The sequence below is a fragment of the Heloderma suspectum genome, chromosome 3, assembly GCF_057233095.1.
Source record: "Heloderma suspectum isolate Gila_16-S chromosome 3, 16-S_ref, whole genome shotgun sequence".
NCBI lineage: Eukaryota > Metazoa > Chordata > Lepidosauria > Squamata > Helodermatidae > Heloderma > Heloderma suspectum.
In genome coordinates, this window is record NC_139460.1 from 248,798,092 (window position 1) to 249,086,449 (window position 288,358).

At 43.4% G+C, this 288,358-nt stretch overlaps 4 protein-coding genes across 16 annotated transcripts; 1 reads left to right on the plus strand and 3 right to left on the minus strand.

The window, feature by feature from the left end:
- Positions 1 to 1,295: 1,295 nt before the first annotated feature.
- VWA2 (von Willebrand factor A domain containing 2) lies at positions 1,296 to 66,517 on the minus strand. Of its 2 annotated transcripts, XM_084846148.1 has the most exons (15): positions 66,272 to 66,517; positions 49,368 to 49,429; positions 46,590 to 46,664; positions 38,499 to 38,632; positions 33,934 to 34,043; positions 26,918 to 27,112; positions 25,630 to 25,763; positions 22,160 to 22,292; positions 15,932 to 15,987; positions 14,288 to 14,395; positions 11,956 to 12,534; positions 10,516 to 11,067; positions 6,766 to 6,888; positions 1,593 to 5,020; positions 1,296 to 1,484 (listed from the first exon to the last, which is right to left on the minus strand). In XM_084846148.1, exons 1-14 carry the CDS (start codon positions 66,304 to 66,306, stop codon positions 4,887 to 4,889), a joined length of 2,430 nt encoding a protein of 809 aa, XP_084702274.1. In that variant the 5' UTR covers positions 66,307 to 66,517; the 3' UTR covers positions 1,296 to 1,484; positions 1,593 to 4,886. The 2 variants fall into 2 exon arrangements, with proteins under 2 accessions (XP_084702274.1, XP_084702275.1); XM_084846149.1 differs by having other exon boundaries at positions 1,296 to 5,020; positions 66,026 to 66,318.
- A 9,206-nt stretch (positions 66,518 to 75,723) lies between these two features.
- Positions 75,724 to 132,315, minus strand: TDRD1 (tudor domain containing 1). 10 transcript variants are annotated; one of them, XM_084846153.1, is made up of 26 exons: positions 132,151 to 132,315; positions 130,479 to 130,662; positions 129,402 to 129,721; positions 128,023 to 128,087; positions 127,649 to 127,766; positions 126,898 to 127,003; positions 125,639 to 125,690; positions 118,661 to 118,786; positions 118,054 to 118,230; positions 113,528 to 113,671; positions 112,731 to 112,899; positions 105,157 to 105,243; positions 104,344 to 104,520; positions 103,825 to 103,932; positions 101,216 to 101,386; positions 99,457 to 99,711; positions 98,969 to 99,091; positions 97,785 to 97,895; positions 97,059 to 97,229; positions 90,215 to 90,469; positions 83,221 to 83,340; positions 80,468 to 80,581; positions 79,385 to 79,552; positions 78,617 to 78,826; positions 78,375 to 78,421; positions 75,724 to 77,310 (listed from the first exon to the last, which is right to left on the minus strand). In XM_084846153.1, exons 3-26 carry the CDS (start codon positions 129,676 to 129,678, stop codon positions 77,218 to 77,220), a joined length of 3,444 nt encoding a protein of 1,147 aa, XP_084702279.1. In that variant the 5' UTR covers positions 129,679 to 129,721; positions 130,479 to 130,662; positions 132,151 to 132,315; the 3' UTR covers positions 75,724 to 77,217. The 10 variants fall into 10 exon arrangements, with proteins under 10 accessions (XP_084702279.1, XP_084702282.1, XP_084702283.1 ...); XM_084846156.1 differs by lacking the exon at positions 130,479 to 130,662 and adding an exon at positions 131,084 to 131,323; XM_084846157.1 differs by lacking the exon at positions 132,151 to 132,315 and adding an exon at positions 131,084 to 131,323.
- A 4,887-nt stretch (positions 132,316 to 137,202) lies between these two features.
- CCDC186 (coiled-coil domain containing 186) lies at positions 137,203 to 191,460 on the plus strand. Of its 3 annotated transcripts, XR_014789485.1 has the most exons (17): positions 137,203 to 137,382; positions 147,748 to 148,415; positions 155,555 to 155,681; positions 157,942 to 158,070; positions 161,783 to 161,995; positions 164,228 to 164,347; positions 165,440 to 165,544; positions 166,836 to 166,934; positions 167,111 to 167,197; positions 170,715 to 170,857; positions 173,548 to 173,803; positions 175,731 to 175,920; positions 176,015 to 176,095; positions 177,201 to 177,411; positions 180,412 to 180,631; positions 184,693 to 184,835; positions 187,527 to 187,604. XR_014789485.1 is itself a non-coding variant. In XM_084846161.1 (16 exons), exons 2-16 carry the CDS (start codon positions 147,763 to 147,765, stop codon positions 184,774 to 184,776), a joined length of 2,718 nt encoding a protein of 905 aa, XP_084702287.1. In that variant the 5' UTR covers positions 137,203 to 137,382; positions 147,748 to 147,762; the 3' UTR covers positions 184,777 to 191,460. The 3 variants fall into 3 exon arrangements, 2 of the variants coding, with proteins under 2 accessions (XP_084702287.1, XP_084702288.1); XM_084846161.1 differs by having other exon boundaries at positions 184,693 to 191,460; XM_084846162.1 differs by lacking the exons at positions 180,412 to 180,631; positions 184,693 to 184,835; positions 187,527 to 187,604 and having other exon boundaries at positions 176,947 to 177,737.
- Positions 191,461 to 283,435: 91,975 nt separating this feature from the next.
- ADRB1 (adrenoceptor beta 1) lies at positions 283,436 to 287,468 on the minus strand. The gene has a single exon (XM_084846164.1). It carries the CDS (start codon positions 286,418 to 286,420, stop codon positions 285,107 to 285,109), a length of 1,314 nt encoding a protein of 437 aa, XP_084702290.1. The 5' UTR covers positions 286,421 to 287,468; the 3' UTR covers positions 283,436 to 285,106.
- Positions 287,469 to 288,358: the final 890 nt, after the last annotated feature.

Below are 288,358 nucleotides of genomic sequence, written 5' to 3' on the forward strand. Positions count from 1 at the left end.
TGGCTGACTATCCCCACAGCCATTTCTCCATCCTTCAGTGACAAATTGTACCTTTGCCTTTTTGCTGTACAATTAACACGGCCCATTCTTTCCCTGAACAAAAGGCCACACACCATTTTACAGCAAGAGCGGGTGGGACGAGTACAGAGCAGTGATACCGGCAACCACATACATAGCCACAACTGGAATAAATGACAGACTTGTCCTCTTCATTTTAAAAGGAACACTCTCTATTTTGCAAGAACTTCTGACCTGATGCTCTTACACACACATACGCACACATGCACGCACGCACCAGTTAATTATGCACATCTGTTGTGGGAATAGCACATTTTCCCAGCATCCAAAACACAATAAATATTTTGTACCTAAGATAATAAGAGACTTTGTAACTCAAGGACACACACAGCGTCCTCTACAACCAGATCTAGGGAGTGAGTTAGAAATAAGGGAAAGCAGGTGAATTTAAATTACCTTTTAATTTTATGTCTTTGCTCAGTAGTTGCAAAATAAAAAGCTTTTTTCTCAATTATCTTTTTTGGCTTTTGATATAATCAAGAAAAATACAAGCTGTGTGGGATTTGGTCTCTGTAACCTAAATGCACTTGTTGAGGCAACACTGCAAGCATGAGGCCCGAGGAAGAAACACTTTACTTGGTGTTTCTTTATCACTGTTGTTAGCCCAGCAGGATTCCCAGCAGTTGAACTTTGTGCCTAGCAAAACTGGGGAAGAAACATGGAAGGACTGGCATGGAGGCACTGAGCGTCTTCTAAGGGAGAGTTTTAATGAGCAGAGGTTAGGGCCAGCAGTACAATGAAGTAGAGTGAGGCAGTTGCCTCAGGTGGCAGATGCTGGGTAGTGTGGGAACGGCAGAGGTGGCAGCCCCTTGGCTGTTTCCCTCTGTAACTGTGTGTGCCTCGTGGCCTGCCCTAAACCCCGGAACTTAGCCTGTTGCCCTCAGGTATGGTGGAGAATGCTGTCCCATCACCAGTGTGAAAGTAAGATTCAGCTCCTAGTCTGGTTGGGTTCTGTTGGTAGGATGGAGGGTCCATCTTCTTCATCTCAGGCAGCAGAATGTCTTGGACTGCCAGAAGTGTTTAGTGGAAGATCCCCACAGTCATTCTGGAGCAGAAGTTGCCAGGGAATAGGACAGTGGGAAAGGTAAGTATCTCCTCCTTAAGACAGAGTAACTTAAATTCAACTTGGAATTTACCTCATCAGGGAAGATTAAATGTGCACAACCCATTTTCTACAACATGCATACTGTAAATGAATGCTTCTTGAAACCACATGTCCCCTTTCAGCTTTATTAATTTAGTCAAAGCTAATTGCACTAACCTGTAAGCAAGCAGTGTCATGGGTTTTAATGACACAACATCCTGAACAGCCTAGTACACACTACAGAATGAAACCATCTTCATGCCCAAGTTATCGTTCAAGCTTTATGTGGTCATATCCATAGCATGGATTAGCCTTCCCCAACCTGATGCCCTCTGGATGGGTTGGACTACAGCTCCCATCATCTCTTTCTGGCTGGGGATAATGGGAGCTGTATTCCAACTCATCTGGAGGGCACCAGGTTGGGGAAAGCTGATGTAGATCAATCTGGCAGAACCCCACTCAGCTGAGAGGAGAGCATGGCTTCAGTGAGACAAGACAGAATTGCTATGAAAATGGTGATGTTACGAGAAACACTATTTAGTTAACTCAACCGTTTAACTCATGAGATCAAAACACCTTTATCTCAGCCTTCTCATAACCACTCCTAGTGTTATCATTACTCATCAGCCTATTCTAAACAAGACATCTTTTCACATTACCTTGCTGTGCAGTGGAACGGCATAACAAAATGGAGCTGCTGGTACACAAAGTCAAACATTTATGAAATACCGCAGCACATGAGCTGCCGACGCAGTGCTTCAGAACAGCAAAAATGTAAATCAGACATGACTTGGCAATTGTATATAACACAACTCCCTTTTCTTCCCCCACACAGAAGATGTAAGAAGGGGGGCACAGGCCCGGCAGAGCACAACACAGAAAATAACTGAGAATGCCACGGTGTCACATTTTTGTACAGTGAAAAGGTTCATCAGGTTGCTTTTCGAACCACAGGTAGCATTCCAGTAAGGTAGCAATTTCTAAAGTGAGGTGGTGGCGCTAATTTGCCTTCTGCTTCTTCGCACATTGCATAATTAACTAATTGAATGCAATTGCCACAGGATCTTGTAGCCTCCCAAACCATAGGGGGCTTTAAAATAGGCTATTAAGCAAATTAATGAAAGGTAGGCTCATCCATCTCCATATAAGCCAATATGGAACAACTTCCACGTTCGGAGAAACTGCTGACTTAGAGGCACTGGATGGCCACCTCTGGCCAAAAATCACCCCTGAGAATCAGCCTAAACCTCCCTGCCCCCAACACCATCCCAGTCATCCTTCACTCATATTTGTATCTCTCATTCTAATGACTTCAGCTGCTGAGTTATTTAGGTAATGTCATTAAATGCAGTACATAAAAGAATTAGATCAACACAGCATCCACAACTCACAGTTCTACGAACCAGCCTGGGCTCACGTAAGGAGATCTGTTGCATGGCACACCAAACATGATGAGAGTCTGCTTCATTTCATGCACAAGGCATATTTTAGAAAAACATCCGCCCTCAATTTTTATGTGATGGTGATAGAGCACAATTGCTCTGTTGCTTCAGGAACCCAAAGTAAGCAAAAACTAGGGGAAGATTACACACACCCAGCTTGACCCACAGATTCAGAGCTGAGCGAGTTCACACACTTGGCCGCTAGATCTCCGTGGGAGCTTCAACATGCACACGGAGGGGTTACACGGGCAGGCTTTGTTTCATTTGTTTCAATCAGGAGGGGGAGAGGAAAGTGATGCATACACAGAGCTGCCTCTTCCTTTGCAGTGTAAGGGGAAGCACGTGTCTGGACCTGGAGCGCAATGTGTAGTGGAACCCAGTGGAGACTGGTGGCTCCGATTTTGGTGGGGAAGTGAATCCATTCCAGGTTTCAGCCAGAAGTCTGAAAGAGCTATCCAAGGTGCTGGGCTTAATTTGGGAGCGTGGGGTTCAGCACCTTGGATAGCGCCTTTAGAGGTCTGGCGGGTTCTGACTGAAACACAGAATAGATTCACAGCCCACCAAACTCAGAGCCACCAGCCCCACTAATGGAACATACCTAAGGATCATTTGGGGCTTTTCTACATGAGGGTTTTAAGTCACCACTTTACCAAAGCTGCTTCTTCCTGTTTCTTTGTGGGATTAAGATCGGCTCCTTTAGACATGTTTTTTTCTGGGGGAGGGGGGACTTTCTCTGCCTTTTTATACATTCCATTAAACAACCACTAGGTGGCTCCATGGTATAGCGGAATTGCACAAATACACTAGGGTTTCAAGCAGCCATTCATGGAAATACCAGACTTTCCTTATTAGAAAAAGAAAACACTAAAATGGTTGCAAAGCATGGCAGAGGCCCTGGAAGATGACAATGTCACGTAAAGCACCCGCAAGCTACCACAAGTGAGGAATCACGAGTGCACAATAAATGCCTCAAATAGAAAGGGTCTCAGTCAGGTTGATGAGGATGATGTTAACATGTGTGTAGACATATGACTGACTTTCACAATAGTAAACCATAACATGTTGTTGTAAGATTGGGGGTTTGGACAGGAGATGGTTAATGGGGCCAGAAGTACTGCTGAAGACTCCCTTAATAGTCAGTGGCAAAGCTGCCACTGCCAGGCACAACCTTTGTTAGGAAAACTACAGGAAATGGCCCAAGAAAGCTAGGGATGATAATGAGAGAAGATGGGTCAACTTTAGCACCCACCCCCTTCCGGCCAAAAGGAGAAAGCAAACTAGCAGTGAGTGGAAAAGAACAGAAACTCCCATTTGAATCAGGAAATCAGTTTGAGTCAGGACAGAGTGGAAGAGACACTGAGAGCCATAGGGATACAGCAAATGCCTTTTGAAGAGCTGCTTCTCTCTAGAGATCTCATATGGGGAAATGAATTTAGACGTTTATTGGAATGTTTAAGTTGTACCTCTACCTATGGTCATCCTGCATATTTGTAAATAAACATAAATATGATAAAACACTATAAGCCTCCAGTGACCAAAAAAGTGTAAGCACTGCACCCCAGCAAAGCCTCACTGCTCAGGGAAATTGGGGCGAGCCTAACAATATAAAACCATCTTTAGTCAGCCATTTTACTGGTTTGATCTGAATTTAAAAATATACTACCCTTTTCTAAAATGCCCAATCCACACAATAACAACATCTTCAGAGCTATGAAACTCAGGGTCAAACTACACATCACATTAAATGCATAGCATGCAGCTGACTAGCTCTTCGTTGTTTACTCACAAGAAAATGTGAGGATCTGGACTGGCACCACCACATGCAGGTAGGGAGGTTTAAAACTTGTCTCCCCCAATTGCTGGTATTCTGAAATCCCTCCCCACCGCAATGTGGAAGCTAAACGAAAAAACAAAAAAACACCTCCATTGGCACCACTGTGGAAACTAAGCAGATGGGAAGTGAAGAGCTGGATTGGGCCCCACGCATTTAATTGTGAGTAAAAATCAGAGAGGGGTAGTTGCATGCTACGTATTTAACATAAGGTGTAGTTTGATCCTCATTGTATAGAAGACATGCTGATCTTACAGTGAAAGTGTCAGTATATCAATAATAAATATTTAATATAAAAATACGCTAGATATTGGCAACCTCCTTTGGTTTACTAGGACGTGATATTGTACAAAACTGTTGTGCTTTGAAACAGCATTATTACTTGCAAGCATAGCCTGCGTTTCAGTGAGAACGTTTTCAGTAGCTGTAGGCTGGAGTACAGCTGACCTCCTCACTGAGACTGTTGCACGTGCCTTTTGGAACGCTGGTGATTTCCATACAGCTGCTGCCAACCACGTCGGTTTCGTTGAGCACGGACCATTGCCAGATGCATCTGTGATTGTGAAGTGTCACCCCTCTGCATTCCTACGTTAAAAGTTAAAACAATAAGATGATTATTGTTTCTTAAGGCAAAGCGCTTAGTCTTTCATGTACAAAAAGAAAACGTATTTTCCACGACTAATTATTTTTTCCAACAAGTTGCATGAGATATCATTACACTAAGTGGTACATGGGCCTAGAATGAATTTGTTTCATTTTATTTATTGATTATTAATTTATTTAATACATTTCATGTTACTTTTCAAGACCAAAGGTCTTCCCAAAGCAGTTAATCATCATAGTTATTACGACAGTACATTAAAACAACACAGTATCCAATTACTTCTGCTACTTACATGTTAACTTCTTAGGGTGCAATCCTAGGCATGTTTAAACAGAAAATAAGTCCTACAACTCCCAGCATGCCTTAGCCAGGGTTGGAATGTTGGAACATGCTGGGAATTGTAGGACTTTTTCCGCCTTAACATACATAGGACTGAGCACTTAGTCTACTGACAACATAGCAAGGATCAATAAAGTAAATTGTAGGCATACCAGACAACTGTTTGAATGTTCATAGCATGGCTAGTCTAATACCCCATTATTTCACAAGTTTACATTTGATCAGGATGGTGTCATTTGAACAACTAAGAAGTATTTATTGAGGTTTCCCCAATAATTCAATTCCAGTTATAACGCTACTGGAAAATTATTAACCTTAAGAAAAAATACTGCAAGAGTTAAGAGACAACATCTAAAAAGAATCCCAGCAAGCGATGGCTTTAGAGATTAATGGACTTATGGGAACATGAGCATTTTGTGTACCATTCTCCTTTGGGATCAGGTCAGAAGGATACTAAGAGATGTTGTAACCAGCACTTTAAAATATGCACAAGATCACCTTGCTAGATTGGTGCTGCATGCATGGTACCAATCATACAGGGACGGCCCTATCATCAGGCAGACTGAGGCAGTTTCCTCAGGTGGCAGATGATGGAAGGAAGTAGCAAGGTGTTTGAGGAGAGAGCTGTATGCCACACAGCCTACCCTGCACCCCCTAACCTAGCCCACTGCCTTCAGGTGTGGTAGAGGCTGCTGTTCCATCACCAGTGTGGACGAAAATTTTAACTGCCAGACTAGTCAGCTTTGTAAATAGAATGGGAGGGGGCGCCATCTTGTTGTTCAACTCAGGCAGCAAAATCTATTGGGTCAGCCCCACAAACACATGGCCAGGGTCATCTGCTCCCAAAGTGCCAACCACCAGAAGGCTGAATGCAGGCCTTCTGTGCTTCCAAGTCCCTCCAAACAGGTGGTCGATACTGTCAAGAGTAATCAATCTGGCAGATGCACATAAAGAGATCTTTCTGTTCAGCAACACAAATGCAGCCCAATGTATGCTAGGAGGTATGGTCTTTTTGCTGAAACAAGCTAACACGCCTACTCTTCTGGAATGAGATCAACAAGAACATAGTGAAGAGCAAGCTAACTGAAATGAGCAACATAGGCTTTAAAGAAGATTGCAGTGAGTCAATTAAGATTAGCACTTGTAAAGAGAACCAACCAGAAAGCACATTTGACCATAAAAGATGATACTATGAAACCTGTTAACTCCTCCCCAACACCGTAACTTACTTTTAAGAATGGAAGTAAATTGGCTTTATTATTTTGTATAGGTTGGAAAGAGACTGATTCTGGGTCATTGGGTTGAGATGGGGGACAAGACATCTAAATGAGGAAGGCTTGAAGCATCTAACAGAAATGCCTTTTGGTTACTCTCCAATGAGACTTACTGTTTTCACAGTGAGGTCCTTTCCAGCCTTGGCACAGACACCAGTAGCTGCCATTCCCAGGAACACAAACTCCCTCATTCATGCAGGGGTTGGGCATACAGAGATTCACTGGCCTCTGGGCCTCTGGAATAGGCAGAGAAGATAGCAGACCATGCTGACTGTTAGGACACAAGAAGAAAGTCACTCAGTGCTGCAGGACTTGGCATTTTTGTTTGTTTTTTGGGGAGAAGAGATCAATGAAGACCTCTCCTTGGATCACAGAAACTCCTTGTACAGGGGTGCAGAACTTCAGGCCTGGTCTCAATCTGGCCCGTCGGGGTTTCCCAGAAGGACATGCCCCCTGTCCCTGCCCCACTCTCTTTCCCTCAACCACCTATTCTTTGGTGGTTTCTTGGCTTTTGTGCAGTTTTTGTCCCCATTCTAAAAGTCTGAAATGCCTCTTCTGGGATAAAATATGTTGGTATTTAAGCCAGAATATCCAAGTCTTTTGGGCCCTGGAAATGGAATTCAGCCCTTGGGCTGAAAGAGGTTCAACATCCCTGCCTGAGAGGAAGGAAGGCCTTGCTCCTATGACAAATCTGGAACACAGGGAGCTGAGTCAGACCCTTGGGCCATCTAGCCCAGTATGGTTGACATTGCCTGGGAGCAGCTCTCCAGGGTTTCAGGCAGGTGTTCTTCCAGTCCTACCTGGGAATCCCAGGGATTGAACCTGGGACCTTCTGCCCCCAAAGCACATGCTCTACTACTGAGCTACAGCCTCCGTAGATCTTACTCTACAGACTGAGCCCATTAAACAATTTAATACATTCCATTAAACAATTTAATACTTCTGCCCCCAAAGCACATGCTCTACTACTGAGCTACAGCCTCCGTAGATCTTACTCTACAGACTGAGCCCATTAAACAATTTAACAATTTAATTTTATTAACAATTTAATTTAATACAATTTATTTAAATTTAAATAAATTTAAATTTATTAAATTTAATAAATTTAATGACAAAATCACACCTGAACGGAACTTTTTCATTGTTGAACTGAGGACTTCAGCATGCTTCTCCAGGCCTTATTTATAGCACACTCCTTGGCTCACAGTTATTGGTCCTATTTTAATGTTTGCCACTTGCATCATCACATTCCCTTCCTTCCCACACAGGAACTGACAACGTATTACCTCCCCAACTATTACATAAATGGATCAACTACAGCCCCAAGGTCATTCCCATCACGGGTTCTGCTGTGTAAACAAAGCACACTGACCCATGGAAGAGCAACTCATCATCTGGCCCATTATCACAAACAATCCCTGTTTGATGTGTGAGGAATGCACTGCTAATCTTGGATGAACAAGATATTACATGATGAAGTACAGATCATCTGTGATTCCTTTGATCTCAGACACATTAAAAAGATTTGACTCACTATTTGAAGGTGGTTCATGCTGGAGATCAACAGGGGAGGGGCAAAAGTTTAATTTGGACTTCTCAACCTCAAAAAAAGAAGAAGTTACATATCCACTGTTTTAAGTTAAGCCTACGTTTATCTTGCATGAAGAAAGCTTTTGCTCTGGACACATGATATTGGCTATGCCAATAAACAAATGGCAATGTTTAAAAGAACAACATTCAATGATTTATTTACAGAAGCATGGAAAACAGGGCCAACTCTAGGTTTGGGGGGGCAGGCAGAGTGCTCTCTGGAGGGGCCCCTCCACTGTCGGTAGGCCCTGGTGGGCTTACCTCACAGCATCAGCAGTGCTGAGTGGCTAAGCCTATGTATCCACCATTTAAATTTCCCACAGTGCCTCTGACATACTGCTGCTATGCCATTGTGGGATGTTTAAAAAGTGGCTAGACCCAAATGGCCAGCACTGCTCAGAGAACCCAGTAGATTTTATTTATTTTTAAGCTGAGTCCAGAGAAGGCATCAGCAGTGGGTCCTAACAGTCATTTGTCTAATCACGCCTAGTTACCTATACATAGAATCATAGAATAGTAGGGTTGGAAGGGGCCTACAAGGCCATCGAGTCCAGCCCCCTGCTCAATGCAGGAATCCAAGTCAGAGCTTCCCTGACAGATGGCTGTCTAGCCTCATCTTGTGCACAAGACCAGCCCACCACCTCCCTAGGTAACTGGTTCCATTGTCGTATTGCTCTAACAGTCAGGAAGCTTCTCCTGATGCTCAGCTGGAATCTGGCTTCCTGTAACTTGAGCCCGTTATTGTGTGTCCTGCACTCTGGGATGATGGAGAAGAGATCCTGGCCTTCCTCTCTGTGACAATCTTTCAAGGACTTGAAGAGTGCTATCATATCTCCCCTCAGTCTTCTCTTCTCAAGGCTAAACATGCCCAGTTCTTTCAGTCTCCCTTCATAGGGCTTTGTTTCCAGTCCCCTGATCATCTTTGTTGTCCTCCTCTGAACCCTCTCCAGTTTGTTTGCATCCTTCTTAAAATGTGATGCCTAGAACTGGACACAGTACTCCAGATGAGGCCTAACCAGTGGTGAGTAGAGGGGAACTAGTACTTCCCGGGATTTGGAAGCTATGCTTCTATTAATGCAGCCCAAAAGAGCACTGGCCTTTTTTGCAGCCACATGACATTGTTGGCGCATATTCAGCCAACAAGCATATTCAGCTTGTGATCTACAACAATTCCAAGATCCTTCTCGCTTGTAGTGTTGCTGAGCCATGTATCCCCCATCTTGTAACTGTCTATTATGCCTACAGCATTCCCACAGTCCACAAGAGAGGTTACTTGATCAAAAAATGAGATCAGATTTGTCTGGCAGGATGTTCTTGACAAATCCATGTTGGCTTCAAGTAATCACTGATTATCCGTTTTGAAGATAGGGACAACATTAGCCCTCCTCCAGTCATCTGGCACTTCACCCGTCCTCCATGATTTCTCAAAGATAGTTTTACTTACTTTCGAGTAAGCAGACATTGTCGAGTAAGCATATCACTCGGGGGGGGGGGTGTTAAACTGCCCCTGATTTTTCTCCCAAATTTTACCTCCCCCGTGAAGGGAAGGGGGGTAGTTTAAAAAAAAGAAAGAAAAAAAGGACTCAGATGTATCCATGAGTGCATGGTTATGTACATGGAAAGTTCAAACAGCATAAAGCAGGGATTGGCAACTTGCGGCCCTCCAGATGTTTTAGACCACAACTCCCATCAACCCTAGCCAGCATATCCAATGGTGAGGGATTATCAGAGTTGTAGGTCAAAACATCTGGAGGACCACAACTTGTCCACTCCTGGCAGAAAGAGTAATACATTACCCTAAATGGGTTTACAAACTGCAGTTTGACTACTCGCAGTACCACACAGTTTGGCTTTTTAACAAACTAAAAATAAACCTAAGAACAGGACATGGGATTAGGTGTAACTGCACGCTAGCCACTTATAGCATTTGCTTGCTTCTCCCACTGAATGACGTGAGGCAGGTGATGACCTGGGCGAGAGGCACCCCATCTTTCAAATGCTTTCCCCAGGGAGGCCCGCCGGATGTCTGAGCTGCTGTCTTCTTACTTTCTCATGCTTTTTGAACAGCAAAGAAGTTTTAGCTCTGAATTTGATACTGTTTCTGGTGGCAATTTTGTATTTTATGATGTTCTTTTAACTTGAAATAGGTAAGCTTACCTGATACATTTGACTGAAAGGCAGGATGTACAGTTATTAATAAATAAACTTTTTTAAAAATGTACTGTAACCACTGGGTACAAAATATAACCAGAAACTCAAAATAACCATCTTACCGTCACAAAGTCTTTCAGTGATCAGGCCTTCCTGATGTTTGAGATCTTCATAAGAAGACATTCTCAGCAGGTTATTTTGAGAACCTGCCATCCTCAATAATGAGCCCGTTGGGTCATGTCCCATCCCAATGACAAGCAGTGATATGCCGTGATTACGTAGCTGCTGAGCAGGGACGATGGCATCCTCCACTCCGGTCCCCCCTGTGATCACCACCACCACCTTCTTCACACCTGGCCTTGCTCCTCTTTGGACAGTCATAATGTCATCATAAATGTGCAGCAAGGAGCTGCCAACCGAGGCAGAGCCACCCACAACGGGAGCCTGGTTGATGGCTTCATGGAGAGCTGAACTACTAACATATGTGTCCAGCCCAAAAACAGTTTGGGGCCTTTTGCCGAAGACAACAAGGCCTATCTGTGTCACGTCCCGATTGATGTCAAACTGGAATGAGAGGCTGCTGACAAAGGTTTTCAGCTGCACAAAGTTGTTCCTTCCAACCGAAGCAGAGGAATCCAAAGCAAACACCAAATCTAAGGGCTGAGATGGGCAGCCTAAGGAGAAAGGAGCAGATGTTAGGCTTTCAAGAACATGAGTCATTTATTTGAATAGCTGGAGGGCATCTAAAAATGTGCAAAGGGAAAAGAATTATATTTACCTAGGATTATTATTGACATTATGTTGGGTCAGAGATAGTACATTTGTCTCAGAATAGCAAATATTTCAATTAAAGAGATTGCACTGTACACAGACACTAAACAAGCAATAAAGAAAAGCGAACCTAGTGTAGTGTAATAGCTGAAAAGTTGGATTAGTGAGTCCTGAGTTCAAGTCCTCATTCAATTAACAAAGCTCACTGGGTGATCTTGGGCCAGACACCACCTCTCAGCCTACCCTACCTCAAAGGGTTGTTGTTAGAATAAAATAGTGGGCGGAGGGGTGGAGAGAGAAAATGTATACCATCCGGAACTCCTTGGAAGAAGGGTGGCATAAAAATGTAACAAATGAAATGAAATAAATGAAAACATTATTTCATTCATTTCTAAATAGTTGACTCAATAGAAAGCAACCTTCAAGTGGAAATATCAAAGCTATTCATTTAGAAAGCACAAACATTTTATTGTGTAAGAAAGTAGAGATTAAGATCTAAATCAATTCCCTCTGACTCTTGACCAGCAATCACCTTCTGAGGTGTTTTTGAAGAGCAGGTTAGAGGAACACATGAGATTGATTAGCAAATAGCAAGTCCTTTTTCATTTCAGGCAACTTGGACTTAATGAACTTTGCTGAGAGGTGATGCCTTTGTTCCCATGTTCTATCACACATCTTCAAGTAAGCATCAGAACATGCATTCCGCAACAGCATGTTTAAGGTGTACTTCCAACCAATAGGAGACACCAATAGATACCAATTGGTACTGTATCTTTACCTAGAACCCTTACCTTGGCTCTCTAAACTGCAGATTTTTCTCTGCAGTTCAGGGATCTTGTTGAATAGATCTTGTGGGGTTGAGTAGACAATGGTCCGCTTTGGATTCCCTGTAATTTTATCCAGCTCTGCTCTCAGAAATTCACTGCCAATTCCAATGAGGAAGACGTCTTGCCCCCTGCTGTACTTAGCTGCTTCCACCACTGAATCCTGAGCATTTGAATCTGTGAGCAAGACGACCACACGGAGCAGGTCGTCGGGGACATCAGCGAAGACTGGTGCACTCTTAAAGCCATGTTGCGTAACATACCGTAAAGCTTTGCCAGTCAAGGTGCTCCCTCCACTGAATTGCATGGTATCAATGGCCTTCACCAAACTAAGCACGTCTTTGAGGTCCCCCACTCTCACCGTCACCTTGACATCGTTGCTATATTGGGCCACACCCACATCCCCTGGAGTCTCTCTACTCCACACTGTTTGCAGAAATCTTTTCAGGAAAGCTTTATAGCGCAAGAATCCTTCCAGGGTGGTGCTAGATGAACTGTCCATCAGAAAAAGAAGGTCCACGCTGCATTCTAGACTCAGCTTGGGTGCTGGAAAATGATTAAAAAGTAGCCCAAAACAATAAGAAACCCAAATGAAAGCAGAACAAGAAGCTTCTAACGTAAAGTACAGAGTAGTCACTTAGATCTGCCAGCATTTAATTACAAATATTTTCTTCTCCAAGATGGGGACAGGGGTGGAACCAGGGTAGGCTTAGAGTTATGATCACTAATAAGTGAAACATGTAGTGATCATTACGCTAGTTCAAGCAACATATGGGATTTCCCTGGTTCAGTTGTTCACTTCCACCTACAGTGAGGGAGGCAGGGCAGGAAGTGCAGAAGCCTGAGCCCTCCTCTGAATCTCACCATGAGTAGCCTCCTCAGGAACATATAACAGGTGACAAGGCAGGCACTAAGATATACGACCAGAAATGAATTACTTGATCCATGGCTTCATAGAAATTCCTAGCAGAAACAATCCTTGGGGCTTTTTCAGATGGAGCTTTTATCCTGCTATGGAGATGACTCTCTCACAGAAGTTTGCGGGCTCTTTACATGACACCACGAACCTCCAGGGCATCTCCAGCCATTTTCCCCAGCCTATCTCATGTTTTCCCCAAACACAAAAAAGTGGTATTTTTTCCATCCCACGGAACAGGAGCGCCATGACCTCCCTGTGAAATTCTCCAATAGTGGAAGAAACCGCTGTGTCTGCTTGGCTGTGGGCTGTGCTCTCTCCATGCCTGCCATGTAAATGCTTGAGCACATTTCTCGATTGGAGGGAGAAGAGGGTAAAATGCCTCCCTACAACGAAGGGAGAGAGATCTGATCCCCCACCCCACTAAGCTCAGAATCAATGTCCTCTGTTGATTCAGAGCACCCCATTAAGTTCAATGGGGCTTACTTTCAAGTAAGTGTGCTGAGGGTTGCAGACTTATCGCGCGATCTTATTTCTACTCAGAAGTAAGTCCCATTAAGCTCAATGGGACTTACTTCCAAGTAAGTGTGCCGAGGGTTGCAGACTTACAGCACAATCTTATGTCTACTCAGAAGCAAGTCATAGCTTTCCTACTACAGCACAAGTTAAGAGAAGAAAACAAAAAGTGCCAGGTGTGAGGAGAGCCTTGTTCTGTGTAGCAATCCCCTTATACATAGGACCTATGTGCAGAGGTTACTGAGGAGAGACTTGTGATTTTGGATCTTGTCATTTAGGTACTTCCTATTAACAGCCTCCAAAATTACTTTGTGGTTGCTGCCTCTCTGAGACAGCAACCTTTTGGGTATGAAGAAGAAAGCACACAGATGAGAAAGTTCAGTGATCTTGTTGAATACAGAACACAAAGCTAACAGCTCAATCCTTTACATATCTGCTTAGAAGTCCCACTGAGCTCAGTTGGGCTTACTCCCAGGTAAGTAGGTATATGATTGCAGTCTAAACGTCCTGAAATCATAGCACCTTCAGGAACCTTGAGATCCTGATATAAATATATTGACTTTGAAGTAGGTCCCATTGACTTCAGAGGGGCCTTCTTCCCAGTCAATGTGATTAGGATCACAACCTTAGCCTGAGTATCTATTACCAAAAACAAGAAGGAAAAACAAATAGCCCTAGCCCTCATCCAAAACATGTAATGTGATGTTTTGTTTGTTTTTAATTAATCTTCCCAACCATTACCCTTTCCTGCTCTTCCCCATTATAGAACAAACATAATAATGATAACCAGAACTACTGCAGGAAACTGATTGATGTTCCTGACATATTAAAAACCAAAGCGCAAGTGCCTAAGATCAAAAGACATACCACAGTTAGTATCTCCTCGAAATCCAGCTGGGCAGACACAGTGGTATCCTTCTAATCCCTGTTGTATGCACGTGCCTCCATTCTGGCAAGGGTGGGAACTACAAGGATCTAAAAACCAGGAAAGAGAGAGAAAGTGGTGGCGGCAGGTGCTATTTAATTTTTTATCAGTGGTTATTCAGTCAATGTTTTAGCTACAAGCAAAATGAAAAGCTGGCCAAGCTTCACAGTACAATTTAATCTAATTACCCCAATATCCCTGCTTTGTGTTCAGCAAGAGTGTAACTTGTCATATAGATACACAAAATAAACCCTGGAAGGCAGGACTGTTGGGAAGATAAATGGGAGGAATTATGTACACTACCCTGAGCTCTTTGGAGAAAAGGAGGAATGCAAATGTAATAATAAATGAATATTTTTCTTGAATCATACTAATCATGCTGCCTATCATGATAGGCAGCATAACACACTAGATAGGTGTGTTCAGACTTCTAGACCAGAGGGTGGTGAGTAAAGCAGAGTAGGATGAACTGTTATATCATGGCAAAGAGCAATGCTGACTAGCTTCTTGAATATTAAGGCTTTATTGTATGACTGGGTAAGCTTAAAGGGGAATCTCCCACCTGGAACCCTTCCCCCTTGTCACAGGAGAACCTATGTAATAAAACACTCATAGTAAAAAAAAACCAAAAAACCCAATGTAGTAAAACCCTAAGAATAAAACCTAGAAAAATGTAAGTTCAAATGTCACAGGTCAGTTAAAAAGAAATACTAGGCCCATTACAGAAACAGTTGAATTGGAAACGGTTAATGGGTTTTATGATCAAAGGATTTTTTATTTTTTGTAATATTTTGTAATATTTGTAATATTTCAAATATTTTGACAACTTAACAATATTTTGTTTTTTGTTCTTTGGTAATAGGACTTTGGTAATAGTTACAGAATCATGTAACTCTGTGTGTGTGTGTGTGTGTGTGTGTACACATACACGTACGCGTACACACAGACAGACATATATTTAAAATCTAAGAATAGAAGTAAAAGATGTATGCTGATGATCTGGTGCTTTTGTCTTTAATGCAGATTGATATGAAAAAGTTGCTAAATTGATCTTTATGGTTAAAATTAACTTTGTAGAATAAACTTTCCTAAAACTAAAATGGAGAGCTTCTTCCTGTATTAAAATAATGCGGAACAGAGACAAGATAATCCAGGGGTTTCTTTCTGAGGTTTATGAAACTAGGCTTTCTTAGTCCTCTTTGCTAACAAACAGAATGGGTTGGATGGAGAATATGTCTGTCCGACTTCCTGAAGGCAGAATGGTTCATTCCAATCCAGTGGAGGAATCCCACTGGTAGAATGGGGGAGAAGATCTTTTTTGTGATTCCCCTCCCCTGCTGCTCCCTATGCCCCCCAAAATCTACTGGGGGCAGGGTGGAGAACAATGGAGGTGATGGTACAGGGGGCTGGAAATTGGTAAAAATCACACACACACCTGCCTTCCACTGGTGGGAGTGTTTCGAGCAGAACTCTCCTCAGGGGATGCTACTGCCAATGGAAGTACACCTCAAATCTATTAATTGATATGTTGCCTTAATTTAGCCCATTATTTTTATTTTGAAGAAACTATAATCAAGAGTTCTTACCTGGGCATGTGGTTCTGTAACATCTTGATGGATACTTGATGAAAATGTTCCTCCAGCTGAATTAGAAAAGTCAGTATACAAAACATGAGATCTGGATAAGCAGACATTTAAAAGCTATGAAGGAGAAGCAAAGACTTGCAATTCAGTTAAAATATTTACAGTGCAATCCTATACATGTCTACTCAGAATTAAGCCCCACTGAGTTTAATGGGGCTTACTGCATAGGACTGCAGCTTAAAGGTTGCATTCCTATACACCTTTACCTGGGAGTAAGCTCCACTGAAAACCATGAGACTTACTTCTGAGTAGACATGTATAGGATTGCGCTCTTAGGTATGCATTTGGTTGGGAGTTACCTCCTAGCTAAACATTACATGCAAATGTGTGTAATCAACTGCTTTTGCAAGAGGGCAAAGAGATTTGGGGTGAGGGGATGATTTGGAACTGAGAAGCACAGGGGAGGAGTGCTTAACCCTTTCCATGCTGCTTCTCCCACCCACACCCACCCTATCAGAGTTCCAAATGACGGAGTGCAAAGGCATAAATAAGGAATGTGAAATAATTAGATTTTTTCTAAATTAAAATATCCAGCAATGAGTTGGTATGTAAAAATCTATTTTGTTTTAGTATATGCATAGATGGATACTATAATGTAGCTATCAAGAAGTATCTAATAGCATTTTCCAAATTTTAGGAAATTTGAATACTCGCTGAAAAAAGCTTGGAATATTGGAAGGAGCAACATGGCAGAGGTGATTGTTACCTTGCAGAACTTTCCAATTTGTTTCATCACTGATGTCTCTAAACTCCACCTAACAACCCCTATTACCACAATTCATCACACTTCTTCTTGCCCTCCAGCAATCGTTTATGTGAGTGTATGTGTATCTGTGTGTGCATACGCACATACATACAATGTGTACGCACACACATTCCCCAGGAAGTAAATTTTCTGAATTAGATGCACACTAGTTATTTATGCATTAAGGTAAGGGATGTACATATTTTGTAAAATCTGTTCTGTCTGTGTTTTGCACAGGTGCCTTTTGTTCCATTGTCCACTCATTAACGGGATCAGATTTTTTCCAGTTTTCTGCATTTGCACAAATTCATACTTGTGAAAATGAGCACACACACGTACATTTTAATACTTTAGCCTATGGGGAAAATGCACATTTTTGGCTGGTTTTTTTTTATGTTATGTATATTTCTATGTCTAAATTTGCATAAAATTCCAGAAAGTTAAAAGAAAAACAAAAACTGGTCTACAAGTCCATGGAATCTGTGCGACTCCGGAAAAGCTGGTCTGCTGTGGAATCCATGGGTTAGATTCATAGAAATCCAAACTCATTTGAGTCCATTACAGATTTCTGTGACAACCCTAATTAAGGCTACAATCCCATTGCTATTTACCTAGGAGTAGGACTCCATAAACTCAACAGGATTTACTTCTGAGCAGGCATGTATAGGATTGCATTGTCAATCTTTGTATTACATAGTTTATTCTAACTCCAGAATTCTATTTGCCTGGACATTCTATTCTCTCTCTCTCTTCTAGGCCATCCTAAATCTTCCTATGTTTTGTCTATGCCAAAGGGGTGGGTGGGATGTGTATGCCTGTTTGTTCCCAGTAGACACAAGGTAGACTTGAATTTCTATGAGAGGAAATGAGCAGAAAAACTGAAAGGAAATACACCTTGTCAAGCCTTATTTAGATGAAAAAACAAAACAAAACGTTAGACATTACTTATCTTGCATATTATGAGGAAATATCCTCATCTCAGCACAAGGGGAATTTTGTTGCTCAGCCTACTGCCACTGAGCTGACAATATAGCTTCTGTGTTTGCAGTCTTCAGGCCTAACATTGGCTGCAATATGAGCAGGGACTATTTCCTGCCAGTGATTGAACCCTTACTCTATATCAGTGACAATCTTATACTGCTGTCAAAGGAGCAAGACAAGGAAGACATTTTCTCCCAACGAAGGGTTAAGGAAAACATCCAGAGAGACCTCGATTACTAGGCCTAGCTGTGAGTCCTGGGTCTGGCTATTTTTCTGCTGCTTGGAAACTAATCCATTGTGATGTTTTATTTAATGCATGAATACAAAGAACAGTCCTGCATCTGAATCAGCCTGGAAGAAACTCTGTTTCCTGACTTCGCTATTGTCCTGAGTTGGGGTCTTGGGTGAATCTCTTTACCTCTGTGTGTGTCTCTACTTTTCTTCCTTGTCTCACTTCTTTTGTTATTCCTGTATTTCACTTGAGAGCCTTTCTGGAGAGCCTTTCCTGGGCTTGAGCAAGCTACAAAATGTACTCTCAGTTTCTACACGCACAGCATGTAATATAGTTTCTCGCTACTCTTCAAACACACAAAGCATCAATGCATATCCATTCTGCAGGGTCTGCTCTCAGGACCACTGTGTCATGCGATAGCCATGGGGAAATCTAGCATGTTCTGGCCCGTAGAACATAATCATATCTGCTCTCTGCCTTTAGATGCAGGATTCTCCTTTTACCATTCTACCACAAATATCTGAAAACTGACCCTGGCAATGGTTTGAGAAAGTTGAACCCTGAGCGCAAATAGTGCATGCATACCATTGGCTTATCATAGACTGAAAGCCAACACAAGCAGGCTATTCAAGCTCTTTTCCTGGGGTTCTCCATGTGTCCAATGGCTTGTGTGTGAATACAGAGGAAGAGAAAGGACATATACGAAGCATCTGTACATATTTCTTACACTCACAGGCCCTTTTCTGCTATGACTCCAGTTTGTGGACACTTCCTCATCACTTCAGTTCCTGTTCCTCCCAGTTCTTATCCTTTCCTTTCTGGGTGATCTGCAATAGCTTGGGGAAGGCAGTGGGGTAAGAAGGTGCTGAAACATTCGGGCCAATTGACTTGGAGCATCTCTACACCAGCCTAAAATATCACATTTAAAACAGGGCTTTCTGCTTCTGTTTTAAATGCAGGATCATGAAGGTCTCCGTTACACATGCTTCCTTCCCCACCCCCTTCCCCCTCCTTTTCCCCCTTATCTGGGTCTTCCATATGTTTCATAATACAGCGGCTAGATGGCGCTGTGGTCTAGCTCCTCTTATTGTGGGTTTTCCTCTTTTCATGAAGGAACTCAAGCGGAACTCAGATACTAAAATTTGGTAGCTCATTATCTCCGATCTTTTAAAAAATAGAATAAAAGTCATTTAGTGCGGGAGATGCCCTGGAAGTTGACCACATTATATATGGCTCTGGTCCAGGTTATCTGAAAGACTGTATCCTCCCTTATGGAACTGCCCGTGTTCTGAGATCTTCTGGGGAGGCCCTTCTCTCAGTCCCACCACTGTCACTGGCATGTTTGGTGGGAACCCGGGAGAAGGCCTTCTCGGTGGCTGCCCCAGAGCTGTGGAACACCCTTCCGAGAGAGGCTAGGAAAGCTCCCTCCTTAATGTGTTTCCGGAGGCAGACTAAAACATTCTTGTTCTAGCAGGCCTATGGGACATAGTTGGCACCTGGGGGTAAGCTGCTAAAATGTTGTTTTAAAGTGCTGTTTTAATGTTTTAATATAATTCTAATTATATTGTTGTTTAATTTTATCTTTTAACTTTTGTATCTTTTCATATGTTTTAATTGTATATGTTTTAATTTTTGTAAGCCGCCTTGTGTCCCAGTACTGGGGAAAAGGCGGGGTATAAATATTATTATTAATAATAACAACAACAACAACAATAATAATGGATCCACAAACTTCCTTGAGTAGCCAGTCTCAACAGCAGGATAAAAGCTCCATGTGAAGAAGCCTTTGATCCTCTGGGATACTTGTCCTGATTGATTCTTTGCTGGTGCAGACTTCCTTGTTCACTGCTCCCCATAATTGCCTTTGCTATTCTAAGAATTGGTTTGACCATTTTAGGGCACAATCCTATGCAGGTTTAGACAGAAGAAAGTCCTACAACTCCCAGAATTCCCCAGCCAGCTTTGCTATTATCTTTGAGAAATCAAGGAGGACGGGTGAGGGGCCAGATGACTGGAGGAGGGCTATTGTCTCTACCTTCAAAAAAGGGCAAAAAGGAGGAACCTGGGAACTATAGACCAGTCAGTCTGACATCAATCCCTGGGAAAATTCTGGAGCAGATGATAAAGCAATCCATCTGTAAGCAACTTGAAAACAATGCAGTGATTGCTCGAAGCCAACATGGATTTGTCAAGAACAAATCCTGCCAGACTAACCTGATCTCATTTTTTGATCAGGTAACCTCCCTTGTGGACTGTGGGAATGCTGTGGACATAATAGACCTCGACTTCAGCAAAGCTTTCAACAAAGTGCCCCATGATATCCTAATTAGCAAACTAGAATCTCACTCAAAGAGTGCTTATCAATGAGATCTTCTCAAACTGGGGAGAGGTAACGAGTGGGGTACCGCAGGGCTAGTCCTGGGCCTAGTGCTCTTCAACATTTTTATTAATGACTTCGATGAGAAGGTGCAGGGAATGCTTATCAAATTTGCAGATGACACAAAATTGGGCGGGATAGCTAATACCCTGGAAGACAGAAACAAAATTCAAAGTGATCTTGATAGGCTGGAGCGCTGGGCAGAAAACAACAGAATAAAATTTAATAGGGATAAATCCAAGTTCTGCATCTAAGAAAAAGAAACCAAATGCAGTTACAAGATGGGGGATACTTGGCTCAACAATACTACAAGCGAGAATGATCTTGGAATTGTTGTAGATTATACCCTGAATATGAGCCAATAATGTGATGTGGCTGCAAAAAAGGCCAATGCTCTTTTGGGCTGCATTAATAGAAGTATAGCTTCCAAATCCTGGGAAGTACTAGTTCCCCTCTACTCAGCACTGGTTAGGCCTCATCTGGAGTACTGTGTCCAGTTCTGGGCACCACACTTGAAGAAGGATGCAGACAAACTGGAGAGGGTTCAGAGGAGGGCAATGAAGATGATCAGGGGACTGGAAACAAAGTCCTATGAAGAGAGACTGAAAGAACTGGGCATGTTTAGCCCCGAGAAGAGAAGACTGAGGGGAGATATGATAGTGCTCTTCAAGTATTTGAAAGGTTGTCACAGAGAGGAAGGCTAGGATCTCTTCTCAATAGGGATGTACAAAACGACTTACCTGTTTCATTTCATGACATCCACGGTGGGGGGGGAGGTGCTCCGTCCCTCCCCCCGAAATCCTCGCCAGCCGGCTCTGCTCCATGGCAACTCCGCGGAGCTGCCAGCCAGGGCCACCCGCAGTGACATCCGGCCACTGCTGGGCTGCGCAGGGACGCAAATGGCAGCTGCTGTAGCTGCCGCCATTTGCGTCCCTTTTTTTCGCCGTGATAGGCGACGTAAATATTTACGTCGCCTATCACGGCCTCCGCAGGGGCGCAAATGGCGTCCCTGTGTTAGCCGTGATAGGCTACGTAAGTATTTACATAGCCTATCACGGGAAAAATTGTGAAGTGAATGGCGGCCGCAGACGCCATTCGCAAAGCAGCGTGAACGGCACCAGGTAGGTGCTCCGTTTTGCACGCCTTTCGTGGGATGGGGGGGCTTCGTTCCGCCACGGATTTTGGGGGGCCGAATGCACTGGCATTCAGCCTCACTGAGATCTGTAGCAGAATTCTCCGCCATCCCTACTTCTCGATCATCCCTGACTACAGGACACGGAATAATGGGCTCAAGTTACAGGAAGCCAGATTCCGGCTGAGCATCAGGAAAAACTTCCTGACTGTCAGAGCAATACAACAATGGAACCAATTATCTAGGGAGGTGGTGGGGTCTCCCACACTGGAGGCATTCAAGATGAGGCTGGACAGCCATCTTGGATTCCTGCATTGAGCAGGGGTTGGACTCGATGGTCTTATAGGCCCCTTCCAACCCTACTATTCTATGATTCTGTGACTTTTTCTGTTGAAACCTGCATAAGATTTTGCCCCTATGCATGTTTCTTACACCATCCTGGGATAGAGATCTTTATTTGTAAGGAGGAATGGGCAATGCGTTTTGACAGCCATGAAAATCCACCTTTTGATTTGTCAGCCTGTTCTTTTTATATGTGTGTTTGTACTTCTTTTCTTTTTAAAAGGAGGCATCAGATTCATGAATGGAGAATATACTCTCTAATTCAATCCCCATCGATCCCCACTAAAGCTTTAAGGGATAAAGCTTGACTTTATTTTTTAATTTTTTTAAAAAGGGTGAATGAAGCACAGTTGCTGACTCACTTGTAAAAAGGGCAGAGTGATGTGCGTACAACATGATTGCTCTTTGATCCCTTCCAACAGAAATAGTTTCCAACCAGCTCTTTTACTCTCTCAAGTGTTTTGCGTTCACAAGGGTGAGATTCCACCTTGCAACCTGGGGCAAGAAAAAAATAATTTCAGAACTGGCATCGATTGCCCAAGATCAGCTTAACCACACCAAAAAGGGACCACAGCAACGTGGGAGAGCACATGGTTTGCATGCAGAAGGCTAGAGGTTTAATCCTTGGCATCTCCAGTTCAAAGGATCAGGTCGGAGGTGATGGGAAAGTCCTTTGTGTAAGGCCTGGGGAAGCCACTGCCAGTCCGAGTAGAAAAGACAGAGTGAGCTAGATGACAGGCTGCTTTCTGTGTTCAACTTCTGTGATTCTACGTCCTTAACCCTTATAACATGATTTCCCTGCTTTGCCATCTTTTAAACCCATCAAAGGAAGCCACAGAGGAAAAAGAACGAACAGGCTACTTATTGATAAGCCACATAGGAGGGGGGTGAGTGGGATCACATTCATGAGAACAGCCTTCCCTGACCTGGCGACCTCCAGATGTGTTGGACTACAACTCCTGTTATCCCCAACCAGCAGCTATGCTGGCTGGGGATGGTGGAGGTTGTAGTCCAGCACATTTGGAGGGTACCAGGTTGTATTGCCATGCTGACTGGGATGACTGGAGTTGTACTCCAACACCTTTGGAGGACACCAGGGTGGGGGAAGCTGCCCTAGAATCTCCTTAGCAAATCCCATTCTCAAACAGCTATGATGATATGAGACACACATGGCCAGAAACTCTGAGAACTCCTTAGCCAATATCTGTGGTGTTCCTGTCCCTTTCTGCAAGAGCATCTTTTGCTACTGGCTGTGAACAGGTGTCAAGGGTAGGCATGGTTGGGTGCTTGCTGAGGGCCCACAGCCCAGCAGTGCCCCACTGACAAGAGCCCCCTGGACTTGTTCCTCCTCTTCTCCGTTGCAACCTGCTTATTCACCTGCCTCTCATCTAGCCCAGACAACGGTGGTGGTGAGGAGGAGGAGCAGGAGATGCCCCTGCCTACTTGCTCACTGGCTCTCTGCCGGTCAAGCAAGCAAGTGGAAGCAATGATGAGAAAGAGGATGAGGCACAGTAGCAGCTGCTGACAATGAGAATGCAGACCCAGTGAGGGACAGAGCCCATTGAGGATGTCCTGCCCAAGGACCCACAAACACCTGGAGCCAGCACTGGCTATGACGCCTGATTTAAGGCTGGCTCCTATGTTACCTTTTTAGAGTTGTGTTTTTGAAAACCCGTGTACTGAAGCAGCCAACTAACAGATGGAAAAAGATATTCATCTTTATAATGATAGATGGCCCCGATGTGAATACAAGATAATAACTGATTAACAGCAGCAACAAGAAAGAAATCACATTTATAATGGATTAAACCACTCTGAACTGCTCTATATTCATGACCTCAGTAACTGACATCTGACCTTTCCAACAGTATAAAGCTCCATGTCTTCAGCCATTTTCTGCCCGCATCTCTACTGAGGTGTCCAAACTTAAGTAGTGAAAAATAACTGTGGGAGTAGCTAGATATCCCAGTCGTTCTCCTGGAAGCCCCACATACCCATCTCTTGAGGAGCTCAGAGCCAGGCAGGGAATGGATGCCACAGTGGTGCCTCCCAGGTGGCTGCTCCAATGGCCCCTTTGCCCAGGGCTGACAGCAGCATTTGGCATCTTCAGGTAAGGCCCGCTAGTGACCACCCCACTGCCTGCTGCAGGCTTATCTGGCAACGGTGGCAGGAAAGCCACCTCCCATTTTGATTTCCCACAGTGCTTGATATAGGTAAGCCTAGAGCTTTTTATCTTTTTACTATTTTACCATTTATTGTTCATCATTCTGGAATCTGTTTAGATGTGGAGCGGTATATAAATGTTGTAAATAAAGACAATAAATAAAATAAAGACAATAAAGCTGGGGATGCAAGCAGAGCTGGTCTGACATTTTGCTGCCTGAGGTGAAGAACAAGATGGTGCCCCATCCCATTCCACGTACAAAAGCCAACTGGACTTGCAGTTGAATCTTTCTTCAACACCACATGGTCTACAGCTCCAGCACCTTGCTGCCGCCTCCCAGCAACTGCTGCTTGAGGTGACTGTCTCATTCTCCTTCATGGTAGAGCTGGCCATGAATGGAAACAGGCGGCTGTGGGGGGTGCACTGACAAGAGAATAGAGGCCACCCCAGGGCCCTTTGCTCACTGTGAAAGTTTGAGGCCTACAAAGGCAAAGGGGAAAAGGGTCAGGCTTAGAGGCCTGGAGCTTTTGTTGGGAGGGAGGTATCCCTGCGAGAAGTAGTTTCATTTCCCCAGTTAAGTTTCATTTCTTCAGGTTTGAAACAGTACTTTCAGTTGGGGGGGGGGTATAAAAAGAGAGAGTCAGAAAGACCAGAACAGTGAAAGCAGAGTTGGGGAGAAGGAGCAAGAAGAAGCAGCCTGGAGAAGTCTAAGTACAGCTAGGGTAAAGGAACTTGTGTTTTGCAACTTTTATTTTCTCTTAATACCTTTTGTATCACTTAGCTCTATTGTGTGAATATCTTTAGTTGTGATTTGTTTGCTTTAATTTACCAGTAAACTGTTGTGATTAAACCCTGTGTCTAGAGTGTCAGTCACCCCACACCTACAGCCAAAACCCCATGTTATTGGAAAGGGGAAGGTAAAAGAAGGAAGGTGGGACTCTTAAGAAGGCAAGAGATCCATAAGGAGTTGCTCAAGGGGTCCAGGTTATAAGGGAACCCTGACACCCACCCTTCTGTATCGCTTGTTGTGGTAATCTTCTTGGGGAAATAAGATGGGAAGCTGGGCCACTCCACCAGCCCTGCTGAGAGCCTCATTTATTTTTTTTCCTCGTCCCTTCCCATCCCTTCTTCCTTGTTTGTTGTGTCTTTTTAGATTGTAAGCCTGTGGGCAGGGGCTTCCTTGTTTACTGATTATATGTAAGTTCCTCTGAGAGCATTTTTGGCTGAGGGGCAGGATAAAAAAAATAAAGAAACAACTATAATCAGAACTTTGCTAAGCGGGTGAAGGGACTGCTGAAGGAGTAGTGTGTGAGACACAACTGACACACTTCCTTACTGCTTATGAGCACTTAGAGACAGGCAGTCATGGAAACAAACAACCCTAGAAACAAACCTTACACAAAAGCCTCATAAAATATGGCTCTATGAAATATGGCTCTTAATCCCCAGAACTTTAAAGCTTTTCTCTCAGCAACTTCTATTCCTTCATTGTGAGAAAGAGAGAGAGATGAAATATGCCAGATTAGAAATGCAGGCTTCAAAGAGAAAGGAGGAATGGGGCATTGGATCTGTATGCAAAAAAATGCCAAGGTGACAGCTGGTGCTCAAAACAAAACCGAAGGGAAGGGTTGCTTAATCAGCAGCAGGCATAAACAAAACCTTTGTCACCTGGAAATGCAGCTCTGCAAACTGCAGAGCCAGTAAGGGTGGTATAGAGGCCGTTGGAGGCATCGTGGGTGTCATCTGCAAAAAGCATGTGCCATTCCGTTGGCTCACTGGCCAGGGTGTGCAATTCTTCCCATCTGCAAAAAAATACATTCAGTAAAACAAATAAAGCACTGTAGCATAGCAGGAATTTAACGGTAACAGATTTCATAGTCCACAGCGAAGAGTTGGGAGCTATTTAAAAGAGCATGAAGCACCTATATGTACACGTAGGAAGCTGCCTTATACAGAGTCAGACCATCGGTCCATCTAGTTCAGTACTGTCTACACCAGGGGTATTGAGCCTCTTTCAGCCCAGGGGCTGAATCCAGTTTCAAAGAAACTCTGAGAAACTGCATTCTAGTGCTGGGTGGGCCCAAAGGGAGAAAGGGTGGGGCCAAAAATTCCAGTATATTTTAGTTTATAGCTCTTACTGTCAGTAATGAAGCCGTAGGAGAGGCATCTCGACCTTTTAGAAGGGGGAAAACGTGGAAAAGCTGGGAATCCACTCGACGATTGGTGGTTAAGAGAAAGGGGTGGGACCACGGAGAGGGGCATGGCCATCTGGGGAACCCAAATGGGTTGGATTAGGGCCCCAAGCTTGAGGTTCTGCACCCTGGGAGTGCACTGACTGAGAGCAGCACTCTGCAGTTTCAGGAATGGGTCTTTTCCTGCCTTACATGGGGATGCCAGGGATTGTACTTGGGAACTTTTGCATGCAAAGCAGGTGCTCCACCACTGAGGTACGGGAAGAGACAAAAAGTAGCCCAATGATCGCCATTGCTTTTCAGTTCTTAACAGATTTTTTAAAACATGAAGGGTGCAATCTTATGCACATTTAGTCAGAAAAAAGTCCTACAACTCCCAGAATGCCCCAGCCAGCATGGGTTGATTGGAGTTATAGGACTTTTCTCTGTCTAAATGTGCATAGGGTTGCCCCTTAGAACATTTTCTGTTCTTACAACATTTGCTTTAACAAATCATCTTCCAGCACTCAACTCTACCACTACACCACAACTACCAATACCAGACAGACACACACACACACTTCTAGTTTTATTTACAAGTGTGTAGAACTCTTCCCAGCAATGAGCTCCAACCTTGTGAACCATCTCCCCCACACCCAGCTCTGTCTCCATCCTGACCAATCCAACCATATATCTCACTGGAAGTCTTTTCTTCAGTCATTGAAGGTTAAATGCCAAACAATGGAACATCCCAGGTCTCCTGGCACTTCTAGAAGGCAGCTTACCTTGGGAAGCTGACTCCCACCGCAAACACTGCAATCCCCCTTTCTTTTAGCTGCCTGGCTGGTATTGCCACATTGTCCTGAGATCTCCCATCTGTTAGGATGATAAGGATATGGGGTACCGACGAATTCCTTCCCCCACGGAATCCTTTCCGAAGAATGTATTTCAGAGCAAGTCCTGTTTCTGTTCTTCCACCTCTGAGCAGAAAAAAAAAATTGGGGAAAATAAAGGCATTAACATTGTTCTGCTTTGTTTCCACCAGAATGGCCATCCTTCTCACAGGTACAACGCTATAATATCATTTGTCTGGAAAGTAAAGAGATGATGAAGACCATTATTGGGGTAAGGAATTATTTTATTTTGAATACTTTACCAAATAATTAAAATAATATCCTTGGTAATATAAGTGTGACCTCACACACCCACACACAAATATATATACTAGAGCTAAATATGTATCAGATGTATTATACTTCATGCTACAATTTTAGCAGCAAAAGAAGGGGATATTCTACTTTTTCAGTTTGTAGGAAAGCAAAAGAGGAGCCAAAACTTTTGGGGTGGTACATATTTATCTTTAATGTTATTTCCGTTTCATTTCTCTCCCCTTTGTCCACTGATTGAGAGCAAAAGATGTATATGGTTGGGTTTTTTAAAAAGTCATATAAAAGCAGACCAGAAGCCTTATACACTCAGCCATTATCACCATTTAGGCCTAACTACATATTACACACAGACATATATAAGGTGGCCAGTTACGGATCACCAAAAAAGAGGACACTGATTTGCATAACAGTGGCAAATTTATTTGTACAGATGCAAATTTAGAAATTATTATAATAGTTTAAATAGAAATACAGTACATCTCACCATAGTGTGGAAGACTGTGACCAGGTGACCTGTGTGCCTCCCTGTTCAGTCTCCTAGGTGCTAACTGTTGATGGGCAACTTCAAGGCTCCTGCTGTCCCTTCTTATGGTTCTTGGACCAGAGAGCCCTTCAAACAGAGGACTGTCCTCTATAAAGGAGCCCATATGGCCACCCTAAATATGTATAACTAAATCCAACAGTCTTCCCACACTCACCTAAGGAAAATCCACAAATTTTGGGACCAGGGCATTAACTCTCTCTGTTCATCACTTCTGTGCTCCAAAGTGCCCCACCCATTCAACTTTTCTTTCCAGACACCATCTGGTGCTTTGTCCTTTGGTACCTTTAAGTCCACCTCTGCCTGAATACAGGAAGAAGCAGTAGCTTCTTCTGCCCAGTTTCCTCCAGTCCTTTTGTCTGCCTCCTTTGCTTCCCCGCCTACTGGAATGAACTGAAGATCCAAGAGTTCTACAAAGCAAAGGGCATAGATAATGGATCAAAGGATCAAGGGAAGACAGACAGCAGGAACTGCATCCATCTTGACTTGCAAAACAGTGGCCACTTGAAAGGTACAAGGGAAATCTCCAGTTTTTCATTCATTTGATTTAACAGAAAAAAGCTACTTCCCATAGATCTGATCTGACTCTCAAGGTCAGATGACACATGCTCATCCTTTGGTGATCATAAGATCAAATGTTGACTTGTGTGTAGGGAGGAGCCATCATAGATGAAATACCAAAAGGCTTCCTTATCACTACAAACCCAATACTTGCCAGTGGAGGCACTTCACACATACAGCTGAGAGTCACTGGGTTCTAAGCTGTATATGTGCCATGATTCATTCTGCCCTCTTTGGGCTTTTCCACATGAGGTGTTTATTGTGCTCTCGTCATTCCTCACTAACAGTTCTTTACAGGTGCGTTAGATGACAACATGACCCTCCAGTTTTGTTTCTGTTTTTTAAGAGCATTTTCTCATGTTTTTTTTTAAGATTGGGAAAAAATCAGGTTTTTTTCATCCCGAAACAAGTCCCCGCTACTGTAAATGCATTATTCTGCTATACCACAGTGCCACCTAGAGGTTATATAGCAGAAGTTACAGAAAGGCAGGAAAGGAAAAGCTCTTTTTGCAGAGATCCAATCTCAATTCGGCAGAGAAACTGGAAGTAGATACAGCAGATTAACAGCCTCATCTAGAAAAGCTCTTTGTGGCAGTTGCTGTGTTGCAAAGATTTTTAAACATCTAGCATCCATTGCAGGTGCAGGTTCATCTCTGCCCCCACACTTCCACTCCAACATCTGCTACAAGTTAGGCTATGTGAGTCCCAGACATTAAGTGCAGTTCTGAGCAAGCCACTTGGATTTTTATGAACTGACCATCGGGTGTATTAGCAAAATGTTTTGGCCATCACAGAGGTTTTGTTTTGTTTTGTTTGCTGTGGGGAAACATGTGTTTAACATACAAGGAATTTAGACTGCGAGAAAGATGGAGAAAGTCTGAAAATGCTACAGTGTGGTAAAGCAAGTGTGCCCCCCCCCCACCTGCCAGCAATGGGACCAAAATGAGAATACTTCACTGTTACCACAATTGCTCTATGCCTTCATTCACATGTGCATGCAAATTCACATCTATACTCGCATCTATACATGTGTACACAAAATAAGATGAACTATTAGGATCTTTGGTGGAGGTGCAGTACAACACATGGCAGATTATGTGCAGTGCTAGAACCAAGTGAGGACATTCGCTCAAGAATACCAATAAAGATTAAAGTTCTTTGGAAAAATGGGCCTCAAAACGTCAAATGCAGTTCAATGTAAGTAAGTATGAAGTGATGCATGCACGTTGGGGCAAAAAAAAAACCCAAGTTATATGCTTTTCACATATATTAATCACATATATGCTGAAGGGAACTAAGCTAGCAGTGACTGACCAAAAAAGAGATCTTGGGGTTGTGGTGGACATCTCAATGAAAATGTCAATCCAGTATGAAAAGGGCAAATTCAATGTTAGGCATAATTAGGAAAAGAATTGAAAATAAAACTGCCAATATCATACTGCCCCTATACAAATCTATGGTGTGACCACACTTGGGATACTGCATACAGTTCTGGTCACCACACCTCAAAAATGATATTGTAGAGTTGGAAAAAGTGCAGAAAAGGACAATCAAAATGATCAAGGGGCTGGAGCAACTCCTCTATGAGAGAAGGTTACAACATTTGGGAATGTTTAACTTGCAAAAAAGGCAAGTGAGGGAAAACATGATAGAAATGTACAAAATTATGCAAGCTGTGAAGAAAGTGGATAGAGAGACATTTTTTCTCCCTCTATCATAATACTAGAACCCAGCTTCATCCCATGAAGCTAACTGGTGGGAGATTCAGGGCAGATGAAAGGAAGTACTTCTTCACACAGCACATAGTTCAGCTATGGAATTCACTATCACAAGATGTAGTGTTGGCCACCAATTTGGATGGCTTCAAAAGGGAATTAAACAAAATCATGGAGGATGAGGCTATCAATAGCTACTGGTCATGATGGCTATATATTACCTCTAGTATCATAGGAAGTATGCCTTTGTATACCAGTTACTGAGGAACACACGTTGGAGGGTGCTGTTGCACTCACACCCTACGTGTGGGTTTCCCACACTCAGCTTGTTGGCCATTGTGTGAACAGAACGCTGGACTAGATGGACCCTTGGTCTGATCCAGCATGGTTTTTCTTATGTTCCTATGTACTGCTTAGGGAAGTCTCCTCCTAATGGCTGAAGACATTACTGTAGGATTCAACCACATGGAAACATTTAATTAATTACAATTAAGTAATGCATTTAAAAAACAAAATAACCCTAAGATGCACACATCCAGGCTCCTCTTAGTATTTGTGCCATGTTTTAGGTTTCACGGTCTTGGCACTATGGCATTGATGGACAGAGACAGACAGACACACATCCTTTTTTATTATGATAGATGTGCAATTGAAATTTCCTTGGTGAAGGGAAAGCAGGCACAATTCTACATCAAATTGTATTCTAATTCATGCTGAATGTGAGAGGATGCCCCAAATGATCTGTATCTCCAGCCTTTTTGCTTAGATCTTTGGTTATAAAGTTGGCTCCACATCATACCCAGCTGCCCCAGACACTTGCAGACTATATACAGTACTAGTTCTAGAACAGTCATCCTTTTGTATTATATTTGATTGCGGAGCAAAGGAAATAGCCTATTTCCAGTCACAATTCCAACCAATTTTGTAATAAAACCTCTGTTATCTCCATCTGTTTTCTAAGCCTGTTCTGGGAGTTCTAAAGAGGGGCCATTTCCAGTTATCGTCTCTTAGCACGGCTTTTATTTCAAGTTAAAATAAATAGGGCAAAACCAGAATCGCAAAGTAAAATCCTCTTCGGAGCACAGTGTTCTTCCTCACTGTCACAGGCATACACTCTTGGTTCTGGGCCATGTTTATTCTTTAAAAAAAATAAAATAAACTGTATTGTCATTTCTTCATTTCCTAGTGTATTCGGTATTTGATCAGACTCACGCTTTGTGGTGCCTACTACTTTAACCTACACACTTCTCTTTGTACCAGCCTGTAATTCCAGTGCTCTAAACTCCTGCCAGAGCTGGCTTTGATCTTCTTAAAGTTTCTCCCTTCCTCCCTCCCTCCAGCGTTCTCTCTCTCTCAGGCCACATGTCAGGAATGCATCAACAGTTTTGCAGTAGCAGTCATATCTTCCCTGGCCAGCTGCATTTTGTCACTGGGCCTTGTTTCCACTTCCAAATGACTCAAACCGCTTAATAAGTTCATTTTTAAGTACTGCATTTTCTGATATTATCTTACTAGTGAACAGACCTGGCTTTGCATGGATTGGCATAGCCCTTAGTTTGATACAGTGAAGTCTTCAAGGAAGTTACACAACTGTCAGAGTTGGACACATTGTGCCCACCCCGTCTGAGTGAAGCCATGCCTTCTGAGGAGGGGTCTGTCCCTTCCTTTACCCTGAAGGGGGCTGCCCCTCAAGCAGCGAAGAGGGCAAAGGCATATCGTTTTGTCTCTTGGCCTACTAATCTCCCTGTCTTCAAACTGTATGGGCGGCAAAACTACATGCTCGTTAGGGAAGTGTGACCCTAGTGGATGAAGATGTTTTTGCAGGCTTCAACTATATGGTCACATTAAAATTGTTTCATGTATTTTAAAAACAAAATAACCCCAAGGTGCACAGCCATATGATCCCCTTGATGACTTGAGTGCCATTTCTTTGGTAGAAAAGCGGAGCATGAATCTAATAAATAAATACAACAGCGGTGGTGTGAAGAAGGAGTAGGAGATGACACTGTCTGCATGCTCATTGGCTTTCTGCCCGGCAAGCAAGGGGCGGCAATGATGAGGAAGAGGAGGTGCAGCGGGCGACAATGCTGGTGAGAAGGCAGAGTCACTGAAGGAGAGGGCCCATTGAAGGTGCCTCACCCAAGGGCCCTCAAAAACCTGGAGCTGGTCATGTGCATAAAATAGAATCATAGAATCATAGAATAGTAGGGTTGGAAGGGGCCTACAAGACCATCGAGTCCAACCCCCTGCTCAATGCAGGAATCCAAGTCAGAGCATCCCAGACAGATGGCTGTCCAGCCTCATCTTGAATGCCTCCAGTGTGGGAGAGCCCACTACCTCCCTAGGGAATTGGTTCCATTGTCGTATTGCTCTAACAGTCAGGAAGTTTCTCCTGATGTTCAGCTGGAATCTGGATTCCTGTAACTTGAGCCCATTCTTCTGTGTCCTGCACTCTGGGATGATCAAGAAGAGATCCTGGCCTTCCTCTCTGTGACAACCTTTCAAGTTTTTGAAGAGTGCTATCATATCTCCCCTCAGTCTTCTGTTCTCGAGGCTAAACATGCCCAGTTCTTTCAGTCTCTCTTCGTAGGGTTTTGTTTTCAGTCCCCTGATCATCCTTATTGCCCTCCTCTGAACCCTCTCCAGTTTGTCTGCATCCTTCTTAAAATGTGGTGCCCAGAACTGGACACCACAATACCTTCTGTTCATGGCAAGAATCCAGCAACCTTTTGCCTACGAGCAAAGAGTTGCTACAGATAAGGAGGGAAAAGGTAAAGATAGCTACCATGGGTAAAGGAGAGAAAGAAAAAAAAAAGAACAGGGTGGTCAAGAACAGGCACAAGCCTTAGTTTCTCCTGTTCTACACTCTGGCTTTTATTGAAGCCGTCACTGGCATCCTAGGTATTTTGGCCATTGAAACATCTAAGCTATAGAAACGGCAAACCATTGAGTGTGAAATACTAATTAGTTAAAATCATTTTCTTTCTCACACTCTGATCCTAAGCACATCCACTGGAAACAAGCCCTCCAACCCACTTGCACGTCAGTGTTTTTAAGACTGGGGTGTTAGAAACTGGCACTGCAGTCCACAGATGTTTAAAGTTAAACTATTTGCATTAAGAGCCATTGAATATCACTGAAGATATCAAGAAAATTAGCTGAAATGGAAGTATACTGGTTTGGGTTCAAATTACAAGGAAGAACATTTGGAATAAACCTTAGGAAGAACTTCCAGATGGTACAAGCTGTTCAAAAGCAGAACAGATAGCCTCCGAAGGGGGTGGACTCGCCTTTGCTAGAGGTTTTTAAGCAGAGGCCAGATGGCAACCTACCATGGAGGTTACAGTTGTGGATTTCCTGCATTGGCAGTGGGTTGGACTAGATAACCTTTGCTGCGCCTTCCAAATCTATGGGCAGTATCCAACAGTCACATTCCGCAAACTCAAATATTGCTAGCGGAGCTCTGATGAATCTTTCCGCTGTGAAAGTGGTTACCCATTAGTCTTGCACAACCCGTTGTGCAAATCATTGTGCAACCCAAGCAGAATCTACAAGCGGTTCCACAATGGCTAGCCCAACAGTTTACACAAGCATAATGCAAACCTGCTTGCACAAATGTAACATTAGCGGGATGCTTCTCTTGTGCATAATTCAGAGCCCAGTTTCCACTAGTGCGACGTCATTGACACAGTTGCCCTATGATTCTATGAAAGTGTCAGAATGCAAATATTCCTTGAGAACTATTTCTTATCACTGAGAGGATAAGATGAGAGGAAAAGAACACCATGGGGGTGGGAGGAATGTATCAATCTTACCTGAACACAATCTTCTTGAGCTTGTCTTTTATCTCCCACTTGGTGAAATGTGTGTCAAGGGAGAATTCCAAGTGAGGAGTGTTGCTGAACTGTATTGCTCCCACTCTGACCTGAAAGGATAGGATAAGGTCCATAAAGTAATTCAAGTCTATGCCCAACCACTGAGGCCGAAGAAGCTGAGGTTGATCAGTTCTATGAAGACCTACAACACCTTCTAGAACTAACACCAAAAAAAGACGTCCTCTTCATCATAGGGGATTGGAATGCTAAAGTAGGAAGTCAAGAAATCACCGGGATAACAGGCAGGCATGGCCTTGGTGTACAAAATGAAGCAGGACAAAAGCTAATAGAGTTTTGCCAAGAGAACATGCTGATCATAGCAAACACTCTTTTCCAACAGCACAAGAGGCGACTCTACACATGGACATCACCAGATGGTCAATATCGAAATCAGATTGATTATGTCCTTTGCAGCCAAAGATGGAGAAGCTCCATACAGTCAGTAAAAACAAGACCTGGAGCTGACTGTGGCTCAGATCATGAGCTGCTTCTTGCAAAATTTCGGCTTAAATTGAAGAACGTCGGGAAAACCACTAAACCATTCAGGTATGACCTAAATCATATCCCTGATGAATATACAGTGGAGGTGAGGAATAGATTTCAGGGATTAGACCTGATAGACAGAGTGCCTGAGGAACTATGGACGGAGGTCCGTAATCAGGAGGCAGCAACTCAATCCATCCCAAAGAAAAAGAAATGCAAGAAAGCCAAGTGGCTGTCTGATGAGGCTTTACAAGTAGCTGAGGAAAGAAGGGAAGCGAAAAGCAAGGGAGAAAGGGGAAGATATACCCAACTGAATGCAGAGTTCCAGAGAATAGCAAGGAGAGACAAGAAGGCCTTCTTAAGTGAACAATGCAAAGAAATCGAGGAAAACAACAGAATGGGAAAGACTAGAGATCTCTTCAAGAAAATCGGAGATCTCAAGGGAACGTTTTGTGCAAAGATGGGCATGATAAAGGACAAAGAAGGCAGGGACCTAACAGAAGCAGATGAGATTAAGAAGAGGTGGCAAGAATACACAGAAGAACTATACAGGAAAGATCTGAATGTCCCTGATAGCCATGATAGTGCGGTCACTGAACTTGAGCCGGACATCCTAGAGAGTGAAGTCAAGTGGGCCTTAGGAAGCATTAGTAACAATAAAGCTAGCGGAGATGACAGTATTCCAGCCGAGCTATTTAAAATCCTAAAAGATGATGCTGTTAAAGTGCTGCATTCAATATGCCAACAAATCTGGAACACTCAACAGTGGCCACAAGACTGGAAAAGGTCAGTTTACATTCCAATTCCAAAGAAGGGCAACGCCAAAGAGTGTTCAAACTACCGCACCATTGCGCTCATTTCACATGCCAGCAAGGTGATGCTCAAAATCCTACAAGCTAGGCTTCAGCAGTATGCGAACCGAGAACTACCGGAAGTACAAGCTGGGTTTCGAAGAGGCAGAGGAACTAGAGATCAAATCGCCAACATTCGCTGCATCATGGAGAAAGCAAGAGAATTCCAGAAAAACGTCTATTTCTGCTTCATTGACTACGCTAAAGCCTTTGATTGTGTGGATCACAACAAACTGTGGCAAATCCTTAAAGTGATGGGAGTACCAGACCACCTTACCTGTCTCCTGAGAAACCTGTACGAGGGTCAAGAAGCAACAGTCAGAACCAGACATGGAACAACCGATTGGTTCAAAATTGGGAAAGGAGTACGACAAGGCTGCATATTGTCACCCTGCTTATTTAACTTATATGCAGAGTACATCATGAGAAATGCTGGGTTGGATGAATCAGAGGTCGGAATTAAGATTGCTGGGAGAATTATCAACAACCTCCGATATGCAGACGATACCACCCTAATGGCAGAAAGCGAAGAGGATCTCAAGAGCCTCTTGTTGAGGGTGAAAGAGGAGAGTGCAAAAGCTGGTTTGAAACTCAACATTAAAAAAACGAAGATCATGGCATCTGGCCCCATCACTTCCTGGCATATGGAAGGGGAAGAAATGGAAGCAGTGACAGATTTTACTTTCTTGGGCTCCAAGATCACCGCAGATGGTGATTGTAGCCATGAAATTAAAAGACGCTTGCTCCTTGGGAGGAAAGCTATGGCAAACCTAGACAGCATAGTAAGAAGCAGAGACATCACCTTGCCGACAAAGGTCCGTCTAATCAAAGCTATGGTTTTCCCAGTAGTAATGTAGGGATGTGAGAGCTGGACTATAAGGAAGGCTGAGCGCCGAAGAATGGATGCTTTCGAACTGTGGTGCTGGAGAAGACTCCTACGAGTCCCCTGGACTGCAAGGAGGTCAAATCAGTCCATCCTAAAGGAAATCAACCCTGAGTGCTCATTGGAAGGACAGATAATGAAGGTGAAGCTCCAATATTTTGGCCACCTAATGCGAAGAGAAAACTCCCTGGAGAAGACCCTGATGCTGGGAAAGACTGAAGGCAAAAGGAGAAGGGGACGGCAGAGGATGAGATGGCTAGATAGCATCACGGATGCAATGAATATGAACTTGAGCACGCTCCGGGAGAGAGCGCAGGACAGGAAGGCCTGGCGTGCTATGGTCCATGGGGTCACGAAGAGTCGGACACGACTGAACGACTGAACAACAACAATTTTATGATGTTATTATGAGGTCTAGGAAGTAGGAACCCTTAGTATGTTTAATCAAGACCAATGGGAAATGAGCCAGTTAAATCCCTTGCACCAGCCAGAACTTCCCAAGTCTCCAATATTTTCATACATCCATAGAACAGGCCAACACTACACAAATTTCCCAGATTTTACATGGCACATAAAACGGGCTGGAAAAAAAAAAAAAGACCTTTATTAGGTTCCTGATGTGCTGGACATGTTCTCCCCAGTTTAAGCAGGCCTGCCACAGAATTCTTTGGTGGAAAGCAATTTTAAATGTCTCTAATAGAGCCCCCCATACACAATCAAGGGCACTGTGCAGGTCAACACCAGAAATTATGTTTTCTCCGATTATACAGATTTATTGTGTAGTGTATGTGTATCACAGGCATTGCATGCAAGCCGCATCTCAGTACAGCTGTCTAAACTGGTTGCCAAGCCATAGTCTGCTGAGCAGTGGTGGGCAGAGAGATCCTATGAAGTAGCGCTTACAACTACTGGGCCTTCTATAGCTTTATTTTAATATCATACTCTAGTTTACAATTATTGTTGCATTGAATCAAGGCATTGTTACTAGATGGCATAGGAGACCAAAAGAAATGAAGAGATTATGGAAGTGCTTCTGAGTCTGCAAAAAACTGGAAATCACTTATTAGGGCCATCAGCCAATTAAAGAAAAGCTGCATTCCTACACACACTTGCCTGAAAGTATGTCCTACTGAACTCAGTTGGACTTATGTCTGAGTGGACATGCATAACATTGCACTGTTAGGCTGCAATCCTATACCTGTTTTCCTGGGAGCAAGCACTTACTTGACAAATGGAACTTACTTCTGAGCAGACATGAATAGGATTGCACTGTTAGTCAATTAAGGCTGCAATCCTATATACACTTACCTGGGAGTAAGCCACATCGATTTCAATGGGCCTTAGTTTTGAGTAGCATGTATAGGATTGTGCTGTAAACTTGCATAAATGTGCACAATTATTTTGAAGAAAAAACATGATTTTTTGTTTATAGATTATTCTTGTGTCATGTATTTATTATTTTAAATATTTATATAGTGCCTTTAAGGACCATACAGCCTTTTCAAGGCAGTTAATACATCATAATTATAATAAAATCATATAATTATAAAATGCACAATCATTATAAAAACCATAAAACATGCCATCCAAAACAAGCAGAAAAATTATCATTTTTGTTTAAACATGCATAGGCTTGCAGCCTTAATTTATAAATTATAAAGATTCATATTCCTCCTTTCCACTGAAATAGAGATGCTCAAGATGCCTAACAATAGAAGAACAGAACAAGAAAATAACAAAATAGAAAATACAATAAAACAGTAAAAACAGAGAGAAGGGTAAACTCCCTTTCTAAAGCACTTACTATTTTGAAGGGGGGGAAAGAGTGTTTCCTGATTAAACACCGTTGTTGCTGATCTTTAAAAGATTTAGTTGATCAGTTGGTTAGATTAATTGATTTAAAAAGTTACTAAATAGTACAGCCCTACTACACATTAATAAATAACCACAGTGTCTCTGAGGTTAAGTGAGCAGAATTTTCTTATCAGGCAGGCTCAAGCTGTGATACATTTATTTGTTTGTTTGCATTTCTATACTGCCCCATAGCCGAAGCTCTCTGGGCGGTTTACAGAAGTTAAAACATTAAATACAATATAAAAAGTTTAAAAGCCATTTACAAAAATTATTTGTAATGCCTAATTTTCTTCCCAGTGCCAGATACGGCCATGTCATAATTTTCAAAGATGCATATTTGCTGCAACTTCTTCGATACTTTTAAGTTTCTACAATGTGGATTTCTTCAGGTCCAGGCAAGGGACCCATTGTACGTAACATAACAGTATACTTACCTTTTCTGGACTGACATCCAAGGCATCACAAAGCTTCATTGCTAAATATTTTGACCTTTCAAAGTTGCCTTTTCCAATGCTGTAAGATCCATCTAACAGAAACAAGACATCGACGGGGGCGGAGCAATTCATCCCTGGAAGAAGACAGGGGCATTCTATCACAACACATGGCAGTAATATTAAGAAGCCACATTGTTCCAGGAGAGGGGAGGATTGGCAGAGTGCAGGAGGAAGCATGCATGCTGAAAACAAAGACTAATATTGGTAATCCCTTTTGGTAAATTAGCAAGTGAAGGTCCAGGAGGGCATAAGACTTCAAGGTGGTAACTCCACTTATTAAACAAAACAAAAACTCTTTTCATTAAACATTCTCTCTTTTCTGTTCTCAATTGCTAACATTTACAACATCCAGTTAACATCCACAGTGGGTAGACTCAGATGACCAGTGGCCATGCAGAACATTAGCTACTTTAAGGATCGCTGCCTGGTGTCTGCAAGCACATGAAGGAAGCTGTCATGTGTAGCCTTTATCCATGTGTGTTTCTGACCAGCAGCAGTCCTATCACCCCAGCCATTCAGAAATCCAGGGAATTCGGGGGGCAGTAATCCTATGGGCTCCTTCACACGGAGCTTTTATTCTGCTATTGAGATTGCTTACTGAAGTTTGCAGGTCCTTTTCATGACATCGTGAACCTCCAGGGCACATCCAGAGGTATTTCCTGGTTTTTGTTGTTGTTGTTCAGTCGTTCAGTCGTGTCCGACTCTTCGTGACCCCATGGACCATAGCACGCCAGGCCTTCCTGTCCTGCTCTCTCTCCCGGAGTGTGCTCAAGTTCATATTCATTGCATTGGTGATGCTATCTAGCCATCTCATCCTCTGTCGTCCCCTTCTCCTTTTGCCTTCAGTCTTTCCCAGCATCAGGGACTTTTCCAGAGAGTTTTCTCTTCACATTAGGTGGCCAAAATATTTGAGCTTCAGCTTCAGTATCTGTCCTTCCAATGAGCAGTCAGGGTTGATTTCCTTTAGGATTGACTGATTTGACTTCCTTGCAGTCCAGGGGACTCGTAAGAGTCTTCTCCATTTCCTGGTTATTCCATCTCAAAAAGATCCAGAACTAATGAACTATCTTTTTAAAGTCAGAATGTTACACAACTAAAGCAGCCACTAGCTGGTGCTGTATCACTGAGTCCTACAGAACCTTGAAAATTAAAAGCTTCCCCACTCACATGGCCGCTATCTGGGAGCCTGCAGTAAACGCGGAAAGGCTCCACAATGGGAGGACGAGTTTTTTCTTCAATGTAAAAGCAGCCTATGTGGTTAGATCCTGAAAACAATTGTCTTCCCATGCAGTTATTTATTTATTTAAAACATTTGTATCCCACCCTATATCATTAAGATCTCAGGGTGGTGTACAGATAAAATCAATTTAAACAGTGTAAATAAATAATTTAAATAGCTAAAAATTTATTAAATCATTAAGCTAGCTAATACCAATTTAAAATCTAAAACAATAAAAGAGTGTGCAAACTCAGGGAATCCAATTAGCCCTCAAAGGCTTTGCTAAAAAGCCATGTTTTAACTTGGCGCCAAAGGGAAACCAGTGTCTGCGCCAATCAGGCCTCCAGGGGGAGAGCATTCCACAACCGGGGTGCTACAGCAGAGAAGGCCCTCTCCCACATCCCACCATAGTGTATGTCTCGCAGTGGTGGGACACAGAGGAGGGCTCCTCCAGCAGATCTCAATCCTCAGGCAGGCAGATATAGGGGGGAGGTGCTTCCTCAAGGATCGAGGTCCCAAACCATCTTCAATTGTCAGCCCAAGTAAGCCTTTGAGCAGCTACTGCATTTGGCTCTACTGTAGTCAGCATCTTTCAGGATCAAGCCCTAAGGCAGAGGTGCAGAACCTTAGGCCTTGGGGCCAAATGCAGCCCTAGCAGGTGACCCAGATGGCCACGCCCCCTTCCCCATGCCACATCCCCTTTCCCCCAACCACTGATGGTTTGGTGGTTTCCCAGCTTTTGTGCTCTTTTTCCCTCATTCGAAAAGGTTGCAATGCCTCTCCTGAGGCTTAGTGACTGGCAGTGAACTAAAACCTGCTGGCATTTTTGCCCTGTCCCTTTTGCCGTTGGCCCTGCCCACCACTGGAATGCTGCCCCCAAGAGGTTCCATGAAATGGAATTCGGTCCTCAGGCTGAAAGCGTGAGGCTCTGCACGGTACCCCAACCTTAAGGGAGATCTATATACGTATACTCCTATCAGTTCAACTAACCTTTCCACCATGTGCATTTTAATGGCAAGAAAAATTCCAAGTACCATAGGGGCCTAATTTTATTTTTATTTTATTAGATTTATTAGCTGCCCATCTGGCCGGCTACCCAGCCACAATACGAATAACAGCACAAAATACAACAAATTTACATAATCTACTGAAGAAAACAACATTGCTCTAAAAACCCTAATCCACGCCAAATGCCCACCTGCGCATTTGACAACCAGGTTTTCAAAGCCTGGTGGAAGCTTATCAAAGAGGGGGCATGGTGGAGGTCACTAGGGAGGGAATTCCACAGAGTGGGGGCCACCGCAGAAAAGGCCCTCTGCCTAGTCCCCACCAACCTAGCTGTCCTGGCTGATGGGACAGACAGAAGGCCTTACGAGGCTGACCTCGTTGAGCAACATCCCCGGTGTTGCTGGAGGCACTCCTTAAGATAGACTGGGCCGGAACTCTATAGGGTTTTAAAGGTCAATACGAACACCTTGAATTGGGCCCGGAAAACAACTGGTAACCAGTGCAACTCCTTCAGCACTGGAGTGATGTTGTCTCGCCGATGGCTGCCTTCAGTCAGGCAGGCCACTGCATTCTGCACCAGCTGCAACTTCCAAACCATCTTCAAGGGTATGCGCACACAGAGCGCATTACAGTAGTCTAGATGAGAGGAGACCAGGGCATATTACCGATGGGAGCAGGTGGTCGGGAAGGAAGGGGCGTAACCGCTGTATCAGATGGAGGTGGTACAGCGCTGCCCAGCTCACGGCTGACACTAAAGGCAGCCATAGTAATCCTTATGCTCTGAGAGAAGTAGAAGTTAATCTTCAACAGAAGTCATAAATTGTTGATTAATCATTCTTCTCTATGCACCAAAAGGAGTCCCCTATTTTGCATCAGGCACCTAATGCATTTTAAAGACACAAACGCAGGATTTTGCAAAGCCTCTTTTGGCTTTAGGGCATTCTCAGGGATATTTTTGGTACGTTGTGCCCTGCCTGAGGGACCTGGAGCCAATGACCCTTCAGGTGCCTTGCAGCAATAAGATTCTCATCAGATCAGTTACAGGTGGTTTGACTGAAGAAGTTGCACAAAGTCAGTTCCATACTAGCGTCACGTTGCCCCGAGACCATGTCTTGGTGTCACCTGAGCACGCACAAACTTGCCTGCAAAGTAATTAATAGCTGCTGTGAGTGTGCATGTGCCAAAGCAGAAGAAGATGCATGTTTTCAGAGTTAAAGCTGTCCTTTCTCTTTACAGGGTGTGGCCTGTGAAAACGGGCAAAGCACAAACATGCCCTTGGGAATTTGGAAAAATTAGTTTCAGTCACTGGAAAAAAGTCCGTGTTCTTGAAGTGTAAAAACAACAACACAGCTACACAAATGAAGATGGAACAGGAAGGCTGTAGAAGGCTACGGCTGAGCCACAGCAACCAAAAAGGAGCACAGGAATGCTGTTGATTGGACAGATTCTGAATTATTGCAAGCACAAACTCAGCTGCTTCTAAGACCATACAGCAAAGTCAATGGGCAAAATCAGAAATGGAATCTAACAGTCCTCATCCCTAAGGCCTGCCTTCCCCAACCTAGTGTCCTCCAGATGTGTTGGAATACAACTCCCATCACCCCCAGCCAGCCGTCTACAGGTGAGTTCGCAGGACACGACAATCCACCCTGTCACATAAGCCATGCAGCGGAACAACCTGCGGTGAGCCTGACAGACGACTGGGCTTACTGTGGGTTGTTCTCCCTCTCAGGCCTCCAGCCAGCTCTGACACGTATCCCAGGGGACTTCGTGACAGAACCCATCTTTTCTGCCACCGTCCCCCTTCCTGCTCCAATTGTGGCCCTGGTTGCGTTTCCCAGCTTTTTGAAGGATGTGTGTGTGACACTTGTGCAAATGGGGCCATAAAAAAAAACATTTATTTTTTTCTGGTCCACCCCCATTTTCTTGGCTCCCACTCACAGTAACAGGGGAGCTGCAAAAATGGGGTGGACCTAGATCACCCATAAAATGACTTGCTGGAAACTTGGGAAGGTGTGCAATGCAAGGTGGGACCCCCAAGGGTCAGTTCCACACTTCAAAATGTGAGGATAACTTTGCTAAGGGGCTGATCTGGTCTCCTTCTCTGCCCCCTGCCTGTCAACTGTCAATGGCTGTCAAACTAGCCTATATGCAGTCCTGTCTTGTCAGTTACCTCGTTTGTTTCCTAGTACACTTTGTTCCCTTTGACAGCTCAAACACAGAAGGCAATAGACAAGACAAGGCTATATATAGTTTGACAGTCATTGACAGTGCACACTTTCACAACTGTGAAAAACCAAGGGAACATAATAATAATAAAAAATAACAAAGACATTTGTGCAAATTCCAGATGCTGAATTTATGTATATATACTGTATATCACCGCCCCCTTTGCACAAATGTCAGGGCCCAGTTTTGTTTTTAAAGGTTTAAAGGAGTTGCCGAACAAGTGATTCCCCCTCCAAAGTGCCATTTGGGTATCATTGCAGGTGGAGTCAATGACAATGGAGGCTTGAGGTGCAACAGGCAGGCACAATCACCAAGAGTGGCAGGGGGGTTTGCCACTCTTGCTGAAAAGCTCGGTCAGCACTTCCTGCAACCAATAATGGGTTGGCTGTCCCAGGTTCAGATGACGCTCCAACCCATCATGGGTAGAATAGCACCTAGAACAAGCATTCATGGTTTGTCATGGTGTTGCCTACAAACAAGCCACCCTGCAGGAAGCGGTCTGGGTTCGAATGACACAACAACCCACCATGGTTTGTTACCCAGTCTATATTTCTTTTGGGAGTTTTTCGGGTGTGTGTGTTAATTGCTGATGGTTGTTTCATTGTTTGTTTGTTTGTTTGTTTTTACGTGTTTTGCCACCTTAAGAGCAACTCTAGTTAGTGAAAGGCAGGCTATAAGTTATTCTAATAAAATAATAATAAATTACCATCTTCAGAGAGATGTAGAAAATGGCACATGATGAAAAGGGTTAAACACCCCCTTTCATAGTGCCATGGTTTGTTTGTTTGTTTATTAAATTTATATACCACTTAACAAAGGAATTTTCTGAAGTGTTGTACTATTCAAATAAAAGAATAAATACAATACATTGTAAAACAGTAAAATATCCATCCCCCCCCCCACACACACACACACATAAACACGGGCTCAATGAAGTGCTTCTGAGTACATGTTCATGAAAATCATCCGCCCTGGCAATCACCCTTTCTTAGCTGAGCAGCTTCAAATCAACAGGCATTCACTGTTTGTCAGCTGCGCTCCTTCATAACTGCACAGTTTCAAAACAGCAGGGCAGGCTCCCCCCCTCCCTGCCTCAACTCCCAAGCTCAGTGACTATTTAAAGTGAGAGGCAGCGACTCAGCCAGCATTTCTCAGCTGTGTTCCTTTGTAGTTGCACAGTTTCAGAACAGCAGGGCTGGCTTCCCCCCTTTCCCCCACCCACTCCTAAGCCCAATGACTATTTAAAGGGCATCTCTACACCAGCCTAAAATCCTGGATTTAAAACGGGGCTTTCTGCTTCTGTTTTAAATGCAGGATCACCACTGAGTCCCTTTACACGTGCTTCCTCCCCGCCCCTTCTCCCCAAATCTGAGTCTTCCATTATCTTTCATTGATTTCGCTCTCTTCTTGCCGCTTTTCCTCTTTTCACAGAGGGAACTCAAGCGGAACACAAGCGGGGTAGTTTGATAGCTCATGATCTGCGATCTATTTAAAAACGGAACAAAGGGCATTTAGTTCAGGAGGGTCACAGCAGGGTCACGGCATCATGTAAAGAGCCCTCAAACTTCTGTGAAGGAGCAATCTCAATCGCAGGATAAAAGCTCAGTGTGAAGTAGCCTGCAGGCTGGAGGAAATGGCGGGAGACACCCTGGAGGATAACAGTGTCATCTGAAGAGCCCGCAAACTTCTGAGAGAGAGCCATCTCAATAGCAGGATAAAAGCTCCGTGTGATGAACCCCAAAGTGAGAGGAAGCAACTGAGCCAGGGTTTCTCAGCTCTGCTCCTTTATAGCTGCACAGCTTCAAAACAGCAGGGCTGGCAAGTGGAACCGAAGACAATGAATTACTTCCGGGTAGACATGCTTATTCCTCTGTTCTCCCCCTGCCCCCGCCCCATGCTACCTTCCCTTCCGCCAGTCAGCATCACTTCCACCAGCCCGTGCCAAAGCCAGCTGAGGTCACACGGACTCCAGAACAGCACTGAAGCTGCTGTGACAAGAAAATCCGACATAAAATGAGTTTGGAAAAAAATTGACTTAGGGCAAGAAACGCTGGGCTAGCTAAGGAGAGCAGCATGCATCATCGATTTGGGGATGGAGCAGAACCAGAGTAAAAGCCCCATGTAGATGGGGCCCAGATGCCTTGGACTACAACTCCCATCAGCCCTAGCCAACATGACCAAGGGATTATGGGATTTGTAGTCAAAACATCTGGAGGGCACAGGTTGGGGAAGGCTGATCTAGGCATTTAAAATGGTTCATTTTAACTTCTATATAACACACATGCTATTGTGCATTCTGTTTTGTTGTGTCCCCCCTTTCTTAAACAGTTGTTACCTATCTCGATTCCTTTGGAGGGTCTAGGATAGAAATTGAAGTAAGTGCAAAGATCTAAATGCTCAAAAACCTTTAAGCAGCTTGTACAGAAGGGAACAAGAAAGGTGTGTTTTAAAACAATGCAGTTATAAAAAGGATTTCTATATCTTGATTCTCTCTCCCTCCTTCACCTTCTCCTCCAGGACAGCACATCATTATCCCTTTTGGTGTGGATTTCTATCTAGTTCGTGGGACTTAAAAACAGATTCCCCACCCTCCAACAGATTAAAAGGGATTGAAACTATGAAAGCATTCCACCGAAGCCACTGAGTTGAGTTATATGTACAGTAACTTTGTTCATTCCTGTCCACTGATAGTCCATTACATTCCCCTTTCAACGGTGGCTGAACACTGAGATGTTTCAGCAACAGTGGATATTACTACAGGGGTAATTAATAAAATCTATTAGAGGCAGAACCTATGAGATGCCAAAGGAGTCAAGCAGGACATTTCATACGTTACTATTAACAGAGCAACGTGGGCAGAATTACGGTTGAGGGGGCTGACACAAGCATCCCATCTTCACACACATACCAACAGATCATCTCGCTTACTTGGCCAGTCGCCTTTAAAATTTATCCAAGGCATGAATCTCTCTGTGTTGAACTACGTTCATTATTCTAGAATCAGAAACAGAGTAGTCTGCCTTCCCAGGAAGCAAAGAAGAGGATGTGGCAGTCCCATAGGACCAACAGCAGGAAGCAACGGAGGGTGGACATTCTATAGAGCTCCATTTTTTCCTTTTACAGGAGATTCAAGATTCCATCTTTACCCTCTATTCTCCTTACAGCCACTTTGCACATGATGGTGTTCACTCAAAGTCACTCTTGAGAGCCAAATTACAACTTGATGATGTGCACATGTCTCCTCAGGAACAAGACAAGTCTACATACTGCATAAAATGTGGAGCCTACTTGGTGTACTAATGTCTCACTCATGAGGAGACACACGTGAATCCTTCTCATACAGTTCTATTACATAGAGGTGACCCTGAGTTTTGGAAGACACCTAAGGTCATCAGGTTTTACATAAAATCCATATGAGTATAGAATCAACAGCGGGAGATTTCAGAAGAGGTTGAAAAGGAAAAGGGGTAATTGAGAATAAAGGGAAAGAAGCAGATATGTACAAATCGGCAGTGTGGGGTGGGGGGTGTTAGACTTTCAAATCATTTTTAATGCAAGAAACAAAGAAGACTTACGTTGGCTAGCAGCTGAAATTTTCTCAATGGTTTCTTTGCTGACGTGTAGTTCTTGTATGCTCCATGACACTAATGCTGCAGGATCAAATTGATGTCAACACTGCGTCAGTTGTTACCAAATTATTCAATTCTTTTAAAGAACTTATTCAAAGCATGACTTTCAGATGACTACCAGAAAACACCAGATCAAACCAAGGGGTGCCCCTATTTGGGATATGATTGTTTGTTTTGGTGGTGGTGGTGTTTTTAAAAGGTATCCATTAAATATCATATGGCCATATTAACAGCACCATAATCCATCTTTTCCAACTGCAGAGAAGCTAGAGCTGAGGTGCAGTTCCTCAGGGCCAGGGGCCAAATCTGGCCTACCAGTGGTCCAAATTCAGCTCTCTGGCGTTCCCAAATGGTCTTGCCCCTTTCCTCCAATCAGTAATTGTTGGATGGTCTCCTGACTTTTGTGCAGTTTCTTCCCCATTCTAAAAGGTTAAAATGCTTTTCCTGAGGCTCAGTTACTGGCAGTAAGAGGTTTAAGCTAAATTGTGCTGGTATTTATTTATTTTTGTATTTCTGGCCCCACCCATTTTGCCTTTGGTGCCTTCCTCCTTTTGCCCACCACTGCAATGTGGCCCCCAAGAGCTTCTCTGAAAAAGGATCTGCACCCCTGGACTAGAGGCTCAAATTTAATCCTGCAAAGGTATACAAGAGGCAAAAGCATGCAGGCTATTGCATAGCTCCAACGTTCAAAGTATCTTGTGTTAGTAATGTGAGTGGATGAAATCGAAATGAAAGAGTTGACTTAGTCTGGATGGCATCGTTGTATTAGTCCTCACATGGGTCCTTTCCTAACCGTTACAGCATACTTTGTAAGCATTTAAAAGCTTGTAGTGTAGTCTCTTTATAGATGCTCCTTCAGTACTACAGCTCCCATAAGTCTCCAGAAGAAATATAGGAAGTAAAGGGAGCCAGGAAATAGAGAGCTAGAAAGGGGGTTAAGAAATAACTAGAGATTAAAAGAACTGTTACGGGAATAAAGACGTTAATACAACTCACAGTTGAAAGAGATTTCTTGTTAGACAATCTTCAAAAGGATTAGTAGAATGCTAAAATGTTTGTTTAGTGGTGCTCACTGTAGGGTTCTGAGGTAGATTTTTTTTTGGCCAACCAAAATATTTGTCTTGTATTCCCACTGCTGTGACACAACACAGAAAAAAAGGAAGCAGAAAGAAGAATTGTGTGGTATATTGTAACTCAAAACAGGAAGAGAGTGATGGGATTCCATTCTGGACACCATACAGGTGCTGGTATTGTGTGTGTGTGTGTGTGTGTGTGTAATCATTTGCTTTCCTAATCCCATGTCTTGGCTGAGCATCAACAAGCATCTGATTCATCATGACCAGCATAACACAGTGTATGGCTTGGGCCGTGTTTCCATGACAATGGAAGGAGAAGCTAATGGAGGAGTACTGGATTTTTTAAAGTAATAGGCTTTGCTGTGCGCAGGGTTCCACAAGCAGATTCTCCGGAGCAGTAAAAATCGCTTCACAGAACATACTTCCTGGTGGGGGTGGGGTTTGGAGTGAACGTCATTTGTCTGGCAGGGGCTGCGCAACCAATAAGAGAGGCTTCGCCCCATACCCCTGTTCTCCTTTCCCCTGAAAGTCTAGATGCACCTGCATTTCAGAAGCAAGCCTCATTGAGCACAATGGAGGTTACTTCAGAGTAGACACACATATGCTTGTGCTGAGAAAGCGGGGGGGGGGGGAGAACACAAAGAGGGAAACCAGCCCCATTTTAACCTATAGGACTTCATTGACCACAACAGGAGTTGCTTCTGACCAGACAGTAATGGGTTTGTTGTGGGAAAGAGACCAGTAAACACAAAGACAGAAACCAGCCCCCATTATAACCCACAGGATATCTATAATGAAGCTGTGAAGTAGTTACTTCCTAAGGCGATGCATTGGAGCCTCAAGATCGCACTTGATTGCTTAATCGCACTTAAGGAACTGGGCATTAAATTGTGCCATTTCAATTGAGGGGGAATCTCTGTAAGTTCTGCTGTGGGCATTCAAAAGCAAGCCTCATTGCCTGCAATGGGAGTTACTTTTGACGAGACACTAATGGGTTTGTTGTGGGAAAGAGACTGAAACCAGCCCCCATTTTAACGCACAGGATCTCTATAAAGGAGCTGTGATATAATTGTTTCCTAAGGCAATGCATCGGAGCCTCGAGATCACGCTTAATCACAGTTAAGGAGTTAGACTTTGATATGTGCCATGTCAGTTGAGGTGCTTCTCTGTTATTTCTGTGGTCATTCGGAGGGCAAGCCTCATTCAGCACAATGGGAGGAAACACCCCTTGACTGCGGTCATGGTGAAGGCACACCCCTGGGCTGGGCTAGGATACCCAAGCTAAATGTGGGCGTTGGGGCATACAACTATACTGGGGACAACCCGACTTAAGGAAAAGAATAGGACTTTAAGCAGGAAATCCAGTTTTTCCCTGATAAGCTCTGGGGTGGCTGCTGGATGGCCATGACGTCATGTATCCCTAATGACCTCAAGATGCAGCCAGCTCAGAGTAAATCGCTGGTGGAAACATCCCCCTGGTCTCACATCTGTGAGAAACTCATGCATCCAGATTTGTGCCCATGTAGATTGCAGCCTTATTCCTTGTCCTACAAACTTCATCAAGTGCAGCATGGTAACAGATTATTAGTGTCCATTCTGTAGCACACAAAAATTCCACTGCTATTTAAACATTTAAATAAAACTTTACCTTGGGAAAACAGGAAAATGCAAATTGAATCAAACAACAGCACGAAGCCCATGATGACAGAACTGGAAGAAAAAAGGGAAATGTTATTTCTAGAAAAAGTACCAAACACGTTCCTTTTGACAAGGACATTTATCATTTTTATTTACCATAGTCTAATACCATCAGTTCAATGAACAATGGAGACTTTGAGTTCAAAGTGAGAATTTAGTACTATTTCATCAAGGCTGCTATAGAAACAGGAGCTGAAGAAAAAAGTAGGTGGGGAGAATGGTTAAAGTAAATTTAAAAATCAGCAGAAAATGTGGGTTGTTTTCAGTGCCTAGTTTGGTATGGGGAGAGAATGGTATTTATGCCAAATATGAAGAGTGACTACGGGAGAATGTTATGACCATTTCACCAGTTACAGTGGTGATGAAAGTCAACAAAACAGTAGTGCCAGTTATGGAAGTGGTTAAACTTCTGACACCACAGAAAATGCTGATGTTGCAAGAAAGCAACATAGAAAAAGAAGGTACCCAGCAAGAGATCCCAGAGCAGAAAGAGAAAAGTTGGTGGTTTCACCAGAGTTGGCAATTCTACACTTGGCAACTACTTGTTAAGATTAGGGTCTCGGAAAATGGAGACTATAACCCAATCTAACATACAGGATAAAACTCACAGGCTTCTCTCTCAGGAGGTGATGAACGCCATTTCCCACCTTTCAAAAAATTAGTGAAGAAGCACCGACACTTTCAATAGTTGAAGAAAATGTTCAAAAATTAAAGAAAAGTTTCATTAAGATTAATCAGGTTGATTGTAAAGATGTAATTTCACACATGACTCACTGTTTATAGTTCATCCTCATAAATCTGAGAGGAAAGCTTGTGTTTTTAGCTTGTGATACCTATTCATTGTTAAACATTGTTGGCAATGTGATTCTGTTTCATATTGTCTATGTTATGATTGTTGTAGTGACTATACCAAATTGCCCTTTTGCTCCCCTATCTGAATTGTATTTCTCTGACCTATACATGCAATTGATTCCAAAACTATCATACACCTCTCCCCCTTCAACCCAACTTCTGTCCAGTGCATTCAAATCCCCCACCCCTTGGAAAATTCAAATGAACTTGCAAGGAATATTATCACTACAGAATTTGAGCTGACACCCTGGTCCAGCAAAGCAGATCAAGGTATTTTGAAGAATGTCTTGTAGCAAGCATTTCCATTACAATCCTCCAGCCTGAGAAAAGAATATATGCAACAACAGTATATATGCTACAGTACATATACAGTGGCTTTTAAGATCTTGATTGCCAAAGGAGAGTAGTAATAGTCTGTATGCTACATTGTACACTTGCAAATCCATTTTCTTCTTGTAGGTCACACATCACTACCTTTTAAATTAATGAGCTACTTATAAACCTCCTTATGCTGCCCTAAATAGCAGTGACATTTTTGAATAAACAAAGATCTGGCCTCTATGTAGCTGGCTGGTGCCCAAGTTTACTCTAGCAAAAACTTTCCATTTAGATTGTGCATGGAAACCTACACATAAGGCTGCCCTGACTCCTCAGTTAATCTTGATCTATCATTTGGGAGACATGCACTACACTATATAAATATATATTACTTCATCACCAATGTAGAAAGTTTCATTTGAGCAGACCAGGTCTCACGTGAAGCACCTTGCAGCAAGCCTTAGCCTAGAATCCTGAGAAGGGGCATAGCATTTTCTATGGATACATATCTCTTGCTGAAGTCAGACCAGTTTTGCTACATGATGTATGTCTATCCATGGAGGAAAGCTGATCTGGCTCTGGCCAGTACCTAGACAGAAGACCAACTGAAAACACAATGAATACTGTTTTGAGCTCCTTGGAGAAAGGCTTGGATACAGATGTAAAAAATAAATATTGTCCCAGGTAGGATATTTGGCCAGGATAATTTCAGAGGTATACAAGTGGAACAAGTAGCTACAGTGCTATATTCAAGCCAGGGATTGTTGGTATTTGGCCTTCAAATCTATTCCAGAAATCATTGGGATGTCCTAGAACCTCATTCTCCCATATCATGAATGAGCTAAAGTACTTGTTCTTTGCATCTACAGCTTGATTGTTTGAGAAGAGTGCCTTTGAGAAGGCACGTGATCTATTTTCCTTACCAAATACAATCTATCTTTCCACTTCACCCCACCCACCCCGGTAACACAGTTTCCAGGCCATAGGCATGGCTTCTAGGAAGGCTCAAGTTCTATCACCTCTTATTTTAAAAGTTGAACACCGGACATTCACCCGACAATTGTATGCCTAGTTTCTTATATTTTAGTAACACAGCTCAACGTGTTAGGAACACAGGAAGCTGCCTTATACTGTGTCAGACCATTGGTCCATCTAGCCTGGCATTGTCATCACTGACTGGCAGTGGCTCTTCAGGGTTTCTGGCAGGATTCTTTCCTAGCCCTACCCAGAAAAGCTGTGGATTGACCCTGGGACCTTCTGCATGCCAAGCATGTGCTCTGCCAGTGAGATGTAGTGTCAATCCCCACCCTAAAGCCATTTCAACCAGGTCACTCAGTGTCCAGAGAAACCAAGAAGTTCTGAAAGGGCTTTGACTTCCTCGTTGTCCATTCCATATCCAGCTACATGCCAGGAAGATAGCTGTATTTTTCTCATTCTCCAAGGGCATGCATTCAGTTAATTCCAGAACTACTTATATCAACAGCGTACTGCCCTTATACAAAACAATGGTGCAGCCACATTTGGAATACTGTGTACAGTTCTGGTCACCACACCTAAAAAAAGAATATTGTAGAGATGGAAAATGTGCAGAAAAGGACAATCAAAATGATCAAGGGGCTGGTGCAACCCACTTATGAGGAAAGGTAACAATATCTGGGACTGTTTAGTTCAGAAAAAAGGTGAGTATAAACACATGATAGAGGTGTACAAAATTATGCCTGGTGTGGAGAAGTGGATAGGGAGACATCTCTCTCCTAATACTAGAACCCAGGTTCATCCCATTAAACTGAATAGTGGGAGATTAAAGACAGACCAAAGGAAGTACATCTTCATGTAGTTCATAGCGATGATATAACACAAGATGATATAGCGATGGTCACGAACTTGAATGGATTTAAAAAGGGCATTAGACAAATCAATGGAGGATAAAGTTATCAGTGGCTGCTAGTCATGATAGCTATATGCTCCCTCCAGTATCAGGGGCAGTATGCCTCTGTACATCAGTTGCTGGGCAATATGAGTGGGAGGGTGCTGTTGCACTCATATCCTATTTGTGGGTTCCTACAGGCATCTTTGCTGGCTACTGTAGGAACAGAATGCTCGACTAAGCAGGCCTTTGAACTGCTTTCGCAGGGCTCTTCTTATGTTTACTTGACTGCAAATTTCCAGAAACATCTGAACAGGCCCCCACTTGCTATCGGATTTTACAGATGAGCAAGGGAATTTGCTATGATGATACAGTGCATCGTTTTGGGAGATAAAGATGTTTTCATCACACTCTTATCTCAACTGTAGATCTCAGATTTCTCTAGGGAAATTATTTCACCCAACTGTCCTGCATTAGTCTTTCAGGGGGAAAAGTGAAAACAGAAAACAGCGTATGGACTCATCAGCAAACTATCCGTCGGTGCCTGTTAGTATCGGTTCATAGATCAGTATCATAAAAGCATTTAAATACTTGAAGTTGTGAATTGGCCTTCAATTGTATGAAGGTTTGAAAGGGATCAGAAGTGCATTTTCACACCCAAGGCCAAACCAGACATGCGGGGCAATTGTCTTGGAAGAGGAAAGCAAGCATCAGAGCGGCAGCAACTTCTCTGGCTAATGGATGGGACCAACAAAATGCACCCACACATATGATTGCTTCATTCCATTCCCAGACTCAGCCTAAGTAGCCAGATTTCAAAGTCCTTTCAATGGGATTTTAGAATCTATAAATGGCTCCCTTAGGGCACAATCCTATGGAGCATGCTGGGAGTTGTAGGCCTTTTCTCTGTCTAAACACTCATAGCATTGTGCCCTTAGTTAATATTCTCTGTGGTTTTCACTGCGTGTGCAGGCGCATGTTTGTTTTAACTTACATTTTTTTTAAATGTAAAAACGTCAGCGCTTTTTTAAAATCCCCAAACACCTATGATTCTCTGCAACAAGCCTATATCCCACATTTGTCTGAGTTCAACCTACATTTGCCAAGAATGTAGAAATGTAAATTATGTATAATCCTGTAGAGCATGGATGCAGAACTTGTGGCCCTCCAGGCTTTGTTGGACTACAACTCCCATCATCCTAGGCAATTGTCCATGCTGGCTAGGACTGTAAAGTATGATGTAGATAGGGAGTTTGCCCTTACCAGCACACATCGTCATCCAAATAGTTAATGACTAGAACAAGATGCCCTTGAACAAATGCTGCTAAAAAGGGGGAGGAAATAAGTCATTTGAAAGTGTCAAGCAGTAGGTACAGCTTTAATTAATTGCTGCCTCCTTTTGATTGAGAGCCAACTTACAGGAAAAACCAGGACCACTAGGCTTGAGCTGCAAAGCTTTCTAATTCTATTTCCAGTAAGAGACTAGAGCATGTGTATAATAACTGCAATCTTAGTAAAAAACAAAAAATCCCCACCAGACTTAATTTTTTTTACAGGAATGTAATGTCAGCTATTATAAAGAGCTGGTGCAACAAGAAGTACAGGCTTTCACCATCATTTGCAAATGCAGATTTAATTTTAAAAAGGCAGACCAAATGCTGATTCCTATGTATTAGGCCTATTTTGGCTGAAGCAAGGGACCTACTTATTTTAAGCCTTGCAAATACATCTGTTCTTACAAATCATAAGACCTGAGAGGGAGGGGCAAGTCAGAGAGGCTTATGTTTGCTTTGGCTTACAAGTTCTTAACCTCTAGAGGAAAGAGAAGTTCATTTGGTTCAGACAGAACTACTAAAGAGACAGCCTTTATGGCTGGGTGGGGTCCTTTTTTGTCAAATGCCAATGCAACCCAAATTTGCATTGGGATGTAAACATGTGGTCAGGAATCCCATGTTAGCCGCCTAAGGCATGGGGGGGGGGGGCAGACATAAGGCTTGCCAGTTCTACTTTGTTTTTCACTAGAACCCCAAGATCCCCCAGCCAGCGCCAGCCGCAAAGGACGTACACTTAGGGGATCTGTACACCTCAAGTTTATTGCGTATTCATGGTTTCTCACTCACTGAATTGTGCGGGTTCATTACATGACATCATTGTTGTCCAGTCATTATTCCACTATTTCCTCCCACCTATCCTGTGTTTTCCTGAAACTGAAAAAATTGGATATTTTTCCAGATTTATTTATTTATTTATTATTAAATTTATTAATCGCCCATCTGGCTGGTCACCCAGCCACTCTGGGCTATGTACAGCATACAACAAAACAGTTTAAAACAATAAAATTCTACAATAAAAACATTTTCTAAAATACCCTAACCCACCCCAAATGCCTGCCTGAACAACCACATTTTTAATGCACGACAGAAGCTCATTAAAGAGGGGGCATGGCGGAGTTCCCTAGGGAGGGAGTTCCACAGAGTGGGGGCCACCACAGAAAAGGCCCTCTCCCTCATCCCCACCAGTCTAGCTGTCCTGGCTGATGGGACAGAGAGAAGGCCATCCAAGGCTGATCTTGTTAAGCGTCCTGTCTGGTGCTGCTGGAGGCACTCCTTAAGATAGGCTGGGCCGGAACCAGATAGGGTTTTAAAGGTCAAAACCAACACCATGAATTTGGCCCGGAAAACAACTGGTAAGCAGTGCAACTCCTTCAGCACTGGAGTGATGTGATCTCGCCGGCGGCTGCCTTTAATCAGGTGAGCCGCCGCGTTCTGTACCAGCTGCAGCTTCCGAACCGTCTTCAAGGGTAACCCCACATAGAGTGCATTACAGTAGTCTAAACGAGAGGAGACCAGGGCATGTACTACCGATGGGAGCAGATGGTCGGGAAGGAAGGGGCACAGCCACCGTATCAGATGGAGTTGATACAGCGCTGTCCGGCTCACAGCTGACACCTGAGCCTCCATGGACAGCTGGGAGTCCAAAATGACCCCCAGGATGCGGACCTGGTCTTTCAAGGGTAGCCATACCCCATTCAACACCAGGTCAACATCCCCCAGCCTCCTCTTGTCTCCCACCAAAAGTACCTCGGTCTTGTCAGGGTTCAGCTTCAGCTTATTCCTCCCCATCCAGCCACTCACCGTCTCCAGACATTTGGACAGGGATTCTACGGCCAACCTTGGTGAAGATTTGAACAAGAGGTAGAGCTGCGTGTCATCCGCATATTGATGACACCGCACCCCAAACCTCCTGATGATAGCCCCCAGCGGCTTCACATAGATGTTAAATAGCATCGGGGAGAGGATGGAACCCTGTGGCACCCCACAAGTGAGTGGCCACGGGTCCGAAACCTCCTCTCCCAGTGCTACCCTCTGGTACCTGCCGGAGAGGAAGGACCGGAACCACCGCAATACAGCGTCTCCAATGCCCAACCCCTCCAGGCGGTCCAGGAGGATACCGTGGTCAACAGTATCAAAAGCCGCTGAGAGGTCGAGGAGAACAAGGAAGGAGCATTCACCCCTATCCACAGCCCTCCTCATATCATCTACCAAGGCCGTTTCTGTCCCATGCCCAAGCCTGAAGCCCAACTGAAATAGGGCTAGATAATCAGTTTCTTCCAAGTGTGCCTTCAACTGCATCACCACCACCCGCTCAATACCTTGCCCAAAAATGGGAGATTTGAGACTGGGCGAAAGCTGTTCAGAACTTGAGGATCCAAAGAGGGCTTCTTTAAGAGCAGTCTTATCACTGCCTCCTTGAGGGCTGATGGCATCACTCCCTCCCCAAGGGAGGCATTCACCACCGCCCTGATCCCCTCACCCAGTCTCTCTCTGCAGCCCATAATGAGCCAAGATGGACAAGGATCAAGTAAGCAGGTGGTCGGCCTTACAGATGAAAGCACCTTGTCCACTTCATCAGGAGGAAGAAGCTGGAACCGATCCCACAAAACCGGTGTGCCACAGGCCGCCTCTTGCTCACTAACTGTATCCACAGCGTGCAGAGTAACACACCTAATCTGATCAATTTTATCTTGCCAAGGCCTCACAGGAGGCCTTAGAATGCTCCAGTGGTTCAGGAGCCACAGGACCGACCAGGCTCCGGACCACTTGGAATAGCTTCCTGGGACAGCACTCTGCAGACGCGATAGAGGCAGCATAATATTCCTTTTTTGCTGCCTTCACCGCCACATGATAGGCTGAAGATACAGCTCTAGCTGTATCATCTTTGGAGCGAGACTTCCGCCACCGTCTCACCTCCTGTTTCAGAGCGCGTAACCACGGATTGAACCATGGTGCAGTCCGAGCCCTGTTCAGGGGGAGAGGGCATTTCGGAGCCACCTGATCTAATGCCCCAGTGATTGCGGCATTCCAGCCACCCACCAGGGTCTCGACCGAGTGGCCGTTGGCATGCCCCAGAGAATCCCCAAGCGCGTTCAGGAATCCATTTGGATCCATAAGACTCCTGGGGCAGACCATTTTAATAGGTCCTCCACCCCTGCGGAGGGGTTGTGGAACCAAGAAGTCCAATGTCATCAGATAGTGACCTGACCATGACAAGAGGGTGGTGGATATACCCCCGACTTCCAGATCACTCCCCACTTCTCCAGAAACAAACACAAGGTCTAGTGCATGACCGGCTACATGGGTGGGCCCAGTTAGAATATGGTGCAGCTCCAGGAGGCCATGGTCTCCATGAAGTCCCGAGGTGCTCCTGTGAGGATGGCCTCCAAATGTACGTTGAAGTCCCCCAACACCAATAAGTTAGGGGACTGTACACACACATCAGAGACCACCTCAAGCACCTCGGCCAGGGAGTCAGTCGTGCAGCGGGGTGGACAGTACACAAGCAGAATCCCCAGACTGCCCTTCGGGCCCAGCCTCCAGTACATGCACTCAGCAACCTTGGTCTCCCGGAGCGGGGGTCTGGTGAAGACCAAGGACTCTTGGTAGATAACAGCCACTCCCCCTCCCCGATCCCCAGCCCTTGGCTGCTGTGCATACGAAAATCCAGCTGGACACATGGCTGCAAGGGTTGGAGCAGCAGCCTCGGCCAGCCAGGTCTCCGTAATACATGCCAGGTCTGCACCCTCATCCAGGATCATGTCATGGATGAGGGAGGCTTTCTGGGTAACAGACCTGGCATTGCAGAGCAGCAAACGAAGGCCAGAAGATGGGGTCACGCCTTCCCCAGCCATCCTTTGGCTCTGGACAGGCCCGGAGCAGGGGACAGATACTACACATCTCTCCCTTGTTCCCCTTATCTGGCATGGCCTGCCCCTAGCGCTCCACCAGTGCCTGCCGCCCAGCCTCGGTATGTTCTGGCCCCCAACACTCCCCCCACTACCTCCATCAGGTGGACACATGCCCCCTCGCATCAGGTAGGCTACGCACCCCTAAAAACACAACAAAATCCCCCAGAAAACAACAACAACAAAACAATTAAAAAAAAACAATTAAAAATCCCCTTAAAAATAATGCCAGGCAGGAGCCCACAGGGAAGGCCTGGTGGTGGTGGTGGTGGTGGTGGTGGTGGTGGTGGCGGCGGCAGTGGCGGCAGGCCCGGCAGCAGGCCCAGCAGCAGGCACACCTCTTCCCCAGTGGTGGTGGCTTCTCCTGCAGGCCCTGGCTCTCCCAGGCCACCTCAGCCAGCCAGCTTATGTAGCCCCTCCAGGGAGGGGCAGGTGGAAGCAGCACAGCTGGCTCGATACCTTGGGGCCTGGTCCTGCTGGGACTGGCGGTCTGCCAGGCAGAAGTCTGCAGGGAAGGCCTGGTGGTGGTGGTGGTGGTGGCAGCAGCAGCAGCAGGCCCAGTAGCAGCAGGCCCGCCTCTTCCCCAGTGGTGGTGGCTTCTCCTGCAGGCCCTGGCTCTCCGCAAACGGAGCACCATGTCTTCCCCGTGTATTTCTCGCCTAGCGTGAATGAAGCGCTGAGTGTGGTTGTTGGGGGCATGGTCATGATGTCAAAGGTGGTGACAAAGGTCTGATAGGCATTCAGCCTTCCTGCTCTTGAGCCATTTTGGCTCCTCGCCATTTTCAGCCTGCCTGTTCAAAACAGAGCAGCAGAGCAGCAGCAAGGGGGGCGGGGAGAGGCAGAGCGGAGGAGCAGTAGAGGGGCTGAGCAGCAGGGACTGGCCAAAAGCATGGAAGAGGGAGGCAGGGCCCAGGGAGATCTGTGGGGGGCTGTCCGCGTGTCAGTCCCCATCCACCAGTAATGTGCAAGGGGCAGGAACCCAGGAGCATGTATCACTGAACCTGGAGCGTGTGTAATCCTCTTCACGGAAACATAACGCTATGGGAATGGCCATCTATAGAGAAGGAAGCGCGTGTAAAGGGAATCAGTGGTGATCCTGCATTTTAAAACGGAGGCGGAAAGCCCCGTTACAGATGCAGGATTTTAGGCTGGTATAGAAATCCCCACTGAATACAAAAACTGGGTGCCTTGAGCATTTGCTGTCTGTAGGAATTCATTTTTAGTAGCAGAACTGAACTGAGCTCACAGTCCTTTTGCACAAAACGTCCACTCCTGGTTACCGCAACATTTCTTTATTTCAATGGCCGAATTTGGGTGGGGAAAGTCATCTTCTTGTTGCTATTGTTAAAACAGTTGGGAGACAGAAACTTTCACCAATCTACGGCAAATCACTCCAAAAGTTCCTGATCTACCTCCTGCCCACCCCTGTTGGTCTAGTTTTGCCCATATATACTTTATCCCACTGCTACATCTCCAATCTGGGGTTTTATTACTGCGCTCCCTATTAATCACAATTTGAATGCAGCCCAAAGTTTTGATCCTAATCCAATATTGGGAATTTTTTTTTCTAGAGGTGAACACATTCCAAGTCATGAAGTAATCAAATCATGAGGACTGTACCGCCACTTTGCGCTGCTTTGTCTAACAACATTCTGCTCTTGTATGGCAGCTTTACACAGTGTTTTTTAACACATACACACTAAGTATTTTACTGCATGCTAAAAATCTAATGCAATCTTAGGCTGCATTAACAGAAGCATAGTGTCCTGGTCACGGGAAATAGTAGCTCCATTCTGTGTTAGGCCACATTTGAAGCACTGGGTCCAGTCCTGGGCGCCACATTTTAAGGAGATTGACAAACTGAAGATCATGAATCAGGATGGTGATAGGTCAGGAAATCAACCACTATGAGGAACAGTTGAAAGAGCTGGATATGTTTAGTCTAGAGAAGAGAAGATTAAGGGGAGTCTTCACATCTCTGAAAGGCTGTCATGCAGAAGATGGATCAGACATATTCTCTGTTGCTCCAGAGGGCAGTACAAGAGCTAATCGGTGAAAATTGCAGGGAAGCAGATTTTGGCTAAACTTTATTTATTCATTACATTTATATCCTGCCTTTTTTCCTCCTTAGGGAACCCAAGGTGGCGTACATAATCCTTTTCCTTTCCATTTTATCCTCACAACAGCAACCCTGTGAGGTAGGTTGGGCTGAGAGTCTATGACTGGCCCAAAGTCATAGTGAGCTTCCATGGCCAAGTGGGAACTAGAACCCGGACCTCCCAGTCCAACACTCTACCCACTACACCACGCTGCCTTCTCCTTGTTAGGAGAAACTTGCTAATAGTGAGAGCTGTTTGGCAGCTGAACAGACTGACTCAGGAGCATCTGTCCTCCTGAGCATCTGGCAGGGATGCTGTTGCTGCATCCTGCCTTGTAGAGCCTGCATTGAGCAGGGGGCTAGACTAGACTAGCCTTTCCCAATGTGGTTCCCTCTAGGTGTTTTGAACGAATAACTCCAAGCATTCCTGGAGATTGGCCCTGCTGGCTAGGGCTGACTGGAACTGAAGTCCAAAACATTTGAGGGGCACCAGGCTGTGGAAGGTTGAACTAGATGATCTCTAAGGTCTTTTCCAATTCTATGGTTTTATCATACAGTGATTTCTGCAACTTCCTACTGCATGTACAAGTCACAGTAAACTCATGTTTACTGTGGTGGGATGCGAAAGAAGTGGTCCAAACATTAGTGATTTTCAGAAATAGTCAAAGAAGCAGTCAAAATGGAGTATGGAAGATGATTGATATCAAGCACACAAATAGGAAACTTATAGCAAAATTATAGGCTGCAATGCTATAGCCACTTACTTGGGAGTAAGGCACATAGAACACAGTAAAAGTGAGTAACCATGCATATGGTTGTGCTGTTAATCTCTCTCCTCATACAAGGAGTGACCTAATTTAATAGGTGATACATGAAAAATTCCTACAGAGATAATATGGAATTCATGCCTGTAGACTACTGGAATATTTGGAAGCGCTAGTATTTATTATACTTTTTTGTTTTTAACTCAAACAAAGGGATGGCAAAATGGATCCATAACAACATTGATTAGCTAGGATGGATAACACATGTACAGTGTATTGCTACAGGTATTTACACACTTTAAGAAATTTAAGGTGTCTAGGGCTAGTGGAAAAGCAATAAAAGAGTAAGATGGTGCATCACTCATTATACTGGTTGATTCATATCAGCCTCCATCAGCTCACAGCAATCTGTTCTGTATTTGCTAACTTTTGAATACATCAGAATATGAGTCCTGGAAGCCCTTAAGTTTGCACAGTTCTGGACTGATTTTGTGTCTGGAAAAATACATGAGATCATACCCAGCAGACTAGTTCAAGGCACATCCTCACTGATGCATCTGGTCTTCCACTCATCTGCCATGATACTGAAGTGGACCATTGTTAAAATCTCTATGTTGTGCACACAGATGGTCAATTATTTGTGGCACAACTTCAAATTGCTTCAATGGGCAACTAACTCCCCACACATTCTGCAGTATATTCACTCCAGCAAAACTATGAATTATTATTCTTGAATCATCTGTGAATGTTTAAACTGATAGATAAAATAGTACTGAAAGGTAAATGGAGAAAATAAATAAAAGAAGAACTTGTTATAAATATAAAGCGTTATACATCTATTTAATTGATAAAAATGAGAGAGAATAGGATACAGTTATGTAACTGGGTGAGGAATAAATTGTTTTGCCTTTGCATATTTTACATTTTGTGGGACTGGCCCATAGGTTGTATTTATTTATTAAAAGCATTGATATCCCACTCTAGGCTCCCAGAGTGGCTTGCAATAATTGACAGTTATTACATTTATATCCTGCCTTTTTTCCTCTTGCAAGGAACCCAAGGCAGGTTAAATGGTCCTTCTCCTTCTCTTCTCCATTTTATCCTCACAACAACCCTGTGAGGTAGATTAGGCTGAGAGTCAGTAATTGGCCTGAAGCCACCCAGTGAGTTTCTTGACTGAGTGATGACTAGAATCCAGGTCTTCTGAGTTCCAGAGCTTCACCACACAAGGATAAAATCTTCCTTCTGCTTCTGGATTCTTTTGCGGGATTAAGATTGGCTCCTTTACATGAGCGGACATGTGCTTTGAATCAGGAAATTCCTTTCTCAGCAAGTTCTTTATGTTTTACAGCCACTACATGGCACTGTGGTTAAAGTGGAACTGCGCAATGACCCACAGTTGATATATTGGATTAACATTTTTTACCTGGTTATCATTTTAAAAGTGGGATAAAGGTTAGGGTGGGAGACGCCCTGGAGGTTGTGTAAAGGACCCGCAAACATCCATGAATGACCAATCAGTAAAAGCTTCTTGTAGAAATGCTCTCCAGTCCAACACTAAACCATTATACCACATTGGCTTTTTCCTATAGCTCCTCACCCCAGTCCAATTGGTCAGGCTTGACGGCTTTCCCAGCCCTGCTACCCACTATCCATTAAATGGAGATACTGGCATTGTGGGACCTTGTGCATTCAGTGCATGTATTTTTCCACTACAGCCATCTCCTGTTTGCAGGGACTACATTTCTGCCTCATCTCACAGGACTATCTCATTGGTCTGACTCATGGAGGGAGCAATCCTACCAGGATAGGCAGCTGCCTCCGAACTTGGAGGCAACTGCCTATCCAATGCAGGGAAGGAGAAGCGCGGAGGGGATTGTCCCCTCCACACTTCAGCCACCCTATATTTGCAGCTAGACAGCCGATTTTGGCTGTCTAGCCACGGGAAGGCAGAGCGGGGAAGCGGCTGCCGGACTACACGTTGGATGTGTTGTACCAGCATTTCCACCTTCCCTGCCCTGGAACACCCCCAGGAATGCCCCGTTTTCTCCGCTCCACACTCCTCTTCCAAGCATGGAGCACGGAGCCGTTCTGCGCTGCCTATAAGGCAGTGCGGGAGGAGGGGAAGGTTGGTTCCCAGAAACTGATGTATCCTATGGCCATCTAGCCCCTGACTAGCGGCCATAGGATTGTGCCCTTAGAAAAGTAGCTATTTTCTTCTCAGCTGCTCCAGGAAACCTAGCTGTGTGAGTCTCTCAGCAAAGCAGATGAACTTGTGTCTGTGATAAGATCAGCCAGTGGCTACATTTACAGAAAAGTATCCATTTTATTTAAGATCTAATGGCAACCCACTCCAGTATTCTTGCCAAGAAAACCCCATGGAACGTATCACAAGGCTAAAAGAGATGACGCCGGAAGATGAGCCCCTCAGGTCGGAAGGTGTCCAATATGCTACTGGGGAAGAGCAGAGGGTATTTCCAAGTAGCGCCAGAAAGAGTGAAGCGGCTGGGCCAAACCCGAAAGGACACTCAGCTGTGGATGTGTCTGGTGGTGAAAAGAAAATCCGATGCTGTAAAGAACAATATTGTTTAGGAACCTGGAAAGTCAGATCAATGAATCAAGGTAAGCTGCAGGTGGTCAAACATGAGATGGCAAGATTGAACATCGACATCTTGGGAATCAGCGAACTAAAATGGACAGGCATGGGCGAATTTAATTCAGGTGACCATCATATCTACTATTGTGGGCAAGAATCCCTTAGAAGAAATGGAGTAGCACTCATAGTCAACAAAAGGGTGGGAAAAGCAGTATTGGGGTACAATCTTAAAAATGATAGAATGATCTCAGTACGAATCCAAGGCAAACCATTCAACATCACAGTAATTCAAGTCTATGCCCCAACCACTGAGGCCGAAGAAGCTGAGGTTGATCGGTTCTATGAAGACCTACAACACCTTCTAGAACTAACACCAAAAAAAGATGTCCTCTTCATCATAGGGGATTGGAATGCTAAAGTAGGAAGTCAAGAAATCACCGGGATAACAGGCAGGCATGGCCTTGGTGTACAAAATGAAGCAGGACAAAAGCTAATAGAGTTTTGCCAAGAGAACATGCTGATCATAGCAAACACTCTTTTCCAACAGCACAAGAGGCGACTCTACACATGGACGTCACCAGATGGTCAATATCGAAATCAGATTGATTATGTCCTTTGCAGCTAAAGATGGAGAAGCTCCATACAGTCAGTAAAAACAAGACCTGGAGCTGACTGTGGCTCAGATCATGAGCTGCTTCTTGCAAAATTTCGGCTTAAATTGAAGAACGTCGGGAAAACCACTAAACCTTTCAGGTATGACCTAAATCATATCCCTGATGAATATACAGTGGAGGTGAGGAATAGATTTCAGGGATTAGACCTGATAGACAGAGTGCCTGAGGAACTATGGACGGAGGTACGTAACATTGTTCAGGAGGCAGCAACGAAATCCATCCCAAAGAAAAAAGAAATGCAAGAAAGCCAAGTGGCTGTCTGATGAGGCTTTACACGAGGCTCACGAAAGAAGGGAAGCGAAAAGCAAGGGAGAAAGGGGAAGATATACCCAACTGAATGCAGAGTTCCAGAGAATAGCAAGGAGAGACAAGAAGGCCTTCTTAAATGAACAATGCAAAGAAATCGAGGAAAACAACAGAATGGGAAAGACTAGAGATCTCTTCAAGAAAATCGGAGATCTCAAGGGAACGTTTTGTGCAAAGATGGGCATGATAAAGGACAAAGAAGGCAGGGACCTAACAGAAGCAGATGAGATTAAGAAGAGGTGGCAAGAATACACACAAGAACTATACAGGAAAGATCTGAATGTCCCTGACAGCCATGATAGTGCGGTCACTGAACTTGAGCCGGACATCCTAGAGAGTGAAGTCAAGTGGGCCTTAGGAAGCATTAGTAACAACAAAGCTAGCGGAGATGACAGTATTCCAGCCGAGCTATTTAAAATCCAGTTTACGCTTGACAAAATTATTGTCAAGCGTAAACAGTTCCATGGAAAAGTTCCATGTCTGTCCACTAGGGAAAAAAATTCCAAAAATCACAGAGGACCAACTAAATCTCGCAAAATAGCAAGCAAGTTTTCAGCTCCTCCAGAACTCTTCTTTGGGCTGGGTGTTAAGCAAAAGGGGAGTGGGCATGATGATGGCAGAACCTGAAAGATCGCAGATGTTTGGATTCCAACATCATACCCAGATTTTTCTCCCACCCATCCCCTCTTCCTGCCTTGCTTAATGTCTGGCTTGAAGAAGAGTTCTGAGGAACTAGAAAACTTGCTCACTGTTTTCTGACATTTTACTTAGTTCCATGGAAAACTACAGTCGCTATATGCTTTGGGTGGGAGAAGGTGTACAAGATTCAGCATTTGATAGAATTAGAGGGCTGGAATGGACCAGTCCATCATCAGTTGAACTTCTGACCCAAAGAGATAAAACAGACAGAAGGGGGGGGGGATGACAACCTGCATCCTCAACATTCTTCCCAAAAGTTACCAAACCTGAAACTGCTGGCACTCAGCTCATTATGCCTGCTCAGAGGCAGATGCGCTAGACACACCATCATTCCAGAAAAGCATGCCTTCTCGGACTACAGCTCCCATCATTCCCAGCCAGAATGCTGGCTGGGGATGCTGAGAGCTACAATGCAACACATCCGGAAGGCTCCAGGTTGGGGAAGGCTGATCTAAAGCGTCACAGCCGAAAATATATTACCGCAAAAAGTAAAGGATGCTGAAACCAGCGGAGCCTGGTGGCTCCGACTTCTGTGGGGCTGTCGATCCATTCCGGGTTTGTCAGAACCAGCCAGACCTCTAAATGAGCTACCGAAGGTGCTAAGCCCTATCCGCAAAATACGTTCACTACCTTCGATAGTTCTTTTAGAGCGCTGGCTGGTTCCGGCTGAAACCCAGAGTGGATTCACAGCCCCACCAAAATCGGGGCCGCCAGCCTCCACTGGCCGAAACTCGAGCGTGCCCGCACAAGGCACGTCCTCTGCGGTCCGGAGGCGATTTCCCGAAGCCCAGAAGTGCGCAGAGGGCTGTGAGCGGTGCTACTCGGTGCCAAAGAAGGCACCCTCCGCCGCACAGCTTCTGGGACAAACGACACCTCGCCTGCCGTATTTCTGGCAAGCGCACGCGCACGCACACGCGCGTTCGGCTGAAGTCTGCACCAGACGGGCAGGCTGCGGCGCGATCCAAGCTGCGCCGGGGGGCGGGGGTGCCGATACACGCAGGGCTGAAACATGGCTGTGATCCTGCGCTCAGCTTTTCCCTTTTGCTAGCGCCGGGGTTTCTGGGTCCTCCGGAGCTGGCTTGCGCGCGGGCGCACACTCGTCCCCGGCCCTGCTCTTCGAGCCCAACTCCGCGGTGCTGGGCTGCCTTTGCTGGAAAGAGAGCAAATCGCGAACGAAGCGCTTGTGACTTACCGACGAGTCCGTTTCCCTTGCAGATCCCCTCAGATTCTTGCTAGGCTAAAAGGACGGAGAGCAACTGAAGTGCGCAGCACTCTTTCCAGGAGGAGGGAGGGAGACGGGGAGGCGATGGCAAGTTTTCTCCTGGGTGCTCCGTGGACGATCCCCTTTCCTTTCCTTGCAGCACAGAGGGCGCTGCAGCACAGGCAGATCGGGCATTGGCGGGTTGCCCCAGGACAGTGGCCGCGCGCGGGCAATTACCTGCTCCGGCGAGGCCTGCAGAGAGCCGTTGCCATCCTCTCCGCCCTTTTTTAGCGCTCCTGCTCACCGGGTGTCCACCAATCCTGGACGAGGAGGGCGCAGCAAGAAGCCCGCGAAGAAACCCCTTCCCAGCCGAACGAACCTCCGGCTCTCGCGCAATGCGGACTCTTGACAAGGTGGCCCTGGAGCTGGGGCCCGGAGTGCGGAGGGGTGGACGACGCGCTTTGCTTCTCTCGCTCTGAGCCCTGCGAACCCCCTTGGCCACGGTGGACGAGCCCCCTCGAGCTGCAAGTCGGAACTCGGGGCGCTGCCTCCCTCTTCGGAAACGCGAAAAGTTCCCCTAGGACGCAGGAGGCGCTCCGAGCAGGAGAGGGGGCTTTCCGATCCAGAAGTACCTACCTTCAAGGTGAGGAATGCGGAGCAGGAATGTCAACAAGCAATTACACACTAGGGTCAGAGAGAAGGGCAGAGGAGGCTGTTTGAGGGACAAACCCAGCCTTGCTTTTCCTCCATTCAGCCACGATGGACTGGTCGGGTATTTCCACCTTTGCAGAATGTACGCACACGCCTCATGGATCGATCGCCTGTGTTTAAAACGTCTCCTTGATTGCACGTGGCTCTCTTTCGGTTCCTGGACGCTTCTGGGATAATGGATGTATCCTCTTCCAAACATCAAATGAAGGGCAATTCGACACATCAATCATATTTGCTGCAGGTATACCAGTGTCATCTGACCACCACAGACACATCTTTAAACGCGTGTGTGCCAATCCATGGCACAATCCTGTGTGTCAGCATGAATGGATCTAAAGGACGCTTCTAAGTCATTCACACATTTGCTGCTGGAAACACCAGAGTACTGCTAACAAGCATGATGGCTATGCAAAATGTAGAGCTGTTCCTATTTGCATCCAGCAAAACTGGATGTTTCTCCAGGCTTTTGGACCTTGAAAATATTACATGCTAAGGGAAAGTATTGTAGGACCTAAATAATAATCCTTCTGAACTATCTGAATAATCCATCAATTGGTGGAGGCCTTCTATGCCCAGTGCGTCTTCCTCATCACCACTGGAGAAAGCTGGCAGTCATGTCTGCTATTGGACCTCAACCTACTTAAAGCAGGGTGGAACCAACAGGGAGGCTGAGCACTCCTAGGCTGCCTTTAGTATTTATTCTAGAACAGTTTAGGACTCCTGTGATTTGTTTATAGTAGGGGCTGAATGAAATGTATTGCTCATGTTGTTTTTCCTTCCGGATAGCAGAAAGCTTGACTTTGTCTTCACATCAACCAAGACATTCTTTAGCAATTGAAATTTTCCTACCTGAATGGGGAAGTGGCCAGATTGGATTTGGACATGTCTACATTCCAGTCTTTAAGTAGCACTAGTTGTTTTTTATTTGTCCATAGCACAAAGGCCCTTACAAGTTACAATACAGCTATATATAACATAAGCTCAAAGTGACAATTCAAGGTGCTGGTTTTAACCTATAAAGCCCTATACGGCTTGGGACCACAATACCTGATGGCACGCCTCTCCTGAAACGAACCTACCCGTACACTACATTCAGCATCAAAGGCCCTCCTCCGAGTGCTTCCTCCAAGGGAAGCTCAGAAGGCAGCAACAAGGCAGAGGGTCTTCTCAGTGGTTGCCCCCCATCTGTGGAACAAGCTCCCTGATGAGGTCTGCCTGGTGCCAACATAGTTATCTTTGAGGCACCAGGTTAAGACCTATGTCTTTTCCCAGGCATTTAGCAGCACATAATGAGTTTTAATCGGTCCTGGATGTGTCTTTAGTTATGACTGATAGTTCAGTGTTCTTAGTTATATGTTGTGCATATTGTCTGTGTGCTTTTATGTGCTTTGTTGTAAATGGCTTTTAAACTTTTTATATTTTATTTAATGTTTTAACTTCTGTAAACCACCCAGAGAGCTTCAGCTATGGGGAGGTATTAAAACATCAAATAATGAACACCTAAAAGCATAATCCGGGGGGCTATGGAAAAAATAGAAAATAAAGTAAAAATGCCACAATAGAATAACCATACAAGTGTTAAAACAAACCAGTTCATTAAAAACTGGCACTGAGAATAAAGAATAGTTTGTATAACAAAAATATACCAAACGAACAAACTGGAAAAGCTCATGCAGCTTTATGTTATAATAAATGATCTCCTGGGCAATTTATAGCAGATGTCATTAAAAGGTTATGATGGATTTTTTAGCTGCTACTGCAGAGGATGCAACCCTCATTGTAATACACTTGTTATAGTCTGCCAGTAGATTACAGATGATTTCCACAGGAGACCTGCCAGCTCTACTTTTTAGGAGGTCCTCCAAAAGACAGATCCTGGGTTTCTCATACAAGGGGCAATGAAGACAATGTACTATATCCTCGACTTCTCCAGAGCTACAAATGCAGGTCCGCTGAGCCAGAGGGATCCCATTGTACCTCCCATCCAAATAAGCAGTGGTAAAGGTTTGAAAACAAAGGGCTGTAAACCTTTCAGCCTTTCTGAAAACTACAAAAGTTAAATCCCGGAAACACTGCTGTAAATATTGCTTTCCTTTGAAAAAACTGAACCATGGTGAGAAGGCCTGGCATTGGCTAGCCAAAATAGTTTCATGGCAATTTGCTTAAAAAATTCTGTCTCTAATGCTCCGCTTATCCAAGTTAGTTAAGGAATTGCGGGGATCCTCAAAATAGGCCTGAGACAGCACTAGCCAACACTGGGCCCAGCCACCCTTACCAATTTGCTCAAGAAACTTTGTTTTGCCAAATTTCCATCAGTGGAGCTCAGTAATCTTTTGCTATAGAGGATGAGGGCTTTGTCTATTCTTGCTTCGATAGACATAATTCCAGCTTCCAATAATAGCAAGGAAGAAGAGACCACTGGTGGGCATGCCAGCAGCTCTCTCAAAAATTTATTTTGAATGGTCTCAACTGCTGAGGAATCAGGCTTCCTGCAATGAGCAGGGGGTTGGACTCGATGGTCTTGTAGGCCCCTTCCAATCCAATGAATAATTAGCTGCTGGGGCATGACCCTGACCCCATATCTCCGCACCATACAGAAGTTGAGGAAACACTTTAGCTAGACGTATTTCCAAGGTTGGGCCCACCAAAGAACCACTGTTGCACCACCTGAAAGATAAGACTGTTTTAGCAGTCCTCCAGGCAGCAAGCTTTACTGCCTCTATGCGGGGTTTCCAACTGCCATTTGAGGAAAATTGTACCCCCAATTATTTGAAGCTGAAACATTGCTCAATTGTATGCTCATCAAGGTGCCATTTATGTAGTCATTTCCTTTTAGAAAAAAAACATAACCTTGGCTTTGGAATAATTTATAACCAACTTCTGTCTGCAGACCAAACTAAGTTTATTTAGAAGTCTCCGTAGACCTGCTAGAGAGGTTGAGAGAAGGGCCATCTCACCTGCATAAAGAACATTTGTACCTTTCGGGGTCCCAAAGATGGGGGGAAGTGAACCAAGGAACTTAAATCTGCCACTAAACTCTTCACATAAAAATTGAGCAAAAGGGGGGCTAGTATGCAGCCCTGTCTGACACCTCTTCTAGTGTTGAATTTTCCCAGAAAGCACTCCTGACAAACCAGTATGAACTTTCAGATCTGTATGAGAGTGGCTTTTCTGCACCAAAAACAGCAGCTGCTTATCAGTGTTTGTATGTGACCATTTTCCCCATAAACATTTTCTGTCTATTAGATCAAATGCAGAAGTAACGTCCACAAAGGCAACATACAGTCTTCCTCCAGGTCTATTCAGACTTATACAAATCAAATGGGAGAACACAAAACGTTGGTCAATTGTGCTCCTTCCCTGCCGAAAACCCGCTTGTTCATCAGAAAGAATGTTATTTAATTCTGCCCATGCTTCCAACTTATTCAACAGGAATCTTCCGTACACTTTAGAAACTATGTCCAAAAGGCTAATTGGCCTATAATTTTTAGGGTCTGATCTTTTGCCCTTTTTGTGTAGTGGAACTATAATGCCCACCTGGCAGGGATGATTCCATTTAGATGAATATATGAAAACAGTTTCGCCAGCACTGGGGCCCACCAGGCAAGATTGCATTTAAATAATTCTGGGGGGAGCATATCTAACCCAGGTGCTTTGCCGGATACCAGGTGGCAGAGTAAATGCTTGATCTCCAGGACTGAGACCAGTGGCCAGTCAGGGAGATCCATACAAGTGGGATTAACCTCTACAGAGGCGGGTACCTGGAAAATGTTTTCAAAATGTTGTAGCCGTAATGAACCAGGGATTTGAGTATAGAAAAGTGTAGCTCTGAATTGACATTACCTTTTTGTCTCGCCACCAATCCCAGCTCCATCCATCTTTGTTGAATAGATTCAGCCTTCTTTTTCATTAGAGACTTATAAGATGAACAGGTTATAATCAAAGTCTTATAACACCCCTCTGATCTAGAGCACTTAAAGCTACGGGTAATCTTTGCTAATTCCTTCTTCATATTCCTGGATTCCCTATCATACCAGCTGGTTCTACCTGGGCAGGGAGCAGGCACGGGGCCAGATTGCACCAGAGAAGGTTTTCGGTACTTGGCAATTTGCTGATAAGCTTACAAGACCTCCGAATGACCCAGAATAATTTTATTTCTCAGTCCCAGTAAAGTTGGGCTATATAACAAGCCAGTTATCACTGAACTCATGGACTCAGATCATTTGAGCCGTCTGTGGCCAGTAGTGACCATTTCAAAGGATACGTACTTTTATTCTGAGTTGGCTTAACTGCCAATTCAATGACAAGCTTAATAGGAAGATGGCCGCTCTCTGGCCGATCTTCAGCTGAGAAACATTTTAGATTCGAGATTAGATTTAGAGAAATCCAAAAATAATCTACTATATTGGCTCCTGTAAAAGAAAGGAATATATAATGTCCAGCAGATATATCCTTTGAACTGCCACTCAGAATTAATAGGAAACAATTGTAACCCAGCATGATTAAGACTAGGACCGTTCCTGTTAAACCTCCCATCTTGAGAATGCCTGCCCACACAGAATAGCTCGTCCACACACAGACCAAAATGATTAAACAGCTCCGAATTAGTTTGTCCTATCCGAGCATTTAGGTCACCTCCCAAAATAATGTGGGAATTGTCACACTGGCACTTGTAATTTCCCAAAGCAGATGCCAAAGATAGCCACACGACTTGGGGTGACAGTGATGAGTTCTCTGATGGAACAGAAGCATTAATACAGAAAAAGAGAGGCACCATTAGTGATAACCTGTACCATCAGGACGTTATTATGCAATTGGGGTTCTATCATTTGGCAGCTACCATCTAGTTCTACTGAAACAAACACTGCCAACCCACCACAGCAGCGGCCCCTTTTGTGACATCTGCAACGGCTTTAGAGAAGGCCCTGTAACCCAGCAATTGTAGACAGGAAGAATCCTCCACCCAAGTTTCTTGTAAGAAAATTATCTGAAACTGTTGTAGATATGTAATGACCTCTTTATCCACTATCTGGCCATGCCATCCAGAAATATTCCAAGACAGAATCTTTAAATCTAGGAATATTTTTTTCAACCCATCTACCACTTAGTCAACAGTTTAAAGAGACTGGGATGATTGAGAGGTAGAGCAAATGTCCAGAGGAGTAACCCCTGAGTGGGAGTGTACCAGTGGTGAAGTAAGAACGCCCCTCGAATCTCTCATGAGAGTGAACAGAGAATCTTGCAGGAAGAGTAGACCCCTAATGGTTAATTCCTGTGCCATGGGTGGCAAAAGCTTAAAGCATGCTAACAAAGCAGTTTCATCAGAGAGCAATAGTTTTTCCAAGGAAGCTAATCCTACATGCAAATGCAACTTGAACGGAGGTAGAGCGTTCACTTCACTCTGCTACCTATCCCTTCTATTCTGATAACAATTCAGTAATTCCTGAAGAGAGCACAAATTAAACAGTAACTCCTCTTGTTCAGGGGTAGTCAAACCCTGGAAATGCTTCATCAGGTCTGATTCTTCCTCAGAGAAGTAAACCTTAATTTCACCTGCACCTATACCTGAGGGGTGGTGCCTAAGGTGCGAGCAATGTAATGCAGCCTGTTCCACAGGGTTGCTAGCCAACTGAGGAATTATATTTCTCACTAATTTACATAACACTACTTGCTGCCTATTTGAGTTCCTAGTTACCCACCCCAGTTTGGGTGCATTGTTTGTGGTAATCTCCAGAAAGTAATGTATTTTGTTCTCCCTTGGAGGTTGTTTGGGGGCTTCCCCCTGGAGCCTAACCAGGACGGGTTTAGTGATATTCCTGAAGTATCTGGTGACGAATATCCCCTTCCTCTCCAGCATTGGTCTGCTCTTTAGGATGTAATTAACAGCATGTATGTCTGCAAATGAGGCCAAAATTCTGGAGCTTGAGAGGTATTCTACTTCTATTATATCTGGGGAAATAAGGTCCTTAAGACCAGAATGTCTCAGTGCCTGTAAAGGTCTTCTATCTTATTTCTATGAGTTGAGTAAACCTTGGGCAGAATCAAATTTGAGAAGACTAGATCACTTCTCATTAAAATCAGACAAGACTGGTCTCTATCATATAGTGGAGGTTTTTGGCATGTGATTGATTGCTCCTGTTCCAAAATTAGGCCAATGGGGTCTGTCTGCATACTGGATTCCTAAGTAATTTTGGACTGTGGGCTGGAGTTCATTTGTATTTTCTCCCTTTTGAGATGTTTGAGCTGCCTCACTGGCTTGTCCTTCATTTCAGCATCCTGACTGTTATCTGATACTGTTAATAGCGATTTAAAAATTAACCCTTTTGCCTTCTTGCAAACATTTACTCTATATGCTGATCATTTGCCAGCCCCTACTCCTAATATTTTATTAAACCTACATTTAGTTTTCCTCCTCTTGGGAAACCTATTACCAGGATTTTGACTACTCCTTAGAGCCCTGACTGAATTGTTTTTTGAGTCAGTAACACCTCTCTTAGCTGCCTTAGGATCCAACCAGCCCATCTCAACAAGGGCACTCAGATGGGGCAGCAGGAGGGCAATTTCCTGCGAAAAGGATTGTCCAAAGAGCACCCTGAAATGGAGCTTTCCTCCTCTGTGACTGTAGTAGGCAGTTCCTTGTTCGCCACAGGAAAATCCTGACCAAGCAATTCGACAAACACCTCTAAGTGAGACTTAAAGCCTGTCACCATCAGTGTCCCGGATTTCCTGGAAAAGCTTAGTAATCATTTTGGAGTTCAGGAGACAGTGTTTAGAAAGGATCTCCAAATCACTGTTGTGCAGGGGACTTGGCAAACTAAAGGAAAGTGCTCTTTTATCCTGCTCCAAATGAGGGACTGAGGCATCCAAATCTGCTTTAATGGGGCAGTCCGCCAAGAGTAGGCTCTCATCAAGTGGTTCACCCAAAGCTTGTGCCATAAGCTCGCTGACGACTTCTGAGATTTTATCAAATATTGGCATGGGTTCTTTAAAAAAAGGTGGGTCCTGCCACACAAGTCTGTGTGCAGCTGGTGGGATAGAGTGGGTTGTAACATCAACACAAAGTTGTTTAAAGTTTAGGGGAAGGTCCAGGCACAAAATTGTCCACCCTTAAACTACACTGCTTCCAAGTTAAAACTATCATTAAAATAAACACAACCTAAACAGAAGGGGAAAAAAGGGATTTGTGCGTCTCGAAGGGCACATTTAGCACCACACTTTGCGTGACGCTGAGGTGCTGCCTCTGGCAGCCATACCTTACATACTTGCCAAGGGGAGGGGCAGCAGATGGAGGTAAGGCTGAAGGACAGCTCAGGAAGCCAGCAGGAGCCCAAGTTGAAACTCACTGTCTCTTGGCCCTCCTAGAACTAGTTTGATAACCTTGGCCTGTGCTGGTCCATAAATCCTCTAGGAAGGTTATAAAGCTTGCTAGGTGAACATGGACTTGAAGGATAGAGGGTAACTCCATTCCCCACACAGAGCTGCCTTGAAGGACCCAACATGGGCAATGGCAATGGTAGAATTTGGTACTCAGAGCTTTGGAAAAAGCTTTGCTTCTCCTTTATTGTGCTTGATGGTGTTCTGGACCCTTGGGTTCATCATTCAATTTTAACAGCTTAAAGGCTTTTGATGTAAAGGATTTTTTTCCAACCCTTACCAGGAACACACTGAAGCTGGGAACCAAAGATTGGGGCTCTAGATGAAACAGCTCCCCCATTCTGGTCTGATGGGAGCAGATGCTTCTCAATAGTTGGGGGAATCTGTATTTTCTTAATTTGGACTGTCAAGAGAGGCATGAGTGAGTATCCTTACTCTTTCTATGCAGTCTATTGGGAGCCAGACTTAGTGAGATGTCAGGACGCATACATCTAGGTAGAGGAAAGAGCCCTTTCAGGATTGAGAACACACCTTTTTTCTCTGGGGCATGGCATGATCTTTTGAGACTGTAAGAAGTTATTGTCTCTGCTGCTTGGGGCATCTCACACTCTTAACATACAACACATAACCACTAATCTTCCAGCTTCAGAATCACCCCCCTTTTACGTACTGGGTAGGCTGAATGCCTTGGCCTTAATGGAGAATTACTATCTGGGGCACTTTTTGCCCTTGTGTTTCTTCCAAAGGTCTTTGCTGAGGTTTTCTGACACCAACTCTCCTGCTCATGACAAAATTTCATGGGAAAGGGTTGGCAAAGAGAATAGCCAGTGAAGTGCTCCCTCTTCTGTGCTTACTTCAGCTCCATTATCTTCTCTTTTCCAAGCATTGCTAATGCAGTAAAGACCTAAAGAAGGCTGCGCCATATGGCAGCATTTGTTATGCTGTCAGAGGTTTCCCATGTCAGCTTCACTGGACAGCTTCTCCAGAATGTGAGATCCCTAGGGGACAGTCCTCAGAGTAATTTAGGCCTCCTTTTCTAGAAGCAGGTAGATGCCTTCTCCCCCCGCCCCCACCCCACATAGGCACAATTGAGGGACATTCAGCTGTCTTGGTGCTCTTGGTAGTTGTGGATGGATAGAACTTTAAGCTGACTTTCTTCTTTCCTACTCCAGGGAAGAAAAAGACCAATATTGTGCTCAAAAGCACTCCATCTGGCTGAGGTCCCCTCCCACAGGAACAGACTACGTTAAGAAACTAATTAGCATAGACCTGCCTACCAGAGCAAGAGGGAGGAGTAACCCACCGAAGGAGAAAATAACTGTGCAGCAGGTGCTTTCTTTCTTGCTTGCTTTCAGAGATGAAAAGCAGAATAGGTGCTTCAACATGGCAGGGCCTCAGTAGAGGCTGCCCACACCTTCTCCTGCTCTCTTGAGGGAATAGGGGCAGGGAGACTCTTCACTACAGAATCCAACAGGAGTCTTCTGTCTTGTAAAATTGCAGAAATAGTCTGAACTGAATGTACTGATATATTCTAATCAGGACTGTGGATTTCTCTCTCAGTGTTAGTGGGAAATTAGCAGAGCAAGACAGAGAATAACTCCAATGAATGGTATTGTGAATGGGTCAGTTTTTATTTTGTATACATCTGTGCTTTGCAAAAACAAAACAAAAACCTGTCACAGATATATATACCCCTTGAATTTCATGGGCTTCTGGCCGCACTTGTGTCCTTGTAGATAACATTCCCCTCATCTGACAAGCTTATGCCACAATAAATCTGTTAGTCTTTAAGGTGCCCCAAAACTATTTGTTGGCCTCCCTAAGCAGACATGCATAGACTTGTGCTTTGGAGACACTTTTAAGGTTATTGACAGTAGAAATCCACAGGGCCAGCTTACAATACTACCTCTTTAAGTATACCTCCATCACTGGCATTTACATTCTAGCATTTCTTAACAACCTATTGACAACATGCAGTGAATAACACAAATTCAGTTACAATTCTGAGAGCCTAATTCTGTTTGGGACTGAAGAATATGCAGACTCAGGAGTAAAACTTCCTTGAGGTAAGTAAGATATATAACACAATCCTATGGGCCTCACTGTGTTCTACTTCTACTTTTAGGATTGTAGCCCTAAAAGAATAAATGCAAAGTGAGACAAATGAATTTCCAAAAATGGCAAAAATTCAGAAAATGAAAAATAATTTTATTAGCTATTGTAGCTAAACCCATTTCAATCTTTTCTTATGAAAGAAAATTATTTTCTTACGAATTATTTTTGAAAAGGCAGCCCTTTCAAACTCCAAATTAGACTAAACACATTAAAAACTTAAATACAGAATTTAAACCTAATTATTAAAGTGTTCATAGGCTATTTATTTTTAATGAAATAAGAAAATTTTAGATTAATTGCTTATTTGGCTTGGGTTATTTGATACAATATGAAGCACAGTCCCCTCTATTCAGTGGGCATGATACCTCATATGAAAACCGAGAAAGCTAATGTCTGTAACATAAACACTAGTAAAAGGTAACTGGTTATATTGATAAGAGATGGTGAAGAACCAAATACTGCCCACACCCTCCTCCAAAGGCTGGCATTGTGCTCCAAAATGCAATATAATAGGGAAAATACCTTAGGTTTATCACAGGCTGCCTGAAGTAGTTACATCCTGACATCTTCTTAACAAACCACAGTTTAACAGCTTTTGGGTGCAATCTATATTCTACTTAAGGTAATGCTAAAATTCCTACTGACTTTGATGCCTGTGGCTTATACATTATTAATATTGTTATTATTATTTTTGCACTCTGATCCTAAATACATCGGTCTTATTGATTGCCACAGACCAAGGATGGGGAACATGTGGTCTTCCAACTGCAACTCCCACAAGCCCTAGCTAGCATAGCCAATGAAAGATGCAGTCTAACAACATCTGGAGAGCCACACATTCCCCCATCCCTGCCATAGACCTTATTTCCAAGGAGGAATGTTTATGACTGTAGGCTTAAGACAGTGTTCTTAAAAGTACTATGAACAGTATGTATTTTAACAATATTCTAGAAGCATGTAATGCCATACATTGCAGCATAGCTTTATTCTTCTAAGGACTTTATAATTTCAGGAAGTTTTTCTTCACCAAAGTGGTCTTTTAGGAGAAAGTAAATAATCTGTTCAAGCTTTTCAACCTGTAGGAGGACAGGAAAATCACAGAAAGTATTATGGAGTAGGCGTGCACAACATTGCTGCATCCAGTGACTGCTGGGGGGGACAGGGGCTGCACATGTTTGCATGCACACAGACATACACTGCCACTAGCAGGGTGGGGAACCCTTTTCTACTCATAAGCAAGCATGACTGAATCACTTAGCAGCACTTTCAAACAGAATCCCAAACGGTAAGCCCTTGCAGATCTACTCAGAAATAAGCAGACAAGCTGCAGAGGTAAACAGGATTGAATCACTGGGCAGCTTTTCCCCCAGGCCCCGTCCTGTCTCTCCAGCAGGGATAAGTTATTAGGTGAGAACCAAAGAAAGGAGGACCAAAGAAAGGGAGTGGCGCCTGGGGAAGAAACTGGGGGACAGATCACCTAGACTGCTGCACGGGGATGCCACTGGCTTGGCAAGCCACACCAGTACCTCTGTCATAAGCGTCTACTCAAAGCAGCAGTTTTTCATTCAATCTACTACAGAAAGTAACACTAAGGGGCCTAGTTCACATTACATCCTAGTTCACACTCCACTTTTTATGCTAATTATATGCCTCACTGATGAGGCATTTAACTTTCCCAATATTACCTTGAATGGAAGTCTCATGTTTGTTTGTTTTTTATTTAACACAGAATCTCAGTGCTAACTATAATCCCCAAACACGGCTGCTCCATGATCTTGGGTTAGATCCAACAACACTTGCTGTTGGAGGAACAAAACCTTTCGATCTAGCTTCATAAAATCAGTTGATGCAATACACTAAACTTCTGAAGACAATTTTGTTCCCAACTAAAATTTCAGCTAGAAGCAATATTTAGGTGACCTAGGCATAACCTCTAAATATTTCACATTTTGTGCTAGTGTCTTATTTTACAAAAAGTAAAATTCAATTGTATATTCAAATGTATATCTATGCAAAATAGTCTGGGTGCTTTTTGTTTATAGATGGATATACCATTACACATAAAAGCAGTATTGTATTAGCTCTGCAAGCAATTAGTATTTGGAGACAAACAGAACTTAAGTTCTGCATTGAAGCTTACTTGCTTTCTCAGCTCTGTACAGCAGCACTTAGATTTCTTTGCACATTCTAAAAGAAAAAAAAAAGTATTTAGCTTCTTGTTCCACCAGTGAGCAGTACCGAGGCATTTTCAGTTTTGTAAATTCAAATATTGACTGCACATATCTGTGTGCATGTGGTAACAGGTAACATTTTGAATCCTAACAAGGAGCATGTAATTTTTTTAGCAGATACACAAGGAAACAGCTGTGTAGAAGTACTTACGATTCCCACCGTTGCTATATTTTGCCAAGTTTTCAATTACTAACTGGTCAGCTATATCCAGAATACCATATTCACATCTTTTTTGGGCAGTTACTGCATGAATATTCCTATTAACTCCTTTCACTGTAATCATCACACACTCATTTAGTAAGAGACATTTCAGCTTCTCTGTTGCTGATGTGGACCACTTTCCATCTGGTTCCATAATTCCTGGAATACAGATAAACCTTAAATTCAAATCTAGATATGACAGCATAATCCTATACATAATGACTCAGATGTTCAATGGAACTTACAGGTATGTGTGTATAGGATTCCATTCTGAAATGGAAAAACTGTTTATGTTACTCAATTTTAAATTATCATTAAAAATAATGGAAGGCACCTCTATCAGATCTGAGTACTTTGTACCCCCATCCCTCAAGTGGACTCTTCCCTACCTTCAGAGCACATTTTGCACAGTTTGAGAACACACTTGAGATGAAGAAAAAACTTATTCAAGTAAGAGAGTGAGCTCTTCATGAGTCCTTTTACATTATTAAACTCTTCTTTCCAGGATATTCAAAAGCAGTGTACAGAAAAAATAATAATACAATTACGACTGAAAAGCCAACATGACAATATTATATTTCAAAAATAACACTAATAGCACAGTGAGAGTTAAGGCTATGTAAACATATGTAAGTATACAGAAATATTAAATGGACAGTCTAAAATTCAAATCAGACATTTACTATTTGACAAGTTGCAGCACTGCTGGTTCGCTACCTGCTAGGGAACACTTAAGTATCTGCAAAGGTAGTTCTAAGTAGGGAGCAGTTATAGGTACAAGTCTAGAAAAAGGCAACACTTCCACATTTCCATAGTCTGCATATGCCACTTTCACTTCTGACGAATGAATTCCCAGAACAATAGCACGGTACCAGTTGTCATCACCTAAAAAAAAAATTAAAACTGAGTTTGAGAAGTTAATCATTACATACACAAAGCATCCAACTGCATATTTGAGTTTTGAAGTTTCTCTTAAACTCAAAACCAGTAAGCAACAAAACTCAACTAATGCTTTCCTGACCAGTTAGATTTTCAAAACTTGAGAAGTATGATTTGGAGGCCATGACTCACTAGGCTTCCTTTAGATTATATAAAACTTCCTATTTTATTCTCATCTTTTGGCAACTACCCAAATCAGCTCACTTGTGACTAATTTACATCACAGAAACACACCACTTGGACTGAAGAGAAGTGAGAAGACTGGTGATTAGCAGCATGCTCACCTAATTCCAACCAGGAGCATGCAAATCTCTCCTGAACACAGAAATGCTATTGCAGTACTTCTGTACATGTCTACTGCTCTATTGGAAGAAACTTAAATGAAGATAAAAGCAGCAATAGGGAGGAGTCAGTCATATAATAAAGATCACAGAGACTACAGGAACGAAAGGCCACTCCTCCTTGTAGGCTGGTACCTGTGTGTGAAAATAGCGAAAAGAGGATCAAGTGATCTCTATCTGTGGCTCAAAAAATGGACCAGCTGCTTGAGATCACTGAGAGTCAATTTGCATAATCACTTCAGTTGGTCATTCAGCTACTGAAGCAGTAATGTTTGCCACTTGATAAGCTGGCTGTCACCTTGGTAAGCTACCAAGGATACGGTTTTCTTTTATGCAATTATCACTTCACCCAACGGGGCTATCATGCAATAATTTGGGGTTACTACATTTTAAACACTATTTTGAAATGGCACAATTTTCACCAAGCCAATTATCCCCCTTTCACAGGCTGCAAGCTCTAAAGGATACTATTAAAAAAAAGCCCTCCCCCCACCCCGGTTTTCTAGGTTCATTCTCTTACCTGAAAACCTGGCACAACAGGGTTCACCAACTCTTGGTCTGAAGATGTGATCATTCTGAGAGTTGCAGTAATCTGCAAGTTCAGTCATTAGCTTATGGAGCTTTTGTGCATCCACTAAAACGGAACAGAAATATGTTCTATATACTACCACATATACCCCATCAGAACCTCCCATGACAAAATACGTATTTATAGCATTCAGAAGCAGCTAAACCAACCTTGGTTTCTTGAGTAACATAATATGGATAATGAAGTAGCCGATTTGCAAGTCTAAAGGATTTCCTCTTGAAGTTTGACTTTACAAAATATGCTTATTAGCATTTTCTTTCTTTATCTGTAATAACTCAAGTCCCTGAATTAGAAAGCTTTCAATTCCAGAAATGTATAAACATTTTGCAGTCCTTTGTGCAGACTGCTCTTTGTGCATTTTCAGTACAGATGCAGAGTTACTGTTATCTTCAAATTGAAGTCTAACTAACAATGGCCTGGCTCAAATGCAACAGGAACCCATGGTTTCAGAACAAACTAGGATAAGAAAGCACAGTTTGATTCTTGCTTGTTCTTACTAGCCATAGTTTAAACCTCTTCCACCATTTATTTTGACAGTATCAATCTGCTATTGGGGTCCAAGGGACACCTTTAACTTTTTACCTGGAAAGATATTATTTGATTTCAGAATGACTGCAGTTTAACAAAATTCTTCTATAGTCTAAGAGAAGCACTGAACCCCATGTCATCAGCCTAAACATTACAACAAAAAGACTACTGGAGTTCACTGGATCCCACATTCTCAAAACATGAAACATAAATAACATTTTCAAACAATTTAATTTGAACAGTAAAGGATTAAACTTTGCAATAGTACACCCTTCTACAAGCAGACTCCTAGTGCTGAATACTTGGACTACAACTAACTACTGCATGTTTCTGGCAAACAGTATGTTTAGCTCAATATTCAAGGCAAGAACATTCACCTCCTTCCATCTCTCTGTCACTCTCCCGCCAGGTCACTCCCAGCCCCAATCACACTACTTCCTCCTCCCATGCCACTGGGGGAGGGGAGGGTTTGGGTGATCCAGTTACCCTGCTGCCATCCCCAAGCCTCCACTATTACCAGATAGTGGCATCAGGGTCTACCCTTTGCTTTTTTTCCAGGCAGTTGGGTGCACTTTTAAATGAAGTGCCAGCCTCCTGCCATCTTTTCTCCTAAACACCGTCTCTGGATTTTAGAAAGATGGCAAGTGGCTGGACCATGAAGTGCTTCCAGCCACAGAGAAAAACTATTTAAGGTAGCAATCCTATGGCAGCTAGACAGCCATAGGATATGCTGTTTTCCAGGAACCGGCCTTGGAGCCTGCACTCCGAGATTGGTTCCCGGAGAACTGACCTCCTCCCACTTCCACGCTGCCTTGGAGGCAGCACGGAGAAGCCCCATCCTCTGCACTCGCAAAAGGAGCGCAGAACAGCCAGAAAGGGGCAGGGCTGGGGGCGTTCCGGGACAGGGAGAGCATAGCTGCCTGTACGACATATCCTATGTGTCGTACAGCAGCCTCCTTCCCTGCTCCATGCTCCCGCAGCTCGACAGCTGCAATTGGCTGTCTAGCCAAAAAAGCAGGGCAGGAGAAGCACAGAGGGGACGATCCCCTCCATGCTTCTCTTGCCCTGCTTTGGATAAGCGGTCGCCTCCAAGTTCGGAGGCAGCTGCCTATCTCGATAGGATTGTGCCCTAAGATTTAAAATAAAATAAATTATAGGTATCAGCACTTTGCAGGTGCAGGGAGAGGTGTCTGCAGTTGCAGTGGTGCCACGGGACACCACACTGCTTACCCCTGAATTAGGCTATCAAGTTTACCCTGGAAAAAATAGAAGAGAAAGCAAAACAGAAACCTAAAATGCATAGGTGAAATACTGGGCTCGTAGTAAAAAATGGAACGTGTCCAATATACCCAAGTAACAGAATAAGTTTGTTTTAGAATAGTCTTACAAGGAATACATCACTGTTGCAATTTTGCACTATAAGAATGTGTCAAGATAAAATCAACTTGGAACAGAATTAACCCCCTACGGCAAAATTTACTCCTGGGGTGGAATGGACCTGAGTGCTTTTGTTATATATTTGTACACACAGGAATGTACCATCTGGGAGATGTGGTTTTTTTCCTTTTCAGAAACAGAAAAAACCTAATCCTTTGCTCTTGGAGTGGTATAACCACATAAAAATTGAAGCTATTCTGCAGGAAAAATGTTAAGATTTTCCCTACCCTGTTTTGAGGAGTTGCCGGGGACAGAATGGATCCCAGTTAGCGTAGGGGTTTGGTAGATTCACATTCCCTTTTCTTTCAATAGGGGTAAATCAGACATCTGATAGCTTAGTAAGTTTAATGTAATTTTTTTTTAATTGCAAGGGGAAATTAAAAGGAAAGATAGAACAGGTGAGGAAAGATAGAACACCTCAGGACAACTCACCCAATATCTGAGTACATAGAATATGATGTCACTGAGGTTTGCTAAACAAAAAAGTTTAACAAACATTCCAAAGAGCTGCTGGGGTCCACATCAACCCCGAGTATTAAAAACAGAAGCTTCAAGTTTCCTCCTCACAGGTGCTAAAAAGAGGAGGAGGAAGGGAGGAGCATGAAACCCAAGGCACACTGTAGCTCATTTACACAGCAGGAAAATGTGGTTTCCTGTTATGTCTGGACCAGACCAATATGAAGAACACTTCTGTTGGCACTATGTACTTTTATCCTTACCTCTGACTTCTGTAGGTACAACATAGAAAAAGCCAGGGTGTATCACATCTAATACACGAACAGACACAGTTTCATCAACTGGAAGTTCTGCTGTTGTCCACTTTATGTGTGTAGACATTTCTGTAATATTACACACAAGTGAAAATTCATTCTAAAGCAGAGTACGTAATAGACCTCACGTGGACATCATCTACCATTAGCTTCATAATTCAGTTAGTGTACAATAAAATGGGACCTGATCCCATCAAAGCATGGACACAGTACCCATGGAGGGCCCTGTGTCTGTCACTCATCACTCCTGCATGTATGACGACAGCACAAGGAGTCACTGTAGGAAGGAAACTGTGTTCTGTTGAGCCCTGTAGGAGTCTTCCACGCAAAGGCACTATTGGCCCTAGCGATACAACCACTTCTAAATCCCCCTCTCATTTCCATTTCTTTTTCCAATTAGGTATCTAATGGTCTTATTCTGAATTAAATGCATTTGAGTACCTCTTTAAGTAGGCAAGATAAATTTATAGTAAATGTAAAATCTGGTGCAAGTTGATATTTATCAGCTAACTTTGGACATAGGTACAAAATCCTAAGAACTATCAAAACGTGTGATCTTCGCATCTAGCAGCTACTTTCAGTTCAATAAGTAATGGTGCTTATAAGTTAAATGACAACATGACTTAAAATGCTAGAATACTGGGTCAAGTCATCCTTACTTAAAGACTAGTATTGATGCAAATTGTCAAATAAAGGACACAATATCTGCCACTCGGTCAAGGATTATATTAGATTCAGGCTCTACACCACTTTTTCAGGGGGAGTGTGATCTGATCAATAGAAGGTAGCTTCAGGCCCCACCCCACCCATTATTACTAACTGCAGCAACTTGTGATGTATCTGATGCCACTCAGAGACTGGGTTTGCACAACATGCTAACCCACACTCACTGGCTGAGTGTGGGTTGTCACTGTACCATGAGTTAGCATGTTGTCCGAACCCAGGACATTTTCTGCAGGGTAGCTTGTTAAACATGCAGTGCAACTTATTTTTCCTCCAACAAGCACCTCGAGAGTCCATGGTATGTTGTTGGGTTGTTCAGGGTGATTAACAAACCACACTGCAGAAGATGTCTTTGGTTCAGACAACATGCTAACCCACAGTTCAACAACCCAGGGTTCAATAACAACCGACACTCAACCACTGGGGCTGTTCACATGTCACACTAGCCCATGGTGGGTGACTAGCCAAGCAGGGTGGGTTGTTTGGTGAACATGCGGTTCGCACACCCACCATGGATGCGCTGTCTGCCCGATCGTCCCCCTCCCTCCCCTCATCCACCCTACATTCCATCTTGTCTGCTGCCAAGTCCCCCTTTTCAGCTCCTATCATGCAGGGTCGGGCCCCTTTTTATATTATTTTCCCATTCCTGTTTTTGCGCAAAGATTGGACTGGGACACTTTTCCCCATACTTCCCTGTAACCAGGAAACATGAGCAAATGTGTGTTTTTTAAAATTCCTTTGGTTCCACACTGTTGCCCACGTACACATCAGCACAAAACCGAGGGATACTGGCTTGCCACCCCATGTGTTGTCCTTGCCAAACATACCAGGGTGCAGGCAGGGATAGCCTGTATTTAGTCCCCATTGCAATCGCTGTCTCTGCTTTGCTTCTGTCGGCTGTCAAAAGCAAGGCTGCTTCAGCAATCCCTGAGGTGGTGAGAAACGTCCCTGTTTCTTCTGAAGAGGTGGGGTGCCTGGCCCAGGGAGAGGGTGCCTGGCCCAGGGAGAGGGTGCCTGGCCCAGGGAGAGGGTGCCTGGCCCAGGGTCCCTGTGCTGGGCACCCCTGCTTCTTCAGAATAAATGGGTGCATTTTTAAAATTTCTTCATTCTGATCTTGCACAAGATTGGAATGTAGAAATAAAAAAATATGGAAAGGAGGGATGTGTCCAAGTAGAGGAGCCCTTAGGGTGCTGGGCCACCCTGGCACAAATGGGAAACATGCAGGTAAGTGGGTAATTGAAACCCTTCTCCTTTCCTCCACTTACCTGCACGTTTCCTATACAAGCTGAGGTGGCCCAGCACCCGAAGGGGCTCCTCTACTTGGGCACCCAATCCTCACACTCCCCCTATCCTTCCCATAAACAAAAAAATTCCCCCCAGTTTGGGCAAAAGAACTTTCGCCCAGCTTGACAGTCAAGCTGGGAGAAAGACCTTTCGCCCTAACTAGGGAAAACCTTTCTTTTATGGGAAGTAGGGGGAATATGAGGCCATGAGGGAAGCTCCTTGAGGGGTTCCCCCACACAGCCCCACATTCTCTCCCCCCCTGCTTCCCATTAAAAAAAGATCCCCCCCCCCCAGTTTGGGTGAAAGGTCTTTCTCCTGGCTTGACTGTGTTTCCCCTACAGTCCTTGAGTGGGGCCTTTGATTTGGCCCTCTCATCCCCAAATTTCAGCTAATAAAAAATTGGGGGTGGGGGCCAAATCCGCCCCCACAAGGGCTGTGTTGCCTCAACAGTCCTTGGAGGGCAGCTTGGATTTGGTGCCCCCCCCACACACCGATTTTTGGGAGGGACACTTTTAAAATCCTATGGCAGCCTATGGGGAGATCATTCCTCATAGGCTTCCAATGGATTTTAAAAGTGCTCCTCCTGAAAATCAGATAGGTGGGGGAACCCAACCCCCCACCACGGGTCCTGTTGCCCCAAGGACCCGCGGCAGCAAATGGGATCCCCCGCATCTGATTTTCGGGAGGGAGATTTTGTGGTTGTATTGTTATATTGTGGTTTTAATGTTCTGTATATTTTAAATTGTTTTATTGTGTGTTGCTTGGATTTTATTTTTGTGAACCACCCAGAGAGCTTCGGCTATTGGGCGGTATAGAAATGAAATAAATAAATAAATATAAATAAATAAAATCCAATTGCCCCGTGAAGAAAATTGGGGGGGGGAATCCAGCCCCCCCAACAACTGTTGGGGCAACACCATCCATGGGTCAGTTCTTGGATTTGGCCCCCTGCCCCCCGATTTTTGGCTTTTTAAATTTTCCCAGCCCTGACTGCAATGAAGAGTGTGATCCAAGGCAGGAAGGGGGGGGAACAGTGGGGGTGCCCATAACAGCCCTCCATAGTGCTGTTTAGGCATCACTGGAAGGGCTGTCACAGGCAAGGGGAAGCATGGGCAGCAGCTTGGGCAAGAGTGGCAGGGGTTTCTGTCACTCTTCCTGAGCGGCTCTCTTCCCATTGTCCTTTACCCATGATGAGTTGGCAGATGATATGCCAACCCATCGTGGGTAAAACAACCCCTTCTGCAGACTGTGGGTTCTCACGGTGGGTTGTTTGGGAAAAACAACCCACCCTGAGAAGCACAGTCTGGGTTCAGACAACACACTAACAAACAATGGTTTGGGAAAACAAACTATTGTTGGTTGGCGTATCATGCGAGTATGAGTTAGCATATTGTGTGAACAGCACCTAAAGGTCACTAGAGTGTAAGAGCACCTTTTCAGAGGGCATAAAGACTGTCATAAAGAGTGGAACTTCAAAATCACAAGTCCATGTTTCATTTTTTAAAGTATTTTCTCAAGTTACAGTAAGATGTGTTATTTATTTTATATCCTACCCCCCCCCCCCAAGCCACTCAAGGCATTTAAATGCCACAACAATAAAAGGAATGAACAGCACCCTTCAACAACAGGCTAGTTTATATGCCAAAAGCCTGCCTGTATAAAAACATATTTGCCTGCCAGTGGTAAGAAAACAGAGAGTGGGGCCAACCTAGCCTCCCTCAGAAGGGAGTTCCAGAGCCTAGGAGTGGCCACTGAGAAGGCCCTCTTGCCTTTCATGGCAGTGAAACATGCCTTTAATGACATGTCCCTAATGGCAGTGAAGCTGAGAGAAGGGCCGCCACCAAAGATCTTAAAACCTGCACAGACTTGTATGAGAGAATGTGGTCTTTCTGGGAGCCTGGTCTCAAGTCTTATAGGGCTTTATAAGTCATAATCAGAACTTTGAATTGTGCCTGGAAAAAGACTAGTACCCAGTGAAGCTGAGAGAAGGGCCGCCACCAAAGATCTTAAAACCTGCACAGACTTGTATGAGAGAATGTGGTCTTTCTGGGAGCCTGGTCTCAAGTCTTATAGGGCTTTATAAGTCATAATCAGAACTTTGAATTGTGCCTGGAAAAAGACTAGTACCCAGTGAAGCTGTTGTAACAAGGGAGTCATGTGCTCCCTGTAACTGGCTCTTGTCAACACTCCGGTCACAGCATTCTGGACTGGGTGAAAAGGGTTTACTTTCATAATCGTTATATTACAAGTATTAAGAATTCAACATTGATAAGCATGAAAATGTATAAAAACATTTATGTCTAATTTGAAATGCTGGAACAGGTTAGTGCATTTTTTTTAAGTTCTTGTTTTAACTGGAACTAATCTGGATAGGAAATATTACTCAACCCAAACTCATTCCAATTTTTCACTGGTTGGACTCCCTGATCCTAATGTCCCATAAAATAAATCTTGCAAGGAATCATCGATGTGCACATTTTAAAATGAATTCCGGGAAAATGAAAAGCTATTATATTCAGATCCACTATCTCAACACATGTGAAAGGTACATGGGCAAGAAAAAAGGTGTGCTAATTGTCAGAGGACTTTCTTCAACTGGAAGGCAAGTTACAAAATCTAAATTTCTATGTTAATTATAAGTTCTATTTCCCTCCATTCCAATTTTGGCAAGAGGCAAGAACTTGCTCCTGGCCACTTTAAAACAAAAGGCTAAGACTCAGGCACAACATTGCTATAGAACTAAAAATAAGTGTGTGTATGTAGACATATAATCTGCAAGTATCAGAGCAGATACAGAATAAATATGAAGGCACTAATAGGTGTACTAGATAATGTGCTTACCTCATCATCAAGCAATTGTGTACTTTCGACTGCTGCAAGTGCTACAATTTGGACTATGAATTACTGGTTACAACTTGAATTTATGGATGAAAGTTATGCTCCAGAAGGTTTTTCGAATAGTACCACTAAAGGCATGTTCAAGGATGTATAAGTGAAGTACCTTCTTGTGTGTTACTCTGGTTTTCAACAGCAATTTAGCTTATAGAAGCCAAATAAAGGTGTCATATTGTGATGAATAACTGAAGTGGACACCTAGAATGATTTTGCATTTATCAGTACCTCTAGATTTGGTCCTTGTTACATACAGAAATAACAAAAAAAGCCACAATAATAGCCACAGGAAATTTAGTGCCTTACATTACCAGATGATACATTTAACCTTTGAAGAGACACAATACAGACTGTTTTGTGGTGTTGTTTTGAAGTTATACATTATACATGTGGTATAAACAGTGATAAACTAAAACTGTAAGAAAAGATTTTCATCAGATTATTATAGTCTATCTCCATAATAAAAGAGAATATGTGTCTGTCAGTACCATAATGCCATGACCATGAAACCTAGACAACTGAAACTTGGCATGTATACTATGTGTACCTTGGCATGCATACTGTGCACCTTGGGATTATTTTGTTTGTAAAACGCCTTAGTTTATTTTAATGTGTCTGTTTGAAGCCTGCATTACCATCTTCAGTCACTAGGCAGCAGGTTTCTCCAAGCAGCCCATAGCTGTAGATACAGTTTGAAGCCAGGGAGTAGTTTGAGAGTTATACAGCTTTCTCCTCCCTTCTGGTAGGGCAACCCCTTCAGGGAAACAGAGTGGACATATTCCACCCTTAGGGAGCTATAGGGGGCACCATGGCAGTGTGCATGGCTTCACTTAGATGGGGAGGGCAAAATGTGACCAACTCTGACAGCTGCATAAATCTGTTTGAACATTTTGCTTATCAAATTAAGGGCTATTCAATCCATGTAAAGCTGGATTCATGCTAGTTAGTTTATAAAAGATCACTTACTCACCTTTCCAATATTGAAATGTTTTATAAAAGCTGCCTGTTTGCCATTACTTTGGCCAAAATTCTGTATGCTTATTCTATGTAATTCCAAAACAAGCAAGAGGAAACAACTTGATTCTCTGAACTTTAAAATATAAGTTTAAGACTCACATATAACTTTTCTTGGGTGCTAAACTACTGTGAGGGATCAGGGCATGTAATATTCTAAAAGTAGATTACACACAGATTACAGAAATATTTTTAATGTTTTTAATTAAAACATCAATTTTGTTACTTTCTTGTTGTTTGGCCGATATACAAATAAATGAAACAGACTTCTTACATGGTTTCCTGTGACGGGGACAATTATTCAAGGATACTGGAATTTGTGATGTTTACTTTCTATTTCGAGATCTGTATTGTTATTGAAGTACATTATTACTCTGGTTCCTTCAGCTTTAACTACCAAGAACCACCAAGTTTCATTCTTATTTCCATCAACATAACATTTAGGGTGCAATCCTATGGGGATAGGCAGCTGCATCTGAAGTTGGAGGCCGCCTATCCAATGCAGGGCAGGAGAAGCACCGAGGGGATTGTCCCCTCTGTACTTCTCCTGCCCTGCATTTGAGGCTAGACAGCTGATTTCAGCTGTCTAGCTATGGGAAGGTGGAGCGGGGGAGGAGGCTGCCGGGACAACACATAGGATGTGTTGTCCCAGCATTTCTGCCTTCCCTGCCCCAGAACACCCCACTTTGGTTGCTCTGCGCTCCTCTTCGGAGCACAGAGCTGTTCCACACTGCCCGCGAGGCAGGGCAAAAGGTCGGTTCTCTGGGAACTGACCTCAGAGCACGGGCCCAGAGGTTGGGACCCAGAAAACCAGATACCCTATGGCCGTCTAGCCGCTGACTAGTGGCCACAGGATCGCTCCCTTACCAATGCATGCCAATAAAATGCCCAAACATGCCTAGCGACCCAATAATATGACATTTGCTGGATAACACATTCAGTACCACAGCAATTGTATCCAAACCTTAAAAGAATAGACAATCCTTATGTGCATTCTCATACCATTCAAAAAATTTGCAATATTAATTACCTTGGAAGTAACTGGTTGTCAATTCACCAGGTGGCATAACATGATCTGAGTGCATTTCCTTTTTTAAAGCCAAATGTTCATTAATTAAAATTTCACTGATCATTTTGGGACTGCTAGTGGAATTATCAATAAGCTCTACTTCAGCGCCATTTGCAGTTAAAGAAACAACTTTGGCCTGAAGCTTCTTTCCAGTTGTGTACATCTGAAGTGTTGCTGTAGCTTCTGGAGTCCATTCCTTATTTATGGGCCTTACACCTGAGGGGCAAAAGCATTTAAGCAGCCTTCAGTTACACTTCAGACAATGTGCTTGAGGTCACTAAGGGTACGATTATCCACACACTTACTACGGAGTAAGTCCCACTGAGTTTAGTGGGACTTACTTCTAATAAATATCAGTAGGACTGCACTTCTCAAAGCATTACAAAATTCGTAAGAATCTGGTATCACAACTGAAGCAGTTACCTAAATTTCCAGGCCATGATTGGCTTTGCAGGACTTACGAGCTGGCCTCAGAACTGTATACAGCTCTTGTATACATATGTGTACCCAAAGCTTTATCTCCTGAACACAGTGATAAAGATGCTTTAGGAGCCACAACACATCTCATCCCACAGCAACAAATGTACCATTCAAACCCTCTCAAGGCCACTGATAGGTGAGACTCTAGCAACATTCCCCAACCTGGTGCCCTCCAGATGTAATGAACTGGCATGGCCAATGGTCAGCAATTGTGGGAATTGTAGCCCAAATCATTTGGAGGGCACCAGGTTGGGGAAAGCTGGATTACAGGATCACCTGCTTAGTTCAAGCAAAGCTGTGCCCTGAAAATGGTGAAGATTTATGGAGGGGGCACAGGTGATCAAGAATGGAGGAGGGAGAGTGAGTTGTTGAAAGACTGGAACTGCCATAGAAGGTAAAAGGTGGAAACAAAACCGTCAGGAACAAGCATCTTTTCATTCTTGACTCTACTGGGCAAAACTTAAGTATTTCACTCTCTGCTCTGGCATTTGCTATGTTACTTTGCACTACATAATTTAGACTCAAAGAAAACCTATGAGATACAATAGTATGATTGGAACATGGCAGGTCACTTGGTAGAATTCATAACCAAGTAAAGTTTTGAACCCAGTTTTACATCCGAGTCCAACTCTCCAATCACTTCACCACATTGGATCTCACTGATGACAGGATATCAGATTCTGCTTGGCTAAAACTTAAAAGTTCTTTATATATTAAAGCTTCCATATGTCAATTTTTTCCGGTACATGGAGAGAATAATGTAATTTTGTATCAGGCCAGAAGGCCAACACACTGTATTTTTATCATTAAACCTATAATCATACCACAGTCTTTTGTGTTGCAACTGTACTGGATTGACAAAATGCAAAAGGACACAACTGGGCAGAAATCTGGAAATCACTGAGCCAAACCAGGGAAACTTTTCAGGCCAGGGAGACCAAAAAGGAAGGCTAGATTAAAAGGTGCAGAAGTCATACGAAGAGCATGCTCTGATTTGAAGGGAGCAGGGAATGTTTTTGTACAGACCTTTACCACAGGAACCACAATTTACCTTGGTTGGTCTTTTTCAGATATGATTTAAGACAATTTAAGACATTTAAGACAATTCACAGACAAGAATAAAGAGAGCTTCAGTATTTATCCCAGGCTATGAATGATCACTGCCTTGATGAGGTGAAGGGGCTTGCATAACTCAGTGAAGCCATAAGCTATGCCGTGCAGGGCCACCCAAGACGGACAGGTCATGGCGGAGAGTTCTGACAAAACGTGGTCCACTGGAGAAGGAAATGGCAACCCACTCCAGTATTCTTGCCAAGAAAACCCCATGGAATGTACCACAAGGCTAAAAGATATGACGCCGGAAGATGAGCCTCTCAGGTCGGAAGGTGTCCAATGTACTACTGGGGAAGAGCATAGGGAATTTCCAAGTAGCGCCAGAAAGAGTGAAGCGGCTGAGCCAAAGCCGAAAGGACATTCAGCTGTGGATGTGTCTGGTGGTGAAAATAAAGTCTGATGCTGTAAAGAACAATATTGTTTAGGAATCTGGAAGGTAAGATCAGTGAATCAAGGTAAGCTGGGGGTGGTCAAACATGAGATGGCAAGATTGAACATCGACATCTTGGGAATCAGCGAACTAAAATGGACAGGCATGGGCGAATTTAATTCAGGTGACCATTATAGCTACTACTATGGGCAAGAATCCCTTAGAAGAAATGGAGCAGCACTCATAGTCAACAAAAGGGTGGGAAAAGAAGTACTGGGGTACAATCTCAAAAATGACAGAATGATCTCCAAGGCAAACCATTCAACATCACAGTAATTCAAGTCTATGCCCCAACCACTGAGGCCGAAGAAGCTGAGGTTGATCGGTTCTATGAAGACCTACAACACCTTCTAGAACTAACACCAAAAAAAGATGTCCTCTTCATCATAGGAGATTGGAATGCTAAAGTAGGAACTCAAGAAATCACCGGGATAACAGGCAAGCATGGCCTTGGTGTACAAAATGAAGCAGGACAAAGGCTAATAGAGTTTTGCCAAGAGAACATGCTGATCATAGCAAACACTCTTCTCCAACAGCACAAGAGGCGACTCTACACATGGACATCACCAGATGGTCAATATCGAAAACAGATTGATTATGTACTTTGCAGCCAAAGATGGAGAAGCTCTATACAGTCAATAAAAACAAGACCTGGAGCTCACTGTGGCTCAGATCATGAGCTGCTTCTTGCAAAATTTTGGCTTAAATTGAAGAACGTCGGGAAAACCACTACACCATTCAGGTATAACCTAAATCATATCCCTTATGAATACACAGTGGAGGTGAGGAATAGATTTCAGGGATTAGATCTGATAGACAGAGTGCCTGAGGAACTATGGATGGAGGTCCATAACATTGTTCAGGAGGCAGCAACGAAATCCATCCCAAAGAAAAAGAAACGCAAGAATGCCAAGTGGCTGTCTGATGAGGCTTTACAAGTAGCTGAGGAAAGAAGGGAAGCGAAAAGCAAGGGAGAAAGGGGAAGATCTATCCAACTGAATGCAGAGTTCCAGAGAATAGCAAGGAGAGACAAGAAGGTCTTCTTAAATGAACAATGCAAAGAAAATGAGGAAAACAATAGAATGGGAAAGACTAGAGATCTTTTCAAGAAAATCAGAGATCTCAAGGGAACGTTTTGTGCAAAGACAGGCATGATAAAGGACAAAGAAGGCAGGGTCCTAACAGAAGCAGATGAGATTAAGAAGAGGTGGAAAGAATACACAGAAGAACTATACAGGAAAGATCTGAATGTCCCTGATAGCCATGATAGTGCGGTCACTGAACTTGAGCCGGACATCCTCGAGAGTGAAGTCAAGTGGGCCTTAGGAAGCATTACTAACAACAAAGCTAGTGGAGATGACAGTATTCCTGAGCTATTTAAAATCCTAAAAGATGATGCTGTTAAAGTGCTGCACTAAATATGCCAACGCATTTGGAACACTCAACAGTGGCCACAAGACTGGAAAAGGTCAGTTTACATTCCAATTCCAAAGAAGGGCAACGCCAAAGTGTTCAAACTACCGCACAATTGCACTCATTTCACATGCCAGCAAGGTGATGCTCAAAATCCTACAAGCTAGGCTTCAGCAGCATGTGAACCGAGAACTACCGGAAGTACAAGCTGGGTTTCGAAGAGGCAGAGGAACTAGAGACCAAACCGCCAACATTCGCTGGATCATGGAGAAAGCAAGAGAAGTCCAGAAAAATGTCTATTTCTGCTTCACTGACTACGCTAAAGCCTTTGATTGTGTGGATCACAACAAACTGTGGCAAATTCTGAAAGAGATGGGAGTACCAGACCACATTACCTGTCTCCTGAGAAACCTGTTCAAGGGTCAAGAAGCAACAGTAAGAACCGGACATGGAACAAACGATTGGTTCAAAATTGGGAAAGGAGTACAACAAGGCTGTATATTGTCGCCCTGCTTATTTAATTTATATACAGAGTACATCATGAGAAACGCCAGGTTGGATGAATCATAGGTCGGAATTAAGATTGCCGGGAGAATTATCAACAACCTCAGGTACACAGACAATACCACCTTAATGGCAGAAAGCGAAGAGGATCTAAAGAGCCTTTTGTTGAGGGTGAAAGTGGAGAGTGCAAAAGCTGGTTTGAAACTCAACATTAAAAAAACGAAGATCATGGCATCTGGCCCCATCACTTCCTGGCATATAGAAGGGGAAGAAATGGAAGCAGTGACAGATTTTACTTTCTTGGGCTCCAAGATCACCGCAGACGGTGACTGTAGCCATGAAATTAAAAGACGCTTGCTCCTTGGGAGGAAAGCTATGGCACACCTAGACAGCATAGTAAGAAGCAGAGACATCACCTTGCCGACAAAGGTCCGTCCAATCAAAGCTATGGTTTTCCAAGTAGTAATGTATGGCTGTGAGAGCTGGACTATAAGGAAGGCTGAGAGCTGAAGAATTGATGCTTTCGAACTGTGGTGCTGGAGAAGACTCTTACGAGTCCCCTGGACTGCAAGGAGGTCAAATCAGTCCATCCTAAAGGAAATCAAACCCTGACTGCTCATTGGAAGGACAGATACTGAAGCTCAAATATTTTGGCCACCAAATGCGAAGAGAAAACTCCCTGGAAAAGACCCTGATGCTGGGAAAGATTGAAGGCAAAAGGAGAAGGGGATGGCAGAGGATGAGATGGCTAGATAGCATCACTGATGCAATGAATATGAACTTGAGCACACTCCGGGAGAGAGTGGAGGACAGGAAGGCCTGGCGTGCTATGGTCCATGGGGTCACGAAGAGTCAGACACGACTTAACAACTGAACAACAACAACAACAATGAATGACTAATGGATTCTGCCATACTTATCTTACACTACTACAGCATTTTGGAATGGCTTTATGTTTTCCAACTCCTATTCTCTAAGAGCTTTTCTACTTGAGGCATTTACTGTGTGCTCGTTGTTTCCTATTCACAGTTGTTGTCATTTAAATAACCCGTAAATGTGACCTTTCAGTTTTGCTTCTGTTTTTAAACAGAACTTTTGGTGATTTTTTTTTTTTTTAAAGAGCGGGGAAAATGCACTATTATTTAAAGAAAATGAAAGAAAATGCTATTTCCACTTCTGTATTTGTGCTATTCTGCTATACCACAGTGCCATCTAGAGGTTATGTATTTACTTATTTCATGTACAGTACTGTGCAAAAGTCTTAGGCCACCGTTAGATTTGTTATTTTAACAATGGTATAATGACCATATATAATTATTTCTCATTCTCTTCATTAGAATACAACCAGAAAATACAGGAAATTTGGATGCAGTATTCAACAATAGAAAGAAAATCAGAAAAAATAGCTTCCATAGGCTAAAGTGGCAAGTATTTAGTGTGACCTCCCCTTACACTAGAGTAACAGCAGGCGCCTGGCCAGGAACGGTCTGTATGGAAGGGTAGCAGCCAAGGAACCACTTTTGCAGAAGGGGAACAGGGTGAAAAGGCTAAGATATGCTAAAGCATATCTTACAAAGACTGGAATGAGGATCAGTGGAAAAGAGTATTATGGAGTGATGAATCCAAGTTTGAAATTTTGGGGTCCAATCGTCGACATTATGTGAGAAGAAGAGTTGGAGAGAAAAGGACGAATGAGTGCTCACGGCCTTCAGTAAAACATGGTGGAGGGTCTGTCCTGGTTTGGGGCTGCATTTCTGCCAGTGGTGTTGGCAATCTTGTCCGTATTGATGGGATCATGAATGCTGAAAAGTACAGACAGGTTTTAATTCATCATGCCATTCCTTCTGGAAAGTGCCTGATTGGGAATGGTTTCATTTATATGATGATGGTCCCCAGCACACTGCTGATGCAGTGAAGTATTTAGCGAGGAAAACAGCTGATAAAACACTGACAGTCATGGACTGGCCTCCACAGAGTCCAGACCTGAATATTATAGAGGCAGTATGGGATCACCTGGACAGAGAAAGAAATAAAAGACAACCTACATCTAAAGAAGAACTCTGGGAAGTGCTGAAAAGAGACTGGTATAATATACCAGAAGATTACTTCAGGAAACTTCAGGCCAGTCTCCCCAAAAGAGTTCAAGATGTGCTTAGAGCCAAGGAAGGTCACACTAAATACTGACTTTTGCCTGTACCTATTTCCTGTATTTTCTGTTTGTATCTTAATAGAGACCAAAAAATAATTATGGATGGTCATTAAAACTCTGCTGAAACAACAAAGCTGGTGGTGGCCTAAGACTTTTGCACAGTACTGTATATCCCGCCGTTTTTTCCTCCAAGTAACCCAAAGCGGTGTACATAAGTAATCCTCCTCCTCTCCATTTTATCCTCATAACAACCACCCTGTGAAGGAGGTTGGCCTGAGAGTCTGTGACTGGCCCAAAGTCACCCAGTAAGCTTCCATGGCCAAGTGAGCGGGGACTAGAACCCGGGTCTCCCAGCTCCCAGTCCAACACTCGAACCACTACACCATACTGGCTCTCTTATGTAGTGCAAAAGCAGGAAAGGAAATGCTCTTTGTGTAGTGCTAGGATCTCAGTTCTGCGATGAAACCCTAAGTAGATACAGCAGATTAACAGCCTTGTATAGAAAAAGTACATAACGAATTGAGATTTTGGAACTCCAGTTCAGAAATATGAAACAGGGGGGTTTGAGGATCAGTTAACTCTTAGTGCAAGTTGCTACACCCCTAAACCATGTTCACTTTCAAGCTCAGTTAAAAATTATTTATTTACAGTGCAACTTCCTATTTTACTTGCAGATCAAGATATTTTCTTACTACTGAAGTAAGAGAACTTGTTACCTGATAGCCAACATCTGACTGCCTGAAACGGGAGTTTCGTAAACGTAGATGAAATCTGTCTAACCTTATCCAGAGTAACCTCTTGACAGTTTCCATAATCCACAAACTGAACTTTAAAGGCTCCAAATGAAGTGGCATCTTTTACCAAGGCACGATACCATCTACCATCACCTAAAATAAAGAAGAGCACAAAAAACTTGTGTTATCCAGGAAGTATACAAATTTACTTTCTCTTCAGAAATGGTAATTCAATCTTTTTCTTCATGTCTTATTTCAGTGTACAGAAATATTAATGCAGATTCATACTTTCCTTCTATTTCACAGCAATGCCACTTTCAGCTAGACACTGAAGTTGCTCTGTTGTAATGCAAAGGTACTAATAGCCTATCCAGAGAAATGAAAGAAAAAAAAACCCAACACGTTCCACATGAAGATCAACCTTCTGCTCATGCAAGGAAATTCTGTAGTACTATTTTACTGTTGTTTTATTTGATTAATCTAAATTAGGCACATTCAGCTGTACACTGGAATTAAAAATTTGCAGTTAAGATGAAAATGATGTATGAAATCCTAACCTTACGAATACTCAAGACTTCACACAGGCACCTCAAACATCTCTCATTGGTTTAGTATGACAAATTTAATAGATTACTAGGCTGTTGAATTTTCTACAACACATCACTGCAATATAGAAGATAATAAGCAAGAGGAAGCAAGTTTACTTACCAGAGAAATAAGCACAGCACAGCTCCCCTTTTTTTACTTTGGAAACGCTAGGACCTGTTGTCTGGCAGAATTCTGCTAAAGATATATTGAGTTCTTTTAGAGCATTCAAGTCTGCAAAAGTAAGATTGAAGTACTGTACTGTCAATCACTCCTTGGAGGTAGTAAAGTAGTCATCAAAAGTTAATCAGAGTAATATAGTGGTCTTCCATCCAATCTGTGGCTTAAAACAGTTAAAATCTCACACTTCCTAAACAGCTATTATGGGGAAATTCTGTCAAGGAGCACCGCTATTACTACATAGCCTTATGACATGAGGTTTGAGGAAGTTAACAGTTACAGTACTGATTTTGAAAATAGGTTCAACATACAACTAGAAAGTAACAAGTCAGTAGGCAGCTAAAATTTTCATTCTATTTGCATTCCCCTATTTTCTTGTTCCCAGTAGTAATGTATGGCTGTGAGAGCAGGACTATAAGGAAGGCTGAGCGCCGAAGAATTGATGCTTTCGAACTGTGGTGCTGGAGAAGACTCTTACGAGTCCCCTGGACTGCAAGGAGGTCAAATCAGTCCATCCTAAAGGAAATCAACCCTGAGTGCTCATTGGAAGGACAGATACTGAAGCTGAAGCTGAAATATTTTGGCCACCTAATGCAAAGAGAAAACTCTCTGGAAGAGACCCTGATGCTGGGAAAGACTGAAGGCAAAAGGAGAAGGGGACGGCAGAGGATGCGATGGCTAGATAGCATCACCAATGCAATGAATATGAACTTGAGCACGCTCCGGGAGAGAGCGCAGACAGGAAGGCCTGGCGTGCTATGGTCCATGGGGTCACGAAGAGTCGGACACGACTGAACGACTGAACAAATTTTCTTGTATTTACCATTTTAAGAAAAAAATACAAAGACATAAATAAGTATGCTAAAAGAACACTCTCTCAATCTTTTCTACCTCTAAACAGAATGTAAGAGAAAGCCAATTGCTTGCATAAACTGCTGGGTGAGTGAAACACAAGCAATTGGGCAAGAGTCAGGTTTCCCACTCATGTTTGCCTGAGCAACTCAGTAGGCATGAAAGCGACAGGCCAAGTCCAGGGGCTCGGGCTGCAATGGATCTGTAAATTGCTGAAATGCAATACTAATGTATAAGAAATAGAATACTCAGAGAGGGGGGAAAAAAGGATGTACCGTCACTGTTTAACAACTGGCAATAGAACTCGCTGGGGTTGTGCAGCACACACACCATGACATTTACCACCTGTTTAGGGGTTAACGTGATGCAGGACCAATCAATTCTGTCTTGCTTTTGACCTGTAGGAAAAAACAAGGAAGTCTGAATAACCACTACAGTTTTGTTTGTTCAATGATCATTCTGGTGTTATATTAATAGACTGAGTAGTCCCAACAAATATATTACTCTATTGTTTTTTGTTTAGCAGTTGCAGCCTCTAAACTAACTTTCAAAGGAAGATTTGGTTAGAAGTTGTGCTAGTATTCTAGGTTCAGTGTAATGAAGACATGAACTATGTAAAATTTGATGTTTCTATAGTAATACTAGTAACGTGTATTCAAGCAAAAAGGATGGCTTAGCCCTGTCCCTAAACCTCAGTCTTCACTGACTTACTGTAAAAAACACACTAAGGAAATAGTATGAAGCCAGCTTCTCAAGCACTTACCACTCACTTTTTGCGGTGTTCCCATGCTTGTTTCAAGCATTGTCAAGACAGTGGAGGCTTCTTCCGTTGCAAAACCTGATTCTAAAAGGTATTTAGACACATTTTGTGCTGGAATCACTGATTCATCTGTAATTTTGACTACAAAAGTCTTCTCCTTCTTATCCATTACTTTTATGGTGACCACTTTATTTTGCATCAGCTGCTTCATGACAGAAGTTGCTTTTGTGGACCAGGTTCCAGATACTGGCTTCACACCTTAAAACAAAACAGATGATTTTTTATTCTTCACCCTTTTAAAAGCTAGATCTCGTTTTTCCACAGCTGTAGATACCTTATAAACAGCAATATAGCAACTTTCCAACATTTTAAAGTTCCCATTATCTTTTGAGATATTTGGATTCCCACCATCCTGTCATATATCTCACATACGCACACATACAAAATAATAAACATCTTTTTAAAATGTCAAAAACTGCTTCATCTGTCTAAGCAGTGCTGACCCAAGACAGTTTGCAACCTTTAGTGAAATACCAATCCCCCCACCCCACCCCATGTTTTGCCCTTCCTACTGCTATGCTCCAAGCTTGCAGGAGGTTCCAGGTCAGTATGCTCAGAGTGCATACAGGTCTGCACCATCACTAGCATGATTAGGTCAGTGACATTCCTTACTCCAAGGCAGGTGGATTGCACTTTAGGACTGCAGCCTATCCAGACTTAGTTCATGGTAAAGCAGCAATAATTTTAATCACAGTCTCTCCCAAGCTCATCTTCCCTGCTCTACATCTGGACTGGTGAACCCCACTGTTGCATGGTCCACTCACTTACCAAAATGTGGACAAGTGAATGAGTGAGCAGGCAGCTGGCCTGGGCAACTGCCATGATGCACTGCTGCCTCTTCTCTTTCCGAGCCAATAGGAGATGAAACTGTACATACTCAATTTTAAATGAGATAGTAAGCTAACCAGAGTTTAGGACACATGGGACTCCTACACATGAGCATCCACCTGAAAACATGGATTTTGCAATCCTGGGCATAGTGGTGCTTGCAGTTGCAGGCTCAGTATCTTCTATCCCTTAAAGTGACTTCAAATCTATCCAGCACAGCCTGCTTCATCCTTGTGCTCAGGCTGGGTTGGTATTTAAGTCTGAAAGTTGCAGCTGGCACAGGATTCTGTGGCACAGTTCCTATTCCCATCTTGATATCCTACTGGCTATAGCATCTATTGGTTTAATAGCTGGGATAGCCAGCAGGATAGCCTGTACTAAGATATTCCTTCTACCTTGGTTACCTACATTCCTACTGACCGGATCCAAGAGAAAATGGGTTTCCCGGAGTGAGGCTACACTTACTGATGCAGCTACAATATATATGCAAGCTAGTGTGACAGCCAGTGTGGTGTAGTGGTTAGTGTGTTGGACTAAGACGCAGGAGATCTGGGATCTAGTCTCCACTTGGCCATGACGCTCACTGGGCCGGTCACTGACTCTCAGCCTAATCTACCCCACAGGGTTGTTGTGAGGATAAAATGGAGAGGAGAACCATATAAGCTGCCTTGGGTTCCTTGCAAGAAAAAAAGAAGGCAGGATACAAATGTAATAAATAAATAAATAAATAAACCTTAAACTGACGCAAACTTGAATGAGAAGAGAAAATAAAGAGAAACATCAAAGAAAAGCAAGGACAGAATCCTTCAATAAGTGGAAAAAGCATCACTGTACCTGCTATTCTCAATTCGTATTTATTCACTTAGTTTCATACCTGCTAGGGTACATTTTATAGCTTGCACTGGTAGTTCCACTAATTTTGGAATGATTGGTCGAAGTTTACTTAACTGAAGAACTTCAAAGTTTCCATAGTCTACATAGCCTATTAGAACAGTTTTCTCAGAAACGTAGGACAAAACTGATGCACGGTACCACTGGTTGTCTTCTGGAAAAGAAAAATATATTTGTCACATATACATCATCTTTATTAACAGCTTAGTCTTACAGTTTGACTTTTACTGCAATTGTGCAAGCACTGGCTTTCATTACTGCAGTAAAAGTCACATCTAATACAAGTCAAGCAGAATAGAGTTGTCTGGTTCTTCCCTACACAACTTTATGCACTGTGACCTGGTTCACACCATCAAAATAAGCCACGGTGGCTTATTTAAAACACAGCATGTACAGGACACAATTTCCATAATCGTCGTGTTGCTTGGGCGTCGTGTTGCCCAAGCCTGGGCAGCATGGCCTGTTGGAGGGGGAAACAACCCCCAAATAACCCAGCAGGCCATGGTGGCTTATTTTGATCCTGCAAACTGACCCGCTACTTAAAAAATTCATCATGGGCACAGATATGCAGTGACCTTCCCAGTGTCATAGGGTCCCAGTTCAGGGCCAACAGGGATTCTACTGCCTCTGTAGGCTGTGCATTAACTGCCCTTGGGTGGTCAACTGTACTAAGAGAGATGCTAGGATGATGTCAGCTCAGCAGTACCAATAACCACCTAATTAAGGTTTTGATGAATCAACTGATAAGCCAAAGATCAGCTGCAAAATGCTGCAATTTAATATAACTGCAAGACATATCCCAGTTGGCCAATAAAAAGCAAGTATATAAAATCCACTGGAGATCTGAGACTCAATTCTCTGAATATAGCTAAAGATGGTGGGAAGCCGCCGGTACATACATTGTAAATCAACACAGAAACTGAACTGAAAGCTCATTCTCCATGATAAATCTACAGTGCACACCAATGATGTCTTTAATTAGTTCAGTCTTGGAAGACTTAACTTTATACAGACACAAGTCTATATTGAGAAGATATCCATGAAGTGCCTCCCTCCCCCAAAACTCTATTTAGTCATTATTCATCTTTACCTCTCTGCTGCCTTCAGTTCTGTTGATCACGCTTCTCTCCTGCTTATCCCCTTTTATGTCCAAGTTCTTTTAATGTTTTCATAGGGGGAAGCTCTTTGTCTGCTTTCTCTTTCTCTCTCAGAATTCTTCACAGATCTTCACAGTGCATTTGGGGAATCTAGTTGGCCCTTTGCTCATCTCTCTACACATTGTACCCTGATGACTTCATCAACGCCCAGGTTATACAGTATATGCTGATAAGATCCTGATCTAGCATCTACTTCAGAATATACTCCTTTTATCCAATTCCATATCTCCAACTGCCTGCAATTCCTATTTGGATACTTCACTGTCTCAACTTCCTCTCAAGCCCACCTCTCCTCACACATTCTCCTTGTCCACTGACAGTGTTACCATCCACCCCGTTGAACAACCACGAAGTCTTGGCTTGATTTGACTCCTATCTCTGATTGTATCCCATATTCAGTATGTTACGCTTTGCAAAGCTGCAAAAATATGGCCTTTCCTTTCTTTCTCTTTAGCCAAAACTCTAGTTCACACCCTAGTCATCTCTTTCTTTGACTGAGGCAACTTTCTTCTCTCTGGTCTTTTGTTGCCTCATCTTGGTACCATCACCACTACCTAGTGCACTGCTGTCAAATTTTTTCACCTCTCGTCACATCACACACCTCATTAGATCCTTATACAGGTTTCTTGTCCATTACCAGAGTTGGCAAAAGTTCCTCATCCTTACCTTCAAAGCCCTCCATAGTCCTGTCCCATTATTGCTCTGATCTTATATCCCTGATATATCCATACCTATGACTATCACTCCTCTAACTCCGCTTTCAGCTCCTTCATGCAAAGACAGGCAAGAGCCATCTCTCTTGCCTCTCTCTGCATGAAAAAAATCTCTGTGCAGAGGGAAGCAGGAAATCACTCCCACCTCTCTCTGCACAGAGTCTTTCCATGCAGGGCTCACTTCAGAATCATCCAGTACCGGGGCCTGAGTTGGAATGCAATCCCTGGGGCTAAACAGTTCCCCACCCCTGAATTAAGAGAAAAGCCAAAACTCAATAGTAGACATGGCTTGCATGCAAAAGGTCCCAAGTTCAATCCCTGGCATCTCTAGGTCAGGCAGGAAAATACTTCTTGCCAAAATCTTAGGAAGCTGCTGCCAATTAATGAAGACAATCCTGAGCTAGTTAGACCAATGGTCTGACCTGATATAAGGAAGCATCTTATGTTCCCATCTTTTCCATGAAGTCTTCTGCATAAATTACTAGTTCTTATGCCCTACTCTAAACTTAGTATGTGTAACTGAAAGAGTTGTATATTTTCTCTTGTTTACTACTCCCCCTTCCTTTGTTTCCCATGTTGAACTTTAGACTGTAAGCTCTTCAGGGCAAGGACCTGTTCTCTACAAAAGTGCCATGCACACTGATGGTGCTCTATTAGTAACAATGATAAGTAATGGTAACGATAATAAACAAGGCATCCAGGCAGTTTCGCTTTCCCCGTACCTGTAAACTGGGCACAGCACATGTCTCCTACTGCTGGACAGAAATCTGTAGTAGTAGAGATTTTATCACAGTATTCACGCAGGGAAACTTGAAGCTCAGAAAGTTTGCCTGACAATGTAAGTATTTATGTGAAAATTATGTTACATAATAAAACCAAAATATTGTCTCAAAAGCACAGTGGGAAATATAAAGTGCAGAAGTTCTTTGCTTTTCAAATGTTCATTAGATTCCTGAGACGTTCAGCTGTCATTTGAAAGCAGCTTTAGTCCTTCGATGTTACACAGGAAAGCCTACTCATTCTGTTGGTTTATATGGTATATCAAAGGCTATAAAATGCATAGTTTGCACAAAGTGAAAACTAGAAGCAATATTTATTCTAGATTGATGTGCCTTTCAGTGATAACCACCCCCATAGTGATTTGTGCAAAAACCTTTATCCTCTCTCAGCGTTCTGCAATTTGTTCACATTTTACTCCTGCAGAAATATTTCTATTTCACCTTAAATGAACGAGGACTTACCGCTATTTCCTATCTGCTGACAAAAAAAATCTCCTGGTGTTTGTATATGGGCAACCATACCCAAAAATGCATCTCCTATAGATAGTGAGATAACCTTTGGAGATAGACAACCACTATGATCTAGTTCTTTACACTCATTTTTCTTCTCCTGAATGGAAATCTTTTCCACAACAGAACCTAAGAAAAATAGAATCTATTATCAAAATCTGATTTGTAGATTCTAGTTGTAAATAGTAGTAATTTACTATAAGGCTCAATATCATCCTTAGGCCAATGCAGAGATCTATCTATCTTCTATACCACCTTTCTGAAGCCAGCCAAGGCAGTTTACAGATAGTTCAGAAAATAAAAACCAAATTAAATAAAAACATAAAACATAAAAATTAACCTTTTAAAAAAGCCAAATTAAAAAGCTGCGCCTTGACCCATTTCCTGACCGCAGAAAGAATGGGATCAGTCCCAGCTCCGAAGGGAGAGTGTTTCAGAGTTTGAGAGCAACACAGGAGAAAGCCCTTTCCTGTGTGCCTGACAAGCAGGCCTCTGCAAGCAAGGGTGTCTTCAAAAGAGCCTCTCCTGCTGATCTTCATAATTAAACAAGTTCATTAAGATCAGCAAGAGAGGCCCTTTTGAAGACACCCTCACAGGGGCCCGCTTGATCTGCTTATTAATAAGCAGATCATTAAAGTTGAAGTAGCCATTTTATTATTTCACAATTCCCTCAGACTGCAATTAAGGCTTTCTCAAGGTTAGCTGTGCCCTGCTTTCACATGGAGATGAATAAAGCAAAACTAATAAAAAGTACTACAGACTCACCAGTAGCTGAGTTTTCTTTCTTGCTATTCATATCTTTTGAATTCCAACCATGTCCCATTTCCATAAGTATTTCATGTAAATGTTTACCTAAAACACACATGTGTGAATATCCAGACAAAGGTACTTGCAATGCAATTTATTTAAGGAACAATTTCCAACTCCTCCGCACTCACTGTCACCTGATCTACCAAACATATCTGTAAACCACTGTGGTAAAAAGTCTAACCTGGGATAGGCAGCACGGTGCCCATGGGCAGGCCATCTTTCTTGTTACCTGCTAACGTGCCCTACCCCTCCCACTTGGATTACGTTACTGGCAGCTGGGATCACGTCAAAGCAAAGTGAGGGCTCTAGCCACCGCCATCTTCATTTCCCATGAATGCCTCTGGGCCACACATGGGGCTCAGAAACATTCTTAGGAAATGAAGATGGTGGGCACATGTAGGCTGCATTGTGTGTGTTCACTTGCCAGAAAAATTGCTGCCAGTGCATTTGGGGAACTGTGAGAAAGTTTAGGTGGGGAAAAACCACTCATAAAAACACTGCTCTACTTGTAAAAATTAAGATTTCTGTCTGATATTTAAGCTAAAGTTAACTTCAGAGGGATGGGAGGTGAAAAAGCTGGGTTCAATTTGCCTCAAATCTTGTCTGTGAGAAACTGATCCAACTGCTTCTTCTGCATAAGGCTGTCCACAAGACTCCCACCATGCATATACACAACACCTGGTAGGGGAAGCAGGATGACTCCTAGCCCTGCCCATCATCTGTGCATTGAGCACATAAAGGGCCTACATGTGCACAGCTGTACATAGGTTCCTACTGACATTCCACTAAGCACATAGATGCTGGGCAGGGCCAGGAGTGGTCTTGCTTCCCTCTCCAAGTGCTGGGTATGCATGGTGGAGGCTCTTGTGAGCTCCCTTATAGGAATCAGGAAAAACCACAGCCATGTGAAGCCTTTAGTACCTTTGATATGCAAAACATAATGGCAACAATTACCACAGTGCTAACAAAAATCAACATATATGCAAGTAGAAAGTAACCCAGGAAGTATAACATATTTAATTTCAAAGCAGGAAATATCTCCAAAAATGAAGGAAGTGGAAAAGGAGTCAAGAAGATTACATTTCTGCAGGATGCTTGGAGTCTAATGTATCTTTCCTAATCTGCTGTACACAAAGTAGTCCAAGAAGATACCAGTGCAATTAGCAAATATGGTGAAGAAAGCTATACAAGGTAAGAAGGCTTCTTTTAGGAAGCAGACATCTTGCCCACGTGGAGCCTCAGTTTGGGAAACTTCTATAGCCAAGGAGTTTTGGTGGTAACCCTTCCTCCACCGTCCCAGTGCACATGTTCCTAGCGGGCTCCCCCTCATTCCCTCAGTTCCTTGAGACTGACATTGTAGCCTTGGAACCAAGAAATAATACCTTTGGTACCCAACATCAAGCTCGAGTATGACACCAAAGTGGGGATGGCAGGTAGGTTGTATGAATGCACATATGACCACTTGAAGAACTACAGTTACAGACTGCAACCAGTCTTTCTTCTTCATGGTTTCTGCATCACACATAAGGGCAAGTAGCAAACTAACTTACAAGGGTCAGTGTCTTATTACAATACAGATAAAAGGGCAGCACAACCAAAAGTACAGTTGGCTCTAGCCCAAACATCCAGTCTGTAGTGTCTAGCAGTGTCGACCAGGTTGCAATACAGCATAGTGCAGGGATGGCAATCCCCCTGTTGACTGCGACCGACGTTGCTACTGCACAAGTAGAGTGAGCTCGGACTGGGGAGGACAATTCGAGCCTGGCCAGCTCATATGATAGCTCGATGGTCTTGATGACCCAGAAAGCGAAGCACTGAGTCAAAAGAGGGTGGCCTTTATGCTCGCCACCGTAGCAGTCAAGGTGGAAGTCCTAGCTGCTCAATGCTTGACTTATAAAAGGCCAGGGCATGACGAACATCAAGCACATGCAGGGTCAATTCCAGAGGCATAGACGGGGAAGTAAAGAAAACAGGCAAAACAATGTCCTGATTTAAATGACAGAAAAGTAGGATCAGGTCTGAGCACCACCTTTTTTTTGGCAGAAAAGTAGGATCAGGTCTGAGCACCACCTTCTCTCAGTGAAAGGTGAGATAGGGCTGGTCTACTCTGAGTGCACAGAGTTCACTAGCCTGTCATGCAGATGTGATGGCCACTAAGAACACCACCTTCCACGAGAGGAGGCACAGGCCTGTAGTTGCCAGTGGCTCAAAGGGTTTGGATGAAAGTGCCTTAAGCACAACAGAAAGGCTCCAACACAGTACTGTGAAGCAAATTGGTGATTCCAGGTTTTTGATCCCTTTCAGAAACCTCTTTGCTGTTGGATGCGAGAAGACAGAAATGCTGTCAATAGGAGGGTGAAAAGCAGCCGATAACTAAACTCTGAGTGATGACAGTTTGAGTCCTTTTTCGAAAAGATGAGGAATTGGAGTACCTGGTGCAGTGACCACCAAAGTGGATGGCTATTAGATCAACACTTCCCGATCCCAAGGGAGGAATGCTCTGCCCAATAAATTGCAGGGTCTGAACAGGTTGTAGATGTCATTTCTTGAGATTGAGACAGAGTCCCAAACTCTGAAGGAGACTGCAAGTCACGTCTATTGACCAAAGAAAATGGTTCCGTGTTGATGCCACCAACAGCTAATTGTTGATGTACAGGTACACCTTAACAACTGGTATGCGAAGGTGAGAACCACCATCATGCACTTGCTGAATACTCTCACAGCAGTGGCTAGGCCAAAAGACAGTACCTGGAATTGGTAGGCGTTGGAAGTGATGATGAATCGGAGATAGTGTTGGTGCGACTCTGCTGTGGTGATATGAAAATATGCATCCTTGAGGTTGATAGAAGCGAACCAATCTCCTTGAGAGAGAAGAGGATAAATGCCAAAGAAACCATGCAGAACTTCCAGGGTGAAATGTACATGTTTAGTTCTCAGAGGTCCAGGATCGGCTGGAGCCCTCTGCCTTTCAGTACTGTGAAGTAGCGGGAGTAGACAGAAGATCTCCGAAAACAGGAGGACGAGCCAGGAAGCAAAAAGGAGGTAGGTCTGAGTCAAAGGCGTCACCTATTTCTATTGTCAGATTTGTGGTGATAACTGCACAGCTCTGGAAAGACTTGCCCAATGCCACAGGTTGAGGATAGTTCTGCTGCGATGGCCCTGGTTTTGGGGGTTGGTATCTGGCGGTGGAACTTTGGAACCAACACTGCTGTCTGGACAGCTGCTGGGGTATAAAGCCCATATGACGCACCGTAGTATGGGCCTTCTGGACTGAGTCTAATGCGTCATCAGTTTTCACATTAACCAACCCTTGACCATTGAAGTGCAGGTCTTCAATGCGGACTCTAGTCTCTTGTGGGAGGCCAGCTGACCTCAACCATTCATGGCAACGTATGCCGATGGAACAAACCAGTACTTTTGTGGCACAGGTGACTTGATGATGCAACATATTTATTTACTGTCTTGACAGCTTCAAAGCCTCAAGATTGAAAGGTGATCCAACTCTTTCTTGTCATCTGGAAGATGGTCAAAGAGATGACCAACTCTGTCCCATAGCAATAGCTGGCACCCAGACATCGCCACCTGATAATTTAGAGATCTTCAGACCCATCGCTGTAGAAGAATATAATTTCCTCCCAAGTAGATCAAGGTGTCTGCCTTCTTTGTCAGTTGGAGAGGAATGTGCCCTACTGGTGTTGCCTTACGCCACTTCAACAACCATCGAGTTTGGGGCTGGGCTCTTGAATTAGTAGTCGGTATTAGCCTTCTGTAAACGATACATCTCCTTCAAGTGCTTGGGCACTGGTGGCATACTGGGGGGGGGGGGGCAGCTTTCCAGGATTGGTTAATGGTCAACTGTAGTGCAGGGAGGAGAGGAATGGCTACTGGTTGGGAAGATTCTGCATTCACTGCATCAAAAACTGGATCTTGCACCGTGGAAGCTACTTGCTTGGTCTCTAGACCCAATGCCTGCCCCATTCTCAGAACCTGACTAGAAAATTCTCTCAGGTCCTCTGACAGAGAGATGGCTTCATTCAATCCAATAATGGCATCAGGTGACAAGATGGAGAGAGGACAGGAAGACTGGCATGTGGTATCGGAGTGATAGCCCTCCATACCTGAAAACAGAGATTTCTCTGGCGGAACCTGGGGTGGACCCCGCTTGCCTCCCTCCTTGTATGAGAATGACGAGACGGCAATAGTATTAGTTTGTGCAAGCAACTGTAGCGTAGCCAGTGGCATTACCCAGCAGGGTAGTCTGCAACTGTGCTGCAGTAGGACAGGCTGGACAGTTTGCAACTGCGTGGTCTGTAACTGCAGTTGAACAGACAGCCTGACCAGAGTTGGGGCATGAAGAGCATCTTCTTACTCCAGAGGTCTTGACACCATAGCCAATGGCTGTCACCGGTACCAACTTTCTCCCCAATAAGGATCAGGATGGCGGAGCAGGGTAGTATGGACCACAGGGATCACTACAGCCTTCAACCCAATCCTGGGGTTTTCTGTGGTGAAGGGTGATCTAAACCCATCCCTATAATTGATGAGAGCTTCGGCTATTGGGCGGTATAGAAATGAAATAAATAAATAAATAAAATAATTGATACGTTAGTAAAAGTAGGGGCATGACCTCTATAAGAAGAATAGATTTAATCCGGTGATCGCAAATGCCAATCAGGTCCTGTGCCATAGCCTTCCAATTGGCAATGATGAGGTGGCAGAATGGGTGGGTCCATTGGGGACCAATCCCGTATCTCACCTTCCCACTTTATTATAACTGGAATAGGCTTCCCTGCCTGGATTGGATTCACATACGAACTGGTGAAAACAACATTGGTGGAGCAGCAGGTACAGTCATCGGTGCAGGAGACCGTGTTCAACTTTGAGGCACTGGTGGAGTAGTGGGAGACACAGCCAGTACCAAGGGTCGCTGTCAATCCCAAAATGCTGGAATAGAGATGGGTGAAGCAGTCAGAGTCGAAGGATGCACTTCATCTTGAGTTGGAGTGCTGGGATATGTAACCAAATGTGGAGGCTGCCGTCGATCCCGCAGTGCTCACGCAGAGTCAGGGAGAGTGGGGGAGTTCGGAGGGCGCACTCAATCGCGATTAAAGTCATCTAATTTTGTAGAAGTCTTATTATCCTCCTTTTTCAGCTTTGAAGAAGGCAGACTAGCCTGTTTTGAAGCTTTAGCCTTTTTAGTTAGCTTCTTGGCCAGTGAAAACATCAAACCCCTGGGGTGGGGTGGGTCTTGTATACATTGGAGGAGTATAACATTGAGGGGACGATATTCCCAACACTGGAACAGGCTCCTGCTCAGCAGGCAAAATCTTTGAGGGCGAGGTTGATTTCTCTGCCATACTTTTGGCTCTTCAACAGCTTCCAATGCTTGTTCCCAGACAGCGACTTTCAGCTAGTAAGAGCCATTTTGCCTCACCTGTTATGAAAAGGCTAGGCAATGAGGACAAGCCTCAACAACGTGGCTTTTGCCAAGGCAGAAAAGGCACAAATAATGCCCATCGGAAGGTGGTAGCTTAGCTGCACATCAGCTACACTTTCGAAATGGCGCCCTAAGGGCCATATGCCTATGAAGGAAATTGCAAAATCTTGTAAATCAAACAGAAAAATTAAATTAACACTAAGATAAAGGCAGAAATACTTGATAGTTAAGAATACAGAATAAAAACCTCAGCTACAAAAAAACACTTTCAGATTGAACTGAAGCCAAGAGAAGTTCCCAGATGAGGCTACTACAATGGTGGTAAAGAGAACTGAGGGAATAAGTGGGAGCCTGCTAGAGACATCTGCGCTGGGATGGTGGGGGAAGGGTTCCTGCGCAAACGCCTCAGCTATAGAAGTTTCCCGAATCGAGGCTCTAAGCAGGCGCAGAGCCCATATGTGTGATGCACAGAGCCCACAAAGGAGAAAGTATGTGAACGACTGCAACCTAAGACAGACAATTTATTTAAATATACTGGAATCAGAAAACCTGTCAGGGAGGTGGTCAGATAGTTAGATGTCAAAGATGTGAAAGGACTGCTAAAGAGAAGATTAGGAGACTGCAGAGAAACTAACAGACCAGCCCTAAGCAGAAGTCCAATTGAGCTTAATGGGATAAACATCCCACCGTGTTTAGGATTTCAACCTGAACAGATGCTTTATGCTGGTCTACACTGTAGAAGACGTTTGACAGACACCCTTGCCTACACTAGTTTTTCTGCAGAACTAAGTCAAATAGAGGATTAACTTCTAGAGCTGAATACAGGCAGTATACAACCCAGACTCAATGGGTTGGACTCGATGGCCTTGTAGGCCCCTTCCAACCCTACTATTCTATGATTCTATGATTTAAAAGAACATGGGTGGGGAACCTTATTGAACCTGAGGGCCAAATTCAATTTTGGAGAAGCTCTCATGGACACATTTCAGTGATGGGTGGGGCAAAGGGCCTGGGGCCAAAAATACAAAAAATAACCAGCATATTGTAGCTTAAAGTTCTTACTGTTACTAACTAAGCCTTAGGAAAGGCATTTCAACCTTTTGAAATGGGGAAAAACTGCAACAAAGCTGTGAAACCACCAAATGATTGGTGGCTGGGGGAAAGGCTCTGTGTCCAAGGGAAGGGGACGAGGACATCTGGGGAATCCCAGAAGGCTGGATTGGGTCCCCAGGCCCCAGGTTTCCCACCTCTACCCTATAGCTCTTAAGCATCTCAAAAACTAAAATTGTTGATCTATAGGAATATACAACTTGTCACTAAAATTGAATTCTGAATTGGATGATTGGAAAGTAGCCAACATAACTAATTTTAAAGATCCATGGGGCAGTTAGAATGTTCTAGACCCGTTAGCCTATCATCTGTTCCAGGGAAAGTGATGGACAGAATCCTTCAAGCCAGAATTATTAAATATATAAGCCCTATATGGTATGTGTAGAGCAAACATATAGAGGGGCTTTACACTAACTAGCTCCACCACATGTTTGCTGACATCCAAGCAACAATCAGCACACCAACTATCTGGACACAATAGGGAGTGTATATACAACCTGGGGAAGCATGGACATATTTTCCGTTGTTTGGGTCAAATGGGAAAACATCCTCACCTCCACGTATATAAACATATGAAGCTGTCTCTCAGTCAGGCTGCTAGCTCATCTCACTCAGTGTTGTCTCCACTGACCAGCAGCACCTCTCCAAAGCCAAGGTCTGGCTCAGCTCTGCTACCCAAGATCCCAAATCAAAGTGGAGTTTTGTTTCTAGATAATGCAGGGCTTATTGTTACTTACTAATGTATGCCATATTCATTCCTGACCTTTGGTTTTCATAAATGTTATACATGGCAGTCATTATTCCTTGGCCAGAACCTTTTTAACTCATTGTGCAGTGGCTCATCCATCCCTAGGCTATGCTTTTCTAACACATTCACTGCATAAGGTGGGCATATTGGCAGTTTAGTAAATTTGATCTTCACAGTCGCTGCTTAATTGACAAATTCAACAAAAAAAGAATTATTACTGTTAACCCAACTCACCAGAATCTGGCAAGACAACATCTACAGCGAAGTATGGCATCTCACCCATCAAAACATCAACAACAGTCAATGAACAATATTTTCCTATAAGAAGTGGAGCAATAGTATTGCTGTAGTTTGCATTCCACCCTTTTTTAGCTAGGACATTAGCAACACAACACTTAATGGCCTGAAAACAAAGCAAAATACACTTTTTTTAAGAATGTTAGAAACACCAGCTACTAGTGACTCTAAAAATGACAACACTGTTAAGACTCAGACTAGAACATGAACGTTCTGAAACAGCCAGCATGACAGTCTTTTAAGCACATGGCTACTGTAATTTCTGCAACTAAACAATTATTCATTTAGTTAAACATGCTGTTCAGAAACACAGAGTATCCAAAGTGTTCTAATGAATACCTCACACTGAGTCATCAGCACATCAAAGACAGAAAGCTTCAATTCCCACTCCAACACTGCTATTATTATATCTTACTAGGCTAACCATCCTGTGTAAGAGTGAAAGCATGTAGAACTTTGAGGATTGGGATCTGGAAAAGACTTGAGTGCACCTCAAGTGGTCCTTCCATCCCAAGCACAGGACAACAAAAATAGAGTTGGGCTAGGAATGTACATTTTCTAGCAGTCCTACATAAAAAATAGATACATTTTTTTTCATTTTACATTCTGAATATGAAAGAGAATTCAACTTTGCATTCTTCAGAATTTCAGTATGCAGAGCTGGTTGCTTGACACCCTGCTCATAAAAGCATATATTCCCTCAGAATTCATTAAATATTAAAACTTATACTTACGCAGGGTGGAAAGTGAGCAATCTCTTTATTCAATTGTTTAATTTTGTTTTGTGGAACATTTTCTCCATTTCCATAGTCAATATATAGCACCCGAGCACTTTTCTTAAGGATATCTACCTCTTCTATAAGCACTCTGTTCCAGGTCTGAATGTGAACAAATTATTTTAGGTTTAGAAAATTATAACTAACTACTAGCTATGTTTTTCTTTACTAAAAGGTGAAAAACGGAACATCGCTTATTTATTGTGAAGGTTCCTTCCAGTTTGGTGTGATAGAAGAATTATACAATGGGTTAAATTGCCCCACCACTAGAGATGAGAAGGCCTGGGAAAAAAAATGGGAAAATTTGGGGGAAAAGCAGTTTTTCCCATTTTTCCCCCAAGGACTGCTTTTGTGGGTTTTTCCCCCAAAATATTGGAAAAACTGAACAGCTTTGAATTTATTATTTTTTTAGAATTTAAGACAAGGTGTTTATTATTGTTACCAAGCCTTTATTCCCCCAAATGTTTTCTGAAAACTATGTAATAAGAAAACATCTTTAGAAAGACTAGAGATGTAAAATGTCTGGAAATAATGAAGCCATGGAGAAAAATGTTTTTTAATCCTCTCATAAGATTCTCAGCATTATTTCTTCCATTTCTTATTAAAATTACTGATCCAGTGTATCTTCTTACAGATAAATATTTTGGGACACTCCAAGTCACGCTCAATTTCCCAACATGTGAATACAGTCACTATTATCATAATACGGAAGAAAATGTACATTTTTGACAGTCTGAGTTTTGTTCTATAGTCCTGTGTTTCTGGACTTGTCTTCCCTTGCCTCCAATTCTTCCTGCTTTGTCCAGTCTCTAGGATGATTCAGATGTTTCAGGGGCTACTTGGTGAAGTTTCCTCTGATCAGACAAACTAGGAACCCAAAATCCTTTATGTATTACTTGGTTTGCTCATAAAATTAACCACGTTTAGTATATTAAGGGCGCAATCCTATCAAGCTAGGTGGCTGCCTCCAAAGTCGGAGGCAACCGCCTAGCTAAAGCAAGGCAGGAGAGGCACGGGGGGGGATCATTCCCTCCACACCTCTCCTGCCCTGCTTTTTTGGCTAGACAGCCAATTGCAGCTGTCTAGCCGCGGGAGCACGGAGCGGGGAAGGAGGCTGCTGTACAACACATAGGATGTGTCATACACGCAGCTCCAGCCTCCCCGCCCTGAAATGCCCCCAGCTCCGCCTCTTTTCAGTCGCTCTGCGCTCCTCCCGAGTACAGAGGGGCTGCCTCCAAGGCAGCGCGGATGTGGGTGGAGGTCAGTTCCTGGAAAAAAGCATATCCTATGGCCCTCTACACAATGTCTAGTGGCCATAGGATTGCTCCCTAAATTTTTGAAGTATAGTTTATTCAGACAATAATGACAAATTTACTGACTTCACATTTTAAAGTTTTTATAATTTTATGAGAAAACCAAGTTATACATAATATAGCTTCAGGGACATAAAGGCTGGTTTACGTTTCTAAAGCAGCCTTCCTCAGCCTGGTGCCTTAGATGTTTTGGACTAAAATGCCCAGCATTCCTGACCTGAGGCTGATAGGAGCTTAAGTCCAAAATATCTGGAGAGCACCAGGTTGGGGAAGGCCATCCTAAAACAACAAAATGACTTAGTATTTTAGCTTTCTAAATTTTTATCTTTGCTGTTTTAAATCTGTATTTTAAACTCCTGCACTGCTGCTAGGTTTTATTGTGGTTGTATTGTTATATTGTGGTTTTAATGTTCTGTATATTTTAAATTGTTTTATTGTGTGTTGCTTGGATTTAATTTTTGTGAACCGCCCAGAGAGCTTCGGCTATTGGGCGGTATAGAAATGAAATAAATGAAATAAATAAAATAAATTTACATCTGTAAAGAGCACTAAAAAAATAAGTTTTTTTTTTTCCAATTTCCCCCAATTTCCATTTTCCCCTGAATTCTTCCAAATTTCCATTTTTTCCATGGCTTCATGGAAATGTTACCGGAAATTTTACATCTCTACCCACCACCCAGGAAAAGGTAGAGATCACGTGACCAAGACCTCTAATAGATGAGGTCTTGGTCACGTGATCTCTACCTTTTCCTGGGTGGTGGGTAGAGATGTAAAATTTCCGGTTATATCCTGCCTTTCTATCAAAAATGGTACTCAAGGTGATGAACAAATAAAATACAGATTAAAAACAGAATCTCAGTTAAAATGTACTATTAAAAATACTATTAAAACTACAACAAAAGAAACAGCAACCAACCAGTTAAAGACTAAGTTTGCACAACACAACAACCCATTATGGGCAGCCAGCCATGGTTGGTTGTTTTTATCATGGGTTGCGGTGACGGGCTACAAAGCCATTCAGCAAGACTGGCAACAAAAAAAAAAGCCCGTGCCACTCGCTTTTAGCGATCTTGCCACTGACTATCATTCTGAAGTGTTGAAACAGCACTTTGGAAGGACCATCACTTGCTCCCCAGCATTTTTGAAAAATTGAGTGCCTCAAAAATGCAGAGTTGGGGGCATTAATTCCTTTGGGGAGGTCAGTCATTCGCAAGTGCACTCTTATGGCTGTCCAATATGTGGAGCCTTGCCTGGTCAATAGTATCAAAAGCTGCTGAAAGGTCCAGGAGAACCAATACGATCACACTCCCCTCATCCATCCCCTGTCGTATGTCATCCACCAGGATGACCAGGGCAGTTTCTGTCCCAAATCCATGCTGGAAGCCACTGTTTTCCTAGCTGAGGTGATTGCGACTACAAATAACATTCTGTAAAAGCAACCTAAGTGGTACTACTTTGAGGGTCACAAAGGTGCCTTTGAGTGGCGAGAATCCAATGTGTAGGTTCCATGAAGGGAAGTGGTGCACAGTGAACTGAGGAGGAAGGCCCCATGAAAAAGCACCTAAGGACAGCACAGCAGTTGGCGCCCCTGCCGGAAAGAAGAAACAAAAGGGCTGATGCTGTCTTCGTAGTGTAGTAGCTTTGAGTCCAAGATCCAGATTTGTCTATAGAACAGAAGTAGCTCTTTAATGCCCATTTTTTTTGTAGTTGTAGGATTTGCGCCCAGCATAACCAGCATATGAATGCCTTCCACATAGCCTTGTATATATAGGTAGTAAATAGTTTTCAGGAAGAAAGCAGAGCGTTAACTACCTCCTCCAAATACCCTACGGATAGGTAAATGCAGCTTTGAGATGCCAGGCAGGTAGGTGCAACCAGCCTGGATCTGGATGAAGCACCAGCCCTTGGGATAGCAGATGAGGGACCTTTGTGAGGAATCACAGATCTTCTTGCGCCATCTGGAGTATCTCTGAAAACTGAGGCCATGAGGACTACAAGTACCTATCCTGCTCAAGACATCAAGGATTTCTACTCTTGGTGTTATATACTGGGAAAAGAACATGGGGAGCTTGCAGTTCCTCAGAGAGGCTAACAGGTCCACTTCCAGTAGGCCAAAGTGTCACTACAGGGTTTGGAATACAGCCAGATCCAGCCTCCGTTCCCCTGGGTCCAGATGGTAGTGACTGAAAAAGTCTGTGGTGTTTTAAGGTCCCTGGAATGTGTTGTGCCATAGGGGAAAGGCCACTGTGCTCCATCACCCTAGCAGGGAGGTTGCTTCCTTGTGAAGTGAGCGAGACCATGTGTTGTATTAAGTGTGCCTTTGCCATAATATTGGCTGTCTTTAGGACACCCAATTGGTAGACTATTTGGATGAAGTGCTTTAGAACTAGATGGACTGCCTGAACCTCCAATCAGTTTATGCTATGAATTTTCTTCTGATTAGACCAATAGTCCCTGGCAGTGGGTGCCCCAGGTGTCTACACTGACATGTATAGTCACTATAATCCCAGGAAGATCTGAAAGAGGAGAAGGTTCTGAGGTTTTCCCTACAACAGCAGAGAGGCTGATTTCAGGAAGGATGGTTACTCTGGGATAGCATTTGAAGGTACTTTGTCCCCGAGGTAGGAAACCATGAGTCCTAAGGTAAGCACCAGAGCCAACAGGTGTATGGCTTCATTCCACCACCCTTCCTTTTCCTTGTCTGGTATGTTTATAAGAGGGTTAACTGAAGTTACCTGCACAATCATACAGCATTAAACTGCACTTTTAGACAGCAGCATAATACAAAACTGTAAACACTTAGCATATTTTAAGAACAGATGACTTCAGGTCAACTATCATATACTGATTCCCTGGCATCATTTATCCAAGGATCCCAACACTTTTCATCGGCTTTCTCTAGTGAAGAAAAATCTGAAGCAAGTAACTGGTAAAGGAAGTTACATTGCAAGACATTTCTGCCTTTCACTAAGTTACAAGCTACTGCCTGTACTTCAGTTATACATGCTCAAGACAAGACTTAAGTATACATCTAGCTTTTGCTAAAATATATTCTTTCCTAAAATACATATTTCCTATAGATCTACAATGTTAAACTGCTGGTAGCTTATTCTTTTTGGACAGCCTATCAAAAGTCAACTGGTCACTATGTCTGTTCAAAAATTAAGTTACCTGATCGATAGAATATTTTGCAACACCAACTTCTCCTTTGACAGGAATATATTCATCTTCATTAACTCCACTGTAATCTTTCAGCTTCACAGTAAGTTTGCTAATATTACTTAGAACTTCTGGGGAGTTGACTAGTACGCAGAATTCACCAGGGTTATTGAACTCCGTTATTGTGCCCTAGAAAGAAAGCCATGCTGCAAGAAGCTGGTCTACAATAATAGATGTATGTATGTATGTATGCATGTATTTAAAGTATCTCTAAAATATATATATATAAACATTTTTTTTAATCGAGATTGATTAGTATACATCCAACCACTAAAAACTTTTAAGCATTCAAAGTTTTATTTAAAGCACCAGATGCAGAAGATTCATGTCAACAACGAACTCTAATATTTTTTGCGTACAATATCATCTATTTAGCTGGGCTCCTTATACAAGTATGAGCACCTCATTATTCAGATTATGCAGGAAAGAAAACTAAGACGTCAGCTGTCACCAGTCAGAAAGCTGCAGTAATCTAGAGGATAAGCAAGTCTAACAATGTTACTAGGTAATATATTCAAATTCAAACTTCAAACATGAATCAGTTAAAAGCAAAACTTACCTCTATTTTCATATTTCTTTTGAGCCCCAATGTATTCAGATCAGAAAACATTGTTCTCTTGTCCTGCTCTTCTCTTTTCTGATCCTGCTCTTCTGCTTTGTTAGTATTCATAGATGGCACATTTTCCTATTAGAAGCAGATGATTACATTTGTTTACTAATCAGAATACGCAAATACACTGCCAGTACTCTAGAGTACTTAAATCATGTGAAGAGCTTTGAGATGAACTATAGCTTGGATTGCAAGATAAGCAAATGGCAGGAAGTTCATGGAAGGAATTACTCCCACTCCTTTGTCCTGCTGCAACTGCCACCCACCCTGCCACCAAAAGCCTCCCAGGAGGGTTCTTGAGTCTCTTCCTGAATAACATGAGATGCAGCATGGAGGGCTGCTGAGGGAACAATTTAAAACTGGACAGACCTCCACCCATTTGGGGGCCCTCCTCCAGCAGTCCTGCACATCCCATCCCAGATTATTCAGAAGGGCCCCTGACCTTCTGGATAAGCTTTTTGGGATGCTGGCAGCTGCAGGATGGAAGACAGGACTAGAAACATTTCCTCTGTGAAATTTCTTCCAATCACTTATATTATGATCCAAGCCACTGTGATACAGAAACCTACTTCAACTTTTTTTCCAAGTAAGATTCACACATTGCTCAGCTCACTTATTTTACGGACCAATTTAGGTAACCCCAGTGCATCAAGTTGCTATTTTAACTTACTTGCACTGAGTTCACAGCTGTGCAACGCACGCTGCTCATGTGACAAAAGTGAGAGGTATAGAACTGGACTGTTTTGCACGCCATGCTACTTACCTCACATGAAAGGTTTATTGCACAACTTCAAATGTTAAGTGGCAGCCAAGCATTACAGATACATCGTTTTTAAGTTCCAAGAATTAAAAGTAAACTTGGCTGACTTAGCATCAACATTCCCTTATGAAATGGAAGGTGTACATTGCCCAGAACCAGTGACTTTTTTGCAGCTTCTCTTGTTATAGGATTCATTACTGCTGAGATAGCGTATCACCTGACATTTCCATTTCATAGGAGATAAAATATGTGCAGTTTTAACCATGGAGAAACACATTAACACAACTTTTAAAATACTTGCCAATAAAATTGTCCCAATTTTGAATCAAATATGACCAATATTGAAACTTGAGGTAGACCTGTTTTCTTAGCCACCTACAGTGATAATCAGAATGCAGATAAGTAGAAGCAGCAGCATGTCTCCATTACTGTGAAGTTTGAATGCTGTCAGGAAACTGTTCTGCTGAAATGTTTTAATCTCCATTCTGGTATTTAAGCTACTCAGAATACTCTGAGTTAAACATAATGTAATTATTTTCTTTGATCAACTGAAGGATCAACTTTAGTGGGGGCAGCACTGAAGGCCATGTCAGAAATATCAAGCCAACATGTGTTTCCATAGGCATGTTACCATCCCTCATCCCCCATTTATATGATATCGTGAGCAGCAATCCAGATAATCAGGAACAGTGGCGCTTTTATAGAACTGGCAAATGGCATTTTGAGCTACCACAAAAGTAGTATTATCTCCATGTTATAAGACATTATGCTTTGACATAACGTCATTCCTGTTTCCCGCTGCTCCAGCTTGTTTAGGGACTACAGAAGCAAGCAAACTAACAGAGAGCAAGCGATCAGAGCGAGCGAATGGGGGGAGCAAACAGGAGTTGGCCAGGGGAGTCACAGTGGAAAAGGAGACAAAGGCAAAGAGGTAAGTAGCCTGGAGGAAGCCCAGGGGACTGTCCTTTTCCTTCTGTGTGGCTGTGAGCTCACCAGCTGCTCCTGTGAGCTCCAACTGAATTGAGGGGGTGTGGCCTGTGTACTCCCAGCAGCTGTGTGGGCAGGAAGTTTCAGTCTGTTTCCCACCTCCCAGCAGAGCACAGCACAGCAGAGGAAGCTGCTCCAGCTGGTCTAGGGATTACAGAAGCAAGCAAGCTTCCAGAGAGCAAGCAATCAGAGCAAGCAGTAAGGGGGAGCAAACAGGAGTTGGCCAGGGGAGTTTGACAGTGGAGGTCAAGGGGTAAGCCCCTAACGTTTTTCATTTTTTAAAAAAATATTTTTCTTTTAACACACACTTCCATACCAGTGGGTCAGTGTTTTTAACCTTCAGTGAGTAGAGGACCAGGCACACGCCACTCTAGAACAATCAGAAAGCTAGACACAAAAAGGGAATAGAGGCTATGGAAGGAAAAGACTCTCCAGTGGTGGTGACCTGCAACATTTGTGCAATGTTTGTTTTCTTGCCTGAGAACATCATGGCCTACACATGCAACATATGCAAGTTGATCACACTTCTAGAAGAAAAAGTAAGAGGACTGGAGCAGTGACTGTCAACCCTCCAGGGATAAGAGAACACGAAGAGTTCTTGGACAGAATGGGGGAACTACTGCAGCAAAGTGAAGTACAGGAGCCAGAAGAGCAACAGCAAGCTGAGGCAGAAGAGGAAAAAATGCTGAGGAGAGGAAAAATGCAGTAGAGGATACTCCTTGCAAAAGGGTGACAGTTAGGAGCAAAAGAACTCTATAGAAGCCACTCTGCACCAGTGGAGGTAGTGGAGCTATGGAACCGTTTCCAGGCACTTGAGGATGAGGACTGGAGGACAGCCTGCAGAGGAAGAAGTACAGGGGAACCTGCATGAGAGCGAGCAAGAGGCTGAAGGTCAGACCAGCAGAGGCAATGAAACCACAGCCTACAGCAACAAGAAGAGAAGAGTAGTAGTAGTGGGAGACTCCTTGCTGCGTGGGATCAAGACCCAAGTATGTCGCGAAGACCCGTGGACTCGCCAGGTATGCTGTCTCCTGGGAGGACGGCTAAGAGACGTGACTGAAGGGTTGCTTGCACTCATAAAGCCCACTGACAGGTATCCCTTTTTTCTCATCCATGTGGGAACAAATGATACTGCCAAGCGGAGCTACGAAGAAATCATGTCAGACTTTGAAGCTTTGGGAAGGAAACTCAAGAACTTTGGGGCTCAGAGAGTTTTCTCATCCATCCTTCCAGTAGTTAGAAGAGGGACCAAAAGGGAAAGAAAAAATACTCTGGGTGAATGACTGGCTACAAAGGTGGTGCCAGCGCGAGAGATTTGGATTCTGGGACTATGGGCTATACTTCCTGGAAGATGGGCTGTTGGCTAGGGATGGGGTGCACCTCACAAAGGCTGGGAAGAATGTGTTTGGCCACAGCATGAAGAACTTCATCAGGAGGGCTTTCAACTGAATCCTACAGCGGAGGGAGACGTAAAGTTGGGGGTAACAATGGATGAAGGCTCATGCATCGCAATGGAAAGAACAGCCCTAATAGCGCCCAATAATAGTCTTCAGAAACATGTAGGAAGCCAAACTATAAAGCACATGGTCTTCAATGTCTATACAACAATGAACAAAACAGAATGAACTTGAGCTCTTAATACAGGACGGAAATTATGGCTTGATAGGTGTAACTGAGACTTGGCGGGATGACTCCCATGACTGGAATACAGCAGTTGAAGGATATAGCTTGTTCAAATAGAACAGGAGGAACAGAAAGGGAGGTGGGGTTGCACTGTATGTGAAAAATACATATCTCTGCACAGAAATACAGGAGGAGGAGCTCAGTAGCCCCATCGAGAGCATCTGGGTTGAAATAAATGGAGCAAAGAATAAAAGGAACCTGGTGCTCGGAGTCTACTACTGACCACCCAATCAAGGAGAAGACAAGGATGAAACTTTTGAAAAGCAAATTGCCAAGGTTTCAAGGAAGTATGATGTAGTAGTAATGGGGGACTTCCATTTCCCTGATATTTATTGGGAAATAAATATATGTAGTCTGACATGTATTCTGCAAAACATGGCCCCTCCAAGAGATTCCAGACTTGTGTTGCAGGTAATTTCCTGCTACAGAAAGTAGAGGAAGGAACTAGAGGATCGGCTATCCTTGACTTGATCCTAACCAACAGAGATGACTTCGTGGATCAAGTAGCGGTTACAGGAACTCTGGGGGTAAGCGACCATGTTATACTTGAGTTCTTGGTTCTAAAGGAAGCGAAAGCTGTGTGTAGCCAAACCCGTACCCTGGATTTTAGGAAAGCCCATTTTAATAAACTCAGAACAATGATCAGTAAGGTCCCATGGCAAGCGACTCTAACGAGAAAAGGAGTCCAAGATGGGTGGGAGTTTTTAAAAAAGAAAATTCTCAAGGCACAATTACAAACAATTCCAACAAGAAAAGGTGGAAGACAACAGAAGAAGCCAATGTGGCTTTACAAAAAGCCTAGAGATGACCTGAAAACAAAAAAGGACACATATAGGAAGTGGAAGGAAGGCCAAGCTACAAAGGAAGAGTACAGGCAGGTAGCAAAGAATTGCAGGGATGGCCTCAGGAAGGCTACAGCTGAGAACGAGCTGAGGTTAGTGAGGGATGCTAAAAAGCTTTCTTCAGATATATGCATAGTAAAAGACAGAGGAAAGAAATGGTGGTTCTACTATTAAATATGGATGGAAAAATGATAACAGATGACAAGGAAAAGGCAGAAGTGCTCAACTCCTACTTTGGCTCAGTCTTCTCCCGAAAGAGGGTCTATGACCCCCCTGGCAAAGGCAAAGTACAGGCTGAAGGGGCAGGATTGCAGCTTGAGATCTATAGGCATGTGGTCAAGGAACACCTAATTACTTTGAATGAGTTCAAAGCTCCAGGGCCAGATGAACTGCATCGTAATGAAAGAGCTGGAAGAAGAACTGTCAGAACCACTGTCTATTATCTTTCAGAAATCATGGAGGACGGGTGAAATGTCAGATGACTGGAGGAGGGCTAATGTTGTCCCTATCTTCAAAAAGGAGGAACCTGGAAACTACAGACCAGTCAGTCTGACATCAACCCCTGGGAAAATTCTGGAGCAGGTTATAAAGCAATCCATCTGTAAGCACCTTGAAAACAATGCAGTGATTACTTGAAGGCAACATGGATTTGTCAAGAACAAATCCTGCCATACGAATCTGATCTTATTTTTTGATCAGGTAACCTCCCTTGTGGACTGTGGGAATGCTGTGGACATAATATCTCAACTTCAGCAAAGCTTCTGACAAAGTGCCCCAAGATATCCTGATTAGCAAACTAGCTCAAAGTGGGCTGGATGAAATAACTCTCAGGTGGATCCACAGTTGGTTATAGGAACTGGGTCAAAGAGTGCTTCTCAATGGGATCTTTTCAAACTGGGGAGAGGTAACGAGTGGGATACCACAGAGCTCAGTCCTGGGCCCAGTGCTCTTCAACATTTTTATTAATGACTTGGAGGAGGAGGTGCAGAGAATGCTGATCAAATTTGCAGATGATACAAAATTGGGCGGGATAGCTAATACCCTAGAAGACAGAAACAAAAATCAAAGTGATTTTGATAGGCTTGAGTGCTGGGCAGAAAACGGAATGACATTTAATATGGATAAACGCCAAGTTCTGCACCTAGGAAAAAGAAACCAAATGTACAGTTACAAGATGGGGAATACTTGGCTCAAAAATACTGCAAGCGAGAAGGATCTTGGAACTGTTGTCGATCACAAGCTGAATATGAGCCAACAATGTGATGTGGCTGCAAAAAAGGCAAATGCTCTTTTGGGCTGCATTAACAGAAGCATAGCTTCCAAATCACGTGAAGTACTAGTTCCCCTCTACTCAGCACTGGTTAGGCCTCATCTGGAGTACTGTGTTCAGTTCTGGGTACCACACTGTAAGGAGAATGCAGACAAGCTGGAGAGGGTTCAGAGGAGGGCAACAAAGATGATCAGGGGACTGGAAACAAAGCCCTATGAAAAGAGACTGAAAGAACTGGGCATGTTTAGCCTTGAGAAGAGAAGGCTGAAGGGAAATATGATAGTACTCTTCAAGTACTTGAAAGGTTGTCACAGAGAGGAAGGCCAGGATCTCTTCTCAATCATCCCAGACTGCAGGACACGGAATAATGGGCTCAAGTGACAGGAAGCCAGATTCCGGCTGAACATCAGGAGAAACTTCCTGACTGTTAGAGCAATACGACAATGGAACCAATTACCTAGGGAGGTGGTGGGCTCTCCCACACTCGAGGCATTCAAGATGAAGCTAGACAGCCATCTGTCAGGGATGCTTTGACTTAGATTCCTTCATCGAGCAGGGGGTTGGACTCAATGGTCTTATAGGCCCCTTCCAACCCTACTATTCTATGACATGAGTGGGCTTCATTACATTTTGACATGACAAGAAGTCTGGCAAGTGTTCTGATGACAATTAAATAAGGAATCCAAAATGTATGAATGGGGAAAGGAGGAATTAAATTATCATGTTTAAGATTCAAAGGATAAGGATGGGGATAGGACAATGACATTTGAAGCTGGAGAACATAGAAATAGACCAACTGAAAACATGCTGGGAATTAAGGACTCTTTGGTTGGCTGAGTGGATAAAATACATAGCAGTATTAACATTCTGCTGTGAAGGAGTAGCACCAATGTACTGTAGCTGCTGCACTGATAAGCAGCCTGTCTAACAGTTATTCCTCTGCTAGAAACCAGGGAAGGTATCATAAGAAGGAGTGAAGCAACTGTGAGTGACCAGTTCCTGAATTAAGGCAGAACAGAGAATCTTGGCTCAGTACGTGTATCTAAAATACTACTGTGATCACAGAACTTTGATGTGTTTTGATTGAGGTGCAGACTTTTGTGCTTTTCTGAATGCTGCTCTGGAGGTCCACTGTGACTCATAAGATTTTCAAGGACACATGGGGAGGCACTAAAGAGGAAAGTAAATTTTAAAAGGCCTAGCAAATGGTGTGAGGCATTCTTGTGGTTTTCTGGATCCCAGCTTGTCTCTGCAAGATGCTAGGAGGATGCTAGAAGACTCCTTAAGAACATTCAGATAGATTAGAAATCTGGAAATCAAATTCGAATAGACAATTCAATATTGATTGTCACCCCAACCACAAAAGCAAATAACTCTAAGTATACCTTTTTCTTGATTTCATCCAATGTTTTTGCATTATCTTCAACTTTATCTGTACTAAAAAAGCATTTTTATTTGTTAGCAAAACTGTTCTGTAAAGCTGAAGAAGCCTTAACCACACACTCAGAGTCAACCCACTTGAAGCAATATGCACTTTGAAAGAGACCTAAAGTATTGCCAGTTTATAAATCCCTGCTGGCTGATCAAGAAATGGTGAGGGCTTTTTGGAAATAGCATTCCTGGTTGAACAATTAAGCCAGGAATGATCAGGACAATGTGTAAATGGACTAAGATTAAAGTGCCAAAGCTAGTGTTTGAAAGAAGTGAGGCAAGGCAAGAGCAGAGTGAGCAGGCCCAACATTCATTTCCAGCTTAATAAACTTGAGTCTCCACATAGTAGCCTTTGCCACTACCCTTTCTTGATTAAAACTCCTATCTGGAGCTCCAAGGAAATTTAAATCAGATTTCTAAACGCAATACTACGCACATTATGAAAGAGCAATAGCCACTTTTAAATTAGGAAACACACCAAACCTTAAATCAATTCTTTGAATGCCATTACTCATGTAGCCAAAATGGCAACAGCCATGCACGAGAGGCAGGCACGAGAAGACACAGGGTAAACCCCTTAGGTTTGCAGAAGTAAAAAAAATCTTTACAAAATAATCCTAATGGAGAACCCCCCAAAACAGCCCAATGAAGACTGAGCATGGTGGCTGACTGTTGAGGATGGGAATGGGAGAGAAGAATTCCAAACTTCCAACATTTTGTTGTAGGTCCCACTTATATATATTCTATTTACCTGTATACCAATGTATCTAAAGGGGTTGAAAATGTTGATCACGTTTGGATCTGGGCCTACAAAGATATCATGGTAACATACACAGGGTTCTCACATTTTATCATCACAACAAACCTGTGAGGTAGGTTGGGATGTGAGATTGTGCTGCAGTTGCTGGCAATTAGCCATATGTAACTGGTGGCCCTAGACATGCGTGCTAATTCATATCAAGTGCTCAGTTGAGCATCATAATTATGCATGCAAACCTACGTACTTACCCACAGTGAGTGCGTAAGGTTGCCTACATGAATGGGTTCTTTTTTTCTGAATCAGGGCAACTGTCAGAAGCTATATAAATTATCACAGGGCAATTGCACTATGTATTCCAGCACATAATTTAACAACCATAAAGAAAAGCAACTAAAATTCAAGTTAATTGAGAGGTCTTATTCAATTTAACACTGCGTTAACCTATGAACTTACTTCAGTTTAACTGGCTTACAAACAACACTATGCATTTGCCAGGCTTTCCTCTGACAATCCAGAGAACAGTAATATATCTGCTTGCACTGTGTACACCTGAATGATCCTAAAGAGGGTAAAAAATCCCAAAAATTGTTTTAAACTGCAGTATGTATTCAGAAATTTCTGATTCTGTATCCAAGAATATATCATTGCATTTACATTAAACGTAATACTTCAGTCAACGTCAAACAATATAGCCCTGAAATACTAAAACTGTTTTTGAAGACCTGTATTAATACTATTGGCATTTAAAAAAAAAAAACTAGCATTTTTCTTGACATGGGAAAACACAAACTGTTCAACAGGTAGCTTTACATTTAGATATCTTTTATATAAAAGAATTGATATGATTATATTTAACTTATAATGCTTTATTACTTAATTTGCTTACAAAGAATCAGTTTTCACCTTGCGCATTTCAAGTATTCAAAGCGCTCTACACACATTACCCCAGTAATTCTTAATACAACACATATCACTATTTTGTGCCCATGTTGCAGATGTGTCTGTAACTGAGAGTTGGTGGTTTGCCTAAGGTCACCTTAGGTAGATGAGACACATGAGCCTGGGACTTCAAGTAACAGTTGAGCTCACTTTACATTCTTCCCTTAAAGGTTACAAGCAAAGAATATTGCTTGGACCAGATTTTCTTAAATCAGAAGTTCAGAGTTTGCACTATTCTATCACAGATCAAGTAACAGAAACTTACCAAACAGTCCACAAAAATGGCAAGTGGGCGGATGTAAAGGGTTTAATGGATCACAGTCCATGTCAGGAGAGCTCTGTAATCTTCTCTGTTTTCCATGTATCAAGGCTAAACCAGACACCTGTAACGTATATTTATAATAGTTTATACATATACATCTTAGAATACATTAAGATGTTTGTTATTATTAACAACAGGAATGCATGGGCATCATCCAGTTTCTTTCAAAATAAAATCAATGGACTTCTCCATAATAATCACAATCCAATGCACAAGTAGACAGCCACCAAGGAACCACACACACTATCAGAGCTCAAAATTGCTGACATTAGGACAGATGGAAGGGAAGAGAGAGAGATTCAATCTTGGTAACTCACAGGATTTATTTCCTTTGCAGAGGATGACAGCAAGTTACTGACACCATTCATGGTTTCCCAATTCCCTAAAATATAGAATAGTAATATTCAAATATAATTTCTCAAAAAACTGAGACATGTCTCAAATAATTAACTCAGCATATCATCATCTTTCATTTTGGATGACAAACTAGGGCTGCATTCTATATATGAACTAAGACTTCCTTCCAAGTAAATGTGGAGAGGATTGCACAGCAAAAGGTTACAATTCACCACCAGCTAAAATTGGTAGAATTTTGCTAAATGAGGTTATCATGACACAAGCTAAAAATTGCCCTTAAGTAAACAGCACTCAAGAAAGCAATTATGTCCAAAATTATAATTAAATAGCAGCTACTTATTTCTCTTTTATAGCAATGGGTTGGTTTCCTAATCAAAGTGAACTTACCTTCTGGACAGCTGAGCTTCAACACTGGGGGATTGGGTGAGAAGTGGGTGGCAAACAGCTGAGAATTTACTGAAGGGGTTGTACAATACAAAAACAGTTTAAAAATACAAAAACAAAGCTACCCAATATTTTATTAAAAGAAAACAGTGCTTAGAGACCTCAATTTGCAGACTGATAAAATACATAAAAACCTACCATTCCGATTTTCTAAGGTCACACAAACAATGCAGGATAAAACTGCAAAAGCAACACATTGTCCCCGTTTGCATGTAACAGCAGGAAATCGTCGGTTAATTAACTAGCCCACAATTTGTCGTAGTGTGCATACCAATACCATTTTGAATATGGAAACTCCAATCGACCCGACTGGAAATTGTTCCATGATGTCTGAACCCAGACAACCATGAGTTAATTGTGGGTTAAACAACTCAAAGTTAACCTAACTACCGACTGTAGGTAAGTTTGGGCAGATTGGAGGTTGCATATTTAAAGAGACAGTGGTATGTGTCATGGCAAACCTTGGGTCAACTAACCCATGATTTGCTGCCCTTATGTGTGAACTATCATAGACCTAGTTCACACATAATGACTACCCGTGGGTTTTTAAACCATGAGCAGTTGGGACTGTGCTGGAACATGTTGCCTCCCAACTGCACACTCCTTCTGCTTTGGTAAACAACCCAGGAACTCATGGTTTGCTGTTGGGTTAAAACACTGGGTTGTTTCTCCCTCAACAACATAGAGTGCCAGGTACAGATGTCACAGAGCACAAGCCAGGAACAGCGAGTTCTTGGGCTACTTACCAAAGCAGAAGTAGTGATCGGTTGAGAGGAAGCATGCTCATGCAGTCCCAACTACCCACAGTTTAAACAACCCATGAGTAGTCATTATGTATGAACTGGGTCCCAGAATTGAAGAAATTCAAATTTTAAAATGTGGTGTCATTTCTCACCTTTCAGTTCTCCTCCATTCATATTTGATCCAATTATTTTTTTGTAAGAGCCACCACGGCAGCCATCTTGACTCCTTTCGTGACTACTGTCACGATTTGAAACGAACAACTTAGTCTGGTCACAAATTGAAAAATTGTTGGGTAATGCTGATGTTTTGTCTTCATGTAAGGAACTTTTGATACTGGGACCCGTGTAGGGACTTCTCAGAGATTCATTTGGGATTTTGGTCTCTTTATTCCTTATATGAAACCTCTGTGCCATCTTGTGTACATCCATATTGGAATCATTCCCCAACAGCTTTAAGAATATTGTTTACCAACTAGGAAAATGAAATTTTAAAAAATTAGGAGCTAAAAAAATTAAGTTATGCGAAGCAAAGATCAAACTGACTATCAAATCTTAAACATTACCAAAATGTTTGTACTTTTACATAACTGTATTAATTACAGCTTTAATTTCAACTTTAGCTTATAATTTATAACCAAAAAGCCTCTCCAAAGCAGCAAGCTGCTAAGCATTATGCAATATTGTTTCATTCACTGAATATGAAGAAAACTATAAAAACGGTTGCAAAATGTTTTCACAATAGGATCGCATATGAAATGTTTTCAAGGTTCCACAAAACAAACTATCCTATGTTGTTGGGTTTTTATTTTTTATCAAAAAAATAAAATGCGAAAGAAAAAAATAGTTACAAGTAACAATCTTAAACCAGTTTAACCCCTCACGTCTTCTTTCAAAGAACTACAGTATTTATAATTTTGTGAAGGTACTGTGTTAGCAACTCCCGCTAGTAGGAGTATAAGAACTATATATTCATTTTAACATTGACTTGTCCTCATACACAGGAGACTCACCCATTGAAGCATGTAAAAGCAGAAACTGAAAAAGAAATACTTAGGGCAGGGCTAGGCAACCTGATAACCTCCAGATGTTTTGGCCTACATCTCACAATCCCTGAACATTGGCTATGCTGGCTGGGGCTAATGTGAATTATAGTCTACAACACCTGGTGGGCATCAGGTTGCCTACCCCTAACCTATATGCAGAAATGCTAATTGGATTGCATCACTCACATCAAGCCCATTATTCTTGCCTTGCCATGTGAAGTAGGCAAAGATCAACATATTTTTCATATAACTTCGACACACCGATTTAGATTATTCAAGTGACAAAAGCCACCAGCGAAGAGATAGACACTCAACAGATAAAGCTACCACAGTACAGAGCATTCAGTGACTGAGAAACTGCAGATGTATCCTACAAAAAAGTAAAGGTGTTAATCCTATCTGGAGTTCATCTACTGAGTGCAGCTGTAGAGGGCCACAGCTCCCTGTCCCCTACAAGCTGGTGGCTTGGTAGATACATGAAGAGGAATAGCATATAAAAACTCTGCCATGACTGAGCCAGTGGTACAACTAGGGATGGATCACAGGGCCAAAGTCCAGGGCCCCACAGCTGAGGGAACCCCAAAAAGACCACCTAGAAAGCAGCTGGTGATGGGGGCAGCTGTAAACATGCTTGGCTTCAGCACCTGGGCCGGCATAGGCATGCCAGGCAGCCCCCTTATTTTTTAAAAAACAGTGACACCCAAACCAACATGTACATATTTAACAGATGCTCATCTTATTATTTTCACTTTAAAATATAGATTATCCTTTTGACAACAAAATGCTTATACCCAAGTACATCTGTTTAGTATCAGGGCAGCAGAAGCGAACTCCTTTATTCCTTTACTCAGGATGGCGTTATGATTTAAGTTTAAAATGCGAAACTGCACATGCTCAAGAGTATTTCATTCTTTTTCAGTCAGGGTTGGCAAACGTTTCACTTTCTTTTTTTTGCTTTAACATAACAGGAAGTAAGAGCCGTTGTAAGGCATGCAATGGAAGTGGGAAGTGCTGGAGAAGAAGATCAACATCTAATGGGGGACAAATTAAAAAACCATCAAATCCAGGGTCAGAAATGACTTAGCACTCCTTGGTTGAGAACTAGGTGCTGTGAGAGTGTGGTTTTATTTTCAACTGCCAGGGTCATACAATGAATGAAGCAAGCTCCAAACCCGAAAGAAAGCAAACTTTTTTTTTTTCTCCCAACCAGCGGAGGTGTCATTAGACGACCACCATTCTCGCAGCAAAATATGGGGGATAGATGTGTTTGAAAGTTTAGGAATCACATATGAGAGCGAAGTATTGGCAAAGCCCTCTTCCCAGGTCGTCTAGTTTTCTTAGCTCTCTTCCCCTTAACTGCATGTGCAGATCCGGCCTATGGAAGCCCACACCAGACGACTTAAAACGCCAGATCCGAAACACCTTCATCTGGAAGTAAGCCCCCTGATATGAATGGGACTTATCCCAGGTACAATGGGTAGGATCGTAGTATCCTTCCCCAAACAAAGGGGGGGGGGGAGAGAGAGAGAGACGAACAGAAGGTAGAGGCGCAGGCGTGCAAACAGGAAAGCGCCGCAGACGCTCTCCTGCCGAGGCCTAGCGATTTGTAGCCACAACTAACTGCCCCATTCATTTCAGCAGGTCTACTCTACGTAGAGCTAACACTGGATGCTACCCCGCGTCTGAGGAATAAAGGCATTTATGGGCGTGACCCGAACAAGTCCCGGCAGTCTCGAGCCCAACCCTTGAACACAGCACGGGAGGAAAGACGGGGCTTGGGACACAACTGTAAGCAAGGAAACCGAAGCAAGGCACGCAGAGCCACGACCTCCTCCCTCGCTGAAACCTCGACGGGTACCCAGGAAGACGCCTCAGCGCGCCGCCGCCTCGAAGGGCGAAGGCCGCGCGGCACCCCCGCCCGATTTTCTCCCGTCCCGCCCGCTCCTCAGCCTTCTTCTTAGCAACGTTCTTCTTAGCAACGTCTCTCACTCACCCGCCTTTCGCGCAACTGCCTCGTGATCGCAAGAGCGCATGCGCCTGCTGCGCGGACGACCATGGGACGTTCGAAAAACTTGAGCGGGAAGAAGAGGGAGGAAATTAAATGAAAGGGAGGGCTCGTTAAAGTCCTAGGCGGCTACAGGCGAGCCGCTGAAGAGAGTTCGCGCGCGGAGGCGCGCCCTCCCCCTACGGATACATACTTTATACTTTTTCTATCCATCCCACGGCGCAAACAGGTTGCCCTTTTCACGTTCGCTTTGTTGATGCAACTACATCTAGCCTTATGTATTACTCACGTACGGGTTACTCAAGACAACGCACGTACCCAAGGGTGCTTTGCAAATGAAAACCCTGTGAAACATAGCGAACATTGTTCTGATTTTACCACGCTTGCAACTGCATACTCCGCTGGTATACACGCAGTTTCCTACCGCGCTGACATTTACATGCTTTCGGAATTAAGATTGCTGGGAGAATTATCAACAACCTCAGGTACGCAGACGATACCACCCTAATGGCAGAAAGCGAAGAGGATCTAAAGAGCCTCTTGTTGAGGGTGAAAGAGGAGAGTGCAAAAGCTGGTTTGAAACTCAACATTAAAAAAACGAAGATCATGGCATCTGGCCTCATCACTTCCTAGCATATAGAAGGGGAAGAAATGGAAGCAGTGACAGATTTTATTTTCTTGGGCTCCAAGATCACTGCAGACGGTGACTAGCCATGAAATTAAAAGACACTTGCTCCTTGGGAGGAAAGCTATGGCCAACCTAGGCAGCATAGTAAGAAGCAGAGACATAACCTTGCTGACAAAGGTCCGTATAATCAAAGCTGTGGTTTTCCCACTAGCAACGTATGGCTGTGAGAGCTGGACTATAAGGAAGGCTGAGCGCCGAAGAATTGATGCTTTCGAGCTGTGGTGCTGGAGAAGACTCTTACAAGTCCCCTGGACTGCAAGGAGGTCAAATCAGTCAATCCTAAAGGAAATCATGTTCATTGGAAGGACAGATACCGAAGCTCAAATATTTTGGCCACCTAATGCAAAGAGAAAACTCACTGGAAAAGACCCTGATACTGGGAAAGATTGAAGGCAAAAGGAGAAGGGGACAGCAGAGGATGAGATGGCTAGATAGCATCACTGATGCAATGAATATGAACTTGAGCACACTCTGGGAGAGAGCGCAGGACAGGAAGGCCTGGCATGCTATGGTCCATGGGGTCACGAAGAGTCGGACACGACTGAACAACTCAACAACAACAAGCGCTGCGGTGCAATGTGCTTTATAGACTGCATTGAGTTTGCAAAGAGGAATAGTATGGGATCTTCATGTTTGTATAGAATTGTGTATAGAATTGCAACCCCATTGTACCTCATTGGAACTTACTTCTAAGTAGACATGGATAGGTTTGTCCCTTGTCCAAGCTCAACGCCCCAAGTAGTACACTTCACTAGATACTTCTGAACAACATTGTAAGATTCCTTTTAAAGCATTTGAGGAATCCTATGGTAATCCCATTTACTCCTGAGAAAGTCAAGGGGATTGTCTATGGAAGTCATTTGATGCCACCTTTTTTTGAGCTATGCAAAATAATTTGCTTCAGTCTAACAGAAGTATGAGTGATACACACTCATACACTTTACCTTTTTCATCAATGAAATATAGTGCAATATTTTATTTCTATCCTTTTTTTTTATTCAGAACAATTCCTAAGGCTGGTAACATAACATAGACTATAATGACATTGGGACTGCCTCTCCAGCACATGGCATCAGCCATGTAATCAGTAACAGAACAAATGAAACCATCACAGCTGCATTTAAACCGGTTTACACTCATTCCAGAGGCTGAGCCATTTAAAATGCCTCTGTAACAGAAGGGCAGATACCAAAAACATATGTTTATACAGACTTAACTGACATGGCCTCCCACAAAGAATCATAGGAATTGTACTTCGTGAGGATGCTAAGGATTATCTGTTAGAGACACCTAGACCTTCCGGAATTATACTTCCCAAGATTCTCTGGGAACAGAGAAATGAGTATAGTTAAAACAGCTACCAGTTTAACAGTGCAATCCTATATATGTTTACTGAAGTAAATCTTACTGTGGTCAGGTTGCAGCCTAAGACTTCAATCCTGTAAACACTTACCTGGGAATAAGTTCCAATGGACACAGTGGGCCTTCTGAAACAATCAGGTTATTTGTATGCTGATATACCAGGGTAAATCATGCTTAAAGCAGATGATAATAACTAAATACAGACCAAAGTAACGTTTCAAGATAATTCCCTGAACATTTCTAATACATATCAAACATAGTTCTGATTTTTCACCAGTGCTGATCAGTCTTAACCTTTAAGGCCACAAACACCTTGGAGGACTGCCTTCACTTATATAATCCTGCCATACAGTAAGTTCTATTTCAACAGTCCTTCTCAAGTGCCTCCCAATGTCATTAAGATCTGTTAGGTTGGTGTATACAAGAGATGGGGCCTTCTTTGTGGCCCCAACACTGTGGAACTCCCTTTGTATTGACATATACCTTGCTTCCTCTGTGCAGGTGTTTAAGCAAGCAGTAAAGACCTTCTTGTTTAAAGCTTCCTTCAAGCGAATTCTTAATTGGCCTTTGTGTTCAAAGCAGCTTCACAAGTATTCTGCATGCTTGCTACTGTGGCTATTATGTCTTGTATCTGACCTTACTCTTGTTTGTATTGCTTTGTGAGGCTGATAGCCCTGAAAAGCAGCTGAAACAATACTTTAAGGGTGCAATACTATGCACATTTAGACCAAAAAAAATAAAATAAAGAAGGCTGGCTGGGAAATTCTGCAAGTTGTAGGACTTTTCTGTCTAAACTTCATAGGATTGCACACTAAGGGAGCAATGCTATGGCCACTGGATGCTGTCCAGAGGGTCATAGGATATGCTCTTTTCCAGGAACCGACCTCGGAGCCCACACTCCAAGGTCAGTTCCCAGAAAATCGACTTCCCCTCACTTCCGTGCTGCCTCCGAGGGGCGTTCTGGGGGGCATTCCGGGGTGGCGACAGCTGCATGTACGACACATCCTACGTGTTGTACACCCAGCCTCCTCTCCCGGTCGGCCCCCCTACAGCTAGACAGCCGAAAATGGCTGTCTAGAGGAAAATAGGGCAGGAGAGCACGGCGGGAACAATCTCCCCGTGCCTCTCCTGCCTTGCTTAGGATAGGCGGTTGCCTCCGAGTTCAGAGGCGGCCACCTATCTTGATAGGATTGCGCCCTAAATAATCAACAAAATGTAAATAGTCATAGAAACATTTCAATAGGCCGAAACAACTCATATTAATAAATATAATAATATTTATTATAATATTTATTATAAAATTAATAATAATCCAAGACTGCATCAAGATTAAATAATTCACTAATCCATACGTAGACCTAACAAGTGAAATACAAAAACAAAACTTCAAAGCACCAAAAATATATCTCAGCCAAACTAAATGCTTTCCCCACCAGTAACTCCTAAACAAGACCACTGCCTTCCAGGCCAGATGGAAAGGGCCAAGACAGAGAAGACGACATTCCAGTCTTTCAGCCCTCACAATCAGATTGCCCCTTCCCCCATTTCAAGCAGCAGCTGCCTAATGGAGAAGGTAAGTAGCATGATGGCTGTATGGAACCTGGATGTTCAAAGGTAGCATGCTACATTGAACTCAAAAAGCAAAGGTAACTATCTTGGCCATAAAAAAATTCCAAAATCCATACTAGGGCGATACCTTTCTTAGGCCAATTCAAAAGTTACCCCAGAAGTACAAGCTTTCGAGATCTGCAAGATCTCTACAGGCAAGGTGTTACAAAAAGTGTTTGGGGGGGGGGGAAAGATAGGAGAAAAAAAGGTTGGTGTTGAAGTCTGCATGGTCAGTTTTAAAAGGGGGAGGTTGCAGACATTAAAATTAGGCTCTACCAGGTGATATGATGGCTTCTGGCTGGGATAAACGAACAGAGCATCGCCTCCCATTTTTGAAAATATAAAATCCAGGTGTAACTCTGAACCATCTCTATCCTTATGCATTTCTTGGGTGAAAATCAGAAGTAGGGAGAAACTAAACTGCATTTATATGAACAAATATAACATATGAACGGAATGGAATTGCCAAGGAGCCACAACGGGAGAGACCTATTGGCTTCACGTCCTTCTTGTGGGCTTCCCGGAGGCATTTCAGATACCTCCTAATTAGCGTGTAGAGTACATTGTAAGATCACCGTCCAAAACCAACTTACAACCCAGTCCTGATAAACATGCATACTTGGAAATAAGTGCCATCGAAACTATCACTGAAACTATCGAGTAAACCTGACTAGCAAGAGAGGTAGGCTCGGAAAGCGAGTGTGACCGACTGGCAGAGAGAGGCGGAAACAGCCACTTGTTGTGGTATCTCTGCATTCAACTACTCCGGATTCTACTATAAGCCCCCGGTTTGATGGTTTTGTGAGCTATACCACCAAAAGGGAATCACCCGCCTCATCTCACTGACGTCCTTTTCGCCCTGACCGAAACAATCGCTTCTTGCGGCGGGGAGGTGAAAGCTTGCGGCTTAACTCCTAACTCGCAAAACAGCCACTTTAATCTTCTGAACCCTGTGCGGCCAACCCCTGAACCGACACACCCAGCCAGGTACCAGCAGGAGGCATCCCCTCCGTCTGGTTTACTACTGCTCTCGCTAATCGCACGCCCGGGACGAACGATGACCCAGCTCTCGGGCGTGCTGTTGAGCATTGGAACGGGAGGTGAGCAAGAAAGCAAGCTTCCCCCTCGCCCTGTCCTCGCCTTGCCTGGCGTTCAAGGGGCACCCCGTCCGCTCTCTCCTCCCTCTTGCAGGCAGATAATCAGGCCTCGCCCCGCCTCCGCTCCTCCTCTCAGCTGAAGCTGCTCCGGGTGTCTGCGGCAGCCATCTTTGTTGATGTGTCAGCTTTCAGATCCTCCTTAGGGGCTGCAGCAGGAACAAGAGGAGGGAAAACGACCCCCACCGCTCCGGTATCCTCGTTACTAATTAGCGATGGGAGAGCAGCTAGTACTGCCGCTGATACTCTGCGTTCCCGCTTCCTAGCAAACCGGTAAGAGCTTCCTGGCTGGGCAGGGGTATTCCGATCTGGTGGTTTTAATCACGGGGAATGTGGATTAATACATGTAGGTTGAGAAGGAGGCATACAGAGAGCCTGTTACTAGGCAGGAAGAAGCAGAGCTTGCTTAGTGCATTTCATTCCGATGGTTTCGTTCCTTTACTGGTCCCCTACGTTAGTTCTGGAAATGGGTCTGACACCCAGATGCTGAACGTTTGGGTTCCTTACTTCCCCCCGTCCCGCGCGGATCATTTTCGTAGTTCAGTAAATTGTGTTGTTTGTTGTTAATAATATACCTCGGTGGGTTTGTGACGTTTTTTAAGCGTTTCTTCTTGACCAAATCTTTTCCTAAAAGATTGAGTGGAGTTTCCCTCTAAAAAATAAATAAATATTGGTGTTACCTGTTTTACCAGGAAGTGAATTAATAGAAGTGAGTGCCGTGACCTTGAGGGCAAGCCACTCATGTGAGATGGTTAAATAATACCGTCTGAATTCCCTTGGTGGTTAGCATTTTAGGGATGCCTTTGTACAGGCGCGTAGGTGTTACTGTCATTACAAATCCTGTCTGTCTAGTAAGATTTCTTGTCGTTATGCGTCCGAAGTTGTCAGGTAGCAAAATTATTCAGAATCTTTAACGTTTCTGACCCCCAAAGCGGAAATTCTCTCTAGGGTTGTCTCTAAACATGAACGGACGCCACAATTGTTATGCGAGCTCTTTAACAAATGTTTTGATCGTTCCGTTCCATCTAAAGCTTAGAAGGTAGGGGTGGGGAAGGATTGTACTGGCTGATTTCGGCTCCAGTGGTGCAAGATTAGTGTGAGATCTAGCAAACCAGAATTTGCTTAAATGTAATGGAAGATAAAGCAGTTGAGATAAAACACTTCATTCTGATTAAGGTTAAAGTCCTAACTGAGAAGCTTGGTAGTACTTATTGGCTCAGCTACTGCGCTCCCTCGCCCATTCTGCATAATGTTTGCATTTCAGGCATTTTCTCAGTGAAAAATGTTAATTACTATTTATACTGTCTCAAAGCACAAAGATTAGGAAAGCCTTTCTCTACCTTTGTTTCTGCTCTTATTTCCTACATTTTCAGAAGGTAGCCTTTAGATACTGCATAGCAAGGGGGTGGGGTGTAATCTTCCTGAGATGTGCAGTCTGATTCGGTGCATGTTTATTTAGAAATAAATCCCACTAAGTTCAGTGAGACTTGCACGTGTCCATAGGATGTCAGCCTTTGTTCTTGTCTTGGATTTTGAGCTATAGGCAATGGGCTGTATGACTTCCATAGAGTCTGTGTTGCCTGTGATAGCATACGATGTTATGAACAAAGTCACTTAAATTATGGCCCAGGTCCCAGAAAGCAATTTGTTCACAAAGCCATTCCACACAGTGTCTTTTCATGTTGCCACAAGGGTCTTTCTAGACTATGTTATAGGCTGAAATCTGGACATGTTTAATTTGACAAGCCTGAGTAGACATTTCAGTATTAGTAGATAAGGAATTTTACAGTGCGGGGGCTTCGTTTTAACACAATGCCTTATGTTTTTTTATTCTGACTTAGTGGGGAAGGGACTCCTTCTGTCAACAATATTAGTTCTGTGTGAAATAAAAGAAAGGTAGTAATTATGAATATATAACCCTGTTTAGGTAAAGGTATTTTTAATGTTTACTGTCAGACTGTCTTGCATTAAAGTTTTTGACCTGTGTACTTGGTTATTGTTGTGGGCATGTGAACAAAGAAACTGTTATTTTGAAAGGCTTGCTGTGATGAGATTCTAATTCTAAGGCCAGCTGGTATGAGCTAGTCTCAGCAAATGTGTTATTTGCCTTAAATTATATTTCCTCCTTTCTGGGCAAATTTTTTTTCTCAAGGCAGCTTACAACAATATTTTTGGGTTTTTTTGCTAATATTACATAAAAAGTACATAAAAATAAATATTAAAAACAATTAAACCAGTAGAGTTAATTGCTGGAATAGCATAGCAATCAATTCACCCAGAAAGCTAAGCAGAAGAAAAATGTGTAGAATCGGTTTTAAGCTTTTAGAATGAGTATTTAGGATGTATCCACCTGCTGCTCCAATTCTGTACCATGATCTGTAGTTCTCTGCCGCAATTCCAACCTGTTTTTTCTGTGTTATTTGCTTGGGGCTTGCGTAACTCAGTGAAGCCATAAGCTATGCCGTCCAGGGCCACCCAAGACGGACAGGTCATGGCAGAGAGTTCTGACAAAATGTGGTCCACTGGAGAAGGAAATGGCAACCCACTCTAGTATTCTTGCCAAGAAAACCCCATGGAACGTATCACAAGGCTAAAAGAGATGAATATGGACTTGAGCACGCTCCGGGAGAGAGTGCAGGACAGGAAGGCCTGGCGTGCTATGGTCCATGGGGTCACGAAGAGTCGGACACGACTGAACAACAACAACTTGCTTAATAGGGTTTCAATAGGGTTACAAGTGACATGAAGCATAATGGAACAGGGCTTCCTGTTTACACATTTTAAGGTTGTTACTTTCAAGGACTGATCTACCTCTAGACAGCGTACGTATTTGCATTGAACAGGGATGGGCAGCTTGTCGGCCTCCAGATGTTTTGGCCTACAACTCCCATGACCCCTCAATGTTGGCTATGCTGGCTGGAGAGTTGTAGGCCAAAACATCTGGAGCAAAAAAAGCTGATACAGAACAGCGGGGTGGGGGGAGTGATAAGCTGTGTGGATTGTTGTTGTTGCTACCAATTATGATATTACATCTAACTGGTAATGTAGGGCCAATGCCGGTGGCAGGGTCAACATGCTGAGGGCCCCAAACCCTGTGGGCACTTTTGGCATTTGGCTAAACTGTCCTGGGCACCACAACAAAATGGCTGCCATGGGAGGTGTGCCCGAAAGACTGAGTGCAAGGCAGAGGTGGGGGTTGAGCAATAACACACCAAACAATTCCTTGGAGCCCACAGTTCTCAGTCCCAAGAGAAACCTATTTCACAGAGGCAAACTCTTGTTCCCCCCTGCACCCCTCTGCCAGCCAACTCATTTCCCCTTATCTCTTTTTCACTCACACTCTGGATTACCACTCATACACACACTCCCCCCCACACACACACACATCTCAGCTCACCACCTATAGACATGATAGCTCTCCATCTCTCTTACGCGTACACACAGATATGCAAGCGCCCCATGTATCTGTCATGGATGCAAACACACGCATCCATCCCTTCTTCTCATTGTTGCAAGCACATGAAAAACCAGCTTGGGGAGTGGGGAATGCTCTGGAGAAAGGTCGTATGATTGGGAGCACACAGAAGAGGTGGCAATTTCTTAGAGAACCTTAAAGCATTATAGCAAGCTATGGAAAAAGCACTGACTGATATGCTATTAGTCAGAGACTAGTGGTGATAGCCATATTGCTCATACACAAATGTTTCCTTTACTGAGACCTTTTGAATGGAATACCAAGTGTGGCAGAAAGTCTCACATTAAGTGGCTTTAATTTTGTTTGTTTCAAGTACACCACTGTCTCCCCACTCCCCCCATGTTCTGTGCCTGGCTTTGCCAAGAGTGCTGCAGTCGCTGCACAATCCTATCCAAATCTATTCAGAGGTAAGTCCCATTGTTTTCAATGGGCTTACTCCCAGTTGAGTGTGTATGCACTTATTTATTTATTACATTTATATACTGCCCAACAGCCAGGGATCCCTGGGCAGTTCACAACAATTAAAACCATAACATACAACATAAGACTTTAAAAGTTTAAAGTAGCATGTAAAACCCAACAGCAGTTACAGCCCTGGGAAAGCCTGGGTGAAAAGGTGCGTTTTTAGGAGGCACTTAAAAGATTTTCTACCTCCTGAACTGCATGGGGAAAGGTTTTCCAAAGGGTGGGTGCCGCTACAGAAAAGGCCGCCATCAAGGTTCTTCATAGTGACATTCCTTTCATTTGGAATGACCAGCAAGGCCTCCTCTGATCTTCGAGGTAAGTGATCCTCCAGATGCTTTGGCCTTGACTCCATGATCTTTCACCTTTCACAGTGCTGGCTAGGGGTGATGGGTGTTATAGGCCAAAACATCTGGAAGGCCACAAGTTGCCCCCCCCCGCCCGGTGTATAGAACTGCAGCCTTGGTGTCCATATGTGTACCAAAGTTAGAACCATCGTTAGTAGTAGATCATGACGATTCTACAGTGTGCTTTATAGGAATGGCAGAGAAAGGAGAATGTAGTTCTCCTTGTTCTACTGGGAGGGACTGTTAAGTTGACGTAATAGTTGCTGATTACTGTGTCCACAGTAAGTAAAATAACTTAAGATAGCTTACCTCCTAACATGTGGTGTGGCAATGGGTGCCACTTATTTCAACATCCTTTCTTGTAGGAGTAAAAAAGACAGGATATGAATGTAAAAATAAAATACAGTAAATAACTACTTGTTTACATGGCCTAAATGGATGGCAAGCCTTTGATCATAACATGTGTGGGGTAGGCTGTGGTTACTTAGTGGGGAAGAAAAAGCACTTTTCTCAGGGCTGCTTTTTTTTCCTTCTTAATACATTACATGTGCCAAGAGTAGCCTGGTACTGTAAACGGATTCAAGGATTGACCCATGGTAGGAATTTAAACCTCTCCTCCCTTCACATTGAAATCCCTGCATGCCTATCCTCACTGCTGCTCAGCTGATTGGTGCCAGGAGCAGCTGAGGAGCTCCCAGCACCAATCAGCTAGTGGGGTGGTGGTGGTAGAAGGGGATGCACAGATTAAATGAGGAGCATGGTGCCTGGGGATGACATTCTCTGCTCACCGCATGTGGTATTGCACTCATGTCCTACTTGTGGGTTTCCTGTGGGCAGCTAGTTGGCCACTGTGTGAACAGAATGCTGGATCAGATGGAACCTTGGTCCTATACAGCATGGCTCTTCTTATGTTCCTGTGCTGTGCACAATAGACAGACCTATAGTTATAGTTCCACAGTATGATCTTGACAGAACTCTTTCCAAACTCCTTCTTACTCAACTGCACATACACCTTCTCCCCAGTCCAATGTGCTGTGGCTCAAAAACCTATTCGCCACTCCTGAGTGATGAGTGGATCTATTTCAATCCACCCACAGGATTAGGCATCAGTTGTTGCTGGCCTTTAGGCCTATTTTGGCTAGAGATAACATACGATGCAGTGAAGAAATTATTGGCCAACAGTCTCCATTAATAAAAATCTGCAGTGCTTTTAACCCACTTCTGTACTCTTTTAGTATTGTTCTTGATTTGTTGTACAGTTTGACTTTTAACTTTGTCTGTGATCTTTCAACCTATTTTTCTGATAGCATATCCTTGGGAAAACTTTGCATTGCTGCGTGGTCATGCAACTTTGGTAAACTCAAGATTTCCCCCTCCAATTTTAAGAGCCCATTTGTCACTGTCATAGCCACTCCTATATATGGATATAAAATATACGCAATTGACTTGTTCCTAGTGTTAATCCATGCTGTTATTCATTACCTTATGCAGGTCAAAATCCAATCCAAATAGTTAAGCAGTATACTGTAGTGAACTTCACCTTGGAGATCATCTGTAACTGAATCCCGGCCAAAGTGCATATCAGATTATTCTAGGAGAATTCTTATGAGAAGACTGGGGGGGGAAAGACAATTAGGCTGCAATCCTATACCCACTTACCTAGGAGAAAGCCCAATTGAACAGCTACTTAGAAGTAACGTACTTCTGAGTAGACATGTTCATTCCTTTACAACACTATTATATACAAGTGAGGCCCTGCAACAAAATTGTTGCAGTGTAGAACACTTCTTTTCAGAGCTCCAGCAACTCCATTTCATTCCTCTTCCCCTGCAATCAGTTGGCATTCCATACTCAATGGGCATTGTCAGTCCTCATTGGCCTTTTGGGGGCTTTCCCTTCCTCCATTTTGGGTTTCCCCCCCTCCATGGCTGGAATTTTTGAACATGCTTTTGCCCAATCCCAGCTACAAAATCTTTGATTTCTCCATTGATTTATATGGACAGCTCTATGTTCTGTCCCTTGGGACTTTTAAAAACTCCTTACTGAGAACCAGTGTGGTTTCGTGATTAAAGTATTGAACTGGGACTCGGGAGATCCGGGGTCTAGTCCCCACTTGGCCATGAAGCTCAGTGGGTGACTTTGGGCTAGTCACAGACTCTCAGCCTAACCTACCTCACAGGATTGTTGTGAGGATAAAATGGAGACGAGGAGGACCATGTAAGCTGCCTTGGGTTCCTTGCAAGAGGATAAAAAGTGGGAGATATGTATTAATTTAAAAAATAAAACCCAAAAAGTGACCTATACATATGATGTGATGGCTCTTCCTGTGCTTTATCTATCAGCGTCTACCATTCTCCCTTTCCAATCATTGCATTCCCTTTCCCCTTCTACCAGATGTCAAGGTCCGTCCCTGTCCTCCCCCCCCCCCCCGGTCTCTCAATTTCTTACCATTGAATTCTTACAGTCCTATTTGGGGGGTTAAGGATTGTTTTGAACATCTATCTGCAAACTTCATGGGTGGTGAGATAATGTGCATGGGTTTTGGTTTGGAGGGGATCTGGAGCCAAACTATGCCCAGTGGTAACCATAATTTGCCCAGTTTGGGCATCACAGTAAAAACAATGGTTACCACAAACCAGGAAGTGAAGGAGGGGAGCGGGTAAGAAAGAAGCACGTTCCTGATGGCCAGACCATGGTTTGGCTGGATGAGAAAATACATTGACACTTTTGGATATATAAGCACAAGCATGAGAAGACTTGAATTGGTATTGGAAGGGATAATATTAAGTAATGGAATGCTGGGAAGGATAGTGGATGGGAAGAAATTCACAGGTAAACTGAAGGTGCATAGCTTCCATTCATTTTGTTTAATGTGAGCCATTGTGCCTTTAGTTAGTTGCAAGTATTTCATCTTGGAATCAAAATGAAATATGTGTATGCCCGCTATCATCTTCCTTTTTTAACTTAAAATTGTTTAAAGAAAAGGCCCTGTGTTAACTAAACTTATGGCATTTTGGGGTCTCTCATCTTGTCTGTCATTGGCATTAGTTGCGTTGCACATGGGAGGAGGATTGGACTTGGAGGATTCTTTTTTCCCCGTTTCAGTTATAGCAATTCAGGGTTGACAAGATCATGTGCTAGCTTCAACAGTAAAGAGACAGTGGAGTGCAATCTGCCTGGGAATGGGAATGATGCCTTTAATGGTTTCAAGCAGTGTATGCCCATGTCACCCTAAGAACCACATCCATCAATGCACACATGATTGCAATTCTGCTTTCGGAGTGCGGAATAACATATTTTCCTGTCACTGTGTTTTCTCATCCAGCCAAACCATGGTTTGGCCATCAGGAACATTCTCCTTTCTTACCCACTCCCTTCCTCACCTTCACTTCCTGGTTTGTGGTAACCATAGTTTTTACTGTGATGTCCGAACTGGGCAAACTGTGGTTGCCACTGGGCATAGTTTGGCTTCACACCCCCTTCAAACTATGGTTTCCAATTCTGGTTGGGAGGCAAACTATGATCAGGAAGTGCTGGAGATAATTTGAGCACATGACATTGAGGGGGAAGAATGTGCAAACATGGCTTGAATTCTGGAAAAAGAGAACATGTCTACAACAAATGATGCTGAAGAACAACCTTGTAAGAATGTACAATTATTATGCTTTTGAAAAAGAGTCTGGAAAGGCTTTAGCCAGTAAAACGGAAGAGTTGTACATTCTCCCTTAAATTTCCATGCTTGTTGTGTTTTACTGTTCAAATTTCACTTTGTTTGGAGATAATTGTTTCTAATATTCACTCTTCTGCTCCCCACCCCAGTTTGCAACTTTCCACACCTACCTTTTCTTCTGCATACAAATTATGTTAGTATTAACTGCATCTGTTGTGGATGATATATTTATGTGTGAAGACATGGACTGTTCCTGAGAATGATGAATGAATGTTAGGAGGATATTAGCAGCACCTTTGCAAACCTTGACTCCAAATGAGTGTTGTTGTTTTTCCCCTCCAAACTTCTCCATCTACTTTCATTTTAGCTCTGTCTTGTTTGCTGACTTACAGTGCAATCCTAAAGCCAGAGTACCACTGGCTGGCTGGGGTTATGATGGGGAAGAGCTCTCTGGTGGTGGTGGAGACATGTCCATTGTGGAAAAGTCCATGCGTGTCAGTCTACTGCCAGCAGTGTTCCTGCCAGTGGTAGACCCCAAAATGGAGTGTTCTGGGGCAGGCAGGTGAGAGTCAGAAGCAGCCTTGGATGTGCTGCATCCAAAGTCCCTTCTTTTCTACCATGAAGCCCCATGGTTTCAATGGTAGGGGAAACAAATTAAAAACTGCTGGTGATAGGAAAAAGCAACTAACCCCCCCTACTGCCAGCCCTGGCCAGCATGAGCCAGCAGGGGTTAGGAAATGGAAGATGATCTGCCACTTTGTTCCCAACCCCACTTAGTACTGCTCTGTAAGATGTACAGAGTATATCATAATTTCTAGTGAGATAGCCTGGTTAGTCATTTAAGTTTCCACAGGACCCTTTGTTGCCTTTAAAGTATGTAGGATTTTGGGTTTTTTTAATTGGAGCCAACAGGTGTTGATGAAAGTAACCCATGCCATCTACTGTTCAGATGCTGGCACATGAGCCCAATTTTTAAAAAGGGATTATTACCTATTTTATCTATATCCTCCTAGGCATATAGTATACACAATTTCTTATAGTCCATTTAGATTCTTTGGATTAAGGAGTCTCCATGATAATTCTCTTAAATCTCACAGCTATTCAACAAGTGTGTTTTATCTTACTTATTACTTAAGTAAGGGAAACAGGGCCCTTGAGCAAAATAGTGAGTTAATGTTTGAGCTTCACACTTCCCCATGTTTTTTCTTTTGTTAGCAGTAAATCTCTTTTGTCATCCCTGCCTACTAGTAAATCTTACTTTGTCAGCTCCACTCTATAAAATCTGCTTATCTTTTTCTCTTTGCTTCTTTAGATCTCATTTCTGGTTTTGTTTTAAGGGTTTTTTCCCCTGCATTCATCTCTTACCAGATGTTTAGAGAGTGATCAGTACTATTAAAATGCTACCATAATATGCAAGAAAATGCACCCATTTTATTCACTGCATTTAAAAGAGAAAAATAAGCCTACCTTTGTGAGAAGAGAAGGTATATTTAACAATAGTATTTTTGAATATTGCTACAAATATTTTTGATGTTACTGTCTAATGTGAAAAGGAACAGATTAAAGGAACAGCATTTTAAATGTTTGAGCTTGACATTTTAAAGGGACAGTTTAAACAAATTTACAAAGTAGGCCCAAATCATAGCTGCTTATCCCTCAGTCAATCTGTAAATCTACCGAATTTTACTTCTGCAATAGGCTATAGAAGCTTTGGCCCACTTTAATAGGGCACACTTCCCACTTATCTCTTAAGAGCAGGAACACTGCACACAAAAGTTATAATTAGGGATATATTTACACAGCACTTATAATTTGATTTCTTTAATTGGCATGTGATACCTTTTTAATGCTGTTTTACCAGACCCAGTGCAGATTCTATACTTTAGCTGGTGGGGGAAAATCCTTTATTTGTAAGCTTTATCTGTTTCCGCAAAGGCAAAACAACAGTTGTTATTAGCCGGGAACTGTACGATTCCTTCTTTGCTCATATGAAATAAAAGGCTGGCTGTGGAACATCCTATTTACTTTGCTCTATAGACTTTTTAAGACCTCTAAGAAAGAGGAAGTGAAGAGCTGTTTGTTCTGTGCTTGGTACTCATTCCATGTTCAAAGGGTTTTTATACATGAGGTGCAGGAAAGGTGTTTTAATCATATAACACAATGAGAAAATGACAGTACTTTGCATTATTCTGCTACTAGCAATTAACAACAATAATATGCATATATATATATATATATATATGAGTGTTGTCCAACAAAAATTAGATCATATACCTAACACTTTCTGTTTGTAGAGAGTGAGTAAACCTAAAATGTTGTGGTTTCATCTGTATCTTTAATGTGTGCCAGACAACTCTGGGAGAGTTCCAGCAACATTTAGTGGTTAAAAACAAGAAATACAATTTCGTGCTACAATTATGGGCAACAGAAGGCCTATGTATTATTTTGTATTACAGTTAACCTATATTGCATTATGTCAGAGTAGTTTATATTTTAAAATTGTACCAGTAGGCCAAAACATCTGGAGGGCACCAAGTTGGGGAAGGATGCTCTAGGTCCTAGGTTTACTGACTGAATCTAGGCTGAAATGTATCCATTTCCCAGATCAAGGTTACTGCAAGATCCTCTCTCTCTCTCTCTCTCTCTCTCTGTGACATGAGTTATATTTTGCATTTTCTTCCTAGATTCTTCGTGGAAGGATGGATGAGTGCTTACCAGAAGAGCAAAGTACTCTGGGGACAGTCAACCTTTCAAGGACTGAGGATGAATCCCTGAGTTCATCAGCTGTTGAGGATGCTGGCAAAACACTGGGAATTCAGGATGGTCTACATACTGCATACACTGGAGGTGAAAAAAGCACTTTGAGCACACAAAACAAAGAGTTGGATCCCACTTCATCAGCTACTAATGGAGGTGGGAATGGAGACCTAACTGAAGCACAGCTTGCTCCAGATTTTCATGGAGATGGTTGTGTGAAATTGTTTGAAATACAAACAAAAGGATCCACGAAAGCAGATTGCTTACCTTGTAGGGACAGTGAACAACAGGTTTTGAAAATAGATAACACAAATCAGTCCCTGATGGACTTATTGCATGATCATATGAAAAGACCTTTTGGGGACTGTTCAGAAAGCCCATACGACACAGATTGTACCAAAAACCTTATCTCAACTATTCGGAACGCTTCCTCTCAGGAGGCTTTGTTAGAAGAAATCGAATCTGAACTTCTGTCAACGGATCTATTGAAAGATCATAAACTTTCAAATGGGGTTTGCAAAAGTGAGGCTACCTTGACTGTATTTGAAAAATGCATGCAAGACAAATATCTGCAGCAGGAACACACGATAAAGAAGTGAGTATTGGGTGAACATCCACACAGCGATCTTTAAATATCAGTGTTCCCTTATGTGTGTTGTGGAGTTAGGCTTTGTGCTGGGTAACTATAGTGACGTGTTTGTGGCTCAACTGTTAGCTTGGACAAACACCATTGCTCTTAGGAGCCTTTCCAGCATTACAGAGGCTGGGAGGTTATTTTTCATGTGACATCGTCATTCTGAGTTTCATCACAAAGGGGTAATGAAGTGCATGTCACGGTTTGCAAGCAAGGGCCAGGATTCGAAGAATCACACAACTAGTTCTGTGCACTAAGGGGGCTTTAGATTTCTGTCCTCCTCTTCCCCACTGTCCCCCTAGCCACTCCATTGGTAGTCTTCTGCAGCACATGTCAGTGGTTTTTGGAACTGAGAGTAGATTCAAGAGCAATCTGTGATTTGATTTGTGGTTCTTCTGTTTTAAAGAAAAAAGTAAACAATCTCTGTTTGCGCTAGTGCAGCCCCTGCACTCCTCTAAAGTAGCTCTGGGGATCTTGGCCTTTGGGGAACAAACTACTTGTTAGTCTGCACGTGTTAGCCCAACAGCCCCTTTCCACTGCAGTGCTTTGTAGGGAGTGGGCATTTTGTGGTGGGGTGTGTGTGGAAAGAGAATAAATAACCCTTCCTCTGCCAACCATTTCCTTCCCCCCACCATGGGATTCTAGACCCATGTTTGTAACATAAATTTCAGTCTGGAAAGCTGGTGGGGCAGGAAAAAACAATCTTGCAGGGAACTCTCTTTTTCTGTCCCCTGCCCCTGGACAGGGGCCATGTTTTGCAGAATTTGTCTCCCAACAAATATCAGGGAAATTGAAGTCCCCTATTACTACTATATCTTGCTTCCTTGAAACATTGGCTATTTGTTTTTCAAAAGTTTCATCCTCATCTTCTGCTTGATTGGCTGGCCGGTAGTAGACTCCGACCACCATGTTCCTTTTATTCTTTGCTCCATTTATTTTAACCCAGATGCTCTCGATGGGGCTACTGAGCTCATCCTCCTGTATTTCTGTGCAGAGCTATGTATTTTTAACATATAGTGCAACCCTACCTCCCTTTCTGTTCCTCCTGTTCTTTTTGAACAAGTTATATCCTTCAATTGCTATATTCCAGTCATGAGAGTCATCCCTCCAAGTCTCAGTTACACCTATCAAGTCATAATTTCCCTCCTGTATTAAGAGTTCAAGTTCGTTCTGTTTGTTTCCCATACTCTGGGCATTAGTATATAGACATTGAAGACCATGTGCTTCATAGTCTGGCTTTCTTCCTACATGTTTCTGAAGACTATTATTGGGCGCTATTAGCTCTCCGTTGCGGTGCATGAGCCTTCATGGATGAGAAAACTATCTGGACCCCAAACTTCTTGAGTTTCATTCCCAAAGCTTCACAGTCTGACGTGATTTCTTCGTAGCTCTGCTTGACAGTATCATTTGTTCCCACATGGATGGGAAGAAAGGGATACCTGTCAGTGGGCTTTATGAGTGCAGGCACCCCTTCAAGTTACGTCTCTAATCCGTCCTCCCAGGAGACAGCATATCTGGCGAGTCCACGGGTCTTTGCAACATACTTGGGTTTCGATCCCACACAGCAAGGAGTCTCCCACTACTACTACTCTTCTCTTCTTGTTGTTGTAGGCCTTGGTTTCATTGCCTCTGCTTGACTGACCTTCAGCCTCTTGCTCACTTTCATGCAGGTTCCCCTGTAATCCTTTCTCTGCAGGCTGTCCTCCAGTCTCATCCTCAAGTGCCTGGAAACAGTTCCATAGCTCCACTGCTTCCACTGGTGCAGGGTGGCTTCTTCTGCTCCTAACTGTCACCCTTTTCCAAGGAGTATCTTCTACTTCATTTTTCCTCACCTCAGCATTTTCCTCTTCTGCCTCAGCTTGCTGTTGCCCTTCAAGCTTCTGTTCTTCGCTGTGCTGCAGTAGTTCATAGAATCATAGAATAGTGGGGTTGGAAGGGGCCTACAAGGCCATCGAGTCCAACCCCCTGCTCAAGGCAGGAATCCAAGTCAGAGCATCCCCGACAGATGGCTGTCCAGCCTCATCTTGAATGCCTCCAGTGTGGGAGAGCCCACCACTACCCTAGGTAATTGTGTGTGTGTAATATAATATTTCTGCCCTGTGCATCACAACAGGCCTAGCTATACATTTGTGAATTACAATCATACAAGATTGAACTTATGACCCATCTTATTTTGCGTTTCAGCTGCATCTCTAGAGGAGATAGTTGAAGGAATAGAAAAAGAGGTGGCCGCAAGCCGGCACTTTGGGAGGGAGTCTCAAGGCATAAGAGCTTAGGGATGTACGAAAGTCACTTATCGTTTCGTGGATCTGCCTCGCGGGGGGGGGAGGTGCTCTGTCCCGCCCCCCGGAATCCTCGACAGGGGGGAGGCACTCCGTCCCGCCCCCTGGAGTCCTGCCCGGCCGGCTCCGCTCCACGGGGATTCCGCAGAACCACCAGCCGGCTCCGCCCGCAGCCAGACATCTGGCCGCTGGGCAGAAGGGACGCAAATGGCGGCTGCCGTAGCTGCCGCCGTTTGCGTCCCTGTATTTAACCGTGGTAGGCTACGTAAATATTTACGCAGCCTATCATGGCAAAGCAAAAAAAAAAAAAGTTCCACCGTTCTGTCCAAGAACTCTTCGTGTTCTCTTATTCCCTGGAGGGTTGACAGTCACCGCTCCGGTCCTCTTACTTTTTCTTCTAGAAGTGTGATCAACTTGCACTTGTTGTATTTGTAGGCCATGTTGTTCTCAGGCAAGAAAACAAAAATTGCACACACCTTGCAGGTCACCACCACTGGGGAGTCTTGTCCTTCCATAGTCTCTTTTCCCTTTTTGTGTCTAGCTTTCTGATTGTTCTAGAGTAGCCTGTGCTTGGTCCTCTACTCACAGGAGGTTAAAAACAGAGTCCCACTGGTATGGAAGTGTGTGTTACAAGAAAAATAAATTTTTAAAAATGGTTTTTTAAAAAAAAAATGTTAGGGGGCTCCCCCTTGACCTCTCCTGCCGAACTCCGCTGACCAACTCCTGTTTGCTCCCCCTGTTCACTCACTCTGGGAGCTCACTTGCTTCTACAGTCCTTAGACTAGCTGGAGCAGTTTCCTCTGCTCTGCTCAGCTAGGAGGTGGGAAATAGGCGATTACATTTTTCCTAATTTATAGATCTGTGTGAAAAATCTGTGTGGCGAGGGGAGTAGCCTCACCTCCTTCATATCAAGGGTTTGAATGCAGAAATGGCAGCCCTGGGATCCTTTTTTTAACGCTGCTTCTGATAGGGTGTCATGCCCTGGCATGACCTAGACTCTTCCATCTTGTGGATTGCTTGTTAGCCAAGGCCTTCCCAGGACATACTGTGTGATAGCAAAGAGAATTTCCAGCCACAGCAGGTTGAGCAGATAGGAAGGTGTGTGAAAAATTTCCAGACAGCCGTTTGTTTAAGTTCTTAAGGTATTGATTTAACACAATAAAGATACTGCTGGATCCCGCAGTTAGAGGAAATGTTCTCTGTTGTAAGTCAAACTTCAGAATAACAAACCCCGTGATTCGGTGACCTCTGGATCGAACAGACAACATATTTGTCGGCCTGAGTTACAGTGTCAGTTATTCTAGGTCACTTTTACTCCAGTCCACTTTGAACAGAGGTAAAATTCAGATTCAAGGAGAAGATATCCTTTTTCTGGGAAACAAACCAGTAGCCCTACTGTGATTCCTACTTTCAGGGGGTTTGTGCAGGAATATTAGTAGTTTTCATTTAAAAACAAAACCAACGCATGGTGAAGGAGGAACAGTCCACACAGAATTGTATGCTTTCCCCTCCTCCCTTGTGTATATGTTTCCCCCTCCACTTCCATTGTCGCTGCTGCCCTATGCTGTAGCTTATCATAATAAGTGCGCTGATGTTAAACCTGGGCTGCTTCTGACCCATCATTTGAAGGTGAGAGGGTAATTGTCTTAATATTGGTGTGTGCACAACGATAAATGATGGTGAAAGGCAATAGCCATGGCCTGTTCCTAAATCATGGTTAACAGACCACTACCATTAGATCCTCACTGGCCCAGTCGGGAAACCTTACCAGCAACCATTCTGACTGGAGGCTCTGAAGAGTAATACCTTATCAGCATGAACATAATCACTTACACCAGCCTTCTCCAATCTAGTCCCCCTCAGGGGTTTTGGACTACAATTCCCAGAATTCCGGACTGTTGGCCATGACGGTTGGGTCTGCTGGGAGTTGAAGTCCCAAACGTCCGGAGGGCACGAGATTAGGGAAGGCTGACTTAAATGCTCTTTGGGTATGAACTGGCTACCACTCAAAACGTATGTTTTGCAAAATACGCAATAGATGGGAGTTGGCAATCATTCAGAACTATTGTATATGGACAAGCTTTTTGGATTTTGCTTGTCCTTGCTGTGCCAGTACAGATTTTCTTGTGCCTGTTCAGTATTGTTTTTATGTTGTGCTACAAGTACGCCAGCTGTCTTTTCTCCCCATGCAGCCTTCGACCTTCTGACTACTTCATTAATGCAATCATGTCGACTTTCATCCATAAGAGTACGAAAACCTGGCCTGCAGTGTTAAAACTCCTGTTGGGAAACTGATGTTGGCAATTCATAAACTTTTTTCCATAGGGCACCCTGAGCAGAGTTTAAGCTTTGGGCAATTTCTGGTCAGACCGTTATTTAAACAGCTTGATCTGTAAACCTTTTCAAGGTGTTCGTTTGGCTGTAGCATTGTGAGACACAGTACCAGCAAATTAAACACATGCTTATTCTTTCTCTTTACAGTTTCTTAACTAGACAACAGTGAAATGCTTTGTATGCTTTAAATGTGTAATTTGCGCTGAAATGCCACTCTTTTTTTTTAATTCAAGCTTTCAAACCAGAGTATCATAGAAGTCTTTGTGAAGTATCTGTTGAACAAATGAGATGTTTGTATTTCATGGGTTCTTCCTTTGGGTCCAGCTTATAGTGTGTGTAATTATCCAGTTGGCATTCCAAAATCTACCAATCTATGTGCAGCAGCACAGGATGTTGTGCTTAGATGGCTTTGAAAAGCCTTAAGACAAATTTGTGAAGGATAGTTCTTTCAGTGCTTGTTAGCCACAATAGCTAAATGGAACTTGCACATTCAGAGATGGTATATTTCTGGATACCAGCAGCTGGGAACAAACAATGGAAAACCGAGGGGGAAGGCACTGTACGCACAAAACATCAAAAATGGAAAAATCCTAAAGCGCCTCTGAATATGGACTGTAATAATAATTTATTTATTATGCAGATCTCTAAAATAGTCGTGGACTATAAAATATTTATTATGCGGACCTCTAAAATACTCATTTTAAAATGCTCAAATCTGTATAATAAATAAATAAATTATTATTACAGTCCATACTCAGAGATGCTTTTGGATTTTTTCATTTTTGATGTTTTGAACAAACAATGGAAAAGCCTTCATCACCTGCTTATAAGTTTTCCAGAGTTGGCTGCTGTCAGAAACAGGATGCTTGGTTAGCTGGACCTATGGTCTGATCCAGCAGGACTCCTCTTACATTACATTCTTATTTTGCTTCCCTCTTATGGGAATCTTGGAGCTTATTTACACATAAAGAGAGCCAAGTGACGGCTGTTTAAAGCAACCCACATGCAAGCAAAAATAACCCCTGAATATCAGCTGCTCCACACCGGCTGTAACATTTAGAGCAACTTGCCATATGGGAAGAGTCCTCATCTCCCCTACAGATGGTGGTGACGTGGTCAATGAGCCGCTAGCCACACAACGCATTATGATCACTGCATGGGAGGACCTGAGGACACTTGGGCTCAGCCGAAAGGCTAACAGAAGGGGTGGGTAACTGCAGCAGTTCTGGGGGCTATTTTAGTCCTACAGAGCTCCCCTGCCATGGGCCTCACTGACGGCGGTGGGGTGGGGGATTCTTTTTTTAAAATTGCCGGTTTGCTGCCCAAATTTGATAGCAAACTGCTGCATAGTGCTCAGTAGTGTTAAAAGGCTTAAATTTAGCTTGCTAGCAAACTAAATGTGGCCCTTTTAGCACTCTGTTGCTACTAAAAAGTGCCATTTTGTTTGTTTTTTATTTAAATTTGGGGGATGCATGTGGATTGTATGTTGCCCACCCTTGCCTTGGAGGAAGGACGAAAGGCTCCCAGCCTGAGACCAGCAACAAGAGCTCAGACTGGCAAGCAGCAGCAAAAGCAGTTGCCTATATTGTAACATCTAATGACTATTCAGCAACAGTCAACCCGAGAAAGGTAGAAAAAGCTATAGTGGTTTATCATTGTGTTGCTTCTGTCTCCTTATCTGGGGCATCTCTTACTTCTGCCAGCCCCTTTAAGTGCCTTCCTCTCCAGTCTGCATCACAATTTTCCCAGATTTCGTTCATTTTCTAAATCTCGTAGGACTTTGAATTCTAACAAAGCTGTGTGGTATTTCTTGGGTTGCAGCACCTGTGTATGGGCACTGTTGAGAGTGTTATCATCTCTGGTGCAGCATGGTGGGTTTGCATTCTCATCCGAAGCATTGCATTAGTGCAATAGAATAGGCTCGCATTGTTAACTTGGCAATAGCCACTCTTGGCAGATGTAGTGCCATGAAGTTAATTCTGCAGCTGGAAATTGAGTATAAGAGCATGGGGGAATGGGACTGAGACAGTACCCGGAGGAAGTTGCTAATAGTTTTTGGCCATCACAAAGCTAGCTAAATCTGCATAACTCTGTGTCCTTGGTTTGTGGTATTAACCCTTTATAATGGGATTGTAACCAATAGACTAGGCTTGTAGTCACAGTGGCACATACCATGCCACTGTGTGCAGAATTGCATTTGCGTACTGGAAAGCTCTTCATATATTCTTATCGCTAAAGGAAATTGGTAAGATGATGTTTTGTTTACTAGTGCTTTTGAAACCAATGTGGCTGAATCTGAAAAACAGTTTTGGAGGGGGAGGAGCTGACTAAAGGAGAATAGTAGTGCTCTGATCGTGGCTCACTGAGAAAACATTGGCTCTGCAGCAGTTCAGAATTTGGCAAGGTAGCTGTCTTCGTAACTTTTACATCTTATGCACTGGGCTCTGCCTTCTCAGTTACTGTTTTAATTATTTTAATGGACAGATTGATTAAAGAAAACAAAAAGCACCAGGAACTAATTTTGGACATTTGTTCAGAAAAGGACAACTTAAGAGATGAGTTGAAGAAAAGAACAGAAACTGAAAAACAGCATCTCAACATTATCAAACAGGTATAGAAGTGTTATATTTATTAATGTCTTCTTTGTGATATTTCACATACTGTTTGTTTTAATATTTATGTTCCTAAGGTGATCTTTGGTTCAGAGGATTGTTTTTGTGCCGTTGTTGCACAGTCTAAAACCAAGGAAGTTTTTCTGTGGGAATTAATTTCCATAGCAATGAATGTTAGTTAGTTGGCAGACCATTAAGATCGTCTCAGGCTTCTTCAGTTACAGAGCAAGCCTGCAGAGGGTGGGGGAAGCATAGGAATTGCCACTTTAAGTCGTCTGCAGCAGCCAGGGTGGGGGGTGGGGGGATGGGGCAGTTTTTCCTTTCTGTTTCTGTGTCACTTGCCAATTTTTCTTATCTTTTTCAATTTGCTCCCACTTGTTCCCATGGGAAGGAAATTCACTACACCAGCTCCAGGACTGGCATAGTTCCCCCCCTATTTGGGAAGAAGACCAGTGGAACAAGGGGGCTTTGGGTCTGTGGATCCAAGCTCCCCCCCCTTTTCCTCCCCGGCATGCCCCTTTTTTATCCCTATTGCCATCTGAGTACTGAAGGTGGAGAAGCAATAACACCAGAGGTTTCCATTGCCACAATGAAGAAATTTCTGGCAGCAGACTTCCTCCAACTTCAGACCTCCCTCTCTGCCCATGGAGAGAGTGGGCCACAATATTCTATGGCTCCTTGGACACGGTCCCAGAGACCATGGGATTGTGCCCTTAATAGTTTTAAAAGCCTTGCAATTAGTGATGCGGGTTTTCTGGAAAACGTTGAATTGGAAAATTTTCCTATGACAGTGAGGTGAATAGGGAAATTTGCATCAGAATTTTTTTCCAGTTTAATATAATCTAGTGTAATCTAATTAAGCATGTTTATTTTATTTTTATTTAGTAAACAACAAAGGTAAAAAAAAGTGATCCATGTTATTTTTTGTCCCAATACACCATGAGTATTAGACTGAAATATGGAGAGGGAGGGAGAATTAAAGCATACTTTAATGTGATAGAGGGAGCAATCCTGTGGCCGCTAAACAGCGGCTAGACAGCCATAGGATATCTTGTTTCCCAGGAACTGACCTCGGAGACCGTGCTCTGAGGTCGATTCCCAGAGAACCGATCTCCTCCCACTTCTGCGCTGCCTCTGAGGCAGCGGGAACAGCCCTGTCCTCCGTGTGTACAAGAGGAGTGTGGAGCAGTCAAAAAGGGGCGTGTCTGGGGGTGTTCTGGGGCAGGGAGGGTGGAAATGCCTGTACAACACATCCAACGTTTCATAGAACAGCCTCCTCCCCCAGTCTGTTCTCCTGTGGCTAGACAGCCGTAAGTGGCTGTCTAGCCGAAAATGAAGAGCAGGAGAAGCACAGAGGTAATGATCCCTGCCGTGTTTCTCCTGCCCTGCATTGGGTGGGCAGTGGCCTCCCAAGTTTGGAGGTGGCCGCCTATCTGGATGGGATTGTGCCCTTAAATGTTATAATATGTAGAAAATTTTACGGCATACTTGTAATAATTTAAAGACAATAGTATGTATTTCCCTTGCATTGTTTAAATTTAAGAGGAAAAAAGGTACTGAAAACTGACACACTAATAAATTTTTAGCAACCTAAAAAATGGTGCACAATATGCAGACAACCACTCATCTCCAACTTTGAAACTGCCAAGCTTAACTAATACTTTATTTGCAATTGGCATTCATTCAATGTTGCTGAGGAATGTGGAAAAATAAAGCAATTATCCATGTTGGAAAATTTTCCACCCTACAGAACTGCCTGTAATGGTATCTGGAAAAAACTCTAGTTTTTAGCATGTTTCCCAGGGGAAAATACATTGTTATTTTTGAGAAGTGATAAGAGAAGTCCCTTGGGTAAATATTTTGATTCCTTTTGTGACTTAGCATCACATTAAGTTGTAACGTGGATGTTTGGAGCTTCTTACATGAACTAGAACTGAAGGTGTGCTGAACCTGTTGCCAAACCTTTGATGACCTGTACCAAAACCAAGCTAAAAAGGGGAATGCTTTTAATTTGCTGTTGCAGCAGAAACAACACCACGTGGTTCTTTCACAGATGCGCGTGGGCAAATCACAGATGCCTGGGCTGCGGCCTTCATGATCTTGAGTATAATCTCTCCCAAACTGTAAATGCAGTAACATCTAATGTGTCACAGTTTTTAAGACCTCTACTCAAGCTGCAAATAAGCATATCACGTTTGTGCCTCATGGACAGAATGCATACTGACACAGCTTTATTATTACCTGCTATTTTCTTTGCAGTTAGAGGCCAGAATAGAGGATCTCCAAAAAGAAGTTAAAGCTGCTAAAGATAAACTTCTTTCCCAAGATGCTGCTGCAAAAAATGCTATACAGCAACTGCACAAGGAGATGGCTTTTCGTACAGACCAGGTACCTTTAGAGGGATTTTAAAGCTTAAATTTCAGAGACTATCACAAAGAATGTGTGAGAACTTGAAACAGTATGTGGGTTTTGTTGTTGTTGTTTATTCATTCAGTCGTTTCCGACTCTTCGTGACTTCATGGATCAGCCCACTCCAGAGCTTCCTGTCAGCCATCGCCACCCCCAGCTCCCACAAGGTCGAATCCGTCACCTCCAGAATATCATCCATCCATCTTGCCCTTGGTCGGCCCCTCTTCCTTTGGCCTTCCACTTTCCCTAGCATCAGCATCTTCTCCAGGGTATCCTGTCTTCTCATTACGTGGCCAAAGTACTTCAGTTTTGCCTTTAATATCATTCCCTCAAGTGAGCAGTCTGACTTTATTTCCTGGAGTATGGACTGGTTTGATCTTCTTGCTGTCCAAGGCACTCTCAGAATTTTCCTCCAGCACCACAGTTCAAAAGCATCTATCGTCCTTCGCTCAGCCTTCCTTATGGTCCAGCTCTCGCAGCCATAGGTTACTACGGGGAATACCATTGCTTTAACTATGCGGACCTTTGTTGTCAGTTTGATGTCTCTGCTCTTCACTATTTTATCAAGATTTGTCATTGCTGTCCTCCCAAGAAGTAAACATCTTCTGATTTCCTGGTTGCAGTCAGCATCTGCAGTAATCTTTGCGCCTAGAAGGACAAAGTCTGTCACGGCCTCCACGTTTTCTCCCTCTATTTGCCAGTTATCAAGCTGGTTGCCATAATCTTGGTTTTTTTGAGGTTTAACTGCAACCCAGCTTTTGCACTTTCTTCTTTCACCTTCGTCATAAGGTTCCTCAGATCCTCCTCGCTTTCAGCCATCAAAGTGGTACCATCTGCATATCTGAGATTGTTAATGTTTCTTCCAGCGATTTTAACTCCAGCCTTGGCTTCATCAAGCCCAGCATGTTGCGTGATGTGTTCTGCGTACAGGTTGAATAGGTAGAGTAAGAGTATACAACCCTGCCGTACTCCTTTCCCAATCTTAAACCAGTCCGTTGTTCCATGGTCTGTTCTTACCGTTGCTACTTGGTCGTTATACAGATTCCGCAGGAGGCAGACAAGATGACTTGGTATCCCCATCCCACCAAGAACTTGCCACAATTTGTTATGATCCACACAGTCAAAGGCTGTAGAATAGTCAATAAAACAGAAATCGATGTTTTTCTGAAACTCCCTGGCTTTCTCCATTATCCAGCGGATATTGGCAATTTGGTCTCTAGTTCCTCTGCCTTTTCTAAACCCAGCTTGTACATCTGGCAATCCTCGTTCCATGAATTGCTGGAGTCTACCTTGCAAGATCTTGAGCATTACCTTACTGGCATGTGAAATAAGTGCCACTGTTCGATAGTTTGAACATTCTTTGGTGCTTCCCTTTTTTGGTATGGGGATATAAGTTGAGTATGTGGGTACTGTACACATAAAATGGAGACAAATATTTAAATGAATGCTGAACATCTTTTGTCTTAGACAAATGATTGTTGATGGATGCCCAGAATTCATACAGACAGCCTGTGTGGTGTAGTGGTTAAAGTGTTAGACTAGGACTGGGAAGACCCAGGTTCAAATTCCTACTCAACTATGTAGCCCACTGGTGACTTTGGGCCAGTCCTACCCTCTTGGCCTAACCAACCTTACACGGTTGTTGTGAGAACAGAAACTAGGGACGCTGTGTATACTGTTCGAGATCCTTGGAAGAAAGGGATTAAAACAATGAAATAAATATGTCAAAATAAGATTCGTTTCCCTGCCTGCCCCTGCCCCCACTCCCGAAGTATGAGGTGATAAAAATTGTAGATCTGAAAGTTTTCCCACAAAAATATTTAAACATGAAAACAGTGTGCTGATAAATGTGTCTATATGAACAGTAAATAAGACTGTAGTTTGGTTGCTCTGGAACAAATCCTGTACTTCTCAGTGTCCCTGCTTCTATAGAGCAGTGGATTCTTTGGGAGAAGGGTAGGAGAGAAAACAGCCGTGTGTCATAATACAGCAAATGCCACTCTTCTTTGATCACTTGTGACATGTCAATTGCTCCACAAAGTTAACCTTTGCATGTTGCTGCTTCCATAATGTGTAGTAATTAACATACCTGAATTAACGACTACTTAAAATAAATCACTATCCAGGAAAAAACCACCATTAATTTTACAATGGGACTGTTAAGGAGTGAAACTGGAATTAAAGCCTTTGTTAAATCCAATCCCGTGTACCATTATCCAGACAGGTAAAATGTCTTTCAGAATTATCATTTGGGGTATATGAGCGGAAACCTTAGTTTGCTCTAAGTCAAGGGTGGACAACTTGTAGCCCTCCATACATTTTGCCTACAACTCCCATCGTCATTCACCATTGGCTATGCTGGCTAGGGCTGATGGGAGCTTTTGTAGGCCAGATCATCTGGAGGGCCACAAGTTGCCCAGCCCTGCACTAAGTATTATTAAGAGGAACAAAATGGGATAACTCCATGTATGCTGGTTCTGAAATTCTTCCAAGAAAGGGCAGGATACAGACATGATAAATAACGAAATAACAGTTTGTAACACAATGGGAGAGCTTGCGCAGAACACTGAACGATGGTTTGGCGTTATGAGGATAAGTTGCAGCGAACCTCAGGCTTGCTTTCTCCCTGCTCCCCTCTTCTCTTTTGCAGCCCCAAGGAAGAGAAGCCTCCATTTCTGTTTTAGATTAACTACAGCTTAGTGCAGGGCAAGGCAACCTGATGCCTCCAGATGTTTTGTGCTACAACTCCCATAATCCCTGGCCACTCTTCATGCTGCCTGAGACTGATGGGAGTTGTAGTTCAAATTATCAACGAGGGCACAGATTATCTACCCTGGCTTAGCGTACTGTCCAAACCTGGACTGTAGTTACCGTAATACGTAAGCTTCTCATAATTCATGATTTGAAGTTGGCTTGTTTCAGCACACCATAGTTAAGATTATATAAGTTTGTTGGGATTGAACAACCAGACAAGCCACACTTAATCGAAAATGCAAGTGAAAGCTTCTGAACAGCTGTGCTGGAGAGGGAGGCACATGTAAACTTGAGACTTGCTGCGGCTTGTTCTTGCAACACTAAACGGTGGCTTAGTCTTATGTATCATTTGTTTCAGCTTTGCCGAAGGCCAGGATAAAAGTAGTGGAAGCCCTAGGATGAGTTTTATTTGCCTGGTCTCTCAATTGGAAGCTATGTGTTCTGCAGGCATGAATTCACTTGCATTGATGTTGTATTCTTGGTCCTGCCAAGGTTTTGCTGGTCATTCCGAAATTAACAGAATGCCACGATGCAATACCTCGACAGCGGGCCTTCTCGGTAGCGGCACCCACCCTTTGGAAAACGTTCCCTCGTGCAGTTCAGGAGGCAGAAAATTCGGCATCTTTCAAACGCCTCCTGGAAACACACTTGTTCACCCAGGTTTGCCCTGGGCTGTAATTAATCATGCTGCTCCATCTTGCTGCTCCTGGTATTGTTTTTATTGTGATTAGAATTGTTTTTAATGTTGTGTTTTTAATATTGTATTTTAAATGTGATTTTGATATTTGTATGTGAACCCCTTAGGGATTTTGTTATATTTAGCAGTATATAAATATCACAAATAAATAAAATAAATAGTTATCACTTGGTGGGGTGGGAGTAACACATATATTCACTCTCATTACTGAAATTAAGCTTACGTTTTTTATATTCTAAGGCAAATAAGAAATGTGAAGAAGCGCGCCAAGAAAAGGAAGCCATGGTAATGAAGTACGTCAGAGGAGAAAAGGAATCCCTAGACCTCCGCAAGGAAAAAGAAGTACTTGAAAGAAAACTGAGAGATGCAAATAAAGAAATAGAAAAGCACGCTAACAAAATAAAGCAGCTTTCTCAGGAAAAAGCACGGTTGCACCAGCTCTTTGAAACCAAGGTATATCACTTGTATTGAGTCTCTTTTGTAGTTGTATATTGCTGCCACTTCCCTTGTATTCCAGAAGTGGTTGAAAATGCTCAAATAACTTGGCTTCTTATTCATCTAAATGTGAAGTGGAATATAATGGGTCAGAATGAGGGTATGAAGCTGGGAATTCTGGTAGTGAGGGGGCACAAGAAAATGGAGAAAAAAAAATGCAGCTATATTTCTGAGGAAACAGATCATAATCCCAAATCTGGATGTTGTGTGCTATATGACCAAAGAACACCTGGGCTGTTTCTGTTTTTGATTTTTGGAAGAGGCATGGAGGGTCTGCTTAGAACTTTTTATCTACCTAAGGCAGCCTTTCCCACTGTGGTGCCTGCCAGATATTTTGGACGACCCCTCAGCCCCAGCCAACATAATCTGTGCTCAGGGATGATGGGAATTGTAGTCCAAAACATCTGGAGGGCACCAGATGAGGAATGCTAACCTGGTAGGATAGGGCTCCTGGGTTATTTATGTGTCAGATGTAAAGTTTAAGGTTGTGCTTTTGGGTCTCTAATATAATTTGCACTTAGACATTTTAGTAGCTTAGGGTGCAATCCTATGCATGTTTAGACAGTAAAAAGTCCTGGCTGGTGAATGCTGGGAGTCGTGGGACTTTTTTCCATCTAAACGTGCATAGGATTGCACCCTTATTCAAATCATTAAAACAATATTTGACTTGCATATACTGGCTCTTGAGCTTGCCAGAAACAAAACCCCAAGAGAGCAGCTTTAACTAGTAGTTGGGTGTATAATTGTAAAATAAAGATGCATTGAAAGCCTTTTGTGACCTTTGGAGGGTTTCAAAGGAAAATCAGGCTAGAAGTCAGACCAAGGAACCATCATTTACACAATTATTTCACACATTTCTCAGTACTCTGGGGGGTTTGCTGCCCCCATGTGGTGATATGTGTATATTGCATGTTCATACAATCTTCAGTTTCTTTATAATGAGGATGTAAAACGTACAAGAATGCTCATTTGCATTCCAAATGCCTTGTGTTCTCCTTTTCCTCTGCTGCATTAACACACACACACACACACACACACGTTAATATTAGAATGCAGAACAAACTACAGTGGGAAGGGGCTATAACTCAGTGGTAGAGCAGGTGAGCTTCAATCCATGGCTTCTCTAGGTATGGCTAGGAAAGAATCCTGCCTGAAACCCTGGGGAGCCACTGCCAGTCAGTGTCGACAACACTGGGCTAGATAGACCAATTGAATCAGTATAAGGTTCCTAGTACCACTTTCTCCCTTCACTTCCTCCATGTTTTCCAAACATGGAGGAAGTGAAAAAGAAGGCTGTGGGGAGGGAGGAGAAATGGAGAAGGAAGATGGAAGAAGAGAAGGTGAAGTAAAATATGCACGGTTTGGAGAAAGTGGATAGGGAGACATTTTTCTCTCTCTCTCCGGATACTAGAACCCAGGGGAATCCAATGAAGCTGATTGATGGGAGATTCAGGACGGATAAAAGGAAGTACTTCTTCACACAGCGCATTGTTAAACTATGGAATTTGCTACCACAAGACATAGTGATGTCTGCCAATTTGGATGGCTTTAAAAGGAGGTTAGGCAAATTCCTGAAGGAGAAGGCCATCATTGGCTACTAGTCCTGATGCCTCTGTGCTACCTCCAGTATCAGAGGCAGTATGCTTATGTACACCAGTTGCTGGGGAACATGGGTGGGAGCGTGCTGTTGCACTCCTGTCCTGCTTGTGTGTTTCCTGTGAGCAGCTGTGTGAACAGAATGCTGGACTAGATGGACCCTTGGTCTGTTCCATTATGGCTCTTCTTATATTATTAAGCAAGCCACCAGAGATTCCCGGGGTAGGGGGGTGGGTCTCAAAGTGCTCTTAAGAAATCAGACCAGGTGTCATTTGAATGTATTGCTAACATATGCAGCACTAGGTTTTGCACTACCATTGCGTTGTCAGTGATCCTATCTGATTGCAAGAGAGACGTTTAAAGGCTTTCCAGAGATAAGACTCTGTCATTCTAGCTGTCATAAAACAGTAGAGATGCAGGGAGGCAGAGTTCTAGAAAGCTAAGACACGCGCGTGTGCATGCACACACTAAATGCTTTATGTTTCACTTCTGTCTGTGCTTAACTGCAACTGGTTGCAGAAAGGTAGATGGTATTTTTTTATTTAGTGTAAAAGACAGAATTTCTAATGTCATCTAAAAATTAACCTTTTAAAGGAAGGTGAAGCTACCAGAATGTCAAGAGAAATAGAAAAATTAAAAGAAGAAATCAACTCCCATGTGATCAAAGTGAAATGGGCTCAAAACAAATTGAAAGCTGAAATGGATTTACATAAGGTTGGTATGCTAGAGAGGTTCACTATAGCTAACATGTCTCTTTTTTTAAGTGTATGGTGCTAAATTCAATTGGCTGCTTCAGGCTTTTTTTTTTTTTAAGGTTTCAGAGCAATCTGAAATGTAATGTAATGTAGGGCAAGTCAGTTTAACATAATGGGAATATAAGGATGATTGAAGTGTTCTCAGTAAGTAGTCTTTCATATCTTTTGAATGGCCCTGTTCCAGTGTCTGTGGGTAGCATGGAAGCTGGAAAAAGTTGACATAAAATGAAAACTTGCAATACTTAGAAGTGAAGTGCTATGCTGTTTTTGTATGAACATTTTCCTCCTGGATCAGAGTTTTTGTTGGTGAAAGATTATGTCAACCTTTGGGTTGCCCTGAGCGATTCACTTGGTGAAATACACAAGTAGGTTTTCACCGTGTGCAGCAAAGTACCTTCACAGTGCAATCTTATACGTGTCTACTTAGAAGCAAGTTCCATTGAGTTTACTGGGACTTACTTTCAGGTAAGTGTGTATTGGATTGCACTCTTAGGATTGTATCCAATGTTACTCTGACTTAAGTCCTATTCATTTCAATGGGTCTACTCTAAGCAGGACTAACACTGGCTACAACCCTTAGTTAATTCAGAATGATAATAACCCAGTTACCAAGCATTTAGCACACTGAACAGTTGCACACTGAGTATACTTAAATAATTGGCTGCTTTGCCAGTAACCTTCTGCTGTTTAATAAAGATCATGTGCAATGACTTATGTATAGGGAGGGGATTGGAAATGCTCCTGTGTGCCCCCAATCCCATGAGAAAGGCAATGAGGGCCTAATGCCCTTATCCTGTTTACTCTGAAGTAGGTTCCTCTGAGTTCACTTGGGTTTATTCCCAAGTAAGTGTGCATACAATTGCAACCTAAGTCTTTAAACTAATCAGTTCTCCAAGAATGGACCCTTTTCTATTTAATTTTTAATTTCATTCTCTACTGCCCCTATTAAACTGGAATTCTGTCACTTCTATGCTGTGCTTAACATACTGTTGTGATTTTTTTTTTACATAAATAAGCATTCACTCCCATGAAATGGTTATTTATTTTCTAGGACACCAAAGATCGGCTTAAAGAGGCAACAGCGAAGTTGACTCGAGCAAAAGAGGAAGCTGACCAGATTCGAAAGAACTGCCAAGAAATAATAAAAACATATCAAGTAGGTAAAATGTTACATGAAACAAATTTAGTATTGCTGAAGTTGCATATAGGCTTTATTTTCTTGCAAGCTCCACCCTTACTTCCCAATTGTACATCTAAAATGACACCATTCTTTTCCCAGACTTAGCTGGTTGGGATGTTGTTGTTTTTAAAGTACGCCATTGTTCTTGGGTGTGCAAATTATGGTTTGTGGCTTGCTGTTTCATCTGACTCTATCCATGTGTTCTGCACTCATCACCACCAGTAATTCAGAATATGCACAGCATTGCACTTTTTCTGTGGAAACTATGCAACTCTCGGGGTAATAATGATCTATGGTGCAATACACATATGTGGTATCACTGCCTTCGTATGATGTTGCTAGGGTCCAAGCATGTGAATGAATCTGTGGCTAGACCCTGCGCCCAAGACTCTTAATCTCTCTGGAACCTGGTGTCTTTCATTCAGCCTTCCTCAGGGTCAGGTTGCGCTCTCCCGGGTAAACAGGTTTCAGTCCTAGTCTAATGGAGAGCATCACATCAGTAAACCTTCTGTAGGGCAGAATATATGCAACATCTCAAAATGGTGTAACCTTTGCTTTCACACCCAGACAGCGCAATGCCCCGTTGTGTTCCAATATCAGTGCACATGGAGATTCCAACCGTAGACATATTGAGCAGGTGACTGCATAACTGCCCTGCAAACTGTATCTCCTGCAATCTGTATCTCCTGATTTATTCCCAGGAGGCTGAGAGACGACATCAGACAGCATGCAAAGACAAAATGGATGTGTTCAGTAGCAGTAATATCATCCCTCAGCCTGTTTATTTTATCCCTGCAAATGTTGATTGCAGGAGAGAAAAATACAGTTATCAGATCAAGACCTGTGTCTCGACCATGAGTCCACTTTTCTTGCTTCCAGTGTAATGTCTCAAGGGGGAATGTATACATATCCTTTGTGGCAAAATGCACAGTTCACACACATTTGGGATTCGTGTTTGTCGCCACAGAGTGTTGTACGGACTCCCCCTTTGCACGCTACATGCAGGTACAAAAGGAGCTGTTTGTTTCCAAGCTTGACTTACTAGAAAATAAGTCTATAGTATTTGGACAGCACATGTGGGTTAGGTGACTATAAATTTATTCTATTTATAGAATAAATAGGTCTTTTGAAATACTTTTTCGATGTAAAAATATTTTTATATAAAATTATATTCACTGTTCCTATAGGGCTTTTAGAGGGGTGTTTAGGTTGAGAATTCAATGTGCTAATTCCACCCCCCCTTTTTTTTAAACTACAATGCTATTAGGAGTCTGAAGAAATTAAATCCAATGAATTGGACGTAAAACTCCGACTTACAAAAGGAGAACTGGAAAAACACTTGCAGGAGAGGTCTGATCATCTAGAGGTAAAACATATTTACTTTAGCTGTTTCACTTTAAAACTCATTAAATATTATTACAATGCTCATTCTGGGGGGCAAAAAAAGTATTGGCCCAAATTATAACTGCTCTCTAGATTGAAGGGGATAGGATCCCATTTTCCTCAAAATCTTATCCAGAGTTGTGCTCTTCTCTTTAAAAGGTGCATCATGCCAAAATAAAAGAACTTGAAGATGTGAAGCGAACATTTAAGGAAGGCATGGATGAGTTGCGAACCCTAAGGACAAAGGTAAGGAACAAAAATTCCCTGTAGCTGCAAGAATGGGAGTGAACATAAGGGTAACTAATTTTATAATTTACCTGGATAGTTTGGTCACGTAGATTATGCAAATTTGACTTGCAGGTCATTGACTGTTGGTCTGTGAAAATCCATCAGCCAAGTCTGTTTCTTCAGTGTTAGTGTCTAGAAGCATTTATGGAAGTATGGATTACATAATGGCACTGTGCTAACAATAAACATGAATCCAAGGACTGTGACGGCAGCAATGTTGTACAACCACTTCATCTCACTGTCTTGTTTCCTGTATTATGTTACTTATCACAGGGATTGTAAATGGGCAATTTGGTCTTTCAAGTGCTCTTCTAATATAAGAAGTATTAAAGTTGGCAGAGTGTTTGGGGGGCTGGGCCAAACATACTCCTGCAAATAACCCGCAAGACTTTTTCTCTGATGTTGCCATTCTTTTCCTGATCTTTGAAGTTTCTTCTTCTGGACTTGACTTACAGCTGTGGAAGATATTGGGACCAATGCTTTTAAGTTTATTCATAAATGATCTAGAGATAGGGCTGAGCAGTGAAGTGACCAAGTTTGCCAATGATACCAAATTATTTAGGGTGGTTAAAATAAAAAAGGATTGTGAGGAACTCCAAAAGGATCTCTCCAAACTGGGAGGATGGGCATCCAAATGGCAAATGCAGTTCAATATAAGCAAGTGTAAAGTGATGCATGTTAAGCCAAAAAAACCCAACTTCAAGTATAACCTGGTGGGATCTGAGCTAGTGGTGACCAACCAAAAAAGAGATCTGGGAGTTGTGGTGGACAGCTTGATGAAAATGTCGACCCAATGTGTGGCTGCAGTAAAAAAAGACAAACTCCATGTTAGGAATAATTAGAAAGGGAACTGAGAATAAAACTGCCAGTATCTTACTGCCCTTATACAAATCTATGGTGCGACCACACTTAAAATTCTGTGTACAGTTCAAAAAGACATTGTAGAGCTGGAAAAAGTGCAGAGGAGGGCAACTAAAAAGAACAAGGGGCTGGAGCAACTCCCCTACAAGGGAAAGTTACAGCAGCTGGATTGTTTAGCTTGGAAAAAAGACGAGTAAGGGGAGGTGTACAAAATTATGCATGGTGTGGAGAATGTGGCTAGGGAGACGTTTTTCTCCCTCTCTCATAATACTAGAACCTGGGTTCATCCTATGAAGCTGATTGGTGGGAGATTCAGGACAGGTAAAACGAAGTACGTCTTCACACATCATGTAGTTAAATTACGGAATTCTCTATCACAGGACGTAGTGATGGCCACCAATTTGGATGGCTTTAAACGGGGGCTAGACAAATTCCTGGAGGAGAAGGCTGTCAATGGCTACTAGTCCTGATGGCTATGTGCTACCTCCAGTACCAGAGGCAGTGAGCCTATGTGCACCAGTTGCTGGGGAACATGGGCAGGAGGGTGCTAATGCACTTGTGTCCTGCTTGTGGGTTCCCGGTCAACAGCTAGCTGGCCATGGTGTGAACAAAATGCTGGACTAGATGGACTCTTGGTCTGATCTAGCATGGCTCTTCTTATATTCTTATTCTTATATTTAATTTCCCCAAGCAAATGAAAGAGTTCCTGTAAAGGATACCGGTGCTATTGGTTCAGGGCAATGCTTGGCTCATTCATTCATTCATTCATTTTTATTTTATTATTGTATTTATACCCCGCCTTTTTTCCTCTTGCAAGGAACCCAAGGCGGCTTACATTATCCTCCTCCTCTCCATTTTATCCTCATAACAACAACCCTGTGAGGTGGGTTGGGCTGAGAGTCTGTGACTGGCCCAAAGTCACCCAGTGAGCTTCCATGGCCGAGTGGGGACTAGAACCCGGATCTCCCCGCTCCCAGTCCAACACTCTTGCCACTACACCACACTTGGATTTTGACCTCAAATCCAAGGTTAAGTGCACAAATGTGTTGTGAGCTTGACTACTGCCACAAGTTTGAATTTATATGCAAAGTAGGGAGTTTCAGAGATAACTCTCAATAATTTGGGGTCCCATTTTATATATTCTGTAAGGATCTGTAGTGAACCCTGTTTTCTAATTTATGTCAAAATGCATAAACTCTTATTTTCAGTTCCTGTTCCACTGATAAATGAGATAAGCCATATACCCTTATCAGCAGAGTCTTCAAATTCATAATAGTTGTGGGGAAAACCTGACTGTTACGAAATCCCGGTGTTCAAAATCATGAGAGAGCCACCAACTTAGGAAAAGTTAACATTAATACATTTGAATTTCATAATTACCACTGGATTTCTCAGCATTAGGACACACTGCCAGATTTTGGTTCCCTCTTACTCTCTGCAAATATAACTTCTTACTTCTTTTGCAAAATGAAAACGGATTCATTCTTTGGATTCTATTGAGTGCCAGTATATAGTGCCTAGCTCTATATTTTACTGCTGCCTAACATGTCTTTCCTCCCAAAACTTTCTGCATACTTTCATAATGTATGGGACTAGTTTTGTTCAAAAATAAGCCTCTAAAAAAATGTCTAGTACCTAAATCACAAGCTGCAGTAGTTGCTGCAATACCAACGATGATGACAGGGTAGGATTTTCTCTAACCTAGAAATCTCAAACCCTGAAAAACAAATAATTACACTTTCGTTTTAACACACATTGCCAAGAATTTAGGGTGCTTCCAGGCAAGGCTTTTTGGTGCAATCGCCCTGCCTCATTCATGGAGTTTTAGGGGCGGCCCAGACATTATTGTCCTCAACTTGTAATCTTCCCATATTTTCCCACTGCTGCTTCTGTCTTTTCTCTCACTGGAAAATCGATTAAGAAAGAAAAGATGGAATACCTGCACAGTGCCTTCTTATTGATAGCACTAGAATCCCTCCTTCTGGAAGCATCCCTAGAATCCCTTCCTATGCCCAGATAATGGCTGCATTCAGATGTCAAACTAAATCACAATTTAATATAGCTGCAATTAGTCACAGCAAGACTCAGGCTCATGGATTCCCCCGCGGCATTGTCACAAGGAGGAGATCAGAAGCTTCTGCTTCGGTTTTAGTTTAGCATTATGTCTGAACCCTAAACTGGTTAATCTTAACTATGGTTAGTGAAAACAGGCAGGCCTTGTGAAACACAGTTTGAAGTTAGTTGTTTCAACTAATCATAGTTAAGATTAACTACAGTTTGTTGGGCTTGGCTGACCCAGAAAACTGTGGTTAATGTGAAATGGAAGTGAAAGCTGTCAAACTCACGGCTGCAGCAGAGGGGAAAGCATGCGATCCTGAGGCTTGGTGCAGCTCATTCTCATGTTTTAGTGTGATGTCCGACCATGGTCAATTGGGAGAAGATGACTTCAAATGAAGAACAAGATGACAAAATAGAATTAGGAATGGAGAAAACAGGTTGAGGTAGCTCTCATGTGTCTGTCTGTCCAGATAATATTTATATGACTCAAGCGGCTAATGAAACCTACAAGAAAGAATCATATATCATTTACCTTAACAAGTTCTGTTGTTTTTAGGTCAAATGCCTAGAGGATGAGCGACTGAGAACAGAAGATGAATTATCAAAATACAGAGAAATAATTAATCGCCAGAAGGCTGAGATTCAGAATCTGCTAGACAGAGTAAAAATTGTAGATCAGCTGCAGGAGCGGCAGCAGAGGTTGGTAGTTATATTTTTATATTTGTGTTTTATAGAGTGGATTTAGTTTTGGATCTAGAGGATTGTGCTTCAAAATTATTGCTCTTTGGTGCAGCCAAATAACCTGTGCACAATCTAATCGATGCTGTGTGTTATAAATCGAATGATTGAACCTTAGAGGTGGCAAATCATCTTTTGTATATATATAAGATATTACAACCTTTTCAACTAACAAAACCAATTACACTTAATAGGAATCACAGGAGTTTCAATATATTAATAACCTTATATTTATCCACAGAAGTTCATCAGGGGTTTAAGATTTAGTTGTAATTATCTAAATGTATCTTTCCTTATCTGTCCATGACATGCTGGTGGTTTTCTCTGGGAACCTTAGTTTGTTAATAAAGTCAATAAATGTATACCAAATTGTATGGAAAGTGTCAGGTTCTTTATGTTGCCTTTGTGCCCTTATCTGTTTAGTCAATTTTTCAGCCAACACAATGTTCCAAGGATAGTTATGCCACACAATTATTGACAGATCTATAGATTCTTTCCAATTCTTTTTTATCAGTTGACAAGATGCTACCATCATAAAAGTCAGCATTTCTTTGTCTGGTAGATGTTCATTGGGACCACTAAAAATAGAGAGTAGTGCCAATTTAAGATCCATGTGAACCTCCCGTCCTGTTATATTACTGCATCCTTGAAAGACCTCCCTCAAAAGCAGTGTTTTTGTCCACATTCCCACCCCATATGGTGATATGTACCCTCCAACAGTTCGGTGATGTTGTTTTTGTATATATGGCTTAAAATTATCAGGATTAAATACCACCTCAGTACCACCTCAATAAACCATATTGCTCAGTTCAAGGAGTTTTTCCTTATTTTTGTCGGCACTGAGCAATATGGTTTTTTAACCCATATTTCATTCCATTTCTTTTCCTCTATCTTTTCTTGTAAGTCTCATTCCTATATTTCTTTCAGCCCTGTGGTTGTTTCCATTGTTTCCATGATTAATATCTTATATATGTTGGATGTGAGGCTTTTGTTTCAGATATAAGCATCAATTGTTCAAATGCTGTTAATGGTCTCGTGGCCTGTTTCTGAACTATAGGAAAGTCCTCAAGACTTTCTTCACCTCTGTCTCTTTAAAACTCAGTCTTTTGCCTTTTGCTTCTCCTTCATTTTTAAGTGTACTTAAATCTCCCCCTTCTTTTAAAACAAGGCTTCCTTTATCTGCATCTTGCTTCAACAGTTACCCCCATCACTTCTACCTCATCTCCTCACTCTCCTCGCTTTATTATCATGTGGTCTTTTCCTTTACCTACGTTCTATTCATAATGTTCCCCCTTAATATTTGATATAATAATGACTGAGTAATTGCTTTGTTTAACACCAGTAAGGCTCCATTTTATTTACTTCTAGAATATAGCCTTGTAAATTACAGAACAATCTAATTTATGGGTAACCAGAATGAAAACATCTGAGTGTAATCATGTTTCCATATGGTGCAGGCAAACTAAGGTTTAAAGTATATTCTCTACTTCCTTGGTGTTTAATGTGTTGCATACTGAGTACAGGCGAGTATCATATAAACTTCTAACCACCCACACAGCCCACGGCTCTTGAAAGCAATAATTATCTGGGATGTAGCAATGTTTCAACGATCACCAAGCTTAGTATTTGCAGGACTCCACATTTGCGTCTCCTTAAATACCCCTTTGTTCTAATTAACACTGCAACTCTGACTTTTTCTAGGCAATGTGCAATTGCAGTGACTGCAGTTTGCAACTTATGAGTAACCTCTTAATGATCAAAGTGAATCCTGAAATGAAACGCATCTTCATTTTGAAGTTAAATACTTAAATGTATGCCATCAAGACTGTAAACTCTAACATTAGTTTCTGGGTTTTATTTCACCTTTGCAATAATGATTTGCTCAAGTAAGCAGTCAATCTCTCACAATATCTCTGTCATGTAGTAGAACAGGCCAACACAACACCAAGGCTAACAGAGCTCACCAGATATGTATAGCAAGCCTGCCCTTGGTTCAGTCACCCTCCTGCTTTTGCTGCCTACCTTTTGGCTGCAAACTATGTGTGGATGGGGGCAGGCAGGGGAGAGGAAGGAAGGGAGGCAGGGGGGAGGGTCCCAAGCACCTGCCAATCCTCAATGCATGTCTGGTGAACTGTGTTCACCAGCTCACATAGGGGTGTCCGTTGCTGGGAAATCCGGTTCTTTTTGACTCGATGGAGTTCCGTGGCATGTATGACTTGATTTGCATTTGCGAGCCGAGCTGAGGGCTTTTTCCCAAACTCTGGGAACTTTTTTGTGCATTTTTGTTTTGCAGGTTCTGCAATTTGCACAAATTTCTGAGCAATTGCAAATTCAGCTGTAATTTGTGCAAATTGCTCAGAAATTTGAGTAAATTGAGGAACCTGCAAAAAAAATGTGCAAAATGCCCGGAAAATCCATGAAACGGCCTGACTCACTGCAGACTATGTCAGGCGCCACAAGGAGAACCAGAATGAAGCCCGGGGGGGGGGGGGGCTAGGAAAACCCATCAAACTCCATCCCCCAAAGAGATTTTTCTGACATCCCTAAGCCCACACATTGTGCAGGCCTGGTATAGATAAACCAGAAATGGATATTTGCTTGCTTGGGTTTAAACTCCTCACCCTTTAAATGTCCACACCTTGATTTCACAGAGATGAGCAAGAGATGAACTCTTTGAAGGAAGAAGTGGACAGTCTCAACACTCTGCTGACTGACTTCCAGAAGGACATTGATGGCAGCCGGAAAAGAGAATCTGAGCTATTGGTCTTCACTGAAAAACTGACTACTAAGAATGCCCAACTACAGTCAGAAACCAACTCCTTACAGGTGCAGCTTGACAAGCTCACCTACAGTGAGAGAGAGTCACAGAATCAGCTGGAACTGGTCAGGCAAGCAAGAGACGAGCTGGTAAATCCGAATGTTAATTAAATGATTGATGCTTATGTAATTAATATTTTAATTAATATTTTAATATTAAATACCCTGAAATAATTCTAGACGCAGAGCTGATTGCTACTGCTGTTGCCTAAATGGCATAGCTAAATAGAGGTGCTACAGTCAAACCAAATCACAGTGGCAAGAATTCACTCCTACCTGAGGAAAAGCTTGAAAATGTTATTGGGCCCTGTCTCTGTGCAGAGTGACTGTCTGAACAGACCCAGAGGCAGCCACATTTTTCCTTTTCATGCCTAGATTGTACCATGTTTTCAGTGAATGAGATATCTGCATTGTTTTTCAAAAGGAGAAACTCTGCTTTTGAATGCCAGTGCTAAACCCACCTCTGGATGGTTTCTTCTTGTGAGAAAAAAGTTTCAGACATCCCTCTTGGCAAAAACATGGAGCCAGCAAGGGGCGGGGGGGATACACCCAGGCTCATACATGGTGGTCATCTGCCTAAATGAGAAAGCAGCTGGGGATGACACATGAGAAGCATTACACCATGAATGGTATATCAGCTCAGGAATGTATAGCCTGTGGCAAATTTAAGGCAGTGTGGGTACCAGGGCTGCTTTTTCTGTTATAGGGTGGTGAAGTGAAGTTCCTTTCCCAGAGGAAATGAAGTTCCCTGACTTAGCACTGCATCGGTGAGGAAGTGCCACTTCAGGGAAATGATGGCTCTCCTATTATTATCATTGGGAGTTTGATAAGAAAGCCCTGAATTGCCTTGTGCAGAATCCCATTGTACTTCCTTGAGATGCACGTTGAACTGCACCCCTGGAAATTTCCCACACCAGCTTTAGTAGTATGTTGTAGAAATACATGGTGATTACAAATCTGAGTAAGTTTATGTGTTGGAAAAAGTAGAAACTGAAACCACATATAGCATAACATGGGCAGCAAGCTTTTCTACATGATTGTGGGGCAGTAGGAGCTATCTGTGAAAGAATGAATGCTTGTACTGCAAAACACAGCTCCTGTTTCTAGGACTCGCAGGAGAACAGCACAGCACAATATGGCTGTGGAATTACATCTCAAGGAAGGTTAGACTGGCACCGTTTCTGCTTAGTTTCAAGGCCAAACTAATTGTTTTGCTGATTGTGTTTGTGTAGTTTAGCCTCCTGTTTTTCTTTACTCTCATGTAAGCATGGGCCTGATCTGGATCAAACCCCTGTGCTCTTGGAGCATTTAAGCTTCTCACCCGTTTTTGTCCTGAAATTCCACCCTCCATGCAGAATTCAGGGAGAGTTAAGAAAAGGGGGAAATTCCTCTATGGAATCAGTGGGGATTTTTTCCCCTTCTTTTAACCACAGCCACCTCCCACAGGTGTGTGTGTGGAATTTCAAGACAAAAACAGGTGCGGGGGGAGTTTAACCCTCCTCTCCTGGAGTGCACTGGTCCTGATTTGAATTGGCCCTGCATGAACTTACACAAGAATAAAGAAAAAAACACAAATGCAGTCAATAGAATGTGTAGTCTGACCCTCATGCACATAGTAAAAAATGTTTTTATTCCATATGGCTTTTAATTTTGAGACTGATGGTTTCTTATTTGACCCTTTTGGGTTTCAAAATAGCATCTGTATTTATTTTGGTTTATTGGTTAAACTGGTTTTAATGCTTTTTTAATGCTGCCTTGGGAGCCCTTATTAGGGCCAAAAGGCAGTTTGTAAATACTCATATAAAAATAAATTATCTGACTTTCCTCACAACATCTGTGTCTATATTCCGTGACTGATCCATTCCCTTCAAAGCCCACACAATGTGTGGACAGGTATGTGGACACTTGATACTTAACTCTATTTCATTTTTTGGAATGTTTAAAAAAAATATATAAAATACTCACAAAGCAAAGGTACACATCATGAATGTTTTTCCCCTTCATTTTATAAATTTAGGCAAGTAAATTGCAGAAGGAAGAAGAGCTTCATAGAAACGACATTCAGGTGCTGCAGGCAGAATTGGTGGCTCAAGAGAAAGCCTTCGGAGACTTGAACACCCAGGCAGATGAATTAAAAGATGAGTTGGTTACTCAGAAGCGAAAACACGCAGCAAATCTTAAAGACCTCACCAAGCAACTTCAGCAAGGTTAATTTTTCTCAGACCTTGGGTTGTCTGGTGTTTTCACAAGCAGGTTCAAACATCAGTGTGGCATCACAGATCTTATGTTTTGTTTCCTTAGCACGCAGAAAATTGGATCAGCTTGAAAATGGCAACTATGATAAAGAAGTCAGCAGTATGGGGAGTCGTTCTAGCTCATCTGGTATGTTCTTTTGTTGGTCTTGCCAACTGTTAAAAAAGCTAAATCATGCCAATTAAATATATTGTTGTTAAAATATATTTTTATTGGCATGATTTTATTTCTGGTAGTTATTCATAATTTCTCCTAAGTTATGACATTCTTGAACCCATGCTTGTTGAAGTTGCTTATGAAATTAATCCCAGGTTAGCTGTAGCAAATCATAATTGTCTGTCTTCTCGACTTGCTGACATGGTGAACAATGGTAAAGCAAATTGCACTTAGCCTGTATAAGGGGTCATGATAATAACTGTGATATTTAATAGAGAAAGTGGTGGCTGATCACCGTGCTTTCTTCCTTACAGAAAAAAAATGCAACTAGAACAGGAGTTGGTAGCATATGTTCACTTCTGAGGGAAATGGAAAAAAGAACAGGGAATGGGCAGGTCTAGCTGCTCTAATTCCTTTGAAATTATGGTTTTGCTTTGAGAATTGTACACTTGTATGCAGTTGCAGTTGTGCAAAGCTACCATGAAATGTTGGAATAGTTCTTGGGGATTTTGAGCCTAACGTTTCTAGCTTGTTGATTTTATCTTCAAATGTGCCTTGGGTGGCAAATAAAAATCTGTTACCTTGGGTATTGCTTCCTCGAAAGTTGGCAGCGCACAAATGAGAAATCACTTTGCACATTACAAACACCGAGCCTGCTGCTTTAAAATTCATTGCTTCTCTAGAACTTTCAGCCTGAAGAGAAATCATTAGTTCTTGCTCAGTATGGAGGCCTGCGATTTGATCTGCGTGATCTGTAACTGGTATCAAAGCTCATGTTCTGCAAAGACCTTGAGGTTCAAAGGCTTGTTTTTGGCTTGTTTCAGACCCCAGGCCCCAAATCACACTTCGGTTTTTCTAGTCAAAGAGATGTGACCTTCCTGAATTCTGCCATGGAGAAACGTTGATACAGTTCTGAAGATATTTGTTTTGTTCTTATTTGGTGATTGGGAAATATGGTAACAAGGAACAAATGACTGGGCTTAGAATTAGGCATTTATGTGTTCAGTTTATATCCTGCCTTTCCACCAAGAAAATGGCATTCAAGGCATTCCAACGAAAATGCAATTGGTTTCAACAGGATCTCTTAATGCTCGAAGCAGCAATGAAGATCGGTCACCAGAAAACAGTGGCTCTTCAGTCGCTGTTGATCATTTCCCTGAAGTGGACAAGACCATCTTAATTGAGAGGATAGTAAGGCTACAGAAAGCACATGCTCGGAAAAATGAAAAGATGGAGTTCATGGAGGATCATATCAAACAGCTGGTGGACGAAATCAGGAAAAAAACCAAGTATGTAGACTATTCGGTCCATATGGTCATTTGACAAAATATGGTGCACAGTGCAATGTTAAACTTAACGCTGGTGCCAGGATCTTACTGTGTACTTCTGTGTCCTTCTTGCTGCGTAATTCTTCCCAGTCCTTTGATTAGCGGTGCCAGACATGTCAAAATAGCCCCATGGAATTTCCATGTTTACTACAGTGAGGTGGAAAAGTTTCTTCCGTTTCTTAGGCATATGGACTAATTCAGTAAAAGAATTATCTTAACAGTAAATACAACTTCACATGGAATTAAACTAAAACAGTTATGTTCATTAAACTGTAGTGATTCAAAGCAAATTATGTGTGTTGATGTATGTAAAGGAGTCTGTGCTGTAAAAATGTCCTGCTTTGAAAGTGAATTCTGAAAGCACTTCCTTAGCAATTTGCTACTCTGGTAATTGCTACCTTTTATGCAAATTGGATCTCAGCAAATTACCTACTGGGAAGGCATTAAGCTTGAATATGTTTCTTCACAGTTCTTATGCTAGCAGAACTTAGACACTAAGCCCTTCATCTCTGTCAAAGAACAGTTAACTTGTATTAGCAGCTTCAGTTCAGAGTTGCTAAGTAGTTGTGTAGCTGTACATGACTGCACCTAATTCTGCAATAGGTCCATTTTCAGAATAAGTAATAGTTATAGACAGCTGCCGATGTAAGATGTAAATTGGAATCCATTTGCTACAAAGGCCAGATTCTTATGTTAATGTTCAGCATAGTGAAGTCTTCACAATTTTCCCAAATGAGTTTTGTGGTTTGTTTTTTTTTCATTTACACATACAAATTAACCAGCGCTTGTCAGCTGGAGACTCATGCAGCTAAACAGCAAAACTGATGTGGTGAAATTGCTCCTTGTGGACTTGATCGCATCAAAATGTGATGCTCAGGCCCGAGGTCATCCTTTTCTATTTTTTATACTGGGGAAAAATGTTCGTTTAATGTGGAGTTTCATGTAAAACTTGAATCTGCTGTTGATTAGCTAAAATGTCGGTCAGAGCTTTCTTTTGCACTTCTTGGGCTTTAGTATCTACCAAGCTGTTATGCTTGACCTCAGATCTGTTAACGACTTTGGGGTGATCCAGGACTAAATAAAGAGAGTAGGAGGCTCAGCTGCCAGTGAGGAGGAGAGGAAGTGGATTTCTTTCTTTCTTTCTTTCTTTCTTTCTTTCTTTCTTTCTTTCTTTCAGATCTATACTGCCCAATAGCCAAAGCTTTCTGGGGGGTTCTCAGAAATTAAAATCCTAAAGTACATGATCAAATACAGCTTTCCTGAGACAGAAAGAATGGGCACGTTGCAGAGTGAGCTACTTGCATGGTTCAGGGCAGTTTGAGTAAGCAAAAGTACTGTGAAGCCACCTGGCAACAGGGAAGGGAGTTTTGATGCTGGAGGCTAGAAGGAAGGCAAATGTAGGGCAACTTCACGCATTGCACTTTTAAAGTATACCTGGATAGATGCTTTGTGCGTGCATGAAAAGGTCATATAAAAATGAGAAACAGGTACGCCCAGGCAGCTGGGGTTAAGCCAGCTCCCCAGGAAGTATATCCTTGCGGGCTCTTCAAAATGAGGGCAGAGTTTGGGAACATCAGTTAAGAGATCGCTCTTTCAGCTGGCTCTGTAGGCCACTGATGAAGATTGACCAAGAAATCTTCTGTACTGATGGGTGATTCTGGGCTCCATCAGTCCACTTTGGGACTGCTGAGACATGTCACTGTCTGTCTAAAAGCAGTGCTGTCCATTTTAAATGTCTCGGGGTTTGTTGCTGCTGGTGAGACTAGCCATGGAGAATTAATTGTGAGCCACTGCTGTGTCTTGCAAAAGAGGATTAAGGGCACAATCCTATGCATGTTTAGACAGAAAAGAGTCCTACAACTCCCACCATGCAGGCTGGGGCATACTGGGAGTTGTAGAACTTTTTTTCTGTCTAAACATGCACAGGATTGCACCCTTAATCTAGTTTGGATATGAGAGTTGTCTACGCATTTACAATCCATAATGGCATGGTTTGGAGTATTGCTGCTCTGACAAGAAACTATTCTTAAAAACTTGAGGGTGAGGAGTGTGTTTCTCTCTCCCAAATGACACATTTATAATACAGTGCTCTGCATGCCAACTCAGAAGCCAGTCCCAAGAGTTCAATGGGAGTCCCAGGTAAGTGTATACAGGGTTGTCGCTTTAAACTCCATTTTTAGAAGGCCTAATAAAGGTATTTGAGCTGTTCCAATATTGACTCCTGGGGAATGGCTGTAGCTCTAATATTGATCTATGTTTTGCATGCAAAAGGTCCCTGGTTCAGTCCACGACATCCTCAGGTAGGTCTGGAAAAGGCTTCTTTGAAACTTTGAAGGGCTGCTGCCAGTCAGAGTCAGCATAGACCAGGGCTAGGCAACTAGTGCCCCCTAGAGGTTTTGTACTAGAATTCTCAGAATCCCTTAGTATGCTGGCTGGGCCTGATGGGACTTGTACTGCAAAACATCTAGAGCACATATTGCCAACCCCTAGTGCAGTCAGTATTGAGCTACATGGACCAATGGTCTCGGATGTCTGTCGCTGGGAAATCTGGTTCTTTTTTGACTCTGCAGAGTTCTGTGTCGTGTACAACTCAATTTGTGAGCCAAGCTGCAGGCTTTTCCCCAAACTCCGGAAACTTTTCTGCGCACTTTTCCTCATAGGTCCTGCAGCTTGTGCAATTTGCGCAGAAATTCACAGATTGCAGAACCTGCAGGAAAAATGCACGAAATGCCTGGAAAATCTGCGAACTGTCCCCGCTCTCTGCAGAGCGATTCAGGCTCTGCAGCGGGAATTGGAACAAAGTCTAGGGGGCCAAACCTAGGAAAACTGGTGAACCTCCACCCTCCCAGATGGATTTCTCCTACATTCCTACAATGGCCTGACTCGGCAGGAGACAGCTTTCTGTGTTCCGTAAGTTGTTCTTCGTAAGCTCACTCTCTGATGCCATCTGGTTTTATACAGAATAATTCAGAGCTACATTTTGAGGGAAGAAGCAGGCACGCTGTCGTCCGAGGCCTCTGACTTCAACAAAGTACATTTAAGTAGGCGCGGTGGGATCATGGCCTCGCTGTACACATCACACCCAGCGGACAGTGGGCTCACATTAGAACTCTCTCTGGAGATCAACAGGAAGCTTCAGGCCGTGCTGGAGGATACTTTATTGAAGAATATTACCCTAAAGGTGATAATTTATTCCTATGAGTGCAATAAATGTATAAAGATCATTTCCTGAAACAGAATTTTATATATATGTATGTATCTGTGTGTGTGTATAATATAATGCTTTTGTTATCCTGTCCAGGGATGTAAAGTAGTTAACAGAAGGCACAACTCACATAAATAACTAACAATATACATAAAAAACTACTAGGGCTGTACTAAAATTTGGCCCTGGTCATTCGTTGTTGTTTATTCATTCAGTCGCTTCCGACTCTTCGTGATTTCATGGACCAGCCCACGCCAGAGCTTCCTGTCGGCCGTCACCACCCCCAGCTCCCCCAAGGTCAAGTCCATCACCTCCAGAATATCATCCATCCATCTTGCCTTTGGTTGGCCCCTCTTCCTTTTGCCTTCCACTTTCCCTAGCATCAGCATCTTCCCCAGGGTATCCTGTCTTCTCATTGTGTGGACAAAGTACTTCAGTTTTGCCTTTAATATCATTCCCTCAAGTGAGCAGTCTGGCTTTATTTCCTGGAGTATGGACTGGTTTGATCTTCTTGCAGTCCAAGGCACTCTCAGAATTTTCCTCCAGCACCACAGTTCAAAAGCATCTATCGTCCTTCGCTCAGCCTTCCTTATGGTCCAGCTCTCGCAGCCAGAAGTTACTACGGGGAATACCATTGCTTTAACCATGTGGACCTTTGTTGTCTGTATGATGTCTCTGCTCTTAACTATTTTATCAAGATTTGTCATTGCTCTCCTCCCAAGAAGTAAACATTGCATGATGTGTTCTGCGTACAGGTTGAATAGGTAGGGTTGAGAGTATACAACCCTGCCATACTCCTTTCCCAATCTTAAACCAGTCCGTTGTTCCGTGGTCTGTTCTTACCGTTGCTACTTGGTCGTTATACAGATTCCTCAGGAGGCAGACAAGATGACTTGGTATCCCCATACCACCAAGAACTTGCCACAGTTTGTTATGATCCACACAGTCAAATGCTTTAGAATAGTCAATAAAACAGAAATAGATGTTTTTCTGAAATTCCCTGGCTTTCTCCATTATCCAGCGGATATTGGCAAATTGGTCTCTAGTTCCTCTGCCTTTTCTAAACCCAGCTTGTACATCTGGCAATTCTCGTTCCATGAATTGCTGGAGTCTACCTTGCAAGATCTTGAGCATTACCTTATTGGCATGTGAAATAAATGCCACTGTTCGATAGTTTGAATGTTCTTTAGTGTTTCTCTTTTTTGGTATGGGGATATAAGTTGATTTTTTCCAATCTGGTAGTCATTCTTGTGTTTTCCAAATTTGCTGTCATATGGCATGCATCACCTTGACAGCATCATCTTGCAAGATTTTAAACAGTTCAGCTGGGATACCATTGTCTCCTGCTGCCTTGTTATTAGCAATGCTTCTTAAGGCCCATTCAACCTCACTCTTCAGAATGTCTGGCTCTAACTCACTGACCACACCGTCAAATCTATCCCTGATGTTATTATCCTTCCTATTCAGATCTTCCGTCTATTCTTGCCACCATTTCTTGCTCTCTTCTGCTTCTGTTAGGTCCTTGCCATCTTTGTTTTTGATCATACCCATTTTTGCCTGGAATTTACCTCCAATGTTTCTAATTTTCTGGAAGAGGTCTCTTGTCCTTCCTGTTCTATTATCTTCTTCCACTTCCACGCATTGCTTGTTTAAAAATAATTCCTTATCTCTTCTGGCTAACCTCTGGAATTTTGCATTTAATTGGGCATATCCCTCCCTTTCAGTGTTGCATTTTGCTTTCCTTCTTTCTTGGGCTACTTCCTGTGTCTCAGCAAACAGCCATCTTGCCTTCTTGGTTTTCTTTTTCTTTGGGACGTTTTTTGTTGCCGCCTCCTGAACAATGTTGTGAACTTCTGTCCATAGTTCTACCGGGACCCTGTCTACTAAATCTAGTCCCTTAAACCTATTCTTCACCTCCACTGCATATTCACTGTAAGCATATGAGGAATATTAGTGAGCCCATATCTAACTGCTCTGTGGGTCTTCCCTATTCTCTTTGGTCTGATTCTAAATTGTTCAATAAGAAGTTCGTGATCTGAACTACAATCAGCTCCAGGTCTTGTTTTTACCAACTGCATAGATGTCCGCCACCTTTGGCTACAAAGGATGTAGTCAGTCTGATTTCGGTGTCAACCATCTGGTGAAGTCCATGTATAAAGTCGTCTTTTAGGTTGTTGGAAGAGAGTGTTGGTTATGCACAATGAGTTGTCTTGGCAAAATTCTATCAGCCTATGTCCCACTTCATTTTGTTCTCCCAGACCATGCTAGCCTGTAGTTCCAGGTGTCATTTGACTACCCACCTTAGCATTCCAGTCTCCTGTAATGAAAATAACATCTCATGCATGCCTTAATTACATCCTGTTTGGACTACTGTAATGCAGTCTACATGGGGCTGCTTTGAAAACTGTTCAGAAACTTCTGAAAACTAGAATGCTGCAGCCAAACTGTTGACCAGTGCCAGTTACAGGGAGCACCTGACTCCCTTGTTACAACAGCTTCACTGGCTACCTGTTTTGTTTCTGGGCAGAATTCAAAGTGCTAGTTATGATGTAGAAAGCCCTCTACAGCTTGGGACCAGGATACCCGAAAGACCGCTTTCTCCCATATGAGCCTGCCCAAGTCTTAAGATCCTCGGGAGAGGCCCTTCTTTCGAGACCGTCACCTTCAGAAGTGCGTTTTGTGGCAACGTGAAAGAGGACCTTCTTGGTGGCCGCTCCCAGGCTATGGAACTCCCTGCTGAGGGAGGCTGCGTTTGCGCCTTCCCTGCTGTCCTTCCACTGGCAGGCAAAGACTTTTTATTCAAGCAGGCCTTTGGCATCTAAGCAGATCTGTTGGGTTGGATGTTGAACAATGTTATTCTATTGTTCTGTTTTAATTGTGTTTTAATGCATTTGTTTTATTATTTGATCAAGTCTTATTTGATTGTAAGCTGCCTTGAGTGCCATTTTTCTTGGTAGAAAGGCAGGTACAAATCAAATAATAATAAGAAAAACCAAGGCCCTGAGCATAGCTAGGGCTGCTGTCCTAAGCACATTTCTCTTGTATTGGTCTCACTGTAGACTGGTATCCATCCAACCCCTATATGCTTCCACCAATTCCTGACTAAGCTATTTCAGATTCTGCAAAAATTCAAATACCATTGAAATATGCATTGGGGTTATTGAATTTGGGTTTCTTCATTTAGAGTCTGAAATAACCACAGCTTTTGTTTAAAAGGAAGTGGATAAAAGTGAATCACAAAAAACCAAAATGTTAAAAAAAATACTTTTATCTTCTTGCTGTGAAGTTATTGAATGTTTCAGATCAATGCAGTCGGAGTGTCTTTGAAGTGGTGGTATATGACTGCTATTTACTGTAGAAAAAGTATTTTAAACATATCCTAAGGGCACAGTCCTATGGGTTGTGCCCTGGGTACTTATAAGCCCCTGAACCTGGCAGCTTACAGGTATCCTATGCAGAGAGGGAGGTGCCTTTCAACTCCCACACTGCATTTATTTTTAGCTAGGCAGGCGATTTTGCCTGCCTAGCACAGGCTTCGGGGACAGAGATGGAAGGAGGCTGGGGTGGCGATAGGAAAAGGCATAAGTCAGCCGCCCTGGTCTCCTCTCCTCCACTCCCTCAGGAATGCCTCAATTCCCCCGTCTCCGTGCTCCGTTTACTGAGCATGGAGAGGCAGCCAGTGTGGTTCTCTCTGTGCCAGCCATGAGGGGGAGGGATGGGGGAGCGTGGTTTCCTGGCTCCAAGCTCGGAGCCCGGGCTCCAAGCTCGGAGCCAGAAAACTGAAAAATCCTCTGTCCCCCAGATGCAGATCCTAAGGGGTCATAGGATTGCTCCCTCCATGAACCTACAATCTCTAGAATAGGCTATGTATCTGTACATAAAATAATTTTGATTAAATTATTGTTCTTGCTTGCAAGTGTCTGCTAGTCTTGGACTGTAACAGAATTGAATTAATTCATCCTTGATAACTAGACATAGTTTTATTTTAAATGGAGTATTGCAAGGTCCACTAGTATTTCCCTCTGTTTTCTTCAAAGGAAAATCTGCAAACACTAGGAACAGAAATAGAACGGCTAATTAAGCAGCAGCATGAACTGGAACAGAGGCTGAAGCAAACATAACTGAGAGCAAGACAAAGATGGCAGAAAAAGCAGGTGCTGCAAACCAGTTGGTATATAAGGTAGATATATTCTGCCAGTGTATTCTGTTGATCCTACAAAGCTGTAACAAGGCAAACTGACATATGGTTATGAGCAAGGTTTACGAGACCTTGGCCCTAATGCCTGCTTTGCCTGAAGTGATGGAGATGCTGAACTTTTCTGAACACTATTTTCATCCATATTGCTTTTCACTGAAAAAAGATATCAAGATTTACAAGTTTTATTTAGGGAGTGTGCAAAAATCTCAGTTTTGTGCAATGAAAATACTCTGTTAATGAAGAAGCTTGAAAGGAGAATAGACTGTCCTGGGATGTTGGGGGGGGGGGTGTTGTCCAGGAGTTGAGGTGAAGAGGATTGGCTATTGGCCATATTCCATTTATTGCCCTCTAGGACATAAACATTTTCCCTCAAACATGCAGACATTCTTGGATTTATTTAAATGGACTGATTTTATTTATAACATGCATTGGAAAAGGGCTTTGTCGTAGACGGTTTCCTTTAAATATACCACCTTTATGACATTATAATGCATATTTTATCAATCAGAGAAGAGAGAGTTTTTAAAAATCCCTGTTGACTCTTCAGATGTGAATTGGGTTTTTTTTTAATTGAAGAGAAAAAAATGATCAAGAAATTTCTACTGCAGTTAATTGACATAAGCTGTTGAAACCGGACTTGTACCTTTGGGGATTGCTAACAAAATATGGAGTTAAGAGACTTAATAATAATTTTGAACCCTGGGAATAGGCTTGGTAAATTGAAATGGAAATAAAAATTACATACGTTTATTGCAACATAAACATGGGTGATAAATGAGTAGTAACATATCACATTTCTTTACAAGTGGTGACACTTCAAACTCCCAACATGGATGGATGAAGGAAAAAGGGGATTTGTGAGGGCTCTTAGGCTACTGAGCTCATTTTCACAAGCTGCACAACAAGTAGGAGTCCAATACAACAAATGACTTTTTTCAGAGTCATGGTTTTTGCAGAGTGAACAGAAAAACCATCCGCTATCACTTGCTGCAATGGTGGACGACCACCACCTATTTCACTCTTATCTACCACGAGAGACTAATAAACAGCATTATCGCTGCCTATAATATATATGTGAGCAGTTCCCAAAATACAAATGGTAGAGCATTAGAAATGATTACACCTGTGAAGAGTCTTGGCTGGTGGACAGAATATGGTCGGTAAAACTTTCTTGAGGCTCCCACCTGTTGGAGAAGAGAAAGGAAGCTGAGTGGGGGCGAGTTTTAGCCTCGCCTCTTTCTCTTGCTTTGACAAGTGCTAGCATGTATCTGTGTTTCCCAGCAGCAGCAGAGCAATAGGAGGAGGCTCCAGTTTCTTCTGCTTAACTGTCTTTCTTCATGTTTCTTTTCCTGGAGGGAGCAGTACATGTTCAGGTTTGTACTTGCCCTGGTATGAGGAGGAAGGTTAGGCAAACTCTTGTCCTTCCACTCTTTCTCCTCTCCTCCTCCCCTTTCAGGAAGTTGAGGATTAAAGTGAATGCCTTATTCTAGACACTGTCCAAAAGCACATTGCCAGAAAAAACATAAATCATTTGTGACTATTTTTAAAGTTATACTAATCAAACGGCCATTCAACATTTTTCCATATGCCTTTCAATTCTAATTAACTTTCCTCCCTTTACTATATTACACCCCCACCCAAAAAAAGAGCCCCCTTCCCTTGTACAGGGAATGAAGCCACAGTTTCAGGTTACAGTGTTCTGTTTGATTGTGTATTCAAAAATACAAAGACTCCACTTGAATTGTTTACGTAGTTGTGTGTGGCTCTGTTCGTCTTCTCAAGCGTATGGATGTAGTCATACTTTGAGAGAACTGCTTTTTTGTGGGGGAAACTAAACATATTCATTCTATAAATATGTATATAGTGCTAGAGTTTGTATTTTTTTAAAAGCCATCCTGCATTTCATATTTTTCTGAAAGTGTGATACATGTGTACAGTAGTAACATTACAGTAAATAATGTTTGCCTTCCACTTCACAGTGTTAAATTGTACACTCATGTTATCTATTCATTTTGGGTGGTGGGGAGAGAACACACCTCGTTGTACATAACGAACATAAGCTGCATACCCACTTACCTGGGAGGGAGTAGGCCCCATTGAACTCAGTTGGACTTACATCTGAGTAGACACTTAAAGGATTGTGGTGTTAGACATTTGCCCCCAAATTTAGTTTTAACTCATTGAGTATAAATAAGAACTGGAATAACTGAAACAATACAAGCATGCAACCTTTCATTCAAGTGGGTAGTCCTAGTTAATCCCACAAGATTGATTTTAAGGATCAGGACTTCAGCAGTGGTTGTATGTCAAAATGTTTACAAAAAACAGGGTTTCTTAGCTTTGTATGGTAGGATTGTATTTATTTTCAGAGCAGTGTATCGCTCAGCACCACAAACTTATCCTATGAAGCAGGACCATGACTGAAAAGTGTTACGTTTGTAATTGCACTGAAGCTGGTTTAAAAAGTACTCAGGACTGCCTGGGTTGAGCTACCTTTCCTCCTTTCTGGAGAATTGGCCCAGCATGAATAAGGGTTTGCATTTTTGATCTAGATTATTAGGATGAGGGGGGGAAAGGAGTTCTGAAAGAAAAATAATGTTCACCAAAGCCATGTTCACCAAAATAATCATTTTGAGGAGCCTTTGATATGCCTTATTTCTTCTGTTCTTATAGATGATATGAATGATAGATGATATGAATATACCCAGAGTCTCCGGCAGCAGCTTTATGTTTGCTTGGACAGAAGCATGCAAAGCTTGTGGTGAGCTAGTTGTGTGAAGCAGCTGCCATGTGCAGAACTGGACTTTTAGCATATTGCCACAAAGCCACCTGTTTGGCGTGGCATGCAAAATACATTTTGCATGAAGCAGTCAGCTCAAGAAGCTCGACGGAGGATAGGTGTCTTTACATGAGCAAATTTTTAAAGTGGCTACCATCCACTCTAGGTCTTGAGAGAACGGTCTTAAATGCGAAAGGAGCAGGAGAATGTACTCCTCACTGGAGATAACAACATACTCCAAAACTGTTTTGCATGATGTTTTGCTCCACTGTCTCTTCCCTGAGATGTACTGGTCAATCCAAAAGAAATACTTTCTCTAGAAAGCAAAGGGCAGCTCTGGGATATCTTCAGTATGACTAGGATCATCCTTTCTTAGAAATATATTCCAGTATATAACCTGGATCAACATACAAATCTCAGGTTAATAAGCCAAGATTTGCACAAGCCTCATGCTTGTGTGCTTCATCCTCATGCTATCCCTTTGGCACACTGAAATCTTCCATTAACTATAGTTTCCTGTTATATCTGAACAGGGAAACGGGGGTTACTAAATTCAGAACAAGCCAGGATGTTAAACTACAATGTAAGTTGGTTTGAGGTTGGTTAAGGTCGTGGCTTGTTCTGAACCTTGTAAACAACGTTTCCTGTTTCAGAATTACTTAAACAGAGAACTGTGGTTAGTGGAAGACTTCCTAGGTTAATCTCAGCTTGCCAAGAAGGGGAGAGGTGGCACTGACAGAGTGTGGAAATGCAAGGCCTGTTTATACCTGGTTTAATTAAGCTGAGATTTGTACATCTGAACCATGCATGTGTGTGTGTGTGTGTGTGTGTGTGTGTGAGAGAGAGAGAGAGAGAGAGAGAGAGAGAGAATATGAGCAAGTACAGAAAGTAAGGCATGTCATCCACTTCTTCTATAGGAATACCTAAAGGTGGTTGCCATTTTGCATATGATCCCTGTGAAAGCATAACCATAGCACTTCTGTGTGCATATTTGTCCTTGTTGTATGCTGATAACTTAAGAGAGGTCCAGGCACTGAAAATGCAGAAAAACTCAGTGTTTCTCATCACACCATTCTAGCAACAAGTTTTGCTTTGTATAATAGCAGAGAAACATGGATGATAATGTAACCTGGTAATTGGTATTGTTCTTCTGATGCAGAGTGGAATGAAGAAAAGTGCTGTGGAGATGGAAAAACATGTGACTGCATTGTATGTGTGCTGAAAAAAATGTTTGTAGCAACTATAATCTCACAGGTCTCTGTTAGGAGTTTCCTTCTTTGTCAGCTTTTTCAGTACTATATAGCAGTTTGGGAAAGGTTTTGTTCTTGTCAAGGTATTTTCTGATATAAATTTGAAGTATCTATTTGTATCAGCCCTGTGTTTTAGCTCACTTTGACGTCTGAATCATTAGAAAGCCATTGGATTTGATGGTATTTTTGCTATTTTTCATACATGCAATCTGAAGGTCAAGATGATATGAGATATGTGCCTAGGGGTGCTTCCAGATGAGGCTTTTATTGTGCAATCACCCTGCCTCATTCATGAAATTTTATCAAAGGTCTAGACAATGTCATCTTCTATTTGTAACCCTCCTGTGTTTTCCCAGTGCGTTTTCTGCCATTTTTCTCACCAGAGAAAATCTATTAAGGAGAGAAAGACAGAATAGGTGCACAGTGCCTTTTGACTGGTAGCGCTAGTAGCCGTTCTTCCAGAAGCACCCTAATTCTCCTGCTTTTTTAAAAAAAATGGTAAATGCAGCCATGCCAGGGGGATGACGGGAGGAGGGTCATTGGGTCAGTGGAGTGATGGGAGCAGGGATTAACCTTTTCTTCCCATGCTATCTTCTTCCATGCTGTCTTCCGGGTTCAAATCATCCATTGCCCTCTCTGTCGTGCGCACGCGTGCGTGCACGCACACACGCACACACACATACACACACTTACTTGCCATTAAAAAACATCAGTTGGAGATCCAAGCATTATTAGCATGAACAGTTGTTGCCGTGCATGACAGAGCACCTCCCTGGCCAAAATTGTGTACAAACCCATATTATTTAGTGAAAGAGAATAGTGCACTGTAAACAGCCCTGGGATTGATAGATGCTATGAAGAGTAGTATCTAAACTCTTTTCAGTAAATACAGAAAGAGTGCCCTGAGCTTGGAACAGTCCAGACACGTTTTACTGCAGTGTGCCTCCCCCAGCAATTCAGACATGTGTGTACTGTATAGATGAATACTGATACATATCTCAGTCAGTATTCTTCACCATGATAATCCAGGTTCTGTTCCAAGAAAAACTAATTCTGCAATCTGTGTAAATGATACAAATGCATTTTTTTTTAACATAACTTACTACACTTTTGGTAGCCGTTGGCAGGGGCAATAGTTCTTTACTCCCAGTGGCTAACAAAAGGTCTAATTCGTTAGAAATACTTGCTTTGTAGAGCCCTGAAATTCCATGATCCTGACAGATCAAAGGCTGATCAGCCCCCACCAACTCCGTTTTCCAAGATGGCACCAAGCGTTGTTCACAAACCTCTCAGACTTGTCTTTGAAACCATAAGGACTGGAGACTTGCTTCTGGAGCTCTAATAAAAGCAGATTTTCTTGAGATGCTGAATTCTGCCCCAATACCAAATTCTGTATGTTTACTGTGTTTGCCCTGAATAGTGGAGTGTGCACAGTTCTGTCACCATATTAGTGCCTACCTCCTTACTTAGAGGTTTGGTAACTGTCATCTGAGGACGTATCTGAGGGCTCCATTCAATGTTGTGATGCAAAAGGGAAGAATGCTGGCCAGCCTAAGAACACTGACTTGTGTATGCGTGTATGGGCATGGGCCACGGCATTTCAAAGTGTGTATAAATGAGGTCTGATTCACATAAGTGTATACATCACTTGATTTCTCATCGTTTGATTACACTTGGTTGAATGACTGTAGTAAAAAGTATTATGTTTCAGGTGAGGTTGGGTAATAGTTCTACCTTAGTATTGAATTTTGTGATGGCTGAGTCACACATGCAAGTTATCCCCTGATGTAGCTGTTCTCCAGTTCCCGATGACTGCTGTCCTTAGCAAGGCACACAAGAGCTGATGGAGAAGGACTGGAAGACAAACTCTCGAGACTTTTGCGTGTATCTGTAAAGTCACTATTCCCGTGATATTGACCTCCTTCCAGAAAGTATTCTGCTTTCACTGATCATTATTTGCTTGCAACTCATTTCCTCAAGTTTTAAATTTGAGCAAGTACTATCAAGGCTTAGTGCTTATCAATGATCACCAAAACGGCCTGTCTTCTGAGTCAGTAGGCTTGTGTGTCCTGCTTTTAAAATGCATCTCTTAGTTCTTGAAACAAAGAGGAAAATGTTTGTTTCCCATCCACCACCACCCCCGGCTTCTATCTATTCAATAATATTTTTTTAGAATACACAAGCCGCTATGAATGTTATATTGTATATTATTCATAATCTTTTACATGCAAGATGGTTGAATAATTTGTTGACAACAGTAGGTGGTGCTAGAAAACACTTCATGTCTTCTAGTGGGGGAGGGGGGAGAACTACATGTAAGGGAAAATGTTGCCAGATCTATGTGGATCGTAGCTATGGGTTTTTTCCCCTTACAATGGAAGCATTTTATTTATCAATTTTTGTGTTTCATTATGTCCAATCTTCCATTTGTATGTATGTGTGTTAAGACAAACATATCTAAAACAATGGCTTGAGTTGATTTATATTCTGTAGATATTTCTGTATAAATGAAAATCCCCCCCCCCAGATGTGGCTATACATTATGTATATATTGGACTTTGAAATAATAAACAACATGAACAAATGTGCAGATGCTTCTGTTTACTATTCTTGGCTGCAACATTTCTGGAAAACCGTTCTTGTTAACGTCTGTGTACTGAATTGATACTGATGCACGTTGCAATGCGTACCCTCAGTCCCCATTAACCAAATCAGGGGTGAGCAACTTGTGGCCCCCAGGTGTTGTTGGACTGCAACTTCCATCATTTCTATGTTTTTATCACTTTTAATATTTTAACTGCTTTTATGTATTTTATTGCTGTAAGCTGCCTTGGTAGGGCTTCTGCCCTTAAAGGCGGCCAAGAAATGTTTTAAATAAAAATAAATAAATGTCTTGCTTTTAGCTGTTTTGGCTGGGGCTGATGGGAGTTGCAGTCTTGCTCACCCCTGGACTAAGTGGCTGGATCTGATGAGGATGGGAATGTGCATCTCCATCCTAGGCCACTAGTCACATGCAACAAAGCAAAATAGAACCGATTTCGGAGGCACAGAGGCGATGGATGCTGAAGACCATTTTTTCCAGGAAGGGTTTCCATTGCACTTGCTGGGGCCACAAGTTGCTCAATAAACATTTATTTATTGTTCATTACTACATTTATATCCCACCTTTTTTCCTCTTGCAAGGAGCCCAAGGTGGCTTACATGGTCCTCCTCCTCCTTCTCGCTGGTTTATCCTCACAACAACCCTGTGAGGTAGGTTAGCTGAGAGTCAGTGACTGGCCCAAAGTCACCAGTGAGCTTTATGGCCAACTGGGGACTAGACCCCGGATCTCCCGAGTCGCAGTCCAGCACTGTAACCACTACACCACACATAGGGCTATAATCCTAAACTCAGTCACTAGACAGCATGTCCCATGGAACGTAGCAAGACTTACTTTAGAGTAAACATCCTTAGTACTGCGCTGCATATGAATCTACCTCATCGGTACGTGCATATTGGATGAATTAGACCTCTTCCTACTGAGTTCATAACTTGTCCCAGTCTGCCCGGCTGCCCTCTGGGGAGCAACCCATGCCGCACTATTAATCCCCTTCAGAAGTCAGCCATGCATAGAGCATGCGCATGGATAACTTGGGAATGCAGCTGTGCTGCTGGCCCCGCCCTGATGGCCTGATAGGGTGGGGTTCCTATGCATGACCTTCTGACATCCACGCTCACTGCACAGGTGTGGGCAGGCAAATAAATTGGGACAGCACCAGCTGCGCAAACCTGCTTCCCTTTCATCACATGGAGCTTAAAAAGCGCTGCTTTTTGGAAAAGCTTCTAGAACACTCTCTAGGCTAGCTGAACGCTTAACCAGTTTATGACTCCCAGCCTACCCTTATCAGTGTCATGTCTGTTCCCTATTTGTCCCCAGCACAGATTGGCCTCTGTATCAAAATAAACATGTCTTGGTTTGTTTGGTTAATTGCAGCATATTTCTACTGAGGCCTGAATAGGCCAGGTGCCTAAACCGAGTTCTTAAACAGCACAGGGAGAGTTTCAACAGGACATGCAGCATGCCTGGTTTGCCAGAGAGCAAACGAACACAGTTCCTGATTTGGCCTGGCCAAAGTATACTGGGAAACCCAACTGAAGGAGGAATCGCAGAGAGATTTCTGGGGATTTGTAGGTCCCCATGTGTGTTTATATGTTGCATGAAAGGAACAGAACCATCCAGCCTTCTGTTTCCTATCTAAAGCTGGCAGTCTGAGCCTCTCAATTCATACCTCACCAGCTTGGTCTCTGAAGCAGGTGAGGGTGGGACAGACCATTTATAACTACGTGCAGTGCCCTAAAGCAGGGAAACAGGCAGTATTAAATTAGCCAAAGGCAACAGCCAATAGTAGAAAGCATGGAGCGCAACTTAGGTCTTAATTTCCTATATTGGCAAGTAGAATGATGTTGCCACAGGCTGGATTCGGCGTAAGACAACTCAGGCTTTTGCCCTTGCCATTTCTTCTGTAACTGCATGATTATACCATTCATTTACATGTTTATCCTCCAAAACCTCTATGCGGAGAATGTGGTGTCCTTCTTCATCCTCACAATTGTGCCAGGTTGGGTGAGAGATGTTGACTGACCAAAGGTCATTTCATAGGTTTTGTGGCTCTCTGTGGGGGATTTGAACCTAAGTTTCCTTATTCTAAGGAGAACACACGCACCTCTCAAAAGACTGTCTGTAGGCATAGGTAGGGCTTAGTGCAGTCTTCCCCAGGTGAATGATAATACTCAAGAGCATTTATTTGCTTAATCCATTAGGCACTGGAAGGGTGAAATATAAATTGTGGGTGCTTCCAGATGAGGCTTTTATGGTGCCATTGCCCTGCCTCATTCATGGATGTTTACTCTGTGTGTGTGTGTGTGTGTGTGTGTGTGTGTGTGAGATGACATCGTCCTCTACTCGTGACCCTCCTGTTTTCCCATTGCTTCTTCCACCTCTTTCCTTAATGCAGAAAACCCATTAAAGAGAAAAAGATGGGATAGGAGCACAATGAATGCCTCCATCTGCAGCAATAGTTTGCTGCAAGTAGAGCAACTATTTTGAAAAGCCTGTCAAGATCAAGATCATTGTGTCAAGTGCATGTTAAAAGCTCCTCCCTCCCGTGGCCTCAGCCATCGGCCTCAGCCTTGCTGACATGTAGTGATGTAACCACCTGTGGATGTGCTGCCTTGAGGCAGCTCCAGCACCCAAGGCCACAACTAGGTTCTACTCATTGGGCTGGCTGGATACAGCTGGGCTCTGGGGAGAAAGGAAGAACATAAAAAGAGCCATGTTGGATCAGACCAAGGGTCCATCAATTCCAGCATTCTGTTCCTAGCTGTCGCCCAGGAACCCACAAGCAGGACAAGAGTGCAACAGCACCCTCCCACCCATGTTCCCCAGCAACTGGTGTACACAGGCATACTGCCTCTGATACTGGAGGGAGCGCATAGCCATCAGGACTAGTAGCCATTGATAGCCTTCTTCTCCAGGAATTTGTCTAACCCCCTTTTAAAGCCATCCAAATTGGTGGCCATCACTACATCTTGTGGTAGCAAGTTCCATAGTTTGACTATGCACTATGTGAAGTATTGGCTGGCTGGGGAATGCTGGGAGGTGTAGGCCTTTTCTCTGTCTAAACATGCATAGGATTGCGCCCTTAGTGTTTTATTGTTTTGTAGAAGTGAATCCTTCTGACACTACTCCAAACAGCTGCAAATTTAAAGGGAGCGGGTTCAGTGCAATAAGGAGTCATGGTAGCAGAGAGCACCTGGGAGCGGAGATTTAATTAGGAGATGAGTGAATGCAGGAAATGAAGAGGAGAACAAGGAGAAAGCAATGAAAATAGACAGGGAAGGGGAAAGATAACACATTTTCGAATTTACACCCACCTGTCTAACCATTATTCAAGATAATGAAGAAGAATTTGAAGCCAGTGACTGCATATAATGCCAAAATACAATTTAGCATTCCATGGATCATCCTCTGTGAGCCTGAACGAAGGCTTGGGCTCACAGACTCCTTCCTTCCCACCTCCCACACTGCCAGGATTAGGATTTAACTAGGATCCAGTTTCTATAATTCCTGGCTTGTGGTTACATATCGTCTGGAGACTGTGGTTTAAAACAAACTCTAGTCAAATGCTAAACAAGCCAACTACAAACCAATGATGATTTTGCTGGTTTGTTCAACTAACCAGAATTTGTGTTAAACCACAATTCCCAGTTTGTACATAACAAAAAGACAGGAATAGTATGTATGTATGCATGTATGTATGTATGTATTTGTACCACATCTTTCTACCCAAAAATGGCATTCAAACTGACATACAGAATGAATTAGAATGGGTTAAAACAATACATTAATGTGCAATAAAAACATAACAATTAAAGAAAATATATTTTTCAAAACAGCACCCAAGCCACCAGACTCACTTACAGGTTAAACACCTTCTTAAAAAGAAGTCTTTGCCTGCTGGCGGAAGGACATCAAAGAGGGAGCAACCCTAGCCTCCCTTGGCAGGGAATTCTATAACCTGGAAGTGGCCACTTAAAAGGCCCTCTTTTGGATTACTACCAAATGTGCCTCTGAAGGCAGCTATCTCAAAAGAATGGACTTTCTCAAAGATCTTAGGAACTTGGCAGGCTCGTATGGGAGAAGGCGGTCTTTCAGGTAGCCTGGTCCCAAGCTATATAGGACTTTATAGGTCATAGCCAGCACTTTGAATTTCGCCCGAAAACAGACCAGTAACCAGTGAAGCTGTTGTAACAACAGAGTCACATGCTCACCGTAACCAGGTCCAGTCAACCAACTGGCCGCAGCATTCTGGACCAGCTGAAGTACAGCATGTTGTTGTTGTTCAGTCGTTAAGTCGTGTCCGACTCTTCGTGACCCCATGGACCATAGCACGCCAGGCCTTCCTGTCCTCTGCTCTCTCCCAGATGGAATGAAATTAAGGCATGCATGGCTATGGCCAGATCAGACGTGTCTCAGATCAGGCACAATTGGCACACTAGCCTCAGCTGTGCAAATGCACGCCTGGCCGCCATCGAGACTTGGGCATCCATGTTCTGGGCCAAGTCCAAGAGTACACCCAAACTGAGAACCTGAGTCTTCAGGGGGAGTGTAACCCTATCCAGGCCAGGTTGAATCCCTATTCTCTGATCGGGCTTTTGACTGACCAAAAGCACCTCTGTCTTGTCTGGATCAAGCTTCAATTTGTTTCCCTTCATCCAATCCATTACTGACATCAGGCACTGATTTAGAACCAGAACAGGTCCCTTGGATTTAGATGGACGGGAGAGATAGAGTTGGGTGTCATCAGCATCCTGCTGACACCAAACCTCCAAACTCCAGACAACCCCTTCCAGTGGTGTCATGTATCTGTTAAATAATGAGGGAGGGGGATAAGATGGACCCCTGATGGACACCCCAGGCCAATGGCTACAGCGTTGAAGAGGAATCCCTGAGCACCCCCTTCTGAGATTGCCCCTCCAAGAAGGACTTGGGCCACTGTATAACAGTGCCTCCCAGTCCCACCTCAGACAGACACCTCAGAAGGATACCATTGTCCAGCCATCCCCAACCTTTTTGACCAATGGGCATATTTGAGAATTTGAGAAACTGCTGTGGACACCATCACAAAATGCCTAATCGGCATCTACCTGTCACATCTATGGATCTTAGGCTGCATCTTATTCAGCAAAAACTTTTATTTCATGTCTATTGGACACCGTAACGTCTCTTTAATAAGGGATTTGTCTAATTCAGCTAATTGCTTGCAGTGCGACACAGCTAGTGCTTCTTTTAAAGATATGTTTTGTCAATGTCCAGTAATTGCTTCTTTTGTGGGGAAGGTTATTACACAGATAAATTTTGTAGGGGAACAGCCTTAAATATTCATTGATGTACACACCCTTTTAAATTATTTAACAGCTCCACAGAAATTAACAAATGGTCAGTGCAAATGGATTCTCTGCACCCTCTTGACAGCTTAAAGACTGATTCTACAACTTCGGAAGGATAAACACTCACCTTCTATAATGTAATGGACTGAGGACCTTACAGTGCTTTCAGTATTTGAACGGGTGGCGTATAGACGCCACCAGCAAATGGATACTTATTTGGATATTTGGTCCGCTTTTCTTGAAGCGTATGTATAATTGCTTGAAAATTGTATTATTGCATTTAAATCCATGTACGTATATTTAAAAATATATTAGTTTTTGTGAACCGCCCAGAGAGCTTTGGCTATTGGGCGGTATAGAAATGAAATAAATAAATAATTAATAATTAATAAATAAATAAATAAATAAATAAAAACATAAAAAAATGGGGGGGGATTCTGTTGCCTCTAGGCACCATGTTGGGAACCCTTTAATTGGGGGACCCCTGCCATGGTTGACGGTATTGATAGCCACCCAGCAGTTCAGCAGAAGTAACAGGGACACACTCCTTGTTAGTTCCTGCCCAGTTCCTGGCATAGATCATACACCAAGAGACTAAAGCAGTCTCTGTCCCATAACCAGGCCTGCAGCTATGTTGGAATGGATCTAGATAATCCAGCTCATCAGAAATCCCTGGAGCTGGGAAGCCACCACATGCTCCAACACCTTGCCCAAGAATGGAATATTGGAGATGGCCAGAAATTATCCAATATTGTGGGGGTCAAGGAGGATTTTTTTAAACAAAGGCCTTACCACCACCTCCTTCAGGCAAGATGGAATCACACCTTCCCGTAAAGAGGCATTCACCATTGTACTTACCCACTCAGCTGGCTGCTTTTGTAAGCCAGGAAGGGTGAGGGTTCAGCACAGAAGTGGCAGGCACCTCTCCAAGGATCCTGTCCACATCCTTGGAGTGTACAAATCAAAAATTATCCATTATAATTGAACAAGGAGGAGCCAAAGTTACATCCACCGGACCTGTATCAACTATGGCATCCAAGCCAGAAAGGATATGCTCGATTTTATCCGCAAAGTATCACGCAAATTGGTCACAGACAGCTACCAAGTGATCCACCTCCTCTTCTTGTGGGCCAGAGCATAACTGGCCTTTGGCCACCCAAAAAAGCTCCACTGGGTGACTCTGAGCAAATGCAGTGGTGGCAAAGAATTACAATTTCTTTGCCACCCTCGTTGCCATGGAGTAGGCTTTCAAATGAGCTCCAGCCTGTGTTCTATCAGACTTCTTCCGAGTTTCCCGCCAACATCACTCTAGTTGATGTCCCATGCATTTCATCGCCTGCAGTGCCCTGGGAAACCAAGAGGCTCATTTGGCTCCACTCCATGAGAGAGGATTCTCAGGAGTGATTGTGTCAACTGCCGAGGCCATTTCTCCATTCCAGAGATCAACCAAGGCTTTGACAGAATTGCCTGCCAAGGTGACAGGAAAATCCCCAAGAGCTGTCAGAAAACCATCCAGATCCATCAGTCTCCTGGGGAGGGCCATCATAATTGCCCCCCTACCCCTGCAGAGGCTCTGAGTGCCAGCATGTAGTGATCTGTCCATGACAATGAAACTATAGAAAATTCCTCCAGCTCCAGATCAGCATCATCACACCTTACTCAGAAAACCAGATCCAAAGTGTGCTCTGCTGAATGAGTGGGGCCAAATACTACTTGGGACAGACCCATGGTTGCCATGGAGGTAATGAAGTCCTGAGCCGCTCCCAACAAGGAGGCCTCAACATGTATGTTGAAATTTCCCAGCACAACAAGTCGTGTAGACTCCAGTCCCAAACCTGAGACCATGACGGGTAGCTCAGGAAGGGAGATTGTGGAGCAGCGGGATGGGTGGTACACACCAATAGAATCCCTAATCATCCTGAACACCCACCTTCAAATACACACACTCGAAACTGGAAGACTACAGGATGGGGCAACTGGACAGGGGGATAGAATCACGATGGACCACTGTGACTCTGCCTCCCCATCCCCCTGGTCTTGCCTGCTTCAACACGGACCCAGGTGGGCAAAGCTGGGAGAGATTTACTCCCCCAGCTTCATCCAACCAGGTCTCTATGATAGAGGCCAGGTTGGCATTCTCATCCAGGATCAAGTCCTGGATGGCTGTTGTTTTTCCATTCACCGAACTGGCATTCAGCAGCAGTACCTTCAACCCCGGGAAACTGTCACCAGGTCTACTCAGGCTCTCTGATCGGGGGGACAGTTTAGGAACAACCAACATCCTGTTGCACTCCCCATCCCCATAATGACCCAGCTGCTGCCTGCCACCATATCTCCCTCTGCCCTCTACTGTTCCAATGGCCTCTCCTTGTACACTTCCACCTCTCTGTGCCTTTTAAAAACACATTTCTCCTGTCAACAAGTAATAATTGTACCACTGTTAGAAAAAAGGGAGACTCCATAACCATTGGTGTCTCAAGTTACGTAAGAGCCCGAGTGGCGGGAAAATATAGGCGGAGCAAAAAGGGAATCATACTGACGCACTCATGACTAACGGCTTGGTAAGCTGATAGTGACTGTTTATTGGATATTAACTTAGTGAGCCGATGTACTAACTGTTTCATTGGTTACTGGTAAGAACAATAGAAGCGATATGATATAAAGGGCTTTTGCACACGTGTCTCGGGGTCCAGACTGCTCTGCACCCGTTTTGCAAAACGTTCAATAAAATAGTGTTGGATCCACTGCTGCCTGCCTGGCATTCTTTTCTTCTAAACCGAAAGCAAGGACTTTTTATCTAACAATTTGGTGCCGTGACTCGGATCCTGCTTCGGGGCGCGTCCCCTTCGCGCTGAGCTGAGGGGCCACGGAGGAGAAGTGGCCACAGGCGGTTGTTTTATACTGCCTTCTCCTCACGACGGTGGCGGCAGAAGCGCCTGGGGACCAACGCCAGAGGAAGAGGGAGACGTGATCACTCCTTTTAGGCACCGGCAGTGGATCAATAAGCAGCTGGACGCAGCTGCGGGCGGGACAGAAGAGGCTTTTGGGGTAAGTGAAACAGCTTACATTAGGGGATAAACGCGGGACGGTGGTGTGTTTGTGATTGTGTGAGACGCCTACGGGCGAAGCGAGTGAGGAGCCCCGATCTGCATTTCCTTACCCCGGAGACGGGCTAGGTCAGAGGAGGGCGAAGCGCAAGAATTGCTGACTGAAATTCCCACCGTCATGGGCGGGTCCCAATCTAAGTCTGCGAAGAAGTCCCATACGCCCTTGGAGTGTTGTTTGCGCAATTGGTCACATTTTAAGCAGGATTATGGAACTAAGATGACAAAGGATCGTCTTGTCTTTTTTTGCACCCGGGAATGGCCAATATTAGAACCCAAATGGCCACCCGAGGGGTCTTTTGACCCAACCTTGGTATCTGATGTGCGAACAATAGTAGCACAGAGGGGAAGTTGGGACCAGTTCCCTTATATTGATTCGTGGGCAACTTGTGTGCCCCTTGGCGGCAGGCCTGCTCCGTGGGTTGTTAAATGCATGTCCCTTGCCCTTCCCATGGTGGTCAAAAGGAAACCACCAAAAGAAGGACCACCCAGGGTCGTGGCCACGGCACCGGAGGACCTACTGCTTCCTCCTCCCTACGGGACAGCCGTCGCAGGGCGCTCGTTGCAACCACCACCCTCTCCTGAGGGGCCCGCCCAGCGGTTAGATGCCCCCGAGAAGGACCCCTCTCATGAAATAGTACCAGAGGACCCCACCCCTCTAGTTGAACGCCAGGACACTCTCCAAGATCGTCTATATTCCCTAGAGGAAAGATTGGAGGTCCTACAGAGAGAGGCAAAAGGGGGACCTAACTACAACCTGCGAAAGGACCCCCAACCACCGGTGAAGTTCACCTTCCCCATCAGAGAAGTCCCCGACCCTACCGCCCAACATTCTCAAGGGACGATGTTTGTTTATGTCCCATTCACAACATCTGATTTGTATAATTGGAAACAATTTAACCCCTCCTTTGAAGAGGATCCCGGGCCACTCCTGTCTCTGATGGAGAATGTGAGGCTTACTCACAACCCCACATGGGACGATACACAAATGCTATTGAACACCTGTTTTCTCAGCCAAAAGCCAACCATCCTTGCGGGGGCACGAGCCAAGTATAGGGAGGAAAATCCCCAAGCAACTGAGGAGGAGACGGTGGAGGTTCTGCCCACAGGGCGACCCAATTGGGGGGTGGCCACAGCGGCACATAGACGCTTACATGCTGACTATTTTCAACTCATTTTAGCAGGCATGAAGCAAGCCGCGAGAAGGGCCCCCAATTTGCAAAAAGTCCTGACTCTAAAGCAAGACAAAAACGAACCTCCTGCTGTGTTCCTCCAAAGGCTGAGGGAAGCCTTCGCTAAATATACTGACATTGACTTGAATGATCCAAATAATTTAAGGATCCTCACGACTCAGTTCGTGGGAAATAGCTGCCAGGACATCAGAAAGAAGTTGCAAAAAGTTGAAGGAGGGTTGGCAGCTGACTTAGGAGTTTTAGTTGAAGTAGCTCAAAAGGTTTATGAGAGGCGAGAAGAAGAAGAAGGAAAAGAAAAAGACAAGAGGCAGGCCAAGCTCCTTGCTGCGGTTCTTAAACCTGACAAGGAGGGAGCTAGGAAGGGGAGGAAAGGGGGAAGGAAAGGATCTCCCCTGGGGAAAGATCAATGTGCCTTTTGTAAGAAAATGGGGCACTGGAAGCGTGACTGTGAGGCTTTGAAGCAGAAAGAGAGAGGGGAAAATATGGGAGAAGCGCAGAGAGTTCTGTATGAACAGGAAAGGGATTAGGACAGACCGGGGCCCGGCCCCCTCTTAGCCGTCTCTGAGGCAAGACGGGACCCCATGGTCAAAAAAAGGTTGGGGGCCGCTCCTACAAAGCCCTTGTGGACACAGGGGCCGCCCTGTCCGTCCTCCCCCTCAGTGAGCCACCAACGGGAGGTGGGGGGTTCACCACCATAATGGGGGTCGAGGGAAGGGCAACCCAAGTGCCCCTCTCTCGTCCCCTGTTCACCAAGGTTGGGAAAACATACCTAGAACATGCATTTGTCTGTACCCCCTCCTGTCCGGTGGCATTGCTAGGGAGGGACCTATTGACTAAACTCCAAATTGAGATTGCTTTTACTCCTGACGGAAGGATGGAGATACGGCTCCCTAAACAGCAGAGTAGTAACTACCAAATGGCCCTTTTGAAGGTTGCAGAAGAATCCACCCCAGAGGCCACCGAGGACTGGAGCTTAATAGAAAACAGAGTCAACCCTCTAGCTTGGGCCGGGATTGGAGGGGCCTCTCGTGCCAAGTCGGCAGCACCATACAAAATTCCCGTCAAGGAGGGAGCAAGGCCTGTTCATGTGAAACAGTATCCCCTTTCCCGCCAAGGAAAGGAGGGCCTACAACCAGTAATAACAAAGCTCCGAGAAGAAGGCCGGCTCATTGAGATAATGTCCCCCTATAACACGCCCATCATCGCTGTGCCAAAAAGGGGAGGGGGGGCAAGGGCTTTCGCTTAGTGCAAGACCTCCGGCTCATTAATCAGCAGATCGAGGCCCCCCCATCCTGTGGTCCCCAACCCACACACCCTCCTTGTAGGAATTCCAGAAGAGCACGCCTGGTTCACTGTCATAGACCTAAAAGACGCCTTTTTCAGCATCCCCCTCCACCCTGATTCAAGGCCTTTGTTCGCCTTTGAATGGGAAAGCCCAGGGGGGGGGGTCAAAAGTTCAATTAGCATGGACAGTCATCCCTCAGGGGCTGAATCTCTCACCGGTGGTCTTTGGCCAGCAGCTCCAAAAGGATCTCGAACCCTGGGTCCAGCAGCACTCAGAGGTGCATCTCCTCCAGTACTGTGACGACCTCCTGATTTCAGCCAAGGCCAAGAATGCGTGCCTGAGTGGGACGGTTTCCCTCCTCAACTATCTAGCGGGGGGGGGGTATAAAGTGTCAAAAGAAAAAGTACAGTTGGCCCAACCAACTGTAAAATTCCTAGGCTACCACATAACTAAAGGGACTCGGAGCCTAGGGCAAGAAAGAGTTGAAGTCATCCGTGACACTCCTGTCCCTAAGTCCCCCCGCGAATTGAGGGCCTACCTGGGGTTGACCGGATTCTGCCGACTATGGATAGCAAACTATGGGGAGACAGCGCGGCCGCTGTATGAGGCGCTGCAGAAAGATAGACTGGATAAATGGAAATGGACTAAGGAAATGAATAAGTCTTTTCTCAGTCTTAAAGCTGCTCTTGTGTCACCACCTGCTCTAGCCATACCAAATCCCAGCCGGCCATTTAGACTTTATGTGCATGAAAATAAGGGCATAGCTTCGGGAGTGCTTTGCCAGCGAAAAGGGCCCTCTTGGAGACCAGTGGGATATTACTCCAAGGTCCTAGATGTCGTAGCGCGAGGATGGCCAAGTTGCCTGAGGGCAGTAGCGGCAACGGCTCTGGTTTGCGCTGAAGTGGAGAAAATGACAATGGGAGGACCCATTGAAGTTTGGGTGCCGCATGGAGTGCCACAAATTTTGGGATCAGGAGGAGGAAGCAAATTTCTCAACCCAGCCTGGCATTCCCGATATGAGATAGGTTTACTAACAAACGAAAACCTCACTTTTAAGGCTTGCTCCAGCTTTAATATCACCACACTACTGCCAACATTACTGGGCACAAACGGATCAGGACTCCCAGATCATGACTGCCTTGAAGTATTAGACCTAGACACCAAAGGCCGACTGGACCTTGAGGATGAACCAATAGAGGGAGCCAGAGATCTGTTTGTAGATGGATCTAGCTATATGCTGGATGGAAGGCGCTACACAGGCGCGGCTGTCGTTACTCTAGAGGAGAGTGTGCGTGAGGAAAGGCTGCCTCCTCATTTCTCCGCCCAATCCGCTGAACTGGTAGCCCTGACAAGAGCCCTGCAAGCCAGCAAGGGAAAGCGAGTAAATATTTATACCGATAGCAAAAATGCCTTCGCCGTTGTGCATGCTCATGGGCAACTGTGGAAAGAGAGGGGATTCCTTACAGCAAACGGATCTCCAGTGGCTAATGGCGGCCTAATAGTGGATTTTCTGGATGCCCACCAGCTACCCTCACAAGTAGCTGTTGTCCACGTCCGAGCCCATGGGAAAGAAAAAGAGGAAAAATGGAGACAGGGAAACCAGAAGGCAGATGAGGCCGCAAAAAGAGCAGCCAGAGAGGGAATCCAAGGAACATTCCTCATTCTACCCAAAAGAAAAGAGCGCCCCACATACTCCTCTGCTGAGTTACGGATGGCACAAGAACACGGAATAAGTCCCTGCGATGACGGATGGATCCAGATGACAGATGGAAGACTGCTTCTTCCACAGACCCTGCAGAGGGTTGTTCTAGAGCAAGTTCACCATTCTCTTGGACACCCTGGAGCATCAGCCATGATCGACTATTGCAAGAGGCTGTTTGTCTCCCCTGGCTTAACTGTATGCGCCCACCGACTAGCCGCAACCTGTGAAGTCTGCCAGAAAACCAACCCTCCCAGGGCACCCCCTCCTCCAAAAGGAGGGCGACCATGGGCCTACTATCCTTTCCAGAGGGCGCAGATTGATTTTGCTGAGATGCCACCATGTAGGGGTTACAGGTATTTGCTTGTAATAGTATGTCAAATGACAGGGTGGGTAGAGGCGTTTCCATGTAGGAACTGCCAAGCTAAAACTGTTGTTGCTAAATTGTTACAGGAGGTGGTGCCCCGGTTCTCCCTGCCTGAAGTTATAGAGTCCGATCAGGGCTCACATTTCACCTCAGTTATTACACGGGGGCTGGCACAAGCTCTGGGAGTAGAGTGGCATTTACATTGCCCCTGGAGGCCCCAGGCAAGTGGACAGGTTGAAAGAATCAATCGGAGCCTCAAGGAGACTTTAACCAAACTCCAACGAGGGGTGAAGCTCACTTGGGTTGAGGCTCTGCCAATAGCTTTAACGAAGCTTCGAAGGATGCCAAGAAAGGACATAAAATTGTCCCCCTTTGAACTGATGTTTGGGTTCCCGCCTCAGGTACACTGCGGAAGGAGGGAGGAAGTCAAGTGGGAGGTGGGTGATCAGATGCTAAGGGATCAGTTGACTTCTCTACAGTCTGTTCTTTCACAGCTACGAGCTTATTCCGTTCCATTTCAGAGACTGCCGTTAGATGCACCTATCCATCTCTTCCAGACGGGAGACGAGGTGTTGCTGAAAAAGTGGAATAAAGAAGCTTTAAAGGAAGGGTGGGAGGGGCCTTATTTGGTGGGACCAACCAGCCACTCGTGTGTAAAGCTTGTGGGTTCTAGTAAATGGACACATTGCAGCCGGATAAAGCCATTTAAGCGACCCTCGCTTCCTTCTGTCACTTGGAAAGAACAGGAGGACACAGGCAACGGTCCTTTGCTCCCTGGCACCCCTCTGGACGCTGCCAAGGACACAGGCGAAGAAGCCATCCAGGAGCCACAATCGCCTGTAATATACAAGTCACAACATCTGGGAAAAGCTCGGGTTCGAATTACAAAAAACTTGTAATATGAAGCAAGTATTGTGGGTGGTGTTGGTAATGTTGGTTAAAGAAATATTAACGTGGATGGTGATACCTCAAGGACTTGGGCTTGACAGCTTTAAGATAAAACCCCAAAATGTCACACCAACACCCCTCAGACCACTTCTGGTACAGATCCCTGAGAAAGAGAGGTGTCCCTGGAGAACCAGGTTAGGGATCCCAATAACAGAGGAAACTGATAATGTGTGGTTAGAGTGGATAAAGTATACAGCCAAGTCTTTAAATAAGTCTGACTGTTTTGTTTGTGCCACAGGGAGATCTGTAGCAAAGGTGCTGCCCTTTCCACTGGGATGGGACACTCCTTCCCTCCTCACCTGCGTGATCCGTTTGTTCCAACACCCTGATGCATGGGGAGAGGAGGAATGCCAAACCCTCAATAAATTATACCCCCCACTCAAATCAAAGGATCGTGTCAGACCTTCCACAGTCTTCCTGCAAAGAAGAAACCATACCGGATGCATACACCGAAACCTTGCAGACACAGAAGGGCGTATAGGGAACCTGACAAGTAAAGTAAGATGTGTTAATTCTACCCGCTTTAGGAATAATTCCCTTTCAATCCCACGAGCTGATCTCTGGTGGTATTGTGGTGGCCTAGAGTTGTATGAGGTATTGCCCTCCAATTGGTCCGGAGCTTGTGGGTTAGTTCAGTTGGCAGTCCCCTTTTCAATTGCATACCATCCAGCAGAGAAGACTGGCCAACCCCGGCAGAAACGATCAGTAACCCCTTTTGATGATCAAATATATATTGACTCCATAGGAGTACCAAGGGGAGTGCCAGATGAGTTCAAAGGAAGAAATCAAATTTCTGCAGGATTTGAATCTACCCTGTTTTGGTGGGTGACCATTAACAAAAATGTAGATTGGATCAATTACGTTTATTATAATCAGCAGAGGTTTATAAACTATACTCGAGATGCTGTAAAAGGATTGGCTGAGCAGCTAGATGCCACCAGCCAAATGGCTTGGGAAAATCGGCGTGTTCTTGATATGATGTTAGCAGAAAAAGGAGGGGGTTGTGTCATGCTAGGTGGACGGTGTTGCACCTTCATCCCTAACAACACTGCCCCAGATGGCACGGTAACAAGGGCTTTGCAGGGTCTCACGGCCTTGTCTGAAGAATTAGCCGAGAATTCAGGGATTAACAACCCCGTGACTGACTGGTTGGAGAGATGGTTTGGAAAATGGAAACACCTAGCAGCCTCAATCCTTATTTCGCTTGTAGTGATGATAGGAGTTTTAGTGTTATTTGGTTGTTGCATTATCCCCTGCGCTAGAGGCTTATCCCAGCGGTTAATTGAAACCGCTCTGTCAAAACAGATGCTCTTGCTCTATTGTGCTGATAAAGAAACTCCGTTTTAAATGCTTTAAGACGTGAATAAAGACTTAAAGGAGGGAATTGTTAGAAAAAAGGGAGACTCCATAACCATTGGCGTCTCAAGTTACGTAAGAGCCCGAGTGGCGGGAAAATATAGGCGGAGCAAAAAGGGAATCATACTGACGCACTCATGACTAACGGCTTGGTAAGCTGATAGTGACTGTTTATTGGATATTAACTTAGTGAGCCGATGTACTAACTGTTTCATTGGTTACTGGTAAGAACAATAGAAGCGATATGATATAAAGGGCTTTTGCACACGTGTCTCGGGGTCCAGACTGCTCTGCACCCGTTTTGCAAAACGTTCAATAAAATAGTGTTGGATCCACTGCTGCCTGCCTGGCATTCTTTTCTTCTAAACTGAAAGCAAGGACTTTTTATCTAACACCACTATATATACCCAAGAGGGCAGTTGCACAGTCCCTTTCCTCCTCCCCTCTGTCCAACAGACTAGATGGCCCATGCCCTTGTTTTCTCCTCCCAAAGTTGCTCCCCCAAAGGGGCGACCCCCTTTGGTGCCGCCTCTTCAGTGGCAGCTCCACCCCCAGGCTGCCCGGTAGAAACTGAATTCTGTTTACATCTGCATGGAAGGTGGCAATGTGCAGGTCCAACACTTTGTTCAGGCTTGCGGAGGCCTGTATATGTAGCGCTAAATCCTGGCTTCACACTGCATGCAGACCAAACAAGTGAAGGGAAATCTGTAGGGGTGTAACATGATTGAAGCAAGACGCAAGAACATCCTATCCAAATTTACCTGGGAATTTGTTCCATTGACGTCAATGGAACTTATTTCTGAATAGTTACTGTATGTATAGGATTGCACTGTATATGTGCTGAAGAGGTGATAACATTAGCAATGAATTTAAGTGGAGATACAGGCAGACTTATGAATAAAACATTGCAATAGTCGATGCAAGACAAAATAAGGGTCTAAATAAGAGTTTTAGTAGAGTCAACAATTTTTTTAAAGGATGAATTTTAGAAATATTCTAGACTAAGAAGTGACAGAGTAAATCTGAGTCAGAAAACAAAGAAGGATCAAAGGGCAAATTTAACAATGTGAAATCTTGGATTGCATTTCAAGTATGTGTATTTTTTTTAAGTCTCCCCTCCCTACGGTTACTATGGGTGGTGTAACTATGCGCCCACCTAGGCATGGTCCCTGGATGTTTTTGAGCAATGCCCTGGATCTTTAGAGCTGTCAGAATTGCCATCATCTGCCCTAATACAAGCTTGCTTCTTCTCTCTCAGTAACCTTGCAATTACTAGGAGACCTTAGGATTCACTCCCTTAGCAGACTAATAGGGAGTGTAGCATGAAGGCACCAGCCTTTTAATCTAGAGAGGAGACTGCCACCTTTCCTCCCGCAGTCTGCTCATTATTTTCATTAAATCCAGAGTCCAAAATTGGCTAACAGCACCACTATCATACAGCTTTCTTGAAGTCTGCCTGAATCTGCAGAGACCTGGCTAGCCAATTGCTACTGGGCAATTGCACTTGTGCCCTGGACCATTGTAGGCAGCGAGGCCCTGACAACAGGAAGAGCACTGGCTGTTCACAAATGGAGTGCCAGAGGCCTTCCCCATCTGTTGCTTCCTCCCAGCTGGTCCAGGCCCCTTACCTTGGGGTAAAATAGAAGTGGGTTTGGTTGCAAAAAGTGTTTGAATGAGGAAAATGTGTGAACTTGGGTAATATGAGTGTATGGCCTGCCCTAGCTTGCTGGAGTGTGTCTGGAGCTCCTTGGCTATGCAATCATATTTCTGGGGTGCACCTGCTTTTTGCACAACCCATGTGGCCAGACTCTGGTGGGTGCATGGTCCTCCTTGGCATCAGGAGTTTACATTAGGCTAGAGAAAGGTGAATAGATGTGGGAGAAGGACAGAGGCTTCCTGCTGTTTTGTATTCAAAAGCCACAATGGCTTGTGGCACCTTAAAGACTCACACATTTGCTGTGTCATAATAACCTTTCATGGACAGGAATCCACTGTACAGAAAGTTATTCTGAAAGATGTAGTTTTCATGTAACTGGAGAAAAATGGCACTTGCTGAAATAAAGGTACAGGGGTCCTGATTATCTGTTGCATTTGATCCACTTGGAGTACTGGTTTTTTGCCCACACGGGCTTCCCCTCCTGCTGCCTCCCTTCAATCTTTCTGCAGTGTGAACCTGTCCATACATCCATTTTTACAAATAAGGGTGTCCTTAGGAGACTGGGTCCTTTAACGACACATGTGCTTGCATGCACGCACGCACACACACACATGCACACACACACACACACCACTTTAGAGCCTGAGCCAGCTGCCTCAGCCAGCTGATTCAGGACATCATGAAAAAGCAGCAGATTATACATTATTTAATTTATTAATTATAATTGTATTTTCACTGTCAGGGAAGGGGAGAGAGGTGCTGGCAGGATTGTCTGTCTCAGGGGCCAAAGCAACTTGACTGGCTTTGTGTATTACTATGCACCTTGACTGGGGTTGCGGGGGGAGGGGAGGCACCATTTGCTGCTCTGCCTCAGTCCTGGACATGCCTATAGAGGCCTCTGGGTTGGGGAAAAGGTAGCTGAGATGGTACAGGAAATTATGTGGGACAGAGAAACAACTGGTGGTACAGAAAGGTCTGTGGATGGGGAAACATGTTCAGGATTACATCAAACATATTGTGTAATCCTAAATGGGTTTACTCAAAAGTAAGTCATACCGCGTTCAATGGGATTTACACTCAGGTAAGTGTATGTAGGACTGAAGTCTTACTCCTTAGGAAATGTGCTCTGAGCTACAACTTGCCTTATCCGCCCTGAAGATAGTTCCAATATCTGGATCTAGAGAGAAACTTGGGGACTGATAACTTTGATAATTTAAAAAACAACCAACCGAAAACAAAGGTAGCCATTCCGGTCCATGACAAATAACCCCCCCAAATCCACAGTTGGGCAATACCTGTATTAGGAATTTTGGTTGGTCCTAATAAAGGGATCCAACTATGTATTTTGGTACTTTAAGAGTTGTCTGATGATGAAATTGCTAGAAATGCAATATTGAACAATTTTGTGTAGATTTTAGGATTTCCAGAAAGTAGTACCCAAGAACTGTTTAAAAAAATTAAGAAGTGTTCTGGAATCCCAGAAACTCCCAAAATAAAGTATTTGAAATAAAACGAGGAGCCTCCTTTGGCAGATGCTCCCTCTGCCTCCTCAGCTGGTCCGGAACCAGGAGCAGCAAAGCAACGTCCTCCAGTCCTGAGGTCTCTGTCCGGTGCTGTTGGGCTTGTTGGTAATGGGGCAGGGGGGGTTAATAGTGAGTGAGGATTTACTCGGAAGTAAATCCCGCTATGTTGAATAGAGGGTTACTACCTACTAATTGTGTAAGTTTGCAGCCTAAGATCATGGTTTATTATAGTCTACCATGCATTCCCCCACTCTTCTTTGCCAGTGTGCCATGTTCAGTTTGCAATTAATCAGTCAATGTTTAAGGTGCCATACAGCTCTTTGCTGGTCCCAGGCACTCCATCCTCCCCATCTGGATTTGGGCCAAGGAAAAGTGTGGGCGCATAGAAAGTACGTTTTAAGCAAGCACAATTTGGGACATTGCGCAGTTCTGTCCTGAAAGCAAGCAAGAAGTTATTTAGCGTGCCTTCTATAACATTTAAATTATAGTTATTATTTCTAATTATGCACATATACTTGCACATGTAAATTAGCATATGCAAATTTATGCAATTTTTGTCCTATGGGCCTGAGCCCCAGATCTTTTTGGTACCTAGCACTGCCCTTGTTGCTATTGGGATCAAGACAATGGTGTGCTGGGAGGGGATTTACCATTTCCCCCTTATGCCATGGTGCCATCGAAATCTCTCCCACTCACCTGAATATGTGAGGGGATTTGTGGCAGCTTCACTCCTGGGGTGAATAGTAGCTATGGGGCAGTTGGGATCATGGAGTAGGGCCCTCCTTTTCCCTTGCCTGCTTTTCCGAGGTCACAATTCTAATCTCCCATGACTGTTATTTTTCTTTGTAATAGATACATGAAATGCAGTCACACATTTCACATTTAGTTTGACCCAAAGATAACACCCAAAGTATTGTTGAGAAGACTGAAAGGTGACATTACCAACTGAAAAGGAAGAAGAGGACAGAAGTGAGTGGGTTTTTAAGGGTGGGGGTGGAGGGTGTGTGTGACACCACAATAAATTGTGTCATCTACGCATTAAGTTTGAGATGATTTTCTGTCATCCAGCCAGATATAGCTCTAAGATAATTTTAAGTATTAGTAAGAACAGAAGGACAGAAAGTGGGAATAGAAAGGTAGAGCTGGACATTGACAACATAACTGTAGGGATGTTTATTTATTTATTTATTTATTAAATTTATTAATCGCCCATCTGACTGGTCACCCAGCCACTCTGGGCGATGTACAACCCACCATAAAACGATTTAAAACAATAACATTTTACCATAATTTTTTTTTTTTAAATACCCTAACCCACCCCAAATGCCTGCCTGAACAACCACGTTTTTAATGCACGACGGAAGCTCATTAAAGAGGGGGCATGACGGAGTTCCCTAGGGAGGGAGTTCCACAGAGTGGGGGCCACCACAGAGAAGGCCCTCTCCCTCGTCCCCACCAGTCTAGCTGTCCTGGCTGATGGGACAGAGAGAAGGCCATCCGAGGCTGATCTTGTTAAGCGGCCTGTCTGGTGTTGCTGGAGGCGCTCCTTAAGATAGGCTGGGCCGGAACCATATAGGGTTTTAAAGGTCAAAACCAACACCTTGAATTTGGCCCGGAAAACAACTGGTAACCAGTGCAACTCCTTCAGCACTGGAGTGATGTGATCTCGCTGGCGGCTGTCTTTAATCAGGCGAGCTGTCTTTAATCAGGCGATCCTTTAATCAGGATGTTCATACAAACACCGTTCATGTGTTGACGTAAGAAGAGCCATGTTGGGTCAGACCAAGGGTCCATCTAGTCTAACATTCTGTTCACACAGTGGCCAACCAGCAGCCCACAGGAAACCCACAAGCAGGACATGAGTGCAACAGCACTCTCCTACCCATGTTCCCCAGCAACTGGTGTACACAGCCATATTGCCTCGGATACTGGAGGTAGCACATAGCCATCAGGAGTAGTAGCCACTCATAGCCTTCTCCTCTAGGAATTTATCTAACCCCCTTTTAAAGCCATCCAAAGTGGCTACACCTTGACAGGAGTAGTGGGGTCATACCTGGTGGACACATAGCTTGCTGGCAATGCATGCACACACACACACACACACACACACACACACACACAAGCTGGCCATGCATTCAGCTGGCATGTAATGGGAGGCCCCACTTGTTTACTGGCCTATGTGAATAGAGTCCCTCCATGCGAGGGGGGATCCTTGTGTGGAGGCTAGAGGGGCCATATGTCCTACTTTACAAAGGATATTCCTCTGTTGGAAGGGCTGTCCAATTTAAATATAAAGAACCATCAGAAGAAAGAGCTGGCCTTGAAGTTGCCCATCACCAGTTAGCCCCTGGACAGCAGACTGAACAGGCAGGAACACAAGTCACCTGGCCACAGTCTTCCACAATATGGTAAGGTGTCCTGTATTGAGGTGCCTTGTATTTCTGTTTAAATTAGCACATGTAAACCGGTTTCTTCATGTGTTCTCTTTTTTGGTGGTGCATTTCCTCTCTTTTTGGGGGCAATGTATACTTTATTTAGGGCCGCGGTGGCTTAGGGGTTAAGACGCTGAACTGCAGACTGGAAGGTCGGCAGGACAGCAGTTCGAGACCCGAGTGCCGCGTGACGGAGTGAGCTCCCGTCTTCAGTCCTAGCTCCTGCCAACCTAGCAGTTCGAAAGCAAGAAATTGCAAGTAGATAAATAGGTACTGCCTCGGCGGGAAAGGTAACAGCGTTCCGTGCACCTCGGTGTTCAGTCATGCCGGCCACATGACCACGGAAGTGTCTTCGGACAGCGCTGGCTCTTCGGCTTAGAAACGGGGATGAGCACCGCACCCTAGAGTCGGACACGACTGGTTGGGGACACCTTTTACCTTTTTATACTTTATTCATTTGTACCATCATCTCAGGCAGTCTGAAATGCCACCTCCAGCTTGGCCATTAAGTGATGTCTCAGAGGAAGGGGAGCAAACCTCTAAAGAAATTCTTTCCTGATCCCATCAGGCCACTCCTGTGGCATCCCATTAATATCCATCTTCCAGCAGGCTGAAATGATGAGGGAGTGGATAAAAATAATGCTGTCCGACTGATTTTCTGAGAAATGCAGGTGCTGCTTTGAAATGTGCAACTGCTACCATTCAGCTTGCACAAAAGTTGCTTCTGCTGGAGCACTTGGATCCTACAGGAGTGATGGATGATGAATATGCCAAGAAGTCAGTAGCAAGTCTAACAGTGACAGAATTGCATTTTCAGAGCAGAATGGGGTTAAACAATTTCCTTCCCTCCCAGGCTCTTTATCGTGATTTCCTCTAGCCTTGCTCCTTCTGGGTGAAGTCCAATTTTTCTAGGAGAGATGGATTGGCTTGTCAGGCTGGGGGTTCTCCAAAAATAAAGAATTCGCTCTCTTGTCTGGGTGGCAGGTATTATTTAGACTGCAGAATTTCCCATGGGGCAACCTCCCGTTTTCTTTTTGCTGGATTTCAGTGGCAGAGCGAATAGACTTATTGAATACATGTCTATTTGAGGAATGATTATTCATGATCTTTCCAATTTACAATTCCAAATACAATTCTCTTGAAATCCCATTCAGGCTAAGTCTGTCATTCATACCCTCCACGATTTGGGAAAACTATTCTTGGGAGATTATGTATTCATGGTGGGAAAGGCATTGCTTAAAATTAAGCTACAGTAGTTTTTCCCAAAATAAGTAGTATGGTAATGAATGTAATACACCAGCAGATAATTATGGTCATCCAAAACACTGCACACCCTATCCCAATAATATTAGCCACCGTCTGAAAACGGGTGCTGGAGATGTAAAATGCCTAACGCAGATATGGCCCATGTTTTTTGGTTTTGCCCAGTCATTAGGGACTATTGGCAAATTCTCTGCAAACTCTGGCAAATTCTTAAAGAGATGGGAGTACCAGACCACCTTACCTGTCTCCTGAGAAACCTGTACGAGGGTCAAGAAGCAACAACAATATTCTTCGGCGCTCAGCCTTCCTTATAGTCCAGCTCTCACAGCCATACGTTACTACTGGGAAAACCATAGCTTTGATTAGACGGACCTTTGTCGGCAAGGTGATGTCTCTGCTTCTTACTATGCTGTCTAGGTTTGCCATAGCTTTCCTCCCAAGGAGCAAGCGTCTTTTAATTTCATGGCTACAGTCACCGTCTGCGGTAATCTTGGAGCCCAAGAAAGTAAAATCTGTCACTGCTTCCATTTCTTCCCCTTCTATATGCCAGGAAGTGATGGGGCCAGATACCATGATCTTCGTTTTTTTAATGTTGAGTTTCAAACCAGCTTTTGCACTCTCCATTTTCACCCTCAACAAGAGGCTCTTTAGATCCTCTTCGCTTTCTGCCATTAGGGTGGTATCGTCTGCATATCTGAGGTTGTTGATAATTCTCCCAGCAATCTTAATTCCGACCTGTGATTCATCCAACCCAGCGTTTCTCGTGATGTACTCTGCATATAAGTTAAATAAGCAGGGCGACAATATGCAGCCTTGTCGTACTCCTTTCCCAATTTTGAACCAATCGGTTGTTCCATGTCTGGTTCTTACTGTTGCTTCTTGACCCTCGTACAGGTTTCTCAGGAGACAGGCAAGGTGGTCTGGTACTCCCATCTCTTTCAGAATTTGCCACAGTTTGTTGTGATCCACACAATCAAAGGCTTTAGCGTAGTCAATGAAGCAGAAATAGACATTTTTCTGGAATTCTCTTGCTTTCTCCATGATCCAGCGAATGTTGGCGATTTGATCTCTAGTTCCTCTGTCTCTTCGAAACCCAGCTTGTACTTCCGGTAGTTCTCGGTTTACATACTGCTGAAGCCTAGCTTGTAGGATTTTGAGCATAACCTTGCTGGCATGATTAGCCACCATCAAAGTCCCAGTCTCAGGATGTCAATCTGTAACTAACTTAAGCCCTGTTAATTTCAATGGGACTTGAGTGTGACTAGCTTTGTCAGGCTGTGATACTACGCCACACTTACATGGTACCAAGCAAATGGAGCCTAGTATAAACATCAGGTCACATCAGGTTCTGCATCAACCAGACTGAGTGTACAATCCACTGTGAGCCCCTCACAGTATGTGGTATTTAATTGTAACAGAGAAAGCAATCACTTTTCTTCACTTGTGTATTTGTGCTATTCTGCTATACCACAGTGCCACCTAGAGGTTATGTAGTGGAAAGGCAAGAAAGGATACATTCCTCATGTAGTCCTCAGTTCTTAATTTTATGACAAAACCAAAAGTAGATACAGCAGATTATAGCCCTAATGTAGAAAGGTAGAACACCTCAATGTAAGCTCTTAGCCACTTTTGAAGTCATGTGAACTGCTCTTGAATTTTCCCTATTCACAAGGAGCTGGTATAATGTCTCTTTAGTAGTTAAGAGGCTGAGCTAGGAAGTAGCTTTAGGCAAGACACTGTCAGCCTCAGGCCCCTTAGCCTGGTCTGTAATAGAGAGATAGCGCTGACCTACCCTACAAGGTTGTGATAACGATTGCACCAATACCCTCTTCATGTGACATATCTGTGGATATGAATGCATGAGATGGATGGGATCATGCCCACTTCTCCCTGCCTCTGCCCCCATCACCACACACTATTCCAAAGCTCTGAACAGAGCCTATATTCATATAAGTTGTATGCACATATACTCTATTGTCAGTGGAGGCTGGTGCCTCTGATGTCAATGGGGTGGTAAATCTGCTCTGGGGTTCAGCAAGAACCAGTCATAACCCTAAAGGACCTATCCAAGGTGCTCCCTGTGTGTTGGAGCTCAGATCCCACCCATGCCTTGTACTTGGGTTCTTGGACAAGTTACTTTTCCTTTAGAGTTCTGAGTGGTTCTGACAGAGCAGATTCACTGCCCCTCTGACATCAGAGCCACCAGCCTCCACTGACTATTGTGCAGAGGAGGACTAAGCATGTATGCTCTGTTCACAGCTTCAGATGAAGGTATGGAGGTCGGGGCCAGAGGGCAGTTCATCCCCCCCCCCATTCATACAGTTGGAGAGATAGGCAGTGTGGTGTTAGTGTTGGACTAAGTCTGGTGAGATCTAGGTTCAAATCCCCACTCCATCAAGAAGCTCACTGGCTTCTTGATGGAGTGTAATGTTTTTAAATAGATTGCAGATAATGAGCTATCAAATTACCCCATTATGTTCCACTTCAGTTTTCTCTGTGAAAAGAGTAAAAGCAGCAAGAAGAGGAGCAAGACCAATGAAAGATAATGGAAGACTCAGATTTGGGGAGAAGGAGGGAGAAAGGGGAGGGGGAAAAGGAAGTGGGTGAAAAAGGGAGTCGTCGTGATCCTGCATTTAAAACGGAAGCAGAAAGCCCCGTTTTAAATGTAGGATTTTAGGCTGGTGTAGAGATGCCCTCAGTCTTCCATTATCTTTCATTGATCTCGCTCCTCTTCTTGCCGCTTTTACTCTTTTCATGGAGTGAACTCAAGCGGAACACAACAGGGTAATTTGATAGCTCATTATCTGCAATCTATTTAAAAACGGAACAAAGGGCATTTGGGGCAGGAGACGCCTTGAATGATCACAGCATCATGTAAAGAGCCAGCAAACTTCGGTGAAGAAGCGCTCTCAATCTCAGCATAAAAGCTCAGCGTGAAAGAGCCCTGACTGTAGCAAACTACTTCCTTTTTCTGGAAGCAATGTAAAACTGAATTAGATTATAGAGAAGGAAGGCATGGAGAACAATGGTTGGGAGTTCAGTCCCTATGTAGAAGTGGCCATAAGGGAGTGACAGTAAAACACACATACACCCTTCTTCCATCATGCATCTTCAGATTCTTGCACAACACACTGTGTCTACGTGCGAAACTCTGGAAGTTGCTCTAACAGCTTGTGAGCTGGCAAAAATGGTTTGATAACAGACCAGTGAAATGCAGCCTTATCTTTTGCGCCACAGTTTGTTTTCAGGGAGGGAAAATCAGCTGTGTCACTGCTGGATTCAGCATGTTGATGTTATACTAATTGTCATAGGCTTACTTCTATAGTTCATATCCATGGAAACAATTCTGATTCAGCTCCGGGTGCCTCTCTATACCCTGAAATCTAGATGTCTGTGCCTACATGGCAGCGTTTCCTATAGCTGATTTAGCCCTGGAGGGAGTAGAAGAAAAGGTAACTAAAGAGGCATGATGAGGTGTGGATGGGTTTTCTGAAACATTGTCTTTCTTGGATCCTGCCATTCCAATGATCCCATTAACCTTCAGTTGGCTGGTGGGGTGGCATTGATCAGCATGAGGCTTGGCACAGTCTGTTGGCTGGCTATGCTGAATCAGCACTTAACACTCAGAAAGCCGTTGTTTGGAAACGCCCTGATGAGGACCTATCTACATTGTTGTTGTTCAGTCGTTCAGTCGTGTCCGACTCTTCGTGACCCCATGGACCATAGCACGCCAGGCCTTCCTGTCCTGCGCTCTCTCCCGGAGCGTGCTCAAGTTCATATTCATTGCATCCGTGATGCTATCTAGCCATCTCATCCTCTGCCGTCCCCTTCTCCTTTTGCCTTCAGTCTTTCCCAGCATCAGGGTCTTTTCCAGGGAGTTTTCTCTTCGCATTAGGTGGCCAAAATATTGGAGCTTCAGCTTCATTATCTGTCCTTCCAATGAGCACTCAGGGTTGATTTCCTTTAGGATGGACTGATTTGACCTCCTTGCAGTCCAGGGGACTCGTAAGAGTCTTCTCCAGCACCACAGTTCGAAAGCATCAATTCTTCGGCACTCAGCCTTCCTTATAGTCCAGCTCTCACAGCCATACATTACTACTGGGAAAACCATAGCTTTGATTAGACGGACCTTTGTCGGCAAGGTGATGTCTCTGCTTCTTACTATGCTGTCTAGGTTGGCCATAGCTTTCCTCCCAAGGAGCAAGCGTCTTTTAATTTCATGGCTACAGTCACCGTCTGCGGTGATCTTGGAGCCCAAGAAAATAAAATCTGTCACTGCTTCCATTTCTTCCCCTTCTATATGCCAGGAAGTGATGGGGCCAGATGCCATGATCTTCGTTTTTTTAATGTTGAGTTTCAAACCAGCTTTTGCACTCTCCACTTTCACCCTCAACAAAAGGCTCTTTAGATCCTCTTTGCTTTCTGCCATTAGGGTGGTATCGTCTGCATATCGGAGGTTGTTGATAATTCTCCCAGCAATCTTAATTCCGACCTCTGATTCATCCAACCCGGCATTTCTCATGATGTACTCTGCATATAAGTTAAATAAGCAGGGCGACAATATGCAGCCTTGTCGTACTCCTTTCCCAATTTTGAACCAATCGGTTGTTCCATGTCTGGTTCTTACTGTTGCTTCTTGACCCTCGTACAGGTTTCTCAGGAGACAGGCAAGGTGGTCTGGTACTCCCATCACTTTCAGAATTTGCCACAGTTTGTTGTGATCCACACAATCAAAGGCTTTAGCGTAGTCAATGAAGCAGAAATAGACATTTTTCTGGAATTCTCTTGCTTTCTCCATGATGCAGTGAATGTTGGCGATTTGATCTCTAGTTCCTCTGCCTCTTCTAAACCCAGCTTGTACTTCCGGTAGTTCTCGGTTCGCATACTGCTGAAGCCTAGCTTGTGGGATTTTGAGCATCACCTTGCTGGCATGTGAAATGAGCGCAATTGTGCGGTAGTTTGAACACTCTTTGGCGTTGCCCTTCTTTGGAATTGGAATGTAAACTGACCTTTTCCAGTCTTGTGGCCACTGTTGAGTGTTATGGTTTTATATCAGTTTAACTGTCATGGCTTTCCTTCAAAAATACTGGGAACTGATAGGTTGAAGAAATCACTGATAATTCCCCATTAGCGAACCTTAGTCCCTCCTCTGGAACTACAGTTCCTCTGTGGTTTAGGGGACAACCTTATGCATGTTTAGACAGAAAGTAGTCCTAAACTCCCAGCATCCTGCAGCCACCCAGGGGCTAAATATACCCCATGTGGTTAAATATAATTTCCTGATCCATTTTAACAGGGAGAACATCTTATCTTGTTTATTCATTTTTATAAATGTGCATTATTGTGTGCCCTCCCATCAACCACAAATGTTGTTAACCTTTGTTAAAGAGACAACAGTAAAGGACGCCAATGCAAAAGAATCTTTCTCTCTCTTTCACCCCCCCCACACCAAAACCACTTCAAATCAATGCTTTACACCACTGCAATATTGCTAAAATACTTTAAAACGCATGAGCAAAATCTCCCAATAATTTTAAAAAGTTACCCCTAATAGTGAACCCAGGTGGTGAGTGCTGCTAGGATTGTAATCAAAACAGGAATACTGTGAAAAATGTTGGAAGTGTCAGCTTGCTGGGAAGGAACCCCAAGGTTTACAGAAATAAAAAATGAATAAACGATTTTTAAAATCCTAAGGGGGAAACAAACAAACAAACTCCAACATAATGAGGGCTAAGCATGCTCAATTGCCTCTGAATACACTGTAACTTTTTGTTGCAGGTCCCACTTTGAGGATTATAATTTCATACTGCAGCCGGAACTATGGCTAAAAGCAAATCTGGGTTATTTCAAAACCTGAGGTTGGGTACTGTTTTTTTCTATCCTATGTTGCTCATGAAGACTGTCTGTTCCTGTTTATTTTCCTGTATATGCTGTACTTTTACTTACAGTACAAGGAATTGTTATTGTTGGTGTTTTCCATACTGTGTTTTAATGAGCTTTATAGTACATTCATTCTCTCAGCGGTCTTGTGAAGCAAGTTTTTATTGGGCCGTAGCCCAGTGGCAGAGCATGCATTTTGCAGGCAGAAGGTCCCAGGTTCAATCCCTGACATCTGCAGGTAGGTAAGACGTCCATCTGAAACCCTGGAGAGTTGCTGCTGCTGTAGGCGATACTGAGCTAGACGGACCAATGATCTGATCCAATATAAGGCATTGTCTTATCTTCCTTATCCTGCACATGCTTAGCTCCATTCTCACTTTAAATCTGGGAAATGGAAGTTGAGAAACACAAAGTTAAGCCACATGAACAGTATTTGGCTGGATGGAGTTTTCAGTTTTTTGAACAGGGCCATGGTATATACAGGGCCACATCATACAACTGGGCAAATATAGATGATTTACTCCTGGGGGCTCCAGCATGAGTCCGTGGGCATCAACATGCCTGTTGGCACCTGTCTTGATACCTGCCAGTCGCCTTGCCCCTCCTGATGTTGGCATGCTGCAAAGCAAAGTGCTGCCGCTTAGCGCCATCTTTATTTGGATTCAAATGAGTGGTTTTGTGTGCTGGAGCTCAGATCCCACCCATGCCTTGTACCTGGGTTCTTGGACAAGTTACTTTTCCTTTAGTCTCACTACTTTGCCTTCTGGGAAATGAGTGTTTTGCGACCAGCCATGCTCACCACGGTAACCATTTTGTTCATAGGCAGGGCCCCCATGTCAGCCATTTTGTGAGAGAACTCTCTCTCAAAATTCCAAATGTGCTCACTGATCCAAAAAGGTTGGAGTCCCCTGATTCATTCTATTCTGGTACCTGCAGTGTTGACTATAGATGGGGTGGCGGAAGGGTGCTTGGCCAAGGTGCCCTCTCCCTGAGTGGGCCCATAGTCTTAGTAAGTGGAGGTTACTGTTCCTTGTCCTAATTCTTGTCACTTGGAGAGGGAGATAAAAAGGCAGGAACAGCAAGCAGAAGCACAGCCAGCAAGCTGTGGGGCTTTGCGGGGGCCCTGCTGTTGGGGTGTGGGCCTTGCAAGCACTATATGACACAGACCCCCTGATACCAACCCTGGGTACCTGTCAGAGCGAGGTAGAGCCAAAAAGGTGTTTCCTGCATCAGGCACTTTTATCAGTGCATATTTGCAAGTACTACCCTCCAAACTAAAAAGAAGCCGAAGTGGTTAAAAATTGTATTATTTTGCACAAGGGGCGGGGTATGGTGGAAGAAAGCTGAAAGTTCAATAAGCATTTTGAACAACTAAAGGTTTTTTTGTGTTTTTTTTAAGCTAATGTTCTGCCAATTAACCCATCTGCTTTCACTCATCAAACACTTCAGGTCACATCTCCCAAACAAACAGTTTATCATACCTTGGGATGGTTGACAGGTATTGTACTGCTAAGGACACAGACTACTGCCAAGATACAGTTAACTTTTTTTTTAATTGCGCAGGCTGAACTACATGTAAACATCCCTGCACTCAGTTCTATAGCCCAGTTTCATACATGAATTGCATAGGAGTGAAATCTCCCAAGGAATGCTCTGAAAAATAATTTTAAAAACCATAACAATAGCAGCAATGTTCACTTCCCAAACAAAAGCTCAATTCAGCAAGCGTCAGAGAGTGTGGATTCCCCATCAAGAGAGAGCTATGCCAAAAATGGATTTTTTTTCCTTCGTGAGATGGACAGGACTTTCCACCTTGCTGTTCTGAAAAGAAGGGGATTTCTCAGTGGTCTCCATCTTGGGATCTGCAGCCAATCTCTCTCGTTAGCCCTGGAAATTGAGTCCTCAAAAATTCCCACTCCAACCCTTCCCCACGTTCCAGAAAGTCACCAGTTCTTATCGTAGTATGTTCTGACAGATACCATAAGAAAAAGTATAAGAAGTTCCAAAATCAGTTGGAGATGAGCTCAGCTTTTAAAACACACACACCACAGGCTCTATGCTCCTATTTTTCTAAAGCAATATTGAGAGCAGCATAATGTACTGACAGGAACAGAAGACAAATGAACAACAGAATTATGCTCATCCACTTTCTGCTTTGGCTAACATCACTACCCTAGCCCCTTTGGATGGCTTCCAGGGCAAGTAGCAGCTTTGTAATGTTTTTAATATGTTTTCTGAAAATATGGCACTTTCCCAATCAGATTGGGAACTGCTACGTTTGGGAAACCTCATTCAGAGAGTCACCAGGTTTATACCACAGATTGAATCCTCAAACATAGCAGCAGGCTGGTCTCTGCAAGTAAATTAAATGGGGATGGGGGAGAGAAATGTACACAGGGCAGGGGCTAGAAAAAAAAGGGGGTGTCCTAGGTAAATCAGGGCAACTGGTGGTTATGGAATTGCAGAGTTCTATGGCTGCAATCCTATGCATATTTATGTATTTATTTATTTACAAATATATATATATTGTTCTATATCTAAAAGGATTCCCGAGCAGTGAATGAGAAAGTAAAAGTAAAAGAATCAATATACAGAATTAAAATATTTAAATAAAAAATCAAAATTTACCTGGGAATAAACTCTATTGAACTAGAGCTTTTCTACACGAGTTATTTACTGTGTGCTCATCATTCCCTACTAATGGTTGTTTACGGGTTCTTGAGATGATATCGTGACCCTCCAGTTTTGCTCCTGTGTCTAAAGATCACTTTTGGTGGATTTTTCTAGAATGCGGTATTTAATTGTAAAAGTGAAAGAAACAGCTTTTTTTTCACTTGTGTATTTGCACTATTCTGCTATACCACAGTGCCCCCTAGAGGTTATCTAGTGGAAAAGCAAGAAAGGAAATACTCTTCGTGTAGTGCTCTGGTGTCAATTCTGTGACAAAACTGAAAGTAGATACAGCAGATTAACAGCTTGTGTAGAAAAGCCCACATTGAGGCTTACTTCCTAGTAAACCTACAAGTCCCTTGGTAGAGACTTGTACACTTTTAAATGAATGTAGCATAGCGATGCCCACTTTATGGACTCTGCCACAGGTGCATGGGTTCCAGCCCTCAGCCCCACTGGGCTCCTAGCACCCTGCCCACTTAACATAAGTTTAAGGAGTTGGCAATCCTAAGAGAAGACCCAATCATCATATGAACAGTGGGTGGAAATGAAGTGCCAGCAGGCACAATTCTGCTCCCTCCCCTTCACATTGTGATTGTAATTAGGTATGTTGTCTGAACAGTCCTATTTAGGGTGCAATCCTAAGTAGATAGGTGGCCACCTCTGACCTCAGAGGCAACCGCCTATCCAAAGCAAGGCAGGAGGCACATGGGGATCGTTCCCTCCATGCCTCTCCTGCCCTGCTCTTTTTCGCTAGACAGCTGTTTTCGGCTGTCTAGCTGCACGGGGGCCAACTGGGAGACGAAGCTGCTGTACGACACATAGGATGTGTCATACGCTCAGCTCTCCTCTCCCTGCCCCAGAACACCCCCCAGCCCCAGCCCTTTTCAGTTGCTCTGCGCTCATCTTCTGAGCGTGGAGGATGGAACTTCTCTGCACTGCTTCAGAGGCAGCGCGGACAAGGGGGAAGGTCAGATTTCCAGGAACCGACCTTGGAGCGTGGGCTCTGAGGTCAGTTCCCAGAATAGAGCATATCCTATGGCCCTCTAGACAGTGTCTAGATATTTGTGAACATCTTGCGGCTCCTCCATGATAGCAACAATCTTGGATAACAATGGCTCTCAAAGTGATCCATTCAAAGTAGGGATGTCGGAGAATTCCGCCACGGACTGAAATGGGATCGAATTCCCTTCAGTCTGTGCCACGGAATCCTCTGCGGAACGGCACCATGAGGTCCTGCGGAGCCAGCAGTCATGCAGCTTTTTTTTTTGTCATCCGCACAGAGTCACGAAACTTTCGTAAATAAAAACGCAAGGTAGTATATTTCGATAATAAATACATATATATATATATATATATATATTAAAGAACTATGCTCACCGCCTTGTTTGTGGGTGTTCTTTTTCAATTGAAATCCTCCGTTTCAGTTTACTTTCAGCCAAAACACTTCCTCCTCCTCGGGGCTTCCCAAAACAAGGCTGCCCTAGGTGTGCCTGAGCGATGCACTCTTTGTTTAAAGCAACACTGTTTGAAAGAAAGAAAGAAAGAAAGAAAGAAAGAACCTTTTAAAATGACCATGCCGGTCTGGAGCCCTGCACAAGTATTATTCCCCCTGCTAGGCTTTCTGTTTCCACATCCAGCCTTGTTGGTGACATGGTGAGGCTAAAATGGAGACGAGAACCAACTCTGTGCATGCCTACTCAGAAGTAAGTCTTACTGAGTTCAATGCGACTGACTCCTACACATGTCAGCACCTCACTTGCCCCCAGCTCAGCTTTGTATTTCCACATCCAGCTCATTAGCAAACCTCCTGTTAGTTATCTCACTGGGTGACTTTGGGCTGGACTTTAACCACTACATCATACTTCTGTTATGAAACTCTTGAAGAAAAAGAGACAGTATAAAGGAAAGTTCTTTCTGAAGCAGTCACACTTCACTTGTACAAATGCAGCATGAAGGGAAAGATCAGCAACCTTCTCTTTGTTTGAATAAAAAGCACACTTTGCACATGCTCAGGGAATGGACAAAATGAGGAATAAACATACCAGGGAATATGAAGAACTATATTCTTCCATTATGTGTGTGTGTGTGTGTGTGTGGGAAGCTCCCTCAATCCAGCTGTTCCCTGGAAAACCCCCCCCTTCACCCAAGGGTCTTCTGAGATAACTAACAGGAGGTTTGATAATGAGCTGGATGTGGAAATACAAAGCTGAGCTGGGGGCAAGTGGGGTGCTGACATGTGTAGCAGTAAGTTGCATTGAACTCAGTAAGACTTACTTCTGAGTAGACATGCACAGAGTTGGTTCTCTTCTCTGCTCAGCTTTGTATTTCCACATCCAGTTCATTATCAGACCTCCTGTTAGTTATCTCAGAAGACCCTTGGGTGAATGGGTTTTTTTTTTTCCCAAGGGAACAGCTGGATTGAGGGAGATTCCCCCCCCCCACACACACACATAATGGAAGAATATAGTTCTTCATATTCCCTGGTATGTTTATTCCTCATTTTGTCCATTCCCTGAGCATGTGCAGAGTGTGTTTTTTATTCAAACAAAGAGAAGGTTGCTGATCTTTCCCTTCATGCTGCATTTGTACAAGTGAAGTGTGACTGCTTCAGAAAGAACTTTCCATTATACTGTCTCTTTTTCTTCAAGAGTTTCATAACAGAAGTATGATGTAGTGGTTAGAGCCCAGCCCAAAGTCACCCAGTGAGATAACTAACAGGAGGTTTGCTAATGAGCTGGATGTGGAAATAGAAAGCTGAGCTGGGGCCAAGTGGGGTGCTGATGTGTAGGAGTAAGTCGCATTGAACTCAGTAAGACTTACTTCTGAGTAGGCATGCACAGAGTTGGTTCTCGTCTCCATTTTAGCCTCACCATGTCACCAACAAGGCTGGATGTGGAAATAGAAAGCCTAGCAGGGGGAATAATACCCATGCAGGGCTCCAGACCGGCATGGTAATTTTAAAAGGTTCTTTCTTTCTTTCTTTCTTTCTTTCTTTCTTTCTTTCTTTCTTTCTTTCAAACAGGGTTGCTTTAAACAAAGAGTGCATCGCTCAGGCACACCTAGGGCAGCCTTGTTTTGGGAAACCCCGAGGAGGAGGAGGAGGAAGTGTTTTGGCTGAAAGTAATTACTGCACGTCTCAGGGCAGGGGAAAAAATACGTAAATATCTATGAAAAATAGCCTTTCTTATGGAAGTTATGCAGAATTACGGCTGTCGGTATGGATTTATCTTCGTAATTTTCGGAGCGGAAAAAAAAGAGGAGAATTCCGGGGGCTTGCGAACGACGGTACAGAGCACTGGCTGCAAACTGTGGAAGTCAAGCGGCACGGAAGGTACACAATTCGTACATCCCTAATTCAAAGTGGGATCAGGCATTAAACAGGGATGCGTTATTGCTTCAACTTTACTTGCTATCTTCATCGCTATGATTCTACACCTTGTTGAAGGGAAACTTCCCACTGGTGTAGAAATCATATATCGAACAGATGGAAAACTTTTTAATCTCAGTAAGCTGAAAGCAAAAAGTAAAGTAATTACAACCTCTGTCATAGAACTTCAATATGCTGATGATAACATAATCTGCGCACATTCAGAGGAAGATCTCCAAACTATCCTAGACATCTTCGGAGAAGCATATGAAAAGCTCGGCCTCTTGCTTAACATCAAAAAAACCAAAGTGCTTTACCAGCAGGTACAAACCAACCCTCTGTAGCGCCATCAATCCAGCTTAATGGTGTGATGCTGGAAAATGTGGATCACTTTTCTTATCTTGGCAGCCATCTCTCCACAAAAGCCGACATAGACACTGAAATTCAGCATTGCCTGAGCTCTGCGAGTGTAGCATTCTCCCGAATAAAGCGTAGAGTGTTCGAGGATCGGGACATTCACAGGGAGACCAAAATGTTTGTTTACAAAGCCATTGTACTACCGACCTTACTGTACGCCTGTGAAACATGGACCATCTATAAACATCACCTCCAACTTCTCGAAAGATTTCATCAACGCTGCCTCCGAAAAATTCTGCAAATTACTTGGGAAGACAGATGGACTAATGTCAGCGTATTGGAAGAAGCAAAGACCACCAGCATTGAAACAATGATTCTCCAACATCAACTTCGCTGGACCGGCCATGTTGTTCGAATGCCTGATCATCGTCTTCCAAAGCAGCTACTTTATTCCCGAGTTATGAATGGAAAACGGAATATTGGTGGACAGCAAAAGAGATTTAAAGATGTTCTCAAAGCTAATCTAAAAAAATGTAACATAAGCATTGAGAACTGGGAAGCTCTAACCCATGAACGTTCCAACTGGAGGTCAGCCTATATTTAAGGTACTATGGACTTTGAAGAAGCACGAGTACAGGGCAAGAGGGAGAAACAAGCTCAGCGGAAGGCGCATCAATTAAACCCTCCCCGTGATCGCCTTCCACCTGGAAACCTATGTCCTCACTGTGGGAGGCTGTGTGGATCCAGAATTGGCCTTCACAGCCACCTGCAGACCCAGTGCTAAGACTCTATCCCTGGAAGACAATCTTACTCGGTCATGAGTGATCACCATGATGATGATGATGAGTAGCCACAGGATTGCTCCTTAAGTCATGCTGCTCAAGTGATTTTTAGATGGCATCCTCTATGACAGCCCTTTGGTTGTGAGGTCAATTGACTGGATCAATAAAATAACAGGCTTTTGCAAGGTATCAAACACACTTCTTCTGAACATCCAATCCAAGCCCAGGAAGCTATCTCTGTCCAAGAAGAGCCCCCAAAAGGGTGGTCTGGACAGCAGAGTCCAGGCAGAACCCTCTACATGACCTAAGGTGTGATGTTATCACCTGCTTTTCCCACATGACATCATAACTAGTTTGCCAGGGGTGGAGGGAGCCTCTTTTTTTTTAACATTGAGTATGGTGTTGGCTTGTTGAATCTGGAGAAACAGGCTGCTGTACAGCTGGGCCCTGTCAGCCACCCTACAGTCATTATCTCAAGTTATATTAAAGTCATAGGAACTAATGAAAACTAATAGCTGCTTCTTAGGATAATGTTTGTACTTGGGCACAGATTGAAGACCATAAATCCATAAAAATATATGGAAGCAGGATCCTAAACATTGATTTTTCATGTCTGTAACTACCCAACTAAATAGAGCAGTGGTGGGGAACATGTGGCCCTCCAGATGTTGTTGGACTGCAATTTCCATCCTCCCCCACCATTGGCTATGCTGGCTAGGGCTGATGGAAGCTGCAACAACACCTGAAACAATGTATCATAAAGAACTGGCCTTCAGTTTAATCCATACAATTCTGGAGTAAAGGCTGTAGGATCGCTGAGCCATGTGTGTACTTTGTGCTTGGGTATCTGAACCTGAGTACAAAAAGTATCATAAGAAGTTGGCTTCAGCAACTTGAGGATTACAGTTAAACAAGTTATACCTGTATGATGCACTTCTATGGTATTTTATCCTTTGAACTGTTTGTGATCCACCCAAAGAACATTGGTTATTGGGCGGATTAGAAATGTAATGAATAAATAAAATAGAAGACCCATTTTTCATCTTTTACCCCTCCAAACATGAAAACTCACCTGATCACCTTCTATGCCAAATATTTACAAAGGAGAGAAGATTTCTTTGGAACACAACACACCAATTAGACATATTTTAAAATTTGGCACAAACCGCAGAATTCAGACTTGCCTAAAATCTGATGGGATACATAGGTTCACTAACTCTTCACCAATAGCTCTTCTTCCATGCCTAGATGTGCAGCATCATTAGTAATAAAGTGACCAGTAGAAAAAGGACAAGACTCCTATATGTGAATAGCTGTTTACAGAAAGGAAATTTGGCAGGCATAACCGTGCGCGTGCATGTGTGGCTATGCTGAAATTTCGTCACAACTATTGAAAGGTATGGGACCCTTTCCTCATTTGAATTTGAATGCAATACCTGCTCTACACCCCTCCCACTGTGGAAACCCATCACCTTTTTTTCTCCAAGGCCCAGACTAGATGTGACATGCAGCCATGTACATTCGTTTCCTCTCTCTCAACCTCTCCCCCTCCTGCCCCCTGTCCCCATCCCCAGAGAGTTGTGGGTTTAAGCAAAGGGCAAGAGTCTCTTTGAACTCTATGACTGTATGAAAGAATATACAATTTGAGGACATACTAAGTCCCCTTCATGCATCAAGTTGCATAAAGGGGGTCTCCGCAAGTATAAGGGGCCACAGTGCTGCACAGCTGGCCCCGCTCCTGATTTTATATGGTTTCCCCAGCCCCGCCTCCAAAGTCCACCCACTGAGTTTGAAGTCTGCCTAGGGAAAGTTTCTCTAGGCAGACATCCCTGCAGAACATGCGGACATCAAGAGCAGGACCAAGAAAGATGCATGAGGTCAGGGCCAGGGCCAGTAGTGACCTGGTTCACGTGAACAATAACCCATCAGTTAAACAACACATGTGTTGTCATGTATGAGCAAGACAGAGAGAGAGCACTGCCTCCCACGTGACTGCCACTTCTGCTTGTAATCCACAACCCATGAATGGCTCCTTTGTAGGTTGTGCAGTGTGTCTGAACCTAGACCGATAGGTTGTTCAGAGGTTAAACAACCCAGTGGTTAACCCATGGTTTGGTGTTAGTTAACAGCTGGATTGTTTAGGTCCAAAACAACTCCGTGGGTCCAGGTTCACATGTCACATTCCACAACCTACAAAGGAGCTGATTGTGGGTTGTGGAGTAACAGTGGAAGAGGTGGGAAGCATACTCGCTCTCTACTTCTCGTCCCTGAAAGCCCATGGTTTATCTAACCCGTGGGCTGTCGTTATGTGTGAACAGGCCTAGTGTGTACACAGGGGGCCTTTCCCTACATAGGGAGTCCCCTTCACAAGATTAACATGTGGAAGCAGGTCTGAGAAGCTTTAATGTCTTTTGCTCCTAGGAAAGAACAGAAGATGTTGTTCCACTTAGATATGTAGTAATATCCCCCCCTGTTGTTGTACACAACATAGTTTACTTTGCACATGTGTGCAAATGTCATGTGTGTCATGTGTGTCATGTGAGTTCAGATGTAGAGGCAGAGTAGGGGGCCCACTACATCCTGCTCTCCCAGAGCCCATCATGGCCTTGTCCCGGCTCTGTAGGGGTGGTGGGTGGGATTTTGAGCAGCAAAACAGCTGGAGTGGAAAGTTTGAAGCAGTTCCTCGAGCAACTGCTTTTAGCTTTTTAAAGTCAGGAGGATGACAAACACACAGCTGCTTGTTGCATCTAGTTTGGGCATGAGAACTTCGTGGATGCAGCAGCACTGGCTGAGCCATACTTCCTCTTCCTCAACATAAATAGGAGATGAACAACACATCTACAGCAAAACCCTAAATCTGTTTAATGGCCCTGAGTTTCTGCAACGAACTCCCTGGGAATTTATTTCTGTGCCGGGATTAGAAATCTCCAAAAGAGACATCTCAAGATTCTCACAAAAGTATGGTACCTACAAGACTTCAGGGAAAATTCAGGTCAATTAAACCAGTTTAAATTAGGGCAGCAGGATATAAAGGAGGATGAGACTGCTAAACTGAACGTTTAATGGTTGTGTAACAGGAAGTTTTGGCAAGTGCAGCTTGTTATGCAGTGGTGAGAAAGGGTTAACCTGCTGAAATATCCTCTGTTAAAGCTGCAGAACCCCATTCTCCTTTGCACTGCGTGTAGTATAGATGTGCTTGAAGTATCTTTGGACCAATGTGAGTGACTTCCACACTCTTTAATGGCTTGTAGATAGGTTGATAATTCCCCCCTCCCCTGTCCCTAGCAGGACTCCCGTGCCTGTATCTTAATGGCAAGGAAAATGGCATTATCTTAATGGCAACCTGCTAAAGCTGTCTTTGTTTAATAGCTGCTAAAGACACAGGAGCACCACCAGGGGAACATCTGGCAACCCTGGAGACTGAGGTGCTTCCAGATGAGGCTTTTATTGTGGCATTACCCTGCATCATTCACGGAATTTTATGATGGGTCCAGATGGCAACATCTTTGAATTGTTGCCCTCCCATGTTTTCCCACTTCTTCTGTCTTTTTTCTCAGCATGCAAAATCTGTTAAGTAAGAAAAGACTGCTGCACAATGCCTGCTGACTGTTTGTGCTAGGACCCCGCTGTCTGGAAGCACCCTGTTTCAGTAGTAAAAGAGGTTCAGCCACTGTCATTTCATGTATTTATTTGGGAGGGTAGCACACACCTTGGCCTCATGGAGGACCTGATATAGAAAATGGCAGTTCATCTTCAGCTGTGTCTCATGATCAGAAGTCTGTAACTCATACTTTACAATAGGTCAAGTCATGGCACTGCTAGGAAGCCAGCACAGCAACAAATTGCATGCTTTACTGAGGCACAATGTCAGGGTGTGGGCGTGGGGGATGATTGTAGTGCAGATCATAGCATTTACCATAGATTGTTCTGAGTTACAAGACTTTGAGAAGTATCTTCATAGAATTGCACTCTAAAGATTATACTGGAGTCTTATATAAAGTAACCAGAAGTTCAGATAAACAGGCGTGCTGTTTACAAAGGGGTTACAATCACACAGGAGATGAACTTAATTCAGATAGCAAGGACTATGGCCATTCTATATGTTTCAAATTTCATGCTTTCAGTTTGCCCTTATATGTGATTCATGAATATTTGAAGTTGGCATTGTCACATGCTTTGTTGACAGTCAATCCTCTCCTCCCACTGATACCTGAGAGTAAGTGGTTCCTCTACCTTGAAACTCTCCAAACGGGTTAGCTAATGAATCTATGCAATGTGCCAGAAACAGACAGCAGGAAGGATTACAGACTTGGTGTTTCGTGCAGAAGAGCGAGTTTAATAAAACACACCCAGATGGCTCATGACCGTTCTGTAGGATGCCCCTGTTACTAGTCTGTGTGCTGCTAAGCTAAAGATAGCTGTGGTTACACAGGTTTTTTATATAATGGAAAGAGGAAGATCCAGGCACTAGAGCAGTCAGAATCTGCCATTAGTATATGGGCTCTGGAGTACATGCTGAAGTGAAGCCAGGAGACCAGCTTGGGGCAATAGCCAGAGAATCAAGACAAAAGGTGGGAGAAGAAGGGGAGAGGCCAGTACAAATGGCTTTCCAAGGAATAATAGGACAAAGATGGGATCAGGATTTCAATCTCTCATAGGAGAGAAAAGAAGTGCCCAGCCACCAGCACACCAGAATTTGGCTTAGCATTTAGGGAAACAGACATAATGGAAGGCAGGCTTCCCATGCCTTAAATAGTTGTTCAGAAGAATTTTAGCAGATACAGATCATCTTAGCCCCATGTGGCAAGCTTCATCTTGTCTTTATCACATAGGTACTCAGATGCCCTCCTTTGCAACAACTCATCTTCTTCAGTGCAGGACAGCCATGTTACTTCATCTGGCTCTGAGGCATTTTCTTGGATTTGGGGCACCAAATTAGCACTGGCAATTGAAGACGTGAGCCTGGCCCTTATCCAGAAATCTGCTGCTTGCAAGTATCTCTCTCCATGACCAAATGGATACAGCCAGCATTTACAGCGCTGATCCCCAATGGGAAGGGAGGAAGAAGGGGGAAACAGGATCTATGCCTCCACCTCTCTGTTGGTGATTAGCGCTAACAGTGATGACTGAACAAGTCTCCCCTCTGCTGAATCATTCTTGATTTACATTGTAGCTGCAGCCTTCTAGGTCCCTTAGGGGCAGGCAACCTGGTGCTCTCCAGATGTTTTGGATTACAGATCCCATAAGCCCCAGCCAGCATGGCCAATGGGATTATGGGATTTGTAGTCCAAAACATTTGGAGGGCACCAGGTTGCCTACCCCAATGTACATTCTCAATAAACATTAGTTACTTGCTGCTTACAGCATACCCTCTATTCAGTGGAGCCTGGTGGCCCCGATTTCGGTGGGGCTGTGGATCCATTCTGGGTTTCAGTCAGAACCAGCCAGAACTCTAAAGGACTGAAACCCAGAATGGATTTACAGCCCCATGGAAATCAGAGCCACCAGTGTCCACTGTCTCTACTTCAGATCATTTTTTCACTACACAGTTATAGGTAACACCTGAAGAGTGGCTGTGACTTTTCTACTGGCTGCACTCCTTAGAACTTTACTCTAAATTCAATAACAAAATAGTGGTACAAATCCCTCTATCTCTTTTAAAAATAATTACTGGCCTCATATGGTATTGGTAAAGTATCATACACTGCACTAAACTGCTACACCCGCCCTCCAAACAAACAAACCTCAGAATAGAAAATTAGGATGAATTTTCACACATCATTACTTTCTCTGGTTTCATCTGGTTTCCTTATTCCCAAACTTTCAAGTTGAACTTGGACAGTTGACAGGCAGGCAACATCTCATTTTAGTTAGTTCTCGGCATGTAGTACATGCGGTTTTGAGCAGTGAACACAGTTTTGATACCAAAGCAACTTTACTTATTTCACAGTATTTTGTAAAATGAAGTATTTTCCCCTGTTTACTTTAATTTCATTTATATTTTGATTTCTAAAGGATGATGCATACTAAATCTCAGCAGCTCAAGTTGATGTCCGATTTGGACATTGACTGAAATCTGCTTGCTAAAAATATGCCAAATATCTACCTGCCGAATGCTAATGCCTTCATCGCGTCTTGCAGACCGGTACTCTCTCTGATCACCCAATCTATTGGGAGACTCAGGGAGGGAGGAACTCTTTTTAAGTACAACCTTTTGATCTCTGGGTTGCCAGTTTTAATCTGGCATTGGTCAAGGTAACTTTCTGTTAAGATGCTCTGTATGTGTGGAAACATCGCTATAAAAGTAGGCTATAAACGTAGAAGAAAGAATGAGTAAGCTGGTCTGTTGTTTTGGGTGCTGTTTGTGCCCATGGGCGCCGCCATTTGCGTTCCTTATTTTGGCACGTCTTAGTCTACGTAAATATTTACGTAGACTAAGACAGCGAAAATAAGGGGAACGCAAATAGCGTAGCGTCTACGCAATTTGCGTTCCCCTTATTTTCGCCATCTTAGTCTACGTAAATATTTACGTAGACTAAGACGTGCCAAAATAAGGAACGCAAATGGCGGCGCCCATGGGCTACGTACATTTACATAGCCTATCACGGCTGACTGCAGGGACGCAAATGGCGGCGGCTACGGCCGCCGCCATTTGCAGAGCTGGCCGGCCAGGATTCGGGGGGGGGAGGGACGGAGCGCCTCCCCCCCCGGCCAGAATTTCGGGGGGAGGGACGGAGCGCCTCCCCCCCACCGCGAATGTCACCCTTCGACTTTCGTACGTCCCTACACACAGCTCAAGCTCTGCCTCTCCCCTGTCTTTGAAATTGATTTGACAGACGTACTAATCAGCAAATCGAATGCCGATGCAGTGCTCCATCTCCCCACCACCACTGCCCCTCAGTTCAGGCAGCCTGTCTGCCTTTTTAATAAATTGGAAGTACACCTTGAATATTCAGTTACTTGAACATTTGGTCCATACCTTATTTGTTTTACTAAAGAAATCTATTTTAAAAGGGTTTTTAAAAATGCCGCAATGGGAGAACAAAATGTCCTAGTGACATTATAGGGCTCAGCTGATCCGCTCTTCAGGACTGGCTTCTGCAGGAATGGAAGAGTTCGCTTCTCCTTAATCAATCCTGAAGGGAAGGTTGTATTCTATATACTAATAGCAAACTCATTCTCTGAGTGTGGATCCTTATGTCTCCCAAATGGTGCCATCCATGCACAAGAAGGAGATATAATCAGACGTGGGGAAGCTCCAAGGTTTGCAAAAGAACAATTTTTTAAAGAAAAATTCCTAAGGGGGGGGATTAGGAATTCTCCCCCCCCCCAACGTCTCAGTGAGAACTGAGCAAACTCATTAGGCACATTATGCTGACTGACTGTTGTAGGGGAAACTGGAAAAACAGAGAGGAGGGGGAATGTAATGGAGTATCCTGGAAAAGGTCATGGCTGGCTGGAATCCTGAACATAAGCAGTCTACACTGCAAGATTTTGTTGTAGTTCTGTCTTGTAAATGCATAAATCATAGTGTTTTCCCACTGGGAAAGCACACTTACTCTGGTCATCTCCCATACATATGAGATCCCTGCTACCTTACAGACTGTTTCCTTTATTCCTCCATCTCTTCTCTCCTGGTTCCCCAGTCCTGCTAGACCTCTTTCACTTCTGTCCCACTTACCTATAGCCCATCCCATGCCTGTGTCTCCATACATGTATGGTGTGGATAGAGAAAGAGGATCTCTCTACTGGCTGCTTAATGCAAGGTAATAGAATATGCATATTCAGCCGTGTTTACTGTGTTTTTCCCCTGTTGCAGTTCTTAAGGGAAAGGAGGTTTGGGGGATTTCTTCAAAGTGAAAGTTTGCAGCCTCCCCCAACTCAGCCTCTTCCTTTTCAGTTTTCTGATAGAATTTGTAAGGTTAGAAACTCTGCATCCTAACTAGCATGTAGATACTGAATGTTCCATTCTAGTAATTCAAAATGGAGGGATGCGTGGGATCCCTCCATGCCAGATCCTTCAAAGGTTGGGGTGAAATTACAAGCTAATGAAATGGCTTATCCCCTAACATTATGGTGTTCACAGTGGTGGGTATGCTGCTGTGAACAAAAAGAAAAGACAAGGCATGGGATGTGATACTGAGGCATCACAAAGAGCTCATTGGAGTTGCAAGTCAAGCCGTTGTCTTTGCAGATTTATAGTTCAACCATCAATATTTGTTCTGGGTCAAAACTTGGCACAGCAAGAGCTCAGCTTCAAAATGACTCACAACAATAAAAACAAACCAACTTGTTCTGCCATCTTTTAAAAGAAAAGGAATAAAGAAACAAAACAAAAAGGGCTTGTACAAGCTTTCTAGTTTTGGATAGGATGCATATTGCTTGCATGCCAGAAGTGAAGAAATATCCTTGTTTATGGGAAAGAGAATTTCTCAAGCCAATAGAATGTTAATAGGAACCAGGTTTTATCGGTAGCTTTCCTTTTCCTTACCCTTTAAAATACACCCACACACACATTCATCTAGTTTTAAAATACAGTGTTTGTAGATTAAAATATATATTTTTCTGCAGAATCTTTAATTCCACAAAACATGATTTGCTTTGCTACACTGCCGCCTGATATAACCTCCATTTCAGCCGATGGAAGTGTTACCTTGACAAGTAAAGTAACTAGAGTTATCCAAGTAGTTCCCCAGTGTAGCTGGCTAGACAGGGTAGCATTAGAGAGAATGCAGGTTGTAGGGTCTCTCCAGAGATTCAGATAAATGTGCAGAAATCAGAAGCAAGGCCATTGGGTGTGATTCCATAGCATGTTGATTCTCCACACATTTGTGTGAATAGGGCTATAGATTATTTGCACATGAGCTACTGCATTGTATAAGACATTATAATCTTATATAAGACAGTCTGTGAGCAAATGTAAATTTGAAAAGACAAAGTAAGAAAAGGAAAAAAGAAAAGGAAAAAGTTAGCCTGGTCAATCTGGAAAGAGATGCAAAAGTAAATGTAAATAATCCATGCATGCTGCTGTTAAACGATTCAGCAACTTTTATTCAGCCCAGGATTTGCTGGTACAGACATTGTTGAAATAAAGGTTTTGAAGTGATTTATTATCCATCCCTTGAATTTGTTGGAGTCTGGGCTCCTTGTTATAAAATGGACAGAAATATATGAAAGCATAGTTTGAAATAATTTACTGATGTCTAAAACTCTGTGTATCTGCTCTCTGTTATGAGGTGGATCTTTCTAAATCAGAAAAAGAGATTGTTCTAGGCTAGAAAAGTATTCCTCTAATGGGAATGGTTTGATAAACAAGACATTTTTTTGTTTATAATGTGTATGTGCCCCTTCATCTTAAACCAAACAACTCTGAGGGCACAGTCCTATGCATGTTTAGACAGAAAAAAGTCCCACAATTGCCAGCATTCCCCAGCCAGCCATGCTGAGGACTTTTTTTTTCTGTCTAAGCATGGGTGGGATTGCACCCTGAAAGAATACATGGGGATAGGGGAGAAGGTTCAATCCTGGCAGAATTCTTGGTCCTTCATTGTGTTGATGTAAAGAAACATTACTGCGGATCAAAACATCTTTGGTGTTTTCCATTCTGTTATAGATTACAATCCCTTTACTCTAACATATCTTGAACATACCAATACAATATTTGTTTATATTGTAGCCCTGTTTAGGTGTTCTGTAATCTCCCACACAATGAGGGAGAGTGGGCACATGTTATTTATAAATAAATAGAACAATTTCTCAGCCTAACTTACCTCACAAGGTTGGTGAAGAACCTGGTATACCCCATCTGAGTTCTTTGGAGGAAAGGAGAAGTGAATTAATAAATAAATGTGATGCATTTCAAAAATGCTCCATGTAAACATTGGTCACTTTGGGTGCCATATAGAAACCATGGCTGTACCTTTATTTTCCAAGAGAACTGGTTGTTAAAGGAGAATTTTTTAAAAAGTAACTTCACTTATGTTGACAGAGATATCTGTCAACATAAAGGTGGTGAGTGCCAGTGTGGTATAATGGCTAGAATGCTGGACTGGGAGTCGGGAGATCTGGATTCTAGTCCCCATTCGGCCATGGAAGCTCACTGGGTGACTTTGGGCCAGTCACAGACTCTCAGCCCAACCCACCTCACAGGGTTGTTGTTGTGAGGATAAAATGGAGAGGAAGAGGATAATGTAAGCCGCCTTGGGTTCCATGCAAGAGGAAAAAAGGTGGGATATAAATGCAATAAATAAATAAATATCATGGGTCTCTATTTTTCATCTGTCATTTTCTATTACCCGTAGAGCTTCTAGTGCAAAAGCTGGTTTGAAACTCAACATTAAAAAAACGAAGATCATGGCATCTGGCCCCATCACTTCCTGGCATATAGAAGGGGAAGAAATGGAAGCAGTGACAGATTTTACTTTCTTGGGCTCCAAGATCACCGCAGACGGTGACTGTAGCCATGAAATTAAAAGACGCTTGCTCCTTGGGAGGAAAGCTATGGCAAACCTAGACAGCATAGTAAGAAGCAGAGACATCACCTTGCCGACAAAGGTCCGTCTAATCAAAGCTATGGTTTTCCCAGTAGTAATGTACAGCTGTGAGAGCAGGACTATAAGGAAGGCTGAGCGCCGAAGAATTGATGCTTTCGAACTGTGGTGCTGGAGAAGACTCTTATGAGTCCCCTGGACTGCAAGGAGGTCAAATCAGTCCATCCTAAGGAAATCAACCCTGACTGCTCATTGGAAGGACAGATACTGAAGCTGAAGCTCAAATATTTTGGCCAACTAATGCGAAGAGAAAACTCTCTGGAAAAGACCCTGATGCTGGGAAAGACTGAAGGCAAAAGGAGAAGGGGACAGCAGAGGATGGGATGGCTAGATAGCATCACCAATGCAATGAATATGAACTTGAGCACACTCCGGGGGACAGCGCAGGACAGGAAGGCCTGGCATGCTATGGTCCAGGGGGTCACGAAGAGTCGGACACGACTGAATGACTGAACAACAACAACAACAAATCTTCCCAGTTGTATTGGTTCCAACCTGGACCATTTTTTAAAGTCTTCTTCAAAATAGAATTATAGTGTGCTTGACAAATCACCTCATTAAGGGCAGTTATATGTACTCCCAGATATTTAAGTGATGCTTCTGTCCATTGCATACTAATTTGTTTCACTATATCTATATTTACCTCCTCTGGTATATTCCCATAATTTCTGTTTTATGTTGATTTATATTATAACCTGAAACAGCACTATATGAAATGGTCAACATTTGGGCATCAAAATTAAGTTCTTTTAAATGCCATACATTTAAAATTAATGGAATTTAAATGCACTTTATTTTGATAGTCAAATATTGATCATTTTGTTTCTTATGGAACAATCACAGATTTTGAGTCTTCACTTTGTGCTATTTCAGTAAATCCTAATATATTTAATGGAACATTTACAAAACTAGTTGGAAGTGCTGGCTTGCAGAGTCTAATGAAAGAATGACCAGAATGACCCAATATTTGCTGTCCTGTGCATAGGGCAGTGATGGGCAACCTTTTGAGCCTGGTGTGTCAAAATTCGCCAAAAAACCGAGCATAACTCGGGTGGTGTGTCACTTCGAGAAAAAAACCATAATTTCGCGATATTTATAGTTTAAATAACAAAAATGTATAATTGTAATATATAACTGTATTTAATAAACCAAAAACTAATTATTTAACTTACCTGCTTAGTGACTTCTTTGTTCATCTGTCAGTCGGTTTCTTTTGTTGGTCTTGATATTATTTAACTTGTGTGGGGTGCCGTGAACTAAGATAAGTGAGGGGGAGGGGGAATTCTTTAACTAACCTGCCTATTAGTGACTTTTTTGTTGCTGAATTTCATTGGCTAAACCTTCAATTGGAGGTTGGTATTTTGTACACTTCAAGCCCAAGCAAGCGCTACTAACTTTATCTGTCAATCTGTTTCTTTTGTTGGTTTTGATATTATTTAACACTGAGAATAAGGTCTCACAAAAATACGTAGAGGGAAAAATTGTGAGTAAAGCCATTGCTATATTTTTCAGGGTGCTAAAAGTGTCTGGTAATCGGTTCCAGGCACTCCAAATCTCCTGTTCGTAGTGGCACTCCTCTTGATTCTCCAAGCGGCACCTTTCCAGATTCTCAAGCTTTGACCTCAAGTCGACAAACACCTAAGCCCAGATGCTGTCTTGAAATTCTGCAAGTTGCATCTCCAAATCATCAATTTGCATCCATTGGAAACCATTTAATTCCAAACTACTGTAGACTACTACATCAGGATACTTAATTATTTTTATGATCTCTTCTAGGCTTCTAAATTGATTAAATCTATCACTGAACTGGTCAAGTAACGAGTCTAAAACATGCTGGTACTTTATATGCAAGGGTTCCATTTCATTTTGTACAGCTGCACTGGCCTTCTCAAAATATTTTGTTACTCGAGGAAAATACTTATAAGTTTTAGTTTCTACATCTCGCTTGAAAATTTTAAGTTTACTTTCAAAAGCTTTTATGTATCCAAACATAACGTCAATACTTTTGCCAAAACCTTGTAACTTTAAGTTCAGTTCATTAATATGAACAGAGAGATCTGTAAAAAATATCAGGGTGTTGACCCACTTATCATCATTGAGCTGAGAAAAGTTTCCCAGATCCTTATCCTCAAGAAATACCTTAATTTCTTCAAAGCACTCCACAAAGCGCTCAAGAACTTTGCCTCGGCTCAGCCATCTTACATTATTGTACATCAGCAGTCCACTGTAGGTGGAATCAACCTCCAGTAAAAGTGCAGAAAATTCTCGCTTGTGAAGGGGGCGAGCAGCTATTAAATTAATTATTTTTGTAACAACTGACATTAAGTCGTTTAAGTCGGTGAATCCTGCCTTGGCACATAAAACCTCCTGATGGATAATACAATGAAAAGGCACAATCGGATGTCCAATAGCTTCCATAAACAATTTGACAAATCCGACTTTTTTCCCCACCATGTTTGGTGCCCCATCTGTCGTCACTGACACAACTTTAGAGATATCAATGCTTAGGTCACGGAATGTTTGTATAACAACCTTACATATTTCGCTTCCTGATGTACTTGTTGGCACTGATACTAACTTTATCAACTCTTCTCTCATTGTGAGACCATCAGAATATCGACCAATAATGGCCAACTGAGCATGTGATGTGACATCAGTAGTTTCATCAAGAGAGATCGAAAAATATTTACAATTACTTATGTCTCTCTTTAATTGATGTTGTATGTTTGTGTTCATTATTCACAAACAGTCTCATTTTTCGGTCTTTTATGATATTTCTACTGAGTGGTAACTCAGATATTCTCTTAATAATTGCATCTTTATTCTGCATATCATGAAATAGAACTGGTGCACATCTTAGGAGAGTTTCTTTAATAAATTCTCCCTCACTGAGTGCTTTTCCATGCTGAGCTATGGAGTGAGCCATGCTCAAACTTGCAGATGTTAAATTTGTAGAGCCTTTTATAAATTTAAGGATGGAATTAGATTGGCTCTTATAAAGGTGTAGCTGCCTGGAAATGTATTCCTTCCTTTCATCCTCACTTTTTTTCAAGAGCTGGAAATGATTAGTTTCAAAATGTCTATTTATATTCCACGTTCTGCTTACTACCGTTTCAGTACATAGAACGCAAAATGATCTGCCATTTTTTTCTATAATGCCATACATCTCGGTCCATGTCTCTTGAAAGGGTTGGCTACTGCTACTACCACTGCCTTTACTTAACCTTGTTTTTTTTATTTTTTGGGTTCTCCATCAGGGGGGCAGTGACAGAAGATAGAATTATAGATAGCCTGTTAGCCCTGCAGGCAATTAGGGGTTAACTAGCCTAACTGACCACAAGATGGCACATGTAACTGTCTTTTAGGAAAGGGCAGGGTTAATAAGCAGAAATAGGGGTTAATAAGGATGCACAACAGTAATAGTGGTGAAATGGAGTCTGCACTATGCTGCAAAATGGCATTCCTTATATAAATTAAGATGGCTGCCGCTATTTCTAATGGCGGGAAACGGCACCCATAGCACAGGCCCTCGCCTCTCCCAGCCTCCCCCTCACTTATCTCAGTAATGATGGTCAATTAGAAATCCACAACACCCCAGAACAGTAGATTGGATGATGGTTGCTGTGGTTATGTGGTTGCTGGTAATGGCGATCACAGGGCCCCCAGAGATGCGTCCCCCACGGCATTCCGCTGCTCCCTGCTCCGCCGGCTGGAGGTGAGGTCAAAGATCCCCTAACGGCCTAACCGGAAGTCCCAGAACTAGACGCTCTGTGCCGGAGTTCTGTTGTTTTGGCCTACAGACCTCCAGCACAGAGCGTCTACACTACACTACAGCAAATGTTTCATCCTCGGCTACTGCACCTGGCTGTGCAGTAGCCGAGGATGAAACGTCCTTCTCGGCATGCGGCCCCATACTTCTCTGCATGCGGCCCCATACTTCTCGGCATGCGGCCCCATACTTCTCTGTATGCGACCGCATGCGGCCGTGTGTCATCGAAAATGGCTACGCGTGTCAGTGCTGACACGCGTGTCATAGGTTTGCCATCACGGGCAAAGGGTCTGAGCTGTAGCTAATGGTGGCTTTGCCTTCACAGAAGGTGCTTCTGCTCACACATGTCAGAGTGCTCAGTTTTAGCACTGATCCCTCCAGTCATATCTCATTCTGTACCGGAGGGTCCCCCAAATCCCAGGAGCAGGATTTTAGGGGGAATGGGCTGGGTTTAAGCGGGTTGGGAGATTGGCAAAAACTGGCTGCTCTGAGTTGTGTGAGCAGAAGTGCTTTCCACTAAGGAAAACTGCCACTGGATAAAACTCTCGTAAAGAGCAATCCTATGACCGCTAGTCAGCAGCTAGATGGCCACAGGATATCTGGTTTTCTGGGAACTCAGTTCCCAGAGAACCATCCTTCCCCCCTTCTGCACTGCCTTGCAGGCAGCACGGAAAAGCCTTGTGCTCCGCGCTCACGAGAAGAGCATGGAGCGGCCAAAATGGGGCGTTCCAGGGGGCATTCCGGGGTGGGGAGGGTGGAAATGCCGGTACAACACATCCTATGTGTTGTCCAGCAGCCTCCTCCCCTGCTCCGCCCTCCCGTGGTTAGACAGCTGAAATCTGCTGTCTAGCTGAAAATGCAGGGCAGGAGAAGTGCGGAGGGAACGATCCCTGCCGTGCGTTTCCTACCCTGCATTGGATAGGCAGTCGCCTCTGAGTTCAGAGGCGGCTGCCTGTCTGCATAGGATTGCTCCCTAATTCTTTTGTTACTACTAGTTGGTTAGATTTTGCAAAGACTTATTTTCTTACAATAAATAGAAAACCCTTCGGTAATAAATCATTTCCCCCTCAACATCTGGAATTTCAAATAGTGGTGTGGCTATATTGTCCAGCTGAGAGATGGAAACTGAACCAAAACATTGAAAATAATTTCTTTGATCTAGCATAATCCATTTGTTTATGACTTGGTTTTTGTTTCACAATGACATTTTCCCCTCAAATCCTCTTGCAGGTGAAAAAGAGTTGACACAACAGACCATGATAGCATTCTCAAAGTCTCCAAGGCTGTAATGTCAACACATTCATTTTTTAAAAGTTCCTATGGACAGTTTTATCAACAAAGTATTATTTAATTAAGTTCCAAAACATGAGATTCTTACCTCACTGGCACTCTAAATTCTCTTTTCTGTTCTCCCGCTTGTGTAGCTACTGTTACATGGATAACCTCTACATATCCTGTGACTGACACAAAACAATTATGGTAACGCTATGAGCGTCTTTACACAAAATATATCTTGCAGTCAGAAGAACTTCGGAACACATAGGCCTGATTTAGGGGGCACACTTGTGGAAAGATAAATCTGATAGAATTTCTCTATCAGATTAATTAGGTAATAATCTACATAGATTGCTGCGAACTCTGCCTCCATGGAGAGGAGAGGGCACTACAGGAGAAACATCCATATTGCATTTGGGTACCCAGTTCTAGTGAAGCCTTCAGACACTGAGTGAATTTTCTTCCTAGAGAAGTCAGACTTGGTCACAGATATTCATGCCTCAAGGCTTGACTACTGTAACCTATTGTATATAGGGCTGCTCTTGTGCCTGGAAACTTCAACTGGTGCAAGCTATGAGGCGGCTCGTTGACAGTGGAGCATATTATCCAGTATTGTTTGATCTGCACTATTTGATCTTGTCTGCTTGTCTCTGAGATCAACTCAAGGTGATGATGCCTCTGAGTTTAAAGCCTGCATACCTGTATTACTATCTTCTCCCATACATATCCCATCATATGCTCCATTCACCATATGAAGTCTTGTTCTGGGAGCCCTCCCTGACTGATGTTTGGTGGGCGTCCAGTCCCAGCAGGGCTTCTCAGTGATGACACCTATTTTATGGCATGCTCTCTGCAGGGAGACCCACCTAGCCCTGATATTTAATGTCTTCAGATCTAGACTCTTTAATAAGGAGTGCTTTAATAAAGCATTCAGAGACAGCTGAATCTGTTTGGATTATCTGTTTCGGTACTGATGTTCCTTTTTCTGATTATTGTTGTGATTCTTTTTTTGCACATCTCCTGCCTTTTGTGTTGTTGCCTTGTTTTGCCTTCATTTTAATCAATTTAGGGTGCCCTATTGCATTGCCACCTGTTAGAAGGAAGCCTCCAACCTGTATCCAATGCCCTGTCAGGCTGGTGCTGGCAGGATGGGAGGAGCAACAAAGGGATTTCTGCCTCCCCATCCTCATTTTAAATGTTTTCCCTCTAAACAGGCCATTGAGCCTGTCTAGAGAAGGCACATTGCCGGGGGTGGGGCCAGGGCCATAGGATTTTTCATATCCTGGCCACTCCTCTGCCCTTCCTGCCCACTGAAATGCCCCCCTTTTGACCTCTATGAGGTCATCTGAGGGGGAGAGAGATTGGATTTTTATGTCCCCCTCCCAAAGTCGCAGCAGTGTACAGCTTCAGGAGGGGGAATATGAAAGATTGTATGGTCCCTGGGAAATTCTCTAGGGACCATAAGATTGGTCTCTTAATCAAATTATTTATTTCCACTGAAAATAGCGCATTTGATGTTTTAGGGTTTTTTTATGACTTTAAATTTTAGCAGCATGGCATTTATTTCATAAAGATAAAGTTGAATATACATTTAAAAAATAAATAATACATAATAAAAAGAGGAAAACAAATGTGATTTGAACCTAAAACGGAGATTGGCTATGGAACTTAGCCAAGCATCCTCTTGCCCCCCAATGGTTGTGTGTGTGTGTGTTCCACAGATCTCTCTTTCCTCTCTCTGACCAGGCTGGGAAAGAGCTTGGAAGGTAGGGAGCTTTCTGCGCAGGGGTGCTGAGCTCTCATCTGATCCAGAGACAAATGTTTCTTATATATGAAATGACCCTGCAAACACCCCTGCCATCTGGCACCTCTCCCCTTTCTCAGGGTTTCTTCTGATCTTGTCCTGTAGGTCCTTGTTGTTGGCCTGAGTCCTACTTTTTAAGGAAGCAGGAAGCGGCATGCTGAAGCTGCTTGCAACACCTTTTCGCCTCAGTGGAATGAGCAGGGGCTCCTTTCAATTGCTGTTATGAGGTGGTGCCCAGGTGAAGATGTGTTGCTGGGGTGGTTAACAAGCCACCTGCAACCGTAAAAGAGCCCATGAGTTCTGGGTGGTTTGTCAACAACCCCAACAACCCACTCTCTCCAGGTTCACACAGAATGGCAAGCTATGGTGTGCCCCCACCATAACTCAAATGTTCAAAATGGAGCGTGCTGCTACAATGAGGAGCCCCACAGGGAAATTCACCCACAGTAGCTTCTTTGCATCGCATACATTTGTCACATTTTTCTCTGTTGCAGAATGGTGTGCAAAGGAGAAAACAGTCTGCGGGTGCATGGCGGGGGGTGGGGAATTCCTTCATGTGGCAGCCCTTCATACCTTATGGGGTGCTGCTCAAGAAAGGTCTTTGACCTTACAGGAGTGAATAAGGAGGAGGAAACTGCTGCATAAACTGGGGAGCTCTGAAGACCTTTATGTGCAACAAACAGCCCCTTGCACCAGTTTGCATCCTGGGGTCATTGAAATGTTTACATAAAGAAAGTGATCTGGGAGGAGCAATCCTATGGGGATAGGCGGCCACCTCCCAACTCAGAGGTGACTGCCTATCCAAGGCAGGGTGGGCGGAGTGCAGAGGGGAGTGGGGGGGCAGCCGGATGACGCATAGGAAGCATTGTACCGGTCCTTCTGAGGTCCCCTCCCTGCCCTCAGGAATGCCTCCTTTCTTCCCGCTCTGTGCTGCTCTTATGAGTGCAGAGCCAGGGACGATTTGCGCCACCTACGAGGCAGCGGGGGTGGGGGCAGGGAGGCAGTTTTCTGGGAACTGACCTTGGCGAGCGGGCTCCAAGGTTGGTTCCCGAAAACTGAATCATCCTATGGCCATCCAGCTGCTGTCTAGAGGCAATAGGATTGCACCTTTAAACACAACTGCAGTGACATTGATAATTATAAATTGTGGATGGGAGATCTTTGAATAATGGAGGGTTGTTTGCTGTCAATAGGTTATAACAAGTCAGACTATTGGTCCACCTATCTCAGTATTTCTGCATCAGGCGTAGGCAACCTGGTATGCTCCAGATGTTTTGGAGCACAAGCCCTATAAGCCCCAGCCAGCATGGCCAATGGTAAGGGATTATGGGAGCTGTAGTCCAAAACACTACCTCAGTCTATACTGACTGGCAGCAGTTCTCCAGGGTTTCAGACAAAGGGTCTTTCTGCACCCTACCTGATTGAACCTAGAACCTTCAGGTTGAGTTCAGTATAGGGTATATTTGTTCTGATGCAGGGATTTGAGAACTAGTTTGGAAGGAGCAAAACAAACACTTTTTGTCTTCAGGCCACTCTGGCAAATCTGAACAGAAAAGTAGGCTATTTCTCAGAGTACTTACACTCTCTTTTCCTTCCGAAATACACATAAAGTGTGTAATATGTAGCCCTTACCAGCAACGACAAAAAGTAAACTATTGCAGAAATGGGAATGGGTGGACTGCTGCTTTTGATTCCTCTTGGGAAGCCTCCTCGGAAAATGAGGCGTTGGTTGCCATAACATCATAGCTGGGGTGAAGCTAAACAAACAAAAGCATATCAGGGCCATAGACTGTGCAGAAGTTACAAACACCTAGTTACAAAATTATAGCTATTGACTGAGAATAAAATTGATTCTGTGCCTGAGTCTCATGAGAAAATGAAGTGTTAGCAAAATCTCACTTGGAGACCTGAAGAATGAAGGGAATTTCCATCAGGTAGACATGGAATGTCAAGAGAATTCCTACGGCCGGGTTGCAACTGACTTCAAAGTCAATCTTGTAAATGGACTGTAGACTAGGTGCTTGCCTAACCTAGGCTGGAGCATTTGGAATGAATTCCTGCAGTCTTAATCCTCCGGGGCCTATCCCAGTGTACATATGGGTGGGGCATGCTCTGCAAGGGGGTGCTGGACTGATGTTCTGGAATGAAGCCACAGAGCCTAATGCCACCCTTGGCTCTTTGCTCTGAGTCCAGGAGCAGGTGGCTTGAATGCTCCCACTCTGTTGTGGCAATCTGCCCTAACATGAACAGAGTTTGAAATAAAAGCCTGGCAGTGAAAGGACTCATTGCCATGTACAGCAAAGCTGATGCAGGCCATTAGCATCACCACAAGTACTCTCAGGTCACGTGTCTGAAAACTCTTAACACAAGCAATTCTAAGCCACATGAAGGAGAGTGTTCCTCCCAACGCTAGATTGAATTTCATCAGAGTTACAAAATATACTTGAAAAACACAGGTGTGTTTAGGTTAATTTGGTTTTTAAAATATATATATATATCCACTGAATGACTCCAACTTCTCAGAATCTCACTGAAAGCCTTTACATTTCTTATATGAAAACTATTTGCAGTTACACTTGGGGTTTTAAAACTTAGTCCATGTTTAGGGCAGCAGCAAAGTGGGTCATGAACCACACCCCGGTGAATGCCTCTCTGTGATGAAGAGAGCATATGCTGTTGGGAGAATGTAAAGATCAGACTGGCAGTTTCGTTCAGGTTGTTGACCTCTAAAAAGGCAATTCTGCTGCTTCAGGGTTGGGAAAGTTTCTATGAAATGCTTTATCAGCTGGTGTACAAGAAGCGTGAAGGGAAGAGAACAAGCTCTCCAGGACAATGCACTTCTCCCCTCCCATTCTTGGCTGCCAATTAACTGTGAAAACAAATTAGCCCCCTACAGGAAGTTCCACTCTTTATAACCCCCACTCCCAGCCACTTCCTGATTGTCTCTGGCAGCTAGGGAGAATCAGGAACCGTAATCATGCTACACCTCATTTATCCAGTAAATATTCTGAGCTGCGAAACAATATGATGCTTTTTCTTTACTTTCAGTGAAAGAAGGTATTTTATACAGTTGATCTGATCATTCCTAACGTTGTTTAAAGACGAGCCCCACCAATTCCCATTCAGTTTGGTTGACCTGCACATGCAAGGCAGAACAGAGTTTAAGGTTATTGCTAAAATGTTGCAAGCTGTTCATGAAAATCTCTGTCCAAGTCTTACATGTGCCATGGTTTCATTCTACAGCCCTTGGTAAGTTGTCATTCAACCTCAGCTTTCCTATTGCAAAAATGGGCATAATAGCATGTCAGGGGACAGCATGAGGGCAAACGGCACAACAACAATAGGAATACTTGGCAAACATATGCTACATTAAAACAGCGATAGAACTATAAAACAAGTAGTTCCTTCATGCAGACGTATTTGGTTTTTTTTTCTCTGTGTGTGTGTTTGTTTTGTTTCACAAAGCTTCCTTAACTTTTACCATCTTAAAGCCAGATCTCAAAAGGTAGCCCTAATACAATACTTCAGATGCTTGGACACAGGCATAGGGAATTTCCAAGGGAACAGAGTTCCATAGATGTGAGGACAGCACCTGGGGGTGTACAGAAGATAACCCAAGAAGGCATTGTCAACTGGGATATAGGAGAGAAGGTGGGCTCTTGTATCTATTGGGCCCAAGCCAATAGGTTTTGCAATGAAAAGCAGCACCATAACATACCCAGTTCAAATGTAAGAGAAATTATGGCCCAATACAGAAAACTAACTCACCAAGTTGTAAGGTTTTTCACCAAAATTTTCCTCGGTTATCTGTACTGATGCAAGTGTAGTCAGAGCTTTTCCTGCCATGGATTCTAATGTGTGCTAAAGGTTGCTTTGTGTCATTTGGACACAAATCTAACATCAGAAATGGTGGAACCAGGAACCAGAAATTCAGGAACCAGTGGGAGAACACTTCAGCCTTCCAGGACACTGTATCACTCCAGGATCATTCCAGGATCTTAAAGTGGCCATTGTTGAGCAAAGGAACTTTAAAGTGAGATTAAACCAAAACAGTGCTGAGTAAATTTCATCAACAGGTTTTATTCTATTGCCGGAGGCTTGAATCAGGATTATAGATTTTTATCACACTACATGTATTAATTGGCTCACCTAGTGCCAGGATGTTTGTTATCAGCAACAGTTGCCATGTAAATGACCACTGTTAATAATGTGATTGCCACCATCAGTACTTTCCTTTTAACCTCACTGTTTACAATTCTCTCCAACCTCCCAAATATGTACTGTATAATAAATCTGGAACTCTGTTTAATACTCCATGCATCTGATAAGGTGGACTATAGTCCATGAAAGCTTACACCAAAATAAATTTGTGACTCTTTAAGGATCTTCGTAGTATTTGGAAATGTTAAACTGGCTTTGCTAAGGCCATCCCAAAAATATTATATCTCCTTCTCTTCTGAATTCATATCTTGTGAGTAAATATTTGCAAAAACTGCTTTTCAGTTTTACAGTTACATGTTAACAGCATACTTATCTCATATAGGTTTTTTTTTTTTTTGCTATTTTCTCTATCTGTACATGCTTAACTGATGCACACAGACTTTGGAAGGTATATAAGAGCTATAAAATGGATAACTTCCATCAGTAGAATTTATTTCCAGCAAAGAAGTTGCTTCTTGCTCATACTAAATAAAGTTTGTCAAGGAAAGCAGGCATCTACTTTTCAGCCAGCCGGATGGGTCTACATATCCCAGCCTGCTGGTAAAAGATATATGAATTGTTTGCTGATATAATAATAAACCTGTTTGATCACTTTTTGTAATGGAAATGGACCATGACCAAGAAAAGCAGAATAGGATTATCTCAGAGTATCTGTTCCCACCAAGTATATTATGGAATGGCTGTTTAAGATCACATCCCAGGTCTGTTCTGCCCAGGGCTGCTAACTAGAGAATGCTCACATTCTGTGAACAATTATGGGCAGAACAATCCCGAGGGGAGCTGGTGGGGCTGGTAAGGAGCAACTAGGAGGATCTACTACCTCATCCCTAGCCCAAGATCACCCAGTGAGTTTCATGGCTGAGCTGAATTCAGGGCTCCTCAGTTTTAGTCTGAAGTTGTAACCATTATCTCACTCTACCTCTTGATCCATAAAAAGGTGAGGTGGCTTGCTCCAGGCCGAAGACTAACAATGAATGCTTCTGTCTGGTGAAAAACCTATGCACATTTTTTAAAAACAATGACCCAAAATATCAAAGAATCACAGACATAGAACATAATTATATAATTCTATACATTAGAACATTTTAACCCATGGTACTGAAAAACCAATTTACAAGCTTCAGTTCACATAGATTTAGTCAGCATAGGTATTTACAGCAAAAAATAAAGTAAATTGGAAATTGTGTTCTTATACATCCAGGATGGGTATGTTTTATAAAGTGCTTTTGAAAGTTATGGGTTGACTTTTCTACCTGTTAGACTTTAGCAGAGTTTGGATTAAATGCACATCTCTTACTCTTGAGCCTGTACTTCATCTGTTTCATCATTCCTACATTTTGAATGCTTCTAGACTCAGGTCGGGCTAGAAAATTATAATAGCTACAGAATAATCTCAGTTTGGTAATGGAACATTACTCTAAACAACAAAATAGCAACATATGCATGATAAGATTTAAACAAAAGTGAAAATGGCGGAGGCCTTTAGCTGCTCATGAATATTTCTAGACATTTGCAGAATTTGATTTTACCAGAGCAGAACATATTTTTGCCATGCCTGCCAACATTTATTAATTTGATTCTATCCAAGCATTTGAGTCCTAAAGTAAAGCCTACTAGAGAATACAGACAGAAGCAGCCAGATAGAATTATACATTTTTTTTTATTTCAACCTAAGGAGTGCAGTATTCTGGAATTCTTTGTGCACTTTCTTTCTGTTAATATATATTGGGAATATCTCCACCAAATGTCAGTCTACACGATAGGCCTCAATGTAGCATAACTTATCTTTTCTCACAATGTGTTGGTTTCCTTCAAGTCTGGTCTTCCTAGAATTTTTGCAGACTCTTCCTTCTGTTTGTTTTAATGCAGGGGTAGGCAGCATGTGGCCCCCACTGCCCTCCTATTCCTCCCCCCCGTGAGTAATTTTTTAAAACAGGACAAAAGTTCTTAAAAGTTGTGATTTGTTACCAAAAGTCAGTGGCAAACAGCTATGGAGGCTTAGAATGGACAAATGTAGCTTTTTTAAAAAGCTAAATTTGCTCATTGTAAGCCTCCATAGTGTTTTGCCAACGAATTCCAGCAGCAAACCATGACTTTTAAAAAACCTCCCCCCCTTTCCCCCCAATATTCAGCAGGGGCAGAAGAAGAGCCCACAGTGGGTCTGAGAGGGGGGAAACTGGACCTCAGACTGCCTGAACTTGTCCACCCCTGCTTTAATGGATCACTATTTGGCAATAAAAACTGCAGATGTTGGGGATCTGGATTGTGACCACAGTAGGGAGAAATTGTTAAAGACATCCTACCCCCTTCAAGCTAGGACACTAGTCTGGATTAGCATCCCTGCACTTACTCTTGAAGAAAAAACGTTAGTGTGTACTTTGGTCTGAGGGAAAGGAATGGTTGCACCTTTGGAGGACCTTGATTTAAGGACAAGTGCCACTGGGTGAAGCTGATATTGCTGAATTATTTTTTCTTCACTGCTTAGAATGTTATTTATTTAATGATTGAATGAATGAATTTACATACTGTACTTCAATAGGTCTTTTCAGGGCAGTTCACCTATAAAATAATGTATACACGCTGAAGCAACAATCAATCAAAGAGCAGAATAAAAAAGCATATCATAAAATATCTCACTGGGTTAAAGGCCTGGGGTGGGGTGGGGTAAGGTCTGTAATTTAAACCCCACCCCCCCACGAAGATTTTATGTGGGACCATCAAAGCCGATGAGACACACCGAAAATAATTGTATAATTACTTTTTTGTTAGCTTGAATGAGAACTAGAATGCGACAGATTCAAAGAGCCATAATTACTTTAAGTCATTTTTCTGCCTCATAGTACCTTATCTGATGGTTCTGCTTCTACACTGGTGGTCACACTTACACTTTACATACAGGTGTTCTTTTGGGAACTATGTATGTTCACCTTCTTGTTACTGCCAACAACAAATATAGCACTGACATGACTATAACATGGACTGTCCATTGTGCCAGCTCTGCTTTGAAGTGAGAAATATGCCTACATGCCCAGAGATCAGTATGTAATGACTCTCTCAACAAGTGTTGAACACATTCTGCGCTTGACTAATTATGCAACCATTCAGAAACAGGCTTCTTAAGTGCTGCATGGTGGTCCACCCTTTCACTCTAGAATAATATCTCTGCTCCCAGGGTCCCAAATTAAGAGGGAACAACTGCCTTAACTGGATGGTGCACTGTATTGAGTGGTGAGGATCCTGGCTTGGCACAAATCCTCAGGGGTGTAGTTGAGTGAAGGGCAGTGCTGAAGCCATTAAAAAGGTTGTAATCAATTAATGTAGCCCACTTTCCCCATACAACTGGTTATGCACTTCTGGCTGTGGCAGCAATCAGTCTCCATGCTGAGAGGACCATGTGGCACAATACAGATTCATATATTTATCCATACCTCTTTACTCTCACTTTAAAAATAGAAAAATGCATCATGTTTCGAGCCAGCTGGATGCAGGGTTCAGCTATTGTCACACCTAAACTTCTAACCCCAGTGGCTATATTTTTGTGCATACCTAATCAAGGAAGCCAGCAATGCTATTGTGCAACTATAATATCCTGATAAGAGACTCTGTGTGCATTGTAAATCATGTCGCAAGCCAGACCCTCCAATCCTGCATACATTTAAAAGCTGTCACCGAGGTGGCAGAAGAACAAGCAGATGACCTTGAATTAATGAAAGTAGACAGAGTGAGATAGATGGAGGAACACGGCTAGCTGCTTAGATGGTCGCAGTTGCACACGTACTGTCACATGTGGGATAGATTAAGGCTGCAGTGGCAAAGAGTCTTTCGGTGACATGCTTGAGATAAGACGAGTGATGGATGAACTTCAAAAACGTTTGAAGCTTTATTTTTTTAAATCTTCTTTAGTGCGCCAACCCAAAGTTTAGAAGCTTTTTCTGCTGATCTGATTCTCTTGGATGTGGAAATGCATAAGAAAACTTGTGCAAGAGCAAGGACTGTCCCCTGTCTGGCCTTCCTTGGAACAAAGACACAGGGCTTAGTTAGACAACTACTGAAAGGGTATCCCTAACACATTTTACAAAGAGATTGCAATGAGAGTCTACAAGTCCAATTGCAAAGGCAATTGCGCAACATATGGTCTCTGTGTAAAGGGAAGGTTGCCTTGCACCGTGGTAAAAACAACAAAGGACCTTAAGAGAGCAATCCTATGGTTCCTGAGCGAGTGTCCCAGGGTCAGGAAACACACCATTGCTTCGATTCTCCCTTCTGAGGTCCAGCCCTCCTCCCCTGCCCCCTCACAGCCAGAATGGAAAGAACTGCGCTGGGTGCCCTTTGAGGTCAGAAAAGTGACCTGGGAGGAGGAGGAAAGGGGGCGTTCTGTTGTGCAGGGAGGAGAGGAGACTGGAGAGGTTGGGATATGAGTTATCCTGCGCCTTCCCCAGCCTCCTTCCTTCCCCCTCTGAAGTGCCCTCGCTAGATGTGCTAGAAAGCCTGTTTAGCCAAATCTGCAGGGTGCGAGGACAGGGAGGTGAAGATCGCTTCCACCGCTCCTCCTGCCCTGCATTGGTTGATTGGAGGCCTCCGAGTTTGGGGGCTTCTGATCACCAAGGGTGCAATCGATAACTTGTTCAAAAAGAACGGAAGGAACAGAAAGGGAGGTGGATTCATGCTATACGTTAAAAATACATATCTTTGCACAGAAATACAGGAGGATGACCTTGGTAGCCCCATCAAAAGCATCTGGGTTAAAATAAATGGAGCAAAGAATAAAAGGAATGTGGTGGTAGAGTCTACTACTGGCCACCCAATCAAGGAGAAGATGAGGATGAAACTTTTGAAAATTGCCAGGAAGCATGATGTAGTAGTAATGGGGAATTCAATTTCCCCAATATCTGTTGGGAGACAAGTTCTGCAAAACATGGCCCTTCAAAGAAATTCCTGACTTGTGTTGCTGGTAACTTCCTCCTACAGAAAGTGGGGGAAGGAACTAGAGGATCGGCCATCCTTGACTTGATCCTAACCAACAGAGATGACTTAGTAGATAAAGTAGCAGTTATGGGAACTCTGGGGGAAAGTGACCATGTTATACTTGAGTTCTTGGTTCTAAAGGAAGCAAAAGCCGAGTGTAGCCAAATGCATACCCTGGATTTTAGGAAAGCCGATTTTAATAAACTCAGAACAATGATAAGTAATGTCCCATAGCAAGTGACTCTAATAAGAAAAGGAGTCCAAGATGGGTGGGAGTTTTTAAAAAGGAAATTCTAAGGGCACAATTACAAACAATTCCAACAAGAAAAGAAGGTGGAAGACAACAGAAGAAGTCAATGTAGCTTCACAAAAAGCTTAGAGTTGACCTGAAAACAAACAAACAAAAAGACACATATAGGAAGTGGAAGAAAGGCCAAGCTACAAAGGAAGAGTACAGGCAGTAGCACAGAATTGCAGGGATGGTGTCAGGAAGGCGCTGAGAACGAGCTGAGGTTAGCGAGGGAGCAACAAAAGCAACAAAAAGGCTTTCTTCAGATACATGCATAGTAAAAGATAGAGGAAAGAAATGGTGGTTCAACTATTCAATGAGGATGGCAAAATGATAACAGATGACAAAGAAAAGGCAGAAGTGCTCAATTCCTACTTTGGCTCAGTCTTCTCCCGAAAGAGGGTCTAAGGCGAAGCATAGGCCAAAGGGGCAAGATTGCAGCTTGAGACTGATAGGCATATGGTCAAGCAACACCTAATTACTGTGAATGAGTTCAAATCTTCAGGGCCAGATGAACAGCATCCTAGAGTAATAAAGGAACTGGCAGAAGAGCTCTCAGAACCACTGTCTATTATCTTTGAAAAACGATGGAGGACGGGTGAAGTGCCAGATGACTGCAGAAGGGCTAATGTTGCCCCTGTCTTCAAAAAGGGCAAAAAGGAGGAACCTGGGAACTACAGGCCAGTCAGTCTGACATCAATCCCTGGGAGAATTCCAGAGCAATCCATCTGTAAGCACCTTGAAAACAATGCAGTGATTACTCGAAGCCAACATGGATTTGTCAAGAACAAATCCTGCCAGATGAATCTGATCTCATTTTTTGATCAAGTAACCTCCCTTGTGGACTGCGGGAATGCTGCAGACATAATAGACCTCAACTTCAGCAAAGCTTTTGACAAAGTGCCCCATGATATCCTGATGAGCAAACTAGCTCAAAGTGGGCTAGATGAAAGAACGATCAGGTGGATCCACAGTTGGCTGCAGAACTGGACTCAAAGAGTGCTTATCAATGGGAACTTCTCAAACTGGGGAGAGGTAACAAGTGGGGTACTGCAGGGCCCAGTCCTGGGCCCAGTGCTTTTCAACATTTTTATTAATGACTTGGATGAGGAGGTGCAGGGAATGCTTATCAGATTTGCAAATGACACAAAATTGGGCGGGATAGCTAATACCCTGGAAGACAGAAACAAAATTCAAAGTGATCTTGATAGGCTGGAGCGCTGGGCAGAAAACAACAGAATGAAATTTAATAGGGATAAATGCCAAGTTCTGCACCTAGGCAAAAGAAACCAAATACACAGTTACAAGATGGGCGATACTTGGCTGAACAATACTACAAGCGAGAAGGATCTTGAAATTGTTTGTTTATTTTATTTATTACATTTATATCCCGCCTTTTTTCCTCCAAGGAACTCAAGGCAGTGTACATAATCCTCCTCCTCCTCCATTTTATCCTCACAACAACAACCCTGTGAGGTGGGTTGGGCTGAGAGTCTGTGACTGGCCCAAAGTCACCCAGTTCCATGGCTGAGCGGGGACTAGAACCCGGATCTCCCGACTCCCAGTCCAGCACTCTAGCCACTACACCGCACTGGCTCTCATTGTAGATTGCAAGCTGAATATGAGCCAACAGTGTGATGTGGCTGCAAAAATGGCAAGTACTATTTTGGGCTGCATTAATAGAAGCATAGCTTCCAAATCCCGTGAGGTACTAGTCCCCCTCTACTCAGCACTGGCCGAACCAGTGAACTGTTTCCAGTTCTGGGCACCACACTTTAAGAAGGATGCAGACAAACTGGAAAAGGTTCAGTGGAGGGCAACAAAGATGATCAGGGGACTGGAAACAAAGCCCTACGAGCAGAAACTGAAAGAACTGGGCATGTTTAGCCTTGAGAAGAGAAGACTGAGGGGAGATATGATAGTGCTCTTCAAGTACTTGAAAGGTTGTCACAGAGAGGAAGGCCAGGATCTTTTCTTAATCATCCCAGAGTGCAGGACATGGAATAATGGGCTCACGTTACAGGAAGCCAGATTCCGGCTGAACATCAGGAAAAACTTCCTGACTGCCAGAGCAAAACGACAATGGAAACAATTACCTAGGGAGGTGGTGGGCTCTCCCACACTGGAGGCATTCAAGATGAAGCTGGACAGCCATCTGTCAGGGATGCTCTGACTTGGATTCCTGCACTGAGCAGGGGTTGGACTCGGTGGTCTTGTAGGCCCCTTCCAACCCTACTATTCTATGATTATGCCCTAAAAGAAATAATGTATTACAGCAGAAGCTTTTATCAGGTACATTGTTGAACATCTGAACATACTTTATACTGAGTCAGACCATTCATTTATCTAGCTTAGTACTGCCTACATTGCCTGGTGTATTGGCCCCAGGAGCGTAGCCAAGTCATTTATAGTGTTAGAGGGGCCTAGAGATCCATAATGCTTGCTTAAGTTCATTATTGTTGCAATTCCCTTGCTAGTAACCTTCTGAGATGTGAAGATGATTCAAAGGGCTGATAGCGCGGCCTAACACATTCCATACCAACGAGTAAGAGTCTTTATCTCTGATGTGCCTAGGAAGCAAAGTCTGTCTGTTTATCTTAGGTAGCTGTGCTTGAGAATCAGGCACTGCTGGCCTATGCTGGGAATGAAATGAACGCTAGGGACGCTTGCTGCTGTTTTGCTGCTGTTTTGCTGCCTTATTACCAACATGTAGAGTATAAGACTCATCGTACCCAATGGCTCGGGGTTCCAACCATTGGGTACGCCTGTGTGCTGTAAGTTACCCAGTAAAGTACTCCTTGTAAGTAAACCTATGGATCTGATTTATCACTATTTTGGCACCTCTAAATTACGAGTTCAGAGCCTACGGTCGGGGCAACACACCTGGGAATGGCTCTCCAGGATTTCAAACACGAGACTTTTCCAGTTTTACCTAGAGATGCCGGGGATTGAATCTGGAACCTCCTGCATGCAAAACATATGTTCTCCTAGTAGCTATGGACCTACTCAGATTACCCATGCAGATTTATAGATACATTGGTGTGTGTGTGTGTGTGTGGAGGGGGGGGGGGGAATGTTGTAAACCAAAGGTGGGCAACTTGTGGCCTACCAGATATTTTGGCCTAGAACTCCTCCCAGCCCTAGCCAGCATAGCCAACAGTGAGGGATGATGGGAGCTGTAGGCCAAAAATCTGGAGAACCACAAGTTTACAACAAGGGTAGGCAACAATGGGATAAAATGGCAGTGGAATGCAAAAACTACAGTCTGAGACAATGCAGTTAAAGTATGTGAAATAAGAATGCCATACACAACAGCAGCAGTTAGTGATTATGCCATAGACTTGCTGTTGGTGAGACAGTGAAGATACTGCCTCTGATCATGTATGTTCTAGCATGCCATATGAGGGTGTACAACCTCCAAAAAGGGGACTCACACAAGAGCCGTGCAACAAGGCTTCCATACTACTGGAGCAACTTGAAGTGGTGAGTAGGTCCAAGGGATGGGTTGTGGGGCAAAGCCAAGTGCTTCCCCTGGTAAGCCTTCTCTAGGGCCATTTTAGCTGGACAGAACAAGAGAAGCAAAATAAGCTTATATTATGTTTATATTTAATATTAAAAATATAAGGGTGGCCATGTGTCCTTCTTTACAGAGGACAGTCCTCTGTTTGAAGGGCTGTCAGAAGACAGTCCTCTCTCTGAATAAGTGATGTCTCCACTTAAATCCCTGAGAAAGTCCTTCAGTTTTTAAGTTTGTATAACTCAAGAACCCACTAAAACAAGCTAAGCGGTCATAGGCCAGGATAATCTGTTGCCCGGGCAAAGTCTTAGCCTTATTTAGAACTTGGGTAGCCATGTGTCCTTCTTTACAGAGGACAGTTCTTTATTTATACCTCATGTGGACCCCCTATAAAATGTGAGTCAATGATCCATGGCAACTGCACATTAAATTGTCATCTGGAAGCAACCAAAGCCAAGTCGAGGATCACACAGCAAACAAGTTGTTATTATTATTATTTTTAATCCCATTGCTTTTTTTTTACTAGAGGGGAAAGGAATAGCTCTTTTCACAGAAACTCTTTTTAAAGCTTTGCTTTGCATGAATTGAAAACAGTCAGTGTCTGAAATTTAGTAAGGGCTGGGGCACTGGAGATAATGGTGCCTTCCTCCATCCACAGTAAACCTCAACAGTGAAGGAAAGAGGTCATGATAAGTTCAGAGCATCATTGTTCTCCTTCCAGAGGTTTTATCTATGGAGCCAGGCATTCTGCAGAAGTCACTAGGAAGATTATCGACAATGAGTGTGAATGACATGAATATGACAGCATCAAACTTTCTGTATGAGGTGCCTCCTCATATGAAGACAAAGGAACCATCCAACGTATGACATGGGCTATTCATATCCAAAACAGAAAATTCTGCTTGGATGGCAGCATATATCAAAATGAGGAGGGGGGGGGGAATAACATAAAAAAATACCTGCTCTGACCTAGCTAGGAACCAGGTTTCTGCACACATATCCTTAGTTAAATATTTTGTCAAATATTTTGGTCAAATATTTTGGCCACCTAATGCGAAAAGAAAACTCTCTGGAAAAGACCCTGATGCTGGGAAAGACTGAAGGCAAAAGGAGAAGGGGATGACAGAGGATGAGATGGCTAGATAGCATCACCGATGCAATGAATATGAACTTGAGCACACTCCGGGAGAGAGCGCAGAACAGGAAGGCCTGGCGTGCTATGGTCCATGGGGTCACGAAGAGTCGGACATGACTGAACGACTGAACAACAACAACAATCCTTAGTTAAGTTGGGAACTTGCATGCACAAATGGGAATGGGCATTACTTGTGCAATTTCCCAGCCTGATCTAGCAATTTGGGCTGTACATCTGTAGCCAAGTTATTCAGGAAGAATTCTTGATGGTTTCCTGGCTTTTGTGACATGTTTTTCTCTATTCTAAAAAGTTGACATGCCTCTCCTAAGGATTAATTACTGCAGTAAGGTCTTCAAGCTATAATATGCTGGGATTGCTTGCATTTTTACCTCACCTCTTTTGCCTTTTGCCCTGCCCACCACTGGAATGTGGCCCCTGAGAACTTCGCTGAAATTGAACTTGTCCCTCTGGCTGAAAGAGGTTCCCCACCTCTGGGCTAGATACTTGTTTTAAAAGAAAATTGATTCTCCTATCCCTTGATTTGGCTTGAGAAACAGACTTCTTCACAATTTCGTCACCAGAGCTTAAGCTTTTGTACAAGATATTTTGATCAATGACTCATTGGGAATTACATTCCCCCCTTTAACATTTATCTAGCACCAAATCTGTTAACATAGTCAAGAGATCCTTACACTTAAACAAAACATTCTTTATTAGAGAGATATCATCTGACTAGAGGGTGAACAGCCTTCTGATCTTCGTGCTGGTTACTGAGCAAGTCAGTTGTTGTATAAGAGCATGTATCCTTCCTTTCTGAAGTATTTGGATTGCTATCGAATTGTGGTGAACACAGTTTCCTCTCTTTGAACTTTTCAAGGAGACAGTAGATAATTCTATCATATTCCCCTGTGAGGGTTTGGACTGACACCACTATTGTCTGAATACCCCCTGTACAACCTTACATGAGGCCATTTCCATAGCTAGACTGAACTTCAAAATCTATAGCCTTCATTATACTTTGGGGACCCATAGAACTATTAAACTATCAGGTCTGACAGTTCCTCAGATTTAGGACAAAAAAATCTGTGATTTTAAATTGATTATGAGCTTTGATATAGGGTGCTACATCCTCTGTCACAGGAACCAATCTTTGCTGTTTGTATCCTACTCTAGTAAGAACTATTTTACCACCGAAAAAGTAAAATAAAATTGTGTGTGTGTATAGATATGTGTATGTACACACACACAAATATGTATACATCTACGTATATCTATATAAATAAATATAAACTCTGTGGTTTTAATTTTTGTGAACCGCCCAGGGAGCTTTGGCTATTGGGCGGAATAGAAATAAAATAAACAAATAAATAAAATACATAAAAACAAGGCAAAATATAAGACCTATATGTTTAACTATATGTTAAACACAACTATTAAAGCGCTACAATTTAATACTTGAGTAAAAGAATACATAGAGGGTACACAGGACTCCCAAAATCCAATATGCTTAGATTCAATCCACTGGGTTTTATCTTCAAACTGAGAGCCAGAGCCTTGTGACTCTAACAGGTACAGGCTTGTAATGCCATGCCTGGAAGGCAGCTTCTGCTTTATGGAGAGCTGGGGTTGACATTTCACCCCTCCTCATCCTCGCTCCAGATGTTCCACTGGCGGAGAGCCCCAGGATGAGAGCCCCAGGATAAGCACCCCCCTTTTCTCCCAATTTCTCTATATAAATAGATATAAATCAGTTTTCTGCCCACCAGGACCCTCAAAATGACGTACGACTTAAAACATAATAAAGCAATAAAAACATGACAGGATAAAAGCAGAAATGAAACCTTCCAGAAAACGGCATTAAAATCCAGCAAAGGCTCAGCAAAACAGTGCAGTTTTACTGCCTTCCTAAATCTGGGTAAGGATGGAGCCGACATGACCTCCCTCAGGAGAGAGTTCCACAACTGGGGTACTTCTACATAAAAGACCCTGTCCCAGTTAACCACCAACCTGGTTTCTCTTGGTGGTGGAACACACTTCAGGGTCTATGAAGAAGACTGCAGGTTATATGGCTGATATGGGAGAAGACAGTCTTTCAGATATTCTGGCCCCAAACCTTTTAGGCCTTTATATATCAAAATCTGCCCTTTGAATCAGGCTCAGAAACAAACTGGAAGCCAAAGTATTTGGTTCAAAACAGGTATTACATGGTCTATAAAGTGCATGCCAGACAACAGACGGGCTTTTGCGTTTTGCATTAGCTGAAGTTTCTGAACACTTTTTAAGGGCAGCCCCAATTATAGCATGTTACAGTACTTAGCTCGATGGACCAATGGCCTAACTCGCTATAACACAGCTTCATTTATTGCTGCTGTTTTAATTGTTTCTACCTGATGGATTGTTATCCTTACTGGTTTTCTTTTCACTTGCTGTTTTCTGTTGTATTTTATTATTCTTGTGTTAGCCACCTTGAACTGTCCGAGGAAAGATGGGATAGAAATATTTTAAACAAGCAACAAAGAAGTATTGCCAATTGGTGGCTCTGACAAGTTGGGGACATTGAAATTACCTGTTCTGGATGGGATCCTCCTCTCCTTAAAGCCAGAGTGTGTAGCTTGGAGGCTCTGTGCACAGACGGCAGCGATAGCCGGGAGTGCCCTTAACCGGCTTCTGCTGGTGAGCTAGCTGCATCTCCGCCGTTCCAATGCAGACCGTGTTACCACCATCATGCACTGCTAGCCTCTGCGTTGGACTGTACTGGTGTGCCCTGTGTTAGGCTCTCCCTGATGATATTTCAGAAGTTTCAGCTAGTGCAGAGTGCTACAGTTCATCTGTTACCATGAAAAAGTAAGCATAGTATTCCACTCTAGCTCATCTACACTGGCTTCCAGTTTACTTCTGGGCCCAGTTCAAGGCACTGCTTAGAATCTTTGAAGTTTTAAATGGTCTGAGCCCTGTGGACCTTATGGAGAATCTTCATGCATGGAGTAGGGCTTTTCTCCAGTCTGTCAAACTCTCTGGCCAGGAAGGGCTAGCTAGCGACTTCTCTGTTGATGGTGAGTGAAGGCATCAAAGGGCCTTCCCAAAATACTGACTGACTGTTATTGAATTTTGATTATGCTCCTGCTCCTGTTTCTTTTCCCTGCTTTGTACCCTTCCACATCACAAGTTTTTTCTCTGACACACTTCCTGTTCTGGCACGCATACTGTGTTCCCCTTCTAGCAGCATATACCTGGCTGCTGCTATAACATGAGTGGCTGCAGTGTATAGCCTTGTACATGTCCAAAGAGCTATTGTAATCTTATTCTCCAACCTATTCTCCATTCTGTGAATTTTTTTGCACTGGCTTGTGATTGCTCATTTCCCTTTGTGCATTTGGATTGTTGCTTATATGCAGGATCCAGCCCTGTGGTTTGGGGACCTGTCCTGTCCCATGTCCCAAGCAGGGTATCACTGAAACGTCTCCCTTCCCCGACTCTATCCATCTAACACCAAACAATATTTACTGAAGACTTGTCTGTTTGCTCATATCTTCCCCACATGACCTGTCTGCGGTACCAGTTTCCTTTCTCAGTTCCTGGGCTTGCGTAATAACTCTTTTTTAGATTGTGGGCAGACACTGTCTTCTTTTTCTCTCTCTGTTTACAGCTCAAAGTACTTATTGTGCGCATATTTTATATATCGACATTACCCTAACCTGGATGCCCTGTGTGTGTGTGTGTACACATGTGCATGCACACCTGTAGCTTACACAACTCTGCATCACTGAAATTGTTCAAGCTTATTATAACCAAATTCTTCAGTTGTGAGTAAGTGCTAATAGCAGGGAGGGCCTGGTGCTGCTAGAACTCTGTAGAAATCACATTGGCAGTGACACCACCTGCCTATTTTTCAGCTAATCTAACCACTCCTATTTTATTCATTTAAAAACAACAACAAAAAACCCTAGCTCCATTGCCATGCAATGAGCAATTTAAAAATGCCATGAATTAACTTGTTCCAATTAGCAACACCCAACCTTTTTGTGTGTTGTTTTGTTTAGTGAATTTGTTAAAATATCATGAGTGGAGACAGCTTTCGAACCTGTATAACATTCAGAGATTATGTTAAGACATGGCCAACTAGATATGTAATCATTATGGTATGCTAACCAAAAGGCACAGGTTGGTTATACGAACAGGAGGGTGACTGAAGTACATTGAGGGTTAACTAATGTGTGTTAACTGGTCTCAGTGGCACAGCCTAATGTCTGAAGTGTTCATTCTTATGCATGTTAGAGATTATAAGAGAAGAGTAAGTGTGCATTTCTTCTAGATTAATTAATCTGAAATAATAGAGCAGGTTTATTGGAATGCCTTTGGGTGATTCATCCAAATTCAAAGAAGATGGGAAGTAAACCTACTTTTCAGGAAATAACCATGCAGTGATTTGGAAAGATGGGCCAAGAGGGCATGAAATGGCTCATGCTTTATCGGAAGGGAGCTACTAAGCGCACATACCTGAAGAATGACACCAGCCTGATACCACATCATGTGGCATGTTGAACACAGATGAACATCTTTGCTAGATCTGAGCCTACAAGTTCCCAGATCAACCTGTTCTTAGAGACTGGCAATGACATAACAGTTCTCTTTAAATTTGTCCAAAGAAGAAAAAAGTAAGTGGTCAAAGCAATATTTGAACTATATGTGCCCACATGCACATGGTAACGCATCTGAAAGGTAATCAGTTTTCACTTTCCTGATCCCTGGGTGGGTGACACTCCATCATATATATTTTTTAACTTCCAGACTTTCTATGCCCGCAATTGTGTCAACGGATTATGTGCATCTAATTTCAGAGCAGCACAAAAGAGGCTAAGTGGAATAAGAAGATCTGCCATTTGCAACCTGAGTGCCTTTGCTTTTAGCTGTGTTTAAGAGTTTTAATGCTTATTGTTGGATTTATTATTGTTTTGTTGGGACATAAGTTTAAATTGTACACTGCCCTGAAACCCGATTAGGCTGAAGGGCAGGATATAAATGTTTTAACTAAATGAATAATCAGTAAACAAGAACAGGTTCCAAGGGGTTTCATTAGCGGTTCTATAAAGGACAAGGATGTTCTGTGATTTAAGTTGGCCTGATTCAGTGGATTGTTTTGCCTTCTCTTTGACAGTGAGGGCTGGCTTTCCTATGATGCCAGTGGTATGCTGTATGTTTTGTACCAGGGGTAGACATCCTGGTGCCGTCCAGATGTTTTGGTCTACAGCTCCCATAATAACTCATCATTGGTCCAGGTGGCTGGGGCTCATGGGAACTGCTGTCCAATAGTATCTGGAGGACGACAGTTTCCCCGCCTTTGCTACACACGCTTACCATTGAACTCAAAGGAACTTACTTTGAGTCAATATTTTACTCAGAAGTAAGTCCCTTTGAGTCCAACAAGGCTTATTCCTAGGTAAGTGTGTATAAGTGCTCCCTAGTCTGGTACCCTCCAGATGTTTTGAACTGCAGCTTCCATTATTCTTGACCATTGGCCATGCTGGCTGGGCCTGATAAGAGCTGAAGTCCACAACATCTGGAGGGTACCTGGTTGGGGAAGTCTGGTGTATAGGATTACAGCCTAAAGGTGTTAATTCTAAGTGAAACTCAATAGGCAGTATCCAGTTCAGCTTTAGCGCTAACACAAATTATGTTCCACTAGCATAAGCTACCTCTAGTGCAACACCAACGGTGTTTGCTGGTGTGACAGGTTTCCCCATCACCGTTGCTGGTGGCACTATGTACTTACTGCTAGTGCTGAATAGGATACTGCCCTTTACTTCCACTTTTGTATTCAACTCCATCACAGAATATCTTGCCATGAATTTCTTTGCATTTGTCTTGAAAAAGACAACTTCATTAAAGAAAATTTCAAAAGTCTATGGCTGTCAGCTTGGAGAAGCATGTTATAGCACCAGAATTAACAGAGTAACAACAAATTACCTCATGCCCTGCAATAGGATATCTTCTGTTGCTTTTTTCTGAAATGCAGAACGTTACTCTTCAGTTACCATGGAGTATTCTCTTTGCACTTCTGGAAACAGCGATAGAAACACCACTATCATTTTGAAAAGAAATCAAAAATACTCTACTAAGAAAATCATTTTAAGGCGTAACTAAGAATGTGTTTGTTTTTTCAAATTTCTTGACCGGAAGATCTGTGGGGCAAATCTGTGCTTGCTTACTGCCAGTGGGGGGAAAACATATTTTTCATTGTTAATGCATGCAATGAGCTGTCAGTTAAATAAAATGAATCAAGAACCTTTAGGAATGTTTATGTAACTAAAAAGTGTGTTTAAGGATGGCATATACTCAGTGGAAGAAAACAGTTTTTCAGAGCAGTAATTAATGATTGCACTTATGAGCAGGGATCTAGAAATTCTGTTCTAAAATCTATAATAACATCATAACTCTAGAAACAGAATGTTTGTGACTGGATCATACTATTAAAATTCACATCATTTTCATAATTCTGGCTAGCATGGCTACATCATGGCTGGTGGCATCTGGAATTGCTTGACCACAACTTGGGCTGTGGTGGATGTAGCAGAAGGACTAACGCATAAAGATGTTCAAAGGCAAAGGGGAAAATTGGAAAAATGATGAGATGGTTCTGCATGTCAGTCAGCAGATGGATTCCACAGCTGAATTCATTCATGACTTCCAGATGTTGTGGCAGCAATCTAATTCTGAAAAGTGATTGCTATCATAGAACTAACCGAATTCATGGGACCATGCTTGTGATAAAAACCAATTCTAATATAGCATAAGCAGAGAGCAGAAGGACTAAAATGCACCAGTACTACAGACATTGTACAAGGAGGGATTATGTCTGGCAAGAAATAACTCAGTGATTCAAGCCATTATGTATACGGCAAATCAAATGCAACATGGATAAGCTTCTTCTCCAATCTTTCATAGCAATTCTTCACACTTTTAGACTTATGTACCTGAACAAGATGCAATATTCATAGCATGTTATGCCTGATACATTGGACTATGACCACCAGTATTTGTAAGTTTATTAATATAGGATAATAAATGCATATAAATGCAATAAATAAATAAATAAATCCTTTTGACCAGGATAATGCTTGCATCCTTTTGCTTCTGTAGAACTTTTTGGAAACTTTATTTGGGGTTCCTGGGGATAACGGCTTCTAGCCTGCTCTCTGTTTAGGAGGAATAATAACAAAGGACATTGGAAATTCAAACCTTTATTTATAGCTTCCTTCTAACCATGAATTGCATACTCTCTGCTACATATTTCATAGGAGAGTGTCATATGAGAGCTAGTGTGGGTGAGGTGTTGAGGTTGCGAGGACTGTGTGAGCTTGTTTAAAGACTGAAATAAGCTGTTAAAAGAAAGCTGCAGTTGCAGATTCAGGACAGGCTCGCATTAACAGAGAAGCCATGGCCATTTCCACAGGCTTCTGAGGGGTACTTAACTGAGACAGCACTAGCAGCAAAGTCTTAGGGAAGCTTCTCACATACCATTGGTTTTTTTTAAACAACGACAACAACATGGAGACCATCTCCATGTAAAGAAAAAACAAGTATGCTGTCATAGATGCAAATGTTTATTTGAAACAACTAGATGGTTTGGGGAATCAATTTTGCACAACAGTTTCCTGCCCCAGGTCCTCATGGTTAAATAACAGTTTTGCGCAACAATTTTGCACAACAGTTTCCTGCCCCAGGTCCTTATGGTTAAATAAACATTTGCATCACACTTTGCAAATGATGATGTACATATTTTTCCATGGAGGTTTCATGGAGGTTTCCATGGTTATATCTATGTAGGAAAAACATTGTGTGTGAACTGGCCCTTAGGAGAACTGGTTTCTAGAGAACCCAGCCAAGAGTGAGAACTTCTAATGGTAAACTTGTTGACCAGCCTTGGTCCTTTCTAGGTATGGTCCTTTCTAGGATTCTCAAAACACTACACTCTCTTGGTTTTACCAAATCAAACTTTTCCAAAATATTTAATAGAATAAGTCTTGAGAGGAAGTTAAAAAACCAGCTGCTCCACCCCCTGAGTGAGGAATGGGTTGCTTACACACTAGTGGTTTCCTCTGTAATTAGCATCATTTGTTCACTCAGTTACAATGGAGACCTTAAATGACAGCACTGCCAAATCATTGCATTCCAGTGTTTTCCTTGTTGTCTTGTGGTGATTTTTCTGGCTTTAAATGCAGTTCTAGCACCAGCCTGTCCTATTGAGGTACTTTGTGGGAGGTAACTGGTGACATGCTTTGTGGTAGTTGAGGGGTGTGTGTGTGGCTTTTTACATTCTTTGCCAATGTTTTAAAGCAGAGTCGGCTTCTCCTGGCTACTAGTCTTTCAATTAGTTATTCAGGCTAGATTATTGTTATATGTTATACATGGCAATTTCAGCTGGTAGAAAACATGGGGGGTTAACTGGGCCTGACCATGGAAAGCATATTATACCAGTGTTAAAAAAAAGTATTGCACCTGCTACCAATTTGTTTCTAGGCTCAGTTCATGGATCTGCCCTTGAAAAGGGTTCAGAAACTATAGTTAGCACAAAACACGGTGTCCAGACTGTTGTGTGGCATGGGCTATGTAGAACACACACCCCTGTTCTTGAATTAGCTGCTCTGGCTTCCAGTTTGTTTCAAGCCCAAGTTGAAATGTTGCTTTTTACCTACGAACAAAGCCCTAAACCAAGGGTGCTGAACTTCTGTTGTGTGGGCTGAATGATGCCAGGTGGCGTGGTCATGCTCCTGATGTAAGTGGGTGGGGCCAAGCCTCTGACATCATTTGGTCCCTGACCAGAGCTCATCCAACAAGTGCTTCAGTCAGGGACCTGGCTTCGCTGCACGTGGGCTTTCCCTGGCTAGGGAATAGGGATATATGGATTTTGTAAAATCCATTCTGTCTATATTTTGCAGATGGTCAGGTGCCTTTCGTTCTGTTGTCTGATCATTGATGGAATCGGATTTTTCCAATTTCTTGCATTTGCGCAAATTCCCATATGCATGAATTTGTACTTGTGGAAATGAACACCACCTCCCCAAATGCACAAATTCCCCCCAAATATACATTTTCATGCTTTAGCCTATGGTGGAAATGGACATTTTTGACTGGTTTTGTTTTTGTTCTTTTTAAATTCTATAACTAAGTTTGTGTGAAATTCCAGAAAGTTAAAAAAAGATGGTCTGGAAGTCTGTGGAATCCATGCGACTTGGGAAAAGCCAGTCCACTGCTGGATCTGCAGATTGGATTCATCGAAATCTGAACTCATTTGATTCCATTGCAGATTTCTCTGACATCCCTACCAGAGAAGGCCCACATGGAGTAAAGCTGTCCTGGCAGGGGCTGCAGGTGGGTGTCAGGGTTGGAACTGAGCCCATAGAGCCCCAAAGCAGCTCTGATTCTGAGGAAGAGCTACAACCTGTGGGAGAGGAGCCGCTCGTCTCTCAGAGGCGCAGCTGCAGGGAGTCCCCCTGCTCGCATTCCTGAGAGAGAGAGTGACCCTGGCAGCGAAAGAGCGGGAGATCGGTTGTTGCTAGATGCAAGGCGCCAGTGCAGAGAGAGGTGTGAGGTGGAGGGCGCCGAGAGGAGGTGCTCAGCTCTCTTGGCGCTACGGCAACAGCTGAGCCCTGATGCCCCACGTGTAAGGGGGGGAGGCTCCCCTCCTAGCTCTTAAGTTTCAGAGCTTTCCCGCCCTTCTCCTCCAAACGGGGACCAACTGTGTACATGGAGCTTAGGATACCCTGCTAAGATACCCTTTACAGTTCCTTGCTTAGTCACTGGCAATTAGCATCTGAAAGAGTCATTAAATTGTAGAGGAATAAACCCTTGGAAAGAATCCCTTTTGTCTGCGTCTTGTTTGGGCTACTGGAGGGGACTTTAAGAGGCAGCTAGGGCGCTCCTGACAGTGGGGCAGGTTTGCCTACCCCATGTCTTCCCTCATTGGGGAGGATGTGGGGCAGGCGAAGGCGTGGAACTCAGCTGATACATGGAGGAGCAGCCAAGTCAAGTGCCTCCTTTGTGGGCTGCTCGCCATCCCTGTGTGCCTGGTTTGTGCAGGGAGGAGAGAATTCTCTATGTATCAGCTGAGTCAGGTGCCTCCGTTGTGCACTATGCACAAAAGATCACTTGGCCAGTGGATCCTCCTTGCACTGGTCATGTCTGGTGCCTTCCTCACACACCACTCCGGTGAGCGAAGGGGAATCCCTGATGTTATCAGGTTCCCCTCCTGTAGAAGGGGCGGGGTGTGGCAGGGAAACTTCATTGGCCACACTGGGACCCCAGGTAGGCCCACAGGCTAGGGGTTCAACATCCCTGCCCTAAACATTTGGGGGCCAGGAAATCTGAAAGACCTCCTCCTCCCTTATCTATCTACCTGCCTGCAATTCGTGATCATTGTTGGAGGCCCTTTGAATGTCCCATTATCTAGAGATGCTAGGTGGGCACTTGTGACAGGGCCTTTTCTGAAGCAACACCCTAACTGTAGAACCTCCTCCCTTAGGAGGTTAGATTGGCCCTTTCTTTATTAGACTTTACATGGTTAGTTAAGACTATTTTGTTCTGTCATGCTTCTAATGGTTCTTAATGTTGCTCTCTGATTTCATTCTATTGAATTCCTTTCTCTTGTTTTTTTTTTTTTAGTGCTATGAGGTATTTTATTGTATTTTTGTTTGGTTGTTTTTTATAGTTTTATCTGAATTTGATCTGAATATTGCCTCAAGCATCTAGAGGGCAGTGGGGTGATTCATAAATACATTAGATAAACGTATAAATAAATGTGAAGTGCTGGTTTTAACCTTTACAGCTTTAAAGAGCTTGGGGCCTCGCTGTCTAAAGGGCACCAGATCCCAGCTGGGACATGGCTTGAGACTGCTGTAATGGGGAGGGAGGAGATCCACAAAATAGGGCAACTTCCCACTCCAAGGATTTCTTTTGGTCTTCATTCTTTATTCCCTCTTTCACCATGTGCTGCTATCTGGAATATCCCAAGCTACCAACCAAAAGTACACAGATGCATGGTGATGAAGAGGGCCACAACTTTGGGTCTGGCATACTTGTGCCTGTATAAAGCTCCACCCAAGCCTTGGTAACTTGTCCTACTGACCATTTATTCAGTGCAGGACAGTGCAGTGCAGTGATGTTCAAAGATCTCTCCAGTTTTCCAAGTCTTCTTTTGAGCTAGCAAAATAACTTACCCAGCCCTATCTCCCACGATCAGAGACAACAATTGCTTTCCGTTCTCTTCATAATGAATTTCCACATATGTCAAAGCAGTTACTCTTTCTTGATGCAGGGCAATTTTGGACATGCATTTGTGATGCTAGAGTCTGTCATTGCCTGAATTTCCAGGACATGCCTAAACGCAACAAAGCACCAACACGGAGCCTTCCTTCCTCTCTGCTTAAACGTAAGCTTATCTAATTTCTTCATCCCCCCTTCACAGGGGCTTTACAAATTTGTTTTCTAAATACTCCCTTCTTCTATCTATACCAAAGGTTTACCCAAACGGATGTGTTCTGGTAACTCCAGGATTGGATCTCCCATCTTTTTAAAATTCATCTATTTATTTATTTATTTATTTCATTTCTATACCGCCCAATAGCCGAAGCTCTCTGGGCGGTTCACAAAAATTAAAACCAAACAACACACAATAAAACAATTTAAAATATATAGAACATTAAAACCACAATATAACAATACAACCACAATAAAACAATCTAAAAACAACCATGGGGAAGGAAGGCCCACTGAGGGAGGCAGGGATTAACCATTACCCTGTGTTATTTCCTGGATCAAAAATCCCCTATGAAGTCACTATGAACACCCCCTCTGGTGGTAAAATTAGCAACTTCGGGTGATGACCTACACATCTCCAAAAAAGAGGACATGCATCACCAAAAAAGAGGACAAAAGAGGTTATCAGTTTACATACAATTTCCATATGCTAACTGATAAGCATAAATGCAAATTTAGAAAGAATGGCTATAACTTAAATAGAAATGCAATATATCTCACCATAGTGGGGAAGACTGTCAGAGAATTTCGCCACGAATCTCGGGGAGGCCGAATTCCAGCGCATTCGGCCCCCCGAAATCAGTGGCGAAACGGTCTGCCAGCCCCCCGCCCCCTCCTGGGACGGGACTTACCTTCGGCGAATCTTCCTGGCGGCGGCGGCGGCGGTTCGGTGGCGGTTCGGCGGCAGTGGCTGCGGCGGCCGGTCTTCCGACTGGCTGCCGCTGCCGCCATTTCCAGTTAAAAAAAAAAGTAACAGATTTACGTAGCCTATCATGGCTAGATTTTAAAAAAACACTGTGATAGGCTACGTAAATGCTTACGTAGGCTGATTTAAAAGGGAAAAAAAACGTGCGTATGCAAATGGCGGCGCCCATGGGCGCCGCCATTTGCGTTCCTTATTTTGGCACGTCTTAGTCTACGTAAATGTTTACGTAGACTAAGATGTGCCAAAATAAGGAACGCAAATGGCGGCGCCCATGGGCGCTGCCATTTGCATATGCGCTTTTTTTTCCTTTTAAATCAGCCGTGATAGGCTACGTAAACATTTACATAGCCTATCACGGCTGACTACAGGGACACAAACGGCGGCGGCTATGGCCGCCGCCATTTGCGGAGCCGGCCGGCCAGGATTCAGGGGGGGGAGGGACAGAGCGCCTCCCCCCTGGCCAGAATTTCGGGGGGAGGGACAGAGCGCCTCCCCCCCACCGCGAATGTCACCCTTCAAAAAGGTAAGTGACTTTCGTACATCCCTATGACCAGGTGACCTGTGTGCCTTCTCAGTCTGCTGTCCAGGTGCTAACTGTTGATGGGCAACTCCAAGGCAACTGCTGTCCTGGCTTCGCATGGTTCTTTATCTTTATACCAGACTCCGACTGGACAAGCCTTGAAATGGAGGATGCCTTGAAATAGAAGGCTCTCCTCTGTAAAGTAGGGTGCATGGAGTGATTAGAACTGGAGCCAGAAAACTACACAGGATGAAAAGGGGATTCCCTTCCCCCAATGCCACAGTTCTGATCACAATCAGAGACTTCCATGACTGTCTTCAAGGGAGGAAAAATAAATGTTGGGAGATCCAGTCATGACGCTCTGGGTCTCCCACATATCATCTGTTTCAGCCTTCAGAGTCATTCCGTAGATTGGAGGGCCAGTTCGATGGATAGCAATAACCATATCCAGGCAATCATGCAGACCTATTTGTAGTTCTTATGATGTTGTTCTTGTTTGCTTGGAGGGATATCCTCCAGCTTTGGCAGCTGCTGTGATCAAAGTGGTGATATTTCCCCCTCTTCTTTTTCACTTCACTCTCTCTGGCTTTGTTGGGCACCAAGGGTTATTGAATTAGGTAAGCGACTCTGCTGTTGTTACTGTGGCTGTTTCTTTTGGAGGGATAGACAGAGGTCATGTGTTTTAACAACACCATATTGATTTCTTGTATAATGCAATCATAACAATCTCACCGTTGATCTTAAAAGAGCCACATGATTATTTGCACAAAGGCAAGCGTGCTTACTTCCTCCTTAGCCCTTTGAGATTTTGGCAGCTTCTGAATGCAAAGCAGTGAGGCGTGCCAATCATAACTCTTTTGGGAGAAGGTACTTAACACCATTTGGACAGCTCATGTTACTGTATTTTTTGACACACTCAGTGGGAAAAGTTCCACCAAAGTGTGGCTTCTTTGGAGTGAAAATGAAGTGTGTGTGTGTGTGTGTGTGTGAGTGAGAGAGAGAGAAAGAGAGAGAGAGAGAGACTGACTGTGTGAATGAATTTAATTTCACTTGCTGATTTGGCTGTTGCAGAACTATTTTTAGCTGTCTAATCCTTCTAGCAGAACATGTCTTCTCCATTCTGATTAGTATGAAGTTGGCTGCTAGTCAAATGATAATTACATCCCAACCCATCACCTACCTCAAGCCAACAAACAAGATGCTAAGTTATTTTAACCATTGCGTACCAGTTCACATTTTCAATGGTTTTGAATTGAGCTGTAGCTGTATGAACCATACAGAGATAACTAGAGCATGGTCAACCACAGTCATTCAGGGACTGATCTGGCAAAGCCAGCAAGTTCTCCTAGACAAAACAATCATGGGAAGTCTTTCAATCTGCCTGCCTCTCAAAATCTTTATGGATGAACAATGGGTTGTAAATGGTGGGTGAGTCCTTGGATTCAAGAAACAAGTAAGAGGATTGTGGTTCGACACTTTTGAATAATAACCATATTCCTTTCTTATAGTGTTTGTGAATCTTTGCTGGTGAAAACGTGCTTATTTAGTGCCACTTAATGGCTTTGGTAAAATATTAGAGACAAATTAGGCCTCCTCCAGGATTATGTAGTAAAAACTCAGCACAGGATTTGTTTGTGTCTGTACAGCTAGCTCAAGCCTCCTGTCCGTGCAATTTGATATATTACAAGAGTAAAAGAGGAAGCCAACACATTCAACCAGATAGGAAATTACAATAAATTAGGAAAGCTGGTGCACAACAAAGCTGGTTTGCACAGCCCCTCCTTAGAAGTTATTAATAAAATCTGAGCTTCAGATTAGGTTGGGGGGGGGGAAGAAGAGAGAAGAAAAGGAAAGATAAAGAAGGTGGCCTTTGTATTCGAAAACACTGCCATTCCCAATGAAAGTGGCAGCCTGCAACAAAAATAGCACATGTTGCTGGAAATTAACAACTGATTGTATTGCATGCCCTGGACAACACAAAGACTAGATTGCCAACATTTTTAGATCTATGCGTGTGGCTTGGCCAAGTTGCAATTATCACTCTCTGATGACTTTTGCAGGTACTGCCCCCGCACATTTTATGAATGGAAGTGCACACAGAGGCACATTTTTCATCTAGCTTTTCAGTGGTCTCTGATCCAAACGTGCTCTGAAAACTGGCCCTTGTATGCCACCATCTGGAATAAAGCAATTCTATATTCAGTTCTTATCTAAACAGAAGTAACTTCCAGGAAACCTCAGAAGCTATAGTTCCCATTGAGAAGGATGGTATATTGGACAAAATATGTGAAAATTATGTTCTATTCCTAACAGTGTTTTGGATTTCTCATGTGGCCTTGGAGGAGTTATTTAACTTAAATGATATTTAACTTAATGACTGTTTTCTCCTTTTATGAAATGGGAATAATAAATCACTACCTTGGTGAAGATGATCCAATCCATTGTCACAAATATCCATTCCAGTAGTGACTAATGGGTGCTATTGATAATAAGCCCTATAGGAGTAACGAGCTACATGAAATCCCTGAAGAACTGTGTAGGCAAAAATTTGTCCATGGCCAATTACATCAATATCCTAACTTTAGACATCGTGGCATTACACAATCTTTTAAAGTAGATGAATAACATATTAATCTGTTAGAAATATTTTCCTAATACAGTAAATCCTTTATCAATACATTTATTTGGAGTAAAATAGTGGACTTCAAACTTTTCAGAATTGGGGACCACTATTAATCACAAATGATGAGACCCACTTTTAATTTGTTGTCATATACATCCAACTTTCTCATTTCTCACTTTTTTCTCCTCTGTCATCTTATCCATAGTTGTCTTTGGCTTCTCTCTCTTCTCTTACAAACAAACAAAACAAAATGAAGCAAACAAAACAAAATGGAAATGGTGGTGGTACCTCTAGTATGCTCACTCTAGGTTAGGCTGTGACCTAGGGTGGGTCCTATCCACCAGTTCATGAGTCCTATCCACCAGTTGAAGATCAGTGCACTAGATGCCCTTTGGCATCTTTACAACTTTCAGAAGTTCATAAGCTTCAAGCATAGCATATCTAGTAAGTTGTGCAGGGCCAAAGTATTCAGACCAGATCCTTTTCAGCTTTGGGGGATGTATAAACAGCTCCTGAAGATTGTTGTGAGTTTTCGGAGAGGGGATATACATCTTATACATTTTTCAGGGAAAGTTTTCCATGAAGCTTGTCATGCTACTTATCTCTGTAAGCTGCTTTGGGAGGCTCTCTGGCTAAAGTGCAGGCTATAAATGCTGTAAATAATAATAATAGTAATAGTAATAAATGAGGAGGTGGAGGATTACAGGAACTCTTTCGTTTACGTTGTAAAAAAGTAAATAAAAGGTTTGCTGCTGGTTGAAGTGAAACTATAATAAGCAGGTGGAGCTGCAATAAGGAGCAGCTGCAGCCCACATCATTCCTCACTGTGAATGGCCCCATGGGAATGATGCTGTGTAGCATTGCCTCATTTCCAGGCCCAGTTCAAAGTGCTGGTGTTAACATTCAAAGTCCTTAACGGCTTGGGGCCAGGTTATCTGAAGGATTGTTTCCTCCTATATGTACCTGCCCAGACCCTAAGATCATCCTCAGCGGTCCTTCTCTAGGAGCCCCTGCCAAGCCAAAGGAAGTGAGGGCCTTTTCTGCTGTAGCACCCCGGATGTGGAATGGGATTCCCAGAGAGGCTCACCTGGCGCCTATGTTGTCGTTGTGCCCTTTCTGTCGCCAGGTGAAGGCCTTTTTATTTCCCAGGCATTTTTTTCTTTGAGCTCTGTTGGTTTAAATCTGTTGTTGCATTTTAAATCTTTGCATTGCTGCTAGATTTTATTTTGGTTTGTACCTTTATATCGTAGTTTTAAGCTTTTACATTTTATATTATACTTTATGATAGATTTTGTCATTTTCATTGTTGTGAACCACCCAGAGAGCTTTGGCAATTGGGTGGTATAGAATACATACATACATACATACATACATACATAAAATGGACATTCTTGTTTTTTGTTTTTTTTTAAAGATGTCTGCCCATCTTTTCTCTAATCAAGAATGCCTCCGACATTCGGAATGCCTCCGAATGACACTACAACATTGCATAGCATCTTTCCCACTGAGCCATTCTCAGTGGGCTGGTTTGCACGTCATGACAAGCCACCCTGAAAATAAGTTACAGTGGGTTAGTTGTTCGCTCACTAACCCATATTACTCCCAACAGACTGTCAGGTACTTTGTGGCTTGCCATGGCTTGTTTCCCCTTTAGTCCTCCTGCCTACTCCTGGCATGTATCCCCTGGGCCTTTGCAGCACAACCTCAACAACCTATTCTGCTACTCTGCTAATGAGCACAAATGTGCTCATTAGCAGAGTAGAGTTTCTTTTATAGATTTTTTTCCCACCTTCAGGGAGTTTTGCACATATTTAACTTTTGTTTTAACCTTTGAGAGATTTGCACATATTTAGTGTTTGTTTTTTTCACCTTCAGGGATAGCTGTGCAAATGTAACTTTAAAAAAAAACTTTCAACGCAGTAGTTTTAGCAAATTTGTGCAAATCTCCCCCAAAGTTTTTTTAAAGTTAATTTGCACAAATCTCCCGAAAGGTGGGGGCAAAAAATGTTACATATGCACAAATCTCCTGAAGGTGAAAAAAAAATAGGTGTCACTGTTTAGGGAGGCGATGAAGTAGAGGAGTAAATTGACTAGTGTCATTTCAAGACATAATAGAGAGGGAATATTGTTAGTGAGATTGCAAGGAATGACTAGGTTTTTCACTGCTCTTGCCAGACAGCTCTGTAGCCGTTTCCAACAAACCACGCAGAAGCCATTGCGCCAGGTTTGCACATCACAACAAGCCACTCTGAAAACAACAAGCCATGGGTTCTCAGGGTGGCCTGTGCATAGTTAACAAACCACACTGAGGAAACCACCCTGGGTTTGGACGTCACGACAAGCCAACCTAAAACAAAAAAGGCAGACAACCCACCATAGGCTGTCATGTCGTGCACACCACACCACAGAGGAATGGTGCTCAGCTGCTATTACTGCAGATTACAGCTGCACCATTGCTTGAAACTGTGTCAAAACTTCTTTAAAAATAGCTAACGAAAGACTAATTACAAACCTCCACCATCTCATATCTATCAAGTAAATCCAAACAATACATTTCTCTTCCCTCCCTCAAAAGTCTCCAAAAATGCCCCCCTTGTTTTTCACTTTTGTGGGAAATGAATAGCCCCATGGTTGGTGGGGGAAGGGAGCATATTTAGCCCAGCCTGACTAATGTATACCCTCAATATATGTTAATTCTCTTGCTAGCCCTAATCAGGTTTTTAAGCCCTTAAAAGAGCCTTCATGAGTACAGGAGGCTCCCCAGTGCAGGTCAACATGGTCATAGTGACAGTGGGGGTGGAAGGTGCAGTGTGACTTTCTGGGCGGGACTAAATGTGCTGACCTGCTACCCCTGTCACCACAATGTCCCTATTCATGTGAGTAATATCTGGATAGGCCTTCTGTTTCTTTGAAATATGGGCTCTTGTGAGGAAGGTTCAAGGGAACCGAGCCTGATTAGCACTCAGAAGGGAGGGCAGATGAGAATAGTTTTCAGATAGATCCCAAGACTGCTATAAATAAAATGGCCAATGTGAGTAGGCCAAGAGATAATGGGCTTAAACAGAACAGAAGGGGGGGATTGCTCTGACCACCAGGAGGTGATTTCTAGCTATAAACGTAGTTGGGCAGTGGAACAAAGTCATAATACATAGTGTAGAATCCTAATCATTGGATTTCTTTTAAAAAACTAGATACACATCTATTAAATATGCTTTGGTTATTATTGGCCCTTCTTAAATGGAGGGAAATGGACAGGACGACCTATTAAGGTCAACATCTCTATGCTGCTGTGATCATAGGCTGTGATTCATGTCTTTGTTCCTTTTCTCCTCTGGTTACCCAAACTTTTCAGCACAAGCGTGTTGAGATATTTGTGCTCTTTTTGACTCCAACTCCTATTGTTAATCCATGTCTGGTTTTCTTCAAAGAAATATCCATCATGGATGTTTGGACTCTCTGCCTTACACTATTTCAGCTGTCTTGTAATTCTTCCCTGAGACGCTTTTTCGGTCTTGAAGAACACACTGTACCGGGAGAATAATCCAGAATAGAGTGCTTGCCAATAGCCTTGCCATTTTTTTCTGTACACATGGAGGCCATGTGTCCGATGGAGTCTATACGTTTATCACTACACTCATTTTTCTAGTACTACACTGAATGAAATTGGTATCAGCAGTGAATTGTCACACAGTTAAAGCCATACATTCCTATTCTGATTTAAGCAAGCGCCCATCATCTCTTAGAGTGTACCAATCTGGTACACTCCAGATATTTTGGACTACAACTCCTAGAATTCCTGACCATTGGCCATTCTGGCTGGGCTGATGGGAGTTTGGGGGTCCAAACCATCTGGATGAAACCAGGTTGGGGAAAGTTGTCATAGATTATAACAGGGCTAAGGCTGTTAATACTACATGCACTTACCTGGGAGCACAGTGGGACTTACTTCGAGTAAACATGCATAGGATTGGGCAGCGGACTATCTTATGGAGCACAAGTACCAGGTTAAGCAGCTGGTGAATTGCATTGTGCATATGGTCCCTTTAAGAGGCATAGATCCACTCTGGACCCTCAGGACTGGGATGGATATAAATCAAAATCAAATTGAAAATAAAATAAAGATTTTGCTCAAAGTATCACAGATGTATTCTTTCCATAATTCTGTCAACAGCCCTATATAGCAGGACAGCATTCTTGTTCCCATAATTCAGATGGCAGTGCTGAGCTTGAGGATGAATCACTTGACCAAGGGAATCCATTAAGTTCATGGCTAAACCGAATCTATAGACAGCAGTTTCCCCATTCACTGCTTGATCTCTTAACCGCTATGCCTGCTTGCCACAATATCCATGCTTGCCAGTCTCCCCATTCTGCTGGAATGATGTCCTGGATCAATTCACAATGCCAACACAACACCTATTCTGCTTGCACTGTAGTTTTGCACCCACTCCTAAATATCCATCCATCCGATTTATTATATGGTCACAGATGTGTTCAACCCATTCCTAAATATGTTCATCCCAGTGCAGTGACTTATAGGATTGGGCCACAAGTGGTGTGAGGAACAGATTCAGGCCTTTCCAGTAGCAATATAAAGCAATTTGTGACATTCCAGAGAGCCAGCATATATTCATGGAAGCAGGTTTCCATGCATGTATCCGTAGCTGGAGGGGGGAATGTACACACAAACAGAAGCCATGGGGACAAAGCTCCAGGCTAATAATCAGATACACACCAATTGGCTGCTCAAAGGATGAAAGCAGGGGGCCTCACCCCTCCCTGCCAACCAGGTGATCTGTGCAATTGCCAGGTATAAAACAGTTCTCTGTGTGTGCATAATTGGATCAATGGCAGTATACTTACGAGACTGTGCCTTTTATTCAATTAATTAATACATTAAAATATTTTGATTGATTTAAAAAGTGTCCCCAACTAATTGGGTGGCATAATTTAAGTGAGCAATGTAAGTACTGACAAATCTGTGTGTGGCAGGTGCCTTCTTAGAAAAAGCATTTCCCCCTTCTCTTTTATGCATGAGGGAATGGGTCTTCCACAATGGTGCCTCCTGTGACACAAATGCTTTTTTTTCTCTTTCAAAACCCTTGTTATATTATTTATGCAGATTATGGGTTGCATCCAAATCTAATTTAAATCCCATTCATTTCAATGGATCTACTCTAAGTAGGACTAACATTGGATACAACCCTTAAGTCACAATCCTATAGTCAGTTACCTGGGAGGAAGCCCAGTTGAACTCAGGCATACTTCTGAATAAACATGCATAGGATTGCACCGTTGATTGATTATTTCGTCAACCCATTAAAACCCATATTAAAAGTAACTAAAACTGACTGACAGCCTTAATATTGACATTAGTCATTTGGGAGCTAAATTCTATCTTCCCTGAATTTTTAGATTTACTCCAGGGGAATCAGAGACAGAATTAGCACCTTGGTATTTAAACAATTCTCTATCACAGTATAAGACAGCAAGGCACATATTTTACTTTATTGACAACTGACCTAGCTTCACCTTGGTATTTGTCTCATATTGGAGATCTGCAGACAAATAAATCTGGAGGTGTATGCAAACTGTCATCCTCATTTCAAAGAAATGTAGCAAAACTTCCATATACTCTGATGCAGTTTGTAATCTAGTCTTGCACAAAAATTAGTCTCCATTGTTTTATGTCTCCTTATGCCCAAATGTATGCTAAGCAGATTTTATGTAAAAGCAATGTAACAGTGGGGTGGGGGGGCTATAATGTTAAATAGATTCTGAAAAGAGCTTAAGTTCTGCCTTGAAGGATTATTTTGCGATTAAGCATCACCTCCAAGTTGCTTTGAAAAAGAAAAGATCACAAATGGAATAATAGAGATTTTGGGCTAAGGGGAACATGAAAGGCATCTAGGTCAACTCTTTGCTATTCTGGCAGAACTCAGTGTTTCTATCAACAAGTTGCTTATAGGCTAAGAGCCAACCTATGCAGAAAGGGCCATCTATACCTCCAAATGGACATGGGGAGTTGCTTACTTGGAAACACTCCCATGCCCCCAAAATTCCCTGCATGTGGAAAACTCTTGCATCATGGAGAAGGCTAAGCCAGGCTGCAAATCATCTTGACATAGCGGTAGGGGCTATAGCTCTGTGGTAGGTCCCAGGTTCAACTCCTGGCATTTCCAGGTAGGTCTGGGAAAAAACTGTCTAAAACAATGGAGAGCTGCTGGCAGTCAGCATAGGTCAGGCCTGGGCAACTCATGGCTCTCCAGATGTTTTAGCCTACAACTCCTATCATCCTTTACCATTGGCTAGGCTGGGCAGGGCAGATGGGAGTTGTAGGCCAAAATAACTGGAAGGCCAGAAGTTGCCCACCTCTGGTGTAGATAATATAGCGTTAGATAGAGCAATGGTATACAGCAATTTCCTATGTTCCTATTCCCCATGCAGCAAACTTTTGATGTGGGGAATGTTTTCCAACAAACTATATTTATCCCTGTGTATTCCACGATGGTATTTGAGGGCTGTACCATATTCCCCCTCTGCACATCTGAATTTGTTTTTAAGGGAGACTGTATAGGCAAACAAAAAGAGAAACAAGCGAGGAGCCCTATACCAGGCATGATGGTAGAACAAGAAATATCCCAGTAAATTGTCTTAGAAAGCTAGTTCACCATTTCTCATACGCTTCTTGTTTGTGGATGGAAACAATGTGGATTTTCTACAATGGAAAAAAATCACAGTAACCACACAGGTTTGGATTCGTAAAAGTGTGCGATTGCTTCCACTCATGTACAGGGGCTTTTCAGCTTCCTGCTTCTGCCGGTAAGCCCCTCGCATCCCCTGAAAAGCCTCCCTGAAGGCCAGGAGCCCTCAAGTGCAGCACCCCATGTGATGTGAACGGCTGCCACTGGATAGCAAACCGTGCACACATGGAAGCGCTTACCCATGCACCTCAGTGTCTCAGAACCTAAACCTCTGTGGATCAAAAGACCACCAAGAGATGAACCTTCCTGCGTGAGCAGTGAAAAATGAAAACTTTTGTTACTGTAGAATTCTACACCAACAGCACCTTAAACTTCTCTCAGCAGGTCTCCTGATTTCTAATATTTCATTTTTAAAATGAAAGCTCACCGCCCATTGCCCTTAAAACCCTTAATCATAACCATGTGTGTGGATCCTCTAAAATGAGCTAAGGGCACTCTGTACTCGCTCAAACCAACACTCTTTTTAAAAAATTAAGCCACATATTCTGAAGCTGCAAGCACAGTTTAAATTTACACATCAATTACTTTTTAAAAAGAAATGTGTGGTGCTTCTTGCCATGCATATCACTACATAAAACAACATGTTGATTATCTCCAATTAAACCTACAGACATCAAATCAGCAAAAAAGTACCCTCACATCTGCACTTTGCTGGTGTATCCATTAGTTACCAGAGTCCACTTCGCCGGACTACTCTCTCTACATGTACTTGCAGTCAGCAGCAGAAACTCTGGCTTTGGACAATACAAGTGAACCCGTGAATCCAGAATCTTGGCACTGAAGGCAAATTCCGGGGCTAAGCTTTGGTTCACATTGAGATCTGTCCATAGCATTGTGTCAGAACCATTACTCACTCTGCCTGAGGTCCTGCTCATTAGGTCACTTAAAATAGTACATCTGAGCAGAATGATGGCCATTATGTTTAGGTTAGAACACCTTACCATGTGGATTACCGCCCTCACATTGAAAATTTCTGTGCACACCAGGTATGCCAGCCCTAAATCTGTCAGAATAAAGACAAAATAAACACATCAGATATATTGCTGCTTACCAGCTAACATATTTTGTCAGGCTTCCTTGTTATCAATAAAAACCACTCAATTCCATCATGCTACTTTTCTCCTTTGTTAACATTTCATTACTAAATGGGGCGGGGGGGGGGGCAGAATACACATAGGTAAGCAATAGGTTTACCCATGCCAAAGAGCACGACACATAAAATATTACTGCCCCCCATATATAGCCTCACTTAATACTCAGCATAGTATGTTCCTATTATAAAGGAATATGTGATAGAGGTCAGGCTCTTTAGAGGAAGAACAGGACAAGGAGTATAACAAACAGCAAACAGAATTATATTGTCATCTATTCTAAGAGATGGGCAGCACCATTGGTAGTTGGAAATACTTTCCTCTGACAAAAACCAGCTTGCTAATGTAGTTTGTAAGACCTGTATAGTATTTTTCTAATGAATGAATGTTATCCATAGCATTTATCATATATTTCCCTACCTGCACTTGGCAGATAACCTATTTGGCGCCGAACCTCGCTAAAAGCCTAACATAAAGCATAGTTAGTTAAGAGAAGCAGCCGTTTCCTTTCATTGCAACAGGGTTGGTCTTTTGCAGATGTCTATTTATAAGATTGCAATGCTAGAAGGCTCCTCCAAAGGCATCTAGTCCATCTCCTTGCACTCATTATTGATTGTCCACATCCCAAACAGATTAGTTTAGACCATAGATTTAAGATCACATCCAGCTGATAAGTGTTGCTACTTTTTCTCCTTCCTTGTAGAGGTTTTTCTGTGTCTTTTAACAGCATGCAGAAATGTATTTATTTATGATTTATTTAAGAAATGTATGCCCCATTTTTCCCCGCTCACAAAGGAGTTATCTCAAAGAGCCTTGCAAAATATAAAAACAATAATTAAAACACATTCACTACAGCGAAAAGCTGTTGCTTCCCAATTGCGGAAAAGCTTCTACTTTTGAATTTCTGCCTGTCATGTTGTGAATGGCACAACAGCCCTGCCATAAAAAGGATTCAGCATTAGATAATCACATCTTGCAGGCTGGGAACTGAAGTGACAAACATGTGAATTTACTGAGAGCAATTTACTGAAATAATTCAAGATGTTCATTAAACACAGTGGCAACACTCCTGTTAATGACTTCAGCATTCACTGCATGGTGAATTTGGTGAATTTAGTCTGAAGTTCCGATTACAATAGGTACAATCCCACCCCCCACCCCCTGATTGTTTCATGTCATCATGAGATCACAGATTAAAAACACTATCAAATTATCACCAGTTTCTATGAAAAAGGAAGCAAACAAGTACTAACGTTCCCCCAGAAATATATTAAGAATCTCCATACCAGTTAGTCTGGGGTGGACCCTTCTAACTGAATTACCCCATAGTAAGTAATTAGAACATGGTAAATGGGCTGAAGATTTACTCCTGTTTTTGAATGGTGTTCCCTCTGACATGGGAATTAAATTTCCCTAAGGGCTGATTGAAGCTAAGGCGTTAGAGGAGCACAGCCTGAAATTCTCAGAATCTTTTAGTCCAGAGTATTAAGTAGCCTGACTACAACAGAGACTTCAATGAGATTAATCATGGGTTAAGGGATTTATGGCTTCTGCATCCCAATGGACGGTTGATCTTTCCTTCATAATTTTCAGTTCTCAAATGAAACCAAACACAATTCTGTCACTTTCAATATTAGGTTTCCAGCCACCTGGTCTAGCATTATCAGAGTAGATTTAAACAGATGATAAGAGACACCCATCAGAGAAAAGTAGCTAACGTATTTATAGCCAGGCTGGAAGCAGCTTGCCTTTGGCCCTGGAATTTCAGGGGAAGTCAGCAGCCTTCAGCCTAACAGGAACGCTACCTTATTTGGTACAGCAAGCATATTTTTTAAAAAGACAATTGTGCCAGGAAAATCCATTAAGTTGAACTGTATTGGCAATATGATCCATATTTTCAGCAAAACAGACTCTGCTTTTCCCATCAGGAGTGGGTACTGTTTCCCTACCTATAAAGAGACATTGTAAATAGGCTTTCTTGTGCTGCAGTGGTTTTTATTGCACATAGACCGATGACATACAGTAGTAAACTGCACCCAGAGTATATAAATACATTATAAAATGCACACACAAACAAACACACAGCGGGGTGGGGGGAGGGAGATTACAACGAAGTGCTTAGTCACAACAGGTTCACATGGTCTCCTAGGCATAAAAAAGTAACTAATTAAAAAAAATAGACTCTTTTATAGTATGAATATACTTACAGTACCTCAATTAAATAATATAAAATGCTTTAAAAAATAAAATGGTAACATAACTACCAGCAACAGAAAGCAGGATGGGGGCTGATGCATTTAAAATCTCATCTTTGTTTTCCAGTGTGTGTGTTTGTGTCTGTGTGTATGAGAAAAAGAGAGGGTGTAGTGGAGAGAGATAGCGAGAGAGACCACGCAAGGAACTTTCTTAACACTATGCAAAGGAAAAACCTCTCTCATTCTTTCAAATGTGCAGTAACGTTTCTGGTGCTCCTGGCCATGTCCCTTTCATCAATGTGAACAAACTGCCTACAGAGGGTTGATGCTCCTGCCCCTATTTAAAGAACTAAAAACAAAACCCTAACTAACAATACATAAATAAGCTGTTTAATATAAACACATTTTTCCCTGTACAATATGCACAGCTTGAGGTAGATGTTTTGTAGCCTGATTGCTGTTGTCTCATAGGACAAGAAAAATGCCCCCTCCCCACACCTCCGCGATGTCAATGGGATGAAAGGATCAAAAACAGGAGAGATCTGATCAAAACACAAACATGACAATTTATAATATTACCTATTTATCCTTTTCTCCTAGGTATTATGGAGTATGTGGCCACTAAGTTATTAAGGCTACAAACTAATGCACACTCACTTGGGAGTAAGTTTTATCAAACGCATTTCTCTAAATATGTGTAGAATCAGACTAGCATGGTAAAACTCGTCAGAATATTTTTTCCCAATGGCTTATTAGAAGAGGCTTTAGCATGGTTTGCAAGTGCCTGAAATTCACACTGATTTCAGTGGAGATATATGGGTGTCCAGCACTTCTTTAAAAAATAAAAATAAAAACCAGACTACTTTTTGTGCTACTGAAGCTCCTGGGAGGAGTAAAAACAATGAAAGACTGTCATCTCAGCTCTGAAGTCAAACTACCAAGGGCTTGATCTGGTTTCCTTCAGTATCAGGGGAGGACCCACTCCTCACCACCCCACCCAGCCCTTTTAAATAACTTTCAGGCTAAGCACCTGTTAGAAGTTCAGCTCTTCCTGAAACATTTCTTTTGCAAACTCCTTCAAACTCCCCCCCCCCTTTCCTGGCATACCAACACATACAGCCCTCCCCCTGCCCTCATAAATACTAATAATCCAAACAATTTGGACAAAATAGTTAATCGCCTTTGTTCAGTGGTCAGTTGCTCTGTTTGCTTCAGTTTCGGATGAGTCAGAAGAGGTACGTAGGCTGCTTACAAGTTCACCTGCTGTTCACCTTGAGTAAATACAATCTCCTCCCCATTGAGGCAGGTCAGCCTGGTGTTTTATATATTAGCCAGTCTCCCAGTTAATTTATGTATTTATTGTCCTGCCTATTTGGGGAGGGAGGGTCCCTTCCTTGATCCACAGTATTCAATATGCCCTCCCATTGCTTTGATCCTCCCCACCAACTGCCCTTATACCTTGGATTCTGAATAGGAAGTTTTACTGTTTCTTTCCTCTAAGCTGGAGTCACTACCATCCTGCGCACCACCATTGTAATCAGACCATGTCGCTCCAAGGGTACACGGAGCAGCATGTCCTAGGGTACTGATGAAGCCCCCAGGGTAACGAGAGAGCTCCCCAGTACTGGCATGCAGCCTCCGGTCTGCTTTCCTAGGGCAGCATAGCATCCTCTTGAAAGCCTTACGAAAATCAGGGCTCCTGCAATAGATGATGGGATTGAAGGCAGAGTTGGCATAGCCCAACCAGTTGAAGAAGACAAAGAGTTGGTTTGGGACAAGCCCTCTGTTAAAGACCTTGACCACATTGACCAAGAAAAACGGTAACCAGCAGAGAGTAAAGACCCCCATGATGATGCCCAAAGTCTTGAGGGCCTTCTGCTCCCTTAGAGCGAGGATTCGGGAAGTTTTCCTTCTACTGGCTTGGCCATTGCCCAAGATAGGCAGGTGTTGGGAAACTGGCTGGGGTTGCTGCTGGTGACTGTTGTAGAACCTGCCCTCACACCTGTCTATTTTCTTCATTTGCTCCTTTGCTTCTCTGTAGACTCTGATGTAGACAAAAATCATCACAAACAGGGGGATGTAGAAGGAAATGATGGAGGAAGCGATGGCATACGCCCTGTTGGTGACGAAGTCACAGCAGCCAGGGTCGTCGTAACACTCCAGAGCCTCGGGGCCCTTGTCCCTCCACCAGTGCATCATGATGGGCAAGAAGGATACCAAGGCCGAAATGGCCCAGACAATGCAGACGATACTCTTGGCCCGCCTCTTGGTCATGAGGCTCTGATAGCGGAAGGGTGAGGTGATCGCCAGGTAGCGGTCAATGGCGATAACACACAGGGTCTCAATGCTGGCTGTGACGCACAGGACGTCCACCGAGGTCCAGCACTCGCACAGGAAGGAGCCCCACAGCCACGAGTCCCGCACCACCAGCGTGGCCCCAAAGGGCACCACCACGGAGCCCATGACCAAGTCGGCGCAAGCCAGGGAGGTGATGAAGACGTTGGTCAGGGTCTGCAGCCGCTGTGTCCGGCTGATGGCCGCGATCACCAGCCCGTTGCCGGCCACAATGAAGGTCACCATCAGTGACATCAGCAAGCTCATGCCCACCACCCACTGCTGGGATATCTCCTCCAGGGGGAGGTGCCTGCTGCCAGGGGGGTAAGAGTCACCCGAGTCGTTCCCACTGCTGCTGGGGCCAAGCTGAGCCGTGGAGTTGGACCGGTTGTGAGGGCTGCTGTAATCAAGGGAGATCCATCCATCTCCCATGGCTGTCTGGCGAGGGGAAAGGGGGTCAGGTTAGGGCATCCAGGCTGGAGGCATGAAGGCGAAGCGGGTCTCCCTCCTCGCTCGCGCCGCCGCCGGAGGAAGAGGAACGGCGACCGACTCCCCGCAGCTGCAGCTGCTGCCGCCGCTGCACACGCCGCCGCGCCGCCGCTCGCTCCAGGGCTTCAGCATGTTTGTGAGCGCTCTCGGCGGGCTCCTGCGCCCAGGACGCCTCCCCGCGGGCCGTACGTCAGGCGCGCAGCAGCCAATGGGGAGCCGAGGCCGCCCCAGCCATTCCTCCGGAGAGCTGAAGAGGGACTCGCCTGACGGCGGGGGCAGAACGGGGCGGCGCGGAGGCAGCGCCGGGGAGCCGGCGGGAAGTCTCGCCCTTTGCTGAGTTCATGGCGAGAGCGGCCTGACTGGGGCCGGGGACCCTTTCCTTCTCGGGCTCGTTTCAAGCCTCTTCGCGGGCTCGCCTTCCCCGCAGAGGCGCTTGCAGGGAGCTGCGTGCGTGGAAGCCCCGAGGAAACGCGCGCCTTTGGGGGAAGGCGTCGCTCGCTCGCTCGCTCGCTGCGCCCGGGCGTCCCTGGAAGGTCAGGCGGCGGCAGAGCTCTGCGTTTCAGGGGCCGGCACAGCCGCTGCCAGCTTCCGGGGGCTCCTCGGCCGAGCGCCCTCGCTTCATAGTCCTCGCCCCCTCAGCGCTGGGCCAAGCCTCCGCCCGCAGAGCGCGCGGAGGGCTCGCTCGGCGCAGGACAGCGGGGCCCCCGGGCGGCGCGGAGGACGCGGCGAAGAGCTGCCCGCCCGCTTGGCTGGCCCCGGGCGGCGCGGTGAGCCGCCGTTGGGACTGAGCCGGCCGGGCGGCTGAGCGAGTGGCGGCGGCGGCAGCTGCTCCTCCGCGCTCACCTGAGCGGGCGCTGCGAGGAGCAAGTCCTGCCGCCTCTTCCGGCCAGAGCGGTGCGGGGATGAAATGCAGCGGGCCCGGCCCCCCCGCCGCGCTGCCCCAAGAGAGGGCGGGCGGGCGAGCGAGCGCCAGCCCGCCACTCGCTCGTCGGAGGGAGAGGGGCGGGGGCGCGATCCAGCCGCAAGGAGCAGCTGCTTCCCGCCCCCAGGCTGCGCGGTGGTCAGTCCTTCATGCCGCGCTCCCCGGAGGGAGGACGAGGAGGGGCAAAGTGCTTGATGATTCCCCAGGCAGAGGTGGGGACCCGTTTTCATCCCCAGGGCCGGATTCAGTTTTGGGAAAACTCTCAGGGGCCCATTCCAGTGGTGGGTGGGGCCGAAACGTCAAAATGCCAGAATATTGTTTCTCAGACTGTCAAAAATACTGTTTCTCAGACTGCCAAAAACTAAGCCATAGGGTCTCTCCTGAGACTTAGTTGCTTAGTTTCAACTGCTTAGCATGGGGGAAAACTGCGCATAAGCTGGGAATTCATCAAATGATTGGTGGAGGAGGGAAAGGGGGTGGGGCCAGGGGGTATGGCCATGGGGGGGTGACCCTAGGAAGGCCAGATTTGGCCCCCAGCCTGAGGTTACCCACCCCTGCCCTATGGCAAGCCCATAAGCAGGACATGAAGGCCATAGCCTTCTCCAGACTAGCCCTACTGTTAGAGGCAGAGTGAGGCGGCTGCCTCAGGCAGCAGAATGTGGGTGTCAAATTGTCCATTATATAATTTGTTGTTACTGTATTTTTACTAGAGTTAAAATAGAATTAAATAGAGTTAAAGCAGAATTCCTAGAGTTAGTAGTATATAGCCATCAGGACTAGTAGCCATTGGTAGCCTTATCCTCCATGAGTTTGTCTGATACCCTTTTAAATTTGCCCAAGTTGGTGGCCATCACAACATCTTCTGGAAGTGAATTCTATAGTTTGCACTTTGTGAAGAAGTCCTTTGTCTGTCCTGAATCCTCACCATTCAGCTTCATGGACGACCCTGGGTTTTAGTC

Coding starts and splice junctions, on each gene's coding strand:
- VWA2 (XM_084846148.1), bottom strand. CDS start 66,306: ATGGCAACGGCTCTCTGCAGGCCTCGCCGGAGCAG. Junction 25,764..26,917: donor GTGGGAGTCAGCTTCCCAAG/GTAAGCTGCCTT, acceptor ATTTTTTTGCAG/ATGGGAAGAATTGCACACCC. Junction 5,021..6,765: donor AGGACCTCACTGTGAAAACA/GTAAGTCTCATT, acceptor CTTTTAACGTAG/GAATGCAGAGGGGTGACACT.
- CCDC186 (XM_084846161.1), top strand. CDS start 147,763: ATGGATGAGTGCTTACCAGAAGAGCAAAGTACTCTGGGGACAGTCAAC. Junction 165,545..166,835: donor AAATAATAAAAACATATCAA/GTAGGTAAAATG, acceptor CAATGCTATTAG/GAGTCTGAAGAAATTAAATC. Junction 177,412..180,411: donor GAAATCAGGAAAAAAACCAA/GTATGTAGACTA, acceptor GGTTTTATACAG/AATAATTCAGAGCTACATTT.
- TDRD1 (XM_084846150.1), bottom strand. CDS start 129,678: ATGGATGTACACAAGATGGCACAGAGGTTTCATATAAGGAATAAAGAG. Junction 112,900..113,527: donor TTGCTCACTTTCCACCCTGC/GTAAGTATAAGT, acceptor CTTTGTTTTCAG/GCCATTAAGTGTTGTGTTGC. Junction 83,341..90,214: donor GACAACCAGTTACTTCCAAG/GTAATTAATATT, acceptor GTAATATTACAG/AAATGTCTACACACATAAAG.
- ADRB1 (XM_084846164.1), bottom strand. CDS start 286,420: ATGGGAGATGGATGGATCTCCCTTGATTACAGCAGCCCTCACAACCGG.